Source organism: Rhinolophus sinicus, linkage group LG07 (assembly GCF_036562045.2).
Source record: "Rhinolophus sinicus isolate RSC01 linkage group LG07, ASM3656204v1, whole genome shotgun sequence".
In the NCBI taxonomy this organism is placed as follows: domain Eukaryota; kingdom Metazoa; phylum Chordata; class Mammalia; order Chiroptera; family Rhinolophidae; genus Rhinolophus; species Rhinolophus sinicus.
Window position 1 is genome coordinate 88385363 of NC_133757.1, and position 240423 is coordinate 88625785.

General features: G+C 39.7%; 4 protein-coding genes and 1 non-coding gene across 15 annotated transcripts; 1 reads left to right on the top strand and 4 right to left on the bottom strand.

The window, feature by feature from the left end:
• Positions 1 to 1004: 1004 nt before the first annotated feature.
• On the bottom strand, positions 1005 to 75438 carry PPP3CC (protein phosphatase 3 catalytic subunit gamma). Of its 6 annotated transcripts, none has more exons than XM_019714473.2 (15): positions 74757 to 75438; positions 44148 to 44345; positions 43128 to 43252; positions 33345 to 33456; positions 27313 to 27458; positions 25774 to 25913; positions 22196 to 22273; positions 22015 to 22109; positions 18401 to 18526; positions 17615 to 17686; positions 9638 to 9664; positions 8644 to 8725; positions 7928 to 8025; positions 2652 to 2681; positions 1005 to 1529 (listed from the first exon to the last, which is right to left on the bottom strand). In XM_019714473.2, exons 1-15 carry the CDS (start codon positions 74803 to 74805, stop codon positions 1303 to 1305), a joined length of 1605 nt encoding a protein of 534 aa, XP_019570032.1. In that variant the 5' UTR covers positions 74806 to 75438; the 3' UTR covers positions 1005 to 1302. The 6 variants fall into 6 exon arrangements, with proteins under 6 accessions (XP_019570032.1, XP_074194353.1, XP_019570049.1 ...); XM_074338252.1 differs by lacking the exon at positions 74757 to 75438 and adding an exon at positions 52016 to 52159; XM_019714490.2 differs by lacking the exon at positions 2652 to 2681.
• Positions 75439 to 86170: 10732 nt separating this feature from the next.
• SLC39A14 (solute carrier family 39 member 14) lies at positions 86171 to 126899 on the bottom strand. 2 transcript variants are annotated; one of them, XM_019714462.2, is made up of 9 exons: positions 126731 to 126899; positions 100455 to 100731; positions 98724 to 98910; positions 95746 to 95915; positions 93683 to 93805; positions 92779 to 92967; positions 92452 to 92659; positions 91342 to 91526; positions 86171 to 89213 (listed from the first exon to the last, which is right to left on the bottom strand). In XM_019714462.2, the coding sequence occupies exons 2-9, from the start codon at positions 100716 to 100718 to the stop codon at positions 89067 to 89069; spliced, it is 1473 nt and encodes a 490-aa protein (XP_019570021.2). In that variant the 5' UTR covers positions 100719 to 100731; positions 126731 to 126899; the 3' UTR covers positions 86171 to 89066. The 2 variants fall into 2 exon arrangements, with proteins under 2 accessions (XP_019570021.2, XP_019570010.2); XM_019714451.2 differs by lacking the exon at positions 95746 to 95915 and adding an exon at positions 97744 to 97913 and having other exon boundaries at positions 126731 to 126898.
• A 6501-nt stretch (positions 126900 to 133400) lies between these two features.
• On the bottom strand, positions 133401 to 202308 carry PIWIL2 (piwi like RNA-mediated gene silencing 2). Of its 2 annotated transcripts, XM_019714439.2 has the most exons (22): positions 202117 to 202308; positions 200041 to 200128; positions 199763 to 199901; positions 199057 to 199266; positions 198324 to 198434; positions 196006 to 196123; positions 195396 to 195520; positions 194462 to 194542; positions 193996 to 194109; positions 172915 to 173103; positions 172239 to 172323; positions 171465 to 171554; positions 169826 to 169966; positions 166882 to 166995; positions 165488 to 165676; positions 163374 to 163475; positions 162684 to 162800; positions 162020 to 162108; positions 160573 to 160678; positions 136997 to 137250; positions 136394 to 136501; positions 133401 to 135216 (listed from the first exon to the last, which is right to left on the bottom strand). In XM_019714439.2, exons 1-22 carry the CDS (start codon positions 202306 to 202308, stop codon positions 135060 to 135062), a joined length of 2919 nt encoding a protein of 972 aa, XP_019569998.2. In that variant the 3' UTR covers positions 133401 to 135059. The 2 variants fall into 2 exon arrangements, with proteins under 2 accessions (XP_019569998.2, XP_074194345.1); XM_074338244.1 differs by lacking the exon at positions 136394 to 136501.
• On the top strand, positions 186211 to 186314 carry LOC141572986 (small nucleolar RNA U13). The gene has a single exon (XR_012498574.1). It is a non-coding gene; the product is annotated as a small nucleolar RNA U13 (small nucleolar RNA).
• Positions 202309 to 226331: 24023 nt separating the features above from the next.
• On the bottom strand, positions 226332 to 233281 carry POLR3D (RNA polymerase III subunit D). 4 transcript variants are annotated; one of them, XR_012498118.1, is made up of 10 exons: positions 233131 to 233269; positions 232739 to 232908; positions 231404 to 231447; positions 230646 to 230797; positions 230370 to 230494; positions 229998 to 230166; positions 229376 to 229641; positions 228770 to 228922; positions 227928 to 228614; positions 227700 to 227800 (listed from the first exon to the last, which is right to left on the bottom strand). XR_012498118.1 is itself a non-coding variant. In XM_019714391.2 (9 exons), the coding sequence occupies exons 2-9, from the start codon at positions 232901 to 232903 to the stop codon at positions 228492 to 228494; spliced, it is 1197 nt and encodes a 398-aa protein (XP_019569950.1). In that variant the 5' UTR covers positions 232904 to 232908; positions 233131 to 233281; the 3' UTR covers positions 226332 to 228491. The 4 variants fall into 4 exon arrangements, 3 of the variants coding, with proteins under 3 accessions (XP_019569950.1, XP_074194355.1, XP_019569963.1); XM_019714391.2 differs by having other exon boundaries at positions 226332 to 228614; positions 233131 to 233281; XM_074338254.1 differs by lacking the exon at positions 227700 to 227800 and having other exon boundaries at positions 227833 to 228614; positions 233114 to 233281.
• Positions 233282 to 240423: the final 7142 nt, after the last annotated feature.

Below are 240423 nucleotides of genomic sequence, written 5' to 3' on the forward strand. Positions count from 1 at the left end.
CCAAGTGACATTAAGGAATTCCATAAATATGCACTTTGTGTAGTGTTGCCCAGACATGCACACTCACTGCAAAGCTGACCAATGAGTATTATGACATGGTCATAATGGCACCGGTTGCCAGGCTACACCAAAAATGGCGGCCTAAGGATCCCTGAAAGTTCCCTCACTAGTTGGCTGTGACTTGAAAAACTAAAGGAAGATTATGCAAACATTATATCTGAACACTTGTTTTTGTATTCCAAAATATGCTGACAGACACTGACAGACAGTTCAACCTACTGAATGTTGTAAGATGGAGAAACATCTCTGTAATTGATACAGAAGTTATGAAACCCTCGCTCAGCCAGTGCCCTTTAGCAAGACTTCCACTTTAGAAGGGGATCATTCGACCCTGGTCAGTTTCCATCACCCCAGTTGTTTTAAAAAATGCTGACATAGAAAAAGAGAAAGACAATGGGGAGAATAGATACTATAATAGTTGATGCAATAGACAGACAGACATAAGTACTTCCTACTGTTGAAGGTTTTACAGAGGGCATTTATAAAGTAGTCAGCAACAGAGCTTTCTTTGCAGGTGGAGCAAATCACCTGGGATTCAAAAATAAAAGTACCTGGCAACAGTTAAGAAACCTCCAAAGTTCTGAGGGAAGTTTAAACCAACCAGGCTCATACTACATGAACAAATTTTAAGTGAGCCTAAGAAAATCTCTCATCACCTTTCGCCTTCCTAGAACATACTAAAAGGAACCAAGAGTGCAGAAGAAAGTAGGTTATTATGGAAAACATTCTCCTTAGCCCTAATCTACACGTTTCAGTTATTCACTTAGACGTTCTACTCTAATCGAGTTTTCCATGAGAAGAGAAGTTTTAGCCACTGAAAGCTAAGAGGTTTTTTTCAATGGTACCCTGTGGAAAGGAAAGAAACAAAACATCTTGCGTTTGAAAAGTTGTTAGTCTGAAATGAAAGATATTAGCTTGTGAAAACAAGAGAAAAGGCTGGCTAGTTCAAGTCAGAAACCCAGGGTGGAGGTTTCCAAGGCCCTTTTATTAGGGGAAGGTCCCCTTTATAGCACAAGATTTCACATGTGTATCAGACAATCAGATCAGTTCCTAAAAATTAGGAAAAAAGAGGAAAAAACAAAACAGATGCACTTCTTATATATATTAAACATAAGTTAAAAGAATTTATAAAATGGTCACCCTTCTTACAGAATAAATGCAGAGTATATTATGAATGCACCTCTAGGCTTAAGTTGTTAAACTTGTCTTTGTTTTCCAACAATAAATAAATAGAACTTCTTCTTAAGTCTTGGATCCACCTGTGCCACGGAAGGGCTCTGAGTCATTACTGGCTTTTCTTCCCTTGTCACTTCTGTGTGTGGCATTTGATTGTACAGGGGTTACCAGTTTCACTGGCCCGTCAGAGTATTGGTTATCTTTTCGGGGTGGCATCCGCTCATTAATTCGGTCCAGACCTCGGGCTTCTTCAAAACTCCGGATCCTGTGCTGAAGCGAAAACCCTCTGATGGCTACAGAAAAACAGGAAAGGGAGGAGCTCGATTAGACATCAAGGCAGACAAGCTTCAACTTTCTTAGCACATAGCAGCTTCCTAGAGAAAAACATAGAAGGGTGGCTAAGGAGCACATGTCTGGTGAGACTAATAGGCAATATTTGATTTGAATTAGCCTTGTCTTGAAGCTACTAATTCCTTAAGGCCCCAAGGCTTGGGCAGCTGAAACTGTGAAAGTAATTTTCATAGACGCTCAGTACAATTAATCGTAGCAGAAATATACCTGACAAAAAGCAAACAAGTTCTTAACTTAGCCCCAGTACATTTGGGAAAGAGCTTCTTATGGGCCAGAAACGTGCTCAATGCAAGAGAGAAAAAAGAAAACACTAGAATAATAGAACAAGTTAAACAGAGTACTTTAGCACAAACATCACACTGACCACAAAAAAAGTAACAAAAGAGCTAATCTTTTTTGTTTAGGACAGCTTTTTATCTTGCACAACCAGGAGCTGAATGTAAGTTAAAAACCATCTAAAAAGTAGCTTCTAAATATTTTCTTTCTGATTGAACTTTTGTATTGTCAAGGAACGGCATTCCCATTTTGAACCACCTCACCTAACAAAGCAATTAAATTTATAACACAGTATCAATTCCAATGGTTTTCATCCACCAGTTCACAGATACTTTGTTACTTAAAATCTGCTTTCACAGGAACAAATTTAGCTTGACTGCCTTAGGGCAAACTCAAAAAACAATCAATCTAAATTCCTGTTTACTTTGGCCTCAGCTCTCGATATCTTTTAGAATCATTAAAGAGGCCAATCTGTTTGAATCTCTAGTTAGCAAAAGGATGTCTCTTATATATGGAAGGGCTATCGAATTAAACTACTTGGTCCCTCAGGACCAGTTGCTTAAGCTTCGGCCACTGCATTGAAACAGAGCCCAGAAAGGACTGTAGCTGTGGAGAGGGTCATTTAAATTACTACAACTGCAGGATACTTTGTGAGCATGCCTAGAAATAGGTACTCCTTTTTTCACTGTTACAGTTCTGGTGATGCAATAATAAAAGATTTCAAACGTTGACAAAAGTTTTTTTAAACTAGTAGACAGACACATGATCACATAGGAATATGGCCATACCTTCCCGGGCCTCTACTGCTTCTACTGTGGCTGTAAGAGGCAGGAGCAGTGGCATGCAAAAATGAAGACAGAAAAAGAATGAGTAAACCTACAGCAACGCTGCCAGCAGACATCCCAGGGTCCCACCTTCTAGCCTATTCCCACCCATAGTAAAAGTCAACTAGTTAGAGAAGCGAGAGGATTATTGCAAGAAACTAAATTGGGGGGTTGAGGTGGGGAGAGTTTCTAATATTTTTAACATTCCAGGTAGCACGGGAATCTTTTAGCTAATGGCATCTAGAGCTAAGCCAACTGGGCCAGTCAAGCTGACTATAAGAAACCAAGAGTCACGTTGTTTTCCCGATTTTAAGTAGCTAGCTGCTAATTTATATCTTGACATTCACATATCAAAATAACTCGTAGACTCAAATAATTTAACATTACAACCGTTCTTTGATTTGTAATAGTTCAGATGGTATTTTAAATGAGTTGCTGCTGCGTCCTATTCAAAAAACTTATTTAAAACTACTTATTGCTCTCATGCAACTTACGCGGGGTCCAACCGTCCTTTTTAGTTACTTAATGAAAAAAGAATGGCTTTTGACTGGCATTTGGAAGGAGAGAACAATAGGTTACAAGTGTGGGGTTATTTCTTGTCCGAGGGTAGAGTACTAAGCTGGCAAAGGCATAAAACTGTTGAATTCCGGATACAAATTCATGTACCATCTGGGATTAGAGATGTAGCAAAGGCTGACATTTCCAACCAATATGGCTTCCGTTTGCTGTGCGAGAGAACAGGCCAGTTACTAAGATGGCCCTCTTCTCCTTCATTGATGGAAAAGGAAGCAATTGAAAAATTAATACCCACAGGTAAACTTCTTTGCATCCTCTTCTGAGACAGTAAAACCCCTAATATATGAAAAGGTTACAGGTTGTAGCAAGAAAGATCCTATTAGGGGAACGCTGTCAGTTCCTCCAATACCAACTTTTAAACAAGAAGGCAGGGAAGAAGAGTGAACGGGAAGAGTTTCTGTTCCTGAGGCTTTCTATATCGATGAGAGGAGAAACTGGCAGAATGGAAAAATTAACTTCCTAACATACTCGTAGTGTGAAAAATGGAAACTTGGAATCAACTTATCAAGTGCTTACATGTGTCGACCATATGTAGGCATGTGTTAAAGCAGTGTCACATCCCCTCTAATCTACTCAAATAGAAAAAATAAACTTACATAAGAAAACGATAGTTGCTTCAAACAGTGTATCACTGATGCAATGGTTAGAAGTGGGAGAACAGAGCACTGTCTAAAACTGTATACAGAGTGTGGGCCTAATTAGAGTTTAAAAGCTACGGTGGTAAAGTGTGTACTCGTGTTACATTGTTTAGGGATCTCCCAGAATTGCTTTTTTGTATTGGGTATTAAGGTATCAGTCTGTACTGAAGGACATTATAAGAAACAGTCATATAAAATTGACAAACTGACTTTTTCCCCTTACTGAAACACATCTATTCAGTAAAGGCTATACGGCTGTACCATTTTCCATCCTCACCAGCAGTGGACGTGGGTCCCAATTCCTCCACAGTCTCATCAACACTTGTTATTACCTTTTTTATCACAACTATGCTAGTGGGTATAAAGTGGTATCTCAGTGTGGTTTTATTTGCATTTCCTTAATGTCTAATGATGTTGAACATCTTTTCATGTGCTTATTGACCTTATGTATGTGGTTTTTGGGAAAATGCCTATTAAAAAAATTTTTTTTATTGGGGTGACAATGGTTAGTGAAATTACATGGGTTTCAAGTGTACGATTCTATAATATATCATCGATATATCACACTGTGTGCTCATCTATTCAAATTTTTTACCCATTTTTAATTGAGTTGTTTGACCCTTTATTATTCAGTTATAAATTCTTTGTATTTTCTAGACATAGCCACGTATCGGATGTATGATCTGTAAATATTTTCAACTATTCTATGGGCTGTCTTTTCACTTTCTTCATGGTTCCAATTGCAGCACAGAAGTTAATTTTGATGAAGTCCAATTTATAACTGATCTGTTTTTTATCTTATTGTCTTTGTGAATGTTGTTCAGTTCTTAGCTTTCTTCTTTTATTTTGGCTACTATGAAGCTTGGAATCAGATTTATGGCTGATTATTGCCTTTTCTGTTTGTTTTCCTTTGTGCTCCAACTTCCAAGCATATTTATTTTACTTCACTGTGCTGTATGTATACTGTAACTTATTCCAATCCCTCTTGGAACAAGGTGGGGCATAAATGAAGGTATGCTACAAGGCCATATGGAATATTGTTGGTTGAAAGCTCTCCAGGTAAAGTTATATAAACAATAAAAGGTCTTATTCAGCTAATGTTCCAGTTTGTCAATGAACCTGTGGAACTGAGACTATGACAGGAAAATGACAAAATAAACTCAGTTCCTGTCAAACAATAGGAGAGAATAAGAAGCTGTAAAAAGTGGGCCCCGACTGTAGTTTTGTTCTTACGCATTCCTGAAGATTTCTATTGATTTCCAAAGTCTCAATAAACAATCCTGTATTGATTAAAACACTCATAGTCATATTAGAAACTAAGAAGCTGGATATATTAGGGACTGAAAACAAAAGGTAGACCAAGGGTTATAAATAAACAGATAAATCTACAAATAATACATCTATAAAATTCTCTTTTTATTACTCATCCCAGATTGGCATAGTTGCTCTTTCAAGGTCTAGAAAAAATTGGCTCAGATTAAAACGAAGACTTTGTGGATCAGCAAATTTTCAAAACTTTGCAAGGAAGGATGCTATAGGACATTCCCTTCTTCACCCATGTGACTTCCTGTTACCGCTAAATTGCCTTGTCAGAACTGCTCTCAGAATATCTCACATGACTAATTACCAAGCAAAGTCATGGTGGAAAAGCAGTTTGCTTACAAGAAACCGTATGTTTCATTTGAGAGAAAAAAATTCAATCTGACATAGTTTACTGGTTCTTTCTATGAAACTACAGAAATTAGGAAAATTAATTATATATTTCTAAGGAAACAAATATACATTCTTCCTTCCAAATAGCTAACCTCTAATATTCCAGTATTCAATTTGAAAGAGGAAGAACTCAGTCGTATTAAAAAGGGGGGAAAGGAGCGTGTTCCTATAAATCAATACCAGTGGAATTTCTACTTCCTCTAAGTGGCAGAATGACAAGGAGAAAAAGAAAAACTTAAGTAGAAACTGCAATAAAACAAGGGGGAAAAAAAGCAATGAAACTCTAGTTTAAGTTGTTAATGCTTCAACTCCAGTTTTCATGCCTAGAATTAATAATAGTCATCCAACGTGATCTCATGTCCTTTCCTCTTGCTTGACCAGCCCTATGCTTATTCTGACAAACAACAATCTTTTCATTCCAGAGTTCCATAAAGTCCTCTCCTTAGAAGTCAGTGCTCATGTAATTTTTAGAGTGGACATTCTGGTTGAAGAGGTGACTGTGGCACTAGAGTAGGATATGGCTAATAGGCAAAGAGACAAACTCCCTTTCTGACTAACTAACCAAAAATATTTGAGGTATAAAACATACACAAGCGAGGTGTTATCTTGTACCCAAATCTGAAGTGTACAGCTCAGTACATTTTTATCTATGTATATACTTGTGTAAGTACCACCCAGATAATGATATAGAACATTCCATCTCCACTATTCCAGAAGTCCCCTATGGCCTTTCTGGGCTAATATTCTCCTACCAAAAGAAGTGTCATTCTAACTTCTATTACCATTAGTGCCCCTGTTCTTGAACATTATATAAATCAGACAGTTTGTGCTCTTTTGTGTCTAGCATTTTGAGTTTACCAAGATGTCTGTGAGAGTCAACCATGATTTTGCATGTATTCATTATTTGTTTTATTGCTGAGTTGTATTCCACTGTATACATATCACACTATTTATCTATTCTGCTGCTGATGACCACTTGATTGTTTCCCATTTGCGGCTCTTGTGAATAAAGCTAAGGTGAGCGCTCTTATGCACATCCTTTGGTGGACATATGCATTAATTTTTCTTCAATATATACCAGATGTGGAATTGCTGGGTTATGGGGTAGACATGTTTTGGTTTTCTGGCCAGTAAGCAGTTTTCCAAAGTGACTGAACCAATTTACAAGCCCATCAGCAATGTATCTAGTTCTAGTTCTCCACAAACTCATCAACACTTGGTATTGCCAGACTTTTTCATTTTAGCCATTCCAGGGAGTATGTAGTGGTATCTCACGGTGGTTTTAATATCCATTTCCCAGATGAGTAACTATATCAAGCATCTTTTCATAAGCTTATTGGCCATTTTGATACCCTCTTTTTTGAAGTGCATGTTAAAATCTTTTGACCATTTAAAAAAAATTGGTTGTCTGCATTTTTCTTTTTGAGTTGTAGTTCTTTATACATTCTTAATACAAGTCCTTTGTCAGACATATGCATTGCAAAAATTTCCTCCCAGTTTATGGCTTGCCTTTTCCCTTTGTTAATCATGTATTTTTGTAAATAGAAATTCTTAATTTTAATAAAATTTAATTTTTTTCTTTTAAGGGTAGTACTTTTTGTGTTCTATTTAAGGGCTCTTTATCTACCCCAGTGTCTACTCTCCACACTTTCTTCTGGGAGTTTTACTGTTTACATTTACGTTTTAATTCATTTTGAATTAATTTTTTTATATGGAGACAAGAGTCAAGATTCATTTTATCCCCCACAGATGGATATCTAATTGCTCCAGTACCATTTATTGAAAGAAGCCCAATTAAAAAAAATTATTTTATTTTTTAAAATTATAGTTAACATACAATATTATATTAGTTTCAGGTATGATTTTACATTTATGTACCTTATGACGTCATCACCATGTTAATTAAGTCATCTGCCACTGTATAAAGTTATTATTGACTATAGTTCCTGTGCTGTACATCATATCCCCATGACTTTATTTTATAACTGGAAGTTTGTACCTCTTATTCCCCTTCACTTATTTTGCCCAACCCCTCCCCTCTGGCAACCATAAGTTTGTTCTCTGTATCTATGAGTCTGTTTGTTTATTTTTATTTATTTTTTTAATATTCCACATATAAGTGAAATCACATGGTATTTGTCTTTCTCTGTCTGACTTATCTCACTTAGCATAATACCCTCCAGGTCCATCCATGTGGTCGCAGATGGCAAGATTTCATGCTTTTTTATTGATGAAGCCCCAATTTAAAATTTAACTTGGACTGCTGGGTAATGGGAGCACACCGTCCGTGAAAGATGCGTTTCTCATACTCACCTGTCTCAATAGTTTGCTTTCCTCCAGAGAGGACACCCAGAGGGAGTGTACCTGTAGGAGTCAGGCCCTTGAGAGTCAGCACACTCTCACTTTCTTCCCTGCAAAGGAAGATCAAAGCCCTGGGTTAATGCCAGGGTGTCTACTACTCAGCAATTCCAAGGTACTTGAAGGAAGTTAAGAAAAGATGCATAAAGACGGAGGACAGGTTCTCCTTCTCCCTACCCCTTCCCTGACCCAAAGAAAGGGATGTTTTCTCTAAATATTCCACTTTTTAAACAATCTGCCAGGTTTTGGTTTTCAATGAATAGCACTTAATAACCAGGTGCTGTTCTAATTTTCCCATGTATTATACCGTTTAATCTTCCTAATAACCGTGTAAAGCAGATTCTGTTTCTATCACTCTTCTACAGACAAGTAAAATGAGGCACAAGCTCACACAGCTAAGAAGAGGTAGAGCCAGGATGTGAAGCACACGGGCTCTCCGGCTCCAGAATCCACACTGAATCACTACAGTCACGACCTCTGAGCTCGTACCAAATGTTCACCTGAGCATTTCCAGTCATTTTAACACGTAGGTCTGATTCAATCTGCACTCAACCCAAAGACCTACAGTTCTAATAGCAAATTCCAATTCTGAAATACCTACTCTGAAATCAACTTCTAATGTACTCTCAAAATGCTTTTATCCCACCTTGTAATGACAGACTTATCCTTACCGAAGAATTGAAAAGACCCGTGCCATCTTCCCAATGGCTCTGATTTTATTCTTGATGATCTCCTTTCGAACTGTGGTGCCTCCTTTTAGAATACAAAGAATAAGTTACAGGAATGTGTTAACAGGTTAGTTTTAAAAGTGCAGGATGAAGTATCTTTCTACGTTAAAGAAACTGTTATTTTAAAAAAGAAATCAAGGCCCAAGTTTATTTAAACAAACAACAAAAATCCCAGGAAGTGCTAAGGTGCAAGAGAAAAAACAAACCAGAAGGAAAAAAGATGAAGTGAAAAATGGAGGGGCCACGAAAAAGAAAGACTGGGCAGATCTATGAGAGGTGGGAACTCATTTGTGGTTCTGAAATGTAGAACACAGAGAAGAATGTAATACACACATATAAACAAAGATAGTTGCTATAGCAAAGATCTGTTTTGAGAATGCTGTGAGCCACCTTAGGATGCAGGGTTTGGCCTGCAAACGGCAAGTGATGATTTCAGCAGTTGTCTTCTGCACATCAACACAATACACAGCTAGCTCTCCTGAATTTACTGTGAGGGCTGCTTTCATTCTACGAGTATAATCCTCACTTACAAACTGGTGAGTAACAACGACTACAGACAACTGTGTAGCACTAATGATGATGATGGGTAAGGTATTTTATAAAGCAACATCAAAAAAGTTAACACACGACTTTATGACCTTTCCTCATCTAGGATTCAGGAAACAGCTCACACATGAGAAGCCAAGGTCCAGCATGCACCAGGTGACTGCATTCAAAAGTCAGAAAAAGAAACATGGCCTCTCCTTCCTCACCCCCCTAACGCTCAGTATCCTGCAGGATCGTACAGCAGGTCCAGAGAAAATATATGCATTACAACAGAAAGGGAGGATGGAGAGCCTGTCTGAAACTATTCAACTACAACTAAAAAAGTCTAACTCATAGACTGTGGTGGGACAGACAGCGACTATTAAGCTCTTAGCACAGTTTAGTCAGATACCTTTCTGATAGCTTGAAATGTAGTGATCTTCAGGGAGAAGAGACACCAAGAAAACAAGGAGATGAAGATAAAAATATGAGAAGAGCAATTTAAGTTTTCATGGAAGAGAGAAAAAAAAATCAAAGTGAAATGCAATGAGAGAAGCAGGCTATTAACTTTATCAGCTCAGAAGAGATATACCCTTGGTGTCATAACAGATGTTAAATTACAGATTTCTTGTCAGTAGTTTTGTCCCTCTTAAAAGTTTATAGTTTTACATTAATTCACATCTATTAGTATTCAACATGTGCTATCCCCACAGATTATGAAAATAAAATTAGACATAGAAAAACATATTTGTGGAACAAAGACGCTGAAAACAAGGAACGAAAACAGGACAAAACAAACAGCTTACAAATCTCTTAATAAGAGCATTCTGTTGTTATTTAATGGGTTCAGTATCTTCCCCTATCTTTCTGGAGATTTTATAGTTTTTCCTTTTTAAAGTTTTATATTTCCTTCAGGATCTCAAGTTCATTTAAGTTGCTTTATTGCTGTTTTTGTTGTTGTCTCTCAGAGACTCCAGAGGTGTCCGCTAATCCTGAGTGTTCACTGAGGATTGAGACTGAAGGACTGAAAAGCTTTCTGAGTTGGTGGGTGCATTGTTGACTTGAAGCTTTACATAAGTAATCAGGGTGAGCCTATACTAAGGAATTCGCTCTATCGGTATTGAGTATACATATGGTTACTTCATTCACATTTTTGGCAAGCCATCGATGCTCTCAATTGTATCCCCAGCCCTTACATTCTTTGGCTTACATTTTTTAGAGATTAGCTTGCAGACTTGGAAAAGAGGCAGTTGCCCACCGGCAAACTACTTTATCTGCCTTTCCAAAAGCTCTCACCCAGTCTCCTTACTTTATCAGTGCCCATCTCCCTCCTCCCCCTAACCCATAGTACCCAATTCTAGCAACTGGTACTACCAATTCCTCTGCTTTTTGAGGATTCTGTGCTGGAACTCAGCATTCCTGAAAGCTGGACTTTGGCTTTCTTGAAATCAGCTAAGTCAGTAACACTAATTCGTTTGTTGTCCAGCTTCCAAATATCCCTACAAAAAACTCTGCATTCTCGTAGGTTTATAACTTTTTAAAATCTTTTTTCTATTGTGAAGTGTGCTAAACATACAGACAAGTACATAAAACAAACATGTAACTAAGTGATTTATTAAAAAGCAAATGACCATATAATCCACTCCGGTCAATAAATAGAACCTTGCTAGCACCCCAGATGTCCTCCTGGGACCTCTCCTAATAATTATAGTCTCTCTCCTCCCAAATAAAATCTTTCTCTTGACTTTTATTGAAATCACTTTCTTGCAGTTCTTTATAGGTTGATCACGCGTCCACAAGCACTACAGTTTTCATTGTTTTTGAACTTTATGTAATTGGAACAATTAAGTATGTCTTTTGTGTCTGGCTTCTTTTGCTCAACATTGTAAGATTCATCCATGCTTTCTGTTGCTCCAGTTCATTGTCACTATTGTATATAATTCCACTATATGAATATGCCACAGCTTATTTCTCCTTTTTACTGTCAGTGGTCATTTGGGCTGATTCCAATTTTTGGCTATTTTGAATTAGGCTGCTATGAATATTCCTATGCACTTCCCTTTGCTATACACATTTCTGTTAAGTATATTCCTAGAATTCAAATGCTCAGTTATAGGGTACATATATGTTCAACTTTGGATAACAGTTTGGCACTATCTATTAAAGAGGATGTACCGATTTATACTCGTGTATGAGCATTCCTGCTACTTCCCATCTTGGCCAATACTTGTTGTTATTCACCTTTAATTTTATCCAATCTAGTGGTTGAATAAAATCATCCCTTGTGATTTTAATTTGCATTTTTATAATTACCAATGTGGTTGAATATCTTTTCATATTTTTACTGGCCATTTGGATATCCTCTTTTGTGACGTGCTTGTTCAAGTCTCATCTTATTGATCTGTAGTTTGTTATACAGTCTGCAAGTGAGCCCTTCATTGGTTGTGTTGCAAAAATCCTCTCCCACTGTGTAGCTTGTCTTTTCACTCTCAATAGAGTCTTTTGGTAAGCACAAGTTCTTACTTTTAATGTGGTCCAATTTATTATTCATTTCCTGTATGGTTAGTGCTTTTTGTGTTCTGTTTAAAAATTTTTCCTCTACCCCAAGATCATGAAGATATTCTATATTATAAATACTAGAAGATTTATTGTTTTGCCTTTCATATTTGAATGTATTAATCCATCTTGAATTTATTTTGCGTTTGGAATATGATAGGGTTCAGGTTTAATTTTTAGTCAAATATTAACACATATCCCCAGACCATTTATGAAAAACACCATCATTTTCCTGCTACTCTGCAGGGCCACCTCTGGTCTACAGCAAGTGTCCATATTTGTGTGGATCTATTTCTGGATTCTCTATTCTGTTTCAGTGCTTGTCTGTCTTTGCACTAATAATTCTAATTACTCTAGCTTTATAGTAAATTTTGATGTCCTGTAGAACAAGGCCTCCCACTTTATTCTTCTTCAAGACTTAAGCTATTTCCCTATGATGTTTAGAATTTATCCTTAGCATTTCCATATAAATTTTAGAATCAAATTGTTAATATTTGACTTTGAATCCATAGATCAATTTGGGAATAATTTATATCTTTAGAACAGTGAATCTTCCAATAATCCATGAATAAGATATTTCGTTCCAATTTATTTAGAGCCCTTTTAATTTCTCTAACAATATTTTATAGTTCGTTGCTTAGAGGTTTCACATCATTTGTTAGATTTATTGTTAGGGATGATATTGTAAATGGCATCTTTTTAAAAACTTTGTTTTGTTTGTTGCTGGTAAATAGAATTCCAAAGGATTTTTGGTTGTTGGCTTTGTATCCAGCTTTACTACCTGCATTTATTGATTCTAATAATTATCTATAGACTTTAAAAAGTTTTCTTTGTATACAACCATATCATCTACAAATCATGATAGTTTTGTTTCTTCCTTTCCAATCTTTATACCTTGAATTTGTTTTTCTTGCCTTATTATACTGGATACGACTTCTAACATGATACAGAGTATCACATTATACTCTAATATAATGTAACATGAGTATAGAGGTATTTATAGTCAGCACCCTTGTATGCTCCCAATCACTGAGAAAAGCTTTCAACATTTCACCATATGATGTTTGCTATTGGTTTTTATTGGTATGTTTGTCAAAAAATTCTTCTTTAAACCTAGTTTAAAAGATCTATTGTAAATGAAAGGTGAATCTTACCAAATGCTATTTCTACATCTACTGAGATAATGATATTTCTTTTATTGTTAATGCAGTGAATTATTCACTGCAGTGATTGATTTTTTAAATAAAATTTTTATTTTAGAATAGTTTTAGATATATAGAAAAGAGTTGCCACATTAGCATTTTACATGAGTATACACAGATTGAAAAACCTTATAAGGTTTCTGGAACAAATCAAGTTATTTGGGAGGCATAATTCTTTTATGTATATTGTTAGTTTCAATTTGTTGATGTTTTGTTTAGGGTTATTCTATCTATATTCATGCCCTTGTCATGTTTTAGTACCATAGTTATACTGGCCTCATTAAATGAGAATTTCTTTTTTATTCTCAGGATGAATTTGTATAATTTTTGTGTGGTTTCTTTCTAAATGTTTTGCTTTAGAGCTTTCTGTATCTTTATGCTTTAGATCTGTCTCTTATAAGAAAACATCATAAAGTTTTCTTTTAAATCCTACCAGACAATCTGACTTTTATCTATTCATATTTAATAAAACTGCTGATATATTTATCATCATAATTTAGTCTATTGTCCTGCTGCTATATTTACCTTCCCTCCTTTCTTGCGTTCTTCCAGGTTATTTTTTATCATTCCATTTTTCCATAACTTAAAAGTTATATACTTAAAAAAACCAAGCAAACAAACAAACATCTTTTCTTACAGGTTACTCTAGAGATTACAACATGCATCTTTTATCAAAGTACAATGTTATACACTCCTCACACACTTTAACTATAATTATCCCACTGCCAACTATTATTGTCATATATTTTAATTCTGTCTTTTAAATCCAATAAAACATTATTGTTATTGTTTAATAAATTCTACATTTATAGGATTTAGCCACATATTTTCTACTATTTTTACTCTTTATTCCTGAATCTCCAAGCTTCCATGTGGTATTTTCCTTCTGCTTGAATATCATTTAGAATTTCATTTAGTGTGGGTCTCCTGGTAATTCTCATAGTAAATGTTTTAAGGGAGGGCTATCTGAAAAATGCTTATTTCTTCTTAATTCTTGAAGGATATTTCTGCTAGATATAGAATTCTCACTTACCAGTTATCATCTTTCAGTGCTTTGAATATATTTTACATTGTTTCCTGCTTCCACTGTTTCCATTAAGAATCTACTGTCAGTTTAATTATTCTCTTTTGAAAGTAATTTCTTTTCTTCTGGCTGCTTAAAAGATTTTTTCCTTTGTCTTTCATCTGAAGCACTTTTACTATGATGTGCTGCCTAGGTGTTGTTTTCTTTGTATTCATTCTGCTTTGGTTTACAGGGCTTCTTAATCTGTGGCTTAATGTCTTATCTATTTTAGAAAATTTTTATTCATTATCTCTTCAAATATTGGTTCTACCCCATTCTCTCTTCTCTGGGACTCCAAACATACAGTTGATAGGCCTATTCACTGTATTCTCTGTCTCTTAGGCTATTTTTGGTATTTTACATTTTCTTTTTGTGATTTATTCTAGGTTGCTTCTTCTGACCTACCTTCTGGTTGATTTCTTCTCTGTTTAGCTTTATTAAATCTGCTGTTAATTCATCTGTCAAGTTTCTTAATTTGTTGTTTTACTTTTCATTCCTAGAATTTTCTTTTGGTGTTTTATCAACTCTGTTATATCTCGTTTTATAATTCACAGTTATTTGCCAAATATTTCAATCTTGTCTTTTATGTTCTTGCACATAGGAAGCATTGTTTTGCTTTTTAGCACAATTATTTTACCGTCTGGTCTGATAAAGCCAGTGTCTGGAGAACCTGGGAATCTGTTTTTATTTTTTTCTGTTTCTGCTGGTTCTCATTCACGCCATTATGTTTCCTCATACGCCTAGTCATTTTCGGTTGTGAGCCATATATAATATTTGAAAGACTTTGGTAATTTAAGGTCTTACATGATGTTATCTTAGTGTAGAGAGGTTTGCTTTTGCCAGGTACCTGGGACTACCTTATTTAAATTTTAGTAATTGAAATGATTTGAAGGTTCTATTTCCAGTTCATCCTTACTCTTACATGGATGTAACCGCAAGCAGGAGCTTGCTGGCACGCACATCATCCTTGGCAAGCCAGGAACCCCAACCTTTTTAGCTTCTATCAGGAGGGCAGATCAAGCTCTCAGCCCCCTTGTTTGAAATTCATGAATGTCTTTAGGAAAGAAATAGTCCCAAATGTTGGTCTTACCTCTCTGAATTTATGCCTTTTTCCAGATCTTAACCTGGTAATTCTTTATTATTTTGTTAGCTTTCTGAATGCCTTTTAGGCAAAATTTAAAAATAGTTTGTATTGCTTTTCCAGTTGTCTTAAGAGTCAGGGTTGATTTAAACTATCTTGTCTGGCTTACTAAAGTGGAAATCCTTAGTTTATAACACTTAAGTAAAACCAAAATTGTATTGTGGTTTTAGTGTGGTTTCAGGAAGGAATGGAATTAGAAGGGTGGTCAATTCACAATCTTAACCTACAAGGTTATTTTTCATTTCCTTTCAAAAACAAAATTTTAAAGCATATATCAGCTTATATCCACATTTTATAAAAAATGGGGATGAGAGGATTCTATGTATTTACTTTTGCATTTAATAGAACAGCTAATAGATTTTCCGCATCAGCACCAATCTCTCTACTTCATTCTTTTTCAAAGTAGTTGCACTTTATATCATTCAGTCTAACTCACAGATATTTATCTATTATGCTCATTGCACTATGCTTGGTTTTAGGGCTATTCTAGTGAGCAAAAACCATTTTGTCCCAGCATTCAGGAAGTTTACAGTTGAATGGGGGTAAAATATATTAATCTGGTAATAATGTAAACAAATGTAAAATTGCAACAGTATCAAATGCTAAGGAGAAGCATTTGATGAGAGAGCACCACTGATGAGAGAGTATCACAGGGGTATTGGATCTAGTCAGGGAGGTCAGAAACATCTTCCATGAGGAAGTGATGATAAACTGAACAGGACGTAACCAGAAGAGAAAGGGAGAAAGGAGGCTTGCATACAGGAAATGATATTCCATGTAGAGACTCTATCATATGGATATATCATGATTGATTTACCCAGCTCTCCTCTAAGGAACATTTAGATTGTTTGCAATCTTTTGCTACTATAGATGATACTTTGAAAAATATTCCCATACACAATTTTTGGCATAATTTTGCAAGCATATCCTCATGACAATCAAGAATCCTTTCTTAAAACATACAATAGAGTTCACAATAACTTCCATAGGCACTTAAATATCCATATAAATTTTACTAGATCTATTTTTCACGTTTCATCTTTTCCTAACTTAAATTCTTTGTTTTGTTTTAATTTTGACCTGGCTCCCCTTTTTGCTCAAGAAGAATTGTTTCCTTTGTAGTGAGCTTCCATCCCATACCTAAAGGGACTCACAAGCTACGTACAATCTACTCTGAACGTTCAATGTGGAATCTGAAGCATAAGTATGTACAGGACTCTCTCCTACATCCTCACAGTCGGCTGGGCTTTCTCCACTATGTTGACAGTTTATCCTAACAGCTGAGTGAATCCCCTTAGCACAGAGCTTAGACAGAATGACAGAGGTTTGTGCTCAGGTACTACCATCTTTCCAGAATCTTCCATACTCTCAGATAAGTTAGGGCTTACCTTTAAAATCAAACCTCCCACAACACACTAAGAAAAAAATACTTGGCTACATATGCAATAAAATGTTACTACATAAAGATCCCTCAGAGACCAATAAGAAGAAAAACAAACGAACAAACAAACATGTACACAACCAAGTAGAAAAATGGGCAAAAGGTATGACTTGACAATTCACAAAAGAGAAATAAAATAAACATGGTCAATAAACACAAGAAAAGTGTTCATTAGTCATCATAAAAATACAAATTAAAATTTAAAAAATATCAGACTATAAAAATTATAAGCAGTATTGGAGAGAGCACTGTGAACTACAGTATGCACCATATACACAAAATGTAAACTGGTAGCCTTTCTAGAGATTATCTGCATCCAATTTAAAATTGTAAGTATTAATTGACACAGATATATTCAATTTCTAGAAATTTGTCCTATGGAAATAATCAAGAAAATGTTACTGTTCATTACCTAACACTCCTTTCTTTTCTCTCATACCATAGATCAACACCTGACTTATATTTATTATGTTTGTCTTCCCTCCACTAGAATATAAGCTTATTGAGAGCAAGGATCTAAACAGTACTTGGCCCATATCAGGCATGTAACAAATGTTGGTTGTTGACAGAATGTGCAAAGATTTGTTTGTAAAAATATTCAAAACTGTGTTGGGTTTTAAAAAGAAAAAGTTGGAAAAAATATCCAATATCCAACAGCAGGGGATTGGTTAAAACAAAGAACAATTGACATGGACAACTATGTAACCATTAGTCTACAAAAAAAGTAAATATCACATGACCTCATTTTTGTTAAAAAGAAAAAAGAGAGAACAAAAATATATGCAAAGATAAAAGACAGTAACACAGTATATATACACCAAAATATTAACAGTGGATATCTATGAGATAGTAGAATTATAGGTGATTGTTTTCATATTTTTCATATTGAACACAATTCTTTTACAATAAGAAAAAAATTATTCAAAACAGGCTAACACCAAAACCAAACCTTTGTTTCTAGTAAAATGAGTAAAAGGCAAGTTTACCTTCAATTTCATCATCGGAAATCAATTCATCATCAGAGCATATGTTGAGAATGTTAACCAGCATCTCTGTTACTATATGGTAAGACAAAATAGCCCAAAATTTACACAATTAATAAGGTACTTTCTCCAAAATGATGTGGATATCTAAATAAACATAGATAAAAATGACTTGTCATTATGCTATTAAGAGTAGCTATAAAAAGCAGCATTAGGTGTAGACCTTCAGGTTTATATAGAATTTGGGTAGATTACTTGCTGCAGTAAAAAGTCTGGAGTCTTTGAAGATTCATTGCATAGTTACTTGATTTCATTAGAGTGCTACCCAGAGCATTTTCCTCACTGATATGCACATGAAAAGAATTCCTCCCATTTTGTAAAGAAGTTAAGCCACCAGGTCTATGTCCAACAGGATTATTTTATATTTGTATAGGTGTACAAATACAATTCTAAGGATAACGTTTCCTATTTAAATCTCTTTATCGCTGAAGAAGTCACTGAAGGGATGGTGTAATGACATGTTATTTTAACATCTCGATCACAGTAGGACAGCTACTTTAAGTTGACATTTAGAACAAGAAGAGCATAATAGACTAGAATTATAATTTAAAAACCAATTAAGTGCCATTTAAAAATCTTTATAAAAACAAAGAAAATTAGAAAACATTTCTGATAACTTTAAAAACAACAACAACCAGTTCTGAACCATCAGGGGGCTCATGCAAATATATAGTGTGCTCTCATCACTAGTTAAGACAACTGATGGTCCAGATACTTTAGTTCTCTTACCTTTTTCCCCGACGAAAGGCAAAGACCACGTGAAAACATCCATAAAGTTTGGAAGCCAGTAGGGGTGTGGAGAACAGTTAAACTGCCTGATATTCATGACATTGTTTTCATATTTTAACACAGCAGCTAAAAACAAATAAAACAAGAAAGTATGGCACAGAGGAACAGGTTTGTCATAATTTTGTCAAAATTTGTCATAATTTCCCTTTATATACCAAATAGTTACAATTACAACTCTCCTTTGAGGGCAAATATTTCTCAGCAAATGGACACTGGCTGCTTTGCTAGTCATTAGCCAGAACCAAAGATTTTGTAAACTCTCTGGGAGTTTATAAGATAGCAGTCATCTACAGATGGTAAACTTGGAGCAATTTACAAGGCTCAAAAGTTTATTTAATCACCTGAAACTAATATAATATTGTATGTTAGCTATATTTTAATAAGAATCTTTTCTTTTAAAGTTGATTAAATCATCTCTGCATACAATGCGGTGGATAAACAATGCCCATTTCTCCTAAACACAGTCAGTATATTGCTAGCACTCTATAAATGTTTAATAATAACCACTTCATAAGTTTTCACATACACTTTGGGACCAAACTAATTTTCTTTATATTTGAAAAGTTTTAATATCTAATTCCTCAGTCTTTATCACCAGCAATACAATGCTGTTTGCATTATTCTCTGAATTATTCTTACTGTTATCATAAATAAAATAGGGTCTAACAGCTCTCTAGGAATGACAGATATAGGTCATCTCCTGGTTCCTGTTTCTTTCCTTATTATAGGATGGCCTAATAGTCTCAAAATATAAGTTACTAAAAGTCTAAAATGTACACCACAGATTATAAAGAAAATGCACGAAAATAAGATCTTCAGTTCTTAAAAACCTAACACTGGCTACAATGCACATGTCCCATTATTTTCATGTATATGTATTTTATTTAGGTTAGATGAATATATAATTATTCAATAATTCCCTCAATCGACACAGGGAAAAAACAGTGGTGATTAGAAATGAGAGCTTAAAAACTGCTTTTGGGTATCCTGCCAGTGGACACATAAAAAAATAAGAATAGAAGTCTTTAAAAATCATGACTTAAGGGTCTTTCATATAACCAGGGGAACTAAGAAATACCTGTTGGTACCAATAAGTCTAAAGAATATTCAAGAAAGAAAAGCAACAGTAGAAGAACAGGAAGGAAAGGGGGATAGAGTTGCTTTTTTCAAGAAAAGAGGTACTTGTATGGTGAGTAACTGAGTACCATCAGAGAGTATTTTTGGTGCCACATTTTCTGCCTTTTTCCTAAAAAATGCTTAAGAAACAATCAAGGAAAATAAGATTGTTGTTTCAAGATAAAGTTACTAATTATGTCAAAGCCAACAGTAAACTCAGGTAGAATGGACTGTGACTTTAAAAGTTTACTAAGTATAATCAAAAACAAAACCAGGTTAGAATGGGGTAAAAAGTGAGTTGGCAGTAAAGTGATTGCTGATTAAATGACACGTTTCAGCTTAGCACACGGATAAATCCACTGGGCAACCAATATTCTTAACTGTAAGGTTAAAGCAAGGAGTGAGAAGGGAAAGTCTTCATCACAAATATGAGGACTGGAGCCACTCAGTGTCCTTAAAGAAGTCTGACAGCACAAGCAGTGCCTGCCATTCATAAGGGAGGAGACAAGACCAAAATGAAGTCTCTTAATATACTAAAAATATTAGGAAACAGAAATAAGAAAGAGTGGAGTAGGGAGAAGCAGAGCATTGTAAGACAGCTAAGACAGAAAAGAATGACAAGAAGGAAAAAGAAAGCATAAGGCTGGGAGAGAACTAAGTCAGAAATGCTTTTACAAAATGGACAGCAAGTCACAAGGACACACTGAGAGGACTGATACAAATCAGACTTATATGAGACGTGACATTGCATAGTTTACTTTTAACTAGAGTAAACAGTAAGTACATCGCGGACTTCTTTCAAACGTGTCTCCCCAACTGCATATACAAGGCATGACTATAAAGTAGCAAGACTTAAGAAACCACTAACTGCAAACACACCAGACTGTATATATCAGATGAGCATGGTCCTTGGATGTAATCACACCAGGCGCAATAACAGCAAAATGTTATGGTATTATAGCAATTTATAGTTTGATCGGTGATTTTAATATTCATTTTTAGTATTCCAATTTGTCTTCAACAACCCTATATGACAAGTATTTTAAAGCTAAACTGAGGCTCAGGGAAGTCAAGTATCTTGTTAAATGTGAAGTGAACTTAAATGTACAGTATCTTGTGAACTGAATTTAAAAGTCAAGCAGGACTAGACTAGGGCTTCTGACTCCTAGCTTAGTGCCCTTTTCTATACACTTTGCTCCTTTACTGTATATCGAATGCAAAGATGCTGCCATTATTCAAAATGCTTTTTGAACCCCTCCTTTGGAATTGCCTCCAGAGCCATTGATAAGCAACACAAAGAACACCAGTCTCATTAGTTATAATCATACCTTGTTTCTGACCCCAAGTGGCATTATCTCGCTTGGTCACTCACCTTTTATCAGTCTTGGCTCTGAATGACTTTTGGCTGTTCCCAAAATCAAATCCACCCTCAAAGGACGAAGATTGCCTTCCCATCACTGAGGATAATATCAAAAGAATGTGTTGCAGACTCTGAAGGCCAGGCCAAAAAAGGAGTTCCAAAAATGTTTTGAACAATGGCAGCATTGGTGGAATAAGCATATAGCCTCCCAAGGTAACTACTTTCAAGGGATGATACTCATTTGGATATACAGGTTCTGGCATGTTTGTTTAAAAGTTTTATTATTTTATAGTCGTACTTTATAAACAACAAAATTAAAAAGGGTAGGAAGTTTTTAGGTGGACCACCGACCTGATACAAAACTTATGAACTACGAATCATAAAAATTACATTGAAAAAGGGCTTTAATAGGATAAAGTCTTAGAAGTAGAATTTCTGCATTGAAAGGCATCTGTACAGCCAATTTTCTGTTTCTATTCGGGACACTGAAGCTTAATGAGATGGTGTGACTTACTCAAGTCACGTGGTTAGTTTCTGGCCGCACTGGGACTGACGTGGAGCTGCTTCTGACTTTTTGTACAGTAGCCCTTCTACCTGCACTGCTGCCCAGGAAGAGCAAACACAGCTCAATAACCACAAACACTAAAACACCTAACGGGGACGTCTATTGAAGTACTGCTGTTACAAATTAATTCAATTCACCAAAACCAATAACTGATACCGTGTTTCCCCGAAAATAAGCCCCAGCCAGACCATCAGCTCTAATGCGACTTTTGGAGCAAAAATTAATATCAGACCTGGTATTATATTATATTATATCATATCATATTATTATATTGTGTTATACCCCGTCTCATATTATAGTAAAATAAGACTGGGTCTTACATTAATTTTTGCGCCAAAAGAGGCATTAGAGCTGATGGTCCATCTAGGTCTTATTTTCGGGAAACATGGTAGCTATTCTAACTTGAACCTGAAGTAATTTATTCTTCTTATATATATTACAAAACACACACATATGATTAAACTAGTGCTCACATTTATTCACAAATTCAAACTCAAACATCGCTGGACTCACCTTTATTGTTATAGACGTCTAGGTAGTTGGGAGCAGAGAAAATTGTAATGAGCGATGGAAAGCCCGTTGTTTGGCTCTTCCTGTACATTCGATACCTGGAAAGAGAGACAACAACCCATCTGTCTTGATATTTAAGGCAAAACTCTGCAGTGTTATGTGGTACAGTTTTAATATAACTTACCCAGCATCTTGGGCTTCATGGGCTCTGATTATTGACAACAAATTATTATTCTGCAAAAATTCACAAACTGCAGGGTAACTGGCAAAGAAAATTAGAAAACATAAGTCCAGAATTCAAACAATTGACTTTTTAAGAGGCGGAAGAGGATAAGTCAGGATAACAAGTTAATTTTGTTTCAAAATTATAGGTTTTACATACCACTGAACTTTTATTAATAGCTTAGCAATCATCACTGTTTTCCCATTTCACTAATATACCTCATTCCAGCTCAAATATGCAGATAACAGACAATCCCAGGACAGAAACAGAGTTCCCCAGCCTTTAATGTTTTTTGTCTTAACCTTTAACAATAATAACACAATACCAAAACTTTTCCTGATACCTTGATATAAAAAAAGGAACACGGTAGGGTGTGAGTGTGTGCAGTAGGTGCTAAAAACTGAACATGCAATTTTCATATTGTCAAACTGTTAGAAAAGTTAAAGAACCTACTGACAGCTTCACAGGTAATATCAACACCAGGATGATATTATGCAGGAATATTTCAGGAGTAAATGCAAATATTACACCCAACCTTATTCTAATAAAAGGTATGATATTTACATCTACTCCGAACATATTCTTTTAGCACTATTATCTTTCTGAATGACAAATACCTGATAAGAACTGGAGAATACAAAATTATCCTGGAATTAGCCAAGTGTTAATTATTTAGTTTATGTTTAAATCTTTGTTTCTTATTGTGCTCATTAGAGAGACTTAACTTTTAAAAGAGGTTGTACATTAACATGCTATAAAATTGACAGATACAAAAGGGGATACAGTGAAAGGCCTTTCTCCTTCCTACTTCTATCTTCCAGCTACCCTGGAAGCAACCAATATTCCTGGTTTCTTTGAGTATTTCAGAGACATTCTATTTAACGTCAAGCAATTATATATATATATATATATATATATATATATATATATATATATATATATATATACACACACACACACATGTACATCCCAACTTTTAGAAATAGTAATTAGATGGTACACATAGCTCTGTACCATGTCTTTTCTTCACTTTACAGTAGTGATTATGCCCTATCAGTATATAAAGGGTTTGCTTTCTTCTTTCATTTTTAAAAAATAGCCTCTGCATTTTTTTGTTGTTGTTGTTGGTAGATATGTAGCTATTGCCATTTTGTTATTCATAATTTTGATTTTTTTTTCATCTTAAAGAAGTCCCTCTAACATTTCTTATAATACTGGTTTGGTGATAATGAACTTCTTTAGATTTTTCTTGTTTGGGACGCTCTTTATCTGTCCTCTAATTGTAAATGATAGCTTTACTGGGTAGAGTAATCTTAGTTGTAGGTCCTTGCTTTTCAAAGCAAGGGCCTCTGCATTGTTAAGTACATTCCATTGTCAGATGTGCAACACTTTATTTAGTCTTGTACTAAACATTTAAGTTGCTTTAAAATTTTTATTGGAAATAATGTAGCAATGAGTAACCAATCTTGTTACATACATTTTACACAATTGCAAGTATAGTGATTCTCATTATTTGCAGTAGCTATGTTCTATAAAAGTGCTGTAAAAATGGAATTAGTGAATGCTGAACCACTGCTCTTAGGGGAAATACAGGATTAGGGTCCTGGGAGCGTCTGGTCACAGCATTTTCATCAACTGATCAATAAATAACCTTGAGTTATGTGTGTTTCCGAGTAAAAACACCTTATTAACACATATAGTTGATTCATTAACACGGAACCCATGGCCAACAATGCCATGACTCATTCCTGAACAAGCATAGTTAACACACATATTTTCTCTCAAGGCCCATCACAGCTTTCTTGCACGTAGCAACACTGGACAGCACTTCAGCACTATTCCTGGAACCATTTTAAACAGCCAAATCACGCCCCCCCCCCCAAAAAAAAAAGTGACAAATGTTATATTAAATAGATCACAAAAAGAGTATCTGCTTACAGTATGAGAGCTGAAGCAGAAGGCACAGCAATTCCTTGTTCATCCCCAGCTGGGGACACACGTGGGGTCACTCGGATTTTTTGTTACTCTGTATGTATGCGTGTCCCTGAAGGACTGTGAAAGTGCTGAGTATTGATTTGGGGGTTACAAATAAATAGCAAGTAGGTAATTTCACCGGTTAGAATTTGTGAATAATGAAGGTCAACTATACAGCCACAGGATTATGATTTAGACGCAGAACTTCTGGACCAAAGCCAGAGGCATTTATAATTGAGAGATATTGCCAAGTTGACCTCCATAGAAATTGTACCAATTTATATTGTGCTAATAATAAAGTAGTGTTATGCTCTCTATTTTAAACAATGTAAAGAGAAGTAAAATGTAAGTGATTTCATCGTATTAGTTACTGGGAAAGGTGGCAGAAAGGAATGAAAAAAGGTTGTTTAAAGAATGTTAAAATGATGATAAAATGGAGGCTTCTTACTTTTTATATGTGGGTTTCATTTAACGAATGCATTACCTTAGGCAATTAATAGATTTTTAGGGGACTAAATACATGTATTATTTGTCATAATAAAATAATGGGATTAGAAAAATTTAGACTTCCAACTTCCCTATACCTCCCTATTTTTGAGTGGCAAAGCACAGGGAAAGCTTACACATGAGATTTAGGGCAACGGCCGACTTCCAGGAAATGTCCTGAACTTAGTTCACAATGTCCTGTTCTTTTTATATCTTTGCCTCTACCAGTGGTTCCAAAAGCTGGAGAGCTTTTCAAAAAAATAACAGGGGCCGGCCCGGTGGCTCAGGAGGTTGGAGCTCCATGCTCCTAACTCCGAAGGCTGCCGGTTCGATTCCCACATGGGCCAGTGGGCTCTCAACCACAAGGTTGCCGGTCCAACTCCTCGAGTCCCGCAAGGGATGGTGGGCTCTGCCCCCTGCAACTAAGATTGAACACGGCACCTTGAGCTGAGCTGCCTCCCGGATGGCTCATTTGGTTAGAGCACAGGCTCTCAATCACAAAGTTGCCAGTTCAATTCCTCGAGTCCCACAAGGGATGGTGGGCTGCACCCCCTGCAACTAACAACGGCAACTGGACCTGGAGCTGAGCTGCACCCTCCACAACTAAGACAACAACTTGACTTGGAAAAAAGTCCTGGAAGTACACACTGTTCCCCAATAAAGTCCTGTTCCCCTCCCCCAAGAAAAAAAATAAATAACAGGATTCCCTGTCTCAGAGACCTACTGAATCAGAATGTCTGGGGGAAGAGCCAAGAAATCTTTGTTTTTAAAAAGGTCTCTAGATGATGTTTGGGAACAAATCATCTAAATCATTTAGAGTCAGACAATAACACTGAAGCACTACAAGATGTCCCGTTCAGTCACGTTGGGTATGTTACACTTACTAGGGCCTAATACCTAATAAAATGCCAAAAGCAAAAGGAACAAACATGAGTTTTCTGCCTTCTATTAATCAAAAAATTAAACAGAAGTCCCTAATACTACACAAATAAATTCAAGATCTAAAGTACTTAAAAATAATTTGATAAGCGACCTCACCCTTTCCTTTCCTGACTTTGCAAATCTAAGGCTCAGCATACCTGTAAAAATAAGAACACCCTCGGACGGTGTTGTGGGTATAGTGCTCCAAGGTCTTTTCGCTGCCGTAGTCTTCCGAGGGATCAGACCACAGCAGGTCACACACTGGCCCAAAGGCTGGAGGTTCTTTAAACCTGTCTAACTAGAAGACAAGCAAAAGGCAAAAGAAGAAAAATCATGAAAGCAAAAAAGCTTTTGAAAACTGGTATGGGTCAAAACACAAAAACAAAAACAAAACCCTTCCACCCACCAGAATGTAGAGAAGGCAATAAGCCCCTAAAGGATTTTCCTGAAAGAAAATGAATGTGTGACACATTTAGATACATACATTTTATTATTTTGGGTAGTAATTTTTTATAAATATCCCTGTCATCTAATCATTCTTTAGAAAAGGACACCTTTATATCTTAATCTTAAAAGAGGTATATACTCATTTAACTCAAATGTGAAATCAACCACTACAGAGATATACTATTTAGAAAGACTGTGTAAAGTTTGTTTCTAGTGTCTAGGTGAGCCCAGGTTACCATGAGAGCAGGAAGGTTTTTACAATGGTTCTGTTCATTGTTTGCCTCATTCCAATGGAGATTTCTTTATTTTAAAGCATGCTGGTTTTGTTTTGTAAAGGGCTTTCGTCCTTCCCATTCTATGCATTGGAGGCATTTCAATATGAGTTATTAACTTAAGTCTTTAGTCACTGCTGGTTTGGTTAAAGGCATAAAAAAAACCAAGAAACAACGAGTAACTAGAATAGCTGAGTGCCAAGAAGAGGACTTCTACTACATGAAATCGATTAACACAATCAATTCAGAATTGTACATTTCAAGACTTACACTGTAAAAGAGAAATGCCGGTTATTTAAAAGACAATAAGGCAGGGGAAAAGGCAGCATGTATAGATAAACGTCTTACCTTGAGAAGAGTAACCAGTTTTATAATCAGAAAAATCTTTAGCTTCAGTAACTACTATACATGAGAGAGAGGTAAGATATATACAAAGGTAGAAAAGTGAAGATGGTAACATAGAACAGTATTAGTGAAAAAAGACTGGTCATCTTTTTCCAATCATGAGGATACAGAATCCTAGCAATAATAATCCCAAGTCAGGCAAGTGTAGCAATTAAACTGCATCATCTACAATGTCAAAGCCAATGAATTTCAGAGCTGAAAGAGTGCTCAGGCCATCCATTCCGACTTCCTCATTTCAGAGAAGAAACTGACTCTGAGGTTAAGTGATTTGGTCAAGGTTACACAATTAATGACAGGACAGGGATTAGAACTCTGGTTTGGTTTCCTTCCTTATACATTGCTACATAATTTAAAGTTTCAGGAATATACTAAAAAAATGTTATGTTTCTAGTTGGTAAAAGCACAGATTGCATTAACAATTACAGAAAATTTCTGGAAGATATATAGCAAAATGTTGACAGGGGTTATCTCCCAGTAATGAAATCACAGCAATAAAGACATATTAGTTGACTGCAATGAAAAAATATCTATATATCTATATTTACCCCATGAGACTAATGAAAGATTACTTACTTTCCTAATGTCATCTAAACAAGTAATTTCAGGTGACATCCCTCCATGTACACATAGAAACTGCTGATTTAAGAGGGCAGCAAGAGGAAGACAGTCAAATGTATCCATACATGCATCATACACCTGTTCAGAATATTTGATTCGACCTATCAAAAAAGGAAAAACAGTCAAAGGAAGAAAAGATAAAATTTATCATACATGAAAAAAGATATAGGCCAGAAGATTAGGAAGCCTACTTTAAAGCCATTTATTTCAGGCAAATTTGAAAACACAATCATCTTTGTAAAGATGTTTTTGAAAAGTTGTGGATAAAGAGTAAACAACATCTCTCTCCTCTAAAGACCTTGGATTAACTTTCTAGCTCTGTTGCCCTGGAAACCTGATAAGGTGAATGTCAGCTGTGTTATTAGGCAACGTTGCTTATCCATGTTGCTTATGGTAAAAGTTACAAAATCACCTGGCAGGAAGCTATAGCTTTGGGCTTCTCTGAGTACTGTGACTCCTGAGGTATGTCCCTTGTGGGACCCTGGAAGCTATGCCAAGAAAGTTTTTGATTAGCACTTGTAAAACATGAGGCCTCTAAACCAGGGTGGCTCTCTGATTTACCCATTGTGGATATTGTTTCCTTGTACCTAAACTTGGAGGGCATGGGGGAATGGGAGGTAAGAGGCAGCAAGCTAACAGACTGGCTGTACGTACTTCTGTGAGGACTACTCCACTGAAAAGGGATGCCTGGTGCTGCCCTTCCAGAACTGTTTCCTCCTAAGTAGATGGAGGCCAAGTTTATGGCCTGTGGTAGTCTTGTGACTCTGAATATTTCGTTGGGTCTAAAAAGACCCCCTGGGAGTGTTGAAGATATATCAATGTAAACTGGAGTTTTCAGAGTCATCCATAAAATGTCAATAATCTTTTTGCTGACTTTTAAGGTCTTTAAGCAAATTATGTCTTGGTTCTATTTATGTAAAAATGTTCATTTTAATGAAATGTATTTTGCTGTGGTTGTCATGCGAAGCTACAGAACCCAAGAGAATACTTCAGTTGGCAGAAGGTGGGGTCTCCACGGTTAAGGTGGGGTCTCCATCAAGAATAGCTCATGAAATAATAGGTGGAAAACTGGAAAATTACTTCAGTTTGAAGAGAAAGCAATGTTTTCTTCTTCCTTGGCCTTGGATTTCAAAAAGTCAAGCTGTGCTTGGAGGTGCACGTTGGTACAGAAGGCCAGAAGTTGTACAGGCAGGCAGCCCTCCCAAACTTCATTAAAAAGCTGAGGAAATTGGGCCCAAAATTGCAAGCTAGTAAGAGGCAGAATTGGAACTTGAACCTCTTCATGCTCTTAACACCACGCAATACTCCTCCCAATCATTAATTTTAAATTAAATATTTAAGAGGAGAATCTAAATAGCCAAATATATATAATTGCCAAAGGTTAAATTAGTTGACTCAAGCACTTTATTTTCATGACAAGTGTTAAGATCCACCCCATAAAACAATTATTTCTATGATGAAGGGAAAGTGCACGTGGGTCACAGGATCATACTGATACAAGTTCTAACTAATATCAGTAATACAACATTAACAAAACAAAATTTTCAACAACTTTCTTTGAAAGTAATTTTGACGGTCAGCACTATTTGCAAGAAACTACAACCTGGTCTAACCATTGATTACATATTTGTTTTACTATTTTTAAAAAAGGTAATACATTGACATGGCTCAAAATTTAAAATCTACAAAAGGATATACAGCATCTCCTATCCCCTCTCTGCAGGCAACCAATATTACTAGTTTCCTGGTTATCTTTACAAAGCTGGTTTATGCGTACACACGCAGATATGTACATATGTTCTCTTTTTCACAACATCCTTTTGTTTTTTACATATATGTAAGTGCGTATATATACACATACATATATATAAAATAATGTATATATATTTTAAGAAAGGAAAAAACTGTTAAAATTGTAATACTCAATATATACTGATAACAAAAGATGACAAGTCACGTTTGACTTCTGCAATTACAAGAGGTGTTCAAAGTGGTTACCATCAGTATAATTTTAATCCAGTTTTTCCCTTTCTTAAAATGTGTACACATATTTTTTGCACCCTCTGTATATATACACACGGTTTTGCACTTGCTTTTTATATTTAACATGTCTTGGAGATCATATCACATCTTTGTATGACGAGCTTTGTAATTATTATTTTTTATATCTAAATAGTATTTAACTTAACAGATATACCACAATCTAACCACACCAGTCTCTTACTTCTATAAATAATGCATAATGGACAACAACAAACAATATCTGTTTATTTTTTTAAATCAACCTAACATAACAATATTGTTTCATTAGCAAAATTATAGGAGTTTCTGGAACCTATCAGTAAGCTGGTTAACTATACGTCAAAAAATGGCTCATGGAAATAAGAAATTAATTTACTTTAGAAATTTGGACCCAGGGCTATGAGATGGGATTATAAAATCACTAGGCTTCTTGCTTTCCAAGTATATAAAAATAAAGAAATGTTTTTTGCAAAGATAAATACGTCAAAAATTAACTGTTACACTTTGCTACTCAAATTATCTCGGGATTTGAAATACAAAAACGAAATCTCTGCAATATAAAGCAATTTAAGAATTGATGTAAGAAGAGCTTCCAGCTGCCCCCTTTAATAATACTAACAAGATTGCAGCTGCACAATCTGGAACTAAGCATCACTTACCAGTAATTATAAGGTGCTGATTCTAAAAACCACTGTGGCCCTTTAAGAGAGATCCGCTTATCAGTAAAAACACCCATGCAAAGAAGCACACATGCTCTTTCCTTATATAGAAATAAAATTTGAAATTGTACTTGAATTTGTATGCTTGTTCCAAGATTTATTTACATTTCAGATGCAGTGTTAGAATGAAACAGATGGAGCAGATAAGAGAAAAATAAAGAAACCTGGTTTGACTAAATTAAAGCATGTGAAAAGCAAATAAAAACCTGAGATAAGAACTTCTGTGCAAAATGAGACACTTAAAATTTTCCCCGAACCTATTGTTCCATTTTCTAAAAATAGAACCAATTATACTAGTCAAAAAAAAAAAAAAATTACAGAGAAAGATTTAGATTAAATGTTACCTAAAAAACCGGAACCTTTATTCAGAACAGAAGTACCCATAGACTGCTGTCTTCATCTCTTACCTATTGCTAAATATTGAGCATTCCGAGGCCTTTGTTAACTGCTTGATATGCATTATTTAATTTTCCCAGGTAAAGAAATAGAGGTGTAATGAGGACTACCCTAATATTTGACTTAGAAAAACAATGCCAAATATGTATTTCCAATTATAAACTATTTGGTGAAGTGGTTCTCAAATGACAAATAGTAGCTACTTCCTAAACCTCTGGAGTAGGCCTTCTTAACCGGCAGCATGCAGCAGAATTACCTGGGTGCTTTAAAAAGCCTTTTTAATGCTTGGGCCCTAATTGGGTGATTTTAAAGGTACCAGTTATAAAAAATCAGTATGATAGTAGTGCACGGTAGTGATGAAAGATAATTTAAGCAGTCCTGTGGGAGAATATAAATTAAAAGCATAAATCCTCCTGACTCAACTCCCCACAGGTAGTCACAGCTACCAATTTCTTCTGCACATGATATACTTAATTTACAAAGGAGAGCACACATGCATGTTCTGGAAATGGTTTCTATCATCCAACAACATATGTGAACATCTCTCCCTATCAGGATATCTAGATACACCTTGATCTTTCAACAGCCACCTATTTTTAAAGACATATTATCACTTATTTACATAGTTCCTTATTGACATTTAGATTATTATTATTTTTTTTTCTTTTTGCTATTACAATTAACACTACAATGAACATCCTTATGCATCCATATCTTACTGTCTTTTTGTGAGTTTATAGTGCGGTAGGCCAGAATTCTAAAATGACCTGCAATGAACTACACCTTTGTATAATCTGCGCCCCTCTGAGTGGATGGAACCTGCGGCTATGTTGAGACTCCCATCATTACATTCTGTTATGACAAAAAGGAGATTCCTCTGGGTGGGCCTGACCTAATCAGACGAGCTTTTGAAAAGCAGAGGGTTTTCTCTCACTAGCTAATCACAGAAGAGGAAGGCAGAGAGATGCATTCGGGCAACCTGGAAGAAAGCAGATATCTATGTTGTGAATTACCCATGGGGCCACATGGCAAGGAACGGCAAGCAGTCTCTACAAGTTGAGGGCTGTCCCCTGCCAACAGCTAGCAGGAAAAAGGAGACCTTAACCCTCCAGTTACAAGGATTGCCAACAACTAGTGAGCTTGGAAAAAGACCCCAAGCTCCAGATGAGAACTGCAGCCCTGGTGACATCTTGATTTTTGGCTCAGTGAGACCCTGAGCAGAGAACTCAGCTACACTGCACAAGGACTTCTGACCTACAGTAACTGTGAGATAATCAATGTGCTGTTTTAAAGTAGTTACATTTGTGGTAATTTGTTACGCAGCATTAGAAAACCAATACAATCTATTGGTTTGTATAAATTCCTAGAAGTCAAACTGCTGGGTCAGAATGTTTACAGATATTCCAAAATTGCTCTTGAAATACTTTACACAAATTTAAACACTCATCAACAGCAGATCAAATTTTTTTAAACTTCCTGATCATTATCTACTGATTTACAGTATTTATTCTAATAAGTCCCAAGGGCTGGAATGCCCAAGAGAAGCTGACTTTTCTGTCAGAAGGATTTTTTTTTAAATGTTTTTTTAAGTGTCCATACTCTTAAAATTTCTTGTAATAAGAACAACTTTTCCTTTCAGATGCTACTGGAAGACTGTCATTACAACTATCAACTCCAATGTAGGAAGCTATTGGTAATGAGAGTTAATATGGGTATATGGGACACTATCAAATTGTAATCCACCTATAAGGGATAAATTTTATATTTATAATATACATAAATTTCAGGTGTTGATAGATACTATGAAAAAAAAAGCAGGGTGTGAGAGTAAAATGATGAAATTTTAATTTAGAAAAAGCAACCAGGGAAGAAAATATCTGAAGAGATGACTTGAATGAAGTACTAAGGATGTAGGCCTGATAAGCAGATAGGTCTCTGGGGAAAAAAGAAACAGTAAGTGCAAATGCCCTGGGGCAAGTTCTCCCAAACATCCCCAATATGCTCACTATCTCACTGAATGTTAGTTGAGAGCCAATTGGAAGTACTTAGATTCTGGTCAAAGAAATCTGTGAGGTTTTGAAATATTTTTTATCAGCTAGTAATATTTTAACTTTCAAAAAAAGTCTACCTTTAATAATAAACTTTTTCACTATTACAGTATTATTTATGGTTGGAAACAATCTAAATGTCAGTTGCTATTAGGTTGGTGTAAAAGTAATTGTGGTTTAAAAGGTTAAAAACAATTGCAAAAACCACACTTATTTTTGCACCAACCTAATAATAAATTGGTTATGTACATGATAGCATATTCATAAAATGGAATACTTAAAAACATTAAAATAACATTTTAAAATCACATTAAAAATATTTAATGATGGGAAAAATGCTATTACACAAAGTGAAAAGAGCAATTTATTTATCAGTACACATAATATGAGCCCAAATTTATTTCAAATATATTCGAATATTTAAAGACATTTGAATATATATATTTGAACTATTTTATGACAGATTTTTATATATACAGAAAAGAATAAAACACTATATCCCAAATATTGAGATAATATTGATTATCTTTAACTGGTATGATTGTGGACAATTTTTATCTTTTTTTGACTTTCCTGTTTTCCAAATATCACAAATATATTACTTTATAAACATAGGGGAAAATAACAAAAATTATTTTCAAAATAAATGTGTTAAAAAGTAGAATCCTAGTGTTCTTAACAGAAAAACAAAAAAAACAGGAAGCATTTGAGTTCCATTCCTTTCTTTTTTCTTTATGTTTGATTTATTTTGGGACTGGCTAGCGGGTAACTAGAAAAGTTCTGGAGAAGTGATTATACTTACATTCCTGTTTGAAGGTGAAATATTCTGTAAGATGCCTGCATTCATGATTTCCCCGAAGCAGAAACAATGTTTTGGGATGATTAATCTTTAAACTCCATAAAAACAGCACACACTGCAAGACAAATACAAGCATAAAATTTTTATTTGTGACTATGAGAACGCATAAAGATAATTTATATAAATTCAAATGACTTGCTGTAATGGCATATCTAATTACTATTCCCAAGTTGAAACACGAAACGTTAGCCTTTGAATGTGATATGCTATTGCCCTAGAATTGGCAGAGCATAGAGAGTAGCCTAAATAGAAATCTTTCCTTAATTTCTGTTCCTATGTTCTATTCAAATATCTAGAACTCTGTGACAAAGCTGCCCATACATATATACACCTTAGTCCTAAAACCTGTATTTTATTTAATGGAGAAACACTAGAGACATTTCCACTAAAATTAGGAATAGGGCAAAGATATCCACTGTCTCTGCTACTATTCAACACTGTGCTAGAGGTATTAGCCAATGGAATTAGATAAAAGAAATCAACTAGTGGCTTAAGAATGGGTAAAAAAAACCAAAACAAAACATTACCTCTATTTGCAGATGATATAATAATAGTATACCCTAAAAACTCCAAAAAAATCAATGATAAAACTCAAATAATAAAAAAACTCATTAACATGGGAGGATATAAAATTAACCTACAAAATCAATAGCCTTCATATACAAAAACATAAATAGTACATACTCATAGAGAAAACTTCATTTACAATAGCAGTAACAAGATTAAACACACAGGATTTAACTTAACAAGAAATGTGCAAATCTCATACCAGGAAAAATTTAAAACATTCCTAAAAGACACACAGTAGATATGAACAAACAAAAAGACACCCCGTGTTCTTGGATAGGACGATTCAACATTAAAAAATTACAGTTCTTCCTAAAAAATCATTGCAATTCCAATAAAAATACCAACAAGCTATTCCATGAAGTTAGACAAACTGATACTAAAATTTACATGGAAAAATAAACATGCAAGAACGATTAGGAAACAGCCAGAAAAACACTGGAAAAGAGAAATTATGAGGGGGGATTAGCCCTGTTGGGTGTTAAAACATAAAGTTTCTACAATTAAAGCAGTGGTACTGGCACATATATAGGTAAATATACCAGTGGAATAAAATAGCCCAGAAATTAATCAAGTACATATAAAATTTGGTATATAATAAAGGTGGCATCCTAAATCACTAAGATAACGATGTATTTCTTAATAAATGTCTCTGGGACCACTGGTGCCAGTTAAAAAAAATTAGATCCATATCTCACATAACACAAATAAATGACAAATGGATACAGACCTAAATATATCAAAACCAAATCATACGAATTCTAGAAGAAAACATGTGGATGAGTTCTGCTTTAGCCTTAGTACGGGGGAAAACTAACTAATGACTAAAAATCTGAAAGTCAAAAAAGAAAAGATGGGTAAATCTGACTGGATTAAAAAATTGCATGGGAAAAAACAATTTGGCAAAAACTAACAAAACTACATATTCACTTAACTTTTGATAACTTTTAGGAGTCTAATCTGAAAATACGCCTCCAACAATAAGAAACTACATATGCACAAGTTTGCAGCATTGCTTGTTAGAGCAAGCTACTGGAAACAACCTAAATGACCATACACAGGAGAGAGGCTGAAGAGATTATGATATAGTCACACAATGAAGTATAAAAAAAGAGTGAGAAAGACCACTTTAAACTAATTTGGAGTGATTTCCCTGATATACTGCTGAGTGAAAAAAACAAAGTACGTACAAAAGAATATCTATAGTACGCAACAGTCAATGTAATAAGGGAGACATAAGAAATACACATGAATCTACTTGTGTGCATGAGAAATACCTGAAGCATAAATCAGAAACTAAAGAGATTGGTTACTTACAGGGGGCACAGAGGAGAGGGGAAGGAAGGAGGGGGACTGGAATAGGTTAGGAGGGATGAGGAGGGAGGGCCACTTCCCAAGGCATACCTTTAAGGATAGCGTTGACATCAAGCACCACAGTGACGTTTTACATACGCCCCCAAAATAAATAACTGACTCAACCAGGATGTGAAAAGAAACCACAAATGAAATATAAACAGTAACAAATGAACCTAATTGTATTATAAATGGCTAACAAAGCAACAAAGGAGATGGGGGAAAAAAGAACTAACCCAGGTAACTTTGGAAAACAGCATTTTGACTGCATACTACAAGGCTAAAAAGACAAAGAAAAGGACACCAATACTGTAACTCTAGTCAGTAAATCTGTTTTTCACAATATGAGCTGGCTGTTATATGTCTATTTTATAGATATATTAGGATTGAACAGACAAGTGAACACACTGCACATAATGAGAGCCAGGAAAGGGGGAAGACTAGAAGGAACCTTGTAATGAATTGGAATCAGAGGTATCATATGAACTCGTGTTTTTAAAGATAAACACAATTAGATACAGTAATAAATAAAAACGTGAGTGTACATGTAGATTAGTATACATATATATGTTTCCTAGCTCTTTCTGCTCAGAGGGCATAGGACCTTGAAAGCACTATGGGTACTGATTTGGGGATTACAAATAAATTTTAGCAAGGAGGCATATATGCAAATACAGAATCTGTGAATAACGAAGATCGACAGCATATACTAATCATGAAATATACATATCTCACATACAACGTTAAAACACAAGCAACAATTGACAGGACTAGAACCTCTCATGCATGTGGGGTCTCTGACTCTCCTGTATGCAGGGTTCCCAAACATACGTATGTATTACATTTGATTATTTTTCTCTTGCTAATCTGTCTCGTGTCTATTCAATTATCAGACTGGCCAGAAGAAGCTTTAGGATAGAGGAAAGTTTGTTCCTCCCCCACACCACAAAGGCACATCTTGGGGTAACTTGTTCTGAACCCCCAGTATTTACAATGTACCCAAACAATTAGGTGACACTGTTTTTTGGCTTTAATTTCTGAGTCAGTTTAAAGACCTTTAAAAACCCCTACACAAATACATCTGTCATTTTAAGCCAAGGTTGGGGAAAAATTCTTCAGAGCTGGCTCATAACTGTTTGCAAAATTGAAAAACACCCTCTAAAGAATAAAACTTTATTGATATTACTAAAGATGAAAAAGTTTCCAGCAAACTCTAAAGGCAATTCCAAAAGGGGACTTATAAAAATGGGTAAAACACCATGAAATTGAACAAAAGCACATAAAAAAAATAATATAATAGTAAGTTGAATATAGCAGCATTCTGCAATTATGTAAAATAAAAACAAACCAAAAAATAAATTGACAAGACCTTGGTGTGAAACAGATAAATCAATAACTGTAGTTGGAAATCTTGACAGAAACCCAAAAGTAACTTAGAACAAGCAGAAAAAATAAAGTTATAGAGAACAATTCAACAAATAGAGAATGTATTCTTTTCAAGTACACATGGGATAGTCACAAAAAAATATACTAGGTACTGCATCACAAAGGGAGTCTCAACAAATTCCAAAGAGGGAATTCAGATCGTGATCTCTAACCAAATTACATTAATTAGAATCAGTAACAAAATACTAACTCCAAAAATATCCCGCATGACTAGAAAGAAAAAACATACCACATTTCACTGTCCTAGGGTTACAGAGAATTCTTAAAATATAAAACACTGAATGATAATAAAAACAACACATATCAAAATCTGTGAGATTCAGATAAAGCACCACTTAACGGGAAATGTAATGATAAGCACATTTATTTCTTTTTTTTTTCTTTCTTTTTAAAAAATTTATTGGGGTGACACTTGTTAGTAAAATTACATAGATTTCAGGTGTACAATTCTGTATTACATCGTCTATAAATCCCATTGTGTGTTCACCACCCAGAGTCAGTTCTCCTTCCATCACCATATATTTGATCAGCACATTTATTTCTTAAAAACAGATTATGTAAATATGCTTGTATGTGCTTACCCTATCTCTGAAAGGTCATACAAGAAATTCTTATCCTTGAGTATAAGAATGGAATGGCTAACATGAAATGTTCGATTTCCTTAGGAATTAGATTAATTGAAACAATAAGATACTACTTTATACCCATCATATTGGTAAATATTAGAAAATGAGATACAACCAAATTCTAGAGAGAGGGATGTGAGGAAATAAGAACTCTTAGGTGCCACTGGTAGGAGTCTAGACAGGTACAACTATTCTGAAGAGTGATTTGGCATTAGTCAGTTCAAGTAGAAAGGTATAGACCCTTCTCCCTAGCAATCCCACACTTGTTCATAAACCATAGAGAAACTGAAACATGAGACCATAAGTGGATTTATATCAGAAGCGTGTTCGCTGTAGAAAGAAACTAGAGGCAACGTAGGCGTCACCATCACTGAGAACAGAAAACTGAAATGTCATAGAGGTGCATTATACTATACATACAGCAGGCAGCAAGCAATGAACTAGAGACATACAGCACTCTGGACAGATCTTGAAAACATAATGATAAGTGCAAAACAAACAGAAACAGAGCTTCAGCAGTGGTTCAGTGTGGTCACATTCATCTCAAAGCGTGGTGCATCATTAGCATCACGTTGGAATTTAGAAACACAGATTCTCAGGCTCTATCCCAGACCTAACGAATCAGAAATTCTGAGGGCGGGGGGGACCCAGCAAACGGGCTTTTGAACAAGCCCTCCAGATATTTATGATTCACGTTAAAGTTTGAGAACCATGGAACAGCACTGTAACATTTATGTAAAAGTAAAATACTTTATCCATAAACACCTTATGTTAAAAAATTAATATAATGTATTATACGTATTCTGAGGCATATACCAAATACAAGAGAAACATGTACACTGGGAAGAGAGAGTAAGGAAAATAGAGGTCACAGATAAGAAAAAACAAAAACAAAAACAGAGGGGGACCTTGCAAAGTCTAGTAGTAAAGGTGCCGTGACCTGAGGAGCTTGATTAATTCAACTGAGATTTCACCACCTCTCAAAAAGGAAAGAGTTCAAAATTCTGAATCCAAAGGCTTCTTTCTCCATCTGCCAAATGTAAGTCACCAACATCTCTTGCCTATTCTTACTGGATTAGATTCCTCATTGGTCTCCCTACACCCACTCAGGGGCTCCTATAGTCAATTCACATGACATACCAGCCAGAGTAATTGTTCTAAAACATAAATGTGAATAAGTCACCCGCCAGCTCAAAAAAATCGTTTTCCAGTGGCTTCCTATCACATTCAAAATAAAATTCAAACTCCTTCCTGTGGTTTGCAAGGCCTGACATGATCTAGCCCCCACCCAGCTCTCAGAAACACTGCTCACATCTTCCCTCTCCTTACTCATTACTCTGTCTCGCCACACCAGCCTTGTTACTATTCGGGAACTGCCGGCCTAAGTCTTGGCTCCTGCCTCAGAGCTTGTACACTTGTAGTGTCCTCAGCCTAGAATGTACTCCCCACCCACTTCTGTGCGTGGCTTTTCCCCTCAGGTCACGTTCCTGTTCAAATGCTACCTCCTCAGGCCTTCCCTGGTCTCCATCTAAATTAGCTACTCCTGTCCCTCTTTAGCCCCTCACCCTGAGCTGATTTTCACAGACACTAAACAAATACACAGTGCTGTCCTTCTCATTAAAAAACACAGCAAATAAAAAAAGAAAAAAACACAGCAAAGGACTTGGCTTTGCTTGTTCATCTCCATATTCCCAGAATTTAACAATGTTTCTCAACCCAGGTACTACTGACCATTTGAAAAGCATGATTTTTGTGGTTAAGGAGTCTCCTGCATAGTGCAGGGTGTTTTGTATACCTGGACCCTGCTCATTAAATGTCAGAGGAACCTCTCAATTATTGTGACAAAATATTTATTCACAGGTCATTGTACATAATTATGAATGCATCGCAGTATAATTTCTCAAAAAATGGGAGTTGGATCAAAATGTATGTACATTTTGAGACAGATGTTACAAAATAAACATTGTAAAACTTAAATATATAGACATATACACATATACTTAGATGGCTTTTTTCTTTTTTTGATTGACTTTTGTTTTTGACATAACTTGCACAAAATATTCCAAGGAAAAATTACATTAAATCCATATATAAACTTAGAAAGCAATTTCTCCTCTCTATACTTACCTTTCCCAAACCAAGAACAGTATATATCTTTTGATTTATTTGGGTCTTTATTTCTGCCTCCTGAAAAAACCAACTTACCTTTTTGAAGTAATGAGATATATAAAAGTACAATCCATATCCACACTGCAACGTAATTCAGTTGATATACTTCTCAGCCTCTAGTCTCAAATTTTATTTCCTTAGATTATACATCAGAATGCAATTGTATAATTGTGTAATACAATTCAACGACAAGGCCATGATTATCAGAGGATCTGTTCAGACACTCAATTACTTATTTATTTCTATGTGAACAGAACTTTATTCCACTTCAAGAATCATTTCTGTATGTCAACAATTGTTCATCAGTTGGTCATCTGATAACATTTATACCACCTTTACATCTGATATCATTTTCTCTTTGGTGGCTCCTGTGCATTTAGTACAACATACCCTATGCAGAAAATGTTCCCTTTAATCTTTTCTCTTATTGCAAAATCAATTAAAGGAAACTGAAATTTAGTTAGCTTCCCCTACCACAAAAGAAGTTCTTTCTAACAGGTACAAATGAAGAAGGAACATCAAAAGACTTAGAAAAAGTGAAACTTTACTATTCTGTTTTATCAGTGACGTTTGGATCAGTCTCTGGTGTACTAATCAAAGTCCACATTGCTTCAGAAAAAGATAAGTGCTTGCTCTGGGCATGGAAACAAAACCATCATGCCTTGATTCTCTCATCTAGGCTCAAAGAAATAAAAATTATTAGTATGGAAAGAGAAAATAAAGTGAAATAAGGTTCTATGAAAACAATTTGGCAATACGTATCAAGTCTTAAAAATGCTCACACTGTTTCTAGTTATTTCACTTGTAAGAATCCGATTTAAGGAAATATCAGAAATGCTATCAAAGATATATTCAAAAAGATGTTAACTGCAGCAATATAGAGAACAGAACTAACTGGAAAACAGCCTGGTACCACTTAAGAGTACAAGTGATATAATACCCAATTAACTATTGTTTAAGCCACTTAAACATAAAGACATTTAAACATCTCACGAAACAAGGAGTCTGGAGGTAAGATGTCCAGGTTTAGTGCACCAGCTCAATATCATCACGAAGAAACCGTGCCCTCTCTACCTCTTTGATCTGCGATTCGCAACGGGTCTGCTTCTCATCCTTAGTTAAAGCACCGCCCCACGGTCACAACATGGCTGCTACAATACACACATCCACATATGAAATGACATAGTGGAATGGGGGCTCAAAAGCTTTCACCTTGCAAGAGTCTTTACACCTGCAAAGAAACATGTCAACGCACACACACCAAAAAATAAAACAAACACCCAGCAGAGTTTCCTTTATATGTTACTGGGCAAAACAGGATCCACGTCTACCCCTAGACCAACCCACTGGTGACAGGGAATGGACTGCCATGACTAGTTCAGACTGCCAAAAATTCATTCCCTGGGGCTGGGATAAGGACCTTTCCTCCCTGAAATCAAAGGTCCTCCCTGAATCCGCCATCCCATTTATGTCAACAAAATAGGGATTTTGACAGTAAAGAAGGAGAAAAAAGGTAGGCAATAAGCAGGACCTGTTACAAATCTATTTATCCAAGAACAGAGGAATGGTGAAATAAATCATGGTATTTATACCATTAATCATGCTTTTGGAGAAATTTTAATGATAGAGAAAAGTGCTTTCAATACAATGCTGAGTAAGGAAAAAAGACTGTAAAAAGTGATGTACAAAACGATCTCAATTTTCTTTAAAAAATATATACACAAACATAAATGCAGAAAAAAAGACTGTAAGGAAATATAATAAAAGGTAAACAGCAATGATCTCTGATTTACAAAAGTTTTTATTTTCTTAGATTCTGCATTTCCCAATTTTTCTACAAGAAAAAAAAAGAGAACTATTTATAACAAAAATTTGTAATAGGGGTTCCATTATCTTATTTTCATTCACTTGACAAAAACAGCACACTTGTGCTCATCACAAACATTGATAAAAAATTATTGTTCAAGTATATACTTGTATCATGTTGGACTAAGCTGTAACCTACAGAAGTTTATAATCTTGGTGGCTTATAAGTAAATGACTTCCAACAAACACTACATATACCCTACAGTTTAGATTTAAAACTGATATAAAAAGCATTGTCCCTTCAAAGTTTTGATTCATTTATCACTTAAGATGTCCAGAAAAACCCTTTAAGTTAGCCAAACATCAAATAACAGGATAAAGCCAAATACAAACTATGACTTACTCAGATTCATTCATTCAACAATACTGAGAGCCTACTATGTGTCAGGCATGGTGCTAGGTCCTAACATGAAGAATACTGCTGATGATTAAATAAACAATTTCATATTATACTGAAAGATCTGTTCATAAGTGTACTTTTTTTATTTGATTGTCAGCTCCTAGAGCTAGCATGAATCTTAATTATTTTATCCTCAGAGCCTGCCATAAAGTTGGCACTCAAGGAACATTCGTTGATGAATGAGGAAAAATACACGTAACAAAATATTCTGAATATATTTTATGTGTATAAAAATCATTGTGGATTTTTTGTATGTGCTTTATTGAATATATTAATGCACTGAAATTTCTTAAAGTATGTGAGTTAATAATCAGACGATTTGGCACAATATTTATCTTTTGAAAAAGTTGTTTCATTAAATGACTAATTAAAACTTCACTAAGTTCTGTATTCTCTTCAGCCTCTAAAACCTCATGCTAGCAAACACACAAAGAAATAAACATTCAATGTGTCTTTCAAACATCCATACTTTTGACTTATTGTCTATTGAACTATGATGTTCATAGGAAGAGGGAAGCTTTTCAATGTTATTGTCTGCGAGTATGATCTCCATCCAGCCCAGGGACCTATTTAGAGACTAGGAATTGACTAAGCAGGAGGGAAAATGTGCTTTTTCTTAGTTTCTCTCATTAACCTTTGTCGTCATAGATGATACTAAATGAACTTGAGGAACTGGCAGGTAACATTGAACTTTTCTGGTCCTGCTTATCTAACTAAAGAGGAAGGTCTATTTCTCTTGTGATTTATTTTTCTGGCAGTTTTAGAACAACTGCTGCTTCTTTGGTTGAGCCCCAAGCGAGACAGTGGAGTTGTGTTTAGGAGAGATGCTACATGAACAATAAACCTTTAATCACCAGAAACATACTCAGTACACACTCTGAGGGAGAGGCAAAACTAAATACAAGAATAGCAAGAAGACTCAATTTCCTCATCTCCTGTTTATTTTGGAACAGTATAAACTCGATTACCTACCCTATTTCAAAGTTACTTCTCTTTTGTTTGCCAAGCGTGTACAGCTGAATCAATGGACGTTAAATATGAACATGCTCCCTATATATAGTGGAAGGTGTCCACCATCCTCAAGCCTTGCGTTAGGTCCTAAAATAGTTTTATATTTTAAACATAAAAGGAAAATATTTTTATATCAATTAAAACATCTCTATCACTTTAATTACTGAAAGTAACAAAGTTTATAAATTCTGTCAGTGTTCTCATTTAAATTTCTTCTACTAAAGAATGGAAAGTGATTTAAAAAAAAAGACAGTATGATAGTTCCAACAGATCCAGTTTAATTTTTACCTCTATACTGAAATAGCCTCTGTCCACATAGTCACCCAAAAAGAGGTAGCGTGTGTTACTAGGTGATCCTCCAACTTCAAATAACTTCATCAGGTCAAAGAATTGTCCATGAATGTCACCACACACTAGAGAAAAGACACAGGGTGAGGTAAAAAATTATGTCTTTAAAAGAAAAAGGGAATTATACCAATAGAGATCACAGTTTAACTTTTAAATCACTTTCACTTTTGACTGGACTGCTCTATAACTATAGTAAATCTAGCAATACTGAAACAGTCCTACTGGAAATAATAAACATTTTAAATTGTATTTCTTTTTTTTTTAAGATTTTATTGGGGAACAGTGTGTATTTTTCCAGGATTTTTTCCAAGTTTTTGTCCTTTCAATCTTAGTTGTGGAGGGTGCCGTTCAGCTTCAAGTTGTTGTCCTTTCAGTCTTAGTTGTGGAGGGCGCAGCTCAGATCCAGGTCCAGTTGCTCTTTCTAGTTGTAGGGGGCACAGCCCACCATCCCTTGCGGGAGTCGAACCGGCAACCTTGTGGTTGAGAGCCCACTGGCCCATGTGGTAATTGAACCCGCAGCCTTTGGAGTTAGGAGCACAAAGCTCCAACCTCCTGAGCCACCGGGCCGGCCCCCAAATTGTATTTCTTTAGTGAACCACAAATATACTAAACAATCCTAAAAACGTCTCCTAATTCCTAGAAAAATCATCACACATTTTTTTTTAAATTGGGGAATATTGGGGAACAGTGTGTTTCTTCAGGGCCCATCAGATCCAAGTCGTTGTCCTTCAATCTAGTTGTGGAGGGCGCAGCTCAGCTCCAAGTCCAGTCGCCGTTTTTCAATCTTTAGTTGCAGGGGGCACAGCCCATTATCCCATGCGGGAATTGAACCGGCAACCTTGTTGTTGAGAGCTCGTGCTCTAACCCACTGAGCCATCTGGCTGCCCCATCACACATTTTACTTGGTTATTTGTGATCATTTCTCAACTCTTAGTACCATCATGCAAACACTTCTCATACCTGTGATTGGAGCATCTACTTCTATCATGGTCTTCTCTTGTCTCAGGATAGCAGCCCCATCATTGATTATCTTTAAGGCTACTTCCTCTTCCAGTCGCCCTTCCTTCACCAAATGGTTTCTCAAGACATCAATTTTAGGTTTCCCATTCTCAAACACTTCCTTCAAAGTAAGCCGCTGGGTTGGAGGAAAGGGAACAGCTAAAAAGAGAGAAAAAATTATTTAAAATACTTAAATGTATAGAGAACAACCATGAACACATTTCTTTAATGTAACAAGTGAAACCTAATATAGTACCATGATTCCATATCCATACCACAAGAACTATGTGGGGGAAAAATTCCAAGATATTGTATATCATAAACGATCGATTCCAATTTTTAAAAAGGCCACGGTTAAAGTCAGTCATTTAAAAGGTGTATGTGTACGTGTGTGTGCATAAATTATAATGTTTTACATATAAATATTGAAGACTTGAAGTTGATTCAGTAAATAAACTAAAAGTGAGACAAGGGACTAGACAATACGAATATTTATTTATGGAAAAGATGTTAAAAATGAAAAACTGTGGTTAAAAAAGAGGAAAAGAAATCACGACACAAGAGCATTTATGTCTTCCAAAGAACTGACCTAATGAAACCTTATGTTTCAGAAGTTTGATTTCTTTTCCTGATCAGGGGAATTATAGTTGTATACTTTATTCTTAAAAGATAATTGCTTAAAATATTACTGATAACAAGAACCCCACTAAAAGGAGGCAGCCCTTCCTGAGAATAACTTGCTATATAGTAACAGCATATTCTTAAGAACAGATACGGAAGGTCTAGTGGTGTTTTCTAATCTGGAATGCCAACAACTTCAACTTATAATGGATATAAAGTTTATATAAATTCATGGTGAACTAGCAACGTTAACAACAAATATTTTTAACATTTTAAAATTGCCTCATTTACCAACATTATAATTTAGTCTACTTTAGATTCCCTGTGATCTGATAGCCACAAGTCTATAAACCACAAATTTAAAAGGAGGGGCTCATTTTAACATGTGATTTATGTCTGGTGGTTCCACTTCTAGCTTTATGGAAGTGCTATTAAGAACTAAGTTGAAATCTACAGGCACTTTAAAAATTTTAGACTTGATCTATCCATACCATTTTGTACTGTTTATAAGTAAAGAAAGTCCTATGGTAAGTTTTGTCATGCTCTTAGCTACACTTGACTCATTCTGACTATTCAAAGCTCATTGAAAAATACAATAGCAGCTATTGACCAATAAATACTACATTGAGATAAAGGACGATATATATTATCCCAGTTTACCCAGGTCAGGCCTAGATTTCAACTAATTGTTAATAGTGTCCCCTTTCACCCTCAAAAGTATCCCAATTTGAAGGATAAATAAGTCTGTGTTATAAGATGGATTATCAATATACTACTTTAATAGGATAATCTACTTCTACAATAAAACAAAAATAAAATATTATGGTAAATCTTTCATTTATTCACCTGGTGAGTCTCTAAGACAGGGTGAAAGGTTAGTCCTGAACAGGTTTCCTGAAATTTTTACTAAAATGTAATGGTACTATGGTTGTGTTTAACAATAACAAAAAAAAATCTTTTATAGTTTAGAGATTCTTAGTAAAATATTTTCAGATGAAATCATACGTTATTTGACACAATTATATTAAGATAATGAGGGGACAGGGAATAAGCAGTGGGACAGATGAAAAAAGACGGAGCGAGTTACTAGCTGTCGAAACTGGGTGATGTTCAGTTGGAAGTTCATATAATACGGTGCTCTCTAGCGTTGTAATATGTTTGACATCCTTATAATTAAAAAAAGGTAGAAAGAATTACCAAAACTAATAAGAGTATAAGCTTCAGAGAAACTTCCTTTAGAGAAATTTACATGAGGCTCAATCAAGAGATATATTTAATCTAATTTCTTGTGGGTGACTTCAGAGAACCACCTGTCCTCTGAAATCTTGATCCCAAAAATAGAGAAATGGAAGAGTCCACACTTAACCATTCCCCTTTTCATACTTAATTTACCTCTTTTTGGTTTTTAAATTCTTAGGTTCAGCCCTTTCCCAGTTCTGAAATGAACCCCACAGAAAATCTGCTCTTTTTAATCTCCCACTTTGTAAATCAAAGAAATTGATCAATAAACTAAAAACATGAAATAATATAAAATCAAATATGTTGGAATCATAAAAAAAAAAGTACCATAACACAGGTAGTGTTATTTTACTTCCACCAGTAGTATTATTACTACTAATAAAAATAATTTTCCTCCAGTATTACTCAGTTGTAATCAGAGAACAGTTTACAAAAAAGGAAACCCACTTTTCTTATATATCATAAAAGTTATGTAAGTAGAGATAACAACAATCTAAAGAGCTCCTGAGGGAGAAATTCAGAGTTATTTTTTTCTTTCAAATGTTTCAGTTGCAATTTATTTAAAACAAAACAAGTACACAAGTCAGTTAAATGAAAGCAAAAGAAAGGTTAAAATGGATCAAGGGGATTATACCCTGCTAGGAGAAATGGGACACAGCTGAGCCAGGAACATTAAGAGGAATTAAGGTTGGCTTGGGACACACATAACAGAAAGTTCCAGAAGACTTCTAGGTTTTTAGGTTAAGGCAAATAAAATCAGTGTCTGTCAAAGCAGGAAAAAAGAATGTTCAGCTTGAAAAGAGTGGGTCCTACTGCCCCTCAAGTTACTCCTAACTATCTTAGAAGCTCTGAATTCTACCTCCCTTCTTTTACTTAGTTCTATACACACTGTAGTTGACGGTGATTCATAGGAGTGGAAACAGCCACAGTCTTGAGAAGACTAAAAGAAATCCTGCTAGGTTTTGGTGATGAAGGAAATAGCAGGAACTTTCCAATTAAACTTTAAATCTCCATTTAAAAAAATATATATGTCCCAGATATTTTTGCTTTTGTTGCTTGTGCTTTTTGGTGTCATATCCATAAAAAGGTTGCGAAAACCAATGTCAAGGAGCTTTTCCCCTATGTTTTCTTCTAGGAATTTCACAGTTTCAGGTCTTACATTCAAGCCTTTAATCCATTTTGAGTTAAGTTTTGCAAGTGGTGTAAGGTTAAGGGTATAATTACATTCCTCTGCATGTGGTTATCCAGTTTTCCCAACATCATTTACTGGAGACTATCCTTTCCCCTTGAGTTATCTTCACTCCTTTGTCAAATATTAGTTGACTATATACCACAAGTTTATTTCTGGGCACTCGATTGTTCTATTGGTCTGTGCATCCATTTTTATGCCAGTACCATTCCATTTTGATTTCTATAGGTTTATAGTATAGTTTGAAATCAGGAAGTGTGATGCTTCTAGCTTTGCTCTTCTTTCTCAGGATTACTTTGGCTATTTGGGGTCTTTTGTGGTTCCATACAAATTTTTAGAATTGATTTCTCTATTTCTGTGAAAAATGCTATTGGAATTTTGATAGAGATTGCACTAAATCTATAGATGGCTTTGGGTAGTACAGACATTTTAATAATATTCTTCTGATCCACGAACACAGGATATTTTTCCATTTGTTTGTGTCTTCTTTTATGTCTTTCAATAAAATCTTGTAGTTTTCAGTGTAAGATCTTTTACCTCCTTGGTTAAATTTATTCCTAAGTATTTTATAGTTTTTGATGCTATCCTTCCTGGATTGTTTATATCTTTTTCAAATATTTTGTTATTAGTGTACACTACTGATTTCTATATCTTGATTTTGTATATTGAAATTTTACTGAATTCATTAATTCTAGCAGTTCTTTGGTGAAGTCTTTAGGATTTTCTATATATAAGACAATCATCTGCAAACAAAGATAATTTCACATCTTCCTTTCTGATTTACATGCATTTTATTTCTTTTTCTTGCCTGATTGCTCTAACTAGGACTTCCAGTACTATACTGAATGGGAGTGGTGAAGTGGGAACCCTGGTATTATTCCAGATCTTAGAGGAAAAGTTTTCATTTCAGTCTTTCATTGTTGAGTATGATGTTGGCTGTGGAATTGTCATACAAAAGGCCTTTATTATTTTGAGTTATGTTCTTTCTATAACCAGTTTGTTCAGTGATTTTATCATGAAAAGATGTATTTTGTCAAATGCTTTTTCTGCATCTATTTAGATGATCATCATTTTTATCTTTCAGTGTATTAATGTGGTGTATCACATTTGATTTGAATATGTTGAATCATCCTTGCATTCCAGGATAGATCTCACTTGATCATGGTAAATGTTGAATCTGGTTTGCTAACATATTGTTAAGAATTTCTGCATCTATATTCATCAAGGATATTGGTTTGTAGTGTTCATTTCTTGTAGTTTCCTTATCTGGCCTTGGTGTCAGGGTAATGCCAGCCTCAAAAAATGAGTTTGGGAGCGATCCTTCCTCTTCAATTTTTTGGAAGAGTTTGAGAAGAATTGGCATTAATTCTTCTTTAAATATTTGGTAGAATTCACTAATGAAACCATCTCATTCTGGGCTTTTCTTTGTTGACAGATGTTTGATTACTGATTCAATTTCATTTGTTATTGGTCTGTTCAGATTTTCTACTTCATGATTCAGTCCAATTTGTTAGTGTATAATTGTTCATAGTAGTCTCTTATGATCCGTTGTATTTCTGTGGTATCAATTGTAATGTCTCCTTTTATATTTCTGATTCTATTTATTTGAGTCTTCTCTCTTTTTTCTGTCTAGTTGAGGTTTATTAATTTTGTTAATCTTTCCAAAAAAAAACACAACTTTTAACTTTCTGATCTTTTCTATTGATTTTTCTGGTCTCTACTTCATTTATTTCTGCTCTGATCTTTGTTATTTCAGTGGCAAAAGCTGCTGGGTTTATCTGTTGAGCTGGTCGCTGAACCCCAATCACTGCTATAGTGTGGCTGCTATTAGTATAGCCCCTTCATTCTACTCAGTTCTCTGCTCAAATGTTACCTCTTCAGGGATTTCTTCCCTGACCATTTTATCTGAACAAAACAAAACCTCTTCCCTTGACACTGTCCAGCGGAAAAAGTTTGGTTCTTCATCAATTTCTAAATAAGTACTTTAAGGTATATACTATATGCACATTCACTGTTGAGACATACAAATTAAGTCTGAGCCAGATAACAATTGTTGAATTCTGTAATTATGCAACCAAATGTTCTTCTCAGACATAGCAAACTCCTGCTCAACCTTTCATCCTAAAATTCCGTCCTACTCAAAGTGTAGTCTGGGGATCAACAGTATCAAAATCACCTGGGAGCTTGTCAGAAATGCTAAATATCTGGCCCTAGCTCCGACCTACTGAAATCAGAACCCGCATGTTAACAAGATCCTCAGCTACACATTAGATCAAAGAAGCACGACTATAATTCACTGATAATCCTATCTGTACGTTAGAATAACCTAGGAAGCTTCTGAAAACTCGTGTGCTGCTTAATGACAAGGGTATGTTCTGAGAAGCGTATCATTAGGCAATTTCGTCGTTTATGCCAACATCATAGAGTGCACTACCACAGACCTAAGCGGTATATAGCCTACTCCACATGGGCTGAATGGTACAGCCTATTGCTCCTCAGCTACAAACTTGTACAGGATGTTACTGTACTGAATACTGCAGGCAACTGTAACACAACGGTAAGTATCTAAACATATCTAAACAGAAAACGTACAGTAAAATACAGTACACAGTACTTTTATAGGACTGGCAGCACAGTGAGTTTATTTACAGCAGCATCACCAGAAACACGTGAGTAATATGTCGCACTGTGATGCTACTAATGCTACAACATCACGAAGCAATAGGAATTTCCCACTCCATTATAATCTCAGGGGACCATGTTGTATACGTGGTCCATTGTTAACCGAAACGTTGTTATGTGCCACATGACTGTATAACGTCCTCATTCCATTGCTAGAAATTTGGATTCAATTGATTTTAGATTGGTGACACAGAAACTGGTATTTCAAAACGCTCTCCAGGTGAGTCTCATGTGTGGATTAAGAACCATTGCTCTAATTTAATCATAACAAGAATGCACTATTTTCCCCTAATTTTATATCACTTTAAATACTTGTCTTTTTCTCAATTCATCCTTCTTTAACTCTAGAGCTGTACTGTCTGCGAAGGTAGGCACCAGCCACATGTAGCCATTTAAACTTAAATTTTAATACATTAAAATTCATTAAAATGTGAAATTTAGTTCCTCAAGTTGCACACGCCACATTTCAATGCTCAATAGCTTCACATGCCTAGTGGTCACCACAGTGGAAAGCACCAATATAGGATATTTGCATCACTTCAGAAAGTTATGTTGAACAGCACTGCTCTAGAATATTTACTCAAAAAACACAACAGCATTAAATAGTTAATCTGAGCAAACTTAGCTAGTATAGTGAAAAAAAAACCCACAAAAAAATAAAAGCACTATTCAAACAGGAAATTAAAGTGTAAGATTCTAAAAGCAGTTAAAAATAATGAAACTCAGGAATGATCTAAGAGCAAGGGAATATTTGGGTTGAATGCAGATAAAAAGTTGGCCTTTTTATAATTGGTGCTCTAGGCAATCTGTGCAACAAGTTCTTTCTTTTAGTCATCTGAAATCAAACTGCTTTAACGAGAAAGGCTTTAAGAAATTTGAAAAGTTTTAAAAGTTAGAAAATTGGGGTTTGTGGGGGATGATGCTCTACATAAATTCTCATTAACATCACACATTAAACTAAAAGCAGATAGCTAAATGCTAAGCATAACTGCATTAATAAGGCTAGGCGCAGCCAAAGGTGTTACTAGATAAGCTTCCTGATTTTGAGCGTTAGGAGTCAAGTCGCTATGAGTATTCTTCCACCTGTCTTAAGGTGGCCATAAGCACGCCTTTCTCTTGGGAGTCCTTCAACCCAGGAGTGTGGTACAAGGTTATGGGGAAGCACAGGTTTTGCCAAACATTTCACTCATACCAGCGGGCTGTGAGGATTCCAGTTACTCCGTATCTTTGCCACACTTTGTATTGATCAGCTTTTAAATTTTATTCCATTATAGTTGAGTGTCTACTGGCATCTCTTTGTGGCTCTAATCAACATTTCCCTGATAAGTGGTGATGCTGGGCACCTGTCCTCTTGTTTATTAGCCATCTGACTATCTTCTTTTGGGACACGCCTAATTAATTCTTTTGTCCATTTAAAAATTTACTTCAGATACTTTTTCCACGGACTGATAGAAGTTCTGATATATTCTGGGTATGTGTCCTTTAACATACATACTTTTTTCCTCCTTTAATCATCTTTATTTACATAAGCATACAATTCAATGAGTTTTGACAATCATTATAACAGAACTGACTTGATAGCAATTCCTTACACTTTCTTTTTGAAAACAGACAAACCTAATTTCTTTAGGGAAATAATGGATGTATCATAATTTAACCATTTTCTGACTGTTGGATGGTTAGACTAATTTTTTAAAAATTATTTACTATTATTAATTATACCGTTGTGAACATTATCCTGTTTTTCTCTAAATCTTTGATTATTTCTCTATGATAGATTTCTAGAACTTGTATGTACTGAACATCTATTACTGTGTAACAAATTACCCCAAAACTTAGTGGCTTAAACCAACAAGAACTGTTGTTATCATCTCTCACAGGTTCTGTGGACCATGAATTCAGACAGTGGACACAGTGGGGCTGGCTTGTCCCTGCTCCACGATGCCTGGGGTCTCCACTGGACACGTGACAGCAAGCACCTGGGATCATCTAAAAGTCCAGTCACTCACTCATCTAGGGGTTCATGCTGGCTGTCAGCTGAGGCTTAGCTCAGGTTCTGGATGAGAATATGTATGGGTAGCCTCTTCATGTGACTAACCTTCCTCCCACCATGGTGACTGAGTTCCAAAACATGCATCTTAAGATAAGGAGAAAGCCAGGAGGAACCAGTATCCTTTTTCTATCGTGGCTTCAGAAGCCACATTGCGTCATTCTCGCCATACTCAATTGATTGGAGCAATCACAAGCCTGCCCAAGTGCAAAGGGAGAGGAGACAGATTCCACCTATTGATAAAGAGTGGCAAATTCTGTGAGCATGTAAGATTAGAAATATTTGCTATGGCAATTTCCTGAAAACAGAATCTGTCAATACTTTCTCTATATAAAAGAAAAAAATAAAAAGCCAAATTACCAATGCCTCTAACAATACCTTTAAATCAGACCCCTTTTTAAATGGGCAATTCTATATTTTCCAAGCTATTACCAAATGACAATATCTACTAATATTACAGGAAAAACATTAAAGTAGATTGTTCTCCAATGTTTCAAAATAATTTAGGATGCCATATTAGAAGTTGTATATACTAAATATTTTCTGATTTGCCAGTTGTGAAAACAAACAAAACTCATAATTTTTCTTATTAAATAAACAGAAAGGATAAAAATGCGAAAAACACAAACTATTAAGGTAAAGCATACATTTTAGAAATACTTGATTCAAAACAAAATGCAGTTTCCAGTTGAAACATGGCTAGTAACTCCTGATGTAATATCCCTTAACTTCTAACTAAAATACATATGAAAATAGGAAACAGAACAAAATGAAAACTCTCACCATAAAAACTGTAAATGACTGACAACAATTCACCAAGTATCTTCAAGGCATTCATTCAAATAATTTTACTGAACTGCTACTATGTGTCAGGCACTGTTCTATGTGTAGTAATAAAGTTTTGATCAAGACAAATCATAATGCATAAACACATACATAGGTATCTATAAAAATCATAAAATATTTCCTCATAGGTAGATACCACAGTTTACTTACTTATAATTTATTTAACCAATCTCCAGTTTTTGGAAATCTGTTATTGTTACATATTTTGCTGTTACAATGTCTGTAGCAGATTTTATTTTCCAAAAATGGCTGCAACAGTATTTCCCAGTCCACTCTTCTGCAATGTAACTTTGCCCCTTCCCTATCAAGAAATGGAGTCTAATTCCCTTCTCCTAGCATCCAAGCTGACCTTCGTGACTTGCTTTAACTAATAAGTTGCAGCAGACGTGGCTTTCAGCTTCTGCCTTGGTCTCCTGGAATGCTTCTTCTCCAAGAGAGCAGGTGCTCTAGTCAATATCCCCAGCTGAATCAGCCTTTCAGTGACCTCAGCCCAGGCTCAACTCAATTCAAGTTTAAGACTGCAAGTATGCATTTTGTAGGGCGCTTACTACATACCAAACACTAAATAGGCTCTTGGGGCCATCAGTTAAAAAAATAAAAGACAAAAATTCTACATGGCAAGGGAAAAAGAATACTATCCCAAAGATTCAATGAAAGACCAACGCATTGAAAATTATAAGATCCAAAAGACATGTTTATGAAGTTAACAAACACAAAAAACAAGGCAACATGGCCTCTGTGTAATAAGAGCAGAAGGCAAGGATGAGATGAAAGGAAGGATGGTTGAGATAAGGAAGAATCTCTGGGAGAGAGCAAAGAGCAGAAATCAAACTGCTAAAAATAAAGTATATGATATGGAAGACAAACTAGAGAAGTTCTTTTAGAATGCGAAGGAAAAGGACAAATACGAAAATAATGAGACGATGACATATAGAGACTATAGGGGGGAGAGCCAAAATAAGAGTTAATAATATTCCTGAAGAAATAAACTAAACCAATGTGGCAGGAAAAATACTGAACATAAATTAGAAAATATTTCTGAGCTAGAAAGTTTTGTTTTAACTTTTTTAGATTGGGTTGCTGCATTTCAGAAAAAGCTAATAAGAGATACATTCTTGAAAAAATACTGAATTACAAGGATAAAGAAAAAACTTATGTCACAATAGCTGCAGTTTTGTTTTCTGGACTACTAAATTTCTAATATTAAATTTTGTATGTAGCCAAATAATCTATACCATGTGTGAAGGTCATAAAAACATTTTTACAGAATCAAAGGGACTAGAAAATATATCACCTACATAGCCTTCTTGAAAGAAAATTACCTAAACACTTATTTTAGGTAATGTTATTTCTTGATTTGGATGCTGGAAACATTCACAAAGCATGTTTCCTTTGTGAAAATTTATCAAGCTGTATACTTAGAATCTGTACACTTTTGTATTATATATTATACTTCAATAACAACAACAAAAAAGCAAAAAAAAAAAAAAAAAGCTTTTTGATGCAAAAACACTTAAGTCTAGTTGACCTCAGCCAGAGTCGAATTAAAATTAAGGAAAAACTGCAGAAGTCCTAGTACCAAAGATTTTCAGGTCTGGCTTTATTCACTTTGAACCCCAGACCCAGAAGTCCTGGGTGATTCAGGAAGATTATGTAACTCAGATATCAGACTTCCACTCATGTGCACGTCTTCTGTTTCAGTTCCTTCCCAATCCCAGGAAATGTGTTTCTAGAATGATTTTTTTTTTTTAATCACACTGTTAAAAAAAGAACCTCTCTTGACGTAATTAATGACCACATCCAAATCACACTTTGAACACTTTGCAAGAAAAAATACAAAACAAGATTTTTGTCTTTACCTCCCCTCTCTCCTCAAAAGTAGTAGTAAGTAGTCACCCCAATAAATTTAATAAAATAAAATTAAAAAAAAAAAAGTAGTAGTAAGTAATAAAACAAACTATTTTCACTACCAAGTAACTCAAATAATGATTTTCGGTATTCTTTAAAAATTCAGAGCTAGAGAGCCCAGTATATCAGTGTTTCAGTAGGGAAATGACACACTGAGGCCAGATATCAGTCTGCGTCTTAGGCTGAGACTTTTTGGCATTTCAGTCAGTGTAAGAAGCCAGAAGAAGCCGTTACTAAGTTCTTGTAAGACCTCTTTTTAAAGCCTTTTCTTCTTCTGAGCTGCTGTCCCCCCCCCAACGCCCCCCCAGGGATGCCAGAGCCATGGTTGTCTTATCTCAAGGAGCAAAAGGGAGGAGCCAATGGAAATGCCGGTGTCCTTGGTCCATCAATGATAATAATATACAAGGTACAGTGAAAACTCAACTGTCAGGGACCCTTAGGGATGAGCCAATTTGGACAGACAATGGAGTTTTTCTTTTTTACTATTTTATTAAATATTATAACCTATACATATATATATCATACATACATATACACACACATACGTACATATGTAAAATTTAAAAAATAAAAGGCACACGTATAAAGTAAAACAAATTCATATAAAATCATTTTTAAAGATTAAGATACAAAAAAACTACTAAGTGGTAAGTGAGATGTCAAATGCCACTTATTTAAAATCTACAAATGTTCCAGTGTTAACGCTACTCAAAAATAAATCCATACAATATAATCTAAACTGTGACTAAGTAATGCATTAGAAAAGGTAGTAAAGAAATATACCCAAGTATTAGCTCGAGGTAACAAGATTCCAAATTATTTCATTCTTCCTACTTTTCCTATTTTTTAACTTTCTCCAATGACCCTATATTACTTTTATAATTAAATATACATATATTTAAGAAATCAGTATAACTATTTCATAATGATTGTCTATTAAGTGAACAATAAAAATTGGAAGAAAATAATGAAAATATAAGCAAGAGTGTTTGGATCACAGATGGTTTTGTTTTTTTCTATCTACTTTGCCCTACATTCCAATTTTTTCAAGTTTTTATAAACTTTATTTAAAAGAAAAGTAACAGATGCCAAGGGCAAAAAAAAAAAAGGCAATACCATCGTCAATAACTTCCCTTATGTTAGTCAGTTTTATACATAAATAAATAAGACTTTTCTCAGATCAGCTGAGCTGTACCCCAATCTGACTCTTACCAGTAAAAATTCAACCTCAAATTTAAGTTACATCTATAAATAGCCAAGAGTTACTAAGACAACACAGGCAATTCTGTGGCTTGTGCTTCAAAACATTAAAAAGATGTTATGCTAGACAGGAAGCAGACCCCCTAAGATTCTTGGCCCACGGTACACACACCTTCTCCCAGTTATTCCCTCAAACAATAATCTAAGCACTTCTGTGAAGGAAGTCTGCAAACATAATTAAGGTCCCCAATCAGCTAACCTTAAAATAAGGAGATTATCCAGGTGGGCCTGACATGAGACCTTCAAGTCTGGATCTAGAGATCCGGTATGTAGGAGTCCAGAGATTTGCCATGAGAGGGATTCGATGTGTAAGTTCTCCATTGTTGGCTTGAAGACAGAAGGGGGCATAGCAAGAAATGCAGCCAGCCTCCAGGAGCTGGGCGTGGTATCCTGGTTGACTGGCCAGCAAAAAAATAGGAACTGCATTCCAACCACCACAAGGAACTGCGAACAACCTGAATGAGCTTAAAAGCAGATTGTTTCCCCGGAGCCTCCACGTGCAAACTCAGCCTGGTGGGCACTTCGCTTTCCACCTCCGAGGCCCTGAGCAGAGAACTCTGCCCCACAGGACTGTGAGCTAAACATGGTGTTTTAAGACACTAAGTTTGTGGTCATTTGCTACACAATAGAAACGAATAGAAACGAATACAGAATACTTAAAGTCAGTTTTTTTCTAAAGCCTTTCAGCAATTTCAAATATACGTTTATACATAAGAAACTCATACCAGCTGCCTCTTAGAATCGAAACAGAAGCCACAACCTTTAACTGTACTTTGACTCAGAAAACAGACAAACTGCACCAAACCAAACCACATGCATCACAGACTATCTAAACTCTAACTTTCTTACCACCAGATCCTTCAGATCCATATGTTCCAAGATAAAACCTCAGGCAAACTATTATAATTTAACAGTAACTGCACAGATGCTAGATCTGACCTAACACTAAAACTTCATGAGACCTAGCAACCTCTCTAGTTTACAAATTCTAACTAATGCTCGCCTAGATCACAAATGTCCACCCTAAAATCTAACAACCATCCCTAATCTAACAACAGCATCCGATGAGTAGTCTTTCCTAACTGCCTCTCCTTTTAGGAAGATTCCTAGTTCCTCTGGTTCTCTCTGCTTCTTGCAGCAAGTTAAATGGACCTAACTTGTTTTTCTTGAACTACAGGTAAATCCTTGATAGTCTCTGGCAGGCGGTTTTTGGGGTGTCCTACAATTTAACAGCTGGCACTTGCACTAAGAGTCAGCTGATCTTATTTCTGGGGAGACCCACAACTTTGTAATAGGGGCGCATATGAGGTCACTGGACTGCCACCTGCTCGAGGAGACCCTGCCTGACAGTGAGGTCTCTGAGCTCCAATAATTTTACTGAGTACTTCAGGACCCAGGGGCCTCTGACCTCAAGTCTTAGCAGATTGTACAGTGAGTGACACTTGGCTTCTCCCTCATCAGCAGCGTTCCTATCATTGCTCTGCTTGTTCAGGATCTTGAATGTCATCCATCTGTGCGAGGAAGTCCATGGGCAGAGGAGAGGCATGGCCTGATAACTGTCTTCCAGCCAGCCCCAAAGCTGACAAGTTCAGAAAGCCTCATTAGACCAGTAATTTAGACACACTGCACTGGGTCACTTTTTCTAAAACATCCTAAGGACTGTCTTTGGTGTTTATAATCCTGAGAACAGTTTTGCTTAGTTCTGTCTGCCGGGGGATGAGGTTCTGATCAGCCCTCAATTGATGACAGCTGATCTTTGGTGTCACTTCAGGTCATCTGGAGACACGTGACTGCAAAAGCGCCATCTTTACCAATGGCTGCAGGTCACATGGACTTTTCTGTCTGAATCTCTGTCTCTTCTGTTCCTCCACCGTTTGGGTTCCTCCTTTATTCTGCTTCCTTCACATTTTCAGATTATGAATATAACTCAGCAAAAGGCATAATTTCACCAAAAAAGTTTGTATTACAAATGACCTCTTGGGGAACTTTTAACATGAATAAGATTGTTTATTTGAGAGGACCTTAAGACAATAAAGGAAGCAGAATTCTGAATATCTGATGGTCTGCATTCCTTAATATGAGGAAGCTTCCAAATGCAATTCAAATAAATTCTCAAACCGCGTCCCTGAACGACATCCCAAACCCCAGGATAAAAAGAGCACTTATCAAACTCAAGACTTGAATAGGCCTCCCTGATCTCTATCAACTAATCCATATTTTGATGTGCCTAGGAGATGCAAAAACGGGAAAAGGCTAATTGGCATCGCCCTAAAAAGAATTTAGAGATTAGTTAATTTTTAAGAAACAACACAAGGCCCTTATAGTTTGTAACTCTCTGGAAGTTAGAAGATTACTCAGGTGACAGGAATTTCTAACATTCAGAATTTCTCTCTCACTCAACCTTTAACTATAATAATGTCTTTCAGTTATACTGATTTTGAAGGATTTACATTCCTTCACATGTGTGTGAAGACAGGGGGATGTAATGCATATCAGATGTGGTTTTGCTTATCTAGGAAAAATGGAATAATTTTGTCTTAAAATAAGAAATGTCTGTGTTAATACGTTGTTAGCTAATGCTATGGTGGTAATCATTTTGCTATATATGTGTATCACATCAGCTGTATACATACAACTGTATATATACACATAAGTATCACATCACACTGTATACTTTAAATTTATACAATGTTATGTGTCTATTATGTCTCAATAAAGCTGGGGGGAAATTTTTTCTGTTTGTGCCAAGAGGTGAAACATAGTGAAAGACAAATTCGACAGTATACCACAAGGGTAGAAGGTCTGATACTTTATTGTCTGAGTTTGTAATAGCTACAAAAAAAAAAAAAAAAAAAAAATTTGAAGGGAGAAATAAACTATGTAAAAGGTTTGACACACTTAGTCAAGTGTGAGAGGTTTATCATAAGGAATAAAGGCTTTTCATAGGTCCTTTTAATGCAAGTTCTCTCATGAATAATAAACAAAGAGCAAAATTTTATTTTCTGTTAAAAGAGCAAAACTATTCTACGCCCAGATGAGACATTTCCTAAATCATCAAAATATTCTGTTAACTCTCTGTGCTTTTTGACATACTCAAAAATCTTTTTTTCAAGTCCTTACTTTTGGAAAAAAAAGTTAACATTCCTAATAATCGCTGCCACATACTGCTGTGTTTTTCAAGATACCGCCTGTAAGTATTTCTTATCTTTGGATGTCATAACATACCACTTGCCGATTCTCTTGAATTTGTCCTTCTCCAAATTCAGAATGATAAAAACTGTTAAGATGTTTCTCACAGCTACGATATCTTTGGGTTTATACTAAATGACCATTAGGCAACATAAAGATTTGGTCCTTTACCTTATTAAAAATGTTTTTGAAGGATTATAGAAACTACGGGTTTTACTTGGCATTCTCCAACTTTTAATTAACTCAAAATTATTGTGAGAGCTCTTTGCTTTAGTAAAATTGGGTTAAAAGAAAAAAAATTAATACATAAAAAGGAAAGTTCTGCCTTCCTAAATTTAATTATGTGTAAGTGAAATGTGTTCAAAGTAAATATGCTTCAGTGTTTGTGCATCTTTCAGGTTAAAGAAAGCATACGTTCATATACAAAGAGGGACACAACAGCTGTCTACAAAAAGATTATCTCTTTGTTTAAATAAGCTTGTATTGGTGAAATTCATAAGATATTTCATAGGATAAATCAAAGGACTGGAGATTTGTTAATGTCCTCTCTGTTCATAACATGTATGTACTTTCAGAATAATCACTCACTAACTTGCTTATAAAACTGATTATGTACTTTAAGATTCCATTCTCTTCTACTCTGATAATGCTGGTTAATACAGCAAATTAACTAGAACCTACAGACTCAACATCCACAAGTGGCTTCTGATTGTTCCTTACATTCACCTAAAATTCCAAGCTATAATCTAAAGATCAGGAGTTGAGCCTTGTAATACATGGTGATGGAAGGAGAACTGACTGGGGGTGGTGAACACACAATGTGACACATAGATGATGTATTACAGAGTTGTACACCTGAAACCTGTGTAACTTCACTAACCATTGTCACCTCAATAAACTTTAATTAAAAAAGAACAGAAATTGAGCCTTGTGGCGACACAGCAAAAGAACTACAAAGGTATGCATCAAGCATTCCTAACTATTGATGGAGAATTAATTACGTATATTTCTGACGTCATTGCTACGGAAGACAGTGTGGCTGAGCCGGATTTCCAGAACTGTTTTGGTCCCAAAGCAGAAGACAATGTGAACAGACTGTTTACATCCAAGATCAGATACCAGAAGCCACTGATTATCATGTACTTTGCATGATTTTGCCCTTTATATTCTCTCGGCTATTTTCTTCTCTCTATCTGCTGGTTCAAGATTCTAGACTATAAATAAACACCTGTTCTTTATTCTTAGTACTACCAAGGCCTTTATCCTTGACAGTCACCAAATATAGGACTAAGTATTCAGATACTGGCAAAGGTGAATAATCTATATTCAAATTAAAGAGGAAAAAATTACTTGGTTACCAAAGGAAAATCCAAATAGATATGGGGTATATGAGACATTGTTTCAAACTTTAATAATTTTTGTTTGAGGTTTTGTCTGTTGCAGGATCCATGTGTGTGGTCACCAGGGTCTTAAAGACTGTAGTCAGCCATTATCATGCCAGATGATTCCATAAAAGATGGCCTAAGAAAAATCACAAAATGGGCTGGTGCTCATGGAGGTAAAAAGTACTACCATCAAACGTTTGATAAACATTCACAATCTATCTAATAATGGTTCAGTCCTTGATTGAGCACTTCCCCTAAATGGTAATTCCTCCAGCTTAGTTAACAAATGATCCGAAGCAGATACTGAGAATTGAAACAGAAACCACAAATTGCTCACAAACACTCAGAAAAACACCATGACTTATAAAACAGATAAACTGAACCAAACCAAACCACAATGTGCATTACAGACTAAGTTCAAACCTTTTTTAACATCAGCTCATCATGTTCCAAGGCCAAAGACATACTTATCTGATAGTAACTTGTCAGGGACTCGTGTACTGAAGATAAAACCACTGACTATTCCAGTAACTCACCTAAATGACATACTCTAGTCAATCTCTGCTCAGACTAACTGCCATCCTAAAATCCCTCTCTGACTAATCTCAGCTCCTAAAACCCTTTATGTCCCCTTTTTAAACTCCCTCCTTCTGAGATGCCCCCCAGATATTTTGGTGTGTTATTCCTTGCTGCAGCAAGCTAAACAAATGTAACTTCTTTCTGACTATACGTATGTGTCTGGTGGGCTTTGGTGGTGGGCTTGAACATCCCGAAGGCAAGGAACTGGTGGCCCAGAGTCGGGGATAGGAAGAAGACTTTTTGCTACATGTCTTTTAAAATTTTATGCCATGTTATTATATCACATATTTTAAAAAGAAAATTAGAATTTAGAAACATATACAACTCTATTATACTTGTACATTATTCAACCAACAGTAATACTACCAATCAGGGTGCCACTGGGTGTCAGCAGAGGAAAATTCACCACCTCTTTCTATAAGGCTAGAAAGATGAAAGGCCATTAACAGTATCATCAATATATCAACAGATTTTTCTGTCAAGATTCAAAATATCTTCTGGTTTGGTAATTAAATCTAAAAATGTGTTGATTGTAATGGTTCCTATTGTGATTAATAATGGTTTCGTTATAATGATTTAAAATTCACAGTCCAAAACCGCAATTACTTTTGCACAAACCTAATATTTGTCTATTTTTTCAACAGTACCAACCACACTGTCTTGATTATTGTAGCTTTATAGTAGGTCTTGAAATCAGGTAGTAGTGTGAGCCCTTCAGCTTTGCTCTTCATTCTTAAAATTGGTTTACTTATTCTTTTTCATTTCCATATAAATTTTAGAATCAGCTTACCACTAGCTATTCAAAAATACTATTGGGATTTTGATTGATAGTGCATTGTATTTATAAATCTGTTTGGGAACTGACATCTAAACAATATTATATTATAATATAAAGGAACATGATCTTCCTTTATAGTTAGGGCTTACATTTCTCTCAGCAATGTCCTATGGTTTTCAGTGAAGAGATTTTACACATGTACATCAAATTTATTCCTAAGTATTTTATGTTTTGGGGTAATATACTTAGTGAATTTTTTTAAAAATTTCATTTCCCAATTATTTACTGGTAGTATATAAAAACACAATTTATTTTTGTATATTCACTCTGTATCCTTTGACCTTGCCAATTACTAATGGTTATTTTATAGATTCTTTAGGATTTCTTTAGTATTATTATCCCCATTTGACAGATGAGGAACCCAAGGTTTAGGGAAATTAGAAAATTTCTCTAATATCTTATAGTGAGTAACAGGAGAAGCTGGAGCTTGATCCCAGATCAATTGATCCCAGGGACTAAGTTCTTACCCTCTTTTGCTGTACTGCTTTACCAAATAATCTATAATACTTCTTCTTAACATATAAATCAAAAAATATTCATGGGTTAGAACAACAATAATCTCCCTGAGAGGCCAATGTAGGTACAACACCTAACAAATGACATTCATATGCAAGATACACTTCATGGGAACAAAAGGATGTTACACAACTCTAGATAAAACTAACTATAACTATCTCTTACACACACACACACACACACAACACAACACATAAAGTGAGTAACAGTGATTATTAGGTTCATCTTGAATCCACTCTAATTCTCACACAGACATGCAAAATCATCAAAAACACTTTAGGACTTCAAATATTGTTCATAACAAAGACTTCATTCACACCTGGTTTGCATAAGGGAATAGTAAAAATAATGTAGCTCTATCTTAAAAGAGAAGAGTGATTTCAAAAAAATAACAAATCACTAAGTTTACCTTTCTGGGGTCAACTTCAATATGTGAGACACAATGCCACGTGCTGAGACTACACTGTTGTTCATCAAAATGAAGCATTTTATTCTTTTATCATTCTACTTACTATTGCTGACCTTAATTTCATTTAAAAGCAGCGAACTTTGAAGAAATTCACTGACCACGATTAACTACCTTTCTCTCCTCCTAACAATAAGTGCTAGGAAAGACTATGTACTATCATCAATTCCTGTTGTTTCTTTATGAAAAAACTCTGACATTTCAGCTTCATCTCCCACACACCACCAGTTGGGGAGCTTTAGAATTCAAATCTATTTATCCAGTGTCATCCTTTGTAAGACAATTGTATGTTACCAACTGAAAAACAAAACACTGGATAATTGAATAGATATAAGTTTCTACAGCTAGCCTTCCTAGAATCCTGGATAATAGTGATATTTGTTAAAACCTGAACTTCTGAAATCTACAGGAGACAAAGAGCTGGTAGGGTTCTTTGAGTAAAATTCAAAAATACTAGGGGAATAATTATATTCTAAGTTAAATAAGCCAATATTTGTCTGGCACCTACTACATGCTCACACTATGTAGATAACAAGTAGATTACACAATTTTAACACATGGACTTTACCTTGAAGAATTTTACGTTCTATTTAAGTAGATGAAATAATTAAATTGATGACATAAACACAGAATAGTTAGGAAATACACTGAATGGTTCGGACTGTAAGTATGGAAGGTTATAAAGGGGATATCAGTGATGGCTACACAAATTAAGGAAAGGCGTCAGTGTGAGATTTATGCGGGGTCTCTTGGAAGTTCCAAAGCCACTTCCACATTTTCAGGTATTTGTTGTAGCAGCACTCCACTCTTGGCACCAAAATAAAATAAACAGAAGGTTTACTACAAGGGAGAAAAGAGCAAATTCCAGATACATATGTAATATACTTATATATGGATATTTTTAATGTAATATTTTAAAAAATAGTTTTACGTACAACGATATGGGAAATAATAAATCCTACAGACACCCATGTACCTCCCACATAGATTTAAAATATTAAGTTTGCCATATCTGTTTCAAATATTTTTTAAGAATTAAAATGAAGACAGCCTCCATCCATCCTATTCCATCCTCTCCAGAGGCAATTAGTACCTTTAAATAGCTGTATATCCTTCCTACATGTATATGATTTTATTACAAATATATCTATACACAATATAGTATATTTAAGATTTTTATGTAAATGGTATTATACTGTGTATCCTTTTGCAACTTGCATTTTTTTACTCAACATTACTTTCCATATTTATCTGGAATGGGGCCAAGATACCCATTTCTTCTTCATGGTTTTTAAGCTCTGGTTAGTAACCAGAGCAGAATCATCATTCTACACTGACACATATTCACCTAAGAAAGCTTTCGTTGCTCCCAAATTGCTAAGACATTTTAACCTAGCTTTTTACCATTAGTCAGTTGCTGTGAGATGACCTGTATTTCAATAAAAATTATTTTAGAATGCTTCCAACTCAGGAGCAAAAACCTAAACAAACCAGGTTTGCTCCATGATTCAAAACAATAACCAAACTATAAAACTGAATTTCTGGTGGGGGAATACATAGATGGTGTAGCTACAAAGGAGTGGTAACACAGGAGTCCTGTGGTGATGGTACATTAATTATCTTGATTATGGTGGTAGTTACACAAGGCTACTCATGTGAAATTGCAGAGCTACACACACACACACACACACACACACGCACGCACGCATACAGGAGTCCGTGTGTAACTGGTGAAACTTGAATAAGCTCTATGGATTGTGCCAATGTCGATTTCTTGGTTGTGACATGCGACTGTGACACTGTGGAGAGACCTAGGGGAGGGTGTACATTTCTTTGCAACATCCCATGACTCTATAATTGCCAAAATAAAAATTTAATAAAGTTTTTAAACTTAGTTTCTAAAGTACACTGAAGAAATTGCGCAGCTTTTTCACATCAAATGTAATTCTGTAGATTGCTGCAATATACATCCACCACATAAATGGTACGTGTTTTCAGGTAAATAGACCTAACATTGGATGCGGGTCTGCCACACTCGTGATGACCACATTAATCCTGCGGTATGAAAAGTAAACCTCAAACATGATCGGCCCATACGCTATTATTTTTAGATTATTGTGTGGTCTTACCCTCATGGGGCACTAGGATTTACCTAAATAGCTATCTCTGTTCACTGCAAATAACCCGGCTTTCATTCCTATTTTAAGCCAGCAAGCCTGCCCTACTTTTGCAGACTTATTTCCTAATCTACTCACCTGCCTTTCCAATCACAAACCAGTTAAAAACTGCTGAAGAGATTATACTATATATTATTACTAATAGTCACGTGTACCTTTCATATCCTTTCTTAAGCTATTAGAACAAGTAATTTTATTTCAATGATCTGACATAGCTCTTTCAGACCATTCCCTCTGTACTTTGAAAGTCACAGAACTCACTTTCAAGCTATTAGAAACTGGCCGTCCTAGAACCAATTAATAACCATGATCAGTGAGAGTCTGACAGAAGCAGTAACTTTATAGTGACATCATATGTTTTTAATAAAACAGTACAAAAATAACAAACTTGCTTTCATGGACAAACCCACCTTTATTACTCTGGCCATTCATTAAAACCACCATATTTTATTTTGAAACCTCAACAAAGCCTTAGGTCACAAGAATAAAATGTCCCTAGGCACACACACAAAATAACCCCACAAATTAATTCTTATCTTTTTTAGGGCACGCATCAACAGTCAAAGTTTAAACTTGAAAGGATTATCAATTGATGGAGTGTGGGAGAAAACATTTCATACCAGATACAGTCTACAATTTAGTCATCTGCGTGGTATTAGTCATAGGAGCGCCACAGTTCTAATTTTCTGTTACATTTTTGGAGGCTGCTATATGCTATACTGAGTACTTTTCAACAGTATTGAAGCTTCTAAGTATAATCAGACACATATTGCCTGTAGTAGAAACTCATCAAATATTTGTTTATGAATACGTGATTTCCAAAACACTATCTATACTACAGAAAAGAAAATTTTCACCATTTTTCTTATTAAGTGCTCTGGGTTTAAAGCTTTTCAAAAGCTAGGGAGACTAAGCTTGGAAAACATAAAATACAATACATCCTCAAACCCTCATTTCACACATGTCACTTAAAGTCAAACAGCTGTCAAATCTCAAGACTGAAGATTAACTCATTTAATACACAGCTAAGATTTATTGAGCACCAGTAAGGACACCATGCTAAGCACTTTCCAGACAGTATGAAACAGTCTTTAAATTCTGAGGTAGGTACTATTACCTCCCATTTTAAACCTGAAGCAAGGAATATAAATAACAAAAGTCACACAGCTAGTAACTAGCAGAGCCTGTGCTCTTTCCTATTGTCTCCCTCCTGTAAAAGAAGCTTCTTATGCCTTCACTTAAACATTGACTAAGCGCCCATATGCTGGGCAGTGTATTCAGCCTTAAGAATACACAGTTCTTGCCCTTGAAGAGAACAGTTTAGTGTGATCACTAACAGTTTAGTGTGATAACTAATAAAAATATTTAAAGAAATGTATAAAGCAGTGAGATTGCTCCTGGGAGCACATAGGGACAATATCCAACCCTTTTTCTGATGACGATGGTGGTCGCTAACATGTATTGAGCACGTACTTTGTGCCAGTCACTGCACTTTGTGGAGTTTTTTTACGACTATCCTGTAGGATAGGTTTTATTATCCCTCTTCCTCAGATAGGGAAACTGAGGTTTAACAAAGGTTAAATGATTTGTCCAAGGTTATGCAGCTACTAAAAGAGGTAGAATTTGAATCTAGATATATGTCTGACTTCAAAGCCCATTACTCTATGCCGCCTCCTAATTAAGGAAAAAAAGCTGCTCAGAGGTCCTCTTGGCTAAATCTTGAAAGATCAATAAATAGGGGCTAGTCAATTTGGGGGGCAAGATTCCACACAGAAGTAATGCAAGATATTCACATATATAAGGCATTCTAGGGAAATACAAGTAGTAGTAAAGCAGGTTTGGGAATGGGGTGTGAAATGAGGAAAGAAAGTAATACAGTAGTCCCCCCTTATCCACGGTTTCACGTTCCTTGGTTTCCGTTACCTGTGGTCAACCACAGTCCGAAAACATTAAATGAAAAATTCCAGAAATAAATAATTCTTATCTTTTAAATTGTGCACCATTCTGAGCAGCGTGATGAAATCTCACACCGTCCTGCTCGGTCCCACCTGGGGTAGGTATCCGCCCTCTGTCCAGTGTCTCCACACAGCACACACTACCTCCCTGCCTGTTGGTCACTTAGTAGCCGTCTGAGTTATCAGATCTACTGTTTAATCTTTATTTTACTTCATAATGACCCCAAAATGCAAGAGTAGCGATGCTGGCAATTCGGACCACCAAAGAGAAGCGGGCAGTGCTTCCTTTAAGTGAAAAGATGAAAGTTCTCCACCCAATAAGGAAAGAAAAATACATCAAATGCTGAGGTTGCTATGATCTACGGTAAGAACAGATCTTCCATTCATGAAATTGTGAAGAAGAGAAAAGAAGTTCATGCTAGTTTTGCTGTCTCACCTCAAACTGCAAAATTATGGCTACAGTACATGACAAGTATGTAGTTAAGATGAAAAGGCATTAAATTTGGGGTGGAAGGAATGAACAGAAAATGTTCCAACTGACAGCATCATGTTGCACCAGAAAGCATGGAGCCTATACAAAGACTTCAGCAAGGGATCCCCTGAAACAAGTGACATCAAGTCATTTACTGCAAGAAAGGGATGATTACGCAGATGGGTTTGAACTGAAAAATATAAAACTACTGGTGAGTGAAAGAGAGATCACATAACTTTTATTACAGGATATCATGATTATAATTGTTCTGCTTTATTATTGTTATTGTTAGTCTCTTACTGCACCTAATTTATAATTAAACTTTATCATAGGTATGTATGTATAGGAAAAAACATAGTACATAGAGGGTTCAGTACTATCCATGGTTTCAGGCATCTACTGGGGGTCTGGAACGTATCCCAAGCAGACAAGGGGAGACTACCATACAAGGTTAGAGGTTTAGCACAAAGGGAACTAAATGTCAACAAAGTTAAGAGTTTATCCCATGGACAGGAAGTGCTCATGTAGGATTTCAAGTACAAGAATGATCTTTTATATTATCCACAGTGTGGAGTGATGGCAGTGTGAAGACTAAATAGCCCTAGCAAGAGGATACTGCAATAGTATAACCCAGAAGTGAGACAGGGAGATGAAGTAGGTTATGTAGAAACCAAAAGTCCACAGAACTGAGTCTGGTAGAACTGGATATAAAGTGAAAACGATAGGAGAGTCTGGCCTGACTCCCAGGCTTGTCATCTGAGCCGGTGACTAAATGGGTAAGTGGTGTGATTAACTGGGATGGGAAATACACTTAGAAAATCCTTTCTATCTCCTCTACTTGTTAGTGCTTTTTAAAAAGTATTTATTTTATCCCTCTCTCATCTGTTTTACTTCAATCCCTCCAATAAAATAAAAACAAGTTTTTCTCACTTTCCACAATATCTATTTGTGCAATGTTTGAATTTTCTATAATTTTTGGATTGTGTTTATAAGCCAATTAAGCTTTAAGGTTGTTGTGTTTTTTAAAAAAACACACAGCCATCAAAATAATCTTGCTGTCCCCTTAATGGAATCACTATCAACTGCTCCAGCAGTTTTCAGCTATCCCTTTTTCTCCGCCTTTTCTTCATTTCACCTCTCAATTCTGACACTTCCCATCCTCTCTACTCCTTAGGCAAGTATACTGTTTCTCCATCCTTACTTCTACTTGTTTTTCCAAGCCCTCCCATGTAGCTGAAACAACCTCCTTTTCTGCTAAACAAGGTACTTCCACTTTGCATCAGCTATAATATACTTTAAAACTCATTTTCTTCTTTTTTATCTTTCCCTAAGACTACTGAATCCTCAAACATGATGGGAGCCTTTCGCAAGCCCAGCTGTTTTGAGGCATTTCTTAAATGTACTTTTTTCTTCCCCCAATTTTATATTTGGAAAAACTGAAATTCTATAAAAAAGTGAAAGGATAGTAAAATGAGCACCAATTTTCGCTTTACCTATATTCACCAGGGTGAACATTTTGCCATGTTTGCTTTCTTGCTCAGCAAATACATAATTTTTTTTCTGAACTATTTGAGAGCATTACAGACATACATCATGATATTTCAACCTAAATGCTTCATCAGGTATTGCCTAAAAATAAGAACATTCTCCATTATAATGATAATACCATATTACCACATTTAATATTGATGTTATCGAATATATACTCCATATTCAAATTTCTCCAGTTGTCTGCAAAGTGTCTATAGGTTTTTATGTTCCAAGTCCAGGCTTGGCACTATTCTTGACTATCGTTTCTCTTTCATCTAGCATAATCCCCCGTATCTTTTTTTTTTTTAAGTGTGTTTTTCCAGGATCCGTCAACTCCAAGTCAAGTAGTTGTTTCAATCTAGTTGTGGAGGGCGCAGCTCACAGTGGCCCGTGTGGGGATCCAACTGGCAACCTTGTTGTTAAGAGCACCGCGCTCTCACCAACTGAACTAACCAGTCGTCCAACTTTGACATTTTTGAAGAGTTCAGACCAGTCGTCTTGTAGAAAGTCCCACAAATTGGATTTGTCTGAAATTGGATTTGTCTGATTGTTTACTATAACTAGATGGAGGTTAAACACTTTTAGCAAGGATGACATAGGTAATTCTTGAATGAATTCTTAGATGATTTTCCAGTGTTTATTTCATTTAGAACTTCAGCCTCTTGGGCTGACATCGTCCAGACATTGCACAACATCATCACGGATTGTTAGCATTCAATAAAGCTAATAATGATCATCAAAGACATACATTGCTTGGCCAGCTCATACAGCATATCTTTATCTTCCTGTCACCCAATCTAGAGATCCTAGTTACCAAGTTAGACCTTCTAATAATAAACAAAGACTTAAGAAACTAAAAGATACCATGATACGAATCTAGTTTGCCAATAAAATAAAAGTGAATATAGGGAACTAAAAGTTCTCTTTGCATACATCTGAATAATTAGGTAGATTACAAAGATAACTTGGATATCACTTACTTTCAGTTGAGATTTTTAAACTTCAGTTTTGAAATTTAAAATTCAGCTAAAATTTAACATGAAAACTTTCAGAGTTATATTCTATTAGTGATTGCACCAAAGGATGTTAATTAAGACACCCTTTATTTCCTTTAGTCCTTTAGTAATTAAGTAGCAGCAAAGCTCCAAAATGATGACAAAGATCAGAATTAGCTGAATAAGTTTTTTTCTCACAGATATGTATACAACATAGCTTTTCTCCGAAATGTCACTTTAATGGAAAGACATTATATTTCTATTACCAAATATAGCTTAGGAAAAGGATTTTAATTAATTCTTTAATTCACTTTAAATAATGAGTCCTTAGCACTTTTCTCTGAAATGATCCACTAACATATTTTTAACTTTACAATAAAATGTGATACTATGTTACTTTATGGAAGAAAGCTTTATTATCAAATGTCTGATATAAATAAGGTTTCAATCACAATCATTAACATACAAGTAAAAAGAACAACTTATTCCTGCTCAAATAAGAATTAAGTGTTTAAGTTAAGATGTCCTTTCCGAGGTTTAAAAGTCCACTTAGAGGTATGAATCTCAAATAGCACCGATTTTTCATGTTTAAATAGCTTGGCAGCTTAATTACAATGGTAAACTAAGCCTAACTTGAATAAATCCTATTGACAAATTCAACAGATATGCCCTATATGACTTGTTCACATGGAAGGAACATTTATACTTGAAAATGTTTCTTTTGGGTTGGTATTGTATCAAATGATTAAAAATATAAAAGACCAAAACATGAGTATAAACACTTTCATACCATTTTCATGTTGACTGAAACCATCATGAAAGAATTTAGGTAAAATTACAATATTTACATTAAAATAACATGAAAACATTTGCATAATAAAAGCTTAAATATATGTGATATTTTCCTTTGATTCCAAAATATACCAGCACAGGAAAATACATGAGAAGTATTAAAAGCAGTTGTTTCCGGAGGGAAGAAATATGAAGCCATTGTTTTCTTCCCTTTTTGACTTTCCAATTTTATAATTAGCAGGGTTAAGCTTATATTTAAAAAGAAAAAAAAAATTTTTAAAGCCTTGGTAAATTAAATCCATTCTCATATATGAAAGAGGAGAGGGAACAAGAGCTATGGAAGTAAATGAGGTATAGGTACCAGAGACTGAAATGGGGATCAGGGGATACTTGGGATAATAGCAATTTCTTTCCAAACTACTTAAAATCTTTTAAGGAAGCCATAGCTACACTATTCCCAATGCCAGGATGTGAAATAATTAGTAGCCTCTAATGTGTGCTCTAAATGACAGTACATTCTGTGACTATACAATATATTTGAATTCCAAGGGAATGGGAGAACTGTATCATCATCTTACTGAAAAAGCTTGACTTTTCTGTTAAACCCCATTCAGCCACCAAATAACAAACTTAGACAAAGGATTCGCCACATCTGTCATGTAATTCCTAGTGAAATTTCCTCATTGCTTCTGAAAAGATTCAGCCCAGAGGACTAAACTGTTTTTTATAAAAATCACTGTCAAAGAAAAATTCTTTAAACAGGAAAAGAAACTTGGAAACCGGGAAAAAAAGAAAAAAAAAAAGGTCAAGCTGAAAGATTTTCACAGTTCAATGATTTGTTTCTAGTTTACTTCTCCAGATAGCAGTAGTGCAAAGGGACTGGAGGCTCACAGAAATGTTTCTTTTAAAACAAAGAAGAAACAAATGAGCACCTAACTACTGGCATACTCTCCATAAACATTTAATGAATGAATGAAATCATAAGAACTTATTTTTAAACATAAACACCTTCACCTGCTAGAGAAAAAACCAGCTGCCAGGGAAGTATTAGAGAGAATTGTATTGGTTACTTCACATTGTTACCCATGGGATTCTACCCAGCTATCCTTTATATTGTAGAAGAGACATTTTCCGGACTGGGAAGTTTCCTACTTTATAATTTCATATATGTTCTAATTCTGATATTTTTCAAATGTCAATAGCTTCCCTACTAACTACTTATGTAGTAAATGATCTATTATCAAACTACTATCATGTTTCACAACAGTACCTGGTCTCAAGCTTTTCATAGCCATCGTTATTTGCATGGCTTAGCTGCCTGACAAAGAAAATATTATTAACCCTATTTTGCAAATGAGATTACTGAAGGGAAAGAAAGGCAGTTTAAGTAAAAAGGCAAGGTTGAAAAAAAAAAAAAAAAAAAACAAACAAGGTCACACATAAGCTCCAGAAGCAGCAGTAAAACCTAGGTTTTCTGACTACCAGTCTAGTCCTTCATTTTAGGAAAGTTGCTGTTTGAAGGACACTTATAATACAAATCACTTCCACCCACCCATTCTTCTCTAAGATTTGCTCAAACAAAACAATTAAGTAGACTTTAAAGTTAACAGGAAATGACAGAATCAAAAACAACTGGGGTGTGGTCTCACCTCAGAAAAAGATTTCCAGCTGTGAATAAATATAGACAAACTCTGGCCAGACAAGATAACATAACATCAGGATTTAGTACCAACGCAATGGACCTACTATATATACACTGATACCTTACTTTCTTAGAACAAACTTCAAGTATTTCACACTCTGGAAAACCCAGAAACAAAGTAACATAAGTCACCAAGAAGCCAAAATTGCTGTGGTCAGGTTCTTATGCTAAAGTTCTTATATATAAGACAAATTCACACATTCTAAAGTCCTGAAATCATTTGTTTCATTTATTTGAGAGTAACTGTATGAAGTACACAACATGCAGTAATTTATAATTTTGTCAAAAAACATAAAGACTGTGAGGGTGTTCACTTAACTCTGAGCATGCCTAACAACAACATGCATTTTAACGGCATTTGACTTTACTTCTATATTTAAGAGTCTGAACGGTTCATTTAAAAATTTCCTTTATATCTTATGCATGTTACGGTGGAAATTACATGCTACAATGGCGATCAGAATTGGAGATTCGTGAAGATCTAAGGACTGCCACTAAGCTTCACTCAGATTCCATTTATCCTCACTTGATACATAATTCTGGTTTATCTGGTTTCCCTGCCTACTTCAATTTAGAAGTGGTAGATTAGAAGGCATATTTTGAAAGATAGAGACCACTACAGGAGGAGATAAACCAAACACAGACAAAAGCACTAACCTGGTACAGCAGTGAGGAGTCATTTTAGTACAGGAGGAAACTGACAACACCCTTACACAGCAGAATGCACCGGCCATATTAACAGCACAGAACAGAAATTAATGTACATAATGATGACCTTGATTTATCAAAAAAAGGTTATGCTTAGTATATTCTGAACTTCAAGAGATGGTTATATACTCTTTGTGGGTTATATATGATAAAGATTGACACTAAAATGGGCAGAATAATATAGCAGTTCAAGGGCTATATGAACAATTCACTTAAATCCCTAATGATACCAGACAAATGCTGAGTAGATAAATCTCAAAAATCCCATTATAGTTACTAAATATTATATAGTGTAGATAATCAACATTATGACCAACATGATGCTGACTTTTTAGATGGGGGAAACTAAGTCACACACTCAAATTAACATAGTGTAGACAATCATTTATGATGCTTAATGTTTTCATGGGGGGGGTAGGACCTAGTTAAACAGTAAAATTCTCCCACTTCACTGACCATTCTACAGGCTTTTACACTTAAAAAAAATGCATTCTTGTCACCAATTTTAGTTTACTTTCTCCTTCTAATTACCAAAATGAAAAAAATAAAAGTATTTTAATAGTCTTCCCCACTTATAGCTAACCCCTTTATCCCGAGGCCACTAATACAGCTCTTCTAGGTATATTCCCTTCTTATAAAATAGTGCTTTCAAACCGATTGTTAAAACTCAGAGAGAGGAGTTGTACTTAAGTCTTATGACTGAACAAACGAAGCACATACATTACTGGTTATGTTTAAACCGGTAGTCTTAGTTGAAAGGCAGAAACAACTACAATGTAAAACCCTACAAGTATTAGTAAGGAACATTTTAGTTTATGTTGGACATCTGAATCAGAGCACAAACATCATTCTCCAAGTTTTCATGGCCAAAAGCAAAATAAAATACCAACATGTCAAGAGATCCGTAAATCCCTTTCAAACACTATAAAATGGATTTATTTGTATTTATTTCACCATACTGTTTCTTTTAATAACCGCAGGAACTTGTGACGATCTGGAGAAAGTGGGCCAAAAGGTACTTGGTATATGTCCTAAAAAGGGGGGAGGGGGAGGGGCGAGCTGATCTGATTCTACAGAAGGGGAGCAGCAGAAAGATCTGAGTTGGAAAAATCTACCAGATGGCTTCCCCAGATAAGGGACTAAAAGAGAGGAATTGTTTCTTTTAAAGAATGATGGGACCCAGGCCCTTTTGGGGTTGTAGGAGAAGAAATCCCCACCCCATCTGGAAGCCCCGCTCGCTGCGGATCTACTAGGTGCAACAGAAAACGCCCGGGGCCCCCGCGGGGCAATCCCATTGGGGATCCCGCCCTCCGCGCTCCCACACCCCCTCCAGGTCCTCCTCCGGGATGAGCGCAGCCTGGGTACCCCGCCGCCCTCCCGTGTCCCCTCCTTGGCTCCCTCCCTCCATCCCCGAACCGGCCAAGGGCCCTTTCCCCGCGGACCGACGAGGAAGGCCCTGACCGCTTGGCACCTTTGACGACGCGTTCGGTGGTGGAAAGGTGGAGGTTCCTCCCGGACATGGTCCTCTTGGCTTCCTCCCCGCTCCTGGAGACCGCCAGCGTGCACCTCCGCCGGCGTCCCCAGCGATGTCGGCTCCCCGGGCCAGTTAGCCCGCCGCGCCCCGGTCCCGGCTCTTCAGGGCGGCCCAGGCACCAGGAGGCAGCGGCTACCGCAACCCGGCTGACGGGACGCCGGCCCACCGGCCGATCTGTCTTCAGGCGCCGAGTCGCGAGCACCGGCGATCGCGGTTTAGGGAGGCAACCGGGGTGGCCGCGGCTGCTCGCGACCCGGCCCGCGTGTGCGCGCGCGCGCTCCCGCACGCCGCCCTCCCAACTTCCCCGCGGCCTGTTGTCCCGCCCGCGCGGCTCCCTGACCTCAGGCCCCGGCTGTCGCGGAACCCCCTTCACCCTTCCTCCCGGCCCCGCGGCCGGCCCCTGCGCACGCGCGCTTCCTTCCTCTACGGCTTCCGACAGCTGGGTTTCCCTTCTCCTCGGCCTGCCTTCCCTGCAGCAGACTCGGAGCGGCCCGCGGCTGCCCTGGCCTGTAGCCCCTAACCCCAGCCCCGACGTCCTGCAGGGCGAGGCGCAGCCACAGAGCGGCCATCTTGTGACCCGGCAGGAGCGACCCAGCCGTTGCTCAGTGGAGTCGCGAACCTCCTGTCACTCTGGAGTCACCGTGCAGAGAACCCTTGTCCTCTCACACCTTCCCCACCGGAGGCCTCTTGCCCTTGCCTCTGGATATTCCGCCCACTCTAGGAGTCTATCGATGTGACCCCACTCCTACCCACCGTTTAAACACCCCGTCACCAAACCTATTTAAACCCCTGATTTAAGTTTTTACATTTGTTGAGGGCTGTTAGTACAGTAAGAAGGACCTTCGTGTCCATCCTAGTTCCAATCCAGTAGTTGGGGTCGAGGGGCTCAGTTTTCCATGTGGGATGGATAAGGCCCTGGCCTAGGTCTTGCAGCCTCCTCTCTTTCCACTTCTAAGAAAAAGGGGAGGGCAGCAGCTCCAGGGAGCCCCCCAGGTCACACCTCCTCCGTGAAAGGAACAGACCTTCTCATAAGCCCTGCCTACTCAGCTAGAAGCAACTCCTTCCCCCTTGGACGCAGTGACACAGTATCTGCCTCCCCCCTCATGCTTACTGTGGGACATCGTAAGCATGATGTGGAACACGCTTACATGTGGAACATGCTTACTGTGGAAGACTTACTGGGGCAAGTCTTTCTGGAGAGCCTTAATCTGGCTCAGCTTTAGGTTAAAAACTGACCTTTTCTCTCCTTAAATTGTAAGCCTAGAACAGCAACTGTCTTACTGTGACTGTCCTCCCTCGTGGAATACAGTGCCTGCGAAAGTCAAACGTGTTTTGATTTTAGTAATGATAATAGAATACTGAAACTCAGATCCAGGGTGCAGCTCCTATGGAAAATAGTATGGAGGTTCCTCAAAAAATTAAAACTAAAACTACCTTATGAACCAGCAATTCTGCTTCTGGGTATTTATCCAAAGAAATCCAAAACACTGATTCAAAAAGATATATGCATCCCTATGTTAATTGCAGCATTATTTATAAGAGCTAAGATATGGAAGCAACCTAAATGTCCATCAATAAACAATTGGATAAAGAAGATGTGGTACATATATACAACGGAATATTACTTGGCCATAAAAAAGAATCGAACCTTATCATTTGCGACAACATGGATGGAACGAGAGGATATTAGGCTAAGTAAAATAAGTCAAACAAAGACAAATACCATATGATTTCACTTGTATGTGAAATCTAAACAAAATAAAACAAAAGCAGACTCATGGATACAGAGAACAAACTGATGGTTTCCTGATGGGAGGAGGTTTGGGGGCTGGGTGAAAAAGGTGAAAGGATTAAGAAGTACAAATTGGCAGTTACAAAATAGTCAAGGGGATATAAAGTACAGGATAGGAAATTAGTCAATAATATTGTAATAACTATGTATGGTGTCAGGTGGGTACTAGACTTATTGGGGGGATCACTTCATAAATTATATAAATGTCTAACCACTATGCTATACATCTGAAACTAATATAATACCGAGTGTCAACTGTATTTGAAAGCTTTTTTTAAAAGAAGAAACAGATCCAAGGAAGTATATGCAAATTATAGGCAAACCAGTTTTAACAGTTCCTGTGAAGGCCAATAAGAAGTCATACATAGCTATGGACGTTTAAATTACGTAAAATAAAAAGTTTAAATGTTCAGTACCTCAAGTGCACTAGCCACATTTCAAATGCTCAATAATTATGTGTGGCTAGTTGCTATCTTATTGGACATGGTAGAATAGGACATTTCTATCATAGTAGAAAATTCTTTTGGACAGCTCCTAGCTAAAAGATTATAGGCCTTAAGCATAAATCTGCATTAATATAGATTTATGTACTGGGAGGAGATCTGGGGACATACACTGGAGTCAGACTGAATTATGCCTTAGAGTTTTGACCTAAGGCCATGCAGAGAAACCCCAGCAAGGCAGGAGTACTTTGGTTATGTATTTTTGGGTCTTGACTTCAGGCTTCCACCCAAGAGAATTGTTCAGATATCCTGAGGAAGTTCTTCATTTAAGAAGTAATCAGAGATCCACAGCACTATCAAACAGCAAACTTCTAAAGGTCAAAAATAAATTGGTCCCTGCAGCATAGTAGATGCTAAAATTCATCTGGAAGAACATAAACAGGATAGCTAAAAACAAAAAGTTTAGTAAACCATTGCAAACCAATGTGGAGAGATGGATTATTCTATAACAGTAGTGGAAATATTAACCAACTATTTGGATCCCAAGTTGGAGCCACTCCATAACAGCATAATAACATGAACCTGCTTTAAAGAGTTATGTGTAAAAAAATAAAAGAAAACAATCTAGAAGAAAATGAAGTTATCCCACTTGGATAATAGTGGTAATTCTAGAACTAATGGATGCCAAGATGCTGACATCCCCTCCCCCAAGTGGGCATTTATTAGATTAAAACCAATTTACTAAGTTCAGATAAGGACTTTCTAAGCTCAAAAGTAATGAAAGGAATTACAAAAGAATGCTATGTTTAACTACTTGAAAAAGATAAACATAATTAAAAGGCACAAAACTGGGAAAATATTTGTGTCTTATGTCAGTGTAAAGAACTTTCACTAATCAGTAAAAAAGCTCTACAACACAAGTATGGGCAAAGGCCATGAACAAAAACATTCATAGAAGAATAAATTATAAGGTACTGAACATTAAAAAATATTCCACTTCATAAGTAATAAACATCCAAATTAAAACAAGATGCCATTTTCACATAGCAAATTGGGAAACATTTTTAAAAGGTGACACTCTTGGTACAATTATAAATTAGCACAACTTCTCTGCAAAGGGATTTGGCAGTATCCATCAAAGCAGATATATGTATGGCCAATTTAAAGATTGTCAGTATCATTAGTCATGAGGAAAATGCAAAATAAACTATATTGAGATACCACTGCACTAGCCTAGCAGAATAGCTAAAATTCAAGACTCTCAATACCAAGTGTTGGTGAGGATGGGAGCAACTGGAACTCTTCTACACAGCTGGTGGGAGAGCAAAATGCTACAACTACTTTGGAAAACAGTTTGGAAGTTTTTTATAAAGTTAACTATACACCTACACTATGACCCAGTAATTCTAGTCTTAGGTACTTTACCCAACAGCAATAATTATCCAAACAATAGAATACTGCTCAACTAATAAGAGATACATGCAACCATATGGATGCATCTCAAAAACATTATGGTGAACAAAAGAAGCAAGACCCTAAATAGTACATACTATATGATTTCATTTGCATAGGAAAATGGTTAAATGAAGTATGATATTGGATGGAATATTATACCTTATGAAAAATCATCACATTTTAGATTTAGCAGATATTTGATATCATGAGAAAAATCCTCAGGAGATAATGGAAAGTGAAAAAGCTAGAATATAATCATGTACAGTATGGATCCCATTTTGTTAACAAACAAATCTTTTCTAAAAAGATTAGAAGGAAATATTAATATGTTAATTCATTCAATAAATACTAATTAGGTGCTGCCTGTGCCAGGCTCTGTGCTACATAGTAGGGATACAGTGATGACCTAAAATCAACACAGTCCATACCCTCACAGAGCATTCTCTGAAGAGAAAAGAAAGGTTAACAGTAGCCATTTCATGGTGTATGATTAAGAGTGACATAAAAAAACAAACATTAATTTTCTGTATTTTATCAATTTTCTATGGTGAGAAAGTATTAGTTTATAATCAGGTGAAAATAAAGTGCTATTTTTTTTTCCAAAGGACTATTGACCAGGACTATTTCCAGAAGCATTAAATATTCATCAGGGGGACTTTCTATCTGACTTCTCTGATCAAAACAAAACATCTAGAATCACTCCATGGAAATATAAAAAGAAGAAAACTCTAAGCTCCTTACCCCGTTTTTTAATAAGTAAGACTTAACTTTGTTGTTGGTGGTGATGTTTTCAGTCTGCACATTAGCAGCTCCCAGCAACAACTGGAGAGTTCTATTTTACTCAGCTCGTACACCTCTCCACCTGGCCAGGGTCATTCGTATTATTACCTAATTGGTGAATCTGATTTCTCTTTCCTTTTACTTTCTGCATTGGTCAGAATTGACTAAATATTTGAAATTACCAGGAATCATGTTAAACTGGCATTTCTACTAATTTCTTCAAATCTAGGTTTCCATCTTACAGGGCTTGTGAGACTTGGTATATTTCCTTTTGAAACTCCCTGAGCACTTCCGAAACCTTAATTAACAACCGGCTCTTCTGAGAAATAATTATGAATGCTTTTAATTTAACAAAAGCACAGGGAATCCTAGTTTCCGCTCTTGTGTAAAAATAACCTGGCTCCAGTTTCTGTTTGCAGCCACTAAATACTGAACTTCTGTGTCAAATGCAGGCAAGAGAACTGTAGAATATTTTTAAAACTAGAGTAAAATGAGCATTTCTGAAATAGCTACACAGAACAAAAGGTATTTTATAGTGTATAATCTCTAACTTTATATGAAAAGCACTATAGAAAATGTTTTTATTAGCAATACACACTATATGGACATCACATACTATACTATATTTTATTCATATTTTTCTATGAGTGCATTTAATTTAAATTAAATTAACTTGCAATGCACCCCACCCCCACAGTTTTAAGATCTAAAAGAATTAGCAAATCCAGATTTAAAAAAACATTTTTTGTACTTTCTGTTAAAATGCACGATTGCAGGATTGTTACTTAGATTTTTGTGTTTATTCTTGATGAAGAGCTTTGTTTTTGTTTTTAAGTTTGCACTCAATTCTTATAAAATAAATCCACCCATTTATTAAAAAATATATATTTTTTTGTAATTGGAAGGACATGGCTCAAAGCAACATCCTGCTTATAACAGCCTGATACCAAATTTATAATCTCTTTAGACACTTGTAAGTAAAAAAATGCTAATAAAAGTTCTGCTGACTAGTAATATACACAGAGGATGCCAAAAAAATGTATTTGCATTTTAAGAAAGGAAAAAACTGTATTAAAATTGTAATACTCAGTATATACCAATAACAAAAGATGAATACAAGTCACGGGTATACATTTTTTTGGGCACCCCTGGTATTGACAGCTGATATTCAGGCCACTTTTGGGGGCCATGTGCAAACCTCTTAACAGTGTGCCATCCCTTGGTCTTCCTGGGAGAATCCAACACTGTGAGACCTATGACAAGGATGGGAAGCCTCAAAGATGTCATTATTTCCTATTACTTTTGTTTGCACCATTACAAACCAGGAGAAAATGGTGGTAGGCATTACTAGCTGCATAATACAGTACAGTCAAGGAGAATAGAATTTAATACCTCTCTCACACCTGGGCTCCAGCATTCCGCAGGTAAGATGCCAGAGGTAAAGGGCACTGGCATTCATCAAGTTACTTGGGCCAAAAATGTAGAGTGGAAGGAGGCGGAGGGGGAGGCTCGGTCCCTCACACACCATGTCCTGTCCTCGTACTCCCCCTACAGTCCATTTTTCCACACAACAGTTCTTTCTAAACTATTAGGCTGGTGCAAAAGTAATTGCGGTTTTTACAATTATTAACCTTTTAAACCGCCATTACTTTTGCAACAATCTAAGAAAAACATAAATCTTGATTTCTGCCTTTCCTCAGCTGAAAATATCTCCCCCTTTCCCGAAAGTGGTCTGACTCCTGTCTACTTTGAACTCAGCTCAAATCTCATCCCCTACGCCCACTACAGTTCAGACATAGTGACCTTATTTATACCATACATACTACAATTTATACAAACTGACCTCAAACAGACCAAGCTCATTTCTGCTCCAGAGCTCTTGCATTTGCTGTCTCTTTTCTTGGAACATTCTTCTCGTAGATCTTCACAAAGCAGCTTCATTCCTTGCGGCTCAGCTCAGATGCCTTCTCCTGAAAGAGGACTTCCCTGACAGCTGCATACAACACTCCACCCGCTCGCTACTTCGTCACCACCCTAAGGTAATTTATCTGTAGCACTTGTTTCTTTGTGCCTACACTTACTCCTTAAGGGGAGCACCACCGTCGGTCCTGTTCACCGCCATGGTCATGATCCAGCTGGCACAGAGTGGGAGCTCCATCACTTGTCGAATGAATGAATACCATCTTACTCTTGTCGGAAACAGAAGTTCTGAACCTGTGGTGCTAAGGGCTTCAAATCGTTTCCTTCCCATTCAGCTTGCAACTGTAAATGAAATTATGGTTTTGGGTGTATTTATAAGGTTTTGGGGGTGTGTGTGGAAAAGCATGTATTTTTCAGACCCTCAAAGGAATCCAAGCAACAAAATGTTAATTACCACTGCTATAGAGTTTCAATTTATAAAGTACTTGCTCATACATATAGTTCTCATCACACTTATGGAGATAGTATAGAAATGATCATTTCCACTTCAGAGATAAAGACATTGGGGTTAAACATATCAGACTTCACACAGCCAGTCGGTGATGGAATGGACACAATCGATTCTTTTTGCTCTTTCACACAGAACCCTGGGCTAGTAGGTTTTCATTCATCTATAATTAATGAGCTAATCCTTTAAAGCAAATCCTTCATTTGCTTCAAAAAGCACCAAACGTAAACACGTTTCTAAGGACTTTCTTATTTAAACTTGCTTATAAGGTTACCTAAAAATTTCCAATGAAAAAAGTATTACCATTAGCTAGATCAAGGAAGTTGTCAAGCAAAATTTTAATGTATGAACCAAGGAATGCAACATAGTTTTCTATTAGGCTAAGTAGAGCATAATTAGAAAAATAGATTTGTAGGAATACCGTGTTTCCCTGAAAATAAGACCTAGCTGGACAATCAGCTCTAATGCGTCTTTTGGAGCAAAATTAATATAAGACCCCATCTTATTTTATTGTAAAACCAGGTATATAATATAATATATAATACAATACCGATTTTATATTAATTTTTCTCCAAAAGACGCATTAGAGCTGATTGTCTGGCTAGATCTTATTTTCGGGGAACATGGTAAATATAACACACTTTAAAACCAAATGAAAACAATGTTGAGATCTCTAATGTTTAGATTTTATCTACCCTTTTAGTTAGATACATCATCACTGAACTGTCTATACTGAAAAAATAATTTAATTTTTTAAAAAATCAGTTTTTCCAGAAAAAAAATCTAAATTTAATCTCTCTCCTGCTCATACAATTTTCAAGAAGCGGGGGTGCGGGGGAGCTACCTTATTTGGACAATTACTACAAAATGTTTAAAGTGTGTGAATTTGGCAGTATGAGATATTTCTTTTCAAGGGCCATGAGTATAGGATGCAACCAGACATGGCTTCAAATGAGCTTGTTTTATTAACCTCTTCAAGAAGTTATAGGGGACATGTCACTTGAAAGAATCTGGGAGGATACAGATCAAAGAGACTTTTCCCCCTCCTTACTAGCATCTATAATTAAAGAGCTAATCCTTTGTTTTTTTGGGGGGGGGAAGTCTTCTTTATTAATTAGTTGTTCTCCTTCCCCTTAAAACTCACAAGGTTAACATCATGTTTTGTAAGGAATTTCCATGTAACTGGCTTGGATGCCATTCTTAAATGTTGATGAATTTAAAAATAACTAGGCAACATTCGTGCCCTGTAGCCTGGGTCCTGTGCTCTTCCATGTCCAATCGCTGACGCCCAGGCCATCACACGTACTGGGTGGTGGTGTGTGGGTCCAGCTCCAAGTACAGCACAGGTGGTGTATGGAAGGACAGCTCTACGGAAGACTTTGGCAGTCTTGGGAGGGAGAAGGGCAAATTCACCAATTCACAGGTGGTCCTCGGCTTGCTGTGGCCCCACAGTGGTAGCAGACAGCTATAGTCAACGTATCCAGGTTTCTCTAATGAGGGCCAGATCAAGTTTCACTTTGGGGCCCAAGGACACTCACCTGGGCAGCTGCGGTGCTCCACAGGTGTGGCAGTGGACACAAATGGAGACATTATTGTTACAGACAATGACAACCATTGGTCAGCATCTTTTTCCCTAAGAGCAAGTTCAAGACCAAGAAAAGAGCAAGTCACCTCATGGGCCCCAAGCGAGACCTGAACGGACATATCATGTGGCTGGCAACGTGATAATGCATCTTCTTGACCTTCCAGCCCAATCACAAGCTCATCGGCTATCTTGAAGGCCATGGGGCCAGTGATGGTTGGGCCCAATTTTGCGGCTACGAATGAGATTGTAGTGATGAATTTCCATAACCACTCAGTGAAGGTGTCCAGTGCCAGCTGAGAGTTCCTCTTCGAGTTTGGCTCCCAAGGAGAGGGCCAGGGGCAGTTTAGTGCCCCCACAGGTGTAGCTGTGGTTTCCGATGGAAACATCCTGAAGCTGACTGGGGCAACAGCTGCATCTAGGTATCCAACAGGTCTGGTTGCTTCCTGTCTAACATTAACATGTCTGCAGAGCCAGTGCAGGGGTCACAGAGCCTGATATTGACCTTGGATGGCCACATGGTAGCTGATGCTGGTAACCACTGCTTTAAGACTTCTGCTACCTCCAGTAACTGCACAGGGGCCCTGCCTGGCTCCGGATGGACATAGGGGTGACTGGACAAGAGGGTGACTGGCCAGGAGGTGGGCCACACCTGGAAACATTGAAGGTGGGCTGTGGCATGGGTGTACCCATTACCCTCCAGGGTTGTACCTTATTTGATTCTTATTTTGTTGACTGGGTAGTGCTGTACTGTGGTCCCAAGGAGGTATGCAGAACTTCACATGCTCTGCCGCCTACATGCCTCCTGTCTCTCAGTCTGCTCCCAACATCCCAGCCTGGGGCCTGAATAGCCTCTTACTCCAGGGCAGAAGCCGCTCTGGTTGTCTCTACCACCTCACACGCTGACAGACAGCAATATCCCACTTAAATGTGTTCACACAAAAAGAGAAAGTAATAAACGCAGGACAATATATATTTTTAGCGCTCATTTCACGTTTAGAATTACCAAAATATTTGTCAGGGGTCTCCACTAAGGAATTTGCTGGTAGCTTTCTAACTACAAGTGCATATGTCTGAAAAAACGACATGGATCACTGCCTAAGCTTATTCTTAGGTAACCTCCATGTTCCAAAGATTTATAAGCAAACCACAGATAGAGAAAAAAGTTCAGAGCCTGGTGGAAAACAGAACCACTTCTTGGCTTATGATTGCCAGAGTCAGAACACTTTGGGTTATTCCTTAACTATAATCGATGCTGCCATCTCAGAATCCCACCCACTGCCAGGATCAAAGATTGCTCTTATACTTGTACAGGAAGGGTAGTCTGTTAACTCCCTTCCTTCGTTTAAAATAAACGCTGACTAGACATCTGGGAAGAAGGGGTTGTGATGTTGGAAAGAAAAATCTTTTTTGGCTGGCAACTCTAAACATACTTAGCTGAAGGTTGATAAGGACCTATGGATCTTTTCCAACCACTACTTTTTTTTCTACTTTAAATGGAATGTAATTCATTTTATTCTAGAAAGATGAAAGGGATTCACTTCTGCTGGGATTCGAACCTACCAATCTTCAGAAGTCTAGGTATTTCACACTAGATCATTGAGAGTACAAACTTCTTTAATATAGATGAGCATTTTATTTTTCCACAAATCAAAAGCCTTGTTTTATGTCCGCACTTGGGTGTCTTTATTCTCTTGAAATGGATTTTGCTCAAATCAGATCTCAGCATCACTGAATGGTAAAGAAGAGCGTGCATAAACTACATGAGAGAAGGTCATTTGCCCTCCACCAAAAATGTCCTAAATGGCTTAGCTGGTTAAGAGTATTACAAAGACATGGCTAAGATCAAAGTTTTAATCTTCTTAATGATCTGTTTACTTTGCTTAGCTCTGTTCTATATGGGCCACAGTCACCTCTCCCAAACTTGTTTCTAAATAGAGGAGGACCAGGTAACAAGGCATAAGCAACAACACCAAAGATAGGAAACCACAACAGGTAGTGTGGCCAGTGGAAAAAGGAGCATGTTCACAAACAATGAACTTACACGCACTTCATTTGGCCTTTTCATTCATCCTTTCTGGGTCACAGGTGCTGAAATCACAGAAAGACACCAGATACAGCTCCACCAAGAATGAATTCGGTGTATAAAGAACAACAGCAATCACAATGCCAGTCCAGTAACAGGTGTCGCAGGGAAGCACCCATCCCAGCCTAGGCTCTTCAGAGGTGGTACAACCAAAGGATGGAGTGAATTTCATTTTGAACAACTCCAGCAGGTGATGGTCTGATATAGTAGTTAATGCAGTTTAAAAGACCAATATGAGCCACTTCATATATTATTCTTGAATTTAAAAAAAATGGAAGGACTGAGCGACAGGCACTGGGTGGTCTCTAACGTATGAAGTAGCATATAGTAGAGAGATTGCCTCAATTTTTACCTTACTGCTCATTTTTATTGTCAAAAGAAAACAACAAATCCCTGGCCCTGCGACTAAACAGGAATAAGGAAAGATTTAGAATTTCAAGAACTTTTCCCTGTACGACATACAGGAGATGTGGTTTAAATGAACCACGTATACTATTCAAGTTTCAAATCATGGATTTACACAGGGGAAAAGTGTGATGGAAAGCTCTTCTTAGGAAGCACTGCCATGCAAGGTCAGTGAAGTCACAGGCTCCATAAAAGAGAAATTAATCATTTAAAGTGAGAATGTTATGATACTTAAGGATCCTTCTAAAATCCTTTCAAATGTTCAGCTGGACCAATAAACAAAACTTTCTAAGTCAGCGAGTCACCATCGCCACCTTGTGTTGAGCAGGCTTCATTGCACCCACGTTATGCCAAAAGATCACACACCTGGGATTCAACAGTTACAGAATATAGCTTTATTTATAGAATCTTACAAATAAAACATTTAAAGTCCATATAACTTAAGTTATTTTCTTTTCTAATTTATCCTCATAACTCCTGAGTTATTTTAAAAAAATACTGTGGTGGAACTGCAGAACTGTAAAAGGAAATATGAGTAAAAACCTAACCTCTTGCGAAAATCACACAACTTTTCATTTTTCAGCAGATTTCCGGCATACTACCATCTCTTTGGAAGAGGACTTACTAAAAACAAGTCTTAGGATACCCACACAGAGAAGCCTTCTTTTTTTAAACCCAGGGTGAAGCCCCTCATTGACACTAGACACAAAAGACTTTTGGGGGCAAAGATGGAAGGCAGCCTGTTAGCCAGGGCAAGGGTGACCAGCAGAACCCTTGCTTCTGGTTCACTGCTCCAGCACAGGACAGACTGCCCCTGCGATTGTTAACAGGAGCTGGTCCATCTGGGGAAAGACAGGTTGAAGACGAGAATGTCGGGGTGAACAAGTCCTCAAAATTCACTGCTCCTCAGACTTCTAATATGTACAAATGCTTAAAACAGCAAATTCAACACTTAAAAGTCCAAAAGAAATCGCCACATTTTCAACTCACAAGGCAAGTCTGTTGCCAATGGCAACATCAAATCTGTTGCATGATTTGAATGCTTTCCCCATCCTAAGCTCCAGCCAGGACTGGCCCCTGGACTAACTACAGTTCAAAGAGAATTTCCCCTGGAGGCAGCTGTCTATGAACGGAAGGTTCTTAACACAGATGTGCACAGAAAGGGGAAGTACACTACTATTTCATTATTTTACTTTTTAATTTGTTAAAGATTACATTTTTGAGCTCTTCTAAAACTAGAAACCCACTAACTCTAACTTAGTATTGTACTTCAAGGATAATGGCATTTGTAAGGAATGACAGATCTATAGGGAATGCTAAAACTATAAATTTCATACATCAGTGTGAATTAAGGAAAGCAAAATCTTCTCAACTCTTCAAGTTTGACTGTTATTTTCTGCTAGCTCCTGAAAGCAATTTGAGAAAAATAGAACAGAAAAGACAAAGAATTGTTTTAAAACAGTAACAATAATAATGATAATAAAAAGTTAGATGCCAACATTCAAGGAATTGATTCTTTGGTAAAACTGGACCATAATCCTATCAGGAGTCAGTCCTGATATTTAATCTAGAATCTTGGTAACTGTTTTCCTTCCTCTTCAGCCCATTCTCAAATTTATCAGTCAACAGGCAAGAGAAGCAGAAAAACTTATAAAGCATCACCAGCAGTATTTCCTGCTTACGTTCTTTTCAAGAATATTTCTGGTTTGAGGGATGTTTCCCCAGAAGAGAAAAACAACAAAATAGAGGCTGCTTTTAATTACTGTCTAGTGGAAAGTCTTTCTGGGTAAGAAGAGAAAAACTCACAGGTGTTGGCAATGAGCCAGCACTGTCAGTCATGCACACAAATCAGTTTGCAAACACAGCCCCTGGGCTGCAACTGTGGGCACCACTAAGAAAGGCTTCTGGAGAGATTGGCTCCCCAAAGTGGCTAAAGAATCTCACATTATCAATATGATAATAATAAATCAATTCACCTAGTGAACCTGGAGATTAGCTCCCCTTGAAGCCAGAGTTCTGAGGAGAGGGCTCCACAGTGCCTGAGGCTGGCCTACAGTCTCACAGACGAGCCCATCAAGCCATTTTCTGAAGAGAGTTAGAGCAGTTAGTATTCAATTCAATATAGGATTCGCCCTTTCTTGTTTGGGGTGAGGGACGAAGGGGGTAACCTAGACAGTGCTGTTTAATAACCCATTCGCAGCGTGATCAATAGGTCCTCTGTTCCACAGACATCTGCAGAGCCCAACCTACGTTCTGGACCTTCCATTTCAAGAGTTCATCTTATTCATACTTTTACTTATGCAATTAATTAGCAAATCATAAATGTTGCCTGCACTGCCTCCTTTTCTGATTACTCTTGTCAGAAAGAACACAAGTTGTACTCCAATTCCGCAAGCACGCGTGTTGGTGGGGAGGTAAATTTGTGCAGTCTCCCCTCTAGTCTCAGCATCGTGAATGTGCTCAGAATGTGCTTCTAGGGAGGCAGCTAAAAAGTCTCCGAAGATGGGAGTGGGGAAGGGGAGGTGGCAACCACAGCAAAACCAGTCGATTGTTTGCAGGTCTTCCTTCTCTGCCCTCCATTCTTGTTAGTGTTAATTCAGAAAGAAGGGGAGGTCCAGGCAACTGAATGTACAGAACCTACATGCTCGCTCTCCCGGATGGCCAGCAAACACCAGGTGCAGCCACAAAATCAACATCCAGCATCCCAGCGGGCTCCAGTAACTGTCAGAACGGGACACACATCATCGGTTCTACTTCCCCTCTCACTCAGGATGGTCTCCCTCCCCTTGCCCTACTCATCTGTTCCAACTTTCAGTTCTCTTTGAGCTCCAGGACACACACTTAGATTCATGGCCCCCAAACTGCATGTAGATTCATCTCCTGACCTTTGTAACCAGGTTATGATTGCTGCCTCTATTTCTGCATGGTGGGGCAAAAGATTCAACACCTCTCAGCTCTGGTTCAAAGAGACAGAGGCCAGGGTAAGCTGAGAAAAAAGTTAGGCTTGTCTTCTAAGCTGCATTCAGGTTCCAGAGTCACTCTGAGAAGAAGAGAGAGGAAAGGGAGAGAAGTGCTACCTGGCAATTGTTCACCAGGGCAGCTTATTACTAGGATAGAGCATTTTCGAAACAGCTGACATTTAGTGCAGGAATACAGTCCATGTCACAGTTTTTATATAACTGCCTCGCTGGAGGTGCTTCTTGGATGCCGAGTCCCAGGGCCAGGGAACAGGCAGCCAAGGGCCCGACTTCCATGCCCACTGGCTCCTGCAGGGCCCTACCCGAGCTGGATCTGTCCTGAATACATGGTGAGGAGCAGCATGATGGTGAAACCTGTCAAGAGGCCCAGGTTCTGGATGACAAAAGGGATGAAGATGCTGCCCTTTCTTTCATCCTCCTGGCAGACTTCATTCATCTCAGGAAACTGAGGAAGAAGAGACAAACAAGAGAGTTGCAGTTCCTTTCCTAACCTTGTAAGTCCAGGAGAATTCAGTGCAGTCTAGATATTATATCTAATAACTATATTTATTATATTAATATTTATATTATAATGGTAACATTAGTATATAACATAACTATTGTAATAGTTATTACTGGGGTGAGAATTATATAATATATAATTAAGATATATATACATAAAATTTGGTTTACAAAGAAAATTAACAGCAATAGCCTCTAGAACTTGAATGTAATAGCCTTTCTCCGAGGTGGCTACCACTACAGCTGACCCTTGAACAACTTGCGGGTTAGGGGTGCTCACTCCTGTGCAGTTAAAAATCCACGTGTAACTTTTGACTCCCCACAACCTTAGCGGTCCCTCTGGATCCACGGGGGATTGGTTCCAAGACGCCCTGGTGAATACCAAAACTCATGTATGCTCAAGTCCCCTACGGAGAAGAGTGCAGAACCATGCACAGTCAGCCCTCTGCATCCGAGGATTCCCAACTACAGACTGAAAACAGTACTGGTGATTACTGGAAAAAATCCACATACCTGTGGACCAGTGCAGTTCAAACCTTTGTTCAAGGGTCAACTGTACTTTACAAGTATCGAGGTAAAGCCAAGTACTCTCCATGCATGTGGCCCTGGATGTGTTTAGATGCTGGCTAAAAATAACTGCTTTGATAAAAATAAACTTTTTATTGGGATCCTTAAAAACACTTGAAAAGATCTTTTTGCTACCAAAACGTTACTGGCACCTCTTTGGGAAACAGAAACTGTGTATGGGGCCAGAGGTTGGAGCTCTGACTCAAGGCCTTCCACTGCTGTCCGGCGAGGCAGGTGATGATGAGGAGGCCTTTTAATTCAAGAACTGCCAAAAAAGATCCTGACCATGGAGAGGGCTCCGCACTAAAGAGGAGAGAATCTGAAATGTTGCCCTGGGTGAGGCTGCATCGTGGTGGTCTACTCTCATCATCTCATCAAAAATATTACTTTCAAAGGCTGTGGAAAATAACTCATGAAAATAAAACATGCCAAAGAACACATCATGCCAACAAACAAGGCTAGGTACACAAAAGATGTGACAAATCAGGTATTTCACTAGCAAACGCAAAACGACTTAAATGGTTACACCACACGTCAGCGGGTACATACAATATATAGATAGGTCCAGACACTGCTGATGATGTTTTTCACTGATCTATAAATATCTATTCTATAAAACTTAAATATTTAAGTCAGGACCCTGGAGCTCAGTAATCAGTGTTCTTTAATGACATATGCTTTTCACCCTTTAAAATGACATAAGCTTTTCACTCTTTAAAATCTACTGTCCCCTTAAAAAGACTTAATTGTATACCTTAAATAAGTGAATTGTGGGGTATGTGAATGATTTCTCAATAAAGCTGTTATCAAAAACAAACTAATGTGGACCGGCCTGGTGGCTCAGGAAGTTGGAGCTCCGTGCTCCTAACTCCGAAGGCTGCCGGTTCGATTTCCACAGGGGCCAGTGGGCTCTCAACCACAAGGTTGCCGGTTCAACTCCTTGAGTCCCGCAAGGGATGGTGGGCTCTGCCCCCTGCAACTAAGATTGAACATGGCACCTTGAGCTGAGCTGCCTCCCGAATGGTGCAGATGGTTGGAGTGCGGGCTCTCAACCACAAGATTGCCAGTTCAATTCCTCGAGTCCCTCAAGGGATAGTGGGCAGCGCCCCCTGCAATTAAGATTGAACACTGGCATCTTGAGCTGAGCTGCAGCTAAGCTCCTGGATGGCTCAGTTGGTTGGAGCGCGTCCTCTCAACCACAAGGTTGCCGGTTCAACTCCCGCAAGGGATGGTGGGCTGTGCCCCCTGCAACTAGAAGCAGCAACTGGACCTGGAGCTGAGCTGTGCCCTCCACAACTAAGACTGAAAGGACAACAACTTGACTTGGAGAAAAGGCCTGGAAGTACACACTGTTCCCCAATAAAGTCCTGTTCCCCTTCCCCAATAAAATCTAAAAAAAACCAAAAAAAACACCAAACTAATGTCTCCTTAGCTGTCCTCCCATCCAATGACTTTAATTACCCGGTCCAGTTTTGTCTCCACGGCATAAACTATGGAACACTTACCATATCAGCCAGAGAAATATACAAGAACATTCCTCCAGCTAGCGCAAAGATCCAGTTGGCAGAGAAGTGGCTGCCGGCCAGGATGCCAAATGCTAGACCCACGTAACAGCAGCAGGCGGAAAGGAAGTTGAAGAAGAGCGCTTGCTGGAGGGTCATGCCAGCATTGAGCAGGATGACAAAGTCTCCTGTGGCGGGGAGAAAAGAGGAGAGGCTGTGGACAGAAGAGTCACACTAGGTCATGGGACAGAGAGCATGAGGGGGACAGATTGCTCAGACTGTGGATAAAGTCTGGGTGAAAAACAAGACAACCCCAGACAGGAGACTGCACTGACAAGACGAAGGCTCCCTTCATCTTCATGTCCAGGAACTGTCTGGCTACAAAACTTTCAGCTGAGATGCTGAAAATAATGCAAAATAGACAACCAGCGAACGATGGCCTCATTTCTCTTTTGATTGATGGTGAAACAGGAGGAGCTTCTTTCCTCACAACTATAATGAGTGGTATTTTTAGGAAACAAAACTGAGACTGAGAGAAGTTATGTAATTTTCCCAAAGCCACAGCCAATAAATGGCAAAGCCAGGATTTGACCTTCAGTCTCCAAAGCGCAGGTGTTTTACACTCCCTCTGATACAACAAAGGGCCTCCCAACAACTCCTGGCTCACCTACTTCTTCCACCCACAAGACTTCTAACATGCGTCTCAGCCTTTGGGAGGCCAAACAGGATGTAAGAGATAACCTATGTTGAGCACTTAGAATAGTGTTCGGCACATAGGAAGTTCCTTTCACTATTTCCCCCCTTTCATCCTCATGACAAATCTATGAGGCAGGTACTGTTATCAACCCCATTGCATAGGTGAGGAAACTGAGGCACAGGATATGGGGCTGAAGGGAAACAGACATCCCTGTTAAAAACTCCATCATTTTCAATGATCAATTTTCGATGATTAATTCAATTAAGAATCAGTGGTTAGCTTTTACATCGCATCGAGAACGTATTAATTAATTACAATAAGCTTTCTGAAGGGAGGAGGAGTCGGCCCTATGAAGGGAGCAGGTGTCAGTCACCGAGGCAGCAGAGTGGAACGAGGGTGGGGAGGCATGCACTCACCTAGCTCGTGTGGGAACTCCTCACACAGGATGGCCACTGATGTGCTGATACCTTGGAAAACAGACACAGTGAAGGAGGCGCCAATGGCCAGGCCATCGATGAAATTGTGGAGGCCATCACTCAGGGTGATCATCCAGGCTAGAGTGCCGATGTCAGAGTAGCGGACGCCTTTCAGCCAGTAACAGGCACTTTGGGAAGCCTGCAGGTCCTACGAAACATCCCGTCCCCAGGGCCCCCAGGTCAGAGGGTGGATTAGGGACCTTCAAGGTAGACCTGAGTGAATCATCAAGGCCATTAGTGTTTAAACACCCCCACCGGCCCACTGACCTGGACAGAGAGCGAGCCCACGATGACCTTGTCGTCCATCACGGGGTCCTTGCCATCCAGCTCGCTGCTGCAGTGCTGAGGAATCATGTGGTCCAGGTCCCCATTCTGCAGCTTCTCGGTCACCCCCTCCTCCTGGTCCTTCTTGGAAGGAAGCGTTTCAGATGCATAGTGGCTGTGTCCATGATGGTGCTGGAGGGACCACAGGGAGTGGTGAGCGTGACCCTCACCAAAACCACCAAGCTTCCTGAGCACCCATTCTGAGTCAGCACTCCGAGCACGGGGAAGACCCCAACTCCACCAGCAGAGAAAATGCAAGCAGGCCATACACACAGAAACTGGGGAAAGTGGTTAGAGAGCTGAACCAAGGTAAATACGAGGGGCTGGCACCGGACCGACAGCAAAGCCATGACTGCAGGGCCCACCCTCATTCTGGCGAGGCGGCACAGCTCAAAGTATTTAGAGCTCCTCCTTTGCAACAGATCACTTTAGTCAATTCAGCAACTACGTGGGGGATAACTATAGACTAGGCACTAAAGGTATCTTTCTGGAACTATACAACAATAGTCGGCCCTGTTTCTTTGTCATAACTTCACAGACAGGGCATGTCCGTATCCAGCCACTCCTTCGTCTCCTAACATACAAAAGTATGTTAAGAAAATAATCTAGAATAAGACAGAGGGGATAAATTACTGCTTAGTGAGAGACACATAGGCCAGATCTGATCTCTGGTCCCGCCTCGACCCCTGCTAGTACCCGCAGGAGGTGAAATGCAACGTCTATTCATGAGCCGGTGGGCTTTCCTCCTCCCAAGCCCCCATTGGAGGGCTGCTGAGCCACTACCACACAAGCACTTTGGAGAAAGATGCTTTCCCCAGAAGCATCTCCTTTACCAACTGGGCCTCACCTCATTTTTCGGCTTAAGGAGCATCTTCAAGATCTTCTCTGTGAAAAAGAAAAGATAGAAGCCCCCGAACACCACGGCAGACTTGGAGACATAAAAATCCTCCAGGGGGTTGAAACCAAAAGCCTGTGGACCCAGGAAAAGAAAATGAGTTTAAGAAAATAAAAACATTTCCACTGGTCCCCTTCTCGCCTCTTAACCACTTCCTTGGTTGTATGAAAGGAAAGAGACAAGCTCCCTGGGATAACTGCCGGCTACACGTTCCCTTTCTAGCGAAAGCTAACCTTTGATATTTCCCAAATGTCTGATCATCAGGCCTGTTAGGTTCTTTCTAGCTTATTTTCTGATGCAAAAGACAGATCATCTTTAGAACTGTACTATCAGGAAGAACAGCCTGGACAAGGTTTTCTACTTTCAATGAGGACTCTTTCTCTATTTCTTCCTGGCGCTGCACTACAAGGGCAGACTCTGCTGGTAAATTCCGTAAAGAGAAGACACTGTTTATTTCCATCGTTACCTTGTGTCTCTAACTGATCTGCCTGTAAACACAAAGGCAGTGGTGTAATTGTACTTTCTAAAAGAGGAAATCCACTCCTCGGTGAAACACTAGGAACTGCAGCATCTTCCTGACCGCAGCCCTCCCAGTGACCACAAAGCCGAGAGAGCGGACCGCCTTACTGCCGCATGTGTTAATTCTGCGGGTTTGGTTTTGAGTTCTTTTTTGGAAACTCTTATTATGGGGGAAAAACAGAATGCGTTGGGAAGTACACAGGGGTAGAAATCAGAATTTCATTCTCAGGGACACGCCTGACTTGTGGTGGAGCATTGGGAGTGTCCGGTGACCCCCTCCTCAGTTTTCTGACAGGAAACAGTCCTCTTGAATAAACTCCAGCCTTCTCAGGAGTAAGTCTAATATAAAAGTGACCTTAAGTACCAGAACTCTGGGCTGCTTAAAAGGTAAAGTGGTTTTCCTTCCTGTTTTAAGGGGACGAAATACAATCTCTACCCACTAGTGCAGTTTTCTAAGAGACATAAAGGTCAGCTTCTAGAGCAGAAATGACCCATTCAGGTCGACTTTCCAGGGAAAAGTGGAGTGAAAATAGGCAACTCGCACATCTCCACAAAAAGCCATGATGGATGGCAGAGGACAAGAGCATGGCTTCAGGAATTATAAACCTGGCCTCTGGGATATGGGCTCTTCGTTCCATAAATGGATAAAACATCACTTTGATGTCACAGAGTTGAGCTGAGGACCCACTAAGAAAACACAGAACCACATCTTGGAAAACATAAAGAGCTACAGAAAGCACGCGGCGTCATCTTTAAGCTTCCACAGCAGCTCTGTCCAGGCCTGTCAGACCACCTACAGTGAAATGCCTCACGCTTACTGTCATCAGCGGGTCTCCTGTAGACATTACACCAAATCAGATGCAACGTCTCCAGGGCTGCTCGCCAAACCTCACAAAGACTGAGCTCCCTCCTCTTTTGTGGACAAGTTTCTCACTAACCTGGGGGAAGGGGCAAAAAGGTGCCTTTGATGTATGTGAATTTCAGTTGGCTCACCTTTGCCCCCAAACGCCTTACTGAGGAGAACCGATCTTTTTATTGCGACCTATGGATTCTGTTGACATGTTTGTGGGTGTGAGTGTGAGCCAAAAGCCCCAAATCGGGAGCCATTACGTGACCTAACTACACTACATCTTTCCACCAACAGTTAGAAAGTACTTCCTAGGCACCAGGCATTTTATAAATGTTACCTCATGTAACCCTCGCCACAACCTCATGAGGTCGGGTCCATTCTTTTCCCCATTGTACATTATGAGGAAACAGAAGCACAAACAGGTTAAGTGACTTGCCCAAGGTCACACAACTTGTAGATGGTGGAGGTGGGATCGGAACCCAGCTCGCAAACCGGAGCTATGCTGCCTCTCCTAGCTCTGCCTGAGTCTTTGCTAAAGGAAAGGACCTCCTTTCTCTGCCTTCCATCGAAGTGCCGGGTCCTCCCCTGAGCCCGCGGCCCCCAGGAGGCGGTGTGCTCCTGGATGAGGAGCCCTGGCTTGCCATACCTCGGGGATGAGCTGGAAGAGGGCGTTGGAGTAGAGGGTGCCAATCGCCAGAGCTATGAAGTAGAGCAGCAGCCTCTTGTAAAAGGTCTTCTTCAAGAAGGGCACCACGCTGGCCCCCATGAGGGAGCAGAGGGAGATGACGGTCACGCAGAGGAGACCATATCCCCACACTGCCGTTGGGGAGAGCCAGCCCCACCCAGGACAGGGAGAAGGGCAAGCGCCCCATGGCACGGCAGCCACCATTTAGGGGAAAAGAGGGGAGGGGGGGGCAACAAGGAAGGTTTTGGTAGATATTATCGAAGGCAACAAAAAGGAAAAATCAGAGAGACAAGTAGGGAGGGAGAGAGAAATAGAAAATTTGTTAGTGATTCAAGTCTGATGAAATTTCCTTTAATCAGTTCAGAAGAAATGAAGAGAAATTTAAGGTGGTCTTGGAACTCTGTGGCTCCTGCCCCCGCCGCGCTGGGGGGCCCGAGTCACACCTGCCAGCTGGTGTGACTGGCAGGGTGGGAACTGCCTTATCACTGAGCCGAGGTTTGTGCAGGTCTAGCCAGAGGCTGCCAAGGCAGACTTTGGACCCGAGGGCTCTCTTCAGGAGGAAATAGGAGCAGCTGGGAAGAGACTAATGACCGTGCTGCCACGTTTGCTCTGAGTGTCCAACTCGTACCACACAGGCTCATGTGACACGGCCTGGGCTCGTCTGGTTTGTGCAAAATACAACAAAGTCATGTGTGCAGGGCAGCGGGATGGAGAATGAGGAAGGCCCCACGCCCGTGAAATCCAGATTCCTAAGTTCTCGGGGCTGGTTGCTTTCTGTTTGCTTTGAGAGGGCTCCAGTGTAGAGAGCAGAGTTCCAAGACCACCCTGCCACAGAAAACATTTCCTCTACCATTTCCCAGTATCCCACACTCTGGTCAGGACCAAACTGAGCCAGGATGAGGCACTCCCCTGTGAGCCACAGGCTGGAGCACGTGTAATTATTATATTTCCGTTCAACAGGCAATAAGGCATTTTTCATTTAACTTAATGATTTAAAAAATTAATAAATTCTATTTCTGGAGCTAAAAAAAATAGCCCAAGATGAGGCCTCCCCTGAGAAGTGCTCGCTAGATGCAGGAAGAATTCTGAGCCAACATCAAGATGGTTCATCTTAAACCAGATTTCTTCTCTCCTTGTTGAGAGAGAACAGACAAGGCCTGGGCACCGCACCTGGTATCTCTTCCGGGTGAGTCTTCTGACTGGGAAAGGCTGAGCGGCCACTGAACAAGCTCTTTATGAAAGGCGGCTGCCCCCACGCCCAAAGGAGGCCCCCCTGTAATCATCCCCTGAGCATGTCCCTGCCTGAGCTGACAGGGGGGCAGGCTGTCAACTTGGGTTTTATGTTTTTTAGCTCCTCAGTGGTCACAATTGAAAAACAAAATCAACAAACAGTTTCAAACAGTTGAATAAGGGCACCAGGAAGTCCGTCCTGTCAGGAAAAAGTCAAGATGCAAGGCATGAAGGATGGAGTGCCCCTGTCCTCTATCTTGTCATTTTAATTTCATTTATTTTTGTTCAAAGTCTTTGTTCTGTGTTTTGGTGGCCGCTCCTGAGCGCTGCGAGGGCCTCTACTTAGAATAGAAGGGTGCGAAGCCCCAAGGGCCAAGCAGAGACCACCGGCTGCAGCTTGCCTTCTGAGACCTGCAAACTTGGCTTAGGAGAGGCACTGAGGCTGAGAGACCCCCGACAGGAGGGCAAAATGCTAAGAGCCTTGCACCTGACATTGCCTGAGGAGGCCAGAAGCAAACCTGGGTGCCCCAGGAATGAGAGAAGGCCCTTGAGATCCAGAGTCAGAAGTCATTTGTGTCCCTTGATACGAGGGAGAAGTTAATTTGTCAGGTGGCAGCTGTCGGGTGCCTTGGAGCACAGGGTGGGAGCGGGGGCAGGGATGTTGGCTTGGGGAAGGCTCAGCTGTGGACGCCCCAGGGGAAGGAGACGCGCATGTCTGTTGTACTGCACCTCTGGGATGAGCTGGAACAGCGCGTTAGAGAACAGCGTTCCAATGGACAGGGCGATGAAGTAAGTGAGCACACGGCTGAAAAAGGCTTTCTCCGTGCACGGCAGGATGAGGACTCCCAGGAGAGAGGCCAGGTTAATCACTGAGACACTGAGGAAACCAAAGCCCCACACTGTGGAGGAATAAGAACAGACGGGGGCCTCCATTACTGAGGGTGGGGTGCCTGCTGCCTGGGCAGCCCATTCTGAATTCAGCTGTGGTCAGGATACACAGACCTCCACCAGACATCTACCAACCCATCAGTAAATATTTGTTCAGTCCGCCTCTTGCTGGGTGCTGTGGGGAAGCCTAAAAAAATACAGTGAAGTTGCTATCCAAAAGAAGCTTACCTTTTCGATGGAGGCAGGAAAAACTACCAGGGAAGGTTAAGAGGTAAAGAATGATAGCGAGACACAATAAGGCATGACACGGGCAGCAACGCTAGCCACCAAGTGTTGGATGGCACACACCAGTGTGACCATGTTTCAGCAGGTCAATCTGGGCCCAAAGGGTGCGTGGACACTCACAGAGCACAGTGAGTCCACTGAGGCTGGAGCAGAGGTACTGGGCGGGGAGGGGAAAGGATGACGTGAGCTAAGGGCAGACCTTATAAGGTCTTAAGTGCTAAACTGAAAAACCAAGGCGTCGGCCCCCTTGTAGATCAATGGAAACACAAATGGAAAAGTGGCCATAAAAAGCAATCCACAGTTGGGCTGGTCTAAGAGCCCAACACTGAGATTTCAGCATCCACACTGGCCTGTCTGACCACACGCTGGACCAGGCCTGTAAGTGCAAAGACACCGCATGACCATTGCTCTAACTCACCCCTCCCGATCTTGGTAACACGGTCACCGATTAGACCCTGAGCGAGCCGCACTATCGATCAGCTCAGAGGTCCCTGTGAAGACGAGCAAGGGGACCAGCCCTTCCTGTCGTAGCTCACCTTCCAATGCGCTCGGCCTCCCCTCTTCTGTCTGCTCATTCTCCTCGTTCTCCTGGTTCTCGGAGGAGCAGGCCCGGGAATCCAGCTGCTGGAGGATGGTGGGGCAGAACTGCTGGAACTCACTCTTCCCTATCCGTGACTGGTTGCTGAAGTTGTGGGCAGCAAAGAGCGCTCCGGAACTGAAGCACTGAAACACAGGCCAGGGGCAGAAAGCCTCTTAGAAGCCAAAGTCATACCTTGCCCTAAAAGGCGACTGACTCAGCCTTCTAAGAGGGGGGAAAAAAAAGAAGATCAAATGTCCAGATATGAGCGAATCTGTAAGACTAACCTCCAGGAGTGAGAGAGAGCAAGGTAGTCCTTCAACTTGAAAAACTGATAAGGAATCTTAGCGATCAGTCACTGGGCTAAGACATATCTGACGCACAACATCTGTCAAGGGCTGCCCGGAGGTTCTGGGAGCAACTGAATTCCAGTCATCGTGACCAGAGTGTGATTTCTAGAAAACGTGATGCTATTTGGATACCTAAAGATAGAGCTTCAACCAGACAGCAAATCTGGTTGCACGTCACACTAGCCCAGGGAGCTATTACGTTAACATGCAGACTCTAGGTATTTCTCCAGAGCTACTGGCGTATATGGAGCATGTGCAGGCCATTCAGCAGACACAAACGCTCGGTCCCCTGGCGAGGTGGCAGAGGAGTGGTTCTCACACTGTCCCTGTAAAACGCGGCAGTTTTCCTTCTAATTATACTTTACGCATCTCAGTCTTTACCTGAGCTTGGTTTCATGTGGGTTTGTCTCCAGATAGTCAGCCACCTGGGTGTGCCGACGGGAGTGCAGGGCTTTCAAAGCTGAGGGCTCGATTCTGCTGACCTACACACTGCAGTCATGTCGGGAAGTGTCTGGGTTTGTGCACCAGCCCCCGGGGCAGCCTCCTCACGGACTCAGACACTCACCACGCTCCTGGGGTTCTGCGTCCAGGACACAGGGGCCCCCTGGATCCAAACTCGACTCTCCTTCAAGTCAAAGCTCTAGGACACCTCCAGCACAAGCCTTGACTACCCTAGCACACACTCACCTCCGTTCTCATTTCTGAATCCTGCAATGATTGTCTAACCCACAGCATTTAACCCTTCATCTTAGAACTGGCTAACTTTGTTCTTGGTTGAGCTCTGCATTTTGACGGTAAACCCCTACACATGACTCATTTGTCCCTGCTCTCTCAACACTCAGCACAGGGAACAAAGTAGAGACAGAAAGCCGTTGCGGGCTGACGTGTCTCTGGCTGCCTCAAATAGCCTCAGATTCAGATTAGCCAAAATGACATGGAAGAAAGGACAGAGCCAGGAGCCAAAAGACCTGGTCTCTCCAGGAACTCACTGGGGACCCTCAGTGTTCTCTCCTACAGAATGAAGATTTTCCATCTGCACCTGGGAGAGCGGATAAAGGGCTTTGTACACTATAAACTATCAGAAATGCCAGCAGTGCAGGGAGGAAGAGTCTACAAGGCGGCGACCCCCCACTTCACAGCTGCCCTTTGGCAAGGGCATCAAAACCCCGCATGCAGGAGGGCAGGAGGCATGGCTGGAAATTCAGACCTGCTAATCCAGACAACAGGGGAAAAAGAAGTGGCCTCTCTGCTCTGTCATCAAGGCTTGCCTGGTCCAGCCCTGCCTGGTTGGGCTGGGAGCCGGGAGGACAGAGACAGTGTGGAACGGCTGGGAGCCTTACCGTCGAGAGGTTCCTCTGTCCCTGCAGTGGCTGGGTGACATTGTCCCGGCCCACTCCCACATCCAGGTGGTTGAGCAGGGCCTTTAGCTGCTGCAGCGTGAGGCTGTCACCCTCCCCGTAGCGATGCATGAGGTCCTGCAGGAAAGAGGCTGCACTGATGGGCGGCGTCTCCACAGACACGGCGTGAGCCTCAGGAGCAGCTGTCCATATGCTGAGCAGCACCAGCAGGAAGCAGCTGGGGAAGGCTGGCTGCAGCAGCTTCATGGTGACAAAGAGCCTGCAGAGCAAAAAACCAGGTGAGGGTGAGGCTTAAGAAACCCACCTTTCCTCCCACTCACCCGTCTGCCACCACCAGACCCATCAGCCACACTCCACAGGACAGGTCTCTCCTCAGACTCTGAATCCAGTCAGTATCAAAGCTGACTCCTCACCCCTTTTCCAATGCCTTTACCTGGCTTTCCAGAAAAGTTACGATGGTGGGGCAAAACTCCTGGAGTTATGACAATAGGGGTATTTAAATCCTTTGAATCTGTCATTCTACTCCTAGAATTTACATGAACAGAAGCAATTCAAAAATAAAAAGGCTACATGCAGAAAGATATGTTATGGCCAAGTGAATTATATGGAGTTCATGGAATAGTATGCAACTCTAAAAAGGAGAAGCACGAGTTTCATGTTAAGAAGCAGAACAATTATGTAAGGGTGTAAGAACTGAAAAGGAACAGAGAGAAACACAAGCTTGAAGGGAGTAGGACTGATGACTTGTTAATCATTTCCCTCAGGAGTAATAATTTAATTAGTGAAATATCAGGAAGGGAAAATGAGCCTCCTTTTTAATCCAGATCCAGACGCGTAGTTGCTGAAGTTGTTTCCGCACCTGTCCAGGCACAATGCCTCACAGTGGGTCAGTAACTCCGTCTCCAGGCCTTTGCTGGGGACAGAGGCACGACAGCCGAATGGTTCAGAGCAGGCTTGTTTGCATCCTGGCTCTGCCACTTACCAGCTGTGTGATTTCGGGCAAGTTATTCACCAGCGTCAACATTCTAGAATCACCCAGAGCAGTGACGCAGCTTACCATGGCCGTTAGGATCAGAAAGACCCAAGCTCGAATTTCTGCACCACAGTTTACCGCAAGTTACCTTGGTCAAGTTACTTACCTTTTCTCTACACCTCAGTTTTCTCATTTATAAAACCAGTAGCCATCTCATTGGATTACTGTGAAGATTTAATGCCAAATCTCCACCAAAAAACAAAAGTTAAATTATGGTACAGAGTGTGGATCTTAGGACCAAATGGCTAAACCCCAGTGTTCAAAGACAGCTGTTCTCCACCTGACCACACTCTAAGGCACATGCTGGACTGTCAAAATGAAGGCCTGAGTGGCTTTAGGAAAGGAGAGGCAGAGAGATGATGAGGGCAGCAGCTCGTGTTACCAGTGTGCACCTTGCTAAGTAAGCACTGACATTCACGGATTCTTTTAAGAGAAGTCAGGACACTTATCCCCATCTGCTAAATGAGGAGACTGGGGTTCAGAGATTAGGAAACCTGATCCACAGCCAGCAAGTAGAGCAGCAAAACCACACACTGAATTTTTCATGAACTGAAGCTAGGCCTGCACGACACTAAAGTCAAGGCACTTTTAACCATTGTCCCTGCTAGATGGAGACACAAAAATAGATGGCCTGGGTCCCATGGAGATCCACAAAATCCTGCATGTCTCTGGGCAGACTGCTCCCAATTTCTATCAACCCCATCAAGCACCCCAAATCCAGGCATGAGATGCTCTGAAGACCTGTGTAGGGGAGCCCCCAGGTATGCCTCAGAGGCAGGGCTCTGTTACAGCGTTTCTTCTGTAGAATCACTTCAACAAAAACAACTGTTTGGACTTCAGCTATATTTCTCAAATGTATCTCCAGCAACTTCAAAACATCAGAAAACATAAACATTAAAATACCTCAGGTAGGAGACACCCAGGGTGATTGTAGCTTCACCTGGATATTCAAGGTCAGCATTAATGAAGCAGGTGCTCTTCTCTGACCCAGTGACCCGTCAGCCCTCGGCACGGCTGCTAGGGCAGCCTGAGTGGCTGGGTAGATTCAGCAAGCACAGCCTTCCTGCCTGGACAACACTCTGACACGACCCAGCCCCCAGAGCCAGGAGGGCTGTAAGAAGTCCTGGCCCACGGACCGAGGAGTTGCTACAGACACTCCAAGTCCAAGTGACCTTGGACTTTCGGCAGATACAAAAGGGGGGCTTTCTGCTTTCATGGAGGATTTTTCCCCTCTTAACTGTAAGTTATTCTTAGGGGAAAAAAAAAGAGGTTTATAAAAGATTGTTTTGGGGAAAGAAAGAAGAGAGGAAAAAAACCACATACAGCTCTTGGGGCATCTGGATGGATGGCGAGGCTGCGCAGGTCCGCACTGTGTGGCCCAGCTACAGGAGCAAGCCCGCTTGTATTAAGGCTGTGCGCATGGGCGTGCCCGCGGGGGGCCACCCCAGCCCTCCCAGGGAGCTGCACCAGCGGCCCTCAAGGACACCTTGCAGGAGTGGTAAGAAGAGCATACGGGCAGGACAGGAAAACAAGCTGGAGGGACAAAGCCTTGGGTGTGCTGTTGGCTCAGAGGACCAGGCTCTCCCACTGAAGAGAAGGTGGAGTCTCGCCACCCTTTTGTTCACTTGGCTTGGGTTCAAAGAAATGAATTATTTTAGTGCCTTCGCTCTGCCTCCAAGGCGCCAGATCCAACCCTTCCGGGTGGGAAATGAAAGACCTGTGAGAAAGTCAGCCAGATGGGCTTGTTCTCAGACCCTCTGTGGAACTTCAGAAGTTTCCTTACCATCTTGGTAGAGAGTTTCTTGGTATAGGAATTTACTAATTCATAAATCAGAATTCACCTGCCTGTCACCCCTTCACTTCATCCAGAAGTGTCTCATCCTAGAGGCAGCACTATGTCCTGTGGACACATCTGATGGTTGGATTTACCATGCCGCATTTTTTTCTGTGTCCATCTCCGCTCTCAGAGAGGAGCAAATGTTTACTTCTCTTTGGGGTGACAAAGTAGTGACATGCCATGATGCTTCATCCAGAGGCTGTCGACTTGATGTGACTTGAACAGGCAACAGAGGTCTGAGGGGCCTGGGAGCCACTAGGCCTCCAAACATGCACTCCCTTCCCTGACTCACGCTGACCAGGAAGCCCACCCTTCTCTTTCAGATTCCTCTGGGCCAACCAATGACACATGAAAGATAAGATCAAATGCTCCAGAGACAAACTTTGCTAAGGCACAACTGTTTCCAAGGCCAACTGGTAAGCCACAGGAAATGGGTAAGATGTGTGTTTGAAACCGTACCCGCTTATGCCGACTCTGTGGCCCCTTCAAGTATGGGTTACGTGGGAGCACAGTGAATTACAAGGCTGGAGCTCTTCAGCTGGGGCCTCAGTGGCCCAGGAGTGGCAGTCTATGCAAGGGCAGCCTGAATGGGGTTTTTACAAAGCACTTTACTCAACGGTGAAAAAAGGCTGATTGTCCACACCAAGGAATGACCCTGCGGGTTGGAGGAGTGGCGAAGGAGGTGTGGGGACCTGCAGTGACAGCAATGATGGTTCTCAGCACTGGCCCCACTGCTGACTGGCCTCAGTGAGTCATCTTGAGAGTCCCCGTCCCCCCCTACCCCCCCCTGTCTTTTCCCCACCTGAAATCCAAAGGCTATAAAGAGGTGTCTAGTTCTCTGCTATTCCGCTTGGGACAGACAGCAGGGGGTGTCGCAGGCACAGGGCGGCTCAGCACACCCTCAGGGCTGGGAGCTTCAATGACCCAGCGAATACATGCAAGGCAGCTCCCACCCCTCAGGGCTTCCCTCCTGCCCGCAGCTCATTTCTGCAGAAGACCTTCAAATCTTGGTCCTTCTCCAGTCCCACCCCACTCCGCTCAAAGGCTGGGAACTGTCCGCCTACCAGGATCTCCCTAGTGGACCTTCCCAGAGGCAGATGGCTCTGGCTGAGTCCTGGGGCAACATTTCTGAGTCCCCATTAGGAGAGGTATATAAAAATCCCTGAAACTTGCAGACAAAGGACAAAGCCAGGCCTCAGGGTGGAGGTCCAGGTCCTGAGGAATCAAAAACCCCACACCTGTCTTCGGTACAGTGGGTGCTAGTAACTAGGGCACCCCCGATTTTGGACTTGGTGTGAGAAGTCTAATTTGCAACGACTTTAAGCAACTCACTGATCTCACCAGGTCTGTTTCCTTAGTTTGGAAAGAGAAAAATAAACCTGCAGAGTTTTATGAGTCTGAAGAAAATAAAGTATGTTGAAACTATATAAAAATAAGGATTTCTGAGTTAAGGTGGAGAATTGAAATGGCATCATAATTTTCCTACCCTGGTAATTAACATTTGAGTTAAAAAAATAAAAAAAAAGTCACCAACAGCAGCCAGACAAGGAAACAGGCAAATTCTGATACAATAACTTCAAAACCAGAAGCAAGGAAAGGAATGCAGGAGGCACCCACATGGCTCATCTCCTACCGCTGGCCCAGGCATGAAAGCCATAGTGACGAGAGCGGAACCAGGAGAATTCTCACTAACCTCCCCCAAATCTGGACGCGGCAAATTGCCACCAACTCTTTTTCCTCTTCAGTGTAGGAGTAGTGGGAAAAGGTGCTGGGACAAAAAAACAAACAGGTGAAACGGGAAGAAGAACAATGGGCTGACTCTCTGTGAAGGAAATTTATTCCTAGTATCCACGGTCAAGGGTTCCAAGGCCACCTACAGAATTGGGGAAACTATCCAATTCCAGTGACTGTTCCTCCCCCTCCAACAGAAATGGAACACACCTCTCAAATAAGTGGACTGAGCCAGACCACGGGGGCCATTACCAAAACCCCAGCAGAGAGGACAGACGCCTCTCACCCCACCTCATCTGCAGTCACGGCTCATTCAGGCTACAGAAAACAGGTCCTAAGTACCCAGCTCTCAGCACTGCTGTTGTTGGGTGGGGGACAAACCTACCTCAACATGGTGGGGAGAAGTCACTGTCTTATTTTGGAGCCAACAGCGCCAGATAGCACTAGTATGAACCCAAAAAGAAACAGCAGGCCAACCAAGCGAAAGACAAAGATGTCAACTGAAAGTAAGACGTAATTCCTCATGACTGCCTCCCACTGCAGCATCACTGAGTGAGATCACGGATGCAACAAAAACAGCTCAAAGATGATTACACAACAAAATAAGACAGAAGGAGGTGCAGGCTTACTACAAAAAGGCCAAAACAACATCACGGAAGAACTAAAAAGTACATTAGAATGAACAGAGAACAAAATTCAGCCAGTGATTTAAAATAAAAATACCGACAAAGGAAGGTTTGAGATCACCGCAGTGAATGCAGATGGAAAAGACACATGAAAGCAAATACAGTCATGTCCCGCTTAACAACAGGGATCCGTTTTGAGAAATGCATTGTTAGGTGATTTCGTCGTGTGAATATCACTGAGAGCACAGGAACCTAGATGGTGTATAACCCACTACACATGTAGGCAATATGGTATAATAATGTTGCCTCTGCCCTTCTGCATTCTTGGCTGAGACACCCTTGGAATAAAAGACAGATTAACAGGAGAAAAACAAACAGAAGTTCAATAACATGTATACATACCTCCAGTATACACGGGAGACCCAGGAAAACTGGGTAACTCACCAAAATGGTTGAAGCCACCAATTTAAGCACCATCTTCAGCTGAAGACAAAAGATGTTGTGGGTGGGAGGTATTAGTTATGGGAAGTTACCAGGAAAGGCACAGTAAACCAGGGGAAAGGTTGTTTATGCAGATTTAAGCCCATGACTTGGTATTATAAGAGTTTCTAGAGATAAGGTCACCCACCTCTTCCTGGTGCAACGCCGGAGACACCCTTATAAAAACCAACACTTACATATATAAGTGTCTTTTACAAAGGGTAACTTCTACTTGGTTTTCAGAGCTTCTCCCATGTCTGCTGTTTTTTAAAATTAACCAGCCTAAAATAATCATTGTGCCAAATTAACATATTTTGGGGTGATAAACTCTGTTCCCCTGCAGCTCCTAGGCTACAATCCTGTACAGCATGTTACTATGGTGAATACTGCAGACAACGGTAACACAGTGGTAAGTATTTGTATAATGTATTGTGCTACTACGTTAAGATGGTTATGACGTCACTAGGCAATAAAAAAAAATTTCAGCTCCATTATAACCTTATGGGACCACAGCCATATATGTGGTCAGTCATCAACCGAAATGTCATTACAGGGCTCATGACTGTACAAGACAACGGTACCAACAGGATAATTGGTGTTTCTGAAGGAGAGAACCGAGGATGGGACAGAAGATAAATTCCAAGATAAATAACACAGTATCTTCCTGAAATGAAAAGAAAAAGAGAATCTGAGGACTGAATTCCACAAACATTTGATGTAGAACGCTCAACACCAAGCCATTGCCTAAAACCTCTACGTGGCAGAAAATTCAGACTAGCCTCGCCTTTCCCATAGCAACATTCAGTATCGGAAGAAAATGCAACTTTACACAATTCTGAGAAAAAGAAAACATGAACCACAAATATTACTCTCAGACAAGATGCCCTACAAATTTGGTAAAGTCAACAGACAAAAATTCTTAAGCAGGAAAGAAGTCGGAAGATACAGTAGTCCCTATCCTAGGAAGAAAAAAATGACGTGAGAATGAAATGTAGCTAATTAACTGAGAAATTTTTTAAAAGGGGCCCAGGAGCGCAGAAACCATGGTATGAGGAATGATGGTAAACAATAAACCCTTCAAACAAGAGTTAATCAAAAACACCTATGGGGATTATGGTTACAGGACAGAATCTAAATGTCATAAAAATGGACAATTTAATAATATAATTTAAAAAATGAAGAGATGCAAAGAAGAGATGAGAAAAAAATGTGAAAATGTGAATATCCTCATTTTTCACAGCAAAGAGTCAATCACTACTGTCTAAAATGGAAACAAGTAATTACAGATATGACTCACAAGCTCTTACTTTTTTCTTAACCTTATTGGGGTCTTTGAGGAAATAATCTCTCTTATGAAAAACACATTTTAAAGCTTAATAATTCCTTTAATTGTATTACGGTTTCTTTTTCCTGTTACAGTCAGGGAAATTTTAATACACTTTTGCAGAAGTATGTAGATCTACTTCTGTATATCCATGTATCTGTGATATGCCTGGAAGATTATCTGGAATAATGTTCACCTAGTATTAGTGATGACTATTTCTGAGTGGTGGGGGTTTGGAGTGTTTCGGTTATTTATTTTACTTCAACTCACTGATGTGTCCTAATGGGTGATGGGGGTACAGCAATACTAGAAAACGTGATTATTTTTATAATCAAGGAGTTCGGGATAACTTTCTAAGTATGGCACAAAACCTAGCAGCAATAAAAGCATTAATACAGCTGGGACTACAAAATACAGTTGGGACTACAAAAACTGCCAATCATTCTACAAGTAATTCGTATACTCCTAGTATTCATGGTCAACTAATGGTACAGTCACAGTCACCTGTGCAAGTCCCTATGGACCCAGTTGGAAACCCAGTCACCTCGCAGTGTGGTACTGAAGTCAATAGTTCCCTACAGGCTGTCTGTAGTTCAAAGAGCTTTGAGAAAAACTACCCAGCCTACCAACCTCCCCACCCAACTAATGAACATTGTCAAGACGCCACCCTTCTCTGGGACAAGCTGAAACCCCCTCCCAAGCACAAGATAAATATTACAGTGTGAAAGCAGCCCTTGGCCTTGGCCAAGGGGCCCAGAGCTCAATCGGCCATTTCTTCTCCTGCGTCCTCTGGCCTTCTACCTAACTGCTTTCCTTCATACCCTGAAAGAATGCGTTCCCTTCTTCCAGCTCCCACTCCCAGAACCTCAGCCTCAAGCTTTGGCTCAGCCATAGGCCACCCAGGGTGGGAGATTTCTGCAGATAGTGCAGGAGCGCTGCCAGGGGGAGGGGGCGGGGGTACCCAGAGGCAGGAGCCCACTTGCTCTCTCTGTGGGACGAGAGTACTTAAAAAAACACACAACTTAGCGGTGACCCAGAAGCAGACAACAAAATTAGAACCAGCAGCCTGGTGCTCCCTGACCAATATTTACTGAGCCCCCACTGTGTGTATCAGCGCCTGTGGAGGGGAGGTTGGGAAGGGCAGAGGCTGGTGTCAGCTCGGGGCAGTCAGCATGACAGCAGGGATGGCTGATTTAGCCACACACTGCTGAGTCCCTAGTGGGACCAGGAGGGGGAGAGAGGGCGTGCCTTTGCCTGGTTTCACCATTCCAGCCGGAGCCTCAGCTTAAAAAAGCAAAGAAGCCTTCCAAAACTAACTGACTGAGTCAGGCAGCCGCGGCCGGCAAGCAGGAGCCAGCCAGAGCTCCCCCAGCCAGAGCCCCCACCCCACCTTCAGAGGCATGGCAAGAGTCACCGCTGTTCTCATCATTCAACCATCAACATTTCCCAGACACTCCGTTGCAACATTCTGACCTGTTGTCCCTCTAAGTCCTCTCCTGTTTGTCAGGCCACAGGTCCTGGCATGTGCCTTAGGGATCACGATAACTACGGTATCACATCCACTGCTTACATCACCCACTTGAAGCCAAACTCTGACTTGTTAATCAGGGTCAAATAAATAAATAAAATGTACGATCTAGTGGCTAAATCACTAGACAACATGACATATTGGGCAGCCCTGGGTTCAAATTTGGAGCCTGTCACTAACTTACCATGTATCCCTACCGTGTTTCCCCGAAAATAAGACCTAGCCAGACAATCAACAAAATTAATATAAGACCCAGTATTATAATATAATATAATTATTATATTATATAAGACCAAGTCTTATATAGTAAAATAAGACCGGGTCTTATATTAATTTTGCTCCAAAAGATGCATTAGAGCTGATGGTCCGGCTAGGTCTTATTTTCGGGGAAACATGGTAACACAATTACACTATGAAACATCCAACCTCACAGGGGCACTCTGATAATGAGAGAGCTTAAAGGTGAGAGCAGTGTGTACGTCAGGTCTGTTCCTTCTGTTCACAAGCCAATCCCCTCATGTGGACCTGAACCCTGCCTATTCTCAGTGGGCAGCTCAATTACCTCTTCTTCCAGGAAGCCTTCTTGGACCAAAGAGTACTCTTCTCCAACTCCTTTGGACTCCTTATCACCAGCTCTTCCATGGTGTCCCCCAACAGATTTTTGCTCTCTGAAAGCAAGGAGGGCCCTCCCCTGACTCCTCCCCACAAAACAGTGCCTGGACCAGTGCTGGGCACGCAGGATGGAGAAGCAGAGAAGACCTTGGAAAGCCCAACCTGCTTCGTGACTGATGTCTGTGTGGTCGCTATCTCTTCTCTAGACTAAACAACCTCCATTCCTTCCATTTCATTTATACTCATTGAAGTGAAAGCTAGCTATGCCTACCAGACTTGAAGAAACTCAGTCCAAAAGTTCATTCATTTAACAAACACCCATTGCCAACAGTTTCATACCAGGAATTATGCTAGGTACAGGCCATGCCTAGACCCTGCCCTCACAGAGCAGGGAAAGCAAACAATTCAGCAAGTGATTTACAAGAACGATGACCAGGGTTGTTTTGATGAGAGTTCAGTTAGGCCATGTGAGCAGTAAGGGGTTTTGTACAAGGTATTAAATGGCTTAGAGAATCATCAGGAAAAGCTGCAGAAACAGAGCTACTCCTAAAATCACAGAGCAGGGCCAGGCTGCCAAAGAGCTGGGGCCCCTGCCACCGTCAGGCAGCTATGGCACCAAGCAGCAGCCTGCTCCAGAATTAAGCCATCCCTGCCAAGATCCACACCAGCAAAATGCCATCTTGAGGATGAGGATGGCCACACATTTAAGACTGGATTGAGTGTGGCTAACTGGCAGCATCCACGTCACGCTGGGAATTTTTGTGCAAGGATGTCTGCCAAGTCTAGTTTTTTGATTCTCTACTTCTAGTAGGTTGGACTATAATGTATTATCCAAAGTAGCACACTTGACGGGGAAAGGAGGCACTATTAATAAACACGCGGGGACAATAGGAGTAAACCCCACGGGTTCCTCAGCACGGGCGCCTGGTGAACAAGCCCACATACACCGCTCACCACAGACGGTGAGGCGGAGGTAGGAAGCTGCGGAGAACACGGCGGAGCAGGCAAATGCAACCTGAGCGGCACAGGGCCAGGGGCGGCCTCCAAACAGAAACGTCACTTCAGCAGAGACCTGAAGGGTGCGTAAGCATGGGCCAGGTGAAGGTGGGGGATAAGGACAGAAAGATGCAGCTGCATTTTGAACGTCTCAGCAAACCTGGGGCATCTAAGAGCTAGAGTCCGGTGTGAGCTGGGGTGCACAGGAAAGGCTGTGGTGGGGCTGGCACGGGCCTGCAGGCCAGGTTAAGGTAGTCAGGGACCACTTTCAGTAGACATATGACGGGACTTGAGTTTTTAGTGTACCCGTGGGGCTGCTGTGCAGAGGACGGGCTCCAGGTGGGCGAGAACAGAAGCCAGAGCCCAGGTAGGAGGCTCTCTGACGTCCGGTTGGGAGAACAACGCACCCAGTGTGGCCTAAAGAGCAAAGCTTCTTTCTCCCAGCTTCGACCCAGCCTAGGGCGCTTCCCCTGCCCTTAGGGGCCCGCTGGCCTCCTAGTTTTCCATAAAGAACTGAACAGGCGCCTCTTTCGCTGCTGCAAGGAGAGAAACAAGCCCCATCACTGTCCTCATAACCGAAAGTGTAAGAGTGAGTTCGAAAGGACCAACATGCCCCCCCACTCGTTTCCTAAATCAGGCCGAGACAAGTCTGCTCAGCTCTGTTGCTGCAGCAGGAGGGCCATGTACACATGCCAACAGCAATGCCTGGCAAGCGACACTCTGGGGGCAGAATTGGCCACCAAGGGCCTCTCACAACAAGTCTCTCTTATGCTCCTTTCTTCCCCAAACAGGTAAGAGTCCTCCGAGCCCCAGGCTCCCTCTGGGAAGTGAGGTAGGCCGTTCCCAGACAGCGAGCCTTGATAAGACACTGAGCTATAGAAGGCAGAGGCGTGCTTGGCTTCCGTGGTGCAGTGAACCTCTCTCTAACTAGGCCCCAAGGCAGGCAGTTCCAGTGCTCTGCCTGCAGCAAAGATCCCCCCAGCCCACCCACCCTCCCTGCCTCAGTGCCTTCCTGCACCACTGTTTCCCCTTGACAACCCCCGTATCCGTAAGCCAGCTCAAGTCCCCGTCTTCCCCAAAGACTCGGACCACAGCAATCTCGACAGCTGAGAGGCTGAACTGGGTGTGAGAATTCCTCTAGGGAAGTGGTTCTCAAAGTGGGGTCCCTGGACCAGCAGCATCACCGTCACCTGGGAACTTGCTGGAAGGGCAAATTCTCAGCCCCACCTACACCTGCTGAATCAGACACCTGGGGTTGGAGCCCAGCAGGCTGTGCTTTAGGAAGCTCTCCAGGTGACCGTGATGTCCACTAAAGTCTGAGGACCACAACTTTCAGAGGAAGATCCAGAGCTTTCGTTAGATCTCCAGGTTTCTTCACCCAAGAGGGCAAGAGCTGCAGCTGTCCAGGGACAGCCCCACCCTGCCCAGCACTCAACCTTCGTATGGTTACTGGTCACAAAGGCGCCCTAGTAGAAAGGCACAGGCTGCACCTCAGATTAGTCAGTGACCATAAATATTTATCAGCAGAATAATAAATTAGCCTTATTCTCATAAGAGGGTTATTGGGAAAAAGAAAGAAAACCCCCCGATTTCCAAACTGGAGAAAGATGGCAGGAAAAGGGAAGGAAATTGAGTAATTACATTCCTGAATCATACATGGTTCCTCCATTTGCCCTCCCACTGTCCAAATTTCCCACATGAAGCGTCATCCCACATGGCTCATTTTCTGGCCAGGGTTACTGGCAGTCACCATCCAATTACAGAGGAGAAAGGCCTTCCCACATCTTCTGCTTCCTTGCTAAGTGACCAGCATGCCCCTCTTCCTAGGACTCCTGAAGAGAAACCACTGCAGCTCAGTGTTTGTGAGACCAACTCACACCCCCCTCCAACCCACCCTGCACCTCCTGGATCCTGTCACTCCTCCTAAAGTACGTACCTTCCATCCTCCAGTCAACAGACTGGTAATCAAGGGTCCCTCCGACTAGGATCCTACTGCCTTTCCCCCTCACCTGCCAAGAGTCTTTTGCCTGGGCCCTGGGCTCTGCTCAGAACGCCCATCCCTGCACCCTCCTATCTCCACACCCATCCACGGGACTGGAAGTCTGATTAACATCTGTTAGAAACATCTGTCACACAGCCGAACACAGTCTGCACGTGTTCTAAGTACTCTCTCCACAAGTGCAAAGGGCCTGGATGTTGGGGGGCAAAAAAAAAAAGGAAGAAAAAACAGATGAAAAGAAAAAGAAAGAAGGATGAACTGCAGGAGGAGGCACCATCTCTGATCCACTCTACACCCTCCCTCCCTAGGACAAGTCCCACTCCACCTGAGAAGCATTCTCACCTTCCTCAGAATACTGCCACTCTTTTTTTTAAATTATTTAATTGGGGAATATTGGGGGACAGTGTGTTTCTTCAGGGCCCATCAGCTCCAAGTCGTTGTCCTTCAATCTAGTTGTGGAGGGCGCAGCTCAGCTCCAAGTCCAGTTGCCATTTTCAATCTTTAGTTGCAGAGGGCGCAGCCCACCATCCCATGTGGGAATTGAACCAGCAACCTTGTTGTTGAGAGCTCGTGCTCTAACTGAGGCATCCGGGCACCGCTCCAGAAGGTCAGCGGCAGCTTGTTATCTTCTATCTAGTTGTGGAGGGCGCAGCTCACTGGCCTATGTGGGAATCGAACCCGCAACCCTGTTGTTCAGAGCTCGCGCTCTAACCATGGAGCCGTCCGGCCGCCCAGAATCCTACCACTCTTTAACTCAATGGTATGCTGCCTTAGAATGACAATTCTAATGCTTCTAGTTAACCTTCTTGGTTGTTTCATAACACTCCTAGGAGGCTGGTAGGATCTAAATAAGTACTTGCCACATGAATATGTAAATATAAATGCATATAGAACAGATACACCCTCACTTTCTCTGGACATTCCAGAATGGCTGGGATTGACTTCACTGAAGATGCAGTATTTAGAGCCAGGGGTTGTCTTCTCCACACTCCCCGTTACCAAGATGCAAAGGAGAGCATGAGGACGCTGATCCTGTGTCCTCCTGATCCTTTTCCTGTCTTTGCCCAGGCCAGCGCTCGAGAGAGAAGCTGCCAAGAGCACTCACAGATGGATTCCACAACAAAGGCAGCCAGGTTTCTGGCTCCTATCACATTTAGATACAGAACAGGACCAGCAAAAAGACCCACGTGGGCAACACTGCCCTTCCTCACGTCCAAACAGCCCATCAGCGCTGTGGGTAGGCGGCAATCTCCAGACAATATGGTGCAAAACAAGCAACTGCCCTAACAACTCACCCTCGAATTTCCACTTGCCCTTCCACTCCCTTCCCTCCTACAAACTGCTGCCTATTAAAAAGAGATCAACATTCCAGCCAGACTTAAAGGCTTACCCTCTCTGGCTGTCATCAACCCCAAGAGGCAATCGGATTGACACCTGGAAGAGGTTTCTGAGTTTCGTTTGCAACTCAGATGTGCTCTAGTTTGGGTGACTTTCAACCCCCGAGACAAAAAAAGAGATGGACAGGAGAATTCTTATGGCAGCACTCTTCACCTGAACAAAAACCTTGCAGGCAACCCAAAAGCCCATTGGCAGGAGAGCAGATCAATAAACGAACCCATCCTCACAATGGAACTGTGTACAAGTGAACAGACGACGCATTCTTGAAGACCTCTCTTCGAGGAAAATCTGGAAGGACTATCGGAATCTGAAGACACTACACTATAAACACCCCGAGGACATGAGCCCATTCCAGTTTTCCTAGTAAAGCGAGCACAGGGAATGTGAGTGGAGGCAATGTTGAAATTCTAGTTGAAATAAAATCTCTTACCTAGCATTCCAGCTTCTACTGGTCACCTACCCCCACACTGTCAGAGCCCTTTCTTTTCTTTCTAATAAGTGTAATGGATATACATGTAAAGTGCCTGAATCTTAAGTGTAAAGCTCAGTGAAAGGGTCATCCTTTTAAAGTACAAATCCAATCACAGCACTTCCTTTATTTTAAAATCTCCAATGGCTTCCAAGTATAAGTGGAATAAAATCTAAACTCCTATTCTTGGCCTACAAATCGCTGTGTCATCTGCCCCTGGCCGACGACAGTGACCTTATCATTATTGAGGGCTCTCACTCACTAGGATCCAGCCACCCTGGCTTTCTTTCTGTCCCTTTAACATACCAAGTGCATTCTGACCTCAGGCCCTTTGCACTTGCTGTTCCCTATGCCTAAAATGCTCTTCCCCAGATCTTTACAACAGGTCTCAGTTCAAATGTCACCTCCTCAAAGTAGAGGGCCACCTGGTTTAAAAAAAAAAAAAGCCCATTCCTAGTCATTTAGAATCCCAGTGGCCTTTTCTTCTTAAGCTATATCACTAACTAAAACAGTCTTTTATTATTTTGTGCTTACATATTATCTGTCTCCTCCTACTAGACTGAAAACTCCACCGTGGTGGGGCGCTGGGCCTATTTTTCCCCCTGCAGAGCCCGGAGGAGTGAGCACCTAGCAGGGAGTCTGACCAAAGGATAGCTGCTGAGTGTGTTCATTTCCCTGCCTGTTTTCACAGTGCCTCACAGCTCAGAATTTTATTGTGCTTTGGTTTCTAGCCCCAGTTGAACTATAAGCAACCTCGGGGCAGGGGGCAGGACCCCTTTTCCTGCAGCATCAGTAGAGCTGATGACCCTGGAGAAACTGATCTGGAGTTGGGATACAAAACGTTAACGTAGAAAAATTAAAGAGAAACCCCTAAGGTGGTACGGAGGACCCAGGAGGAAGGTGGCAGGAGAGAGGCAGGCACGGGCAGGCAGCTTCCCTTCCCCACAACCCTGAAAACCAGCGCACTGAGGACGGGCAACCATCTGATAATCCTGCCGAAAATAACGTATTAACTCTTCCCCACGGCAGGGCAGAAAAGGAAAGGAAGCCCCCAAAGTACAGGCTGTTTCTAGAATTTCTCAGCTGCTCATGGAAACTCTGAGTCTGGGTCCCATGGCACACAGCCTCTCTCGACGACGTGCCAACTGCACACATCCTGAAATGTGGGGGGAGGGGCTCTCGCAGCTGCCAAGAGGGAGTGGTGTGAGAAGAGCCAAGGTCACAGGCACAATCTGGCCAGCCGTGCTGTGCACACACCACGGTTTACCCACGGTCAAGGCCTCTGCTGTGGGAGGTACCTCTGCATAGTGTCTGCAGGACACTATGGCCAAGGAAGGAGAAGCAGAAACCGGAACAAAAGTTCTGTTTCTAGGGCCCAGGCTATCCCAGAGAGCGCTTTGGCAAGTGGCCCGGGTCTGGAGGAGTGGGGGTGACTTTGTACTTTCTGCACCTTTCTGGGAAAGCCGATGAGAACGGCCATGGCTGGCTGCCCCTGGACACTACCCAGGGACCTGGTATCCTGAGAACTTGCAGGGCTTCTCTGACAGAAAGTCTCCGACATCAGGGAAATGGTCAGCACTGAATATATGCCACTCACTGTCACCTGGTCCCGAGATGGCAGAGCACAGGACAGGCCATCAGTGAGCAAGGGGAAAGGAGGACGGAGGCAGGAAGGGATGCCAGGGCCTACCACCGCTGGCGCCTGGGAGAGAAAAGCAGGGCCAGCCTCCCCACAGGCCAATATGGCTCCACCTCACCCAAGCTTCATGTACTCTGAGCTTGAAGAAAATTAAGAGTCTCTGGGGCTGGCCCTGAGCCCTCTGGTTTCCAGGAAAGGACAAGAGTCCTGACAGTTCAGCCTGCTTGCCGTGAGTTACAGGCCTCTGGTGACCAGCAGGATACACACATACACCACCACCTTTCTCTCACACAAACCAACCTTTCAGACTTCCAGTAAAAGACATGAGGAAAACATAGAGGTTTGGGTCTGTGCTCCTCCCCCCCTCCCTCCGGGAGGGCAGCCCAGCAGTCCTGGGAGTGGCGGGTGGAGGGTGGCTGTAGAAGAAGGCCATCAGGTGAGCTGGCCGCCTCCTCCCTCTACCCGCACCTGGCAGCAGGGCATGGAAAGTCCGTATGAGGTGAAGGAAATTTTCCCAGAAGAAAAGGAATCAGTGAGATCCAGAGCAGGTTGGCTGAGGGACAGTCCCTTTCTCCAGGACAGTGGTCAACAAATATTTACTAAGAAATTACTAAACTATTTGCTTAACTATCCTTTGGAAGATTTAACTAATAATCCTACTGTGTATAAGGATGACTGTTTCATAAGAGTCTCACCAATGCTGAGCATTAAAACAGTATTCCATCTTTGCCATATTAGTTAAAAATCATTCTCGTAATTCTCTTAATTTGCATTTCTTTCATTACCAGTGGTTCATCACATTTTCAGGTTTACTAACATGTATATGTCGGTCACAAATTGCCTGCTACCCTCCTTTGTCCCTTTTTGCTACTATACATTCATCATCTTTCTTATCGGTATATGTAAGAGTTCACTGCACGGACCAATAAAAATAGTAACCTTTTGTCACACATTACAAATATCTTCCTAGTTAATCATTTGCCTTTTAATTTTGTTAATTGGTGTTTTGACAAAATTTTAAAAGGTAAAGTAAATATATTGCACTTTTAAGGTTTCTGCTTTTAGTTACCTGCACGGAAAATCCTTTCCCACCTTGAAATTACAGAAACGCACACATATTTTCTTGCCTTTAAAAAAATTCAAATCTCTAATTCATCTAGAATTTAATTTGGCACAGTGTAAGAAAGAGAATCTCGCTTTTTAAAAATAGACAATGGGCGGCCAGACGGCTCAATTGGTTAGAGCGCGAGCTCTCAACAACAAGGTTGCTAGTTCGATTCCCACATGGGATGGTGGGCTGCCTCCCCTGCAACTAAAGACTGAAAATGGCAACTGGACTTGGAGCTGAGCTGCGCCCTCCACAACTAGATTGAAGGACAACGACTCAGAGCTGATGGGCCCTGGAGAAACACACTGTCCCCCAATATTCCCCAATTAAACTTATTTTAAAAAAAAAAGTTAGACAATGACCTCAATATTGTTCAATGAAAATTCGATTTGCCTCGCAAACCTCAACTGTAGAGTCTATAAAAGGGAAGAAATAGAGGTAAAGTCAAACATATCCTTTGTACTGAAAGGGCACGCGTGGCTGGTCTAGCCAAGTACACAGAATAAGTGCCATTTCTTTCCCTTCCTCCTTTCTGCTCAGAGTTACAGGCTGGCAAGTGACAACCAGAACAAAGTCCCCTGTGTGAAGAATGGCAGAGCAGACAGATACGCTGGAGAGAGCCTGGGTTCCTACAGGCATCACTGAGCAGGAACCTAGGCCTCCCATGGCTAAAAGGCAGATGCTTTACATGCGATCTGGCTGGACGCTGTTATGTGCATCTAAACACCCCTGTAACTCATCCATCATCCTTTCGTCTTTAATTTGATAGGAATTGCTAGGATTCACTGTTGTCTGCCAGGCATTGTGCTAAGCAGTTTGTTTTCATTATCTCATTGAATATTCTCAACCTTATAAGATATAGTCTACAGTACTTCCTGAATTGTAAAGTATCAGTGGCAGCTTTTCGGAGTAGAAATACACACTGCATCATCTGTATACATCAATGAGACACCTCCCTATTTCAGGAACATTAAAAACAACAAAAAGCATCTTAAAATTGAGGAAGTAGGGTATCACCCCAATCACAGATAAGGACCAGGACTGAGGCTGTCTTGCCCCAAATCACACAATTAGTAAGAAAAATACCATTACTGTTTGCTGAATTCCTACACATATTGAGGTCAATTTTTAGACGTTTCCATTTTGTTCCATGTATCGATCTTGTGCCAATGTCACATTTTATTTTTTTCTTTATTATTTTTTTTTGGGGAAACAAGTCCAACTTCACTACTTTCTTTCTGAAACTGTTTCTGATTATCCTCGTACACTTACTTTTTCAGAAAACAACTTTGAAAGTCATCCTGTCAAGTCCCCATACTTCACTTTGGGAATTCATCCTTAAGGAAATGACCTTGAATGGGGGTATTGGGCTTTAAGGAACTATGGACTCGTACGCCCAACAACAATTTACCTATCGAGTGTCAGGGAACACAGCAACGAACAAAACAGACAAAAATCCCCACCCTCACGGAGCTTGCATTCTCTCAGTGCTCATAACAGTGACAAACTGCACGCAATCTAAATGTACAATAGAAGGGGATTGCTAAAGTAAGATAATCCATGTAATTAATAAAATCTGTAGTTTAAGTACAGAGATGAAGAGTTTAGGGTCTCGGCGAGACAGACCCCAATGTGAATCCTGAGTCTGCATTTACTAGCTTCAAGGCTTAGGTCAAGTCACAATTCCAACGAGACTTATTTTCCTCATATAGAGAAACAAAGCTACTGACAGTCCCTCAGAGCTGTTGAGAAAATTAAATGAAATACTGAATATAAATAATTACAGTGCCTGGTGCACAGTAATTGCTCAATAAATGCTAGTTATTTGGGAGAAGAATGACATGGAAAGCTGTTCATATGTTAAGTGAAAAAAAAAAGCTTACAAAATTTTACAGCAGATCACCTTTCCTTAAAATGTATACATTCACAGAAAAAGACTAAAAATATATAACTGTTATCTCTTGGTGGTGGGTTTAATGGTAACTTGTTATCTTTTTATTCATCTGTATTTTCTAAATATAATGAACATGTAATACTTTAGAAGAAAGTTAATTTTTGAGTCCAATTAGGAATTAAGGATGACTTGTCCCTCCCCTTTTGAAAGATCTTCAGTTAGAGTCTGGAGGTGGATTCCAGTCCTAATCTGCCCTATACTGGACAAGTGTGCCTGGCTCCCTAACCTGGCCGCCCCAGCCAGCAGGGCTTCACCTTAGACCTTCCCGGGTAAGATCAGTATCTGTACATCTAGTTCTGATACATCAACCTCGCTCTTGCTTGGGGCACAAGCCTGACATTTCAGGACTGCTGGACTAGACACGGACCACCTACGACATCCTGTGATTTATTTCAACTCTTTGAAGTCAGTTGCCCCTTTCCTGCATATGGGTACCACCATCTCTGCCCTGTGCAGCCTGCAAGGAAACTAACACTCAATGAGAGCTCCTTGCAGAGGCAAGTTGTTGGTATTGCCAAGTGTCTGCATCCAAAGACTGCAGGTCCTCTGAAGCCAGCTTTATAATTTATACCCACTCGGTTCTCAGATCTGTGTCAACATGAAGGCAGCAGGCAGCCTGAGGCTGGGCCCTGGGCTCAACAACAGTCAGGGCTGCTTTTTATCCTAGATGTAAAAAGAAGTCTCCCTTTCTTTTGCAGTCTGTGAACCAAAGTTTACAAAGGATATTTTCTCCCACCCTGAGTGTAGGGGGTTGAATAATATCCCCCCAAATCCATGTCCACTCAAAACTACAGAATGTGACCTTATTTGGAAATAGGGTCTTTGCAGGTATAATTAGTTAAGGATCTCGAGATGAGGTCATCCTGGATTTAGGGCGGATCCTACATCCAGTAGCTGGTATCTTTACATGAGAAAGGAGAGGGAGATTTGGACACAGACACCTGAAGACAGAGGCAGAGATCAGTGATGGGGCCCCAAGCCAAGGAACATCTGGAGCCACCAAAAGGTGGAAGAGGCTGAAGGATTCTCTCCTAGAGCCTTTGGAGGGAGCACAGCCCTGCTGACACCTTGATTTTGGACTTCTGGCCTCTAGCACTGTGAGAGTACACTTCTATTGTTTTGAGCCACCAAGTTTGTGATGATTTTTTATGGCAGCCCTAGGAAACAAATACGTTGGTGCTTTAATTAATAAGGCCCGATCACTTTTATCCGAGGCTCTTGCTATGGCTGGCAGAATTCTAAGATGACCCACACTGACCCTCGCCCTTGTGTGGGCAGAACCTGTAAACATGAGATATCCCTCCTGTTATTGTGTTATATTACCTCGCAAAAGGGATTTTGCCGGTGTTACATGACTAATTTAGTTGACCTTAACATAGGGAAATTATCCTGTATGGGTCAAAACGAATCAGGTGAGCCCTTAAAAGGGACAGGTTCCTCCCGGCAGAAGGGATTTGAAGCACGAGAAGGATTCAGCGTGGGAGAGTCACTTTTCCAGTATGGAAGTCCAACGGACACCAATTTAACCAAGTGATCCATGAAAACACCACCAGTAATAGGACATATGTGGCATCCTGAATGCCTTGATATGCACTGGACAGGATGCAACATCGTTTTTGTGATAGTCTTGCCAAAACATGCATGACTTCATTCTAAGAAAGAGAGACTGGGAAGAGACTAAGGAGAAATAGTAACTAAATACAAAGTGGGATTGCAGATCAGATCCTGGAACAGAAAAAGTGTATTTGTGAAAATGTTGGTGAAATCTAAATAAGGCCTGTCGTTTAGCTAACAGTGTGCCAATGTTGATTTCCTGTTCTTGGTAACTGTCCTATGGGGTGAAGGAGAAAAAGGCTCTCTGCTGTATGTATATATGTGTATGTATGTGTGTATATATATACACATATGTATATATGTATACACACACACACACATATACACATATGTATACACATATGTATATATGTATAAAACAACTTTAAGTCTAAAATAGTCCAAAATAAAAGTTTAAAATAAAAGGGTGAGTACATTAACAGAGGTTGCCTCGGGGTTGAAGGATCAGACTTTTTCTCCCACGCTTCTTTATTCTCACCTTTATAGTAAGTATGCATCACTTTGATCACCAGAGCATTTGCTACCTAAGCATTTTCTTCCTAATACTTTCTTCAGCCATCAAGTGCAAACAGGCAGGAGGCTGGAGTAAGTGGACTGGTACAAAGGAGGTAGATGTGGTACCATGGAGTTGTTCCAGGGAAGAGCAGGCTGGACTCCAAGATACTAGAGGGCTGCTAAGAGCAGCAGCCCTTGATACGGAAACAGAGAATATCATGTACCTTAGACCCCAGAGCCCTTCAAAACTGCTGGACCCCACCTACATTTCTAGCCACATCACTTCTCCCTCTACCAGCCACTCTGGCCTCTGCTGACCACCCTGCCCCAGGAATACACCTCTTTGTGTCGTTATTCACACAACTGTCTTTGTCAGGACCCTCTCTTCCCTCTCCTTTCTTCTTAGCTTTCAAAACTTGGCTTCATTCCACTTCCAGGAAGCGTTCCCAGATACCTCTTGGCCCCCACCCCCCTCACCTTCCTCTGGCCTCAAGTGTCTGTTGCACTCAGTGGAGCTTAACAAATGCCACATGATAGCATATTAACTTTCTGTGTGTAATCAACTCACCTCCAAATTATACATGCATCTTTGGAAAAGACAGTGTTCTGCCTGTCTTCATGGAGTGGAAGTCTCTTAGCTGAGTTCCATAGGCCTAGCCAATCCCCTCTATCCCTCCTGCACGTACCTCCCTGCAGCACACAGGCCCCTGGGCTGTCACCAGCTGAAGATTCACTTACCAAGAGTCTTTTGAGCCTATTCCCAAACCTCTTTATGCCACTTCTATTTTTTTTTAAATTTTAGGATTAAAATTTAATTAAATAGTCACTGAAATATAAATGCAGAAACTTTTGATTTCTACAAAATTAAGCTAAATGCTCTAGAACAGCAATTCTGAAATTGTGGTCTTAGATGACACCTGGGTGACATACCATTTCAGGAGGTCTGCAAAGTAAAAACTATTTTTATTACAATATTAAGATGTTAAAAGCTTTCTCACTCTCATTTTTCAGAAGCTACAGGAAGTGTGATAATGTGTGCTGTATAGACTTTGAGTTTTCTAGAAATTTCTAAGGTAGAAGTTTAGAGTATAAATATGTTTTCAGAGATTAACTGTTCTCAGGATTGCAACTATTTACCATCAAACTTACATAATGCCTATCATAATTTATTATCTAATCATTATTTTGAAATCCTGAAGATCTGCAAAAATGCAAAAACTTTTATTTTGGAAAAGTTATTTTTCATAAAAATGTTTTATGTTAATATGCAATGACCTTATTTTTATTTGAAATGAATAACTATTTTTAAGTTTGTTTTCATTTTTAACGTGATAAATATCAATAGGTATAGTCACATAAGCAAAAGACAGTATTAAGGAATCCTAGGATCCAAAAGTTTAATTATTGCTCCTTAGAAAAATGTATTACAAATGAAAAAATTAAAAGATTAAATTAGGTGTGTGAATTTAAAAAGCAGGATTCTGCACGTGGACTGGTTTGTAAATGTCTTTTAAATTCTTGATTTCTTTTTTTAATTAAAATCAACAGATGTATAAATTCTTTTACCCAGTAATTCCACTTCTGAGAATTTCTTCTGTAGTCACACACATGTACAAAATGCCATTTGTCTAGTTTTCTACTGCAGCTCTGTCTAATGACAAAATACTGGAAACCACCCAAGGTGGAGGAGAGAGGGAAGCAACATATGTTGTTAAAAATTTACTGTACTTCCATATTCTAGAATAATATGCAGCTATAATAAAAGGAAGCTAAAAGTATTCTGTGTGCTGATATGTAAAGATGGAATGTAGTTGCTAAGTGGAAAAAGATGCTAAACAATGCGCCTAAAACACTAACTTGCAGCATTTGTAAAAAAGGGGGCCAGGGGTAAGCTGTTTCACTGTATACTGAGTGTACACATGTGTGCCACTTTTTAAAACTATTTTTTTATCTTTTTGACTTTTGAGCTATGTGAATATATAGCCCAGTGAAAAAACTTTAAAACAAAGGAAATGAGAAATTGCAGGTGATACATGTGGTGTGATTTTTATATACAAACAATTTTCAAGTCTTGTGAAGGAACCTAGAGATCAAAGATAAGGCCCCTGGCCTTAAATCAACGTTTTGGCAAATAAAAACACATGCACATGTTTTTAAGGTAAAATGAATTGTTTAAAACCTGGATTTTTAAAAAAATTTTATTCCAAACTTTTGGCTGACGCTTTTTATTAACTACCTAGTGCTGAAGAGCCTGTAGGGACCCAATGGTCATCAATGATGGTCACCTTCTCATTCTATCAAACCCAGGACTCTCCTGGGCCTGATGATGGAGAAAGGTAAGGAGGCCTGGGAACACAGCATTTGGATCTCGAGTTTCCAAGGCAGGGAATTTGGTTTCCCATGGCTGGTCATGCCAAGCTCTCTTTCTAGGCAGATTCTGTGGCTGCCCTTCTTCCCATTGTTATAGGAGGGCCGACAGGGGGCTCTGCCTCTGGACCTCAGATGGGTCCAACAAAGGGTCCCCTCTGCAAGCCTCAGTGATCATAGTAAGGATGGGGGGAGACAGGCAGCTGAGACTTGGAGGCCTTGTCATGAGACTGGCCTGTTTGTCCCCTGGGAGGGCTTGAGGCCCATGTCTGGCAGAAGACTCTGGACTCCTTATCTGCCGGCATTCTGCCAGTCCATCAGCCTCAAGGTCAGAGAAGTCCTCTCTAGACACCTAGTGAGTCCTGGCTGGGGCCCCAGAGCATGACCCTTCCTCACCCCACTCCCCAACCTCCCTTGTCCCCAGGGAGTCTGGAAAGAGAAAAAAGTACAGAACTCCTCCAGAAGAAATTTCTCTCCCCACAGGGAAAGACCCCCATCCAAATAAGCACAGGGACAACTGCCTCCTTCCTCTTCACGTTTTTCAAGGAAAAGACTAGAATTATTAGCAATTACATCACATTTACGAATAAAAATGGAAACTTTCTCTGGTTTGCACCGTAAGTCTCTTGGCCATTAGCAAGCAATGTGACTTGGTGACACCCATTAACCTCTTTAAATCCAGTTTTTTTAGTTGTAAAACACAGGGGGGCTAGACTCAAAGCTTCCCAAAGTCCCTGAGTTCAACATGCTGTCGTGTGTGGTTCTACAAAATACCTATGCATTTTCTTCAAAATACTTCCTTCAGACATCAAGTACACACAGGCTGAATTATTTTGGCAGAGTGGGGAGAAGGCCCCAATTCCCTGACATATACAATCACTTCCCAGCACTACTACTTAGATCCCAAGATCCTGTAAATATTGCACATGGACATGGTTCCTCCTGGAACTGAGTGGGCTGTGAGCAGGAAAAGAGCAAAGAGGAAGAAGGTGGTAAGGGTTTGAAATCAGAACCAGTCCAGTGACTGGTCCATACACGCACACACAAACACACACAGAGTCACATACATACATACTTAGTCCTCCTTGCCTATAACCAGCCCAGAAAAGGAGTGTTTCCATTACCTGAAGAAATCAGAGTAGCTCCCGAAACTAACAGTGGAACAAAAATCTCTTTTCCCTTTGCCCAGTGAATCTGTGGGGCCATCCCTGGCAGGCCACAGCAAAGAGGCCTACCCAAAGGAGGAGGAGGAGGAGGAGACCTCTGTGTTCTAGGCAGAAACACAATATGTTGCACGGTGGTGAGAACAGGCCCACAGAGGTTAAGAATTTCTCCCTGCTGGACAGTGATGGATGCAGATTTGAACACAACTTCCTCTGGCTCAAAAACCAGGCATCCTCCTGCCACTGTACACACACCACCTCTACTAGATGAAACACAACAGTGGGACCTCTCTTGCTCTACCTCATTCTTCACATATGGATGTTCTTTCTGACCAACAAGAGTGTGTAGGAGCGGGACCTCTTCCTCTCTTTGCACCTGCGGTCGCCAGTGCAGAGCCAATCACAGACCAGGCCCTGTGCATTTACGTATGAGGGATGAATGGCGAGTCACTCGAGCTCTGGTATCTCAAGAAGCCCACAATTCTGATTCTTCTTGCCTAAATGACAAGGTCACTCATTCTGTGTTTGGTGCTCCCTCATCATACCTGCAAACCAATGGCAGGAAGAGGCGCACTCACTGGTCTATCTCTTGGCTACCACACAATGCATGGAAGACTCACCTCTGAGCATCCAACAGGGAATGGAATATGGGGTTTTTAATTACAGCTGCTAAAAGATATGATTCTGGACATTCTTTCTCTTGCTTCACCAAGCTCCTCCCAGTTTTTATGGCTCTTGTTTTAAGAGGTAAGGATTAACGATTAAGAGACCAGAGATCCAATCTGACCTCAGCAAGCACTGACCCCTTCCCAAGGTCGTAGGGCAAGTGAGGAGCAGCCCTGGGACAGAGGCGAGGGTAGCCAAGTCAGCCCCCATGACACGTTATCAACACCACTTCCGAGCGGCCTACCCAAGTGGCCCGAGGTTCCTAGCGAAGAGTGACTGAAGACAAACCCAAGCCAAGGGTGACTCCAAGAGGAAGGGTCAGGTCAAAGCTGCTCCTTCCTCCGTGCTTCCTTTGGCCCCTCACCAAATCATGTTCACAGTCCTCTTGAACACCCGGGCCCCGGCAGACACTAGATCCTCAAAAATGTAGCCACAAGCTGAGGACATTTTCTTGGCTTAACTGGACCTCAGGATCACATGGTGAAACTGCTTGGATGACTATTTTGATCTATTGCCCTAATCCACCAAGAGAGGGCAGCCTAAACCAGACCACCTAAATTGGTCGGTACCGACCAAAAATAGCTAAAAAGCCATACCCACCGGGCAAGCTTGGTCGGGGTTAGCTTAGTCCCTCCTTTGCCACTCTGCGTCTCCTGCTACCGGCCAGCCGGAAGATTTGGGGGCATTTCTTCAGCTGGGGAGGTGGTCTGCGTGGGGTGGGGTAGGGGCCACAACTCTTGGAAAGCGAAGTCGGGAGGGACACCAGTGCTCCATTCGGGCCGCCCCACGAGCTGCCCACCGGATTTGCCCAACTATTCTCCGCTTTTTCTGTCCTCGCGTCTATGGGCTCCAGGAAGCCTCCCTCAGCCTTGCAGTGCAGCTTTCCACGTTCTGGGTACCTTCTCTGGCTCCCACATCCCGCGCTCTACAGCCCAACGGACCGCAGCTGCGACCTGCCTTCCCTCTCCTAGTAACCCCATCGTGGCACCGCAGGCAGGTGTCGCCTCCTTGCAGGGTCTGGGCCCGTGTGCGGGCTCTCCGGAGCGACTCCCCGGTCCAGCCCGAGGTTTCGGGGACCGCGGCGGGGCTCCCGGTAGTACGCGCAGCCGGGCCCCCACCCCCACCCAGTGACCCGAGCCCGGAGGCGCACTGCTCCTCCGCGCGCTGCCGCATCCCTGGGGCACGGCGCGGCCCCGATCGCACGCCCTCAGCCCCTCACCTGAAGCTGGGGCGGACACCACCAGGTCCGCGCAATCTCACAAGCCAGGCCCACGGGCGGCCAGTAGCTGCAACGGCTGAGGTAGCGGTAGCGGCGGCAGCAGCTCTGTCCCGACGTCCGCGCAGGCAAAACGCGTGCCCTCTCCCCCTTGCCTGCGTCCGTCCCCGCCACGCCGCGCATGCTCGACTATATACCCTGCGCGTCAGCCTCGCCCCGCCCCCGACCTCGGCCCCGCCCCCGCCCGTCCCTGCGCTCCCCCGGGCCTGCCACGTGGGGCCCCCGCCAGCGGGAGGGGTACTTGCGGGAACTACCGGTCGGCTGCCCGCTAGACCTGGACCCGCGGTTGGCTTGCCCAGGGCTTTCCGGGTGAGCCAGCGCTCTTCTGCGCCTCGGGGCCCCAATCTGAGACCCTAGCTCACCGAGTCCTAGCTCACATCTAGCTTAGTCGGCTTCCTCTTCTAATCGCTTGAATTCCATCCTTCATTCACAGAGGCCCCACAGGCTCCTCCTTCTTCTGGAAACCTCCCATTAAGACCTTTCCCCCTCTTACGTGGGAAACTAGCAACCTGGCCTCCAACCCTCAGGAGTAGGACTGGCTACTCACTTGACCAGTACGTATGTATATATTTTAAGAATTCTGATTAATGTAAAAAACTTCTCTCTTCCTTCCCCAATTCAGTTCTGAAATGTACCCCCAAAAAGGGACGCACCAAAGATGTTTCTTCTGCATTTTCCCACCAGCCAAAAGAACAAAAATTTCCTGTACACGTGCCAAATAAACCGTACTACTCTCACTTTTCGAGCTAGATGTCACACCACGCCCTCAAATGATCAGGCTCTCTAAGGAGCCAGATTTCTTAACCGAAAGCTTGGGACAATGTTAATTTTTGTGTGAGGAGTGTCCTAGCAGTCTCTTTGATGTGGGATAGTCCTATTGAGGTGGATATCAGGACTCGGAAATGCAAATTTCTTGAGAAAATAAGCCACCCATTAAACTCCCATTGTTCTAGTCTGCTGGACATCATGATTATTTCCTCTACAGCTAAGCCAGCGGCCACCTGGGTCTAGGGGACCCAAAAGAAGGGCCTTCTGACAGAAGTGTAGCCAGTTAGTGCTCATGTCCCTCTTCTAGTTCAAAGGTTAGTGCCCAGCTGGCACTGTGTCTGTGCATTTCCACAGGGAATGGGGACCACTCCCCACTCTGCAGGTCCTAGGGAGACACCCAGATGGCAGTGCTAATGGGGAACAGAGCAGACAATCCCTAGAGCAGGTGGTAGGAAGAATCCGGGGCTGGATGGCAGCTTGTCCCTCAGGAACGGGTAGAGAGAAAAAAAGAGAAAAAGCACTGAAGCAATGCCAGAACGGGTAAATTGTTTATGCCACACTTGAAGAGACAGACTAGCTGGGCCCTGGCTTTTTCTAAAATTCAATTATTCTCACCCTGCAATTACAGCGCTCCAGTTGAGTAAGGGGTGGGGTGATGTTACATTTTCCAAGTGATTTCAAAGTAATAGTATCTCTTGCAGAATTTCCCTCGGAGCGCCGTCATCTTTGTAATAACCCTTTATATTTGTCTTTCTTGGTTAAACGCGGAGTATTTTTCAGACATTATGTCATCCATTTGGGATTCTTAATCCCATCTCCAATGGGGCTGTCAGAAATGGTCCAGTCCGTACCACTCCTTCCTGTCCTTAAATTTGGGGAAAGGAATGAGAAACTCACCAGAGATTAAGTAAAACAAGCATGCTTCTAACACAGAGAGCTCTGAAAAGTACGAAGGCCATAAATACGTATTACAAAGGGTGTGACTCTCTTCTGAAAACTGAGGTCTAAAAGCAATCCCATGGCTTTTCCAGGCCAGGTATCAATACTACACACAGGAAAATAAACCACCTGTCAGAGACAGAAGGGGAGGCAGGGCAAGACACCCACCACAGTGCCTATCACAGCATTCTCACTTGTTTGCAACCAGAGGAAGGGTAGAGCTGCCAAAGTCCACCAAAGCTGATAAGCTATCAGTAACCCATTAGGGGAATACAATTAATTATTAACACAGCTTGAAATCAAAAGGTGATGAACTCTCCATATCCACCCCCACACAAAATCCTGTACATATGCCCTGACCAAGTCCATCCTCCTTGTTGTTGAGTAGTTAGTTCTTTCACATCTAATGCCAGTGGGATCCCAATTCCATCATTTTCTCTAGCTAGTATGCTCTTTCTTGCTCTTAATAGGTTCGTGCAAAAGTAATTGCGGTTTAAAAGGTTAAAAATAATTGCAAAAACCCCAATTACTTTTGCACCACCTTAGTATTACCCCATTTCCACTTGTCAAAATTCTAACTCTTCAAAGCCACCTCCCTTCAGAAAGCTTCTTGATTCTTCTGAGGCATATTTGATCTGCCCTTTCAATTTTTGTTGACATTAAAAAATATTTACACTGCAACTCCAGTACAAGAAATATAGCAAACAAAAATTTTACACAACTTTCTTAGTACATGCAATATACTGATATTTTATATTCTATTTCAATTTTTTTTAAAGTGGCAACAAACACACAAAATTGATTTCATGACCCATTGAGTCATAATTCACAGCATTAAAACATTTTATATGGTTTACGGTACTCGCATTTTCCCCTTAAAATTATTACATTTCTATCCCTAACATCATTAGACTTTAATCTGTCTCGATTATCAAAGATTTCTGTATAGAACTGCATTTGCTAACATAACATCTTGCACCTAACAGATTCTCAACAAATATTTGTTGGATTAATGAATCAGCCAGCTCACTAAGTTTGACATCAGGCAGTGTTTAAGGGAACTAAACACAAAAATCTGACATTTTTGTGACTGCTATTTCCCTTCTGGCAAGCTACCACAGCTACCTGCAAAAAGACATGTAGACAGATTTCCTATAGCTGAAGGGAGTGGAATAGCCTTGGGAAAGAAGCCAGAGAACTGAGTTCCCCAGCTCTGACTGTATATAGGGTGGGACTATGGACTCAGAAAATCAAACCTCCTTCATGGTTTGTGTCAACAAGGTAGGCAACTAACTTATCAGCAGGCTGGGGCAAAGACCCCTCTTTCCACTCCCCAGTTATAGGGCCAGCTGGAGAGAGACAGGAGAGAGAAATCAATGATCAGGTTTCTCTACTTTTAAGGGGAAAAGTGAGTTTTCTATTTCGGTATGGTTTAATGAATTTAAGAGGATCAGAGGAAATGTGAAGGTTCTAGTTTACCCAAAATCAGGTCCAAGGACCAGCACCCCACACTCCATCAGCCAAATGAGTTAGAACACCTTTAGACGCCTCTATCGTTTCTGTTATTCTCTGACGGTTTCTGCAGATGTAGTCAATTGGGAAAAGTAATGCTTAGTTCAGTAGCAAGTTATCTCTAGGAATTTATCCTAGATACCTAAATTATTTCCTATTTATACCTATTTATTCATCTGAGATACCTAAATTGTTGGCATTTAATTGTTCATTTTATTCCCTTATAGTCCTTTTTATTTCTGTAAGATCAATAGTCCCCTTTCATTCCTGTTTTTAGTAATGAGTCTTCCCCCACCCCCCTTGGCCAATCTAGCTAAAGGTTTGCCTATTTTGTCAATCTTTTCAAATAACTAATTTTTGGTGTTGCTGATTTTTCTCTATTGTTTTCCTATTCTCTATTTCATTAATTTCTGCTCTGGTCTTTATTAGGAAATATTACCTTTGTCCTCACTTTTGAACTCACATTTAGCTAGGAAAAGAATTCCAACTTGATGTTGCATGAAGTTCTTTTTCCTTTTGTCCTAAGCATCTTTTGTGGGTTATGCTAGTCTGTTGCTGGTTTGATGACCTTTCTTTGTAAGCAATCTCTTTCACCTCTGGTTGTTTTTAAGATTCTCGGTCTTTGGTGTTCCAGAGTTTCACTCTGATACATACAGGAGTGCGATTTTCTTTTATCTTCAATGAATTTCTTCAGGTAGAGGATTCATATTTGTTTCTAATTCTGGAAAATTCTGTCTTTACATCTTCCATATTGTGTCACTCATTCTATTTTAACTTGCAGGAACTCCTATTAGGCAAATGTTGGACCTTCTGATTCTCTCCTCTCTTCTTTTCCACTGTTCTCATTTATACCTCTCTGTGCTGCAATCCTATTGACTTAGTATTTGCTTCTGCAGGTTTCAGGGCTCTAACCAGTCTGGGCCAGTCTTTGTGGTAATTTTTCAGCTTGTGGTCCTTGTACATGCCAGTCATAGAAATATGGACTACAAATACCTGTATGAGGCCCAGGCTTAGGGATTTCTCGTCAATGCCTTTTTACCTTTGAGTTTCCTTACTGCTGCCCCAAGATGGTTGGCAGGGACTCTCTACTCCCCTCCCAGGCTCCAGCTCTCTTCATCCAGGACACTTTACTCCAGCTATTGTGCATCTCACAGGGTCTGAGACCACTTCTTCTATCCTTTCCTGGGATGAAAAGCTTCAGTGCTCCTGCATTTTGTCCATAACCCTGGGAGCTGTGTTGTCACCAACTATCACCACTCTGGCTGCCCTTTCTTGTACCTCAATATTTTCTTTCCCTCCTTGTTTCCCTTGTTCCATGTCCCCCAAATTCAGCTACTTAACAAAAAAATACTTTCCTATTGTGGCCAACATTTGTCAGTTGGTCAGCTCAGTGTGCAATGTTTTCAGAAGTCTCCCTTGTTTACTCATTTAAAAAATAGCTATTTTTAGAGCAGGTTTAGGTTCACAGCAGAACTGCACAGAAAGTGGAGATTTCCTGTATACACACAGCCTCCCCCACTATCAATAACCCCCACCACAGTGGTGTATTTGTTACAACTGAGGAACCTCCACTGACACATCCTTATCACCCCAAGTCCATAGTTTTTACCTCAGGGTTCATGCTTGTCTTTCACATCCTATGGGTTTGGACAAACGTGTAATGACATGTATCCACCATTACAATATTCTACAGAATAGTTTTCTTGCCCTAGCAATCTTCTGTGTTCTGTTCATCCGTTCCTTTCCCCTAAACCCTGATCTTTTTACTGTCTCTAGTTTTGCCTTTTCCACAATGTCATGTAGTTGGACTCACACAGTATGTAGCTTTCTCAGATTGGCTTCTTTTACTTAGGAACATGCAATTAAGTTTCCTCTATGTCTTTTTATGGCTTCATAGCTCATTTCTTTGTAGCACTGAATAATATTCCATGGTCTGGATGTACCCCCGTTTATTTATGCATTCACCTACTGAAGGGCATCTTGGTTGCTTCCAAGTGTTGGCAATTATGGATAAAGCTGCTATAAACATCTGTATGCAGGTTTTTGTGTGGACATAAGTTTTCAACTCATTTGGGCACAATACCAAGGAGTATGTTGCTGTACTTTATTGGTAAGAGTATGTTTAGTTTTGTAAGAAATTGCCAAAGTGACTGTACCATTTTGCATTCCCACCATCAATGAATGAAGTTTCATTGCTCCACATCCTCGCCAGCATTTGGTGTCAGTGTTTTGGATTTTGGCCGTTCTAACAGGTGTGTACTGGTTATCTAATTTTAATTTGTAATTCTCTAATGGCTTATGATGTTGAGTATCTGTTCCTGTTTATTTGCCAACTGTATATTTTCTTTGGTGTGGGATGTCTGTTCAGGTCTTTGGCCCAATTTTTAATGAGTCTATTTTATTATTGTTGAGTCTTTGTATATTTTGGGTAAGAGTCCTTTATCAGATATATCTTTTGCAAATATTTTCTCCCAGTCTGTGGCTTATTTTCTCATCCTCTTGATTTTCCTCTTTTAAAAAAATAAAGAAAGTCCAGACTGGAAAAGTTACTAAGACACCCAGATAAAGCTGGCAATAGAGCCACAAAGAGAAAACAGGGTCTTCTCCAATAATCCCAAATCACTGAGAAATTTCAGGCACAAATTTTAACATTGCCAGTATAAAGAGGTAGTCATTTGTAAAACTACTTTCTTTTTCATACCATTAAAAAAATGGCCCTGTAGCACTATATAGAAATTAGGTTCTTTCTATAGACTGAGTTTGAAAAGCTCTGCATCATTTAAGAAGTTTAAGTTGGATAGTGCATATAAATGAAGCACTGTTATCATTTAAGGAGTTTCTAAATAAGTAGAATGGACTGTAGTGATGAAGCAAGCAGCCAGAGTGCTTTGGGAAGGTATTTTTAAAGGTTATAGATACACCATGAAGTACATGCAAAGAAGAGCAAGCATTAGAAAAAGAGGAGGGGGAGGGCCACCGTTGGGAGCTGGTCTCATGTAAGACTAATAGAAACTGTCTGATGGGAAAAGAGATTTAAAAAACAAGACAAACACACACATACACACAAGTGCCTACTCTGTTCCAGAAGTAAGGCTGTTAGTGTCTTTTCTAAGAAATCTTACTACCCAAGTCACAGTGAAATTACCTGGCTACTAATACTGGAGCTGCACCTTGCATGCCAAGTAACAAATTAATAATTCTAGTAACAAACTAATAATTGAAGTATTACAGCTCTGTAAAGGAAAAACCTGTATCAATGTATCAACAACACTATTTCAAACACAACTGCACATTTATACAAATTTGTTTTTATTTATTTACCACCTGGTGACCCGATCATTTCACAGTAAGACTGAAACAACCCAAGAAAACCAGGAATAAAAAGCCCAAGAAACTTTTGTATAATATTCAAGTATTTGCCTTTTCTGATTATATAAGAGAAAGTGAGTTATTAGGAAATACAACTTCCAAAGAGAAATTCAAAATGCTTCCAAAGAGAATCAGAAAAGTGATCTGTTAAGCCAGAGACCTATGCTCCAATTGGTTTGATTCAGTGGTTTTAAAATTCCAGGTCTTTGCCTCGCCCTACCGCCCGCATCCCAGGGAAACCAGAGTGCACATGAGGACCATCAACACCTAGAGCTCCTCAACCTCTGCTGGACACTGCGACAAACTGACACCTTGCCTGCTTTTCTTCTTCTGAGGAGTTTCCAGCTCAAGTTTCTCTTCTCACACACTGTCACATAAAATGGAATTTCTGCTTCGTCCCTTCCCTGCCACCAAGCCAAAATATAAATAAATAAATAAATATATAAATACATAAATAAATAAATAAAATTTTGAAAAGGTTAAATAAAACTGGTTTTTAAAACCCAGTTGAAGCGAGGTAAGACTGAAGTTACCCTGAAGGGACTGGAAGATTTTAAAACGGGGGGAAGTGAACACAAAAAACAGTGCTTCCCAAAACACTGCAACCCACAGGCATAGTGATAACTTTCTAAATTGAAATGCTGAAATGTGTGGACTTTGGCAGGAGTGTCATGTTTTCCAAAGCCAACTTCTGGAAATCTTAACCTGGATTCAGAAAAATTCCTAACAAGATGACCCAATAGCCAGGAAGAAGTTATTGAGCAAGGGAAATGAGAGATTCAATCACAAACATATCAACAGAAGAGAAGGACACACACCTGGGAGAAAGGTTCAAGAAAAACTCACATCCCATCATAAACCTTCCTTGCTGTTGAATTTCACGTATTCTGATTCTTGATTTTAAACCTGAAACTTACTACAGATCAGTAGTAATAAAGAGTAAGGGTGTCTGTGCATGAGGGAGGGGAGGAGGGAAATCAACATGGTCTACTGTAAAGTAATTGAAATAAACAGAAAAACTTTATCTGGCCTTTCTCAGGAGGCAAAGGGAGAAATAAATGCCCCTTTCAAAGTCAGCTCAAGTCACAGGTGTCAGAAACTCAATTCCTGGAGATTAGGTCAGTAAGGGCCTGACTATACCACCAGTTGGTTTTACTACGTCTTTCACACTTGCAGGCAATAGTAGTATCTTGAAAAATTTTTGCCTTACATGCCTTTTTATTACTTTTCCCAGTTGCTCAAATAAAGTAACTCTCTACTTTAAAAAATGTGCAGTGACTTCATTCATTATCACTTCTGACACCAGAAGGGAGAACTGCTTAGTAAGCAGAGCTTCTAGGTGTAATTTCAGCTTCTGTAGGTTTCTACATCGCCTGCTGGTTTTGCCAGCTCTTCAAGATTCCCCCAATTCACCCACTCCATCTACACAGCAGCAGTGTCACCCCCATTTGCTCTACAAAGGCAACAAGGCAATTTCCAGCTGATGTAATACTTAGAATGGAACTTGCTTCTTGGTGATACTATGTTTAATAGAAATAAAGGAAAAAAATATATCTTATTCTACTGGGTTGTTGCAAGGGAAACATGAACACAAAAGTCCCTTCAGTCTATGTTGATCCTGCATGAGTCACAGCCGAGTCCAGAAGTCTAATTTCTCTATTCAGTCCATATCCTGGTTGTCCAGTCACAGAAAGAACAGACTCTCGCACAGCTGGATGGCTGGTTCATGATGCAAGATTTGTCCTGACAGGAAAGCTAGCTTGTGGGCATACTTGCAAGGAGCTGGAACTCTGATGGTACCAGGCCAATTCCAGTACATGTGGCATAGTTTGAAAGTCAACCTGCGGGCCAAGAAGAAAAGATGAACCTTATGACCCTTCACCTTCAATTTGGGGAAGATTATGTACTTACGGGTGCATATTTTCCAGCAAACTAGGGGATTAAGGAATATGTGATGCAACTTTTATTTATTTATTTTTACATGATGCAACTTTTGGGAATCATTATTTTGAAGTGGAATTGTTTCTATTGCCACCACCATTTGTAAGCTAGGAGGACATGGGTAAATTCCCTCACTTTAGGTGCCCCCCCTATTTTTGTATCAAAATAAGGAAAACATATTCTTTTGTTTGTTCTTTTGTTTTGCCTCAAGAATAGCCAGCAGAAGGATAAATACCCCAGCAAAGTATTGATATAATCTGATCTTAAGGGCTTTGGGTCTCAAATCAGGTTGGATGTCAAAATCATCCAGAGCAGTCTTTTTTTTTTTTTCTTTTTTTTTCAAAGATTTTATTGGGGAAGGGGAACAGGACTTTATTGGGGAACAGTGTGTACTATTGACTTTTTTTCCAAGTCAAGTTGTTGTCCTTTCAATCTTAGTTGTGGAGGGTGCTGTTCAGCTTCAAGTTGTTGTCCTTTCAGTCTTAGTTGAGGAGGGCGCAGCTCAGCTCTAGGTCTAGTTGCCATTTTCTAGTTGCAGGGGGCACAGCCCACCATCCCTTGCGGGAGTCGAAACCGGCAACCTTGTGGTTGAGAGGACGCGCTCCAACCAACTGAGCCATCCGGGAGCTCAGTGGCAGCTCAGCTCAAGGTGCCCTGTTCAATCTTAGTTGCAGGGGGCGGAGCCCACCATCCCTTGCGGAACTCAAGGAGCTGAACCGGCAACCTTGTGGTTGAGAGCCCACTGGCCCATGTGGGAATCGAACCGGCAGCCTTTGGAGTTAGGAGCATGGAGCTCTAACCACCTGAGCCACCAGGCCGGCCCCAGAGCAGTTTTTTAAAATACAAATGCCTCAGAATGGTTGGGGGTAACTCCTGGACATCAGTATTGTTTTTAAAGCTCTTCGAGTAATTTTAATGTACAAGGATTACCAATCGCTTCTCAAAAAGATACCATTATCATAAAAGACATAAAGAAACTCAAGGAGTAAATATCCCTGGGGGTGGGCAGTGACTTCACCTTAGTTAACTGTCCAGAATTATTTCAAGTGAGAAAGAGTGAGTTACTGGTCAGCTCACCTCTGCATATGATCAGGGCTCAGGTTTGCAGTGTTGAGAACACACACATAATGGGTAGGAAGGCCACAACCCTGCCGTACATGATGGGCCAGAAGGTAGAAGTCCACCCTAATAAAGAAAAAGGACAAAATAATGATATGTTTGGATTTGGCCACACAAAGGTGGAAAAAATCTTGGAGATCATTGTAGCTCCTTCACCTAAGGAGCTACACCTTAGGTGAAGCTTCACCTTAGGTGAAGGAGTTACAATGATCTCCAAGATTTTTTCCACCTTTGGTTCAACACACACAGAGACCAAACCATGATTAGAACTCAGGTCTTCTGACTCTACAGGCTGTTCAAGAATGGTGATAGGAACTACCATTTTTGGGTGCAGAACGTTAAGCATGTATGAGCTCAGGGGGAAGAAGGTATGTTCAATATTTTATACTTAAGAAGTAAAAACTTTATTTTTTTTTCCTGATAGTTTTTTAAGCTTTATTTTTTAACAGTAAACTCTGAGGATTCCATTCCACATCTCCCCAACCTACCCAGTCCAATATCCAGGGAATGGATAACCTCTGCAACCTATTCTTGCTGAAATGTCATGTTTTGTCCACTTACCACTCACAGCTTGTTATTGTATGATCTACCACAGTCCCAGGGGAGGGAGTCACAAAATACTCAGTGGCGGCCAGGTACAGATTGATGCTGATTTTCTTCTGAACTACGAATACCACCATCTTGGGCTGATAATTCTCAAAAGCTTCAAAACACTTCTGTAGCTGAGGAATCTCATAGTTGGCAACTGTCTTTAGCTGGCCGTCAGACACTCCATCACGGTACACCACAATCTTCTCTGGGAGACAGTGGTTCACCTGAAATGACACCTACTGAGGTGAGCGTGGAGCCCTGGGACTAACGAGCACGGGCAGTGAGAGGCCTGCTCAGAACACCACTGGGCCCAAAGCCACCATGTCAGAAGAGCAAGGGGGAAAAAGCTTCTTGTCATTTTTACACTTCCTCAGGGTAGTGAAACAGGCCTGGTACAGCAAAGGTTTTATAAAATATGAAAGCAAAACAAACAAGTTATGAGTCATACGCATATGGGTCATATTCAGTGTGAACAAAGTCAGAAGGAATGGGAGGAAAATTATGGGCTAAATCAATCTTCTTCTACTTGGATTTAATACTAATTACTGTCTAGGCCAAGAACAAGGTGAGCTGTTAGAGAAATTCTAACACAGACCACACATCCCACTAATGGGCCATCCTCACAATTTTATGTACCAGCAACACCCAAAGTTGCAAACAAGTGAAAGGGTCCTTTACTAAATATTATCCTACAATCAGGTATAATGTGAAACATTTTTACTATAACTAAGTAATTAGCAAACAGTCATGGTAAACTGTCCACGGATCCAAAGCAAATTAAATGCTGGCTTAAATCAGTTTAAAGAATATTTTTTTCCCCATTTAGAGAATATAATTATGTTCTAGTCATGTTCAACTTCAACAGTTAGAGAATAAGATGTTCCATTTTAAACTAGAAGTTCTCTGAAAACTATTTTAGTTTAATTCACAGTTAAGTGACAGTTTGATTATAGTTGAGTGTAGCTCATTCTAGAGTTTTGTTCACAAAACCTAAATTATCACTGAATTAAATATGTACATACTATACATTCTCTATATGTTACGTACTTTATGTGAAAATTTAAGTTTCATTTCAAAGGACCCTTTCTTAAAATAATCACCTAGACATTTTGGCAGCTTAAGTTCATAATTTCAAATATTTTATAAATGTTCCATTCCTTTTTTTCTGAGAGAAACCTCAAATACTACATTTACAGACATGTAATTGATCTTCATATTCCAAGATTAGATTTCCTGCCCCAGTTGGTAGCACCTTTTCTGTTTCTGTGTTGCTTTTGGCTGTCTAACATCTATTCCACCTTTTTTGGTCAGAGCATCGAGTTTCTTCCAGCCTCCTGCAAGAGAGCCTGGTGAGACTATTAATTGAGGTACCTTCCCCTAATCTAGGCTTTCTCAACCTGACACGTGGGACTGGATAATTCTTTGCTAGGTCTAGTTCACCTGACACGTGGGACTGGATAATTCTTTGTTAGGTCTAGTTCATCTAGTCCATTCTTGTCACTACAGGATATTTAACAGCATTTGGGCCTCTACCCACTAGATGCCAGTAGCAATTTCCCCAAATTATAACCCAAAATGTCTTTAGACACTACCCACTGAGAAGACAAAACTGCCCCCAGATGAGGACCACTGCACTAACCAAAGAACAGGGAGATGACTCAAGCTACACCGACATTCCTCCCTTGCTCTGAATCTTGAGCAGAGAATGAAAATCACTTGGAGTTTGGTCCCTCTGATGTGGTACTTCTTCGTGTCCCTGCTTCTGGACCTCCAGGAGCTACCCTGGCTCCTGTGCATTCCCAGCTTAACGCTCAACCTTTTCATCACTCCTGAGACTTTCCATGATCCTATCAATCAACTCCCCTTTCACTAACGTTAGCACAGGCCTGTGATTCCCCAAAGACCCCTAACTGATATGCTGTGTCAAAAAGGTAAGCACCACCACAGCACTGAGACACGGAAGAAATCCTCATTTCACAGACGGGGAGACAGAGGAAGCACTCTGGATCTAGGACCAGGCAACCTAGGACTAAGTCCAACTCTGCAGCTCTTCAGTTATAATCATGAAGACTCAATTTCCTCAGTTGAAAAATGGAGACAAAGGACCCCCTTATACCTCCTTCTCAGGGTTGTTAAGAGGGATAAAGTAAATATACCAGGTGTGCCAAAAAAACATATACACATGACTTGTATTCATCTTTTATTATCGGTATATAGTATCAGAATTTTAATACAGTTTTTTCCTTTCTTAAAATGTGTATACATTTTTTTGGCACGGTGTGTGTGTGTGTGTCTACATATACATATAATTTAAAGTGGTACACTAAATTGAGACTGAGCTACATTAACAGAAGGGACATAAGATCAATGGAATGAAAAATGGAATCCAATTCATTGGAAGTATTCACTGACATCACCTCTTCATTTAAAATTTGCTAACGAACCACTGAACATGAGGACTATACTCTATACTATGTAAGCTTCCAGGAGAAGTGAAAGATGTGATTCCTGTTATCAAGGAGCTTAAACATCTAGTAACAGTCAACAATGGTAACTTTTTTAGGTTCTCTCATCCATTTTCATCACTTCATAAATGATAAAACCATGCTCTAAGGAGGGGTCAGGACATGTGACAAATCACAATACTGATACATAAATGTTAAATGTACTGTGTGTTATTAAAGTACTTCTGTACACGAAACAACAAATTAATGAGTGCCTTGAAAGCAGGGTTGTGCTTGTCTGGCTTGGTATCCCTAGTACTGGGTACAATGCAAGGGTCAAGTAGAAAATAAATATCTGCTAAAAGCCTGAGATTTTTTTTTTTTTAATGTGTGGCTTCATTCATTGACAGAACACACATTTAATGTCGAGTAGATATAAGCCACTGTGCCTGTCTCAAAAATTTAGAAAATTATTTCAATACCATCCAAATATTCACGGAACTCAAATTAGAACTGGGAGACAGAGACATAAAGCAAATGCTCTCAATACATTATAAATAACATAATTAAGGTATCAGTAAAATGCTCGGAGAACAGAGAAGTGTATGACGTTTGTTCTCTGGAGGGAGAAGTGAACATTACACCTCAGGAAAAGGCGTGATGAAAGAATCAGCAGACAGTTCAGTCAGCATAGAAGGATAGAAGGACCCAGGTAGAGCAGAGGCAAACACCTAGACTGTGGCCGGACAAGGCTGAAGTAAATGACTGAAGACCAACCTCTGTGATCAGGCCCATGTTTAGAAGATTCCTCCGGCAACAATCTACAAAACAGACTGAAGATGATTACAAATGAATATTAGGAGATCACTTCCAGTTCAGGATGTCAAAAGACATAGAGAAGTTTCATTCCCATGTTAACACCAGAAAAATCAAAATAATGTAAAAACCACACATATATATGGGACTATTAAAGACCAGTAGCTACAGCAAGCCTTGACAAACTGATCTCCAAAAAGGAGAAGGCTTCACAGCTGAGCGGTGAATTTCTGAAGCTTCCAAGGGACAAATGCCAGGAGTGAGTGTGGGCAGCAGGAAGAGGAGGTCTGAGGTCTGAGAAAGTTTATCAGGTCAACAAGAGGCCAGATAGACGGGACTCTAGGGAAATGGCCCAGTAGGAAGCACCAGGAATCTGTCTCCCCACCTAGATAACAAGTGCACTGGCAGAATCTGTCTGATGCAACTATTTTGGAACTCGGGAGTCTGTTGAGGGCTTGCAACATCCAAGGGAAGACTTGGACAGCTAATATTAATATTAATACCAGCTCTTAGCACAATAGCAGTTCCCTACCCCCCACCCTCAGCCACATTTCAGGACCCTGTCCTACAAATATTAGGATCTGTGCTCTGACTGCCAGTTGCTGCTTCTGATTATGGAAGTGCAGAGTCTGGGGGACATTGGTGTTGCACTTCCCCCCCCAACTGAAGTGACTTCCAGTAGCTCTAACAGGCTGATGAGATTCCTCCATGCCCCCGTTCATTTTTTCCCGTTTCCTCTTGGGAGTCAGACATTAAAGACAAGAACATTTAAAAAACAACTGCATATGTGAGGGGAAATTAGAAAGTAACCACTCATGCCCAGGGAAAGACCTGAGAAGACCTTAAATTTATACTGCAGGCTGAGCCCCAGCACAGATATAGCCTACAACAATCAAAAAACAAAAACAATAACAAAAAACCAGCAAACCCTGGGGAAGGAGAAGAATCTGATTTCCAGAGTTAGCACATTATTGGATTAAAATGTCATTTTCACCAAAAAGTCATAAGGCATACAAAAAAGAAAAAAAAAAACACAGAAAAATATAGCTCATTCAGAGGAAAAATTAAATCAACAGAAACTGTCGCTGAAAAAGATCTGATGGCAGACACATACTAGCCAAAGACTTTAAAACAACCATCTTAAAGATGCACAAAGAACTAAAAGAAGATATAGAGAAAGTAAATAATGTGTGAAACAATGGAACTATCAATGAAGAGAAAACCTGAAAAATAACCAAAAAGAAATTTGGGAGCTGAAAAGCACAGTAACTGAAATAAAAAATTCACTAGCCAAAGTCAAAGGTAGATTTAAGTGGACAGAAGAAAGAACCAGTTAACGTGAAGAGAGGACAATGGAAATTACCAAGTCTGAGGAAGAGAGAAAAAAGATTTGGAGGAAAAAAAAAAAGAGCCTAAGAGACCTGTAGGACAACAGTCAGCGAACCAACATACACATCGTGGGAGTCCCAGAAGGAGAAGAAAGAAAGACGTAGGGAGAATATTTGAATAATGGCTGAAAACTTTCTAAATTTGATGAAAGACAGTAATATAAACATTCAAGAAGCTCAATGAACTCTAAGTAAGATGAATTTAAAGAGACGCACACCAAGATACATTATAATCAAATTTTCAAAAGCTGAAGACAAAGAATCGTGAAAGCAGCAAGATAAAAGCAAATCATCACATACAAGGGATCTATCCTCAATAAGATTATCAGCAGACTGTTCATCAGAAACTTTGGGGGCCAGAATGTAATGTGCTGATACAAAGTGCTAAAGGAAAAAAATCCATCCAAAACTCATCTGGCAAAGCATTCCTTCAAAAGTCAAGAAGAAATTAAGACCTTCCCAGATAAACAAAAGCTGAGTGAGTTTGTTACCAATGGACATGCCCTCAAGGATGAAATGAAAGAATGCTACACTGTAACATGAAGCTGTATAGAGAAATAAAGATCTCAATCAGGCAAAAAACGCAGACAATTATAAAATCAGTATTACTCTAACAATGGTTTGTTTACTATATTTTTTGTTTTCTACATGATTTAAGAGATTGCATATTTAAAGAAAAAATTTAGTCTAAAACCTAGTATTATTGTAACTTTGGTTTATAACAATAAATCTTGTTTTTTCACATAATCTAAGAGACAAATGCATTTAAAACAATGATTAGTTTATGTTTTGGGGCACATGATGTATAAAGATGTAATTTTGTGACCTAACAGCTGAAGGGGGTAGGGAAAGACTTATAAAGGAGGACAGTTTTTGTATGTTACTGAAGTTAAGCTGCTATAAAGTCAAATTAGAGTATTTTAACTTTAGGACGTTAAATGTAATCCCCATAGTAACCATAAAGAAAATAGCTATTGAACATACACAAAAGGAAATGAAAAAGAAATTTGAAAGTTTCACTACAAAAAATCAACTGAGCATAAAAGAAGACAGTAATACAGTAAATGAGGAACAGAAAAAAAAATCCATAGGGCATATAGAAAACAAATAGCAAAATGACAGAAGTCCCTCTTTATCAGCAATTACTACAAATGTAAATGGACTAAACAGTCTAATAAAAAGACAGAGATTGGCAGAATGGATAAAAACATATGATCCAACTATATGCTGTCTACAAGAGACTCACTTAAATCCAAAGACACAAATAGATTGAATATGCAAGAATGGAAAAAGATATTCCATTAAATAGTAATAAAAAGAGAGCAGGGATGGCTATGTTAGTATCAGATAAAATAGACTCTAAATCAAAAATGGTCATAAGAGACAGATACATTATACATTAATAAAAGGTTCAATACTGCAAGATGTAATAATTACACAGCTAATGACAGACCATCAAAATAAAAATATATGAAGCAAAAACTCACAGAATTGAAGGGAGACTCATTAGGGAAATGCAAATCAAAACTACAGTGAGATACCACCTCACACCTATTAGGATAGCTAAAATAAAAAACCCAAACAAAAAACCCAACCCAGAAAACAAGTGTTGACAAAGATGTGGGGAAATTGGGATCCTTGTACACGGTGAGAATGTAAAATGGTACAACTACTCTAGAAAGCAGTTCCTCAAAAAATTAAAAATAGATTTAACAAGAGGATCAAGCAATTCCAGTTGTGGATATCCACCCTAAAAAACTGAAAGCAGAATCTCAAAAAGATATTGGTACACCCATGTTCATAGCAGCATTATTCACAACAGCTAAAATGTGGAAAGCAACCCAAGTATCCATCAACAGATGAACAGATACAGAAAATGTGATATATACATACCATGGAATATTATTCAGCCTTAGGAGGAAATTCCACAACTTACTACAACATGGATGAACTTCGAGGATATTATGCTAAGTGAAATAAGCCAGTCACAAAAAGACAAACACTGTATGATTCCACTTATATAAGATACCGAGAGCAGTCAAAATCAGAAAGACAAACTAGAATGTGGCCCAGGGGAGGGGAGAATGGGGAGTCATTGTTTAATGGGGATAGAGTTTCAATTTTGCAAGATGAAAATAATTATGGAGATGGATAGTGGTGATGATGCACATTATAAATGTACTTAATACCACTGAACTGTATACTTAAAAATGGTTAAGATGGTAAAATTTACGTTGTATATATTTAAAAAAAAGAAAAGACCAGGCAAGCCATCAGCAATTGTGGATGCAGGAAGGGCAGGCTGAAGTCTGGAACATCCCCCAAAACAATAATTACTTGTTCAAGTTAACTCGCCACCCCAATCTCTTCCCAATTCTGCTAGGAGGGAAGTGAAAGTGGAACTAAAAAGCAGCAAGAGCCTCTACTCTTACACATCCTACAGCTGCCTGCTACTTCTGATGCCAAAGGCAAGACCTGGATCCACTCCCTTCCTGCTCTAGGGTCAAACACTAATCATGACAAGTTTAGCCCTATGGAGTCATTATTCACAGCCGCAGCCAGAGCAACACTGGCACCAACAGGGGCTGAATTAACCAGAACTGAGTTCAATCATCTTAAAGCCCAAGCCAAATAACAGATGAACTTTCAACATCTGGTGATTACTCATCATGAGGGATAAAGCTAAGTCAAAAATATAGTTTGGTTTTGATTTTCACACTTGAGTGGAAGGAAACACCAGTACTCAGACTCACATGTTAGGTTTTAGTGGCTCATGAGACATCCAAGTGGGGAGGCCAAGCAGGCAGCTGGAGATGTGGGCTAGGAGCTGAGATGAATGCTATGGACTAGAGCGGTGGTTCCCCATATGTGCGCTGGGGTCCCATCCTTCCCCCCCAGGGGTCTCTGAGACACACAAGGTCAAAACTACTTTTATAATACTACTGCATTATTTGCCATGTTCACTCTCATTCTCTCACAAATGTACAGTAAAATTTTCCAGAGTGTAAATGTGTGACATTGCCACAGACTAAATGTAGAGTATTTACTTGTTTTGCTAACCCAAACATTAAAGCCAGCTACAAAAATGTAAAACAATGGCACTCTTTGCACTGAACATTTTGGAAGTAGTCATGTTTAATTAAAAATGTTATTTATGTTATTAACATGTACTGAGTTTATTTTTCTTACTTTTTTATTGAGGTGTCATTGACATTAGTTTCAGGTGTACAACATAATCATTCAATATTTGTGTATGTTGTGAAATGACCACCACAATGTGTCACCACACAGTTACAATTTTTTTGTGATGAAAACTTTTAAGATCTACTCTTAGCAACTTTCAAATATGCAATGCAGTATTAACCATAGTTGCCATACTGCACATTACATCCTTATGACTTATTTTATAATTGAAGTTTGTTCCTTTTGAACCCCTTCACCCATGTCTGCATTGCTGGCCTCTGGAAACCAACCACCAATCTGTTCTCTGTATCTATGAGCTTGGTTTTTTGTTTTGTTTATTTTATTGGGGAAGGGGAACAGGACTTTATTGGGGAACAGTGTGTACTTCCAGGCCTTTTTTCCAAGTCAAGTTGTTGTCCTTTCAGTCTTAGTTGTGGAGGGTGCCGTTCAGCTTCAAGTTGTCCTTTCAGTCTTAGTTGTGGAGGGCGCAGCTCAGCTCCAGGTCCAGTTGCCATTTTCTAGTTGCAGAGGGCACAGGCCACCATCCCTTGCGGGAGTCGAACTGGCAACCTTGTGGTTGAGAGCTCACGCTCCAACCAACTGTGCCATTCGGGAGGCACCTCAGCTCAAGGTGCTGTGTTCAATTTTAGTTGCAGGGGGCACTGCCTACCATCCCTTGTGGGACTGGAGGAGTTGAACCAGCAACCTTGTAGTTGAGAGCCCACTGGCCCATGTGGGAATCAAACCGGCAGCCTTCAGAATCAGGAGCGCTATAACCACCTGAGCCACCGGGCTGGCCCAGATTTTCATTTTTTAGATTCCACATATATAAGTAAGATCACACAGTATGTTTTTGTCTGACTAATTTCACTTATATAATGCCCTCAAGGTCCATCCATGTTATTGCAAATGGCAAGATCTCATTCTTTTTTATGCCTGAGTTAACATTCCTGTGTGTGTGTGTGTGTGTGTGTGTGTGTGTGTGTGTGTGTGTGTGTGTGTGCATATGCATATACATATAGCGTGTTTCCCTGAAAATAAGACGTAGCCGGATAATCAGCTCTAATGTGTCTTTTGGAGCAAACATTAATATAAGACTGGGTTATATTATAGTAAAATAAGACCAGGTCTTATATTAATGTTTGCTCCAAAAGACACATTAGAGCTGATTGTCCAGCTAGGTCTTATTTTCAGGGAAACACAGTATACACAGAGGGTGTATACGTATTTTAAGAAAGGAAAAAACTGTATTAAACTGGTAATACTCAATATATATCAATATATACTGATAATAAAAGATGAATACAAGTCATGTGTATACATTTTTTTTTTGGCACCCCTGGTATATACACACACACACCTACCACATTTTCTTTATTCATTTATCCATCAATGGACACATAGGTCATTTCCATATCTTGGTTACTGTAAATAATGCTGCAATGGACAGGGAGTTACATGTATCTTTTCAAGTTAGTATTTTCATTTTCTTTGGATAAATACCCAGAAGTGGAAGTGCTCAATCACTTGGGAGTTCTATTTTTTATTTCTTGAGGAAACTTCATACTGTTTTCCATAGTGGCTGCATCAATTTATGCTTCCACCAACAAGTGCACAAGGGTTCCCTTTTCTCAACATCTTCACCAACACTTATTTCCTGTCTTATTGTTACTTGTAAGTACATTTAAAAACCATTAAAATTTTAACTTCTGATATATTATTGATATATACCATATAAACAAAAACTCAAATAATATTAAACAATGCAAAGTGTTCCTTAGACCAAAAATTATGAGAACTGCTGGACTTGATATAAATCTAAACACAGGTATTTTAAAAAACCATAGATTAGATAAGCTTCAGCTGCCTACAAGGTTTCAGGTGGTGGACCAGGAAGTCTGAGAAACCCTGCAACTGAGGACGACTGGAAAAGCCAGCAAAATATAAAAGCATCTAGCTGAAAGCTTTAGATTTGGGCGGCATCAGGGGAATAGGGGGCCCAGGAAAATACTCGGAAGCCAGGCTTTTGAATCTCTTTTTCCCCGGCAGCATTTTTAGATTTTGCTGATTCCACAAAGGTACCTAAAAGACTAGGAGGGGCTCAGGGATGCTTTTATTTTTTTTTGGGGGGGGGGATATAATTTGCTAAACCATTAAAGTTACCATGTTGGGGCTTAAAATTCAAAGGTTTTCTCCATTTATAGAATTTTGCAACTATCACTACCATCTAATTTTAGCACACATCACCCCAAAAGGCAATCTCATACCCATTAACAGTCACTTCCTATTGCCTCCACCTCAAACTCCTAGAACATATTAATGTTATTTTCTCCTTCTTTGGATTGGCTATTCTGGACAAACAATCACATGTGGTCTTTTGTGACTAAATAATTTCACTTAATATTTTCACAGTTCATCCATATTGTATCATGCATTCCTTTGTGTTGTCAAATAATATTCCACTGCAGGCTATACCACATTTTGTTTGTCCAGTTATCAGTGCACCAATATTTGGATTTTTCTATTTTGGGCAATTCTAAATAATACTGGTATGAACATCTGTACAAAAGTTTTTGTGCGGACACGTTTTCAATTCTTTTGGGTGTAGACCTAGGAGTAGAATGGATGAGTCAGATGTTAATTCCATGTTTAACATCCTGAGGAACTGCCAGACTGTTTTCCAATCCATCAGCAATGTATAAGGGTTCCAATTTCTCCACATCCTTGATAACACTTTCATTATGTCCTTTTTTAAAAAAAAAAGAAAAGATTTTTTTTATTAGGGAAGGGGAACAGTGTGTATTTCCAGGACTTTATTGGTGTTTTTCCCAGGACCCATCAGCTCCAAGTCATTATCCTTCAATCTAGTTGTGGAGGGCACAACTCTGCTCCAAATCCAGTCACCGTTTTCAATCTTAGTTGCAGGGTGCGCAGTCCACCATCCCATGTGGGAGTTGAACCGGCAACCTTGTTGTTAAGAAAACACTCTCTAACCAACTGAGCCATCCGGCCACCTCTATTATCTTTTTAATTTTAGCCATCTTAGTGTGTGTGAAGTGGTATCTTATTGTGTGTATGGTTTTAAATTAGAGACTTTATGTTTTAGATCAGTTTTAAGCTTACAAAAAACTTGAGACAGTACAGAGTTCCCACCAACCTACACACATACAGTTTCCCCTATTGTTACCATAATACATTGGTGTTACATTATTCAAGTTGAACAAATACGGACACATTATTAACTCAAGTCCATAGTTTATATTAGGGTTCACTCTTTGTGTTGTGCATTCTATGAGCTTTGACAAATGCATAATGACAGGTATCTACCATTACAGTATCATACACAATAGATTTACAGCCTTAAAAATCCTCTGCTCCATCTATGAGTATTTATCCTTCTCTTCCTCACCCTCCCCAAACCCTGGCAACCACTGATGTTTCCACTGTGTATAGTTTTGCCTTTTCCATAATGTCATATAGTTGGAATCATAGTATATAGCTGTTTCAGATTGGCTTCTTCTACTTATTAACTTGCATTTAAGGTTCCTCCATGTCTTTTCATGACTTGATAGCTCATTGCTTTTTAGCACTGAATAAAATTCTCTATTGTCTGGATGTACCAGTTGATTTTTCCCTTCACCTACTGAAGGACGTCTTGGTTGTCCCTAGGTTTTGGCAGCTATGGATAAAGCCACTATATACATCTTTGTGCATGTTTTTGTATGGACATGTTTTTAACTCCTTTGGGTAAATATTAAGGAGTGCAACTGCTGGATCTTATGGTAAGAGTATGTTTAGTTTTGTAAGAAACTGCGAAACTGTTTCCAAAGTGGCTGTACTATTTTGCATTCCCACAAGCAATGAGTGTGAGTTCCTGCTGTTCCACATCCTCACCAACATTTGGTGTTGTCAGTGTTTTGGATTTTGGCCATTGTAACAGGTATGTAGTGGTTATCTCATTATTGTTTTAATTTGAAACGCCCTAATGTTATATTTGGTACCTTTTCATATGCTTATTTGTGATCTGTATATTTTCTTTAGGGAGATGTCTGTTCAAGTCTTTTCTCCACCTTTTAATCAGATTGCTCGTTTTCTTAAGTTTTAAGAGTTCTTTGTATATTTTGGATGACAGTCCTTTATCAGTTATGTTTTGTAAATATTTTCTCCCACTCTGTAATTTCTTTTCATTCTTAGTGTCTTTCACAGAGCAGAACTGTTTAATTAAATCCAGCTTACCAATTCTTTCACAGATCATGCTTTTTTGTATCTAAAGTCATCAACAAACCCAAGATCACCTAGATTTTCTCCTATGCTATCTTCTACAAGTTTTATAGTTTTGCATTTAAAGTTTGCAATACATTTTCAATTTTTTGAAAAATCTCTGTATAGATTCTTCTTTTTTTTTTTTTTGCATGTATTATGTCCACTTATCCCAATACCATTTGTTGAAGAGACTATCTTTTTTCCACTAAAGTGCCTATGCTCCTTTATCAATCACTAAACTCAGTTTTGTATTCATCTATTTCTGGAATCTCTAATCTGTTGCATTGACATGTCTATTCTTTTGCCAATACCACCCCATCTGGATTACTGTAGCTTTATAGAAACTTTAAATTGAGTAACGCCAGTCCCCCGAGTTTGTTCTTCTTCAGTAGTGTGATTTTTGCCTATGCATTTAAACTTTACAGTTTGTAAATATCCACAAAATAACTTCCTTCCTTGCCTCTTCTAGCTTCCGGTGGTTGCTGACAATCCTTGGTGTTTCTTGGCTTGTAGATGCATCACTCCAATCAATGCTTGCACTTTCACAGAACTTTCTCCCGTGTGTCAGTGTCTCTGCTTCTTCACATGGCCTTCACCCTATGACTGACTAAATTTCCCTCTTCTTATAAGAACATCAGTCACTGGATTAGGGCCCACCCTAATCCACTCACCTCATCTTAACTCGATTGCATTTACAGGTGGACATAAATTTGGAGGGCAAGTGTTCACCTCAGTACAGTCATAGTGTATAATTTTTTATATGCATTATTAAATTTTCTTTGCATTTTTTTGGAAGAATTTTTGCATCTATGTTCATGAGAAATATTGGTCTATAGCCTTCTTTAGTGTAATGTCTTTATTTGTTTTGGTGTTAAGTGGCAGGTATCTCGTGATTTTTCCATTTCCCTAATATCTAATGATATTAAGCTCTTTTAATGTGCTTTTCTTCTCAATTTGTATAAGCTCTTTGGAGAAATGTCTATTCAAATGTTTGCCCATATTAAAAATGGGTTATCTCTTTGTTGAGTTGTTAAAGAGCTCTTTTTATATTCTAGAAATTAGACCAGATATATTAGATGAATGATTTGTTCCATTCCATCGGCTGTCTTTTCACTTTCTTGATAGTGTCCTTTGAAGCACAAAACATTTTAATTTTGATGAAGTCCAATTTATTTGTTTTACTTGCTTTTGCTTTCGGTGTCATTTATATCTAATAAACTGTTGTCTTAAACGTGGTTACAAATATTTACAACATCTTATCATCTAGAATTTTAGTTTTAGTTCCTACATTTATTTAGGTCTTTCATTCATTTGGAGTTAATTTATGTTGTGGGAAGCAAAGATCCAAATTTATTCTTTTGCACGTGAATATACAGTAGTTCCTGCACCGTTTCTTGAAAAGACTATTCTTTTGACTCCTGAATGTCACCCTTGTAGAAAAACAGTTTACCACAGGCACACAGGTTTATTTTTGGACTCTCAATTCTACGCCACTGATCTCTAAGTCTACCTCTATGTCAGTATTGGGCTGTCTTGCTAATCTGGCTTTGTAGTAAGTTTTGAATTCAGAAAGTGTGAGTCCTTTAACTTTGTTCTTTTTCAAAATTGTTTTTGCCTATTTTGGACCTTTTTGTATTTCCATACATATTTAAAAATCAACTTGTCCATACCTGTAAAAAAAAAAGAATGTTAGACTTTCGATAATGGATTTTACTGAATCTGTAGATTAATTTTGGGGAGTACTGCCATCTTAACCATATTGTCTTCTAATCCATGAACATGGGATATCTTTCATTTAGATCTTCTTCAATTTCTTTCAACAATAGTTTGAAGTTTTCAGTAATGTCTTGGACTTCTTTCGTTAAAGTTTTCCTACATATTTTACTCTTTTTTTAATGCTCTTGTAAATGAAATTGTTTTAATTTCATTTTTGGATCATTGCTAGTATACAGAAATACAACTGATTACTGTATATTAATCTTGTATCCTCAATCTTGCTGAACTTGCTTATTAGCTCACGTGCGCGCGTGGGCGCGTGTGTGTATTTTTTAGGGTTTACTATATATAATGTCATCTAGAAACAAATTTTACTTCTTCATTTCCAGTATGGATGCCTTCTGCAACTTTCCGGTGATATTTTTATTTAGCTTTAGTATCAGGGTAGTATTGGTCTCAGAGTACGAATTGGTAAGTGTTCCCTCCTTTCCTATTTTTGGGAAGAGTTTGTGAAAGATTGGTGTTAATTCTCCCTTAAATGTTTGGTATAAGTTTCAGTAGTTTGTGTCTTTCTTGGAGTTTGTCCATTTCATTTAGGTAATCTAATTTCTTGACATGTAGTTGTTCATAGTATTTTCTTACAATGCTTTTTTTATTTCTGTAGTATGAGTAGTGATGTCTCCTTTTTCAGTCCTTATTTTAGTAATCGAATTTTTCTGTTTCATGGTAATCCAGCTAAAAGTTTTATCAATTTTGTTAATCTTTTCAAGTCAGCAACTTCTGGTTTCACTGGTTTTTCTCTATTTTTCAATTCTCCATTTCATTTATTTATGCTCTATTATTTCGCTTCTTCTCCTTGCTTTGAGTTTAGTTTGCTCTTCTTTTTCTAGCTTCTCAAGGTGGAAGTTTGGTTGCTTTAGGATCTTTTTTAAAAAAACAATATAGGTGTTAACAGCTATAAATTTTCCTGTAAGCTCTATTTTACTGACATCCAAAGGTTGTGGTATGTTGTGTCTTTGTCTTTATTTCAAAATAGTTTCTTATTTCCCTCTTGATTTCTTCTTTGACCCCTTGGTTATTTAGTTTCCCCTTGGTTGTTTAATTTCCATATATTTGTGAATTTCCTAAATTTTCCTCTTATTAATTTCTAGTTTCATTCCATTGTGGTTTGAGAACATATTTCGTATGACTTTAATTATTCTAAATTTGCTGAGTCGTTTTATAGCCTGACACATGGTCTATCATTGAGAATGTGCCATGTACACTTAAGAAGAATATATAGCCTGTTGTTGGCTGGGGTGTTCTATAGATATCTGTTAGGTTTAGTTGGATCATAGCGTTGTTCAAGTCTTCTATTTCTTTGTTGATCTTATTTCTACTTGTTCTATCCATTATTGAACATGAAATTTTGAAGTCTCCAACTATTATTGTTGAATTGTCTATTTCACCTTTCAGTATGTTATTTTTTGTTTTATGTAATTTTTGGTCTGTGTTGTTAGGTTCATATATGTCTCCAGTATGTCTTCCTTGTGAATAAACCCTTTTGCCATTATATAATGTCCTTCCTTGTCTTTAGTAATGATTATCTGAAAGTCTATTTTGTCTGATCTTAGTACAGCCACTCTACCCCTCTTTTGTTTACTATTTTCCCAGTCTATTTTGTTCCATCCTTTTACTTTCAATTTACTGTCTTTGAAACTAAAATGTGTCTCTTGTAGAAAGCACATCTATATATTTTTTAATCCTTTCTACTAATCTCTATCTTTTGAACAGAATGTTTAGTCCATTTACACTTAACGTAATTACAGATTGGGTAAGATTTACACCTGCAATTTTACTATTTGTTTTCCACATGCCTTACATCTTTTTTGTCCCTCTATTCCTCCATGCCTGCCTTATTTTCTATTAAATAGACATTGCCTAGTTATAATTTTAATTCCTTTGTTATGAATTGTTTTCTTAGTGTTTCCCTTGGGGATTACAATTAACATATCAATTTACAACAATCTCATTCAGTGAATACAAAATGAATTTCAGTAATATTAAAAAACTTTGCTCCTATTGGCTCTATTCCCTCCCCTCTCTTTTACTGTCATTCAGATTACGTCATTATACATTGTATGCACTTACACTCAGATTTGTATTTACAGCTTTATGCATTTGTTTCTGAAATCACACAGAAACAAATTTTTGCTCTTTTATATTTATCTATATAATTCCCTTTTCCTGTGGCATTTAATTCATGTAGACAAGAGTTACTATCTAGTGTCATTGCATTTCTGCATGAAGGACTCTCTTTCATATTTCTTGTAGGCTAGGTCTGCTAATGACAAATTCTCCCAATTTTTGTTTATCTGAAAATATCTTAATTTCTCTTTTTTAAAAAATTGAAATATAAATCACCTACCATAAAATTCACTTTAAAATCTGCAATTGAGTGTTTTTTAGTATAGTCACAAAATTATGCACCTATCAACATGATCTAATTCTATAATATTTTCATCATCCCTAAAAGAACCCTGTACCCATAGTAGTAACTCCCTATTCTTGCCCACATCCTCATTCTCTGCAAACCAATAATCAATCTCTTTTCTGTTTCAATGGATTTGCCTATTCTGAACATTTCACAGAAATGAAACAATGTAAAATGTGGCTGTTTATGTCTTTTTATTTCATCATTTTGAATATGGCATCCCAGTGCCTTCTGGCTTCTATGAGTTCTAGTAAGAGGTCAGCTTTTATTTATTTTTGTTTAAGGAGGGCACACCTCAACGTGGCCCATGTGGGGATCGAACCGGCAACCTTGGTATTAGTAGCAATGAGCTCTAACTAACTGAGCTAACCAGCCACCCTCTTACTCTTATTGAAGATGCCCAGAACACAATGAATGGCTTTCTCTTGGTGCTTTTAAGATGTCCTCTTGGTCTTTTAGCAATTTTACTGTGATACGTCTAGGTGTGGATATCTTTTAAGTTTTCCTACTTAGTGTCCATTGGGTTTCTTGGATGAGCTGGTTACTGTTTTTCATCAAATTTTTGAGGATTTTAGGTTATTATCCCTTTAAGTATTCTTTCTTCCCCATTCTCTCTCTTTACTCCCCTTCTGGGAATCACATTATGTTTATGTTGGTATGGCTGATGGTGTCCCACAGATCTCTGAGTTTCTGCTCATTTTTCTCCATTCTTTTTTCTTTGTTTTCTTTATACTGGATAATCTCAATTGACCTGTCTTCAAGTTCACCGGTTATTTCTTCTGCCTAATCAAATCTAATGTTAAGCCCCTCTACTGGACTTTTCATTTATTATATTTTACAACTCCAGGCATTTCTATGTGGTTATTTAAAATTATTTTTACTATTTTCTCTTCCTCATCTTGAAAATTATATACTTTTATTTTTCTTTTACTGGCTATCTTAGAAATTACAACATAGATCTTTAGTATGTCAAAGTGTAATAAAAATTAGTACTTTCACCTTTTCCTCAACAATTCCAGGAACTAAAAGCATTGGAATTTAATTTACTTCCTCCTGACACATGTGCTAGTGTTGTCATTAATTTGAAAGTTATACAAACACAGATGAATATATATACACTCTAGACATTACATTATTTTAAATGGCATGTATTAATTTAAATTTACCACCACATTTGACACTTTTATTCCAGTTTACTCTGTTAACCATTTCTAAGCTTCTCTCTGGGATAATTTCCCTTCTAGGTGAAGAATGCTCTTTAGTATTTCCTTCAGTACAAGTCTGCTGGTGAGAGTTTCTCAATTTTTCATTTATCATAGACTGTCTTTATATTAGCGTATTACAAGTTATTTTTAGGCTGACCTGGTGTGCTCCTAACACCAAGGTCGCAGGTTCAATTCCCACATGGGTCAGTGAGCTGCGCCCTCTACAGCTAAGATTGTGAACAACAACTCTCCCTGGGCTGGGCTGCCAGGTGAGCGGCCGGAGGTTGGGTGAGCTGCTGTGGGCTGCTGCTGTGTGCTGCCACAGGCTGCTGTGTGCTGCTGTGGGCTACTGTGTGCTGCCATGAGCGGCCGGTGGCCAGTGTGAGTGGCCAGCAGCCATCATGAGTTGCTGTGTGCTGCCGTGGGCTGCTGTGTGCTGCCGTGGGCTACTGTGTGCTGCCATGAGTGGCCGGTGGCCAGCGTGAGCGGCCGGCAATCGGCGAGCGCTGCCATGAGCTGCTGTGAGCAGCCAACCGACGATTGCCGACCAACTGCCTCAGCTGGGGGAGCGCAAGGCTCATAATACCAGCATGGGTGAGGGAGCTGTGTCCTACACAACTAGACTAAGAAACAAGAGCTTGAACCAGAGGTGGGGGGGTGCAGAAGAAAGGGAGAAAAGTTATTTTTAGTGGATATTAGAGTCTATGTTGGCAGTTACTGTCTTCAAGTACTTTGTAGCTATTATTTTCCTTTGATCAAGTGTGTGTGTGTGTGTGTGTGTGTGTGTGTGTGTGTGTAATTTGTCTTTATTTTGAAAAAATTTATTATAATGTGCCTAAATGCTCTTCCTATGTTACTTTTCTTTTTATATATCCTGCTTGGGATTTGTTGGATTTTTTTACAAATGTTCTTCCTATGTTTACTTTTCTTTTTATATATCCTGCTTGGGATTTGTTGGATTTTTTTGCATTTGTGTCTTGATGTCATCTATCACTTTTGAAACATTATTTACCATTGTCATTTCAGATATTTCTTCTACTCTATACCCTTTCTAAACTCTTTATGGAATGCTTATTATGCATCTATTATATTTTAACTCCGTATCTCCCATGTCTATTGTCCTGTTATATTTTCTAACCTTTTGTATTTCAGTGCTTCAGTTTGACTTTCTTCGTATCTATCTTTCAGCTGACTTATTACTTCCTCAATTTAGTCTAAACTACTGTTAACCATTTATATGCATGGATTTATGTTTCCACCAAATTTTTATGGTGAAGTCCTAACCCCTCGTACCTCTGAATGTGACTGTATTTAGAGATGGGGTCTGCAAATGAGGTAATTGGGATGGGCTCTAATCAAATATGACTGGTGTCTTTATAAGAAGACATTAGGATACACACACACACATATACCATATAGAGACGACCATATACCACATAGAGAAAACAGTATCTACAGGACAAGGAGAGAGGCCTCAGGAGAATCCAACCCTGCTGACACCTTTATATTAGATTTCTCATCCTCCATAACTGTGAACAAATACATTTTTATTGTTTAAATCACCCAGTCTGTGGTGTGTTGTTATGGTAGCCCTAGTAAGCTAATATACCTACCTATTAAGTATTTAATTTTGGTTAGCACAATTTTCAGTTCTAGAAATTCCAATTTTTTTACAATTTCCAATTTTTTGCTAAAATTCTTAATGTTATCTTTTATTTCTTTGAACGTATTATGTAGCTATTTTTAAACAATTTTCTGTATTTTATTTATTATAGTAGTTTTGTGTATATTTGAAAAATAACAGCTCATATATAAAGACAGTGTGTAGGTGTGTGTGTGTCTACATATATATATATATGTGTGTGTGGTACAAATATATTTAATCTCCCGACAAAGCTTAGTGCAAATTTGGGTTCTTAGACTGTATTAGACCACCTTTTTTTTTTTTTTTTTTTTTACTGTCAGGTGTATAAAACAATGTAATAGTTAAACATTCACACCCCTACCAAAGTGATAACGCCCTCCTCCAATCTACTACCCCTCTGACATCGTATATAGCTGTTTATGTAGCTACTTTTAAATGTGTCTGATTACTCAATCATCTGAATCCAATGTGGATCAGGATCGATTATCTGTTGTTTTTCTTGATTTACAGTTCTTCATTTTCTCTCCTGGTGTTATTAGTTATGATTTACGGATTGTTAGACATTGTAGAAACAATCTGATGCCTAGGATGATGGTAGCTTCCTTCAAAAGATTTATATTTGCTTCTGGCAAGTGGGCAGTGAAACCAGCAGTCAGACAGAGTTCACCTAAATCCATATTCAGGGACTATAATGGTTTAGCATTGGTCTACCTATAGTTCTTCTTTTCTCATAGTTTCTAACCTTTAGATTCACACCAAAGGGTGCGGAATGTACTCAGAACAACCAGTAATTCTGGCCTTCAGTTTTTCATCTCTAAAGACTTTCAAAGAGCTGCAAAGCTTTTCAACCTTTTCTCTGCCTCTTTCAGAATTAGTATTATGTCCCTAGTGTCTGTCATTTTGGATCCTGGCTTTCTTATTCTTTTTTGCTTTATTAACTCTTCAATTAAACTGATGTAAATTTTATACACACACAGATACACAACGTATGTATATGTATGTATGCATGTATGTGTATATGTATGTGTGTATATGTATCTAAACCTATATCCATGCACATGCACACATACATGTGTACACATACATGTGCATATATCATATAAATACACACACACACAAAGAAAGAGGGAAGAATAAAACTAAATAGGAACAAAATGTTTTATACCTCTGAAATTAATTTGGTATTAATCTGAGATTGTTGTAAATTAACATGCAGAAAAAGCATATGATAAAATCCAACACACTTTCAATATAAAAACACTGAGCAAATTAGGAATAGAAGGAAACACTTAACATGATAAAGGTAGTTTATGGAAAACCCACAGTTAACATCATACCCAATGGTGAAAGACTTAAAACTATCTCCTTAAGATCAGGAAAAAGACAATGATGCTTGTTTTCACCACTATTATTCAACATTTTACTGGAAATTCCAGCCAGAGCAAGTAGCAAGAAAAATAAATAAAGGCATTTAAACTGGTAATAAAGAAGTACAACTATCTCTATTTGCAGATGCTACGGTTCTATTTATAGAAAATCCCAAAGAATTAAAAAACAACAACACTAAAGCTAATAAAACAAATTCAGAAAAGTTGCAGGGTTAAAGGTTTATACACAAACTGGTTATATTTCTATATACTAGCAAAGAACAATCCAAAAATGAAATTAAGAAAACACTCCTATTTACAATAGCATCCAGAAGAATAAAATACTTACAAATAAATCTAACCAAGGAGGCAAAATACTTTACATGGAAACTATAAAACTAAAACTGCTGAAAGAAATTAAAGACTTCAATAAATGGAAAGACATCCTGTGCTCATATATTTCAAGACTGAATATTATTAAGATGGCAATAGTGGTATTTTGGTTTTCAAATGTCTCCGTTGACGAACATTTCAGTTTATGAATACCGTAAATTTTATGGATCTATAATATCATTAGATAGTAAAATTCATGCTAAATTTGCAGTTTTAGGGGTTGATTTTAAAGGTCTGGAATGGATTAATCCATTTTGCATTACTTTCTATGGGGAAACCATGCCTCGGTTTTCAAACGTTTCAGAACTTGAACGGTCTTCTTCAAGGTAACCCTGTACTTGAAGATTACCTCGGAAAACCGAGGTATCACTGTACTTGTAAAGTGATCTACAAATTCAATGCAATCCCTATCAAAATTCCAATGGCATTTTTTGCAGAAATGAAAATGCCTATCCTCTAATTGATGGCAAATTCTAAAGGGCCCTAATATAAAGAAGGAAAAAAAAAAAAAACTAGAAGATTCACACTTCAAATTTCAAAACTAACTAAAAAGAAACAGTAATCTAAACAGTGTTGTACTGATACAAGGATGGACAAGTAGACAAATGAAATAGAATTTAAGAGTTCAGAAACAAACCCAAACATCTATGTTCAAAACTGATTTTTAACAAGGGTGTCAATACCATTCCATGGAGAAACAATACAGTCTCTCCAACAAGTGGTGTGGGGACAAGTGGATAACCATATGCAAAAGATTAAAGTTGGACCCCTACATCACTCTGTATACAAAATGTAACTCAAAATTGATCAATGACCTAAATATAAGAGCGAAATCTATAAAACTGTTAGAATAAAACATAGGGGTAAATTTTTATGACTTCAGACTTGGCAATAGATTCTTAAATTTGACACCAAAAGCACAAGGAACAAAAAAATACATAAATTGATCCTTGTAAAATTTTTAAACTTTGTGCACCAAATGACATTACTAAGAAAGTGAAGATACCCTACAGAATGGGAGAAAATATTTATAAATTATATACCAGACAAGAATATGCATTTAAAAAAAAAAAAAAAAAAAAAATCCTCTTAACAACTCAACACAGAGACAAATAGCTCAATTTAAAAATTAAATAAAGACCTGAAAGGATATTTCCAAGAGGGGGTGAGTGGCACAATTCAACCCATAACAATCTCTAAGCAAGAAACTGTAACTATGTAACTGTATGAGTATTTTTTAAACCTGTATGTTCTAGTTTCTAAGGACCTGATGGGTTGGGTTGTGTTTTCACCCCCTAGCAAAACAGGTTCACTGGCTCCTCCAAATGTTAAGCATATTCATAATGATACTACTCAACAAATAGAATGCAGTGGAAGTGACACTACGTGACTTTCCAGGCTAAGGTACAAAAGGTGCCCGGACCTGCACCTGGCTCTCTGTCTTGGAACTCTCATGCTTTGAACCCAGCCACCATGTTGTGAGGAAGCCCAAATTAGCTCATGAGGAAAGACCACATGGAGAGGAACTGGAGCCCACTGTGTCCTGTCCAACTGCCTGATGGTGAACACCACAAATGCTCACTGCATGTCACTAGTTTTAGAGTAATTTGTTACAGTCATCTATAACCAAACAGTGCTCAAGTAATTTACAACCCAAGGGAGAGATAGAGAGACAAGTCACTAACATAAGGCAGGATGTGCTAGTCACTACACAAAATATAAACAAAGGGCTTTGGGAGAGGAACATAAAGCTGTAAGTCTAGCTAAGAGCTGGAGCAGTCGAGGGCAATGGGAAAGGCTTCACAGGAGTAATTTTTAAGCATGGGCCTAAAAGATAGAAACTTGAAGGAAAACAATCACAGCAACAAGCAAAAGGTGTGGCAGAACTTGGTAGAACATGTCTTATGGACATGTTACTAGAGACAAAAATTCAACTTTTCTACATAATCTCTAATAGTATCAAACTATTTGAAGGACACCGGTAATAAACAAATAAAAAAACAAGGTCAAGTTCTAGAGACTGACTTTAATCATATGAAATTGTTCAATTTCTTGCTGGTTAATCTCTATGCAAAGGGCTAACTCTGACCCTAAGAAATGAAAGCTACTTATCAGTGCTTCCTTTGATGTACTAGCCAAGGCAAAAACCAGTATTTTGCTTGTTCATTGTTCCAGACCCAATATCAGCTTAATGACAGCAATTCTCCATGGGTTAGCATTCCTTTAATTTCTAGAGGTAATTTACAGGGAGTCATTTGTCTTGAATCAAAATGAAAAGAGGCACCGCCTAATGAGAGCCATAAAACTGAGTAAATTCATAAACTGCTTTAATTGCTGAAACTTACCCCCAGCTTCCCTGATAAGGGCACAAAGACTAGGTCTACAGGCATCAGGCTGACAACCTGGGGAATAATTATTACCCACCAAACCAAACTAAAGCATTACAGCTTTTACCTCTTTAAGCTACTCAGTACAGGCAGCAGCCTGAAAGCAGTCCATTGAGCTGCCTGTTCAGCAATGACTAACTCTTCAGTCTGTTCAGGAGACTCACCTTCAAAGTGGGAGCCCTCCACTAAGTCAAACTTCCTCTTAAAATGCTCAGGTAGACAGTCCTTCAAAACCCCCAAAACTTTAGAATTCCTGTTCTCCTCACCTCATAAAACTTTTTTAAGGAGCCCACTAGGCACAGCTTCAGGCTATCCACAATCTCCTGATGAGGCATCTGGAATACCACTCGTGAATACCATTTTGTGAGGGTGCTGAGGGGGAGGCAGGAGGGGTGTGGGGGGGAGAGAGAGAGAGAGAGAGAGATGAACACACACTCATAGAGGAAGGCCCACAGTGTGAATGTCAGGCTTTTCTATACAACAATCCAACAACAAGTAGGAAATGCATTTACATTACATGTAAAAATACATGGTGATGTGGGGAAAAGATATACCTGGGGTGCCAAAAAAATGTATACAAGTGAACCCTTCAGTCAACGTTGCTCAAGCAGGAGTAATCAGAAGTGTCTGGACGCTGATGGTAACCACTTTGAGCACCTCTTGTAATTGCAGAAGTAAAACGTGACTTGTATTCAGCTTTTGTTATCGGTATATATTGTTACAATTTTAATAGTTTTTTTCCTTTCCTAAAATGTGCATACATTTTTTGGGGCACCTTCTGTATATAAGCCACATATGGAATGTAAAAATATAGGCATAAGTGTCAATACTTGCTACAAAACTGCTTCCAATTGAAAAAACTGAACAACCTAGATAGCCACCACTAGAGGACAAGTTAAATAAATACGGTAGTGCTGTGGAATACAATAAACTCCATTCAGCAGTTACAAAGAATTGGTTGAGATTTACTTGCATTGATATGGGGAAAATGTCCAAAACATACAGTTTAAGTACATAAATCAAGCTGAGGCACAGTATACATAGTATTATGTCATTTGCATTTACACAGATAAGCACCTGTGTGTGTTAATATATGCATAAAGGAGAATCTGAAAGTATATATACAGTGGCACCTCGGTTTTTGAACATAATCCATTCTGGAAACTGTTCAGGTTCTGAAATGTTCGAAAACAGCTGACAGCTAGGCCTCAGGATCTCTCACTCAGCAGAAGCCACGTGACATATCTGACTTCTGAGGCATGCTCGAAAACCGAAGCATTTACTTCCGGGTTACAGCATTTGTAAACCGAAATGTTTGTCAACTGAGATGTTCGAAAACCGAGGTACCACCGTACATTAAACCTTAGGCGGTGGTTAATAGAAGATGGACCAGGAGAAACTCAAAACAAAAAAACCTTCATTTCTGGGGTAAAGAAACACCACCGACAAGATACAGCCCTCATTCTAAAGAAGATGACACTGAAGTTGGGGAACAAACTTACGTATGTGACAAGTTTGGCAAACAGATTGCAGAAACTAACATCACAGGAAGATAGAAGAGGAAGGAGCTGAGTATACTTTTATGGGTTAGGTAAAAGTTAAGCACATTTTTACTGTAATATGGAATGCTAAAAAAATATTTGCTGCATTTATAATAAGATTAAGCATCAAAAGGAGATAACCAACTAAAATGGCACTACGAGGAGTACTTACAGGTTGATGCTCGCCACGAAGCCGACCACGGAGCGCATGCCTCTGCTGGGGTCGTGGTAAACGTCCATCCCAATCACCATTAACCGTTTCTGCATTAGAAAACAAATAAACAAAAAACGAATGAAAAACCCCAAGTGGTCCACCACCCCATCTTTAATTATTACCTGAACCCCAAACCAACATCTGAAAGTAAGTTCTAGGAAAAAAAGAGAAAGATTACAATGAAGTTTAAACACTAGGCAAAGTCAGAGCTCTAGACCTGGGATCAGCAAACTTTTTCTGTAAAGGACTGAAGAGTAGTCTTAGCCTTTGTGAGCCGCACGACCTCTGTAAGAACTATTCGATTCTGCCATTACAGCACGAAAGCAGCCACAGACAGTAGTACAGGACTATGGTATGTTTCAATAAAACTGCATTTAAGGACACTGAAAACTGAACTTCACATAATTTTCATTTGTCACAAAATATTACTTTAATTTGTGTAAACTATTAAAAAATGTAAAAAACTATTCTTAGCATGTGGGCCATACAAAACAGGCAACGAACCATTTAGACGACTAAGCACTGAGAGCAGGACTAACTCTATGAGGAAAATGAAGAAAATAGCCAGGCAGGGTTCTCTGTAGAGCTGAACTGAATGAAGACATATCTCAGCATCACTCACCAGAGGAATATCCACTCCCCACAGTTCACCACCCAATTTACAGTTAATTTGAAGTAAAATTTTCTGAGCCACACTCCGAAGCCTGGTGGGTTGACCAATGGTTCGGACATTGATGACCTATAATGAAGGGACCAAACGGTATCGGGAAAGAGGACACTATTAACCTCTCAGACAATATAAACAATTCAAAGTATAATAAACACTACATTTGTTTTAAAAAACTCCAGTTAGCAATTAACATACTTTGTATTAATAGTTCTAATTCTACAGTTTCTAGACACACACACATACACACACACACACACACACACCACAAACCAAAATCAATAAACAAACAAAAACCTCCAAAAATCTCATGCAGAGTAAAATTGTTTTTTAGCTTCCATAGAAAAAACACCTTTCCCCTTTCAGAGTGAAGCCTATACTCTCAGAACCCAGTCATGTGAAACCACCTGGAGACTCACCCTCTGAACAAGCAGAAGTACTAATTTGGGAACACGAAGGCAGCATTTACGAAGAGCATCTGCTATTCTCCAGGTTACTCTAAGAGGAAGGTGTCACCAGAAGGGTCTACACATGCTGGCTTCTGATAGTTCCTTTAGTCTTTTAGAACACACATGTATCCTTCTTTTCCAAACCTCGAGGGAGGCTAGAGTTTCCCTTTGTGCACCCTGCCCAGCTCCCACTCACCTGAGAGGGCACGGGAGCCTGCACACAGCACAGTTTTTTAATGGCCCCATAGAGGTCGTCACGTGTGCCCATGATGATGCAAACAACCATCTGTATCTTTCCCTTAGGAAGATAAAGTATATATGTCAGGCTTTGGAACTCTCAGGGGAGCCCAACGAGGTTCCAGGCGGGGGCAGTTTAAGAGTCTGCAAAACCACAGGACATTTAAGGTAGAGAGGGGACTGAAAGAAAGAGGGTGGACATTCTAACACAGAAAAAGGTCCTTGACCATGAATGTTTGGCCCAGGGCTTCTCTGCATAGATACGTAATATGTTACCAGACATTATCAAGAGCTGATTAACCTGATTTATTTATTAGACTTAAGATGCCTGGAAAAGGACCAGGCTTGAAAAATATACAAGGGTTACTTACTTACTGCTTGCTGCTTTCAATCAATTCCCTGTAATGTTTTAGTAAACTAAGCACCTTACTACATTCCTACCACAGAACTTTAACTGAGGACACATGGAATGCAATACCACAGGAAAGGATTTAGGGCCAAATAGGAGAGAGAAGGATATGGCCAGCAGTATAGCTCATATCTGCGCCCTCTTCACTGCTTTAGAGATCCAGTATTAAAAACAGAGGACCTCCAGAAGTCTGAATAAAGAAAAGTAGCACTCATGTGAAATAAAGCTGCCAACACTTTATATCAGAAACAGCTATAAATGGTAAATCAATAGTATGCTCTTCCAAATCAAGATTAGTGTTAGATTAAGAGTTCTCAGAGGACGTTCCAACAATCACATCAAAGAACTTCCAAAGTCACGTAGCCCACAGGCTGGACACTGGGAGTCTATGGGCTGGTTCTAGCAAACTGATATGGTTCTGCAGTCCCTACAATGATTTACAGGTTTATTATTATTTATTAACATTTAAACATAGGGAGGTGCACCCATCTGCAAATCCAGATTTTTGGCTTCTATTGAAAACAAATAAATTAAAAATCAATATGACAATACTAGGCTTTTATCTGCAGTCATGTGATTTACTCTCTTTAGTTCACTCCAGTCCCTTCCTGGCCCACTCCACTCATGTGTGTTACTCATCTGGCTCCTGTAGACATCTGAGTTTGTGACCCCTACCAAAGTGAGCAATAAAACAGAATGCTGTAAAGATTACAGACAGACAGCAAGACTAATGTGAGTTAAGTCTGGTAAACATTGTGAATGAAACTCATGTCCATGTCCATGCTGCATGAAAACTGTTGGCAGTACACGCTCATGAACAGAGCATGAGAAGTTGTGAAATGGGGGAGTTGGTGTCCTAAACTGGGCTGTTCTTTTGAAAGCAGAGCAGACTTTACCAATGACCAGGCCCAGGGGAGAGGTCATGGCAGAGTATGGTAAGCATGGGAAGTCAGGAGGAAATCACAGAGCCAGAGAACATGCGTGTGCTGCTATGGATGGATACACCCAGAGCAGTGTGTCAGAGAACGCTATAATGTCAAGATAATCTAATTCTAGTATTGATCGCACAAGAACTGATCCTCTATTCAAGGACTAATTACTTCCAAAAACTTCCCTCTGCTTTTGGTTCCTCAATCTTCGTCCTCTGTTTTCTTTACAAAGAGATAAGAACTACAGGCCTGAACTACTGAGTTGTGAGTACTATGAACAGCGCAGCTCCAGTGACCCTGATGGACTATCAGAACCTCGTAGCTGATGGGCCACCTGCCAAGTTCATCACCATAGCAACTTGAATCTCAAGCCAGACCAGACTGTGACAGATCAGTACTGAATTGTGCAGGATGGCACCTGGCCCAAGAAGTTGCTTTCTGGGCACGACATGTTCTACATAGATAACAAACTAAAGTTAAGTCAGCTATTCTCTCAGCCAATTACGTGACAAACAGAACACTAGAGTGAGTGAGAATGCCAACAGAATGAGAGAAGCAAAATTAACCAAAGGGCATAAAGGGTATTTTCTTAGTTCAGTATTTCATGTGCACACGAGTAAGACACAGGTTTCTGAACATCATCAACAGTAGACTGATAACCATGGTCATTTAAGATCAAGAATTCAAGTATATCAGAATAGACATCCTATAAATCTACTCAAATTAAATTATTACCTCAGCTCCCAGCATGGATTGAATGGTTCTGACATAGGTCTCTACTCGATCGTCCTTTAGTTCAACCAAGGCCGGCGGGCTCATGCGCATCCCAATGGGGCCAGCTATCTTCTCTAACATGTTAACCAGTTCTCGGGCCTGGTCCGTTGCTTTCTTTGGGTAAAACAGTGCCCAGAAATGCATGGGGACCTAGGAAAAACCACAAGCTATTTTTAGTACTTCCCACAACTTGAACACTACACACTCACATCCAGATGTTATTCTAGAGAATAAATTGCTTTTCACTGTCTCTACTTGAGTCTTGTCTTACCTACATTCTATTACTAACACAGATGTGTGTGATAAGTAAATTGTGGCACAGAATACCAGACAGCAATAAAAATGGAAGATCTACAACCATACATAACAATATGGGTAAAACTCACCAATACAAGTTGAAGAAATAAAGCTGAACATACAAGAATGTATACTGTATGGTTTCAAGTGCAAAAACAGTTGAAACGAATCTATGCCTTTGAAGTCAGCATAGTTACTATTCTTGGGGTATGTCAGGGTGAGAGATAGGCAGTAACTAGGAGCACAGATGGGGTGCTTCTGGGGCACTGGTAAAGTTCTGTTTCTTAACCCTTGGTATTGATTACACAGGTCTACTTAACTTGTGAAAATTCATCAAGTTATACACTTAAAAGTGTTCTTTTTCTTAAAATGCATTTCAAGAAAAAGTTTTAAAAACAGATGTGTACTTTACGTATGGCCATAAAGACCAGATGAATCGAAAACATTGAAAACTAATTTTAGGGGCCAGCCTGGTGGCTCAGGTGGTTGGAGAAACGTGCTCCTAACGCCAAGGTCGCCGGTTCGATTCCCACATGGGCCAGTGAGCTGCACCCTCTACAGCTAAGATTGTGAACAACAACTCTCCCTGGAGCTGGGCTGCCGTGAGCAGCCAAACCAGTGTGTGTGTGGGGAGGGGAGGCAGGAGAAAGGGGGGAAAACAAAGAAAAATAATTATATACCATTTTGTTTTTTGGTGCCCTCAGTAGGAAACTTTTTATTTTGCCTTTCATGAATAAAAATACCTTTCAGAAACCCCAGGGAAAAAGAGAGGAGGGAAAAAGAAAGGAAGAAAAAAGGGAGAGTGGGTTGTAGGCTGACACTGTGTGAATTACTGTAGCAATGTATTTTCCTTTCCTAAGTCCATGGTCAAGCAAAAGGCTTACCTCTAGCAACTCATCACCTTGTTACATTTGAAGAACCCTGTTTAGTAGATAATTCAGGATGGGAATTCAGTTGTAACTTTCTCTCAAAAAGAGGACACTAAATCATTCCTGCTTCCTAATTTCCACATATTTAGGAATACTGGTCCTCTTTTTACCACCTCAAAAATCACTTACAGTCAAGATGGAAGGGTCTCTGGTTATTTCCTTAACCCAGTTTAGTTCCTGAGATGTGACAAATGAAGTATTTCTTAAGTTAATTCTTTCCATTGGCAGAATACGTCCCTCAATCTAAAAAGAAAAGAAAGTATCTATGACATGAGCCATCTACAAACACTATTTAGAAAAACACTGATACTGTTCTCTTTAGGGTCTGGTCAGCTCCACTATATAAACTTATCCCTGTTATAATTGCTGAGAATGGCAGAAAAATGAAACTGCTAGCGAGATCATGACAATGAAACCCTGGACATATACAGGTAACATTTTTATATACCCTGCTTTTTAATTATTGAAGCTTCCAACGTGGTCTTCCAAGAAAGGCATTAGAAACCACTGTCTCTTTAGAGCAGAGAACGCATGTAAAACAACTATAATTTCAAGACGAACAGGAAAATAATCTTTAAACATACTTTAAGGGAAAAATTGAAAGTAGAAAATTAAAGGTAAAATTTCTTAAGGCTGAACATAAACTACTATTTTATTTTATACAAAGGAAAAGCCGGAAGGAAAAGGCATAATCAAAGAACGAATTAAAGTTAAAAATAACAAATCAACTAAATATCCCCAAGTAGGAAAGTAACTAGGTTGATGGTATGTCATTATGATGGGCGATTCTGCAATCATTAAAGTCACTTTCTAACTACATGTAATATAATCCTGTTTTTGCAAAAATACCAATGTATGGAATCAAACAATGAGTCCACACTCAGTAGTGATTATCTCTGGGGAAGTTTAATTATGGAGGATTTTTACTATGACCACTACTATTTGCTTTAAAAAAAAAGTTACTTATTTTATCGATAATGAAAAAAATTATAATGGTTTTCTTAATATGAAAGTCTAACACACTGAATAACAATACCCATATTAGCAAGAGAGTAAGGAATCAGACTCATCTAATGCTTATGAAAGTAAAAAATCGTTGATCTTTTTTAGAGGGCAAATGATAATATACCGGGGTGCCAAAAAAATGTATACAAGTGGACACTTTGGTCAATGTCACTCAAGCAGTAGTTGTAATCAGAAGTGTCTGAATGCTGATAGTAACCACTTTGAGCACCTTTTGTAACTGCAGACGTCAAACGTGACTTGTATTCATCTTTTGTTATCGGTATATATTGAGTATTACAATTTTAATGCAGTTTTCCTTTCTTAGAATGTGTATACATTTTTTTGGCACCCTCTGTAAAATAAAAGTACTAAAAACAAAATGCCCCCTTACCTAATAATTTTACCTCCATAAACTTGACTATGAAAATAAGCAATAATATGTGCAAAGATTTAGTTATAAGAATGTTAACTGAGTCACTATTTATAATAGAAAAATACTAAATTCAATTTTAATGTAAAAGAAATTGTTAATAAAATGAAGTATCTGGCAGCCATTAAAATATTTAGAAAAATACTAAATGACATGGAAAAACATTCTAAATATACTGAGGGGAAAAAAAGGAAACTATCTGAATATATACTGTGAGGGTGCACACCTACACACAAAAGTAACACTGAAGGATATGTAACAAAATGTTAACAGTGATTATTTAACACAGCAAAATTATAAACGTTTCTTTTTTGGCTTATGTTTTATCCATCTGAAAATAATATTTAATGACATGAAAACATATTTAAGGTATAAGGTATAATATTCAATAAAAAAGAAGGTGCAAAACCACATATAGTATAATCAGTTTTATAAGAGAAAGATTTACTCTCACATAAAAATTCAAGGGGGGAGAGGGTGGTAGATAAGGGTAAAGGGGATCAAATATATGGTGATGGAAGGAGAATTGACTCTGGGTGGTGAACACATAATGGGATTTATAGATGATGCAATAGGGAATTGTACACCTGAAATCTCTGTAACTTTACTAACAATTGTCACCCCAATAAACTTTAATTAAAAAGAAAGAAAAGTTCCTGGAAAGAAAATACATTGAAAATATCTTTATATGTGTCTAAAATAAATCAGAGATATTATCTTTGGATGATGAAATTACTGATGTTTTTATTGATATTCCCTTCTTTACATTTTCTAAAGTTTCCATTTTCCTTATTGACTATCCATTATTTTTATAAAAAAATAAGAAAGGAAAAAAATTTAAGCAAGCAGTCAACTCAGTGCAAGAGAACTAAAGAAAAGACAATTATTTGGGGATAACCTCAAAAGAAAGGTGAAAAGTACTAATGGCTAGTATTTACTGAGCACTTATGTGTCAGGTATTATACTAAAGATTTTACCAATCTCTTAACTCAATCATTATCTTCATTTTACTGATAAAGAAACTGAGATACTAAGCAAGTTGCTCTAAGTAACCACGATGGCAAGTGTTAGAATGGAAATTCAAAGCCAAATAAGCTGACCCCAAGACCCAGGGCGTTGCCAGCGACCTCATGCTGCCTCTGCACTATGGATCAGGCCACACAAATACAACATAGGACTCAGCAAACTGCAGGCAGAAGGGCCACAAAAAAATTAGATCGTAGAAGTCTAAGATTATACAGGAAAAAAGACAGTAGTATATTCAAAAAAATATAAGTTAATTATTGGGAATGGGAAAAAAAAACTTGGGGGGAAAAAAGTAAAAGACATATAAAACCTTAATAATAATTTGGGTTGGAAAACTGAAAATGAGGTAAATTTTAAGTCAATATTCCTTTTGCTATCTATTTCACTGGAAATTAATAGCTCATATCCCTGGGAAATACAGATGAATAATCTGTAAGAGATAGTAGGCAAATTAAGTCAACGAAATTCAATTGTTACGACTAGGAACAAAAAAAGTATAATAATAAAGCAAAAACTTCAAAATAAAGACAAGATAACAAGGTACTGCACAGTCTCACAAAGCTTTAAAATCGATGATTAATGTTTTCCTGCCCATCATATCTTCTGGGTTACCTTATGTACATCGTTTCGCAGAGAGAGTCCCCAACGTGTTAGTTCATTGCTGGCTATCTCATTCTTTGCAATTTTCTGTAGCAAGAATTCCAAAGCACTATGGTGCTGTTTGGGGCTCAGGTTTATCTGATGGGTCAAATCCTAAATAGAATTAAAATGGAGATAATAAGTTACAAGTATTACTTTCTCCAATATGAGATTAAATAAACCTCAATGTGTCTAAAATGTTTCCATAAGAAACCCCTTCAACCATTGAAATCTGTAGAAATTTTCAAATATCTCTAAAGGCTTTAATAAGCATCTCTCAGGAATGTGAATGAGGTGTAAGGTTAAAATTTTCATCATGAAAGAATTTTAAATTTTGTTTCTTTCTCATAACATCTAAATCTTATCACTTCCTCAAAGTCATGTTCTGAATTTTTAAAATTATCCCTAAGAAATTCTATGAAACGGAAGCAAAGGGGGCTTGATTATACCTATTTAATATTTTTTTGGGAAAAATATCCTGTGCCAGGCACACAGCCAAACATAACAGAATGGAAAACCACATCCAATCTTATACTTTATGTCACACTACACTAGCCATTTAATGTAGTATGTAGTAATTACCCAATAAGACATGTTTTAGACATTGGTTAATGTAGTAATTAACCAACAAGACATGTTTTTTTGGTCCAGTGGTTAGCCCGTAACAGTTGCTTTCTAAATATTTATTGCTGAATGAGTATCTAACAAGTGTGTATGAAGATCGTGAATCACTTAAGTGAGTTCTTTATTCCTCTGGCACAAAAGAATTATACAGTTGTTGTCCCCTAAAAGGTAGATTTTAGGCTCAGTAAGTCTATGGAGCTATACAGATAGCTCTGTGATCACAAAGTCATTAGACAACTGGGAGTTGTAAGGAAGGACCCTTGACCCACATTTTAAAAGCAGAAGTATCAGAAGGTAAACAGGAAAGAAATCTCTTACAGGAATTTTGAGTGTCACTTCAGGCTCTTTATGATGTTACTAAAAATAGTATGTGGCATCTGAGGCAAGCATGGTCCAAGGATTAGACAGACACAGATTCGGGAAGTGGAGAACAGAGTATCTCCAACCGTGGAAAGCCCCAGGAGCCACTGGGTGCGGAGGTGAAGTGCTCAGGGTCTGGACTCATCTGATGCTTCTCAGCTTTTTCCTACAGGAACTGAGCCTAGCACTTCCAGGACATCCTAAGTCCCACACGATAAACTATCCTTTATCTCATCATGCTCTGACTTGTTGACTTTTTGTTACATTATCTTCTCCACCCCTTCAAATAAACTGAAGACTTATAAAAATGTTTAAAAACTTCAGTGCTCTCAGAGAATCTCATTTATGATCAAATGGCCAGTTTATAGTCATCCATTTGATTGGCGAGGGTGAAGACAGCATTGTTTCCTTGTACTTTATAATCCAGTCACTCTGCTGTTCTAATACCCTTCAAAAGGAAGTTCTGATCGGCTCTTTCAGTGTGTGGGAAGGGACATGGACCAGGTTTTACAAAAGGAAAACTGGAGCTTGGAAGAACAGACCTGCCTGGGTAAAGATGCACGCCTGACATGGTTCTAGCTCAATCTGCTACTGAAAAGGTCTCCCGCTCAGAGCAGGCATTTCTCACCTTCATGGCTCTGAAGTCTTTCTTCATCTTCTCAGGGATCCCAGTCATGAAGGAAAGCTCAGGCAGCAGCAGGATTTCACCTTTTAGCAGCTTTGAAGTGAGAACGGAGAAAGTAAGGCAATAAAAGAGGATCGTATTGCCCAGACCTGTACAAGACGTGCCATGCCTAGGGCTGGCCCTGTAGGGCCATCACTGGCAAACTAGGATATAAAACCCCAGAGAGGGAGGCAGTGAAACACTACAGGTATTTTACCCTGACCCTTCAGTCACAATACTTACAGCTGTTGGATTAGGTAAAGGAAAAAAAATACTGAAACTGTCAAAAGGCCAGAAAGAACTAGAAAAAAAAAAACATTCTGTTCCTCTTGGGCCTCCAGACAAGCTAAGACAATACAACCTATCAAGCTGGTGCCTCCATCTCATCTTAGCCTCTCAATCTCCAGGCTTTACACTTAAGACAGAATAGTCAGGTGTCAAGGCACTTTACCCTTACTCCTAGCACCTCCTGAAATGTCTAAAACTTCCCTAATGGATCCAGTGTTTTAATCTTCTTTAGCAGCACATTCTCTGGATTCCTTAACCTAACTGGCTCGTGTGCATATTTAGCTCATTACGGGGACTTCAAAAGCAAATCCTACAGTATGAGGCGGCACCTCTGACTAGATGGCCCAGACAAAACTGCACAGCTTTCCCCAACCCCACTGCGGTCACTGCTCCTCGGCTCCCAGGGCTGTAAAGAAGGCCCCAGAGCGGCTGACGGACATCGCCACTCACCGTCCCCTGGTTATTCTGTCTCTCACTGGGTCTGTGGATCAGCAGTGGCTGGTCTTCCTCCTTAACTGTTATCCCATAGTTTTTGCTACAGCAGGGCAGAGGCAGGAAAACATGTCAGCAGCAGCATCACTCCTCTCAACAGCCACACAGTCTGAGTCTCTTAACCAAAACTGAGGCACAAGTCTGCGTTGTCCCTTTGTCAAGGGTCCATCGGAAACGCATCATAGCATATTTATAACTGGAAAACGTATGCTCAAATTACTTTGTAATTAAATAGAGGAGAAATAGGCTAAAAGTCCAGGAAAGGATCTGTTTAAACTGCATCAGGCTAAAGGGCTTAGGCATCTAGAAAGGAAAAATGATAGTTAAATAATGAATGACTTGCATTTAATCTCTCCAACCAGACTTCTAACCAAATCAGCAAAGGAAATACAATTCAAAAGCCCTGAGATTATAAAGTAACTGCCAAAAGTACTGAAAGAAACAAAACTGTAAGGGTGGCATATTCAGGTTCAAGCCCATAAAAATGCTCATTCAATCTTAGGCACATTACCAATCCAATTATTTAAAAAGTGTCCCACTGTACACCACTATGGAACTCAATATCCTGCGGGAGAATTGTAGACTACAACCTACCCCCACGCCCGTAGGTGCAAGCCCAGTCTCTTTTCTCTACCTGTAGTATTCCAAGAATGTGATCTCCGTCCCGTCAGACATCGTGAAGCTGTCTTTTGGAGTCTTATTCCAATCCACATCATCAATACGGTAAGTACGGTTGTTGTATCGGGTTATGACGATATTGCCAACCAGAACCTTCATGCACTCATCCTGGAAGTGTTCTTTGTGCTGCTGATACACGGCATGCCTTGGGAAAGAGACAAGACTTGTGGACCACATCTGTATACAATGAGCAAGATGAAAGGGATCGGTGATACAAGTACATACTTCAGGGGGATAAGCACAGCTATAAAGCACCAAAGGCTCCAGATGTCTCTTTTAAGAGATGGGACTCTCATCTCTTTTCTTTTTAATAATACCAAAGAAAGAAAGAAGGAAGGAAGGAAGGAAGGAAGGAAGGAAGGAAGGAAGGAAGGAAGGAAGGAAAGAAAGAAAGAAAGAAAGAAAGAAAGAAAGAAAGAAAGAAAGAAAGAAAGAAAGAAAGAAAGGAAAGAAAGAAAGGAAAGAAAGAAAGGAAAGAAGAAAGGAAAGAAGAAAGGAAAGAAGAAAGGAAAGAAGAAAGGAAAGAAGAAAGGAAAGAAGAAAGGAAAGAAGGAAAGGAAGGAAGGAAGGAAGGAAGGAAAGAAAGAAAGAAAGAAAGAAAGAAAGAAAGAAAGAAAGAAAGAAAGAAAGAAAGAAAGGATAAATCAAATTGAAAATAGCAAATACAAATTAATAAAATTCACTGTATTCCTTAAAATAAGGAACTTTAGTCACCAAAATAATTACTGTTTTGCATCATCATTATTAGGATATAGTCCACAGAAGGACAATAAAACATTCTTTAAACTATACTTGCCCTTTCTGGCTGAAAAAAGAAACTACAGTACCTATCAGATGGCAGCCCTGGTGAAGATGCCAAAGGTGCAGAGATGAAAAGACTCATTACATATAAATATACCCTTGTGGCAACCTAATGGTGCCATGAACAGGACAACACAAAACTCACAAAAAGCACGTCTGAATGTGCTCAGGGAGTCAAAGAAAATTTAGAGGCAGCTGATACCTGAAGGAACAATCTGCCAGGCAGAAAAGCTGAGGCAGGGGGACATGAGTAACTCTATCAGAGGCAATGAGAAGTGTGCAGGGAACAATCCAGGAACTGGATTTATAAGGGGGAGGCAAATAGATGAAAGAAGAACAGAAGATGGTAAGCACAGGCTGCAGACAGGCAGGGGCCAGATATGAATTCCCTTATAAGTCAAGGATCAGAGTTTGGACTTTTTTCTGTGAGCCAGTGTCACCAGGGTGTATTTCTCAGGAACAATGGTCCCTTGAGAGGGGGGGAAGAAGGTTCCATAATCAAGAAAGTTGAGTTCACTCTACATGTTATAAACCCTTCTTAGAGATTTACAACATACATTACCAGATCAGGCTGATAAAGGAGAGAAATATATTTAGTTTCACGTTAATTAAAAATTATCTTTTTTAATATTTCTTACTTTGAAATAATTATAAAATCAAAGGAAGTTGCAGGTGGTTTCTATGAAAAAGCCACTGGAATTGGCTTGGGTGTACCTGAAAGTTGTATGGGGTGGGGTCTCGAATCACCAGGGAGTGGTGAACGAACAGAGTTAGCCAGCTTGATGGAGGCTCAGATATGGTGGCCGCCTGCATCTACATGCTGGGAAGAGGGAGGACTCAACAAAGTTACCTACAAGGGAGCTCCCATAGACTATCAGCTGATTTCTCAACAGAAACTTTGCAGGCCAAAAAGGACTGGCAAGAAATATTCAAAGTGATGAAAAGCGAGGACATACAACCAAGACAACTCTACCCAGCAAAGCTGGGTAGAATCAAAGGACAGACAGAGCTTCACAGATAAGAGAAAGCTAAAAGAGTTCATCACCAAGGAATCTTAGAGGGACTTCTTTAAGGAAAAAAAACCCTAAAAATATGAATAATAATATGGTAATAACTACAAACCTATCAATAATTACTTTCAATGTAAATGGATTAAATGCTTCAATCAAAAGATAGGGGGGATGAATGGATAAGAAAACAAGACCCTACATATGCTGCCTACAAGAGACTCACTTCAGATCAAAAGACACACAGACTGAAAGTAAAAGGATGGGAAAAATATATTTCATGAAAATGGAACAACCGAAAAAAGCTGGGGTAACAATACTTATACCAGACAGAATAGACTTTAAAACAAAGACTATATCAAGAGACAAAGAAGGACCTAATAATCCCTTTTCTGAGTATTTATCTGCTGAAACCTACAATACTACTTCGAGAGAACATGCTCATCCACATGTTCATTGCAGCATTATTTACAATAGTCTTTGAATGGATGAATGGATAAAGAAGAGGTGGCACATACATACACTGGAATATTACTCAGCCATAAAAAAAGAATGAATCTTGTCATCTGTGACAACGTGGATGGACCTGGAGAGTACTGTACTGAGTGTAGTAAGTCCGACAGCGAAAGACAAACATCATATGATTTCACTCATATGCAGAATCTAAACAACAAAATAAACAAACAAAACAGAAACAGACTCACAAGACACAGAGAACATTTTGATGGTTGCCAGACAGGAAGGGGGTTGAGGTGGGTAAAAAAGGGGAAGGGATTATGTACATATTGGTTGTTACAGAACAGTCATGGGGATGTAAAGCACAGGGAATATAATCAATAACATGGTAATAACTATGTATAGCGCCAGGTGGGTACTAGCCAGGGGGACCACTTCCTAAATCATATAAATGTCTAACCTGTACACTTGAAACTAATATAAAATAATACTGAATGTGAACTCTAATTGAAAAATTTAAAAATGGGGGGGGGAGTTAAAGAAAAATAAGAGGTTAAAAGTTCCAGGTATAAAACAAATAAGTCTTGGGGATGTAATATACAACATAGGAAATATAGTCAATAATATTGTGACAGCGTGGTACAGTGTCAGATGGCTGGACTTATCATGGTGATCACTTCTCTAGCATATAGAATATAATCAATAATGTGGTAATAACAATGCACAGTGCCAGGTGGGTAGGTGGGTACTGTTGAATTACTATGAAGTACACCTGAAACTAACATAATATTGTATTTAGCTATGTTTTAATAAAAATCTTTTTTAAAAAACCCTCAGAAATTGAACATGGTTTGTAATACTCCCCCCATTTTTTTTAAAGGAAGGTGCAGGTCACAGTGGCCCATACGGGGATTGAACCAGCAACCCTGGGTTATTAGCACCACACTCTAACCAACTGAGCTAACCGGCCACCCCCTGTAATACCTTTCTGATAGAGACCCACTTCCCTTCAACTTTCCTTAAATTTGTGACTAATAATTTCCAAAAACTATGTGTAATCATACCACATACATTGTTTTGCAACTTGCTTTTTAACTTAACATTATTTGGATAGTCTTCCACGTTATAAAAACATAAAGTTCTTAGCACAAAGGACTATCTTCAAACAAGTCATTGTAGATCCCAAAAAACTGAAATCTGCCAGCTTTGGTTTTGATTTATGAAGAGAATTTGGAAGAACCTATAGACATACCAATGTAATAATGATCATAAGGAGTTAAAAATGTGGGTATAATAATGACATTATGGTTATGTTTTAAAATGAAAGTTGATTTAGGAGATATATACTGAAATATTGATGAAAGAAAGAAGACATGTGGGATTTGTTTCAAAATAATTCAGTTTGGTCAGGGAAAATGGTAGACTACATAAAACAAGACTGTTCACAATGTGATATATATATAGATGATGTATTACAGAATTGTACACCTGAAATCTATGTAACTTCCACTAACAATTATCACCCGAATAAACTTTAATTAAAAAAAACACAACAAGATTGTTTATGAGTTGAATCTATAAAATGAGGAGGGTTTATTATACCACTCTCCCTACTTTTCCAAATGTTTTAAATTTTTCACCTAACTAAATTCTCTTAAAAGTAAAAAAATATATAAAAATTTAAAAATATAAGTACACTCTGACAAGAGAGGGAAAAATAAAGAAATTCAACACTAGGTTTTCTAATTCTAGAAAAGAAAAAGTTGGTATATACAAAATAGAAAATATTTTAACTGTAACTCTTATTTTCAATGATATTCAAAAGATTATTGAATCTATGAAAAGACAATTTGAGAGCAATAGAAATTGCTTGAAGGAAAAATAAAGCATGACTGCCAACTTTTAGAAATACTAGCAAAAATAATGGAGGCAGAAAATCTCAGCGTGGAAATCAAATTTATAAATTAAAAAGTGGGTTTAAGAAATTGTTTTAGTACTCTGAGGAAATAAGAAAGGAATGAATATAATAAAATAAAAGACAGTCACATGCAGAGGACAAGTTCAAGAGATAAAAGACATATATAATTTACAGAAGAGAGATAATCAAAGAAATAAACAAATAAAAAGGCTGAAGAGTTGGAACCAACTAAAAGAACTCAAATAACAGCAAATTAATGAAAAAGGACCTCAATCTGAAAGTTCTGAAAAAAATTATATTTCAAATATAAAAAGGGGGCCGGCCCGGTGGCTCAGGCGGTTAGAGCTCCATGCTCCTAACTCCGAAGGCTGACGGTTCGATTCCCGCATGGGCCAGTGGGCTCTCAACCACAAGGTTGCCGGTTCGACTCCCGCAAGGGATGGTGGGCTGTGCCCCCTGCAACTAAGATTGAACACAGCACCTTGAGCTGAGCTGCCGCTGAGCTCCCAGATGGCTCAGTTGGTTGGAATGCGTCCTCTCAACCACAAGGTTGCCGGTTCGACTCCCACAAGGGATGGTGGGCTGCGCCCCTGCAACTAGCAACAGCAACTGGACCTGGAGCTGAGCTGCGCACTCCACAACTAAGACTGAAAGGACAACAACTTGACTTGGAAAAAATGCCTAGAAGTACACACTGTTCCCCAATAAAGTCCTGTTCCCCTTCCCCAATAAAATCTTAAAAAACAAACAAATATATACATACATACATACATACATACATACATACATACATATATGAGTCATGAGTAAGGAGTTTCCTTTGGAGGGTGATGAAAATGTTCCAGTATTAGATAGTGGCCTTATTTAGCCTTCACCATTTTTTTTTAAACTTTTATGTATTTTTAAGTGTGTTTTTCCAGGACCCATCAGCTCCAAGTCAAGTAGTTGTTTCAATTTAGTTGTGGAGAGCACAGCTCATAGTGGCCCATGTGGGGATTGAACCAGTGACCTTGGTGTTATGAGGACTGTGTTCTAACCGAGCCAACCAGCTGCCCCCCAGCCTTCACCATTTTTAACATACAATCAATTGTGTATATACTAAAAACCAGTGAATTACGCACTGAAAATGGTGAATTTTATGGCTAAATATATCTCTACAAAAATTTAAATTAAACAAAAAAAGGATTTCTCTTACAGCAGTACAGAGATATCAGCAATTCCCCTCTACAAAAATCAAGCATAAAACTGGACAAAATTGTCAAAACAACAATTTTTGGTAACTGGAAATCGACCAAAGGTAGACAATACCTTGAGAAGTGTTAATTTTTTAACAACTACTAAAGCTTCTGACAAGAATAGCAGGAGTTTGTGACCTTCTTGCCTGGGGTGGTCCCCATCTCATACCATTAGCTTTACCTGCCAGAGTGGGAAAATACAATCTGTGCACAGGAATGGGAATGCATGGAAAACCAGTTACAAATGGCAATGGGGAAAACCAAAGTTTTGCTAGCCCAAGGTTGTAGTCCAGATCGGGGCAAGCAGCAGACTGGCTGGAAATTTAACAGGTAGAATCTGAAAAACAGAAAGCCATGGAAGGGCTTATGATAAGTTTCCCACACATGCTTAGCTGACTGGGAAACTTACTCAGGAGAAAGCCAAGACACACGTGAGAACTACCTGTAACTTTGAATGAGTTCTTCAGCGCATATACAGAGGCATCAGCAGAGGCCTGGAAGACTTATGGGCCCGATCCATGAGGTACAATCCTCTACCCAAATCAATGCCTGAACCACTAAGCTATGCACAGATGTGGTCCCAAGGAAGCTAAGCTAAAATGTGAAAAGAATAGAAAAATTGAGCAGAAAAATCAGCAGCTGCACACCAGAGGATATAGGGTCCACAGTTTAAGAATGGACAAATCAGAATTTTAAAAAATTAAGAGAAATAAATAGAATCCAGACTTGCTACAATATATTACCTGAAATGTTTAGTTTTCAATTACAAACTATTAGATATGCAAAGAAACAGGAAAGTCTGACCAACAATCATGAAAAAAAGCAGTCAACAGAAACTTATTCTGAAAGGCTCAGATGTTGGACTTTGCACACAAAGAATTCAAAGCAGCAATTATAAATAACTTCAACTAACTAAAGGATAATATGGACGGCCGGTTGGCTCAGTTGGTTAGAGCGCCGTGCTCCTAACACCAAGGTCGCTGATTCGATTCCCACATGGGCCAGTGAGCTGTGCCTCCACAACAGATTGAAAACAACGTCTGGAATTGGGAGCTGATGGGTCCTGAGAAAACACACAGTTCCCCAATAAAAATATAAAAAAAGGATAATATGATGACAATGAGTCAACAAACAGAGAATCTCAATAAAATAATGGAAATTAAAAAGCAAAACAAATAGTAAGTATAGAAGTGGAAAGTATAAAATCCAAAATGAGAAACTGATAAGATGAGCTTACCAGGAGATTTGAAATGGCAGAATAAATAATCACAGACATAAAGATAAATCAATAGAGGGTCTCCAAATCCAAAGGAAAGAGGGAAAAGACTAAAGACAAATGAAGTCTCAAAATCCCATGAGACAGTATCAAAAGTCACAACATACATGTAATGAGTCCCAGAAGGAGGACAGGAGAATAAAGAAAAAGATTATTAAAAGAAACAGTGGTCTAAAACTTCCCAAACTTAATGAAAAACATTAACCTATAGATACAAGAACCTCAATGAATACCAAGTATGATAAACATAATGAGAACCACACTGAGACACCATGGACAAACTGCCAAAATCCAAAGCCAAAAAAAAATCTTGATAGCAGTGAGAGAAAAATGACTCACCATGTACAGGATAAGCAATATGGTTAACAACCTACTCTCAACAGACAAAATAAAAGTCAGAAGGCAGCACAATGACATGCTAAAAGTGCAAAAACAAACAAACAAAAAACTGTCAAGCAAAAAATCTATATCCAATGAAACTATCCTTCAAAAATGAGAATGAAGAAGCCAAACACAAAAGAGAACATATTATATGATTTCCTTTATATGAAATGTCCAGAACAGGTAAAGCTGGAGAGATAGAAGGTTAGTGGTACTCTAGAACTGGGGACAGGAGTTTGGTGAAGGGTAGAGTAGGGAGTAGGGGTAATGGCTGAGGGGGTGTAGGGTTTCTTTTTGGGGTATTGGAAATGCTCTATAATTGTGGTGATGGATGCATAACACTGAATATATTAAAAGCTATTGATGATATAGTTTAAATGAGTGAATTGTATGGTAGATGATTATATCTCATTAAAGTTGTTAAAACAAATGAAGGTGACAAAAAGTTATTCCCAGATAAACAAAAACTGTGAGAATTTGTTGCTGGAAGACCTGCTCTGTAAGAAATACTAAATAAAATCCTTCAGGCTAAAGAAAATGATTCTAAATGGAAACTTGGATCCACAGGAAGGAAGAATACTGGAAATGACGTATATATGAATAAATATAAAAGACTATATATGTATTATCCTTCCTTTCATTTCTTTAAAAATCATAAGATTGTTTAAAGCTATAATTAAAACACTGTACTGTTGGGTTTATAACATAGAGAAAAATCTTTATCTATATCCATAATCATATCAGCATAAAGGAGGAAAGAGCTATGCTGGAGCAAAATTTCTGTATTTTACTGGAATTAAGTATGTATAACCTGAAGTACATTATGGTATGTGAAGGATGCTTACTGAACTCCTTAGAACGAACACATGAATGAACACACACATACACACACTCAACTGAGAAACAGAAATGGTATATTAAAAAATATTTAACACAGAAGAAGGCAATAAATAAGGAATTAAGGGGAAAAGACATGGGATATATATAAAAGATGGATCGGCCACATTACTGTCAGACAAAATAGACTTTAAGCCAAGAATATTACTAGAGACAAAAAGGCACATTTCATAATGACAAAAGGGTTAATAGATCAGGAAGATTATCAATTATAAATGTAAATATGTGTATGTATCTGAAGGAAAAACTGACAGAATTGAAAGATATCAATAATTTGACAATTATACTTAGATTTTCAGTATTTCTCTTAGTAATTGACAGAACAAGTAGAAAATTAGGAAGGTTATAGAAGATTTGAACAAAATTATTAAACCAACTGAACCTAGCTGACGTATAGAAAAACACTCCAACAAACACCAGCAGAAATCACATCTCTCTCAAGTGCACATAAACTTCCTCCAGGACAGACTCTGTGCTATGCTGTAAAACAAGTTTCAATAAAATCAAAAGACCTGAAATAATACAAAATATGTTCTCTAACCACATTAGAAAAAGACTAGAAACCAAAATTAAAAATCAGGAAATCTCCAAATATTTGGAAATTAATCAGCACATTCTAAATTAATCCAAAGAAGAAAGCACAAGAGAAGAAAATATCTAGAATTTAAAGGAAATAAAAACCAGTAAAAAAAAATTAGGGGCTATAGCTATCACAGTGGTCAGAGGGAAATTTATGGCTTCAAATTATATAACAACGAACGAACCCACATATTTGACAAAAGTGTCAAGGTAAATCAGTAAGAAAGGATAGCCTTTTTAAGAAATAGTGTTGTGATAACTGCATATTCACATGCAACAAAATGAACTTAGACCATTTCTTCATATTACCCACGAAAGTTAACTCAAATCTTACATTTAGAATCAAAAACCTAAATGTAAGAGCTTAAACTATAGACCTCCTAAAATAAAACATAGAAAATCTTTGTGACCTTGAGTTAGGCAGTAATTTTTTAGATATGACACCAAAACACAACCCATGAAAAAAAAAACCTGATAAATTAGACTTCATCAAAATGAAAATGTTTGCTCCTTAAAAGACACCATTAATAAAAATGAAAAGACAAGCTACAGACCGGGAGAAAACATTTGCAAATCATGTATCTGATAAAGGATTTATATTTTTAAAAGAATTCTTGCACAACAAAGTGAAAAAGTAACAACCTAACTAAAAAATAGCTAAAAGATTTGAACAGACACTTCACCAAAGTAGATAAATGGATGGCAACTAAGCACAGGAAAAGATGTTCAACATTATTAGTCATTAGGAAAATACCAATTAAAAACCAGAACAGGATGCCAGTATATACTGATCAGAATTTCTGAAATTAAAGACTGACTATACCAAGTGTTGGCAAGAAGGTGGAGCAAACTGAATTCTCATACATTGCTGGTGGGAATGTAAAATGGTACAGCCACTTTGGAAACGGTTCCTTGTAAAGGTAAACATACACCTACCATATGACGTGCTGGCTATTTCCACTCTCAGGTATTTACTAACCAAGCGAAATGAAACTATGTGTCCACTAATTAGTACACTAATATTTACAACAGCTTTATATGTAATAGCCAACAAGTGGGAATTGCTTGGAAATAACAGGTGAAACATAAAAAAACAAACAAACAAAAAACCCTGTGGTATAGTCAAGCAATGAAACACTAGTCAGCAATAAAAAAAGAACAAAGTTTTGATAATACAACAACTATATGGTTTCAAAATAATCACGTTGACTGACAGCAGCAAGACTGAAAAACAAAAAGTGAGTATATACTATAATTCCATTTATATAAAATTCTAGAAAATGCAAACTAATCTCTAATGACAGAAAGCGGATCAGTTTTTGCTGCCTGTGGGGGGCAGAAGAAGAACAGATGTTTCAAAGAGACATTGAGTAAATTTTAAGGGGCCAATGTATATGTTCATTTTCTTCACTGAGATATATCACAGGTATATAAATATGTCAAAACTCATCAAATTATCTATCTTAAATGTGTACGATGTATTGTATGCCAGGTGTGCCTTAACCAATCTGAAAAAAAAAAGAAAAAGAAATTAACAGAACAATAAAATATCCAGAACTAGCGTGAAATACAGATTAGCATTAAGTGTACAGCAATTACTGGTGGTATTTCAAATTAGTGGGAAAAAAGGGTCATTAAAAAATGGATAGGATAACTTGCTAACCATTAAAAAAATAAATTATTTATGAACTGAAGATTAATATGTAATAAATTAAGCAATAAAACTGGATTGAAACATAAACATTCACCAACTGCTGGGAATAAAAAAAAATCCCCACAAACTTGGAAAAGATGGATTGTTCTGTAGTCACAGTAACAAGTAGCCATAAGAACCAATTTTAAACCTGTTTAATCAATCTACACCAACTCACCTCAGCAAACATACTTTTTGCAAGCCAACCAACCAGTGTCATCCCCTTATTTCTGTAAATCAGCCAATCAGGGAATGACTTAATGTAATAAGCATTCCACTGAGTGCTAATCAATCAACAACAGTCTCTCCTGAACAGCAACCATGCTTCTACAGATGATGGTGGGCTACTTACCCCTCTGCAAGTCTGCAGTCCTCAACTACACACTTCTCAAATACTCTCTAAAAGACCAGCAGTCTATCACTGTAGTAAGCAAGCAGTACATCAGCTTTCTCTTTCTATGAGGCAGAATAGAGGTCTCATCATCTTTTCACTGTTCTGGAGGTCCCACAAAGGTAAGTGTGAAAACTCTTCCTAAGCAACATTCTCAGAGTCTCAGGCCAACAGATGCACTCATTGGGCCTCTTGTGCTGAACTCCATTTGTCCTTCACATATGCTGCCAAGGGAGTCAATCCCAACATCCATCGGTCTGACTAGTTTCATTAGGCTCTAGCTACCGGTTTAATATTGACCTCTTCTGTTTGGAACTATATTATTGGATATAAAATTAGACCCAGGTCTTTAAGCTTTTTGTTTTAAAGGTAATACCATTTGCAAATATTTCTGCCATCAACCTGACTCTTCTCCATTTGCTTATTTTGCTGTAATGATTATGTGTCTATATGCCTAAAGTCTTCTTTTATGTGTTTGGTTTTGTCCTGGATTTCCTTGTCTCTGTTACATGCACAAGAGAGTGTTCGATAGGAAATGGATGTAGGCATAAGCCAGATTAAGTCTCAAAACCAAGCCAACCCACTCCTGAGAGATCATGGTTGGAGGTCCATTAGACCAGAGACTAATTTGTAAAAAAGCAATTGGCCAAACAACATGGAGGCACTCCTTGTCAATTTGTGAAAGAAGTCACTCTGTTTACTTAGTCCAAATTCCAGGGTCAATGATAGTTGGGTCGCTGATCTTATGACCCCTTCCTATTTGTGGTTGGAACCTGAGATATGGTTCACAAACACACATACTTAGACGACCTTAGTGCTTCTCTTTTTTGTTTGTCATGGGTTTGCCTATATCAAAGTCTCAACCTCTCCCTGGAAGAATTTCTGCTTCTGATATAAAGGCATACTATAATCTTAACTCTTACACTTTCCTTGGTAAATGGGGAAAAAAATTAATTACAATGCCCAAAGTGCACATGGAGCATTGTCCAGTATAGAGCATATGCTAAGTCATAAAACTCAATAAATATAAAGTGATAGAAATAATACAAAGTAAATCTTCTGACCACAACAGAATAATATTAGAAATCAGTAACAGAGAGATATTGGGGAAACTCACAAATATGTGTAAATTAAACAACACACTCTCCTAAAGAATAATGAATCAAACAAAAAAAATCACAAGGGAAATTAGAAAATACTTAGGGTTAGATGAAAACAAAGACACAACATACCAAAACACATGGGATACAGCTAAAGCAATATTTACAGGGAAATTTATAGCTATAAATGCCTATATTAAAATTTTTTTTAAAATATCTGAAATAAATCACCTAACATTCCAATAAATCACCTAACCTTCCACCTTAAGACATTGGGGAAAAAAAGAACAAACCAAACCTAAAGCAAAAAGAAGGAAATAATAAATATAAGAATGAAGTTAATTAAACAAAGGACAGAAAAATAGAGAAAATCAATAAAACCAAACATTGGCTTTTTGAAAAGGTCAACAAATTTTTAATTAGACCACCTATGAAAAAAATGAGACTTGGATTACTAAAACAAAGAATGAGAGATGGGATATCACTACTGGGCTTACAGAAATAAACAGGTTATAAGGCAACGCTTTGAACAATAGTATTCCAATTATATAACCTAAATGAAGTGGACAAATTCCAGGAAAAGACATAAACTCCCAAAACTGACCCAGAAGAAACAGAAAATCTGAATAAACCTCTAACAAGTACAGGGCTAGAATTAGTCATTTTAAAACTACACACAAGAAAAAACCAAGCCCACATGGCTTCAATGTTGAATTTCTACCAAGCATTCCAAGAAAAAATGAATACCAATCCTTCATAAATTCTTCTGAAAAATAGAAGGAGGAAATACTTTTCAACCCTTTCTATAAGGTCAGAATTATGCAGATATCAAAACCTGATAGAGGCATCACAAGAAAAGTACGGACGAGTATCTCTTATTGTACACAGACATTAAAATTCTCAACAAAATACAAGCAACCCAAATCCAGCAACATATAAAAAGAATTACACGACATGAGCACATAGGATTTATACCAGGAATGCAAGGTTGATTTAACATCCAAAAATCAATTTATAAATCAGATAGTTGGTTTTTTTTTAAATGATCACCTCAAAAGATGCAGAAAAAGCAATCGACAAAACCCAATATCCTTCATGACAAAAACACTCAAGAAACTAAGAATAGAATGGAACTTTCTCAACCTAATCGAGAGCCTCTCCAAAAACTCCACAGCTAATATCGAACTTAATGGTGCAAGACTGGATACTCTCCCCCTAAGATAAGGAAAGGACATCCTTTTCAGCATTTTACTTGAGGTCCTAGCAGGACAGTTCACAAGAAAGAGAAATAAAAGACATCTAGATTGGAAAGGAACAAGTAAAAGTATCTCTATTTGCAGATGATATGATCTTCTATAAAGAAAATCCCAAGAAATCCATGGAAAAAAAACTATTAGAACTAATAAATGAGTTCCCAGGGGTTTCAGGATACAAGATCAATACACAAAAATCAATTGTATTTCTATATATTTCCAACGAACAATCCAAAAATCAAGTGTAAAAAAATTCCATTCACAGATTCTTTTGTAGTTCATAAGTGTGATGACTGGGTGTTCATGCTTTTGTGTGAGGTGTGCCTCCCACAAACCTTGTTACGACAACGGCACATTACCCGTCTGATGTAAAAAAAAAAAAAAAAAAAATTCCATTCACAAAAGCATCAAAAAGAATAAAACATTTAGGAATAAATGTAAAACTCATACTCTGAAATCTATAAAACATTGTTGAAAGAAATTAAAGATCTAAACAATAGAAAAAAATCTGTGTTCACAGATCTTAAGACAATATTGTTAAGATAGCAATACTCTTCAAATTAACCTACAGATTCCACACAGTTTCTCAGAATCCCAACTGGCTTCTTGGTAGAAACTGACAAGCTGATTCTAAAATTCATATGGAGTTGCAAGGGATCTAGACTTGCCAAAGCAATCTTGAAAAAGAAAACAACGTTGGAAAAGTCGTATTTTTCAACTTCAAACTCAGATACAAAACAACAGTAACAAGACAGTGTAGCACTGGCTTAAGGATAGTCTCATAGATCAACAAAACAGAACTGAGGGTCCTGAAATAAACCCATGTGTCGATGATCAACTGATTTTCAACAAGGGTGCCAAGATCACTCAATGGGGAAGGAACACTCTTTTCAATAAAGGTGCTAAGATAACAGGACAAGGATGTCCACATGCAAAAGAATGAAGTTGCACTGTTCCCTCAAATAACACACAAAAATTAATTCAAAATGGATCAAAAACCTAAATGTAGGAGCTAAAACTATAAAACTCTTACAAAAAAACATGGGGGTAAACCTTTATGACATAAGAATTTGCAAAGGATTTTTACAAGAGTATAAGCAATGAAAGAAAAAAACAGATAAAATAACTTCATCACAATTAAAAACTTTTGTGTTGCAAAGGACACCATTGAGAAAGTAAAGAAAACACACAGAGAGAAAATTTCCAAATCATATATCTGATAAGAGACCTGTACCTTGAAATGCAAGTCAATAATAAAAAGACAAATGACCCAATTTTAAAAGCAGACAAAGGATCTAAATAGAAATTTCTTAAAGATATACAAATGGCCAATAAGCACATAAAAATATTTTCAACATCATTAACTATTATTAGGGAAATGCAAATAAAAATCACACTACTTCCCACCCACTTAAGATAGCTAGAATCATAAACACAGATAATAACAAGTGTTGGTGAAGATGTGGACAAATCAGAAACCTCACACACTGCTGGTGGGAATGTGAAATGGTACAGCCTCTTTGTAAAGCAGGATGGCAGTTTCTCAAATGGCTAAACATAAAGCTACAATATGATCCAGCAATTCCACTCCTAGGTATATACTCAAGAGAAATGAAATGTGTCCACACAAAAACTTGTACATAAATGTTCACAGTAATTAAAATTATTCACAATAGCAAAAAACAACCCAAACATTTATTAACTGATGAATAAACAAAATAAGATATAACCATTCAGTGGAATATCGTTTAGGCATTAAAAAAAATGGAGTACTGATAATTGTTGCAACCATGGATGAACCCTGAAAACATGCCAAGTGAAAAATTTATACATATATTACATTATTCTATTTATATGAAAAGTTTAGAATAGGCCAATCTATAGATAATGAAAGTATATTAGTGATTGCCTAGGAGTGGGGAAGGATGAGGAAATTGGGAAGTGATATCTAAGGGGTGCAGAGTTTCTTTATGAGATGATGAAAACGTTCTAAAATTGACGGTAGTGATAAATGTACAACTCTGAGAATACCTGTATATTAAGCCACACTTAAGATGGATGAAGTGTACAGGGTGTGAACTGTATCTCAATAAAGCTGTAAAAAAGAATCACCATGCGTACGAGGTATCATCAAACAATACAGTGAATATTTAAATTTAAAAAAATGTATTACAGTTAAAGACCCATTGCCATTAACCCCCCTCAAAATATGAAAGTCCTCTTTCATGAGTGTCTCTAGTTGTGCTGTCGTGGCTGCTTCGATGTCCTGAATCATTTTGACTTTGGGGAAGAGCCAGAAGTCACACGCTGCCAGATCCAGTGAATAAGGTGGATGAGGACACACTGTAATGTTTTTGACAGAAATTGCCATATACCAGAAGCCATGAGTGACACGGAGCATTCTCATGATGGAGGATGATTTACGACACACTTTAAAACACACCATCTCTCAACCGTAGCTCACACCTGACTGCACTGAACACACGGAAACTTGTCACACACTGTTACTAAGGTTCGATGCGCCACTTCCCATACTGTCCCTGCCTTTCCGTTTGATGGTATTCAGCAACAGCATTCACTGTAGTTTTTTATCACAATGGAAAGGTTCCATGTCACACATCACTTCTCATACAGCAATTTCTGTCAAATAAAAACAGTACAGTGTGTCCTCATTCACCTTATTCACCGGATCTGGCACCGTGAGACTTCTGGCTCTTCCCCAAACTCAAAATGATTCAGGACTTCGAGGCAGCCATGACAGCACAACTAACGACACTCACGAAAGACAACTTCCAGAACTGCTTCAGAAAGCGGTAAGAATGATGGAATAAGTGTATTGCAAGGGAGGGAGAGTACTTTGACGGGGATTAATGGCAATGTATCTATTACTGTAATAAATTTTTTAAATTTAAACATTCACTGTATTTGTTGATCACACCTCATATTTATTATCCCACAGTTACTGTGGGTCAGGAATTCGAGTGTGGCTTAGTTGGGTGCCTCTGGTTCAGGGTCTCTCACTAGGCTACTAGCAAGGTGTCAGCCAGGGCTGCAGATATCTCAAAGCTCGACTGAAGGGTAACCTGGTTCTAACCTCATTCAATGGGCTGCTCCACAACATGGCAGCTGGCTTCCCCCAGGGGGAGTGACCCAAGAGACAGTAAGAGAGAACTCCTGACATAGCTATAATTTTTTTCTTTAATCTCAACTCAGAAGTGACATCCATAGACACCAGAAGGCAAAAATAAACAAGTGGGACTGTATCAAATTAAAAAGCTCCTGCAGGAGTGGCTGGATGGCTCAGTTGGTTAGAACGCGAGCTCTGAAGAACAGGGTTGCCAGTTCGATTCCCACATGGGCCAAAGAGCTGCACCCTCCACAACTAAAGATTGAAGACAATGAGCTGCCACTGAGCTGCCAGAGGGGTGGCCGGATGGCTCAGTTGATTAGAGCGCGGGCTCTCAACAACAAAGTGGCCGATTCAATTCCCACATGGGATGGTGGGCTGCACCCCCTACAACTAAAGATTGAAAACAGCTACTGGACTTGGAGCTGAGCTGCGCCCTCCACAACTAGATTGAAACAATGACTTGGAACTGATGGGCCCTGGAGAAACACACTGTTCCCCAATAAAAAAAAAAAAAAAAACAAGGAGGAAGGATTTGCCTTAACAGTATTAAAATATATTACTAAACCATAAACAGTAATTTTTAAAATTACTATTACCTATACAGCATTTAACAACTAGATGACATTGGGGGGGGGGAAATATGGACAAAAAAAGAAGGGATGAAGCAATATCAAAATCAAGTTTTGGGCTTGTCCAAAAGGTATAAATAAGGTTAAAAAGATGGAATGATGGTATAGGAAATGGTTGTTTACTCACCCACAGGATGAAGAAGTGGGAAAATCCAGAAATAAGGTGTACTCAAATAGAGCATTACTATAACAAAACCCAAAGAATTAAACAAGGAAATAGTCTCATTGTGAAAGAATATGTGAATGTGAATAAAGAATATTTTTTTAAAATGGATACTGAGACAATGCTTTTAAATTTCTAAGGCAAAATTATTTCCAACCTAGAATTTTATGCCCAATCAAATGAAGGTAAAATAAAGAGATCTCAAAAATATTTCCTGCAATGTAGCCTTCCTCAGGAAAATACTGGAAGGTACACTCTACACCAAAACAAGAGAGTAAACCAAGAAAGAAGCAGAGATCTGTGCTACAGATTTGCCCTAAGCAGGAAAGGAAGTTCTCACTACAATGAAGAGGAATCCCAAGAGAACTGTTATCAGCCAGCCTGGAGAACACCCAGTATAAACTGAAGCGATTCATACTTTAACTCAACAACAAAAAAACAAACAACCCATTTCTCCAAAGAGGACATACAAATGGCAAATAGACATATGAAAAAATGCTCAACATCACTAATCATCAGAGAAATGCAAATCAAAACCACAATGAGATATCACCTCACCCCAGTCAGAATGGCTATCATCAACAAGACAAATAGTAACAAATGTTGGACAGGCTGTGGAGAAAAAGGAACCCTCATACACTGTTGGTGGGAATGCAGACTGGTGCAGCCATTATGGAAGGCAGTGTGGAGGTTCCTCAAAAAATTATGAATTGAATTGCCATAATACCCAGCAATCCCTCTCCTGGGTATCTACCCAAATAATCTGAAAACATTTAGAGAGAAAGACACGTGTGCTCCAATGTTCATTGCAGCTTTGTTTACGGTGGCCAAGACATGGAAACAACCAAAATGTCCTTCGATAGATGAATGGATAAAGAAGTTGTGGTATATATACACAATGGAATACTATTCGGCAGTAAGAAAAGATGATATAGGAACATTTGTGACAACATGGATGGATCTTGAGAGAGTAATGCTGAGCGAAACAAGTCAGACAGAAAAAACAGAGAACCATGTGATTTCACTGATATGTGGCATATAAACCAAAAACAACAAAAGAACAAGACAAACAAATGAGAAACAGAAACTCATAGACACAGACAATAGTTTAGTGGTTGCCAGAGGGTAAGGGGGGCGGGGGGTGGAGGGTGGGTGATGAGGGTAAGGGGGATCGAATATATGGTGATGGAAGGAGAACTGATTCTGGGTGATGAACACACAATGGGATTTATAGATGATGTAATACAGAATTGTACACCTGAAATCTATGTAATTTGACTAACAATTGTCACCCCAATAAATTTAATTTAAAAAAAAAAAGAGATTTCAAACAAGATACTGAACTTTGGGGGAATGGGTTATTAAATGAATTACTGAGAACTTAATAGCAACATATGAAATTTAACCTTATCTGGCAAACCTTAGTTGGCTCACTATCTTTTGAGAAATATATGAACTATTCCTGGGCCATTTCAGATAAGGATAAAAGCCGCTACATTTCTAAAGACCAAGCATTTCTGACCTCCAGGAAAATAACTGCTCTTTTGTGGTTTCCAGTGGTTCAGAATATAAAGGGCACAGGCGAAGAGAGGTAGCAGCACCCCAAGTCTGTAACAGTGCGAGGGTACAAGGGAGGAAGGACTAAGACACGCAGAGCCCCACAACTGACAGCACGGGCATGCTCTCCAGGCCTGCGTGCTCGGCCACTGCAGCTGGACTAACACCCAGGATCACAAACACCTCAAGGCCCGTGTGTGTGACACAATGGGGTTACGCCTGACACGGGACTTACTATTTTAGAGAACGGGTGCTCAAAGCTATATCTAATTTGATTTAGACAACGCAAGAAATGTAATTTTGGGGGGGAGAGGAAGGGAGGGAGAAATTAACAAAATACCTAGCACTGGAATGGACAGTGAGGAGAATTTGAAGAATCAGTGGTAAGTACATATACGACTATGTACCTAGAAAATGAAAAGATAATTTTTATATCCAAGACATACAACTGAGCAGAAAACAAAAATAATCATAGTATATACTACTTATACCTAGGTTCACCTATACATAGCTTTTGCGTAGTCAATAAAATACGACTAAAACTTTTACCTAAATAAAAATTTAATGAGAAATTTCAATAAATGGAAAGACATGCTATATTTGTGAATAGAAAGACTCACTGAATATTCTCCTCAGTCAATGCCAATCAAAATGCCAACTGATTTTTCTTTTTTTCACTAAATTACTCAATGGATCCCGCAAAAAAGTGGGTGGTATTCACTATGAAAATTGAAAATACTAAAAACAGAATTCGTTGACAAATATTAAAACCTAATAAAATTACAATAATTAAAACAGTATCACATTGCTTTTAACCAGTGGATCAAAATGAAATATTCAGAAATAAACCCAAGTATTTTAGAATCATTTAAATCTAAAGAAAAGTATTTTCCAATAAATTGTCTAATAGTACCAAGACAATCATGATGACCCCAACATCACATCAAGATAATGTCCAAAAGGTTTAAAACATTGGAAAATATAAAACAAGTAGAACTTTCTAAGCAAAAAAGTGAAGGCAGAAACCATAAAGAAAGAATTAGTGAATTTGAAGACATCTATTTTTATTTGGTATTCTTAAACACTTAATACCTGCTAAAAATAAACTAGGGCTGAATGTACCATGGGAGAAAAAGAGACACGGCCTCCCACAATCAACGAGAGATAGAATAAATCATTACAAATTAACGCAAAAAAGTCTGAGCCATCCCCTGAGCTAACCTCTCTCTTTCTCACACCCCCATCCAATCAGGAAACCGACTGAGCACTACTTTCAAAATATATCCAGAGGCTGACCGACCACTTCTCAGCACCTCCACTGCTGCCCTCCTCATCCCCCCACTGAAGTACAGTAGCCTCCTGGTGGGTCTCCCCACTTCCACTCCATCCTACTAGTCTATTCTCTTAGCAGCAACTGGAGAGATCCTCTCACATTCAAGTCACACCATGGCAATCCTCAGCTACAAAGCCTCCATTTCACTCAGAGTAAAAGCTAAAATCCTGACAGCAGCCTTACAAAACCTCCTACGCTCAGGCCCTTCATCTGCTCCATCCTTCTACCATTCTGACCTCGTTCTGTTCTAGCCACCCTGGCTTCCCTGCCTCTCCTTGAATGAGCCAGGCATACTTCAGTCTTAAGGCCTTTACCCTGGCTGTCCCTCTGCCAAGAACTCCTTTCACTCACATGTTCACCTGGCTAACTCTCACCTCTTAAGTGTTGACTCAAATGAGCTTGACCATTCTACTTAAAATGACAGCTCTCCACTCCCACCCTGCCACCCCCCGTATTCCTCATCTCTCCCACCCTGTGTTGTACGTGTGCTTTCTTTCACAGCTCTCACCATTTCTAGTACACGATACAATTTACTTATCATGCTTTTTATTTATTGTTTGTCTCACTTGACTACAATGTAAACTCCATGAGGAAACGGATCTTTCTTTGTTTTGTTAACTGATATGTCCCAAGACTCTGGTACACAGCTGGAGTTCAAATATACTTGAAGGAATTAATGAATTTATCAGACAAGCAAAGATTTATAAACCTAATAACACCCAGTAGTTGTACATAGCTCATGGGAAAATAAACTGAATAAACTTCCAGAGGATAATTTGTCGATAATATTTAAGTATCTTATTATATTAAATATTTAAAGTCTTTAAAATCTTCAGCCCTTTCATTAAGTAAGTCCACTTCTAAGTATATAGCCTAAAAAATTAATCAGATGCATTTCATGTAGCCATTACAAATTATACACATCTATCCTTACTACAGTAAATATTTGTTATGGTAACACATTTAACACAAACTCAGGGTCTGTGTACATTAAACTAAGTCTTCTTAACCAGAAACTTAAATACAATTCCTCCTCAGTAAAGCACAGCAGGTCTCTATACGCAGACTCCTGCCTTGGCAGAACTTATGGAATGGAGTACAACCGTTTAGCACTCTTCATTTGTACTACAATTTAAAAACCAAACAGAACAATAGTTAATCTGTATTTATTATCAGCTATTACTGAGCTTTTCAGAAAACTGTTAGCTTGTTAAAGGCAGACCCCACCATTCACTCACATGACGTCCAGCACAGAATCATTTCGAATGACCTTATGGGAGACATCAGCTAGCAGGAAGAGACCACCATCTGTCCTCCGGATGCTGACTGCATAGCCTGGCCAGATCTGCAATCTGAAGAGATAGCTGGGCTTTACTTTAGGGTTCTGAAAGAACTACAGACATTGCCTCTTAACTGTTAACTTAAGTGTTAACTCCCTCTTAAGTGTTAACTCCCATCTGAAACCACACTTTGAGCACATGCTGCCCCTCCCTAGCAATAATGAGAAAGTGCCAGGAAACAAATTCAATTAAATTAACATCATTGTGAACTTATTAAAATATTAAACTATGGAAGAAATTTAACTGATAAATTGCATTCACTATCATAAAATACTGCTGAGATTTTTGTCCTAAATATGGTGATTGCAATGAAAAATTTCTGCCCAGAATATTCTAAAGTGAGGAAGAGGAAAACACAACTGACCTGTGTTGCTGCAGTACCATAGCATTTGTTGGGTCATAGAAGTTTCTCCCCACAAGCTTCATATCTATAAGTTTCATTACCCTGAAAAAAAAGAGCAAGAATGGATTTTCTAGTCGAAGACAAAAAAAAATAAATCAGTTCCATTACTCCTAGCTAAATTTCCTTTGGAAGCCGAAAGGGTCACAAACATCAGTGCTCTTTGTACAATATAGCTTTTATCATGAGAACACTGTTGCCAAAAGAAAAAGAAAATTTACCACAGCATTTATCTTGGGGTACATGCAACTTACTGTAGCTTTTCCTACTTACTAGGTAATCAAAAATCAAAAGCTTATTTTCCAGGCTTGATTTATATTACTTTCACCATTAACTAAAAAGAATGCAAAAGTGTTAATTTCTAAGTTTGTGACTATCAGTCTGGCATAAGAAGTTATGTTTGCTCCAGGCAGTTCAGTTATTACATAGAAATTAGGTTCTAAGCTTCATTAAAAACAGGTGGTTTGGGAATAACATTATGAAAATGAGGGAGTCTAAAAAATGTTTAAAAATTACGACCAGGCTATATCCAAAAATTCAAGCGAGTGGGGAAAAACTCTTCCAGCAAAAATTTTTACACATTACCTCTTCAAGTAGCCCCATGACCAACACCATTAAATGTGCACTGTAAACATCTGCTTTTCAAGTTCCTGAATGAACCCAAAAGAACCCATCCCCCATCCAACTACCTCAGACCTACTTTCACTTATCCAAATCTGGCCAACCTCTTGAGATAACTTTTGAGTAAGTTATCTCAGTATCACCCATTTATTTATTAAATGTTTCCAAACTCATCTATATCCACACTGTAGTGCAGTGCCAGGCAAGTTTCTCGAAGAGCACTGTTTCAAATACAAAACTAAGGTTAAAGAATATAAGACGTCAGCTGTTTTCTCACCGACGGAAAACAACATTGTAGAAGGGAATGCACAAGTCAGAACAGGGTTCCAGGATCTTGGTCAACTGAATCTTAACGCTGATCTCGGCACCATCAGTTTTCCTTCGACTTTTTAACTCGAGAACCTAACAAATAAATACATGCAAATTAAAAAACAAAAATGACAAGACAACCAAGCCCTCATCTAATCCAACTGTGCCCTGGAACACACTAAAAATATCCTAAACATGTGTTCTACTTCTGCTTCACTTTGCTGCCCACACTGCACAAAATCACAGCAAGACAACCAGGATGTCAGATAGGATTTGGTAAAAGAAACCCAATGGAGAACTAGCAATAGATCCCTTTGAATTTGAAATCTTAAACCATTCTTTGTCGCTGTTGGAGGTCAAAGGCTTCCAACCACTCCTCTTAGGTGAGAAGGGACTTCTTGAAGAACTCGAATGTAAGCTTCTCAGTTTGCCATTGCTTTGTTATGGCAAAATCTGCCTTCCCTCTAAGGATAGGAAAATACAACTCAAATGTTCAGGAAGTCTATGATTTCCCACTACTCAAAGCACCAGAATACTCCTAGGTTTCATCCCGAAATACATTTCCGGTTTGGTCTCACTTGTTGAAGCTTAACAGGCAGATAGAGAATGGATCCATCAAAAGCAGTGACGTTTCCAGTGACAGCTTGATGGTCCTTCAACATGCCAAACCTCATGCTTTTGCACTCCACACTGGGGCTAGAAAATAAGAGGATTTTATTTGAATTTGACTCAAACAGCAGTCTTTCTTTACTACAGCTGTGCAATACGTTAGAGAAGCAGTCTCTTGTAACTACTGCTCCATCTAGTGGTCACATTAAACTTCAACTATTTTATCTGACTAGAAAAAGAACTCTGACCTAAGGATGCTGACAAAAATAAAAACAACCCATAATTCCACCCCCGAAAACCACTGCCTCAGCATGTTAGCATATATTCTTCCAGAATTTAGACCACAGGGTCAGAAACTTTTTCTATAAAGGGCCAAATAGTAAATATTTTAGGCTTTATGGGCCATATGGTCTTTGCTACAACTATTCAATTCTGTCGATATAGTACAAAAGCACCAAAGACAATATGCAAACCAATGAGCACTGCTATGTTCCAGCAAACCTTTATTATGGGATTTTACTCTAAACTATTTTCACTCATGGCAATTTCAACTTTTTAGTGATTCACTGCCACAAATCTTACAGCTTTGAAAAACTCGAGTAGCTACTTTGTACCATAACTGTCCCATTCCATCACAGTAACACAACCTTGTTCTACAACAGCAAAGTTTAAATAAATCCAAGACTAAAAGAGTCAAGCATGCTCAAGTACAAAATCTTTATTGGTGGTAATCCAATATAGTTGTCCCCAAAACTAACACTTACATACTGACATTACATTTCAAAATGTTTCTTCAAAAGAATTTATACACATACATGGTGCTATACCCTAAACACAATATTTATAGATGGCTTTCCAAACTCCCTTCATATATAGTATGTGGAAACTATAGGACAGCCAGTCCACTGTAATGTATTCTCTCAGTATTCTCTCATTGGCCTGGCATGCTCTTCTCATTGTGGCTTCAAAGGTCCAGATCCACAAGCTGGAACTTTATAGAATCCATGTCTTCTCCTGGTCAATGTTGACACCTCACACTCTCTTCTCTTTCATTAACATTTGTCAACCCGTTTCCAGAGAAAGGGTTCTTCCCTCTCATTAATGCTAGTCTCCTTCCCTCACATTGTAGAACAGGTTTATTCCCACTACCGCCCTCTCTCCAGGGTTCAATTTCACCCCCTTTTCTGGCTCTTTCTCTTCACCTGTCATGTGTGCTCAGCTTTTTCTTACCTCATAGAAACTTTTAAAGCAATCCTGCTACCTTCTTTAATTATCATCCCATTTCTCCTTTCCCTTACATACTATTTAAATAAGTGGCCAATTCACTGGCTATCTTATGCTGTCCTTTGTTCTTTTAGTCTAGTTTTTTCCTCCATAACTCTAACAAAGTACTAGAATATCATTAGAATATGCTCTTGAAAGCATATTCTACAATATTTTCCTGTGCCCAAAGTCAAGCATCTCTTCACCATTCAAATGGGCCCTTCCTTTGGTCTTTGTAACCTGTCTTTAGGGTATTTTCCTGCCTAACTGTTCCTTTCTTCTTTCACTCCACTTCCTCTTCCTGTACCAATTAGTAGCTATCCTTCAAAAGTTCAGTCTTCCATCTTCCTAATTTTTCCACAGATATTCCAAAACGCTCATTCATGTTCATAACTCCAGCAAAATAACCTCTAGCTAATGACTCTCCTGAGATTTTAAGAGAACACAAACTAATATGAATTCTTACTTTTTAAAAAGTATGATCGATCCTAAAGTTATTGATATAATATTAAAGTTATTTTCTCCGATTTTTCACCCTCACATTTAACCCTAGACTGTCGCTGGAGAGCCATCAAATATTGGCATGCGATTCATGCAGGGAAGATCCAGGTTTCGTGGGAGGTGCATCTTATACCACTGGGGGAAAGGTAATGCAAAGAGGAGGGAATTTAAGAAGAGGAATGCAAAATTACAAATAAAAAGTAAGTTAAAAGGTCATGAAAGGGATCTATATAAATGCAAAGTCCTGAATTTAAGCTTTGGTAACTCCACAATAAATCCATCTCTAATCTCATGCTTTATAAAACTGCACCTATTAAAATAAAATCTGAATTGGTAATATAGCTAAATACCAAAAAAAAAATGTTAACATTAAAATTATTGCAATGATCCGATTTCATGCATTATTGTGGGGGTGAGGGAGAGGTTCATCAGGAATTATACAGAAAAATATTGTGATTCCAGGGGAATGATTTCCTTATTGCTCTCTAAGTGAACAAATACAGAGAAAAAAAGCTGTGAATACCTGAAAGTCACATGATATTGATAAACTGCTTCATTATGACACTGGATTTTGATAAGGTTCAATCCCAAAGATTGAGGTACTCCTTTTAATCCTTGCTTCACAAGAAGCAGTCTGGAAAATAAAAAAACAAAAGCACCCACATACCAAAACCATAAAAACCAAACAACCCACACCACAAAGGTAGGAAAGGAAAGGAAAGGAAAGGAGAGGAAAGGAAAGGAAGTAATATTTCATACTTTGCTTAGACACATAAAACAAGAATTGAGACATACAAAAGCAAGCTTTAAAGACTAGTAGATAAATGAATAGCTATCTCTAATTAGAGAAGCAAGGTCACCCTATTTGTCCTAGTAATATCACTGGAATAAACTAGGCCAGCTAACTAAGAACATAATTAATTCCATAGAGAAAAATGAACTGCTGCAATACTTTTCCTAAGTGATTTGTCTTATCTTCAACATGACGAAGAACTGTCTACATATGAACTGGGAAGGAAATGAAGTCATGAGTTCACTCTCTGCTACATACTATCTATATCATTAACCTCATTTTACTTCATCAGGAATTGTCCCATCTCTTTGTCATTCTTTCCACAAGCAAAAAAAACTGAACAACTCTGCAGTACCTACCACCCACAGAGGACTCAGACACAGCAGAAACAGCATTTACAATACTATGAGAAGGCCCCCTCCCACATCACTACCAAGCAAAGAAGGTCACGCTCCTGACTTACTTTTCCTTGCATTCTGCAGTCCCCAGTGGAAGGCGATCCAGAGAGCACAGTGAGGAAAGGGGAGGAGGTGGCAGTGACGGCTGCTGGGCAGGACCCCGAGAAGGCATGTCACCGACAGCACCAGGAGCGTTGAACATACCTCTGCCTATACCACGAGCTGCTCTTCCCAATGGTAATACAGATGTATCTGAATTTCCTCTTCCAAGCATTCTGAAATGTTAAAAAGAGGCAAAGCAGGACTTTCTTAATCACGCTTCTATCTCTGCTCCATCTAGATAATTCCCCCAAGTCTACATTCTCTTCCTGGGGGAGTCAGAAAGAGGGACTCAAGCCTTGGGATTCTCTCCAAGTTCAGTATGTCCACATGACGCACTCACCAACTGCTACTAATATTTACTCTCAGGGCCAACTTCCACGGTAGAATTGAGGTGGGAGTTTGACTCACTTAGATTAAAAAATCACTACAGGTTAACTTCTTAAGAGGGCAAATGAAATTGTGAACTGCCCAGTGGAGAACTACTTTTTTACCCTTTTCTAAATATTGATTGGATCAGTAGCTGCTGACTACTCTTGGAAAGTATCCATTGTTTACTATAAAACCATACATTGTTTGTGAAATAATACCACCTTTTAAAAGTTTTCCTTTGAACTTAAAGGGATATTTCATCTGATTTTGACGGTTTCCTGAGAAGACACCTTTACCCACCTATTCCAACCAACGGAGGCCTCTGCCATCTTGCTATCCCCAGCTGCCAACAATGACAGATCTGGAGAAGTGGGACGGGGTTCTTCTTTGCCCTTCTGCACCATACTGGTAGACAAGCCTCGGCCTAAAATGCCTCTACCTGAAAGGAAGGATCAAACCCCAGTTATAACTGTGAGTTGAACATGTCATATAGTTATTTTTCTGAAGATAAACTATGAATTTAAGAACAAAGCAATCATACATACCACCATGTTTTCTCAAGTTACTTTCCTACATACCTAAAGGAAGCATTGCTCGTTTTGGAGGGGTCCAGGACACTGTTTCAAGTCCCAGGCCGCGGAACATGGAGACCAAACCCCCAGATTCCTATGAAAGGCAAAAAATCAAGTCATTCCAAGACGTAGTTTAAAACCTCAGAAACATTGATGGTGTTCTTAAAGTCTTGGTAAATAATAAAAATCATCTTCTTTAAAGTCTATAAATGTTACAGTAAAGAATAAAAATGTTTAAATACTTACAGTTTTTAAGAAACACATAACTATGTCATATGAGGTGTTTTTTTGTTTGTTTGTTTTTTTTTAACAGTACAGAGGTCTTTTATTTTTTTGCACTTATGCCACGAATACAGAGGGAACGGGTTCCAGTAGCTCTGGCTCTTTTTCATTGGTTCTCACAAAGTGTGCTTCTCTGAATGGGGCAGCTGGCATTTCAGTTGAACCCAGGTACCTTTCTCTTTGGCTTCCTTTTTTTCCTATTCATTTTCCTTCACCCGTTTCAGGAAGCTATCTCGGCTCTTAGAGTGCTTAATATGTTCAACACAAACATTAATTCTCTTGGCAAGAATCTTGCCCTTAACTTGTTTGTTTACAACAATGCCGACCGCATGCTGAGTAACACTGTAGACCCTTCCCGTTTTGCCATGGTAACATTTGTGGAGCATTCCTTTTTTAACAGTGCCCATTCCCTTGAGGTCTACAGTATCCCCTTTCTTGTAGATTCGCATGTATGTGGCCAAAGAACAATTCCATGTTTTCTAAAAGACCTAGGGAACATACAGCGGTTACCTCTCCTCTTTCCCTTTGTGTTGGTCATTCTGACGAATTACTAGAAGATGGTAGTCCTGGCCGAAAAGGAGCCACATTAGGTTTTTAAGCATAAATAGTTATAGTCCATGTATAACTACTTAAGCATAAATAGTTATAGCCCATGTATAACAGTAAAGTTAATTCCATTCTGTTCCATTCTGTTATACTGTTATAACAGTATTTTTCTGGTTTATTTCCTATACACCCAAGTGGACCATTATATCCAAGAGGGAACAAGTGTACTGGTTAATATATTTTCAAAAAAGATGGATTATTTTAGGGTATCAGAGGTTTGGGTGGTTTGTTTGTTTGTTTAAACAACCTCCAACAAAACTTGCTACTGTTTTCCTATAGCAGGCTTGAAAGTTTACTGCTGTTACACCAGTTTGAGCGGCCACATATATACTCAAGCAATTCATCTGAGTACAAGTATAAAATTACTGTCATCAATTTTTTCTTTTTACAGAATATATTTGACGCTAGCAACTCTGCTTAAAATGATAACTGCATTGTTACATTCTTCCTACATTTGTTAATTCTATTATTTGAGATTTATTAATTATAGACAAATGCCATTCTTAAAATTGCTACAAAATTAGATTAAGAAAGCACATACAAGCAGTAACAACAGCTGAAGATCCTCTTTTTCTTTATGATTTGGACAAAGAGCCATCTGAAAGGAACCATTCTTAACAATTATTACCTCACAGGCAAGAGTAGCTGTTAATACCATAGAGCCAAATTCAGATTAAAAACCTAAATACTCAGGAGAGCAAAATGCTGTATCTTTATACCTACTATTTATGACCTGTTTCCCCAAAAATAAGACCTAGTCTAACCATCAGCTCTAATGCGTCTTTTGGAGCAAAAATTAATATAAGACCGGAAGACCGGGTCTTATTTTACTATAATATAATAAGACCAGGTCTTGTATTAATTTTTGCTTCAAAAGATGCATTAGAGCTGATTGTCCAGCTAGGTCTTTTTCGGGAAACCACGGTATGTATTTATATTCATATAAGCCAGAGAACAAAGGCATTTACCCGAGTCCATCTAGCATTCATTCTGAGGCACTTTTTCTAGACTCTCAACTCTAGGATCTGAAATATGCAACTACTTTTTAAAGGAAGAAAACAACAACCAACCAAACAAAAAACAACCCTTGTTTTCCTATAGGACTTAACAGTTTTCTAAGCACTTTGAAATCCATTATTTCCTCTGATGATAAGCTGTATGCTGCTACTATGCGTCCAGACATTATGGTCTTACCCTTTGTGCTGGCTCACTCTGCAGGCTTGGTTCCTCTGGCTTTCCAAACATATGGCCTCTGCCTGCAGGTCTTGCCCTGCCCAAAGCTGAGTCCAAAGGTTTAGGAGTTTGTGGCCAAGAGCCTGGCATCCGTACACACTGAGGTGGGTGCCCATGAAAAGCGCCCCTGAAGGGTGGTCGGACAGGATCCATGGAGAGGCTGCAGATTGACACGGATGTCGATCCTGTTCTGGTTAATTACCTGTCAGCATTTTATAAAGATTAAAGATTCCCAATTGTTTTCCTTTTCCTTCAAGACAGACTCACAAAGCATTTAAAAAAATTTTTTAAATAAAAATAAAACTTACTTTGGGTCAGACCAGGGATACAACCAGCATCCTATTTCATGTTCACTTCAAAAGCTTCCCTTTAGCCCAGAACAATCTAAACACTCTCCAGTAGCAATCCATTAGAGGCCAAGCTCTCCTTGAATTTACCTGTATTTTCTACCCAAACAGCCTCTCAGACAACTCAGCCCTATATGTTAACTACATATCGTAGAAAGAAGTACTTTTTATGCATGACCATAAGAATGTTTAGTTAATACAGCCGTATCATAAAATTACTCTGTCAATAAATATTTACAGGTTTTGCTGGTTTCTGGCCTTTCTTTCCTTTACCAGAGTCCTAATTTTTTTCCAGTCCGTTATCACATTATACTGTTCCATCTCCTCCTTGATCTCCTTAGTTACATATCTGCATCTTTATCCAATTCCTTTCTATAAAACTTTTCTTTTTTTTTTTTTTTAAGGAGGGCACAGCTCATAGTGGCCCATGCAGGGATCGAACTGGCAACGTTGGTGCTATCAGCACCACGCTCTAACCAACTGAGCTAACGGCCCTCCCCTCTATAAAACTTTTCAAACTCCACCAGAACTGAGGTCTCCAGGGACAGACCCTTTCTGCTCTGAGCCTACAACACCTGCTGAATCTCAGGTAACACTTAACCCCTTTTTCTCACCCAGGTAACCGGGATGAGGCTCTTCCTGTCCTCCAACTCTCAGGTCCACGAGGCGTCTTCAAAGTCACTTTATAACCTATAGATTTTAGGATGCCTTCTTTAAGGGGCTCCCTTCACTATCCTGACCCACCCCTGATCTCTGAAGGATCTTTCTTAACTGAAAGTTAAACGAGCCTCTTCTCAACTTTTACAAACCTGTCCATAAGTATTAGCTACACAGAAATCAGGCCACGCATACAAAGAAAAGACTGACACACAATTCCTAAGTCAATACTATATGTGGAGGTAGTTCAGGATTTGACATAAATTTTTTAACTAAATTCTTTTACCTAAGATGGCAGAATATGCCTCCCTTCCTCGAAGAGTAGAACAGCTCTCTCCTTTAATTGCTTAAACTCCTTTCCAGTTATCCTGGCCTCTCTGTTCACACCCTCCTACCACCACCGGAAGCATCCAGAACAATCCGAACCTAACCGGTACACCCTGAGAGGAGCTGTAACACCTACCAGTTACAGGATTTCTGGAATCCTCCCTCCTCTCTCCACTGCTCCCTCACCTCCATCGTCGGGTCCATTGACTTGGGCACCTCCTCCAGAAGGCCCGCCCTTTATGTGGATTGTCACTTTTAATTAGCTAGCAGAGAGTCGGCTGACTGTAAGGTCCAACAGGGAAGGGTCCCGGGACAGGCGAGACCTACATTCCCCACCTCCAGGAGTGAGCTCTGAGGTGGGGCAACAGGACTGAGGCCTAACCGGACGGAAGGCCCCTGAAGGGAAATCCTACCCCCGAGAAAAGCACCATTCCCCAAACCGGGAGGGAGGTCTTGCCCTCCAGTTCAGTCCAAACAACACTCTCGCCCAACCAAAACCCGCGTAAGTCCACCCTCTGTCCCGGCCACCACCTTCCCACCTTTTCGAAGGCTCGCGTCCTCCACACACAGCCTCAAATAACGACTTCCGGCCTCACCCGCGACCCAGAGCCCCTTGCGCTTGGGGGGGGGGAGGGGAAGGTCTGCAGTGGGTGTGGAGGGATCCCACTCGCCACTGTGAGCTTGAGCAAAAGCCCGGCGACCTACAAGGGAGACGTCGGCCTCCCACAGCTGCTTCGCGTCTACTCACCAGGGCCCGAGTTCTGGCCCGGTTCTGCTGGGCTCAGTAGAACCCAGAGCTCAACGCACCCGCCACGCCCCAGGACCCACATGCTCAGACTCCCATTTCGGTCCTCTCGCGGGGCCTCTGTGCCTGAGCCATTGGCCAAACGGAGTGAGGGGGTCACAATATCCAGCCATTTCATTGGCTCACCTGCAAAAAGAGCCTCTCCCTTTCTAGCACCCTTGCTTTCCAGGGAAGTACGTCCCCAAGTGGTGCAGGAAATGGGGCCCTAGAAGTGAGGAGTGAACCTAAGAGTTAAAATGGTCACATTTTAAAGATCCTGACCTGTTTTGGTGCATAACTACTGTAAACAGATTTAGCCTACATGCTCATGTTGAAATTGACTTGCCCCATCCTTCCCTAGAGGATATAGAGATATAGGTGGTGAATAGGAAAGAGTAAGGTTATGTTCAAACACCTAATTATGTGATCTCTGCGATCCACTTTCCTTACATATAAAATAGTAATAAAAGCATCCATTGTATGGGTTGTATGGAAATGTACACACATTCATGAGATGTACCAAAAATACTTAGCACAATGAGAAAATTGCCTGCAATAAATGCTATCATTATTTATTGATGCCTGAATCTGTGAGCCAAGAAGAGCTTTCTTCAAACCATATAAAATATTGGTGGTTAATTCTGCAATTACAGAATATTTTCACCCAATGTCTCCCCCTTTCCCAACCATTTTGGCAAATAACTGAACCCGCTCCAACCTCAGTTTTTCTGAGATGGTTGGGGTCAAGCTTCAAGAGATCTTGGCTTATGCTGTAGAGACATACAAATGCTCTGCATGGAATAAGGCAAGAGAAGCCTTTTCCAAGCTTCAGATATCTTGTACCTTGTTTTAATCCATACATTGAAGGACTCTCCTGTCCTTCTCAAATCAGAATAGAGTTTGAAAATTATTAAAGCAGGAGGATTTTCAAAGCAGGAATCTATTGGCAGGATACCACTTAGCTCTTTGTAGATGTTATTTGTTTAACATTATATTATAACATTGTAAGTTCTTTACCCCACAACCTTGCTATCTTACAATGTATGTTATAAAGCATATAGACAGAATTATCCTGTTGCCCTTGCAAACATTTAGTAGCAAGTGCACTCAAAAACAGTTATACAAATTGTTCTGTAAACTCGATTAAGTCCCAGCTTCCTGTCTTTATAGGTACTCTTATAAAACCCTTCATAAAAGATTCATCCCATACTCAGGAAGTAATATTTTAGGGCCAGGGTTCAGCAGATCTTCACAATAGCAATCCTCAGATAGTTTTCTGAAGGTGTCAGTTTTGTAATCTAAACGAGAGCACCATTACAAAGAGTATACACATTGGTTTCCCTAGATTTCTATATCCTGTCATCAAGAGTAGGTGGCCTTTGTACAGTATTTATAGCCAATCCATACATCATGAATACTATTTATTTCACCAAAGGAAAATCAATACGGTGTCAGTGTTAATTGGAGATAAAGATGGTTGAAGTTCTCTAAAATGTGGACATCTTAGAATCTTGCAACAGATAATCAACCTGTACTGGAGTTTATTTTCCCCCATCAGGGCACGTCATATGTTAATTAACCATCGCTAGGATATTGATTAAAAATGATACACACATATCATGCTGTTTAAATTATTTAAAATTAAATTACAGATGACAGTTTCATAACACTAAACTCTGTCTACTTGGCCCTGCCAGGCTTTAAAACTCGGTGAGGATGGCCCTGTAACTATATACAATCTGGATTTCCCAGGCAACCATGACATCAAATATTTTTGCCCTTGGTCCCCATAAGTACTTCCATTCTGACCACGTATCCTGATTTTGTTGTTGTTGTTCAGAAAATAAGGTAACCAGAGCCACAGCAAGATTAAAAGCAGAAAATTACATTATTTGTGTGGCCTGAAAACTACAGGGAGGATTTGATTAGAAGTGGACCTATATCTGTGGTACCTCTGGGTTCCAGGCAAGGGTAAACACAGATCCTCCCAAGAGAAATACACCCTCAACTTGATCCCCAAAGCTCCCACATTAAAAGTGTCAATAAATATGAGCTCACAAGAAAAAATTAATCACAAAGCAGATTAGGTTCAATAAAAACAAGACAAACAACCCAATAAAAAAAACGGGCAAAGATATGAACTGATCTTTCAACAAAGAAGATATGCAAATGGTTATTAAGCAAATGAAAATGTGTTTAATACCGTTAGTCACTAGGGAAATGCAAATAAAAACCACAGTGAGATATCACTTCAAGTGCCCTAGAATGGCTATAATAAAAAAGACAGGTAATAACTGTGATGGTTAATTTTTATGTGTCAGCTTGACTGGTCCACAGGGTACCCAGATATTTGAACAAACATTATTCTGAGTGTTTCTGGGAAGGTGTTTTGGATAAGATTAACATTTGAATCCGGCAGACTGAGTAAAGAAGATTGCCGTTCATAATGTGGGTGGGCCTCATCCAATTAGTTGAAGTACTGAATAGAACAAAGCGTCTGACCCTCTCTGGAATAAGAGAGAACTCCTACCTGACTGCCTTGGAACTGTGGCATTAGCTTTTTCCTGCCTTCAGAATCAAACTAAAACATTGGCTCTTCCTGGTCTTGAGCTCGCCAGCCTTCAGTCTTGAACAGCACCGTGAGCTCTCCTGGTTCTCAGATCTTCCAACTTGGACCAAAATTACACCATCAGCTCTCCTTAGTCTCCAGTTTGCTAACTCACTGCAGATCTTGAGACTCGTCAGCCTCCATAATCACATGAGTCAATTCCTTATATATCCTAGTGGTTCTGTTTCTCTGAAGATCCCTGACCAATACAGATTTTAATACCATGAGTTGGGGTGCAGATGTTAACAAAAACATAAAAATGTGTAAGTGGCTTTGGAACTGGATGATGGGTATATATTGGAAGAGTTTTGAGGTGCATGCTAGAAAAAGCCTAGATTGCCTTGGAAGGACTAATGGTAGAAATACATACAAACGTTACTGGTACTTCTGGTGAGGTCTCAGATTGAAGTGAGGAACATGTTATTAGAAACGAGGAAAAATGATCCTTGTTATAAGTGGCAAAGAACCGGGCTGAATTGTGTTTTGTGAAAGGTAGAATTCGTGATCAATGATCCTGGATATTCAGCTGAGGAGATTTCTAAGCAAAGTATTGAAAGTGTGACTTGGCTTCTCCTTACTGCTTATATACAGTAAAATGCAAGCGGAGAAAGATAAAGTGAAGGAAAGATTAGCAAAAAGAAAAGCAGAACTTGAAGATTTGGGAAGTTCTCAGCCTATCCATATTGCAAAAATAAGAAAGCTCGTTCTGGAGAGAACACCAAGTGTGTGGCTAGACAATCACTCCATTAGGAGATTATCCATGATTAACAACGGAGATAATCAGCCACCTAAGCAGAAGCTAGGAGCAGAGATGGGATTATACCAGCAGAGAGACTGACAGTTTGGACTAAAGGGAACAGAGGCGGATTTAAAAAAGGAAGGCTTTCTAAAGGGAAGATTTTGGATTTCTGGGATTCTACAGAACAGGACAATAGAGCTATTCAACATGCTTTATCCTTTAAGAAAAGGGGAGAATAATCCCAAAGGTGATTCAGAGATTCTCATGGCTGCCACTCCCACCACAGGCCCAGGAGGCAAAGCTGTTTTCTCTTCACAGGTTTGTTCATAGCAGGAGTGGAATATTGCCTCAGGATGACTCATCTCTCAACTCGGACCCATACCTGATTTTGATATCTATGTGAGACACTTTGGACATGGAATTAATGCTGGAGTGGGTTAAAATTTGGGGGGCTATTGGGTTGGGGTGAATGTATTTTATATGTGAGAAGGATATGAATGTTGGGGGACCACAGGACAGAATGTTATGGACTGAATTGTACCCCACCACTAAATTCATATGTTGAAGCCTAACCCCCAATGTGACTATTTGGAGACGGGACCTACAGGAACTTAATTAAAATTAAATGAGATCATAAAGACAAGGCCCTGAGTAGGCTCTGAGTAGATAGGATTTATGTCCTTATAAGAAGAGGAAGAGATGCCAGAAATCTCTCTGTCCACGTGAACGAAGAGGAGAAGCCATGTGAGGACACAGCAAGAAGGTGGCTATCTACAAGCCAGGAAGAGAACTTTCACCAGAACCCAGATTTGCTACACCTTGATCGTGGACTTGTAGCCTCCAGAACTGAAAAAAATAAATATCTGTTGCTTAAGCCACCCACCTGTGGTATTTTGTTATGGCAGCTCTAGTCGACTAATGTAATAATAACCATCAGCAAGGATATTGTAGTTTAAGCGTCTGAGATTAAGCTTTTGATTGCCGAGGCACACATTTCAAAGACATCCATCTTGAAAAAACATATTGCCAGCTAAACAACTAGATAAAGAACCAGGCCATCACTATCCATGAAGTCCCCCTTTTAGAAAGTCCTGGGTAACCTAGGTAACTGACCTCTTGAAGGCCCCCTGCTTTTCTCTTCCCATGCCCTAATTTCTGCTCTTATGTTTTAAATTCAACAATAAAGCATGAAGTGGCAAAACCCTAGGCAGCCCACCCTCCACCCTAATAAAAGCAGAACCCCAGGTGCCTATGACCTTGCTGGGTAGCCCTCAGGCATAATGTGTACCCTCCAGGACTTGTGAACCTTGATTTTTCAAAGTTTGCTGATGGTTGTTGTTGAGGTGCATCTTGCCATCATGAAGGAAAACAAGAACCAAAAAAAACCCACAAGGGTTGTCCAGCCACGACATTGGCTCCAGTCAGGGAAACGTCTGTGGGGGCTCACACAGGATAGGCTAAGACCAACACAAAACAGATGTGGCAAAACCAGAACCCTAATACATTGATGGTGGGAATGTGCAATAGTGTAGCAACTTTGGAAAACATTTGGCAGTTTCTCAAAAAGTTAAGCAAAAAATTACTGTAGGAATCAAAAATTCCACTCTTTGGTAACTACCTAAGAGAAATCAAAACATAGATCCACCCAAACTTGCATGCAAAGGTCCATAGCAGCATTATTGATTAGAGCCCAAACTTGAAAACAACTTAAGTGTCCATCAACTGGTGAATGTTTAAACAAAATGTGGTGAAATCATACAATGGACAGATTCAGCAATAAAAAGGAACAAACTACTATGCTATGCCATGGATGAATGAACCTCAAAATACTATGTTAAGTGAATGAAGCCAGATGCAAGAGACCACATACTGTATGATTCCATTTATACAGAAAGTCTAGGAAAGACAAATGTGTAGACATAGAATGTAGAATAGTTGCCTGGAGCTGGGAGTGGAAATGAGGATGACCTGTTTAGTCAACTTGAGGGATCTTATTAGGGTGATGAAAATGTTCTAAAACTGACTTATGGTGATGTCTATGCTACTCATTAAATTTACCCAAAATTACAGAATTGTGTACTTAAATAGGGTAAATCTTGTGATATGTAAAATGTACCTTAATAAACCTATTTTTTAAAACACACACTAAGAAACAAACAGAAACGGGCCGGCCCGGTGGCTCAGGCAGTTAGAGCTCCATGCTCCTAACTCCGAAGGCTGCTGGTTCCAGTTCGATTCCTCAAGTCCCGCAAGGGATGGTGGGCAGTGCCCCCTGCAACTAAGATTGAGCACGGCACCTTGAGCTGAGCTGCCACTGAGCTCCCGGATGGCTCAGTTGGTTGGAGCGCATCCTCTCAACCACAGGTTGCCGGTTCAACTCCCGCAAGGGATGGTGGGCTGCGCCCCCTGCAACTAACAATGGCAACTGGACCTGGAGCTGAGCTGCCCCCTCCACAACTAAGACTGACAGGATAACAACTTGAAGCTGAATAGCACCCTCCACAACTAAGATTGAAAGGACAACAACTTGAAGCTGTGAACGGCACCCTCCACAACTAAGATTGAAAGGACAACAACTTGACTTGGAAAAAAGTCCTGGAAGTACACACTGTTCCCCAGTAAAGTCCTGTTCCCCTTCCCCAATAAAAATCTTTAAAAACAAACACAAAAAAGTAACAAACAGAAACTACAGTGAACAGAACCAGAACCACATAGATTTTTTTAAAAAGCATCACTAGACACAAAATGTAAATAAATCTTTATTATGTTTTAAGAAATACAGGTGGCAATGAAAACCATGAGTAAAGAGCAAAGGCTATCAAAATTGACTAGGCAGATATGAAAAAAAAACTTCTAAAAATGAATAACATAAAAATTGAAATTAAATAGAGGGAAAATTACACAAGAGAACAGACATGGCTGAAGGGAGACACAATGAATTAGAAGATAAATCTGGAGTAATTACCCAGAATGTAGCACAGAGAGAAAATTAGATGGAAAATGTGAAAGAGAGGTTGAGATATGGAGAACAAAGTCAGAATAGAAGTTCCAACAGAGTTTGAGAAGAAGATAATATGGAGAAATAGAGGAAAGATGATATTTAAAGAGTTAATGGCTGAGAGTTTTTCAGGATTGAAGAGCGATACAAAGCTTTATAATCAGGAAGCCCAGTGAATCTCAAACAGAAAAGTAAAAAGAAATCTACACTTAGCACCACATAGTTGTACTGCACAATACCAGAGCCAAAGAAAAGATCTTAAAAAATCAATCACAAAGAGAAAACACATTACCTATAAATGAATGAAAATTGGCTCAATAGATCAAGTCTGGAAGACAGTGCACTAATATAATATATTATATTATATTATAGTGGATTAATATAATAATATATACACATTGACTAATATAGTCAATAGATCAAGCCTGGAATCATCCACAGGCCTGAAAGGTTAAGTAGAATAAAAGTCAACCTGTAAATTGCATATCTGGTGAAATTTTCTTTCCAAAACAAGAGTAAAATAAAAGATTTTCAAATAAACACAAACTGTGAGATTTGCCTCCAACAAACCTTCTTTAAAGGAATTTCTAACCACTACAATGAAGAAACATGATACCAGAAGGAAAGTTTGAGATGAAAAAAGAAATTACAAACACATAGTTGACTGAATAAAATAATAATAATAATGTCTAATAGGTGGGTGGCTTAGCCTAAATGCCTCAGAAGGCGGAGCCTGAGACAAAGGTTTAGTGCAAGGATTTTCTTGGGGAGTATAATCCCAAGGAACAGGAGTGAGGCATAGAAGACTGATGCAGAGAGGGAGAGAGAGCTCATCCATAGATGCATTATTAATTTGGCCACTGCAACAAAGATCTGGTTGCTCAATCCCTCAGGACCATTTGAGAAGCCATATAAAGTACATGTCAAGACTACCCATCCTGGGGGAGTAATGCGGGTGTATATATCCATTAACTCTCTTCTCTCCCTTAGTCAAACACTCACCTCAAGGAATGTTAACCCCTTATGCTTTCTAGATGCACCATGGTGTCCCATGCTGTTCTCTGCCTTGGCATCAACACAGAAGCCTCAGGGCAGAAGCAGGAGATGCACAGGGCAAGACTGAGGCGAGGCATTTTGGGGTTGTATCTGTGTAGACCCGGTGAGTGCCCACAGAGAACTGTTCACCACAGTGCTGGTTATATAAAGAGACTGATCAGGCTGAGAAGATCTGTAAGGGACTTAAGAGGTGTAAAACACAGTGAAGTTACAAAACAGCCAAGAGGTTAAGAAAAATAGCATGTAAGTCAGGAGGGAGGTAATTAGAATAAAAGCATTATAAGATCCTGGAAGAGGGTAATAACAATGAATTCTACACCCTCGAAGTACGCATATTAAAAATGTCTAATATTAAAAAATTTTATTGAGGTATAAATATGTTATATAACACTAACTTCAGGTGTACAATATAATGATGTGATATTTGCATACATTGCAAAATGATAATCTCACAATAAGTCTAGTTAATATCAGTCATCTTACATAGTTACAAAAATTTTTTTTCTTGTGATAACTTTTAAGATTTACTCTCTTAGCACTTTTCGAATGTGCAATACAGTGTTATGAGCTGTAGTGGCCATGCTGTACCATGGTGCATTATATCCCCGTGACTTATTTATTTTATAACTAGGAGTTTGTACCTTTTCCCCCCTTCAACCGTTACTCCCACCCCCTCCCCCCCACCTCTGGCAACCACCAATCTGTTCCCTGTATCTATGAGCTTGGGTTGTTCCGTTTTTCATTTGTGTGTTTGTTCCACATTATAAGTGAGATCATATGGTATTTGTGTTTCTGATTTATTTCACTTAGCATAATGCCCTCAAGGTCCATCCATGGTGTCACAAATGGCAAGATTTCATTTTTTTATGGCCAAATAATATTCCAGTGTGTGTGTGTGTGTGTGTGTGTGTGTCTTTATCATTCATACATCAATGGGCAGTTAGGTTGCTTCCATATCTTTGTAAATTATGTATTTCCATATTTACTGTAAATAATGTTGCACTGAACATGGGGATGCATGTATCTTTTCAAGTTATTGTTTTCATTTCCTTCAGATAAATACCCAGAAGTGGAATTGCTGAATCATATCATAGTTCTATTTTTTAAATTAAAGAAATAAAATGCATATATTTCCATTCAGTAAAGGGAAAAAAATAAAATGAGAAAAAATTCAATCCAAACAAAAGGCAAGAAAGAAGAAAAATAAATCACAGAAAAATCTGGAGAAAGAGAAAGCACAAAATAAGTTGTAAAAATAAATCCAACTGCTTCAGTAGTTGGATTAGTAATCAAAAGTGTATCATCACCATAAATATAAATGGGCTGACTTTTCTAGGTAAAAGACAAAGATTATCAGACTAGATTTAAAAAACAAAATCCAACAATACCATGCTTCATAGATATAGACATAAAACACAATAATACAGAAAAGTTGAAAGTCAAAAAAGATCAGGCAATCATTCACCAAAAAACAAAGAAAAGAAACAGAAAAAGCTGGTTGCTGCCTTATCAACATCAGATCAAATAACCTTAAAGCAAAAGGTATTATTAGAGAAAAAGAGGATCACTTAATAAAGACAGAAGATTAAAGGAAATATAGCAATTCTACATGTAAATGTATCTAATAATATAGCATCAAAATATATAAAACAAAACTGATGGATACAAAGCGAAACAGAAAAATTCACCAACATCCTAGGAAGATGACAAAATACTTCTCCTACTAATTGATCAAGCAAACCATAGAAACCAGTTAGGTTAGGGAAGGTTTGAATAACAGGAATAATATGCTTTATTGGGTGTATTGATGTGCTTGTTGTTTGTTTAATGAACATTTACATAGGGTTTATTACGTAGAAGCTACTATTTTAAGAGCTTTTCTCAAGAACTGGAAAGGGTTCTAACCTAATGCCTTCTAGAGTCACTTCAGCTAAATTCTCTTCAGGGACAAATTTCATAGCACTTTTTCTGGTAGGATGACTCCCGTCATGCAGAGAACTCCACATAGAGTGCACACAAATAACAAGTCCATTATCTCTGAGTAATTAAGGGCAGCCTCTTTTTGAAGACATCTGTGCAGTTCTCTGAGGGCCACATGATCTATCTACTGGTGCTATTTTCTTATGGTCTCTTATTACTCACCCTCAGGTCGCCATCATTTCGGGAGGCAAGCAAGTTGCCACCTGGCTTCCATGTACCCTTCCAAGGGTGTTCATGGTGCCCCTGGTTAAAAAAAAAAGTCATGGTTTGCAATTGCTGGGCCTTCCAAATAGGACCTAACAGCATTCAGGGGACACAGATTAACAGTGTCTCCAACATGGCCTTCCAGCAGGAATGTAACCCTTAGGGTTCCTAGAGCAGTTCAAATACCTCCGTCCTTATTTTTGGAGGGACTGCTAAGGGCTGTCAGTTCACCCTGCTCTATCTGTCCACACAACCAGCCAAGTGGCATTCATGCACCAAGTGGAATGACTGAGCAATGGCAAAGGGGATGATGGTGAGATGAGGTGCTGACAGGTGTGTTGTGTGGAAGGGGTGAGAGTCAGGACCAGCCCCTACTGTGTCCATAGACCCCTCGCTGAGATTAAAGAGAATGGTGATCAAATCCAAGTCACTTTGCAGGGGATGGCCGACTGAGCAGTCAGTTCAATTTAAAGGGCTTGCAACAGTTGGAGAGGACCAGAAGCTCCAGAGACAGTTCTGCTGGACCAAGATCATTAATGTCCTTGGCTGTCCAATGCCCCTCGGGATTGAAGTGGTCCCTCCCTGGTGCCTGAGTCATTATTCTCCCTCCACTGTGTCCCATTCCAGTAACTATACATTTACCACTTGTCACAGCCAGACTTTTTGTTCAGAAGGATCAGGTACAAGAGGAACAGGGGTATTTTTATAAACTTGAATCAATTGTGCTCCTAGTGGCTCAGTAATTTTTTCACAGCAATTCAGGACAAAAAAAATGCCTAACAATTCCATATATTAACCCCTTCCGCCCCCACCCCGCCACTCCCAGCAGCTCCAAGGTTGCCTCTGGATGGAGGCTGCCTCCCTTTGCCAAATGCTCCAGCCAGGAAAATAATCAGAGAGATTTTTAGCTCAGAGGGGCCACAGGGTTGTGGGGTCACAGAGAGAGTAGCACTTTTCTACAAACAGTAGTTACCACTGGTATTCCGGGCATTTCTGAATGTTCACAGTACGTTCGTGGAAAACACCAGTGCCGATTATACACTCAGCAGTGGAAGTCAAGAAGACAGCACATGGAATTGGCCCAAAGCCTGCCCATGAGGGGTTTCTTTCTCCCTGGAAAAGTGAGGGGCATTCTTCCCTGGGGAGGAAGCGAGGACACTTGAAAAGTCCTTTTATCCCTTGCTCAGAAATGTGGTTAACAATTCTTATCACACACTTACAACCACACACAATAACTCATTCCTTCATTCTTTCAAAACACATGAATTTGGTGCCTATTATGTGCAAGAAACTCTTTTAAGTTCTGGAGATACACTAATGAACAAAATAGTCTCTACTTTCACATAGCTTATGTTCTAGTGGGATATCAGCCAAAACAAGGACATAGATAGTATATCAGATGGTGACAAATGCTATGGAGAAAAAGAAAGCAGGAAAGAGTCATAAGGAGTGTTGCAGATGGGACATTACTCATTTATGTAGGGTGGCCAGGGAAAGTCTCAGAGACCTGAAGGGAGTGAGGAAACAAGACATGAAGGTATCTGGGGAAAGTGGGTTATAAGTAGGGGGAAAATAATGCTAAACCCCTAAAGCTGGACCTACCTGAAATGCTACAAACGTAACCGGGCCTGTGTGCCTGGAGTAGACTAACCAGGAGAGCAGGACATGAGGTCACAAAGGTCATGGACGATGCCATGAGGTCTTGTAGATTGAACTGACTTGGCTTTCACTCTGATGAGATGGAAGTGGCAGGATATGGCATGTTTCCCCATGATCTCTCTGGCTGTCCTGTTGAGAACAGACTGGTGGGGGAGTGAGGTGGGACGGGGTGCAGAAGCAGGCCCAGCATTTAAGAGGCAATTGCAAAAATCCCACAAGAGAGGATGTTAGTTTGGTCAGGAGTGATAATGCTAGAAACAGGGAGAAGCCACAACATTCTAGATAGATTTTTTTTCTAATTATTCTTTTAGAAATTATAACCAAAACACCATTATCTCAGCTAAAAAAAAACTAACAATAATTATTTACTATTATCGAATATCTAGTCAATATGCAAATATCCCAGATTGCGTCATGATTTTTATATTTTGTTAGAAATGTCAAAGATAAACAAAGCCAGATACTAAAGTGGTGAAAACAGATTTTATTTAGTGACTACTGACAGTAGGGGAAAGTAGAAAGCCCATTCTGATTTGCAAAGAGGTGACTGGGCATTTTAAAGGGAGAGTAGGGGCAGGGAGGAGAGCAGGACTCACGTGGAAAATTACAAAAGGTGGTCATTGTAACTGTGACTAGGCCAGCAGTGTCAGCTGCTGGAAATTATAGAAGTTAGGATGCTATCCTTCCAGAGACAGGATGAAAGACACCTTCTTGTTCTTGATAATATTTCAAAGGACTGATTTTCAGGTCCTTGAGAGACACTCTAGGGATACAAATTTTTATATATATCTCAAAAAAACAGAATGAGGATTGACAATTATAAGCCCCTTTTAGTAAATGCTCTAGAAGGGAAGTCAGGGGCCTATGTCAGGTGCTAGCTAGAACAAATAACAATTTCTGGGACAGCTTTGAACGCTTCCAAACAGAAACGCAGAAGGGGCTGGGTTGTGCCAGGGACGTGGCCTCAAGCTGCTGGAAGCCACGTTGAAGTCTGCTCTAGACTCAGGCAAGGGCTTTGAATGGACCTTTCATACTGAGTTTTCTGCAGTTCTCAGAATCTGTGTCCAAATAAGGTCTGTACATTGCAACTGAGTGATATCTCTTACATCTCTTTTCATCGAAAACTTCTTCCTTCACTCTTCCCTTTTATTCCCCTTAAGTTGTTGAAAATGCAGTCATTTGTCGTGGCAATACAGTCAGGATTTTGATGACTGGACTCTCCTGGGTTATTTTTGGGCCCTGGATTTCCCCAAAATTGGTAGTTAGGGCTGATTTGCCTATTAGACATACAAGAAGAGATGGGACAATTGGCAGCTGGAGACCATCAGCCTAGGAGACAGGAGAGAGGTCCAGGCTGGAGAAAATAAATCGGGAGTCTCAGACACAGAGAGTTGGAAGCCATGATTGTGGGCGACATCGCTGAAGGAATGAGAGTAGACAGACAAGAGCATCGCTCTAAGGCCTGAGCCCTGGGTATTCCCATGTTTACAGCTGGGCAGATGGGGAGGTACCAGAAAAGGAGATGAGGGGCACATACAGCAAGACAAGCAATAGTTAGGACAGTGACCCCAAAGCCAAGAAAAGGAACGTATTTAAGGAAGGGTCATCAACCATGTCAAATGTGATAATAGAGTCAGTTAAATAAAAATTGCAAATTTACTACTGAGTTGGAAAAGGTCTTTCTGATGACCTTGAGAAGAGCTGTGGGGTGGAGTAGTGAAAGGCTGACTGCAATGGCTTTAAGAGAGACTGGATGAGAGGAAGTGGAGACAAGACAACTGTTTCAAGAAATTGTGCTGCGAGAATCAGAAAAAAACAGGTGATAACTAGAGGCCAATGCAAACTTGAAGGGAAATTTGTTGTTTTCAAGATGGATCCATAGCAGCTGATTTCTATCCTGTGAGGCTGATCTAATAGAGGGGGAAACTGGGGTATGTAGGAGGGTTGGGGGTTGCTGAGCAATCTCCTTTGAATAGGTGAGAGGAGGAGGAATCCAGTGTCCCAGTGAAGGGTCTGGTCTCGGAGGAGTGCAGACGCTTCATCCACGGTAACAGGAGGAAGACCGTGCACCTGGACGCAGCCGCCCAGAGACAGGTAGGTGCCGTAGTGGGAATGTGTGGAGTTCTACTGCTTCAGTTCTCTTTACGCAACAAGCAACAGCGTCATCTGCTGAGAGAAGGGAGAGGTATTGGAGGACTTAGGAAAAGGTTAGGAAGCGCTCCCTGGGCAGTGGGGATAAATGGACTAGAAAATGTAGTAGAGCATTGGTTTTAAGGTGAGAGCACTCAGCTTGGTTGTGGGTGATTCTCCAGCCAACTTCAGGCCCTCAGGGCAGATGCTGAGCAGCTGGAGACTGAGACTTACCCAAAACTGGGGTTTTGTCTGATGAGTAAGAGGTGCGGGAAGACCACAGAGTGTGCCGGGAAGTGGTTACAAGAGCAGCACGTGGTTTCCACGCTGCACTAGAAGTTCTTCTGTCACGAGTGGGATCAGTAGTTGTTCAGTTCTTCTTGGAGTAAGTTAAATAGATGTGACACAGGTTGCTGGTTGTCCCTCAGTGTCCACTCTTCTCTTCTTCCATGATAATGAACCTTGACTTTAGGAGGGTACCCGCTCATTCCAGAAAATTACCGCATTTCTCAGCCTCCTTTGAGGCCAGGGGTGACCATGTCACTACTCTCTGGACAATGGTATGTAATCATAAATGTAACAGGACAGCTTCCCGGAACCTTCCTGCAAGGAGATATAAGACACCCCGCCATCTAGCAAGGGGTGGGGGACAGGATAGGAACCTTCCACTCATCTGGCTGCCGGGGTGGGGATGCGATGACTGGAGCTGTGGTGTCCAACTCAGACTATGAGGATGAGGGCCACGGCCTGACACCACGAAACATAAGCTGCAAGGAACCTGAGACCCTCGGGCTTTGTGAAGCAAGAGCTGTGCAAACTGTTGATATTTAGTTTTTACAAGAAAGACATAAACTTCTTTTTGTTTAAGCCACTGTTATTGGGGGGTCTATTTCTCAGACCTGAACCTAATCCTAGCTGATATTTTGGAGGAAAAAAAATTTTTTTTAATTCTTAATTAATTTAAGTGTGTTTTTCCAGGACCCACAGCTCCAAGTCAAGTAGTTGTTTCAATCTAGTTGTGAAGGGCGCAGCTCACACTGGCCTATGCGGGGCTCAAACTGGCACCCCTGGTGTAAGGAGCATTGTGCGCTAACCAACTGAGCTAACGGCCACCCGTGGAGGATATTTTTAAATGAAAGAAACACACCTATTTTAAATATCTCATTTGAGCTTATCACTTATAAATGGACATTCATCCTCTTATAAATGGACATTCGTCCACGAGTCTTTTGGTGTCGGGACAAGTCCTTTCCTTTGAGTATGGTGGGTCCACTGATTAGCGCACCATGGAAACCACACGCACCCATAATACACTGCTAAGATCATCAGCTTTGGTTTCTTCAAAAGCAGAATGAGAAGTGAAAGCACTAGAGAATGTGTGAAGCAATCTCAATGCAGAATTACCCTGGATGTTTACAATTTCTCCCATCTTTACATTTATCTTGCCAAAACTTAATTCCACACTATTTTTCAGCAGCTCGCCCTTAATAAGTTTTTCGAAAGCATTTACCTTAGTTTCCATAGAAATAGGGACTTTCTTTTAGCACTTATATTTTGCCCGTTTATGTAATATGTAATTAAATTACTATGTACCCTATTTTCACCAGAAATACTTTCTTTTAGCCCTCACATTTTACTAGTTTATACAATGTTCCATTGAGTTATGTCATCACAATCATGGACACACAACTGGCAAAAACAAGCTTGGGAAAAACACCACCGACTTGGACAGCATGTAGCCTACCTGTGGGAGCAGTGTGTTCTTCTCATGTGAGCCCTCTCTGAGGTTTGACGGAGGGAAGAGAGAGAACATTAGTTATCTATTCAGAGGGCCAGTAAGTACAGGTCAGAAGTCCTACTCAGTACCTTTTCCAGTTTGTGTGTTTAAAAACAGAATCTCAATTATACATTTAACTTTACAAACGTGAGCAACTCTTATGCACTGATGATGGGCCTGTGAACAGGTACGAGCAGTCTGGAGGCAGTGTCTTTCCAAAGCCTTAAAAAACGTGATAGGATTTGATTCAGCAAAGGCATTTTAAATAAAGATTCTTAGGTTATAAAGTGAGGATACTGGCAACAATTTAATGACAAGATTGTTTATCACATCATTTTTTAAAATAGTGAAAAATTGGAAACACCGAAATGTTCCAAAATCGGGGATTGTTTGGGTGCATTTTGATAGTCCAAAGATGGGTTCTGATATAGCCATGACTGTGCTGCTGCACAGTGCAAGAGACATTTCTAAAAGAATTCCTATGATTATCCTGCCCTGGGAAGAGGGTTGAGAGTCACACTGAGTATGGTTAGTTTTAGGTATTGAGTGTGTTTTCATTCGGAATATACCATTTCAAGAGGATGAATCAGAGAGAACTTTGTTTTGGCAGCATGATACGGTCACACAAAGCTTTATATTCCAATTTTGGGTCCTTAGTCAACTCTGGTGAGTATGTTTGACTGGCACGTATCACCTGTCACTTTATAAAGTGCCAGCCTGGATTACTGGGGCTAGAAAGGGAATACTACATTTCCCACAATATCTTGTGCTAGTGTTCTGGATGGGAATAAGATTCCACTCACTGAGATTTGAAAGTTAGAAGTACAGGCCATCTTCCTACCATTTTTGCTGTTTTTATGCTGCCAAGATGTCGAGTCAGCCTGATTCTTCTCTCTCATTCCCTACATCTCTTCTATCAGCAGATCAAGCTGGCTCTACCTTTGAAGTATCTAGCATCCCAGCACGTCCACTATTACCACCCTGTTCCATTCCACTGCCACATGTTGCTTGGATTACTATAGCAGCCTCTGAATTGGTGCCTTTGCTTCTACCCTTGACTCAACACAGCAGCTAAGTAAGCCTTTTAAAACCGAATCAACACTTGTGATAGCTAACCATTCCACTTAGAATAAAGCTAAAGTCCTACCATGGCCTAGAAACCCTATATGACCTGGACCCCAACCCCACACTTTCTTCGACTGTTCTCCCATCACTGCTTCTGCTCTGTCTCCATCCTGTACGTGATTCTAGTTGTCCCCACCCCCTACTGATCCCGCTGGTTCAGCTTCTCAAATGATACTTTCTCAAGAAGCCCTACCCTACTTACTGGGACATGCCCCAGGACCACCCATAGACTCCCCTTCTCCTTTTGTAAAAAATTCCCAAGCTCTTGTGACCTTCTAAATACTATGTAACTTACCTATGTATATTGTTTGTCTCCCTCACTGGAATGAAAGTTCCACCGGGGTCCAATCTTTAGTCCTTCAGTTCTCCAGAGGCAGTCGAGCCTGTGGGGACTTCCTGATCCCTGGACGGCAGCTATGCAGGGTGTTCTGGGGCTCAGTGTCTCTGTCCTGACTTTCCACCTTCCCGAGGACAACAGGGGCTATAGCTCCTCTGATGGGTCAGTTCTCTGGTGTTCTGATTCCTGGAGGACAACCTATGGCTCCAGCTTTCCAGTAAGTCTATAAACACTTTCCTGTATTCAATTTTCTGTTTAAAATACCTAGAATTTTTTCTAATTTTTCCACTGAACACTGAAAAATACACAAGATAAGGTTGTGGGGCCAATAATAACCAAGACAGCATTTTCCTTTCTGGCTGACTGGGTCTTAAGTGTAAATGAGCTGTACAGAAGGAAGTTCAACCTCTGCCTTGGCTTTTGGGGACTTGGATCAGTGACTGCTCCAATGGACAGGAACAGAAGAAATGCTCCAGAAGAACGGAGTCATAAGTTGGCCCCACGGTGGGGTTCTCAGAGCTGGCCCTCTATCTCCACTTTTCCAGATGATATCCCTGAGACCCCACCTCACCCCAGTCCTTGCCCTCGTTCAGAACTCTGGCTGCTGGCAGTCCAAGAGGAGCTGTTAACATCACGTGTCACTAACTACAGTCAACTTAAAGAGGGGAAATGTCCCAACTGCGATGGCATCCTGCACTAGGATGTAGGAGCACAGAATAGGCCGTGGATGCCGTTTGTCATTGTGCACTATAACTAACAAATAAGCCTCTTTTCGTTTAAAGTGCCAAGTATTGAGTGATCAATTCAAATGGACCATGAGGTATCCAGACCCATGAATTCACAACTATGAATCCTTTTTTAGTGAATGCTAAGACAGGGAGGTTGGGGCCTACGTCAGGTGCTAGCTAGAACAAATAACAATTTCCGAGACAGCTTTGAATTTTTCCAAACAGAAACGCAGAAGGGGCTGGGTTGTGCCAGGGACATGGCCTTAAGCTGTTGGAAGCCACGTTGAAGTCTGCTCTAGACTCAGGCAAGGGCTTTGAATGGACCTTTCATGCTGAGTTTTCTGCAGTTCTCAGAATCTGTGTCCAAATAAGGTCTGTACATTGCAACTGAGTGATATCTCTTACATCTCTTTTCATCGAAAACTTCCTCCTTCACTCTTCCCTTTTATTCCTCTTAAGTTGTTGAAAACGCAGTCATTTGTCGTGGCAACACAGTCAGGATTTTGCTGACTGGACTCTCCTGGGTTATTTTAGGCCCTAGATTTCCCCAAAATTGGTAGTTAGGGATGATTTGCCTATTAGACATACAAGAAGAGATGGGACAATTGGCAGCTGGAGACCATCAGCCTAGGAGACAGGAGAGAGGTCCAGGCTGGAGATAATAAATCGGGAGTCTCAGACACAGAGAGTTGGAAGCCATGATTGTGGGCGACATCGCTGAAGGAATGAGAGTAGACAGACAAGAGCATCGCTCTAAGGCCTGAGCCCTGGGTATTCCCATGTTTACAGCTGGGCAGATGGGGAGGTACCAGAAAAGGAGATGAGGGGCACATACAGCAAGACAAGCAATAGTTAGGACAGTGACCCCAAAGCCAAGAAAAGGAACGTATTTAAGGAAGGGTCATCAACCATGTCAAATGTGATAATAGAGTCAGTTAAATAAAAATTGCAAATTTACTACTGAGTTTGGAAAAGATATCCTGATGACCTTGAGAAGAGCTGTGGGGTGGAGTAGTGAAAGGCTGACTGCAATGGCTTTAAGAGAGACTGGATGAGAGGAAGTGGGGACAAGACAACTGTTTCAAGAAATTGTGCTGCGAGAATAAAAAAAAAAAAACAGGTGATAACTGGAAGCCAATGCAACCTTGAAGGGAAATTTGTTGTTTTCAAGATGGATCCATAGCAGCTGATTTCTATCCTGTGAGGCTGATCTAATAGAGGGGGAAACTGGGGCGTGTAGGGAGGTTGGGGGGTTGCTGAGCAATCTCCTTTGAATAGGTGAGAGGAGGAATCCAGTGTCCCAGTGAAGGGTCTGGTCTCGGAGGAGTGCAGACGCTTCATCTACGGTAACAGGAGGAAGACCTTGCACCTGGACGCAGCTGCCCAGAGACAGGCAGGTGCTGTAGTGGGAACGTGTGGAGTTCTACTGCTTCGGTTCTCTTTACACAACAAGCCACAGCATCATCTGCTGAGAGAAGGGAGAGGTATTGGAGGACTTAGGAAAAGGTTAGGAAGTGCTCCCTGGGCAGTGGGGAGTAAATGGACTAGAAAATGTAGTAGAGCATTGGTTTTAAGGTGAGAACACTCAGCTTGGTTGTGAGTGATTCTCCAGCCAACTTCAGGCCCTCAGGGCAGATGCTGAGCAGCTGGAGACTTAGACTTACCCAAAACTGGGGTTTTGTCTGATGAGTAAGAGGCGCGGGAAGACCACAGAGTGTGCCGGGAAGTGGTTACAAGAGCAGCATGTGGTTTCCATGCTGCACTAGAAGTTCTTCTGTCACGAGTGGGATCAGTAGTTGTTCAGTTCTTCTTAGAGTAAGTTAAATAGATGTGACACAGGTTGCTGGTTGTCCCTCAGTGTCCACTCTTCTCTTCTTCCATGATAATGAACCTTGACTTTAGGAGGGTACCCGCTCATTCCAGAAAATTACCGCATTTCTCAGCCTCCTTTGAGGCCAGGGGTGACCATGTCACTACTCTCTGGACAATGGTATGTAATCATAAATGTAACAGGACAGCTTCCCGGAACCTTCCTGCAAGGAGATATAAGACACCCTGCCATCTAGTAAGGGGTGGGGGAGCTGGATAGGAACCTTCCATTCATCTGGCTGCCGGGGTGGGGATGCGATGACTGGAGCGGTGGTCTCCAACTCAGACTATGAGGATGAGGGCCACGGCCTGACACCACGGAACATAAGCTGCAAGGAACCTGAGACCCTCGGGCTTTGTGAAGCAAGAGCTGTGCAAACTGTTCATATTTAGTTTTTACAAGAAAGACATAAACTTCTATTTGTTTAAGCCACTGTTATTGGGGAGTCTATTTCTCAGACCTGAACCTAATCCTGATATTTTGGAGGAAATTTTTAAACAAAGAAACATACCTATTTTAAATATCTCATTTGAGCTTATCACTTATAAATGGACATTCATCCACGAGTCTTTTGGTGTCGGGACAAGTCCTTTCCTTTGAGTATGGTGGGTCCACTGATTAGCGCACCACGGAAACTACACGCACCCATAATACACTGCTAAGATCATCAGCTTTGGTTTCTTCAAAAGCAGAATGAGAAGTGAAAGCACTAGAGAACATGTAAAGCAATCTCAATGCAGAATTACCCTGGATGTTTACAATTTCTCCCATCTTTACATTTATCTTGCCAAAACTTAATTCCACACTATTTTTCAGTAGCTCGCCTTTAATAAGTTTTTCGAAAGCATTTATCTTAGTTTCCATAGAAATAGGGACTTTCTTTTAGCACTTACATTTTGCCCATTTATGTAATGTGTAATTAAATTACTATGTACCCTATTTTCACCAGACATACTTTCTTTTAGCCCTCACATTTTACTAGTTTATACAATGTTCCAGTGAGTTATGTCATCACAATCATGGACATACAACTGGCAAAAACAAGCTTGGGAAAAACACCACTGACTTGGAAACCATGTAGCCTACCTGTGGTGGTAGTGTATTCTTCTCATGTGAGCCCTCTCTGAGGTTTGACGGAGGGAAGAGAGAGAACATTAGTTATCTATTCAGAGGGCCAGTAAGTACAGGTCAGGAGTCCTACTCAGTACCTTTTCCAGTTTGTGTGTTTAAAAACAGAATCTCAATTATACATTTAACTTTACAAACGTGAGCAACTCTTATGCACTGATGACGGGCCTGTGAACAGGTACGAGCAGATTGGAGGGCAGTGTCTTTCCAGAGCCTTAAAAAACGTGATAGGATTTGATTCAGCAAAGGCATTTTAAATAAAGATTCCCAAGGTCATAAAGTGAGCATATTGGCAACAATTGAATGACAAGATTGCCTATCACATGATTTTTTAAAAGTGAACAATTGGAAAAACCAAAATGTTCCAAAATCGGGGATTGTTTGGGTGCATTTTGATAGTCCAAAGATGGGTTCTGATATAGCAATTACTGTGCTGCTGCACAGTGCAAGAGACATTTCTAAAAGAATTCCTGATTATCCTGCCCTGAGGAAAGGTTTGAGGCTGAATGATCAATTCAACTGGATCCTGTGGGTAGGTCTGGGAGGATTAAAGGACGCTGTCTTTAATTCTTTCAGCTAGCTCAGAAATATCTGAAGTATAAGATGCTCATTAACATGGAAAAACTATACATATTTCTGAGTGTGATAAAGTACACGATAAAACAGCATAATGTTTAAATCATTTTATATAATACATACAATTTTAGAGTCTGAAAGAAGGTGCACTAAAATGTTAAAACTGTTTATATAGTAGAAAAGGCAATTGAACATTTAAAAAATACTACCTAGATATACTTTGATACTACCGCCATAGACAGTAATTTTTTAACATGGTGACAACTCTTATGGACTGTCGACCTGTCATTCCTGCCTCTTCGCTACTAATAAAACCATGTTAGGCCACAGAATGCCCAGTGACAGGGGAGAAAGTGGTCCGTCCATCCCTCTTTGCCAGTGCCGTCTAAGGGTGGGTATGTGGCCCAGCTCTCTCAGGGAGACACCGGGGCAAGTCTCTTTGGGCCTCTGAGGAATATCCCTCCCTGCTAAGAGCAGAATGAGGAGGAAGTGCCTTTATTGCTGTCTCCTTTGCTCCCTGCTTGACTTGGACACTGTCCTGTGAAGAAATGACGCTGAGCCGTAGCAGCTACTTTGTAACACTGAGGATGGCAGAACAAATGGATCCAAGAAACTCTTGATGAGACTGTGGCTACCACCCAACTCTGGAACCACCCATCTCTGGTGAGATAATTAAACACACCCTTACTGCTTCTGTCACTGTCAGTCTCACCTGTTACTTGTGCTGACCACATGCTGATAGAAGCAGCACCTTCTGTCTGGCACCAAGTAAATGCTTTAAGTCCACTGCAATTTAAAAGCAACCCTGTTAAAAAGCTACTGTTATCTCATTTTTGTAGAAAATAAATAAAACTGAGCTTAGGAAAGGTTAAGTAATTTTCCCCAGTGTGACTGGTGTAGTTGGATTCAAGCTCAGCCCTGATTCTAAAGCCCATGTCTGTCACTTAACCACATAGTTAAGAAATGAACAAGCCTATAGTTCCCTCTTTCGGTGTCTTAGCAAAATGCATACACACAGATGCAGATAGTAAACCATTGGCATTCATATACCAAGGTGGCTTTGGGCCTTTTACTTCCAGTATTTGCACTGATTTGTTGGGAGAAACGTATATGCTTCAGAGGCTCAGCCAAGAAAGCAGACTTGCCTTGACTTTCTTCCACTCTTTTATTGATGACGTCTAATCTGTGTATCAGGGAATAGAGACAGGTCATAGGGACTTTGATGCAGGGCTCTAACATTCAATTCCCAAGATACTTGAAATGATGAACGTGAAAGTGGTATGTGCTCCTCCTGAAACTTTCTTGGATGAGTCAAAGAACTAAAGACTGCAAAATCCCAAACATCTAATGAGGCAGGGCCTTCGAGATAGCCGAAAAAAGCAGCAGAGTGTTTCTGAGCCAAAGAAACAGAAAAGAGAGGATTATAATGGAGACCCACTGGCAGTTATTTAAAAGCACGCATCAGAGCCCAGAGAACAAAAAGCAGTTGGCTCCTCATGGCTCAGCCTTAGACCAAACAGGTCTTCCCCTACATGTCTCCAAGGAACCCTTCTGCTCCAGTCCTCTATAGTGAGAAGAAAGCAGACTACACTATCTAACAGAACTTCCGTGAGCTCTTAGCTACAGAAGGGGAATGTGGTAACTAAATATTCAATCCCCCCCAATAGATGCTAGCTAGGCAGCTTGAGGGGCTCAGCGAAGGAAAAGCACCAGCCATGACAGAAGGAAGATGAGACTAAAGGCAGGCATAACCACCTGGGGTCACCTGAACGTCAGGAGGAGTCGTTATTGAGCCTGTGTGGTCCGTCTGTTCCAGAAGCAGCGTGCTAATGAAGCTCACAGCAAGGGGAGCTGTGACATCGGCCTCTAATGACCACAAACACCGCTGCAGGAGGCTTTCCCTGATCTCCGAGACGGCTCTGCATGCTGAACCAAGGGAAAACCCAGCCTGTGGACAAGGGGTGGGGCAGACAAGCTGCGCCTCCAGGGACTACACATCGGAAGGGTCAAGAGTGTGATGACCTGGTGAAAGGAACAGGACCACAGACCCAAAAACTAAGAAGCCAGTGTGGCCAGTGGGGACTGGGCTCTAAGCTGAGTGGGCGGACCCGGTGATGCTAGTACAGGGGACAGAAGTGCACCTCTTAAATTCAAAGCTTTTGAAGTGGGAGGTCATCTGCCAAACGTCAAGGATGCCATTACTTAATAAATCTCTAACTTGTATCTTACTAAGTGCTGTTTTGCAGCAGTATGACTTAGTGTGGTGATGATTCTCTATGGGAATCATTAATCTCTTTTCTGAGACTACTTAAATGGAATCCAGGCTACTTATTGCAGGGGTGAGGGCAGGGAATGAGTCCTGGGACCATCATGTCACCCAAAGGCATTCACAGGATGCCAGGTGACACGATCTCTTCACTTCTGAAAGAACCCATAGCTAGCACCTCACAGCAAAGAACAGGAAGCATTTGGCTAAGAGCGCTCAGGAGAAAAAGGGCATAGGAGGGCCCGAACCTGTACCTTCGGAGCATCAGGCCCAGCGTGGGGATGGGATGTGGAGTCAGAATGCAGGGACAAAGCAGCTCTGCTCACTTCCTGTGAGATGCTCGGATTCTCTATTTTGTTTGAAAACAGATTCAGGCAAACAGAAGGGAAACGAACATTTATTGAGTGCCTATTGTGTGTGTCTGGCCTTGTGTAAGGAGTTTTCATCTATATCTTCCATGTAATCCTCACACCAACCTTGTGAGGTAGGTATTCTCCTTGTTTCTGTCAGATGAGTAACATGAGGCTCAGAAAAGTTAGGTAGTTTGTCCAAGGTCACACAACTAGTCGCTGACAGAGCTGGAACTGAATACTCAAAAATTCCCTGCTCCTCTCCGACACTGCCCCGCAGAAGGAAGGGGGGAGCACGAGTAGCAGCAGCAGTCCCTACCCTTCCCACTGTGAGAACCAAGATGGTCACCACGAGAATGAGCCTGTACTTTTCCACAGGCCCTCCGCTCTCTACCTGGGGAAGATGCACTCAGTTGACAAGATAAGACATAAATATAAAAATAAATAGAAGGGACAAGTGCCCCAGCAGCAAGGATACGCAGTATCCACACTGTGGGAAAGTCACTGTGCCATTCACAGCTGCTGTGGGAGGGAGCCATGTGGGCCCTGTGGGGAAAACTGGGACAATGGCTGCCAAAGGCTGGAGTGGGTGGGCTGACAGGCCCCTTCTGGGTCACACAGATTTTAGAACAAAACGTCTGGGGAAGGCAGCAGCCGTAGGCAGTCACCAACATCTTCCATCTGCTCATTTTACCGGTGTTTGTGATCCAAGAGGGATTCAAAATCAGGGGAACATACAAGTTTGTGCTTGATGTGTCCCAGGACTGTCATCTCCCCTGTCCTACTGTCTCCAACGCCCACGGACACCAGCTCCTGCCAATCAACAAAGAAGGTGATGAGATCCAAAATCACAAAGCTCATCACACAGTCCTGATAATCCCAGGAACCCCTCTCCCTCATTTAGCACTGATCTCCCAACACTCCTCAACCTCTTCAAGAGCCTCTGCCCTGCCCCTATGGGCTCTCACCTGCAGGAAAGAGCAGGCGGTTCCCATTGTCACGTCCAGAGTCACCTTGCCCAGGAGGAGTTGCACCTTTCCCGACTTGCGGATGAGCAGCTTGCCAACCTGACCCTCAGTCAGGTTAGCAAGGGTACAAACATCCTCTGCCAGCCTGGCTTCCTGTGAAGAGAATCAGGGGACGGAACGGGGGTAAGGAGTTGTTTCCTCCATCCTTCATGACTGAACCTTTTCCGAAAGGAAGGAGGCAGCAAAGGTTAGCATGAGGTCTCCAAAGAGGGCCTTTTCCTAGGTCTGCCTGCCTTTGGTTAAAAAACAAAACCCACAGCCAACAAGTAAACAAATCAACAAAATATCAGGAACTGCTCAAACTGGGTGATGGCACATGAGTTTATGTTCTCTCACTTGTACATGTTCAAAATATTTCATTGTAAAAAGTAAACATACACATAATTGGGGTTGAAGTACAAAGCCCCAAGCCCCTCATGGAAAGAAAGAAAAAATGTGTATTATTCTCGCATTTCAGCGAGGGTGGCACAGTTTTGCTTCCCCCTACAGGTCGCTGGACCACCCCCACCCCCGCCACATTTTCACAGAACTCATTCCTGAGCATACCCGGTCTTTCTCCTGCTTCATAACCACCATCTGTCCATCCTCGCTCTGCACTTCCGTCTTGATAGGCTTGATGTCCTGAGTCGGCGGCTGGCCAGGGAGCGTGTCTGGCAGCTGGAAGAACAGCAGCTCTTCCTGCTGCGTCAGGCTCAGCTCCCTGAGCAGTTCTGCCACAGATATGTCTTTCGGGAGGCCCGGGGTCTTTCTCGCTGCTCTGGGGGTAGTCTTCATCTTGGCCTCCTCCTCCTCATCTCGTGGCTCCTCTTTCACTGCCCGAGGTAACAGAAATGGAAGTGCTATCAAGTGGCCGCCCTCCATGCCATCTCATCGTACCCATCCCTTCACCCCCTGGCTATTCCACTGTCAGTCAGCCAGGAAGGAGGAAAACACTGGTTGTAAAAAGGGATCCAGGAGTTGTGTGACTTAATCTAACAAGGGCTGTCTGAGGCTAGGACCACGGGTCCATGTCAACCCTCTGAGAGTGAGATGTTAGTGTCTGCTCAGGCCATTCCAGCTGGAAGGGGAGAGGACCTGCTTACGAGCAGCAGTCTGGGAGGCTCCTTCCTGGGGCGGCTTCCTGGAGGGCAGCCACAGAAGAGCTGAGACGGTACCTGACACAGACTACCTTTCACAACAGGCACGTCCACCTCCATGTCCTGTTCCTTGGGGCCAGCCAGCCAAGGTTTAACATCTGGCTCTTCATTCTCTTCCTTAAACAGCCACCCTGAGTGAGCCAGCGGCAGCTGCACAGGCATGTTTCGAGTGTCATTCCTCAGTCCAGGGTCATCGATGAACTGCCAGAAAAAGTGGCGGGGGGGAGGGGAGGGGGTCACACACAGCCTGGCCAGCATGCACATACCTGGATTGCAATCTATCCTAGCCCTTTTCTAACCGAAGATTCCTGCTGCTCATCAGGCTTCTTCCCTCAACCCTGGCTCCCAGAGGCCCTTTCCACAGCTACAAAGAAGGCCCCTCCGACAAGCCTGCTGGTACCCACATCATCCTTCTCCAGCATGCGCAGGATCTGTTTTGTTTCTTCATCCGTTTCCCTCTTCTCTTTTTTGATGTTGATGATATGAGAGGGCCCCATGTCCGACACATCCACTGTCTTATCCCAGTTGCCTGTGGGAAAACATCCAGCTCACCAGGGGGAAGGAAGAGGTCATCAGCAAGGAAACTGAACTGGGAGCTGGGAAATTCCACTGCCCTTGCCCTTCTTTCAGGGAGTCTGAGCTAACATCCACTGATCCCTTTCTCCCCAGCGCATCTGTACCCTTTTTCTTCATCATTTCAGCTGGACCCTGCTCAAAGATGGAGTGAGACTGGATCACTTCTGGGCGACCCCGGCCCCGTCCATGCCCCTCTCGCTGTCGATCTCTATCCCTTTCACGCTTCTCCTTCTTGATGGTTACTTCTTCCTTAGGCCTGGAAAAGAGAATGGATTAAAGGATAGCACTCACTTACCCTGCCTCAGAGAACTGGTCTTATTTTCCCACACCCCACTCTGCTCTACCTCAGCCAATAACTACATCATGAGAAACAGAACCCAGTACAACATCTAGTACCTTTTACACTTCCTCGATGGGGCAGTCCTTTCAGTTTGCTTTACTTTATCTCCTTGTTTGTGAGTATATATTAGAACTATAACTCAAAAGTTAAATTATAGCAACAGCTCCAAAATGTGGACTTTTTTATATTGATTGAAAGCAGGAAGGCTGTAACGCAAAATAACTTCAGGGTAAACTTAATACGTCTTTGCCTAAACTAGTGGCTCTCAACTCTGGCTATAAAAGATAATCACTGTTTCATTGCAAACAAGTTAAACCACAATTTCTGGGACGGACCCCCAGGCATCAGTATTGTTCCCAAGCTTGCACATTAGAATCATCTGGGAGCCAAGGTTGAAAATCACTAGTGAAAGGAAATAAATACATACACAAATTTAAATTTCTGGGCAACATACTTAGTTATTTCCCCAAAGGCCCAAATTCAGAGCAAGTAAACAAGTACTAAGAAGGCCTAGTTACTTACTCTTCCTTGATCTTCCGACTGATGATATTTGGGGTGAAGGTTTTCTGAAAGTAAAATACAGGAGTCACTGATTTGGTAAATTCTGATCCCAACATACAGAGGAAAAACTCCCAAAGGGCTTCTTATGTGGACCTAGACCTCCATGGCTCTTCTGCTCATTCCATACTATTGTCAAAGATTTACAGAAATAGACTCATGCTTGTAAAGGAAAAATGTCATGTCATGGTGGCAGTAGCGTTATACACAGAAGAAAGGGGCACCAGAAACCATTTAAACTAGCAGCCTCAGTTTCTGCTCTCTGAAAGGAGAGCCCTCAGAAATTCTAAGAGCAAAGGAATTTACCGTGTTTCCCTGAAAATAAGACCTAGCTGGACAATCAGCTCTAATGCGTCTTTCGGAGCAAACATTAATATAAGACCTAGTTATATATTGTATTATACCCAGTCTTATATTATATAAGACCCGGTCTTATGTTATAGCAAAATAGTAAAATAGTCAATATCATAGGGAAAGAGCTCTAGCAGCAAGGCTCAAGTAGGAAAGACAGATCTGCCAGCACTCACAAACAGATGATAAATTAGACTGCCACCAGAATTTCCCTAAGCAAACTTAAAGTCTTTAAAAACTGGCTGCTTTAAGCTTCTGTCATCGCCCTCACCTCTCCACTTTCAGGGCAATTCTTTACATGTATTGTTATTGTTAAACCATGTTTAGGCCAGGAGCAGAAACTTTATCTTAAAAGCCATCTTGTCTTGATCCTGTCTTGCTTTATCTCTTAAGGGCCTGTGATCAGCCTGGGCGGTCTGGACAGCGACCTGGGGCCAGGGTATGGAGCTGGAGGGCTTGGTCATGCCCCGAAACCCTTTGTCAATGAAAACCCCCTAAAGCATTGAAGGGAGAACAGCCTCAACCCTCCTATAAAACTCCATACTCCTCTTTGCTGGGGAGGTTATGGTCTTTCCCCTCTGCTCTAGCCTGACCTCCCGCAGCTCAAACAGCCAAATTCTAATAGCCCAATCTTGGTCTCCCGCAACTCATTCGGCCGGCAGTGCCTAACAGTCATAAACCTAATGGGAGAGGAACAGAGCCTCTAATGCCAAGAGTAGGATTCATGATACTCTAGACCAGCAGTTTGCACACTGGGAGCCCTGGCGAATTCAGAACTCTCTAGAACTGCAGGCAAAGTTTATGCCTGCGTGACTTGCACGGGTTTTAAGAAACAAAACACCTGGGGACAAGAGATCCGGAAGGCCCTACATCACGCATGGATCACGGTAGGCCCTACATGAACATCAGTTGAACCCCAGGGGCCTGGAATTCAAGGTAGTCGGATACCTTCTTGACTCCCCCAAGGGTGAGGTCCCTGGAGCGGATGGAAGGAAGGCGGCCCGGGGTGAGGGGAGGAGCCGGCCGCCGCCCGATAAGACCCCGGGCCCCAGAGAGGAGGGGTCGGGGCCCTCCCTGAGCGCTGGGCTCGCCCGCGGCGTTTCCTTCCGACATGTTGCCTGGGAGGGAAGAGAAAAAGGACAACAAAGTCAATCGAGGGGACTGACACGCGGACCCTGGGCGGAGCCCCACCCACCTGGCCGCCCGCCCCTCAGTCAGTGCGTCCCTCCCGCAGTGTCTCAGCTCCTCCCCGCCCACGTGGCTACTCCCCGGACCACCCGGGCTAAAGCCTTTGGCGCTCCCTCTCCCCAGGTCCCGGCTAACTTGAGGCAGCGACGCACCCCAGCACACCCGGACTGCAGCTCAACTCCCCGCGCGTTCCAACTTCAGCTCCGGCGCGGCCCACAGCCGGCCCCGGGGCTCAGCACCAGGCGGAAGTCTGCGTGGCGGCACCCAGGCGCCGCCATCTTGCCGCGAGGCGGAAGTGAGGTCGGGGGGCGGGGCTGGCCACAGTATTTATCCGGCGGCGCCCCGCTCGCCTCCGCCTTCTCTTCCCGGTTCTTCCCGGAGTCGGGAAAAGCTGGGTTGAGAGGGCGAAAAAGGAAGAGGGGACTGGTTCAGGTTACGCCACAGTGCAGCGCTCGGGGGTCTTGGCCCGAGGTGGTGGGTGGAAGCGTCCAGCTCAGGGTCTGTGGGCCTTGGCAGCCGCCGACACAATATGAGGATTCTCCACAGAGATTCTCCACCCTGGGGCTGTGGGGTCGCAGCTCCGGGTGGGGCGAGGGGCGCGGGGCGGAGAACAAGACCCCGACTCAGAGTCGGGAGCCCTGGCCGGGCCGAGCCGCGGCTGCGGGCTCGATGGTGACCTTAGAGTGGTCACTGCACCTCCGGGCAGCGGCCTCGCCCTTGTTCGGGGGTCCCGAGTTGGGGCTTTTGAGTGCAGCTCTGGAGCAGCAGCCGCCGACCAACCGGGTACCTACCTAATGGTACCCGCCCCGGGCTCAGGACGGCGGGCCCTTGGGTGCGCTCTTGATCCAAACCTGGAACCTGAAAAACGAAGTTTGCTCTGCAGGATGGGACGAATTTAAAGAACTTTCATTGTGATTCCGACATTTGTAATTTAACATTAAAAAATGTCCTTTACTGTTATTCCCCCCACCCTCATCCCCAAATCATGTGAAAGCCATGTAACAACGTTACGAAAAGTTTGAAGAAAGGCAAATATTTCTGCTAGAATTCCACATGGAATACTGATAAGACTTTTCTAATATCATCCAGTCCCCTTCACAGAGCTGTCATATTGTACTTCAATTTTGAATAACATTTCTTTTCAAATAACATTTCTTTGTTGCTGTATCAAAAGACTACGTAATTCTTGGGTGGCTATGTCATGACTTGTCTAAATATTTTTGTTTGGACACTTAGATGGTTTCGTTTCCCTGTTGTAAATAACGCTGTAGTGGACATCTGGTGCAATTAACATTTTTCTTGTTTTGGATTATATCCCTAGGACAAATTTCCAGACTTGCGATAACTGGCCAAAAGAAGACATACTTTTTTTTAAAGGGAAGTTTTTATTTGGAGACAATTGTAGACACACGTGCAGTTGTAAGAAATAATGCAGAGAACCCAAGTACCTTTTACTCAGTGTCCCTCAATAGTAACATATTGCAAAACTAGAATACAATATCAAAACCAGAATATTGCCATTAATACTCAAAATACATTTCCATCACCACAAGGATCCCTCTAATTGCCCTTTTATAGGCATACTTCCCACCGTCCCACCCAACCCTGGCAACCACTAGTCTCCGTATTTATACTTTTGTCATTTCAAAAGTCCAAGTCATTCAGAAATGGAATCACATAGTATGTGACTTTTGGGATTGCTTTTTTCACTGAGCATCATTCCCTGGAGATTATCCAAGTTGGTGTTTATCACTAGTTCACTCCTTTTTATTGGTGAGTACCCATGCTTTATTTAACCATTCACTCTTTGAAGAACATCTGGGCTATTATGAATAAAGCTGCTGTGAACATACATGTACAGGTTTTTGTGTAAACGTAAGTTTTCATTTCTCTGGGATAAATGTCGGTGCAATTGTTGGGTAGTTACATGTGTAATTTTATAAGAAACTGCCAAACCATTCCACAGTGGCTGCACCATTTTGAACATGCACATTTTGTGTTTCGTCATCCTTATTGATAAATTGCTTTCAAAAAGGTTGTGCTAATATCCATCACTACTAAAAATTTGTACGTATATAGTATGTAAAAATATGTTTTTTCCCCACATCCTTTTGGCTCTTAAAATTTTAAACTTGTTTTGCCAATTTTGTAATATATTAATATTTAATGTTGGTTTCTAGCCAGACTTTTTTCAACTTTTCTACATATTGGTTTTTTGTGTGTTTTTTCATAATCATATTCTTTTTTCTTTTCTTTTTTTGGGGGGAAACAATGTGTTTTTCCAGGACCCATCAGTCGATGTCCTTCAATCTAGTTGTGGAGGGCGCAGCTCAGCTCCAAGTCCAGTCCCTGCTTTCAATCTTAGTTGCAGGGGGCGCAGCCCACCATCCAATGCTGGAATTGAACTGGCAACCTTGTTGTTAAGAGCTCGTGCTCTAACCAACTGAGCCATCCGGCTGCCCCCATATTTGTTTTATGATAACCAAACCTAACCAAGTGAAAACTCATCCTGTCCCCTACAGAACTACACACAGTGACTGTTAACTTCTGACTGGAGCATTAGATGATAGAAATTGCTTTGATTTCATTCTCTGGGCTTTGAAGTCCACCAGCCTTTTAGTAGCTCCTCATTTTTTTTTTTTTTTTATATATTTATTTTTACAAAGATACTTATTGTAAGAGATTTGGAAAATTTTAAAAAGCAACTGGGAGAAAATTAAAATCACCTCTTATTCTCCCATCAACTGTTCTATATACTTGAAGTTGTTTCTCTATGCATGTAGATTTTTTTAATTAGTTTCAGGTGAACAAAATAATGTAATAGACATTTACACCCCTCACAAAGTGATAACCCCCATCCCCCAATGTACTACCCCTGTGATATGGTATGTAGCTGTTACAATTCCACTGACTCTATTCCCTATGCTGTACTCCACATGCTGTGAATATATATATATGTATACATACATGCATATATGTATACATACATATATAGGCATATACATATATGTAAAATAGTTGACATTCCATATTATTCAGCTTCAGTTTCAAGTGTTCAGCGCAGTGGTCAGACATCTACACAGTCCATGACGTGGTCTCCCTAATAAAACAAGTGCCCATCTGATCCCCTACAAAACCTTTACAACATTATTGATTATATTCCTGAAACTGTATTTCATATCCCCGTGGCTATATTGTGATTACTAATTTGTACTTTCTAATCCCTTTCCCTTCTCCCCCATCCTCACCCCCTCCTACCTAGCATGTAGATTTTTAAAAATTGAGATATCTTGCTTTTTTTGAGATAATGGAGAATATCTGTTTTTTCCTCAACAATAAACATTTTTTTCTTAACAATAAACATTTTTCTGAGTGAAGTATGCTTCTAAATTATGATTTTTAATGGCTAAATAGTACTCCACATTGTTGTTTTGCACTGTATCTTAACCAGTTTCCTTCCTGCGGTGCTTATTGGATTTCCATAGCATTTCTCACCCCAAAAGGACAAGAGGGGAGAAGACGTAAATCAAGTCTTCCACCTTGAACATTTGGGAAGTTACTTCCTGATAATGATTATTATAATTTCCCTTTAAGAAGATTCTCCAACCTTCCCTCTAATCAGGCGAATATCAGCACCTTTCTGCTTTTTTTCTTTACTTGCTTCAATACCTCCCTCTTTGTTTTCTCCCAAAGAGTATTCTTTCTTTTATCTAGACTCAAAAGAAATTTGTAAATCATTACTGGCTGAACCCCGTGTAATTACATCTGTGATTCTACCGATCTCAATTAGTTATTATTGACATTTCATTGCATTTTGTTTTTATATACTCGTATTTCATAGTAAACACAATAATCTCATTCTTTTCTGATGACTTAATTGAAACTAATAATCAAACTCTTAAGAACAAATATAGTTTTCTGGGTCTCAGTGCAGGTTTCAGAAGGTATAAACAGATTCTGTCAAAAGGTTGTTCCTGTGAATTCTTGGGTGTTGCAAACACTAAATGAATAAGGGACTGTTTTGAATACATATCAGTAGAGTAAGAGGAATGTGTGGCATGAGAATGCTATCCAAGTTCAAGCTATTACATGTTCTTTATGACTAATTTGTCCTAATTTGTTTGTATCATTTGCAGGCCATTTCTTTGTTGGTTCGTCCTCATCTCCTTGAGCTCTAAACGTCGGATAGCTCTAGGATTCAGTCCTCGGAACTCTTCCTTTTTTCTCTGTGCTGAACTCCCTGACAATGGTCCGGTTTCTCGCTTCAAACCTTGTGCTTATCTCAGTCTGGACCTCTCTGAACTCCAGATGGGCATCTCACACCTCCACTTGGTGTCTGCGAAACATCTCAAACCTGTGTCCTCATCCAAACTTTTGATCTTCCTCCTCGAACTACTCAAGGGTTCCCCATCTCAGTACATGGCAACTCCATCCCTCTAGTAGTTCAAGTACAAAATCTTGCGGTTATTCTTGACTCCTCTCTTTCTCTCATGCGATACGTCTAATATGTCAGCTCTTCCAGAAATATCCAGAATCTTACCACTTCTCATCCCCTCCACTGACATCTTTCCTTTGTCCAGGCCACCTTCATTTTTGCCCCCTTTGATTATTATCCTCCTAATTGGCTTTTCTGCCACCACCTGGATCCCCTCAGTCTTATTTCAACACAGCATAATTAACATATTTCATATCAAGTCATGACTCTGCTCTAAAACTACCCAATGCCTTTTCAGAGTAAAAACTACAAGTTTTCGACTGGCCTACATAGCCCTGCATCATCTTTTCATCCACCCACCTTCTCTCTGTCCTCAGCTCCTACCACACTCCCCTCACTCCTTCTGCTCCAGCCACAATGGTCCCCTTGCTGTTTCTGGAACATTCTGGCATTCTCCTACTTCAGGGCATCCACACCTGCTGCCTGGGATGCTCTTCCTCCACATAATTCTGCTTGGATCCCTCCCACCCTTCAGTTAGGTTTTTTCGTCCCATAGTCACCTATTCAAGGAGACCTCTGATGGCTGGACTTAAAATTGTCACCTCCCACTTCCCCACGACATTCCCCATCCCTATTTACTGATTTATTTTTCTCTAGTGCTTATCACCTAGTAGCCTATAGAGTTTGTTTATTTATTTGTCTTTCTTCCCCTCACCAGAAAGTAAAGCCCCAGAAGAGCACAGATCTTTTTCCCCTCCCACTACAGTATCCTCATTGCCTGAAACAGTGCCTGATACATAGGAAGCACTCAATGAATTTTTGTTGAATGAATGAATGAATGAATGCCAGTTTGTGGTGAGATGAAGTAGCAAATCTGGACGTGCATTAGAAAAAGAAGGGTGGCTTGTTTCCAGATGGATTGCATCAGTAATTTAACTTTGGCACCATGGATATAAAAGCCATCTTTGTGTTGCGTTTTTCATATGACTCCTCTATAGGTTCTTCTGTAGGCAGCTCTCTGAAGAGAATCCTATGGCAAATACTGAGCCTTTCCAGCCTGGCAGCAGTTTGTGTATTCCGTATGTCTGTCTTGTCCCTGGATCCTGCCACACAGTGCCCAGTGGTATTCCAGTTCCTCCATCATGTTCTCCCACCGCAGGCATCACTCAGTGACCATCCCTATACCGTGGTTCTATCACGTGGGTCTTTCCACTTCTGATTTCACCTGTGATTCTTTCTTCATTGTTCTTCATCTTCCGTTGAAGTTTCTTTTGTCCTTCCCACATTTCACTAGAGTCTCTGCTATAGTTTTCCAGAGACCTTAAAGATAATTCAGCATCATTCCATGTCTTAAAATTGTTAAATATTTCAGTTTTTAAAAGAAGCTAAAAAACTTATTATAGTCTTTAGTTGAAGGACCACTCAGACGTGTCCAGTTTTTAGAATCACTTTAATGCTCTTTAATAAGTTCAAAATAGGGAACCGCTAAGGGTTCTAGGAGGTCTAAACATAATATCAAAAAGATAAAGTGAATAAGCCCTGAGAAATTCTTACAGTTCTTATGAACAGTCATTGCCCACTCCTGTCACTGTCAACACATGTAAATGAACAAGGTGGTTTTTCTGGGCCATCTGGATGTGTATGCATTCCTTGGCTCATGAGATCTCCACGCTTAGTTCGACCATGGGAAAATACATGTAAACATTTTGAGTCTATAAAGTGTGTAAGCAATAGTAAGACTGGAGATTTCTTTTCACTTCCAGCCTCATCTCTCTTACCTCAGACTATGTATTTGCTCTGTGTCCTTCTACCACGAAGAACTGGCCTTTGTACTCACACCTGAATTTGAATCTAGTTTTACTTCTTCTTCTTTTTTTTTTTTTTCGGATTTACTTCTATGGACTGAGTCCCATTTCCCAGCCTTTTTAAAATAGGGCTGATGGCTCCATTTCTCAGGGTTGTGAGAATCGCATGCCTTGTACTGTGTCTTGGGTAATAAATGCTTGTCATTTATTATTACCCTCACAGCTTGCCTATAATATTTAATATGGAAACTTCCCAGCATGCACAAAACTGTAGAGGATACCTTATTGACTCTCAAAGTACCAGCTTCAATAGTTATCAACCCCTGCCACTCATGTTTCATCTACTCCCCCATCCATTCCCCCAGATAATTTTAAAACAAATCACAGATATGCTACTCATCCATTAATGTTATAATATGTATCTCTGAAGGATATCGTTTTAAAAGGATAACAATAAAATATTACCAGAGCTAATAATTCCTCAATAATATCAAATACCCAGCTAGTATTTAAATTTCCCAGTTGTCACATAGGGTTGTTGTTGTTGTTGTTGTTTTAACAGTTTGTTTAAATCAGCATCCAAATATGGATATACCCTTTAATATTTTATTGGAAAAATAATTAAGACATGGGGAGAGATTTTGCTGTAAGAATGTTCATTGCACTGTTGTTTAGAATGGAGAAAAAGTAAGACAACTTAATCTTAGATGAGTAGGGGATTGACCCCCCCAAAAAAGGGTGTATGACCTGACAATAGAACATACACAGCAATTGAAAAGGATACTGTAGAAAGATGCTATAATGAACAGAAAAGATATTTGTAAGTGAGAAAAGTGGGTTATAAAAGAGTATTTATACTTTCTATTTTTGTTAATAAAGTATATATCTCAGAGGAATGTACTGAACGGTGAGGAAATGAGCAACTTTAATTTTCTCTTAAATTTTAGATTTAAATTTCATCTTTCTACAATGATCACGTATTGCTCATGTAATAAAATGTTATTAAAGATAAAAATGCAGCAGCAGTGTCTCTTGGCAGTTGTTTGGTTTCATGCGGAGGTAGTTATGTTTGGCACGCTACGCTTTCTTCTTACCATGTGTTTCCTCATGTGATCTGCAGAGAAGTCCTCTGAGGCAAGAGGAGGCAAAACCCCCGAGAGGGTTTGTGCCTTTACCTGGCGCCGGCATGCAGCTCCACAAAAGCG

Coding starts and splice junctions, on each gene's coding strand:
- PPP3CC (XM_019714473.2), bottom strand. CDS start 74,805: ATGTCCGGGAGGAACCTCCACCTTTCCACCACCGAACGCGTCGTCAAA. Junction 44,346..74,756: donor CACCGAACGCGTCGTCAAAG/GTGCCAAGCGGT, acceptor CTCTCTTTTTAG/CTGTTCCCTTTCCTCCAACC. Junction 8,726..9,637: donor CATTTCAAGCTATCAGAAAG/GTATCTGACTAA, acceptor GTATTCTAAAAG/GAGGCACCACAGTTCGAAAG.
- SLC39A14 (XM_019714462.2), bottom strand. CDS start 100,718: ATGAAGCTGCTGCAGCCAGCCTTCCCCAGCTGCTTCCTGCTGGTGCTG. Junction 98,911..100,454: donor GACAGAGGAACCTCTCGACG/GTAAGGCTCCCA, acceptor CCTGTGTTTCAG/TGCTTCAGTTCCGGAGCGCT. Junction 91,527..92,451: donor GGAGTTCCCACACGAGCTAG/GTGAGTGCATGC, acceptor TCCCCGCCACAG/GAGACTTTGTCATCCTGCTC.
- PIWIL2 (XM_019714439.2), bottom strand. CDS start 202,308: ATGGATCCTGTCCGACCACCCTTCAGGGGCGCTTTTCATGGGCACCCA. Junction 195,521..196,005: donor TGCCTGTTAAGCTTCAACAA/GTGAGACCAAAC, acceptor TTTATTTGTTAG/GTTCTCGAGTTAAAAAGTCG. Junction 162,109..162,683: donor GGGGAGTGGATATTCCTCTG/GTGAGTGATGCT, acceptor TTTCTAATGCAG/AAACGGTTAATGGTGATTGG.
- POLR3D (XM_019714391.2), bottom strand. CDS start 232,903: ATGTCGGAAGGAAACGCCGCGGGCGAGCCCAGCGCTCAGGGAGGGCCC. Junction 231,448..232,738: donor CCCTTGGGGGAGTCAAGAAG/GTATCCGACTAC, acceptor TTTTACTTTCAG/AAAACCTTCACCCCAAATAT. Junction 228,923..229,375: donor TGAAGCAGGAGAAAGACCGG/GTATGCTCAGGA, acceptor TTCTCTTCACAG/GAAGCCAGGCTGGCAGAGGA.